The following is a 257584-nucleotide window of genomic DNA, read 5'->3' on the forward strand; positions in this document are numbered from 1 at the left end:
GAGGCCAGAGGAGGGTGTTGGATCCCCTCCTGCTGAGGGAATCCAGGAGGTTGTGAGTAACTTGATGAAGGAATTTAACCCTGGTTTTCTGGAAGTGTAAGCGTTCCTCACCACTAAGCCATCTCTCCAGTCCCTGAATCATCATCATCATCATCATCATCATCATCATCATCATCTCCTTCTTCATCTTCATCATCTCTTCCTCCTCCTCCCGAGACAGGGTTTCTCTGTGTAGCCCTGGCTGTCTTGGAACTTGACTGGAGACTAGGCTGGCCTGGCCTGGAATTCAGAGATCTGTCTGCCCGGGATCAAACGTGTGCAACTGCCCCAAAGGATTCTTAAATTCAAGGCCAGTTTGGGAAAGTAAGGAAAACTTGTTATAAAAATAAATAACTATGCACAACACATGCATAAACAAATACGCTGAGGATGCAGCTCAGAGGCAGAGCACTTCTAGTGTGCAGGAGGCCCCGCATTCTACCCCAGCAGTGAAAAAACAGCGGTAAAATACACACAGCAACAAAGCACACCATCTTGGTTTTTTAGTTAGTTATGCTAAGCTCATGGGCACTGTCAGGCTCCTCCATGCACTTGTGGACTCTTTCATCTTCCACAACCTTGCAGCCCTGACATTTTTTTTTTTTTTTTTAGAGACTTGGTTTATTTTACATGTGTTTCTCTGGCAGGTGCTGTGTATCTCAGCATCTTTGGAGGCAGGAAGACAGAAACAACTAGAGCTATAGATGGTTATGAGCTGTCACGTGGGTGCTGGGATATGAACCAGTGTCTTCTGCAAGAGCAACAGACGCTCTTAAACAGGAGCCATCTCTACAGCCTGGTGCCCGACTGTTGTAAGGCCTCCTATAGACAGAATCCTGCAGCACTGCCTTCCCTGGTCATAGCTCCCATGGCCTTTTCCATGTTGTAGCAGGTGTCTAAGTCCCCTTCCTTAGGAAGGCTGAATAACATTCCATCAAAGGTAGGTATATTTTCCTTTGAAGTCAGAAGCACAACGAGATCAAAGAGAAATTCCTTAGCTTCCACTGTAACCTGCTGGTCACTGTACTAAGACAGTTGAAGGTGCCCTTTTTAAAAAAAAAATTTTTTTTTAAAGACAGGATCTCATTGTGTAACACCCCCCCTTCCCCCCCCCCCCTGGCTGTCCTGGAGCCCTGTGTAGACCAGGCTGGTCTGAACTCTCAAGAGATCCACCTGCCTCTGCCTCCTGAGTTCTGGGATTTAGGGCATGTGCCTATGTGATCAGCTTGAAGATGTATTAATGTTGTTGCATGATATGCTCAAAAGGAAAGTCAGAATGCAGCCCTGGTTCTGGTGGGGAAGGATATCTCTGCAGAGATGTGGTGAATTGGGACCCTCGCCTGGGACACGGCAACATTTGGCCCATTTCCCTGTCCCCCCAGAACGCTAGCTTCTGTCTGATGCTGTGGCCAAGGGAGGCTGTGGAAGCAGCAGAAAGGGCCAGGCCTGCTGCCTCCCTTTCTCTCCACAGAAGCAGCTCTGGCAGCACCAATCTCTCCCGGATGTCCGTCTGGCCTGTGTCAGTGAGCTGACTGCCCTGTGATTTGACAGTAATGATTCTAATGGGGTGATCCTGTATTCTTTGACTCGTTTGAATTGGAGGGTTCAGAAACAGGCCCCCCACCCCCACTCCTGAGACTGGTGTTATCCTCTATTAGAGAGAATGGAAGCGCCTCGCAGAAGGATTGCCGTAGAGCGAAAAGAGCCTTCGAATTTTCAACCTGCTGGAGATGACTGAATTTTATTTTTTCACCCCGGGGGGACCAAGAATTAGTACTATAAAAGCCAAGGAATGCTGTATAGAGCCACGGAAATCTTCTGGAGGAGCTGGTGTGGGAGAGCAGCCTTTCTTGGAATTCTAAAAGGCAACCACAGCTGTTAAGTACACAGAGACTGGATTCTCCCTCCCACACTAGGCTGCAGTGACTTTTTTTTTGTTCCCTTCTTGGTTTCCCGAGGAAAAGTACCATCCCGTTTGTACCCCGCCTGTCTTCTGCCTCTCCCCCCTCCCTCCCCCGAAACAGATCTTGACAGTCAGACAGGGATTCGATGCCGATGCAGTATGGAGTTAGCTGGGCCCCGGTTCTCCCCTCCCTCTGGCTCTTCAGGCTGACCCAGGGGTTGCAGTGCGGCCTGCGTTTGACTCTCAGGCGTTGAAGGGTTGATGAGGGCACACCTATGTGTCCTGTAGCGTGTGTCCCTTGTGCCAGGCAGCTCTGCTCCTCAGAAAGACCTGGCGACGTCTGTGCACACAGCCCATAGAGCTCTGCCCACTGCTCTGAGCAGCATTGATTAGCCACTGCCATTTTCATGTTTCTCATTAGAGGCCTGATTAGTAGTGACGCACAGCAGTGACTTCCCCCTCAATGCAGCCTCTCTGCCCCTCAGATGCCACCTCCTCAGTAGCCTAGCGCTAAAGCTGAGCATCTATGTCTGTCTGTCAAGCTGAGGACTTTTATCGTGAGCTTCCTGGAAAGGGCAGGGACACAAAGGCGGCCTCTTAACACAGATCAGACGGACGTATAGCTGTGGGTGAGGAAGGAAGGGGCCCCACATGATGCTCCTGCTTGGCCTTGTCCCCTTTCTCCCAGTCATATGCTAGCTAGGAGGCTCTGGAGGTGTGCCTTTAAGGCACAGCATCACCATGAGGTCGCAGGGTTCTTGAGGAACTGGGATTCAGGTTGCCAAGGTGAATTTGTCAATAGAATATCGAACAGACCTGGGCCGAGCTGCCACAATTGTCTGCTTCAAGCAGCCAGCCTGTGGTCCTCCTCACACTGTGCATAGGCCACAGAGTCCCAGCTGGGCTAAAATAAAAAAAACAAAAAAACAAAACAAAAAACAAAAAACAAACAAACAAACAAAAAAACCCAAAACACAAAGTACAAAACCAAAAAGCAAAACACACACCAAACAGACAAACAAAACCCACCGTGCCCCAGACTCCAGGAGCCCACTGGAGACCTGTCTCTTGCAAGTCCTAGCCCCAAACCTTGGGGTTCTTCTCACCCCTCTTATAATGACTTGGTGCCACCCATCCAACTTCTTGGCACCCAAACGTCTTTCTTTCTTCTTCCCCTCCTCCTTTTCACTTCAGTATCAGGGGCTGAACCCAGGGCCTGTTCATGCTGGGCAAACTCTCCTCCCTGAGTCTTCCTCCACCTCCTTTTCCATCCTTTGTCCACACAACCTTACCCACAAGGAACCCACTTGTTAGGTTTTCTCAGTCCCCTGTCAGACAGGAACAGGGAAAGACTGTGTGTTCGCTTTGCGAGGCGCAAGAGAAGCGAGCAGTCCCTTGTATGTCAAACCTTGTGAGTGAATGACTTTATCATGGCGTGCATGAGAGCGGCGTCAGGTTCTCTGATGGGTGGGTCTCGCACCTAAGAAGTCATCCTGTCCTTCTGCTAGGCGTCAGTCTAGCAGGCTCCTTGTGTCTGCTGCCTCTCCCTGTGTGGGACTCCATCCCTGTCAGCTCTCTGCTCTCTCTGTTCCTTGCCCAACACACACACACACACACACACACACACACACACACGTCAGTTCAATCCAGCAGATGCTCCAAGGAAGGTGGTGGTAGTGGCGTTCCCAACACGGGGTGTCCAGTCCTGATCCCCCAAAGCTGTCCTGGGAGCTTCTGTTTAGAAGAGGGGAGAGTCTAGGGGCTCTGGCCCCTCTCAGGTAGGGCACATGTCGCCCCTGCTGGCCGTCCTGAGCGAGGAGACAAGAGTGCCATGTGGTTAGAGTCAAGCGCCCCTCCCCCCTCAAACATGGGCTTTTCATGAAGTGAGACCTCAGTTTATAGGGCACGAGGCGGGGGGTCCAGGGGTTGAGGGCTGCAGCCACTTTGCTTTTCAGGGCCTCCATACTAATGGTGGCTGCAGCCTGGACTGTCCTTCTTCAGATGTCACTTAAGCTTGGCTTTCTTTCTTTCTTTCTTTCTTTCTTTCTTTCTTTCTTTCTTTCTTTCTTTCATAAGAGAGTCTTGCTGCGCAGCCCGTGTAGCCTGGCTGCCTTATGATCCTCTTGCCTCAGTCTCCTGAGGTAGCCATCTTTTCCTAGAGCAGACTGAGGCCATGTTACTATCCTGGCTCTGCCCTGCCCTGTCGCCAAGGCACCCCCCACTGACTGACAGGATCACCCTCATGCGGTGAGCTCACCTACTGAGCAATGCACCAGAAGAGCAAGCCCAGTCTCTGGTGTGTGCCCAGACTTTAGAACAGTGCTCAGCGTGCAGTAGATACCAGGATGCTCTGGTCCGCTGGATATTACAGGGTTTTGTCCAGGATAGGCACATGTGTGGGGGTGCCAGGCTGGCACTGGCTTATTGGCTGGCACTGGCTTATTGGAGCTCATGGCTGCAGTCTCAGAATTTTGTGAACTGACTGTTAAATGCAACCAATGCCAAAAATCAAAGCCTTTAGAATTTTCCATAAAGTAAGTTATACTAAGAACGAGGTAAACAATATTAACAAAACCTGAGGCTGGGGAGACAGGAGAATTTCCTGTGTAAACCCGAGACCCTGAGTTCAACTCTCCAGGACCCATTGTGCAAACAAAACTTTTTAAAGACACAACACACATGTGTACTTTCCTCAGATAGGGAGCCCACGACAGACCAAGTATGCATACCCCTGGAGTCCAACTTGGTGAACCAATGAGTAAGGGGACGGAGGACCAAGTACAAAGACCTTCACCGGCATAACCTTTGTGACCTCCATTCCAACGAGGCCCCATTTCCCACCAAAATTGGCTACCAGCTGAGACTCAAACATTTAACACACAAGTCTATGGAGGATGTTTGTATTTTAAACATACTATGTAGCCCAGGCTGGCCTTGAATTCCCTGTGTAGCCCAGGCTGGCCTTGAATTCCCTGTGTAGCCCAGGCTGGCCTTGTGCTCCTGATCCTCTCCTATTTTTCTTTTTTTGAGTGCTGGGGTTGCAGGCCTGCACCACCATGCTCATTTTGGTAGCTCTGGGGATTGAAATGAAAGGTTTCACCAGCGCTAGGGAAATACTTTACCAGCACGTCCCAGCTCTGGCATGACTTCCTAAATGCCTTAAACGTTTATTTTAAGTAATATTTATTTATTTAGAGGGTTTTTTTTGGGGGTGGGGACAGGGTTGCTCTGTGTAGCTCTGGGCAGCCCTGGCTGCCCTGGAACTCACTCTGTAGTCCAAGGTGGCCTTGAACTCAGAGTTCCGGCTGCCTCTGCCTCCAGAGTGCTGGGATTAAAATAAAAGGTGTGCGCCACCACCACCCAACAAAAAATTTTACTTTTAGTTATGTTTATAGTGCGTGTGTGAGCTCACTCGAGTGTGTCTGTATGTGTGTGTGCATGTGTGTGTGTGTGACGGAGAGCCGGTGTGATTCGTGCTCGCTGAGGGCAGACGGTAGCCGCCTGCTGATGTCACCGGCTGTCCATTCTTTTTCTGTCATTTCCCCTGAAGCCCCATCTCTCTGAGACCATGTGTCAGAGGGCAGAGTGTGGGGCTGAAGTCGGCCTATGCTCTTTGTACTTCAGTTTGCCTTTGCTGATAAAACACCTGATATCCACTGGACTCAGGCAGGGCGCTTTGGACAGCCCCTGGAGGGAGGAAGCCACCACACATAGGCTGTTCTTGTGACTGCTGGTTTGATTTCCCCCTATTAGGACAGGGCAGCAGGGACTAAGGAGATGGCTCAGCGCTCTTATAGAGGACCTGCATTCTGTCCCCAGCCTCCACTATGACAACTCAAAGTCACCCTGCAGCTCCAGCTCCAGGAGGCCCATCACCTGTATTCACATGTGTACATATTCCCCAACCCTGGCACAACTGAAAATGAAATAAAACTTTTTTTTTTAAGGCAAGACTCTGGAGGGGTGGCTCACCAGTTAAGAGCAATTGTTACAAGAGCAACAATCCTTATACACATTAAAAACAAACCCAAAAAACCTAGACTCTTTTTTTTTTTTTTTTTTTGGTTTTTCGAGACAGGGTTTCTCTGTGTAGCCTTGGCCATCCTGGGCTCGCTTTGTAGACCAGGCTGGCCTCGAACTCACAGTGATCCGCCTGCCTCTGCCTCCCGAGTGCTGGGATTAAAGGCATGCGCCACCACGCCCGGCTAAAACCTAGACTCTTATAAAACAAACAAACAAAAGAGACAAGGCAGAAACCAGGGCAGCCAGGTTGAGCCAGAGTTCCCAGCCGGGTGGCCAGTCTTGTACCCTTGATGGCCATCAGGAAGGTGTGCAGTTGAGGCCCAAGACCTCCTTAAGCCTATGGGGATAAGTCCATGCCGACCATGTCCCTGGGAAAGCTGATGCATGTGTCCTGGACACGATCCTGGGGCTGATGGGGCCTTGACCTTCCCATGGCAGAGACCTCAGAGCTGTCACAAAAGCGGCAGTGCCATCTGTGCCTGCATACAGCGGAAGCTCTTTGTCCACCATTCAGGGTGGACCCGCTGCAGGACCTGTTTGCTGCCGGAAGTCCTTGGTGCAGGGGAGTGAGCGGTTTGTGGTGGAGGCAGTTTGGGTTCTCCCTGAGAAACAATATCTAGACTTGGGACTTGAACTCACAGACCGGGACTTGAGTATCCCGCTGTGACAGACCTGCCATGTGTCTCGGGGAGGACTGCGGAAGGACCGTGGGACTTTGGACTAGAAAAGCCGCTGAGTGTTGGGAGCTCAGTGCGCTGTTCTGTAGGAGCTGGGAGGATGAGAGTGTTGAGGGCGGTGCAGACGATGGAGGCCTGGCCCCTGCAGTGTCGGAGGGACGCAAAGGCTCTCCAGGGCCTTCCGTGTGGAGAATCTGTGGTGTCTGCTCAGCTAGGGCTAAAGAATCAGCTGTGACTAAGAAAAGTCTTGCAGGGCCATGGTGGCGCACGCCTTTGATCCCAGCACTCGGGAAGGCAGAAGCAGGCGGATCTCTGAGTTCAAGGTCAGCCTGGTCTACAGAGTGAATTCCAGGACAGCCAGTGCCACATAGAGAAACTCTGTCTCAAAAATAAATAAATAAATAAATAAATAAATAAAAATAAATAAAGAAGAGAAAACTTCTGGGAGGTTTCCCCTCAGGGTCAGTACACAGAAGCTGTGCTCCTGAGGTGGCCAACGTTGTGTCTCCTGCTGGCAGCTGGTCCTGGTACCGTAAGAGGCACCGGGTGTTACTACTGGCTTTGATGGTATAAAAGGGGTCACGAAGAGCAACTGAGTCTGGCACTGTGTGGTAGGGCTGGGGTTCCCGAAGAGAGCCTACTGGTGAAAGCGCAGCCCAGTTGTAGTAGAGACCCCAGGAGTTTGGAGATGTGGTCGGTTCCATGGGCTGAGCACCAAGAACAGCAGCAGCTGTGGAGTGGAGCCAGCCAGAGCCTGGAAGACAGGCTGTGTGTGCTGCAGAGGGCGGAGCCAGAGAAGTAACCCAGGCCCTTTGGAGGAGCCCAGGAGCTTGTGAGTGAGTATACTGGATAAATGGATATTGGACGATTCATACCACTGAAGTCTTTAGTTCTGCTTTTGTTTGATTGTGACTGAGCCCTGGTTCCTCTCACTTGAAGTAAGAAAGTATTTATTTTTTTATTTCATACGAGCCCACAGTTTTGAAACGTTGGGTTTCGAAAGAGAACAAATTATTTATTTATTTATTTATTTTTATGTGCACTGATGTTCTTCCTGCATGCCTGTACAAGGGTAGCAGATCCTCTGGAACAGGAGTTACAGACAGTTGTGAGCTGCCATGTGGATGCTGGGAACTGAACTCTGGTCCTCTGGAAGAGCAGCCAGTGCTCTTAACTGCTGAGCCATCTCTCCAGCTCCCAAATACTGAATTTTTAACTGTTTGAATTTTTGAAGATTGTGGGGCTTTTAATATTTGGAATGTTTACCATGTAATGTTATTTAATGCGTGATCTTGGGGATGAACCAAAAAGGAAAGGTTGTGGCTTAACAGTGGGGTGTTTGTGTGTCACCTTCACACAAGCTAAAGTCATCTGACGGGAGGAAACTTCAACTAAGAAGATGACTCTGGAGGGCTGGAGAGATGGCTCAGCAGTTGAGAGCACTGACTGCTCTTCCAGAGGACCCGGGTTCAATCCCCAGCACCCACACGGCAGCTCACAACTGTCTGTAACTCCTGTTCCAGAGGACCCAACACCCTTACACAGACACACATGCAGGCAAAATGCCAATGTACACAAAATAAAAACAAATACATTTTTAAGAAAAAAAAGAAAATGCCTCTGTAAGATCAGGCTGTAGGCAAGCTTGTAGGAGATTTTTGTTTTGTTTTGTTTTTTTGGAACAGGGTTTCTCTGTGTAGCCATGGCTGTCCTGGACTCAATTTGTAGACCAGGCTGGCCTCGAATTCATAGTGATCTGCCTGCCTCTGCCTCCTGAGTGCTGGGATTAAAGGCACACAGCATTAGTTTTATCGTGTGCCACTGTGCCCTGCTCCCTCACCTCTCTCTCCCAGCTCTGAAGGTGAAGCTGTGGGGACTTGCTCACCACCCGCTGCTGTGGAGTGGGCACTCCGTCACAGGGTGTTGGGGTGGTAACGGCTAAAACCTCCCCTATCTGTGTGCACTTGTGCCCTACCTCCTCCCTTCTGCTATAAATCCTGGCTAGGTGGGGGCGGGGCATGACTGGGGGCGGGGCATACCTGTCGTCTCTGCCCTGCTCCTTGGGTTCAGGCACGTGTGTGCGTGTGCGTGTGCGTGTGTGCGTGTGTGTGCGTGTGTGTGTGTGAGATTTCTTTTTGTAGGAATAGATGAAATGTGCAGCCAGCACTGATGTGGATGACAAAGCTACGTTCTCCCCAGGCTGATGTGCCCCACTCCAGGCCCTGGCGATGCAGAACAGCTTACAGAAGGCTCCGTGAGTGCTGAGACACAGAGGGGATGCTCCACTCCACTCACGAGGCTTGGAGAGGACCTGCTCATGTCACTCAGCAGCAAGCGTGGGGTCTGAGCCTCTCTGATTGGGCAGAGTGTTAGAGATAGGGAGGGAAGGGAAGGGAGAAAGAAAAGAGGGACAGAGGTGCTTTTTTTCTATCTGACAATAGGCAGGGGTGACTTAAACTCTCCACAATGACCTCTATTTAAGCAGACTTTTCTTTTCTTTCTTTCTTTCTTTTTCTTTTTCTTTTTTCTTTTTTCTTTTTTTTTTTTCTTTTCTTTTTTTTCCCCCAGCACTAGGCATTGGACCCAAAGCCTTGTCTTCCTAGGAAAGTACTCTGTGGCTGTGTTGTGTTACTTAATGCAGTGCTGGGATTTGACCCTAGGGCCTTGCACATGCCAGGAAGATATTTCACCTTGAACTGAAACCCGATACTAATAAGTTATTACAAAAGCAACTGTTTTGGTTAGCCATGGTGGTGTACACCTGCAACCCCTGCACTCAAGAGGCTGAGTCAGGACAATTATTTCAGTTCCAGCCTGGGCTTATGTAATGTGGTCCTTTCTCAAAATGGATGGATGGATGGATGGATGGATTCTACCCCTCTGAGATTTATTTTAATTTTGGGTGGGTTCTTGATCTCCTAGGTATAACAGTCTCCCTCCTGACTCTGCCTCTGAGTTGTGGGACCAACATGCCCTGTTCGACTGTGTGAATATTTTGTTTGCAACAGGATCTGTCTCTGTAGTGAGGTCCAGGCAAATCTGGACCTCACTATCTTCTCCTGCCTTAGCCTCCTGAATGCTAGAGTTACAGGTGTGAGCCACCCACCTCTCCTGCCTTAGCCTCCTGAGTGCTAGGGCTACAGGTGTGAGCCACCCACCACAGCTGGCAATGCGTTTTAAATTTCTGGCAGACACATTTTTTTTAAAAGTAAAAAGAAGGGCTATTGAGATGGCTCAGTGGTTAAGAACAGTTGTTGCTGTTGTACGGTACCCAGGCTTGGTTCCTACCTCACCACCATTTGCCATTCCCTCTTCTAGCCTCCATGGGCAGCTAGCATGCATGGGGTTCCTCTTTTTTTTTATATATATATATTTTTTTTTAGTTCATTTTATTTGCGTATGAGTGTTTGCCTGCCCGTGCGTATGTGTACCACACGCATGCATGTATAAAAAAAAAGAGGTTAAGTGTCAATATTTGTTTATTCTCATGTATTCATATATTTTTGCTTCAACGTGTGGTCAATATAAACAGTAAGGATCCATCTTCCTTACTCATGTGACTCTTCTAAGTCTTGGTAATCCCTATGGATTTTGGCAGTTAGCACCTCTTTTTTTGGGGCGGGGGGAGGGCGGGAAGGGCGGGATTCAAAACAAGGTTTCTCTGTGTAACAGTCCTGGCTGTTGCTTTGTAGACCAGGCTGGCCTCAAGATCCGCCTGCCTCTGCCTCCCGAGGGACAGGCTTAGTCAGCAACTTTTAATTGTTCAGAAGCTACGGTGGGTCTGGGCCTTTGATATCCACGGTCCAGACAATAATGCTGGAATCATCTCCTGCCAGGTCACGAGGTCCCACAGCATGAGGCACAGGTGTGGGGTGAGTGTCAGTGGCCACACTATCTTTTGCTCCTCAATCAGGCTTGCTGCGTGACTTCTGGCCCCTCACAAAAGTCGACAGACCTTGCTGGCTGCAGCTTGTCTGTGTAGGCGGCTGCAAAAGTGGACTTAGAGAACGAGGCAGGATGGGAAGTGACCTTCATAGGCCTCTGTGGGCTGTCAGGTTGGCTCCCTGGGCCTGAAACGCCACATCAGTAATGTGTCATCTGCCCAGAACAGCTCTAGGCAAAATCTCACCCAGGAGATAGCAGCTTCCCATGGGCTCTGTCACTGCCCGGTGGTCTGCAGGGGGCCAGCTCAGGTTTTCAGGGAAGGGCCTCCTCTTCTTGGTGGTGCTGTGCATGGCCAGGGCTTCTGTCTCAGGCAGCAGAGCTGATGTCAGCAAGACCGGCCCACCTCCCGCCCAGCTTGGCTTATCCCTGAGGTGGATGCCGGTTGTTAGCAGCCAGGGTAATTATGGGGCTTGTCCTCCGAGACCAGTCTGCGCATGTGTCTCCCACAGAGCTGGTGGCCTGGCTAGGCAGCTGGCAGCTGCTCAATGCAGGGCACTCCTGGTGAGGCTGGCTTCCTCTGACCCCATCCACACTCTTCTCCTAGGACACGCAGCATGGCTGCTTCTGCCTGGCATCAGCAGCCCATGCCACCCTGTCCTCTGCTTTCTGGGGACATTGCTAGGCTGACCCTGAACATCACGTTTGGGGTTTCTTATCTCATCTTGCCCCAGTACTGGGTTGTCCCTAAACTCCTGCCCATCTTGGAACCTTGGAGTGTGACCTTGGTGGGAACCAGATCTTTGCCCACATAGTCAAATGACGCTCAAGTCCCACTGAGAGTGGGCGCTTTGCTCAGTGTAATGTCTGTCCTGAGAGGAGGAGAGGATCTGCACGGACATGGGACATTCCTTCATGTGATGGCGGAGGTAGAGGTGGGAGCACCTCCGCTGTTCACACCTCTGGAATACGCGATGGCGCAGGTAGAGGTGGGAGCACCGCTGCTGTTCACACCTCTGGAATAGGCAGAGAATCCCCCTTCCCTCCGGCAGATCTGCTCACATCTGATCTTCAGACTCAGGCTCCAAAGGGTAAGAGAGCATGTCTCCCGTGTGGCTGTTTGGAACAGCAAACCACAACTCTCATGTAACACTCTCCCCTGGGCTCTGCCCTGTGAGCAAGGGAAGACTCCTCCACCGAACCCCGCCCACTGACCCCGTCCACTGACCCCCCACATTGACCCCCCACACTGACCTCCCACATTGGCCTTCCCACACTGACCTCCCACACTAACCCCTCCACATTGACCCCCCCCACTGACTTCCCACACTGATGCACACACCAACACCCCCCCACTGACCTCCCACACTGAGCCCCCACACTTACCCCCCACACTGAGCCCCCCACACTGACCTCCCACACTGACCTCCAAGACTGACCTCCCACACTGACCTCCCACACTGACCTCCAAGACTGACCTCCCACATTGGCCTTCCCACACTGACCTCCCACACTAACCCCCCCACATTGACCCCCCCACTGACTTCCCACACTGATGCACACACCAACACCCCCCCACTGACCTCCCACACTGAGCCCCCACACTTACCCCCCACACTGAGCCCCCACACTGACCTCCCACACTGACCTCCAAGACTGACCTCCCACACTGACCTCCCACACTGACCTCCAAGACTGACCTCCCACATTGGCCTTCCCACACTGACCTCCCACACTAACCCCCCCACATTGACCCCCCCCACTGACTTCCCATACTGATGCACACACCAACACCCTCCCACTGACCTCCCACACTGAGCCCCCACACTGAGCCCCCACACTGACCTCTCACACTGACCCCCCACACTGACCTCTCACACTGAGCCCCCACACTGACCTCCCACACTGAGCCCCCACACTGACCTCTCACACTGACCCCCCCACTGACCTCCCACACTTAATCCCCACACTGACCTCCCACACTGAGCCCCCACACTGACCTCCCACACTGAGCCCCCACACTGACCTCTCACACTGACCCCCCACACTGACCTCCCACACTGAGCCTCCACACTGACCTCCCACACTGAGCCCCCACACTGACGCACACACCGACACCCCACACACACACTGACCTCCCACACTGAGCCCCCACACTGATGCACACACCGACACCCCACACACACACTGACCTCCCACACTGAGCCCCCACACTGATGCACACACCGACACCCTACACACACACTGACCTCCCACACTGAGCCCCCACACTGACGCACACACCGACACACACACACACACTGACCTCCCACACTGAGCCCCCACACTGACGCACACACCGACACCCCACACACACACTGACCTCCCACACTGAGCCCCCACACTGACGCACATACCGACACACACACACACACTGACCTCCCACACTGAGCCCCCACACTGACCTCCCACACTGACACACACACCTACACACACACCGACACACACACACACACACACACACACACACACACACAGACCTCCCACACTGCCCTACTCTTTGCCTGAGCACCACCAAGCCCCAGCAGGCTAGGCTGACACCAGCTTCCCCAGCGGTCTCCTTGAGCCACACACATTTTGGGGGATTGGTCTTCAGAACTCCAAAGGATTTATTTGAGCTCTAAAGACGCTGATCTACAGAGATGGAACCCCGCATTTGACAAGTGAGGTGATCAAGGCGCCACTCCTAACAGCATTTTCCAGAGATTAACCTGGCAGCTGAGACGTGTGCAGTGGACAAGAACAGGCAGCAGAGAGCATGTTATTGCAGCTTCAGCACCTAACACAGGAGGCAAGGTGATGGCTGGGCTAGAGGTAAAGACTCAGGCCTCACACTAGAGCAGAGGGCGCTCCTGAGTGAAGGAGTGACTGTGTGTGTGTGGGCGTGTGTGTGTGTGGGCGTGTGTGTGAGTGCGTGTGTGTCTGTGTGTGTGTGTCTGTGTGTGTGTGTCTGTGTGTGCATGTGTGTGTGTGCATGTGTGTGTGTGAGTGCGTGTGTGTGTCTGTGTGTTTCTCTGTGTGTGCGTGCATGTGTGTGTCTGTGTGTGCATGTGGGGGGGGCGTGTGTGTGTCTGTGTGTGCATGTGTGTGTGGGCGTGTGTGTGTGAGTGCGTGTGTGTCTGTGTGTGTGTCTGTGTGTGCATGTGTGTGTGTGCATGTGCATGTGTGTGTCTGTGTGTGTCTCTGTGTGTGCGTGCATGTGCATGTGTGTGTCTGTGTGTGTGTGCTTGTGTGTGTATGTCTGTGTGTCTGTGTGTGTGTGCTTGTGTGTGTGTCTGTGTGTGTGTGTCTGTGTGTGTGTGTGTGTCTGTGTCTGTGTGTCTGTGTGTGTGTGCTTGTGTGTGTGTGTGTGTGTGTGTGTGTGTGTGTGTCTGTGTGTGTGTGTGTCTGTGTGATAGACACAGGTGAAGTGGCCTGGGCAGCTGGCAGTGGATGGGGTGGGGCAGCAGTCAGATGGTCTGAGTTGGAGGCCCAGCTCTCCACAGATGCAGATAGGGCCCAGGTAAGATGAGCCTTCCACGTCCAGTTGTGGCTCTGTGCTGCTGCCGTCTGCCAGGAGCGCAGCGTAGATTGAGTCACCGGAAACACGGAAGAAACCGAGCAGAAGGCCAGTGGCAGCCCCCAGGGAGGGTCCGAGGAAGGCAGCCACACAAGCGATGATGGGCACAGGCCAGAAAGTCCCTGAGGACACGGCAAAGGCAGATGGAAGGAAATGGGGGGCTTTTGGGGCACCCCCTGGGAGTATAAAGAGGGGTTTGGGGCGTAGAGTAGAAGATCTTGAATAGACCGATTTTGGCCACCGTGGCCTCCCTGGCTATGGTTTTCAAAAAAGGCAAGCTCACGGGTCAGGTGCCTGAGACGAGGGAAGATGGCCAGCTGTGAAACCCTCCCCGTCCCCTACAAGGCCTTCGGTCTGCGCCAGGAGAAGGCAGGAGCTGAGGATGGGCCATGGCACCTGAGTCTAAGAATCCAGGCACTCGTATTTTTTTCTTTCCTTATTCCTCTTTTAAAAGATTTGTTTACTTTATGTATATGAGTACTCTGCCTGCATGTACACCTGCACACCAGAAGAGGGCATCAGATCTCATTTTAGATGGTTGTGAGCCACCATGGGGTTGCTGGGAACTGAACTCAGGACCTCTGGAAGACCAGCCAGTGCTCTTAACCGATGAGCCATAACTTCAGCCGGAGTCTGGGTGCTCTGTACATGATTGGCTGGAAGTGTCCCGGGGTCCCTCCCCTCTCCCCTTTGGAATTGCAGGGAGAGCCTCTCACGCAGGGAGAGCCTCTCACGCAGCCAGACTATTGAAGCAACAAGCTCATGGCCTCCCAGAAATCTCACCCTCCCCATGGCTGCTCACAACTCTGGAACTCTAGTTCTAGGGGACCTGGTCCCCTCGTCTGGCCTCCAAGGGCACTGCACACACACATGACACACATACACACCACACATACACTGCACACACACATGACACACATAGATACAGGCTGGTAAAATACCACAGGCATAAAACATTTTTAAAAAGAAGAAAGGAAGGAAGGAAGGTAGACATAGTACTAGCTACTCCAAAGACTGGAGCAGAAGGATGGAAAGTTCAGGCCTGGGGCTGGAAATGACCCAGCAGTTGACAGCATTGGCCACACCCTCTGGCCAGGCCTGGGAGCTGGGCATGCCCACGGGAGGAAGCACACAGCCCACCAGTCACAGACAGGCCATGTAAGAGGCTCTGAGGGGGGCCAATGTTATGTGAAATGTTTTTTGGTTGGTTTTTGGTTTCTTGTCATCTGTTTACCTCATAACAGGAGAACATATTTTTTTTTCAATATCACAAAAGTTTATTTAGCAAGAAGGTTCATATAAACATGCACATCACAATCAAACAGGCTCTTCGGGGAGGGATGTGGATGCTGCCTCTGCAGAACATTGCTTAGGCTCTTCCAAGGCTCCTAACATGCTGATGCTCTTTCCTCATGTGACCACTGTTCTGGTGTCATTTGGTTGCCCACTGGTTGCCATCTCCACACACCCATCAGCCACAAGCGTCACAGAGGGATCAAAGCCTCGTGGTGTCCTTCATGTCTGCCACCGTTTAACCTCGGTGATAACTTCTTATCCATAAATCTCTCCAGTTCAGGAGGGTGGGCCTTGCTCACGGCGACTCCTCAGCGGGCTCGGCCCAACGGCACCAAGAACGTTTAAAAACAGTTCTTTGTATAGATGATTTATTTATTTATTTATTTATCTATTTATTTATTTACTTACTTATTTTGGTTTTTCGAGACAGGGTTTCTCTGTGTAGCCTTGGCTGTTCTGAACTCACTTTGTAGACCAGGCTGGCCTTGAACTCACAGCGATCCACCTGCCTCTGCCTCCCAAGTGGTGGGATTAAAGGCGTGCGCCACCATGCCCAGCTATGGTTTTTTTTTCTTTGACTAAAATAATTACTCTTACATGTGTGTGGTGTGTAAGCCATGTCACAGTGAGCACACAGAGCCAGAGGACAACTTTGTAGAGTCAGACTTCTTCTCCAGCTTTTCAGGGGTCCCAGCCATGTGTATGGCTGAAAATATTTATTATAAAGTACATGCTTACTAAAAATGTTGAAAACTCTGTGTGTGTGTGTGTGTGTGTGTGTGTGTGTGTGTGTGTGTGTGTGTGTGTGCACGCGCGCAGAGAGAGACAGAGACAGAGACCAGGAAGGGAGGGAGGGAGGCAGGAAAGACAGCCTCCCTGTCTTTTGTCATCTCAAGCCTGGCTGATTGGTCTGAATCCGAGTTTCCTCTTTCTGTATGAACACACATTAAAGTTGAAAACAAATTATGGTGACAATACGCTGACAGCCATGAATTCTGCTTTTCACTAAGCTTTTTTCCCCCTTTCTACTGTTTGTAGATTTAATTTTTTTTTTTTTACTCTTTAATTTTATGTGTATTCACGTTCTGTGTGAGGGTGTCAGATCCCCCGGAACTGGAATTACAGAGAGTTAAGAGCTGCCATGTGGATGCTGGGAATTGAACCCAGGTCCTTTGGAAGAACAGGCAGTGTCTAACCACTGAGCCATCTCTCCAGCCCACCCTACCCTCATTGAAGATTTATTTATTTATTTATTTATTTTTGGCTTTTCGAGACAGGGTTTTTCTGTGTAGCCTTGGCTTCCTAGACTCACTTTGTAGACCAGGCTGACCTTGAACTCACAGAGATCCACCTGCCTCTGCCTCCCAAGTGCTGGGATTAAAGATATGTGCCACCATGCCCAGCCCATTTGAAGATTTAAATGACTAAAATTAAAACCAAAACTCCCAATTTCTCGGCACTGTGGTGTTAGGTTTTCATAGTTTATCAAATAAAAACACCCAGGATCCACTTCAAGTTTCAGATTTGGGACATACTCATGCTAAAGTGACCTGTCATGTGTCTGGCATTCAACGATGGTTACCGCCTACATACTGTCCAAGGCCCCGCCCCTAAGGGAGCTGAGAGGGAGCCACTGGGCCTCAGGCCAGTGTCCTACCTCCAGGGTGGACTCTGGGACAATGTTTATTCCTCAGTGGGGATGGATTGATTCCTGCTACCTGCTGGGCACCAGGCCAGGTTGTTCCTTTAACCCTCTGGAGAGCAGTGCAGACACTTTGCCTCAGGCGCATCCTGTCCTGGATTGCTCAACCTGGAAGAAAGAGGTTCTGGGGCTGGAGACAGCTCAGTGACTAAAGTGCTAGCAAAGGGTACAGTCCAGGAACCAGTGCAAGGAAAGGAGAGAGAGAGGGGGAGAGGGGGGGGGGGGAGAGAGAGAGAGAGAGAGACAGACAGACAGACAGACAGACAGACAGACAGACACGCAGAGAGAGACAAAGACACAGGGAGAGACAGACACAGAGACATAGAGACAGAGAGCGACAGAGAGACAGATAGACAGACAGACAGAATAGGTATGATGGTTACTCTTGTATTCCCAGCACAGAGGAGGCAGACACAGGTGGGACCCTGGGAATCACTGGCCAACCTAGCCCATTTGGTAAGCTTGAAACTCTGTCTCAAAACTTTAAAAAAAAAAAAGTTGGCCCTGGAGAGATGGCTCAGTGATTAAGAGCACCGGCTGCTTTTCCGGGGACCCAGGTTTAAGTCCCAGCACCCACATGGCAGCTCACAACTGCCTGTAATTCCAGTTTCAAGGAATCTGACACTAAGGACACCAAGCATTCATGTGATGCACACACACACACACCTAAATTTAAAGCAGATGGTTCCTGAGGAGCAGCAACTAAGGTTGACCTCTGACTTCTACACACAAGTGCACATACGTACACACAGATGAACATATACACACACACATATATATACAGATATACACACATACACACAGACACATATACAAACACATGCAGACATATACACACATAATCCCATACACACACACACACACACACACACACAAGTTCTGGGTACATTCTGCTTGACTGGACCTCCCTGAGGTGAGGGAAGTAGAAGGAAGCTCGGCCAGGCATGCAGCAGGAAGAGCACGTGAGGCCTGGGCCAGGCAGGCTCTGGGGTGCCAGTGCCACCAGCCTGGGGTGCCTTATATGGCATGTCTGGGTCTCTGAGATGTGGTGAGGTCTCAGGGGACCCTGGCACCCACAGCTTTTGGATAAGAAGCCCCTTCTGCCCTCAGAGCAAGACCTTAGGACTGCTGGCATCAAGGCCTCCGGAGCCCTCAGAGGAGTCTTTAAAAGGAGTTCAAAGGCCTGGTCCCCAGGGAGAAGTTAAGTAGCAGCAGCGAGGATTAAGAGCTGGCCTGGTCGTGGGCGGGGCCGTGGGCGGGGCCGTGGGTAGGCTTGCAACCAGCTGCTGTTGGGACAGGCCCCTGTTGCGAGCCTCTGGCTGTCCCCTCCAAGGGTCTTGTGTGTGACCATGCTTATAGATCCTGGGCACTGAGTGTCTCAGGAAGGCCCAGGCCATGTCCTAAGACCCACGTGTAAACAAACATCCCTGACAAGAGGGCAGAAAGAGAGGGGGAAGTGAACAAGTTTCCTTCTTCAGGGACAAATCCCTCGCTGTCCTGGGAACAGAAGTCTCAGGAGACCACAGGGGAGTCCAGGCCTGGCAGAGTCTGTGGTCACCACGACAGAGGCAGGTGGAAAGGTCAACTCTGTCCAGCCCTCCTGACCTCTCGAGCATGGCCACGTCTTCTGGGAATCTCCACGGAGGGATAGTGGGACCCTCAAAGTGCAGCTACAAAGCAGCACAATGGATTGGGCAGGCCTCAGAGGAGGCTCAAGGCTAGCTTGCTCCCCCATGCGCTTCATCCTTTCCTCTAGGTTTCCCACAGGAGATGGGTGGGCAGAACAGGGGGACACTAAAGTGGTGCCGTGCTGGGGCTGGGGTCAAGGCGTAGAGATAGTGCCTGTGCTGGACGGTTTTATGTCAGCTTGGCACAGGCTAGAGTCATCAGAGACAGAGAGCTTCAGTTGAGAAAATGCCTCCGTAACATCCTGCTGTAAGCATCTCCTGAATTAGTGATTGATGAGGGGGCGGAGCCCAGTCCATTGTGGATGGGGCCATCCCTGGGCTGGTGGTCCTGGGTTCTATAAAAAAGCAGTCTGAGCTGGGCGTGGTGTATCTTTGGCTGTCCTGGACTCGCTTTGTAGACCAGGCTGGCCTCGAACTCCCAGCGATCCACCTGCTCTGCCTCCCAAGTGCTGGGATTAAAGACCTGCGCCACCACCGCCCGGCTCCCAGCCCCGTCTTAATGCTTTAACAAAATCATCTTGGGCCACAGTCAGGGGGAAATATGACTTAGAGGGTCAAGAAGGAACGGCCTGTTCTTCCATGACGTGGGCCCCAGAGACTCCCAGGCCAGGTCTGTCTCTGCCCCCTAAGTCCAGGGAGCACTACCCAAGCTGGGATGGCAGGAGTAAGTCATGGTGACCTCTCCTCCTGCCCGCTTCTCTGCCCACCTGTCTTTAGACAAAGGTAACTAGCCTGCATGAGTTCTGGCTCAGGGTTACGACCTTTGCCAGGCAGCCTGGCATCCTGAACACTGCTCTCTGTGGCCACAGGGTTACCAGCATTCCTGTCCTTAGTCCACACACGATGATGACGACGACGACGAGATAGTCGCTTGTTAGGGGCTGTGGCCCCCAGATGGAGCACACACCAGGTCCTACTGTCTGACTGAGCTTGCTCATCCTGTGGCCTGAGTGTGCCCTCAGGCTCAGAGCTGCAGTCTTTGGGGGCCATGCCCATCCTCTGGGATACATCCAGATCTTTACCAGCCACCTACTTGCTCGCCTTCTTGCTCTGGGCCCTGCCAGCTTCTTGAAGTTCTAAGGTGCTGCCAGCACCGCCCATCAGACACGAACCTTTTGTCTCTCAGTGACTTCCGGGTGAACTGAGAAGTGCAGACAGGCGGTCGCAGACCGCAGGATGGCCTCTGCAATTTTCATCACTCCAAGAGCCCAGGAGTTCAGGCGCAGGCTAGCCTGGAGTGGGTCGTCCTAGGGACAGGGGTCACGTGCTGGAACCCCATCTGGCAAGTGCTGGCACCTCAGACATGGAGCCGGGAACACATGTTCCAAGGGTGAAGCCAGTGGGGGTTGAGTCAGGGAAAACCACAAGGCTCTCGCTGGCATTCAAAACCTGGCTTCCATGCTGTCCTCCCAAGGGCGTGCTCCACTCTCACACAGCTCAGAGCTGTCCTCCCAACGGCGTGCTCCACACTCACACAGCTCAGAAGGGCACAGAGGTAACACCACAGTCACCCGGGGCAGTGGGAACACAGGATGAGAGCATGCCTCCCCGTGATCTGCTGTCACACATTCCAGAGACCCCCGAGGGCTGGGTACCTGTTGCCATAGCAATGGCAGTCCTGTGAGTGAGTCATCTTGGCTCCTGCTGTCTCCTTGCTCACCCGACTCTGGCTCCTGGAGCCACTTTCTAGAGAGGCATCATCGCAGGCTTCCTTTTGGGGAGAGTCTAGGACTTTAGTGACATACTGTAGGCCACGGAAGCTCAATGGATAAGGGATCAAAGGGATCAGAAGGGACCTTTGTTCTCTATGTGGGTGATGGCAGTTAGGGACAGACAGACAGACAGACAGACAGACAGACAGACAGACAGACACAGCTGAAGTAATTAAAGCTCTGTGTTGCTGTTTTCAAGGTGTTACTAGTTCATGTTTTATTTACTTATTGTTACCACTACTACTACTGCTGCTGCTGCTATTATTATTATAAAAACTTTCATTTTATGTGCATGCGTGTTTTGCCTACATGTTTATCTGTGACCTATGTAGGTGCCTCGGCCTCCCCTGAACTGTAGGACAATTGTGAGCCTCAATGTGGGTGCTGTTCTAAAATCAGAGCAGAGGCCTCCAGAAGAGCAGCCAGTGCTCTGAGCTGCTGAGCTATTTCTCCAGTCCTTATTTTTTATTAAAAAAGAAAGGAGGATAGCCGGGCGTGGTGGCGCACGCCTGTGATCCCAGCACCTGGGAGGCAGAGGCAGGTGGATCCCTGTGAGTTCCAAGGCCAGCCTGGTCTACAAAGCGAGTCCAGGACAGCCAAGGCTACACAGAGAGACTCTGTCTCGAAAAACCAAAGAAAGAAAGAAAGAAAGAAAGAAAGAAAGAAAGAAAGAAAGAAAAATAAAGAAAAAAAAAAAAAAGAACATGTCCCCTCCCCAGGATCCAAAAGGCTGCAGAAACATTCTACAAAGCAAGTTCTAGGCCAGCCAGGACTACATAGTGACACTGGCTCAAAAGTAAACCAAAACAAACGAAGCCAGGTGTGGTGGCTCACACCGTGGGGTGACGGAGGCAAGAGAATAAGGAGTTGGGAGGCAGCCTCAGCTGCATGAGATCCTGCCTCCCAAAAGGATTAGTGTTGGGCTGGCAAGATGGCTCACTGGGTAAAGGTGCTTGCCACCAAGCTTGACAACCTAAATTCAGTCTCTGGGTCCACACTGTGAAGGAAGCAACCAATTCCTGAAATGTTTTCTGACCTGCGCTCGCGTGTGCGCACGTGCGTGCACGGACATGCACATGCACACGCACACACACACACACAAGTAATTTTAAAATGTAGTCTCAGGGCTGGAGAGATGGCTCAGAGGTTAAGAGCACTGTCTGCTCTTCCAGAGGTCCTGAGTTCAATTGGCTCACAACCATCTATAATGAGATCTGGCGCCCTTTTCCGGCAGGCAGGCACACATGCAGGCAGAACATTGTATACTAAATAAGTAAATAAAAATTGTTTAAAAAAAAAAAGATAAAATGTAGTCTCTTTTGTTTAAACGCATGTACCCTCACTTGTTGTAGTACGGCGTAACGCAGAAGGCTGGAGAGCCGGCTAGGTGGGTACGGACAGTGAGTGCTTCTAGAAGACCTGACTTCTGTCCCTGGCACCCACGCTGAGCTGCTTCCGTCCACCTGTAACTCCAACTCCAAGGGATCCAACACTCTCTTCTGGCATCTTTTGTCACTGCTCATGTGGCGTATGCACACAGGCACACATACATATAAACAGAAAACAATAATAATAAAACTTTAAAATGCAATTTAATTTTTAAAAAAGAATTTGGAGTCTACTTTAAAATACACATATATTCTCGTGCACTGACAAGAGCCTGGGCCTGAGCCTTCCTCTTCTGCCATGGGGACTCTGTGGTGCTGCTGCTGCTCCAGGCCTGGGGTCCTGGCCCCAGCTTTCCGCAATCTGAAAGCTCTCCTAAAGTTGCCATAAGCGTTGCTTCAAGGGCTTCAAGGTTGGGGTTAACAGGAAAGGCTAGGTAGGAGATGTGGGGGAGCAAGTTTTGAAGCCAAGTGGTAGAGTCTTGGCAAAGGCAGTGAGGGTGCAGACATGAAAGGATGAGACAGTCCCCACAGCTGGGTGATCTCTGGGTGCCCATCACCAGTGCCCACGGTGCCCAGTACAGGCAGGACCTGGGGACGACACAACAGAGCCAAGCCTAGCACCAGCTCCCCGTGAGGTGGGAGGGAGGCGTTTGATCATGACAGAGGAGGGGGTGAGGAAGGCCCCGCATGGGTATTGTGTGACACAGCAGAGGCCTGCGGTCTGCTGGTGGGGAGTGCTGAGAACACAGATCCTGTCTCCTGGTGTCCCACCCCACCCCGCCATACCTCCCTGCACATCCCTCTCCCTGGCTCAGCCCTGCCGGGCTCCGAGAGCTGCCATCACTCACACCTGCGCGCTCTCCAACCCCAGAGCCTTCTGCAATTAAAGTCTTAAGAGCAAGTCTCAGAAGCAGGAGGGAAAAGCAATTTCCCGCTCAACATGTCAAAAGCTGCTCATCCCCAGCGCCCCAAGGAGCTATCAGGCAGGAAGAGATGTGTGTGGGAGTCCCATGCTCACAGGGCAACAGAACCATGCCTACTCCCCTGCCTTGTGGGACAGCCCCTCCGTACAGACGACTGGGAAATGAGGTGTGGTGGGCAGAGAGGCAGGTGCCATAGGATCCCACAAGACAGGTGACAAGAGGTTGAGAACACACCATAGCAGGCGCCCCCAGCCCTTCCCAAGGTCCATATGGGCTGCTGTCATCACTGGCCCATCTGCCTGTCCTCTGTTCCCAGGACTTCTGCTGAAATGTGGTGTATGATGCATGCAGAGGTGTATAGATACGACTCATGAGACAGCATCTGTGTGTGTGTGTGTGTGTGTGTGTGTGTATGCGTGCTGTATGTGTTTACATGCCATCTTGTGTAAGCAGCCATGGCTCCAATTTAGGCGTGTGTACATGTGTAAATAAGTTCAGCAAATGTGTGGTGCGTGTATGTATATGTGTGCATGTCTGGATGGTGTGTACATCATGTTTAATTTCCTCGGTATTACAAATTTTCAGACACTGGTGCTGGAGCCCGGTAGAGAGCATGTAGCATGTCTGAGGCCTTGGGCTCCATTTCATGCATCACCAAGAGGAGTGAAAGGGCCACTGTAGTGGCTCAGCAGGTGACATAATGACCTAAACCCAATTCCTGGGCCCGGTGGCTGAGGGGGAGAACCGACTTCCAAGGACATCCTCTGACGTAATAATAACAAAGATGTTTCTTTTTATGAAGAGAGAGAGAGAGAGAGAGAGAGAGAGAAGGGACTGGGGAGGTGCCTTGGAAAGCACCTGCCACACAAACAAGAAATGAGCCTGGCCCTTCAGCAGCCATGTAAAAAGTCAGGTGTGGTGGCTCACACCCTTAATCCCAGGTCTTGGGAAAACAGAGGCAAGTAGGTCTGTGTGAGTTTGAGGCCAGCCTTGTCTACACAGCAAGTTCTGGGCCAGCCAGGCCTACATACTCAGACTCTGTCTCAAAAAGAACAAAGAGGAGGAGGAGGAGGAGGAAGAGTTGGGCATAGTTGCACAGGCCATAACCTGGTGCTAGGCTGGGCGTGGCGAGGTTGGAGGAGATCAGTTCCCCAAAGCTTGCCCAGCCAGTCTAGCCAACCAGCACGCTCCAGGCTCAGTGAAGACACGGTCAGAAAAGAAGAGCAACTGAGGAAGCCGCCCAGGAGATTTCCCATGTGGTTGGTGCAGTACCCTCAGGGAACTGGCTCCTTGTCTCCATTACATGGAAGGGCTTCCGGGCTGGTCCCAAAGTCCACGTGACCCAATGGAAAGACTATCTTTATTATGCAAAAAGTAGTAAGCCTTTGCCAAGAGTGACCCCTCTGAAGGATCAGTTGTCTGCCACACTTGCGGAACCTGCTCCCTCTTCTGTTCACACTGATTGGCTTGTACCTGTCAAACCCATGGGGACACTCAGGGCACCCAGGCTAAGGAGGTGTTGAGGTGCATGGCTGGCCTTTTGCAGCTCCAGGCCCCCCGCCTCACCTTCCTCCAGCAACGATTTGATGCCAACTTTGAGGCGTGTTCTAGGACGCCGATCCATCTTCCTGCTGTCCCTGGACTCCTAAGTACCTCCCTGTGAAGTCTGCTCCTCAGATGGACACACCGGGCTCTCTTCCTCTGCCCACCATCACCCCCGCACCAAGCCAAACAGCATTTCCAAAGAAGGTGGCCAGCAGGCTCAAAGGACTGTCGCTGTCACCAGCCTCTTTGCTGCTGAACTCTCCTGTTGCAATTGCCATAAACAAGAAAGCTTAAAACCCCTGGCTGTATATCCTAAAGCATGAAGATCAAGGTGTCTGTAGTCTTCCCGAGGAGGCTCAGGGGCTAGCCCACCTGCCTTCTGGAGCCCCTGCCCCAGCCTCTGACACCTTCTTGCTCCCTCCAAGGCTGAAGTCCTTGGCTATTGGTGAAGGAGCGAGAAATCTGTTTTTTAGGATCCCAAGTGCAGGATTGGAACGGTCTTGTGAGAGAACAGGTGAGGTTAATCCGCTAGAAGACCAACCACCTCATGCAGGAGCTTGATTGTTGCCAGCTGAAAAGATCCCGTGAACAGACTCTGGGAGGAGATATGTAAATGAGCCCAGAACTGGAGGGGAGGCTTTTTGTAGACTTCGGATAGTTTTGGCTGTTCATCGCTTCTCCTCGAGACGCTCCTAGAGAGAACCACTTGAAGGAAGGCTTCGGGGCTCCGGCTCCTGCTGAGGTTCCGGGTTCTGGTTACTCCAGGTTCCAGTAGGAGAAATCCTGCTGATTACGCCAGGGGAATCATTCCTCGGAACTGATATCCTTACGGTTTTGTCATTGTGTTCCCTAATCCTCATTTCCTATTGTTTTGGTTAGTCGGGTTTTAAGTGACGTACACTCGGTTAATAAGTTGTTAATAAAAGATATTTGGTAAGAAAATTGAGCCTACATATTGGTCCTCACCAGATCCCCGTGTGGCCAGGTGGCTGCCTGGCTCTCAGGCCCCCGCCCTGACCCAGACCACCAGGTTCTCTGATCCCCTTTTCCAGCCCCACTCCTACCAGCCGGGGAGCTGCAGCATCCTGGGTGTTCTTTGACTTCTGACCACTCTGCCCTGTCTGCACACGCCACTCTTCCTGCTGGGTCTGCGTCCTTCTTACTCACCCAGTCATTACAGTTGGTGCTCACCCTAAACCCTAGACGGCTTCATGGTGGCTCCATAACTGAAAAGCCTGCGAAGATCTGTCTCCTTCTTCCTGAGGTTCTGAGCACACAGTAGTCGGTGGGCGAGCACTAGTCGACCCACTACGGGATCCTGGAGGCTACACTGTGCTGCGGAGGTAGGTGTCTGCAGCATCCCTCAGGTCCGAAGTATCCCGAGAGACTGCTGGGGAGGCTCTGCAGGGAGCAACTGTGTCGGGGAGAAGGTGCACCCTACTTAGGGAGTCCTGAGGAAAACTCCTCCATCTTAGTCAGGTGTCCTGAGTTGAGGGAAGAGGGCTGGATTTATACCCTTGCCCAAGGAGGTTGTGGGATGCCCACTGCCCCGGGAGGTGTGTCCGACTTGTCTGTGGCTCTCTTTTGTCACCCTCGTATCTCCCCACTCCACCCCCACCTCCAGCCCCTTCCCTGAGGGCCGACAGTGAAAAGCAGCGTGGTCTAGGAAGTCAGGCCTTGACAGCTGAAGAGGTCTCCTTGCTGGCATCTACCAAAGACCCACAGGTGGGCCTTTCCATAGATGGGCCTTCCTACAGGAGGGCCTTTCCCAGGGGGCCTCAGCTTGGTCAGGCTGCTCCTCTATCCACAGCTATGCCTGCCCTCCTCAGGCCATACCCCGGATGCAAGGCCACTCCAACTCAACTTGCAGACCTGCTCATCACGGCCATAACCTTACCACCCTACCTACCGGCAGTGCCCACTCACACATAGCCCTGCCCGGTCTATCACTAGACAGACCCACCCTACTCAGGCCACACCCCCTCAGCTTGTGGCCACACCCACCCACAGGCTCCTGGACACTAAACCTAACTCTCAGTGGACTCCCCACCCCGACCCCCACTGCGAGCTCAGACCCACCCTACTCAGGCCACACCCCCTCAGCTTGTGGCCACACCCACCCACAGGCTCCTGGACACTAAACCTAACTCTCAGTGGACTCCCCACCCCGACCCCCACTGCGAGCTCAGACCCACCCTACTCAGGCCACACCCCCTCAGCTTGTGGCCACACCCACCCACAGGCTCCTGGACACTAAACCTAACTCTCAGTGGACTCCCCACCCCCACCCCCACTGTGAGCTCAGACCCACCCTACTCAGGCCACACCCCCTCAGCTTGTGGCCACACCCACCCACAGGCTCCTGGACACTAAACCTCTCAGTGGACTCCCCACCCCGACCCCCACTGTGAGCTCAGACCCACCCTACTCAGGCCACACCCCCTCAGCTTGTGGCCACACCCACCCACAGGCTCCTGGACACTAAACCTAACTCTCAGTGGACTCCCCACCCCGACCCCCACTGTGAGCTCAGACCCACCCTACTCAGGCCACACCCCCTCAGCTTGTGGCCACACCCACCCACAGGCTCCTGGACACTAAACCTAACTCTCAGTGGACTCCCCACCCCGACCCCCACTGTGAGCTCAGACCCACCCTACTCAGGCCACACCCCCTCAGCTTGTGGCCACACCCACCCACAGGCTCCTGGACACTAAACCTAACTCTCAGTGGACCCCCCACTCCCACCCCCACCCCCACCCCCACTGCAACTAGCAGACACACCTCCAGCTCCCTTCAGCTTCTTGCCTACTGCCCACTAGCACCCTGCAGGTTTCTCTCATGGACACAGGAAGCATAGATGGGATTTTCTGGCGCTTGGTTCCTAGTGGGGCTGGTATACTGTTTGTGTCAGAAGAGGCGCTGAGGGTGAGGAAGGTGGCTCCTTCAGGGTGCCAAGCCTCCCGTGGCAGGATGACCTTCCTGGGAAGAACCGAAGGCTTCCAGGTCAGGCTCTGTACAGCAGGCCTCTGCCTGATAACCAGTTCTTTCCAGAGACTAGACCTGTTCGGCCTGTCCACCATGCTAGCCTCACTGTAGCCAATGCCTCGGGTCTGTGCTAAAGCCCTTGAGAGGCTCCATTCCCTTGGCCCTCCCCACAACCAGTCATTTCAGGTTTTATTCATTTATTTATGTATTTGAAACAGACAGAATCTTGTGCTGTCCAGGCTGGCTTTAAGATGCTGGCATCAAAGGTTTGTCCCTGCATCAGCCCCCTGAGGAGCTGGGTCTGAGGGTATGGGCTGCCAAACCCAGACAGTCTACCCATTTCAGGGGAAGCAGAAAACTGCAAAAGCAAAGTAACTGGCATGCACCTCCCCCAAGTGACTCAACGTGTTTCTGGTGCTCCAGGCCTGAGGGAGGCAGCTTGGGGTCCACCCTAGGTCTGAGGCTTTGAGCATCTCCCAAAGACTCGACCAATTCCCCGGGGATCACGCAGGCCACCCCCGCCCTTTAGGAAGAAGGTAAAAATAGGACTTCACAGGGCTTCCTGCTGCCCAGTCCCCTCCAGGAAGCCAGAAGCCAAAGGACAAAGCTGGAGCTAGCCCTCCCGTGCCAGCCCTGTTCTGGCCTTGGGGACCAGGGGGAAAAAAAACCGCCAGCTTGGTCATAATGCTGGCAAGAGTTGTTCTGGGGCTTAAAACCTTGGCAACAAGCGGGTAAGTGGGCTTTGAGAACTGCTATCAAGTTAAGCCCTGGGGCAGAACCTGCCAGGTTGACAAGAAATTTATCCAACTTATCCAAAGGGACCAGGGTTAAGGGTGCAGATCGGAGGAGGCTTACCCCCGAGGGTAGACCCTGGGGACAGAGGATTGGTCAGTGATACCCGTGACTTCATTAGCCACACAGAAGGATGGCAGGCTGGTGTGTGAGGCACAGAACCCTGAGCTCGCACCTTGCCTCTGCTCTTCACTGCGCTCACCCTATTAAGTCCTGCAGGATGCTGAGACATCAGTGCTTTTAATCTTATCTTACAGGATCAGAGATGGGAGGCGACTTTCCTGAGGCCACACAACTACGGAGAAACAGAGATAGATTTAAATATTGGTTTCTAGGGTTTGTCACCATCTCCAGTTACACCTTGGGGCCCAAAGTGAGTCTGTGACCAACCTCCTCTCTGAGCTAGCTGCTGACAACCCCTCTCTGCTGGGCTAGTGCACACCACTGGCCATGTCTGTGATCTGTTGGGCTCCCTCGGGTTCTGGGGACAGCAGGGCTAGCTGGGATGCTGCCGGTAGTGTAGTGTCAGGCTAAGCACTGGTCCTTACTGACCGTCACACCCTGCTGCCCGTGCACCAGGGGCCGAGGAGGGGCTCACTGATGGTTGGTTGTGTGGGTTTTCAGTGGCTTCAGGCGCTGGGCCACTCTGCATCTCTCTCCATAGCTGTCCATGGTCAGAGATTGACTGTGTGATATAGAGGCCCCCGAGCCCTCGAGCCCGCAGGTCAGCCTTAGCCCCCTCGTACTGTGTCCAGAGGTCTAGTCCCTGACTCCGAGGCTAGCCCACCCGCCTTCTGGAACCCCTGCCCCAGCAAGGCTGAAGTCCTTTAGTACTCACCACCCCCTACCCCAGGCTCTTGGCCTCCCATTCCCAGCTCTGCTCCAACCTCAGATGGCTTCCACGGCCAGGAATAACCAAGTGACTCAGGCAGTACCGGTGGTGATGATCCCACCTTCCGTACTTGCCCTTACAAGGCCGTGAGCGCCTCCTGCCAGCAGAGGTGACCTGCAGGACTCCGTCTCACATCCTACATCCACCCGTCCGTTTGCACACTGTGTATTTATAAAGCGCACGTGCGCATGAGCGCGTGTGTGTTCAGGTGGCTGGATAGGGAGGCTACAGTGAAAAGTGGAAGCTGAGAGGGTTAAGGGCTTAGTGTGGAGGCAGAAGGAAGAGGCATGGTGGGAGGTGGCAGGCAGGGGATAGGGAAAGGGGTTCTGGGAGATCCTCTAGGCACAGCTGAAGGTATAGGGATCAGGTCAGAGAAGACAGGGAACTAGCAGAAGAGGTTGAGGGCTTGCCAAGGGCCCAGAGCAGGAGTTGGGCTAGGTCCTCCTGCAATCGGGTCACGTGCAACCCTGCCGAGGCTGCTGCTGGCCGATCCACCAGGGCAGGTGGCCTCCCTTCTCGGGAATGAAGGAGGGTGCCAAGCTCCACTCAGCAGGGTAATTACTGCAGTTCTCCTGCCCACCTGTCTTGAGGTAGCTGGCTATGGTGGAGCCCACAGGCAGCCTGCCCACCACACCTACCTTGCCTGCTACACTGCCTGCCCTGCCGGCCCTGCAGCATTCCCTCCCCAGGGAGGAGCTGACCCCTGGCTGCCTGGTGCCTCTCCTGTGAGTCACAGGGCTGGCCTCAGGCAGCGAGGTGCCCGTCCAGGGGCTTGGCCTCCCACGTCATCATAGCCAGTGGACTTTGGGTGGATCCTGCCCCCTGGCTGTTTGCACATAAAATGTTCTGTGATTCCCTTACCCACACAGAGCTGGTGCTAGTGTCCGGTGTATTTCCTGCTGGTCTTTTTACGATGCACATCTGTGCACATTTTTAATGAGGTTGAAATGTAAATGCACCCAGTGATGATAGTCTTAGCAACATTTCCCCAGAACACTTAAACATGCTTTACTGAGATGTAACAGCAGACCTTGAAGTCTTCTCTAGAAAGAAAGAAAAGGAAAAAAAAGCCAACTGTTTTCAGTAAAATTTTAGTTGCACACTACCACTGTAATCTAATTCCAGAATATTCTAATAGCTCCCCAAAGCAACCCTGTGCCTGTTGGACCTCCCCCCTCCCTTCCCCAGGCCCTCGGGGCAAACCCCATCTACTTTCTGTCTCTGTGGCTCTGCCTCGATGGGTGTTTCCTGTCACACAAAGGCCTTCTGAGACTGCACATGTTTTGTGAGCCCCCATATTAATAGAGATGGGTGGCTACGTGGTGACTTGGCATAGTGCATTTTGGCTGTTTGGAGCCCCGAGTGGCTCTGAGCTCTAACTAGAGGAGTGAATACAAAACGTAGGAGAAGCACCCAACTGGCCTGTGACACAGAGTGCATCATCGCCCCAGGAAGAGAGAAGGGTCACTCGATCTTGCAGGACAGCGGAGGCCCTTTCTTCTCTACTTTGTGGGCAGGGAAACCCCCGGTGGTGCCAGCAGCAGGTGCTCAGGCACACTAGGTGGTAAGTCACAGGTCAGGGCTGTCTCCACACCGGCAGCCTCAGCTCAGCCTGTGACATGCCCAGAATACCTCATCTATGTCTCAGCAAATGTCACCAGGAACATCCTTCCTTCCTCGTGGCCCACTGGGTGACCATTTGCCTAGCGTTCTGACCCCAGCTCTCTAAAATGAAGACACAGGGCCCTGAGGAGACAGACCCAGCCACTGTTTCCCTGCCTGCTACAAGGGATTTGCATTTTATCTAAGCGGCTCTCAAGCACCTGGAACACCTCCCCTCTGAGTGACTCTGAGAGAGGGTCTCCTGGCTTGCCCCTGCCCAGGACTCCTGGCATCCAGCCCATCCATGCCAGGAACTTGCAGGTGCTGTCAGGACAAGAACAGTGCTCTTTGCTACCCCCACAGCAGCTCAGGAGAGACGTGAGGATCTGTACTCGGCTCTAACAGTGTGTAGTTCTCCTGCCCTGGTCACCCGTGGCCGAGTGCCCCGATACAGACGCCTGCCATAGCCCACCCTCACCTCCCCCCACCAGCCCTGCCCACAGCTGTCCATGCTGTGTTACGGGGTGGGGAGTGAAACTCCAAAGGCCCAGGCAGAACAGGTCCAACTGCACCTAGCAGCCTGTCCCAAGATCACCGCCTACAGCCACCACGGGCTCCCCTCCCCCAACGCTGACCTCTGTGCACCCTCCCATGGCACCGCGCCAGGCCTTACTCACACTGCCAGTGTCAGGACCTCTCTGGGGAGGTGGGCGGGCCATGGCTTCTCGGCACTGTGCCCAGGGCAGGTCTTGCTCTCTGTTCCTCGGCCTCCTCCTGACACCTGCCCAGAGGAGAAGTCCCTTCTGGTCACCAGGGAGCTGAGTTACCGAAAAGAGGAGCAAGAAAGAGAGACTGAGTGGGACTCAGTGGCCTGGGTTCCACCCTGAGCTTGCAGGTTGCTGGCGGTGGGATCACACTGCCTCTGTGCCCCATCTCTCTGAGGTTTCTGCAGGCAGGAGCCTGGGTGACTCTGGTTGAGTGTCCAACTTCGCCTTCTCTCCTGAGCCCACCCATATTCACCGGTGAGGCCTGGAGGAAGCACGTGGGCTCCCAGTCACTCTCCCTATCCCAACAGGGAGGCTTCCAAGCGGTGCGGCTCTGGAGCGGAGGTGGGGTCTTCACTACCTGGTCAGGCCCACTTCTCTTCGCTGCTTGACTCATACACCACGGGTCTCATCTCCCTCTGACCCCAGGGTGTGGGTGTTCCAGTGTCTCCTGGGCAGCGACAGTGTCTCCCAGCAACCTGCCACCTCTAGGGCCTGCAGTGCCCCTAGGAGAGAGAAGTCCCCCAGGAGCCCAAGTGTGTCTGTGTGAGTTTCAGACACTCTTAATGTCTAGCGACGGCAGGCACAATTGACCAAGGGAAAACCCAGGGCTAACCCCAGAGCTGTCCGGGAGACTCCTTATCAGGGCTGTTGGGGGAACCCCTGGGTGGCTACCAGGCCAGCAGCCACAGCTGTTGGTGCTGCTCATTTTGTCTGAGGCTCCCTTTCCCACGTGTGTGTGTGTGTGTGTGTGTGTGTGTGTGTGTGTGTGTGTGTGTGCACGTGTATGCGTGCGTGCGCTGTATTTTAGCGGGATATAAACCAACTGGGACACAGACCTATTTAAACCTGCAAAAGCCACAGGATCGGCTTTTGCTGATCACACCTGGAGTACCGAGTCCAGGTGTGTGGCCCTTGAACTTGGAGAGTCACCCCCATTTGAGTTGTGGAATCAGGATTTGGGTAGCCTCAGGGGTTGAGGCACGGTTTTCCCCTACCTACGCTGGGCCTGTACTGGGTTCCAAGGCAGCGGCAAGTCTCAGCATGGTGCTTCGTGCGCAGTCTCAGCTGTGCAGGCGGGAGCTGTGGTCCTTCCCCAAGGTCTCTGTTTGAGGACAAGGGCGGAACTTCAAGGAGGGGGCAGAAGCAAGAAGCTCTGACTGGCAGGATGGTATCCCAGCCCCCACCATCCTTGGCCAGGGCGGCAGTCCTCTGCACCCACTTATCCGTAAACTAAGGAACATGCGACTCCGAGTGCTGCAGTTCTCAAGGCTCCCTCCCGAAGTCCCAGCCTGGCCTCAGTGAGGCTTCCTGTGGCCTCGAGTGGCTTTTCCCCCCACCTTGGTCTGTGCTCTGTCCTTGCTCTGTGAAGTGGGCACAACATGAGGCTCCTTGGGCACTGCACAGGACAGTGGCCTGCTGCTCTCTGATCCGCCTCCATCCTGCTGTTCGCCACCAGCTCTCTTGCCTCTTCCGGAGACCCCTGCTTCCCTCCCTTGGCCCAGGCTCGTCTCTCTCAGCTGTTTCCTGTTCCTCTCATTTCTTCCCCACTGCTCTCTTTGCACTATGTTTCTTTTCTCCAAACAGGCAGACACTGCAGAGGGCCCGCCCTGCCAGCCTTCCCTCCAGTGAGGGCAGCCCTTTCCCCAGGGTTGCCCTCCTGTGATCCCCAGTCTGGGGGTGGCTATGCTGACATCAGAGGCAGGCGTTTACCTACTGCTCCTCACCTAACGCAAATTTCATCCTCGTCCTCTCTGAATCAATTTACTTTTATTGCCTCAGCTGCTCAAAAGCAATTTTTCAAGAGCAAAAAGGTCAGCCCATCCAACACTAATCAATTCTCAGAGAGCTCCTGCGGCCGCCAGGGGAGCCGGACGGGGATGGCGGTCCTAGCCCTGCCCGACAGCCCCTGCCCGACAGCCCCCCGCCCAACCAGCCCCATCACTTTTATTGCTTCATGATGCCTGTCATTAGCAGTGTGCTTGAGATGCCCCACAGTGTTCTTACAACATAAAACCTGGGTAACTTGCGGAGGGGGGGGGCTCAGAGCGTTTATAGCCACAAGCCGACTCTGGACAGTAATAGCTGCGCTGATGGATCGTCAGGGAGGGGAGGCAGGACAGGAGGCATCCAGCCACTTGTTTAAAGCTCACAAATCGTCAAGGGACACACTGGAGGATCCAGGTCCCTCCTGCCTGCTTCAGGCACCGCCTTTCCCTTCACACCCTACTACCCAAACTGGAACATCTGCCAGCTCCTCCACCCTGGTCCCCACCGATGTGGGACAGAAAGCTTCTCCCTAAGCACCCCTATCTCAGCTGCGTGCCATGTTTCCAAGCTGTGGGCTCTTGGAGGTCACTCCGGAGGCCAAATGCCCTGAAGCCCAGAAGGGGCAGATGCAGCCTTGGAACAGATGTGCGGTTTGTGTAGTTGTCCTTGTGCGCTGTGCTCAGCAGAGAATCAGGTCCACGTTCCTGGCCCCACGTCGGCCTGACCCCTGACCCTGGAACCCTACAATCTAACATGCCTGGGACTCTCAGTGACAGACACTATACATGGCAGTCTTCAGAGGTGACTCTTGGGTCAAATCTACAGTTAAGGAACCTGAGGCAGAAGGTACAGTTTTAGGCCTTTACCTGCACAGCTGGAAACACACAGTTCAAACAGACAGAGATCAAGCCTCTTGGCTCTCTTCATGTCTTTAAATATGACACAGGAGTGGCTGGCATGTGGTTCTGTGGTGTAGCACTTGCCCGGTTTGTACAAAGCCCATTCCACCCTCAGAGTCACAAAATAAGAACAAGAGCAGTAAGTCTGGAGAGATGACCCAATGGTTAAGAGCATTACCTGCTGGTGCCGATGATCCAGGTTCGATTCCCAGCACCCACCAGGTGGCTCACAACCACCTGGGACTCCAGTTCCACGGGACCCAAAGCCCGTTTTCTGGCCTCTGTGCTTACCAGGCAGTCATGTGGGTGGGTAGACATAGGCAAAATCCTATAGACTCTGAAAACAACACTAACAAGCCACAGAGGACCTGGCTTAGTCACAAGCATGCGGACCTGAGTTCAGATTCCCAGAGCCTACATAAAAGCTGGGTATGTGGTATTTATCTGTAACCCCAGTGCTGGGGAGGCACTGGGTCACGCTGGCTGGCTGCCCTTGCCCAGTCTGTGAACTCCAGTCTCAAAGCATAAGGTTGTCCTGTGGCCTCCACACACTGTGCGCAAACACACAAACATGTGCCCATGCTCACACCACACACACCTCCAAAGTAACCAAGGCATAGACAAAGCGTGTAAACTGTCCAGAACATGGCCGACAGGCAAAGCAGGGTGGTGGGAGGGAGGCACACTGCGCTGTGGTGAGGACTTTCCTTCTGGGAGTCAGGAATGTTCTGCATGTGTACTGGTGGAGGCCGTGCCACCTGGGTGTGCATGAACGTCTCGCAATATATACTCGAAAAAGTGAATATGATATTCAGAGGCCTCCAGGGGCTGGAGAGATGGCTCAGGAGTTGCCCTTACAGAAGGCTTGGAGTCCATCCCCAGGACCAGCATGGTGGCTCACACACATCTCTAACTCCCGTCCCAGGGGATATGATGCCTTCTTTTGACCTCCACAGCACCAGGTACACACATTCTGCACAAACATGTAGGCAAAAATACTTGTATGTATAAGACAAAATAAAACAATCTTTTAAAAAAAGACTAAACTAACCGGGCCCGGTGGTGCACGGCCTATAATCCCAGCACTCGGGAGGCAGAGGCAGGCGGATTGCTGTGAATTCAAGGCCAGCCTGGTCATGTCCAGGACAGTCAAGTCTACACAGAGAAACTCTGTCTCAAAACAAAAAATACAACAACAACAACAAAAACCCCAACAAATTAAAAAAAAAAAGACTAAATTGCTTAGGTATTTGGGGCTGGAGAGATGGCTCAGAGGCTAAGAGCACTGATCGTTCTTCCAGAGGTCCTGAGTTCAATTCCCAGCAACCACATGGTGGCTCACAACCATCTATAATGAGATCTGATGCCCTCTTCTGGTGTGCATGAAGACAGTGTACCTATATATGTTAAATAAACAAATAAATATTTTAAAAATTGCTTAGGTATTTATGCCATGCATTTTGCAAGAGACTAGGTGGCCCACCAGCTTCTGTCTCTGCAGAGGTGGTCTGCAGTCATGTTTCTTAAACACACACACACACATGTGCAGACACATGTACACACATACATGCATACACACATGCATGTGCACACACACATGTGTACACACATGCGCACACACATGCATGCACACAGGCACACACACATGCATGCACACAGGCACACACACAGGCATGCACACAGGCACACAGGCACACACACATGCATGCACACAGGCACACACACACACACACACATGCATGCACACAGGCACACACACATGCATGCACACAGGCACATACACACACACACACACACACACACACACACATGCACGCTAATAACCTCCCAACAGCAAGAGGATCACCTCCCTCAGAAAGCCTCTCCATCAGATGCCACCTGCCCTGGCGGTACCCTGAACACCGCTTGCCCCGCACTGCTTCATGCCAGCTGTCTACACGTGACCATCAGCTGTAGGAAGAGCTCCTTGGATATTCACTCTGCAAAGTCTCCACTTGGCCAGACCTCCGCCTAGTTAGGCTTGGTTCCATCGAGCATCTCCTAGGCGCTGCCGATTGATGTTCCCAGGCACGACGCAAACGGTTCTCCAGGCTCTCCTGGCTCCCTCAGACCCTGGGCCGCTCTCAGCAGCAGCTCCCTCAGGTTAAGCTGAGCTCTCTCCTTGGCCTTTCAGAGACCCTGCCCCTCTAGGCTTCCTGTGCTGTTCAGGAACAGGCGCTCGTTGACTCAGATCCTTTCTCAGAGTGGCTACAGGGACTTTCCAGATTATACACTGTGTCTATAGACTGCCGAGCCTGTCGCTGTACCCAGGGTAGACAGGCACTCTGGTAAAGGCTGCCCCCAGCCTGTCCTGTGGGCTCTGACACAAGCCTCTCTTCACCAAAGCACAGCTAGCAGGAGTCCAAAACCTCCGCCTCTCATCCAGGACAGTGGGTCCCATCGGTCTCAGGATCTTCTCTGGGTGTAAAGGCTTAGCGGTCAGGGGTGTGGGGAGGCTTCCTTAGCTCACTCCGGCAACTGGGGAATTGATTGGGGGTGGGGGGTAGCCATGAGCAAGTCCCTTTTCTTCTCCAGTGTAACCACACCGGAAAGACCCAGCGAGCTCAGCGGGCAAACAAACGGGAGCTCGTCGACACCAGGTCCTTGAAGACGTTGGTTTCCTCTGCCATCTCTGTCCCAGACATGATGTTAAAGACAACTAAACAAGCTCCCTGTTAGCCGGGGCTGGCCAGTGGCAGAGGCTCCCTGTTATCTGGGGCTGGCCAGTGGCAGAGGCTCCCTGTTAGCTGGGGCTGGCCAGCGGCAGAGGCTCCCTGTTAGCCGGGGCTGGCCAGTGGCAGAGGCTCCCTGTTACCTGGGTCTGGCCAGTGGCAGAGGCTCCCTGTTATCTGGGGCTGGCCAGCGGCAGAGGCTCCCTGTTATCTGGGGCTGGCCAGTGGCAGAGGCTCCCTGTTAGCCGGGGCTGGCCAGCGGCAGAGGCTCCTGTGGAGACAGGAATCAAGGAGCAGGGAGCCTGAGCTGATGACAGCCTCTGTCCCCTGCGTCAGGCACTGGAACCTGGACGGCTTCCCTGGTCTGGCCAGGCCACCAGGGCCCCTGCCAAGTCTTCTGGGGCCCCTGCCAAGTCCCTGCAGCAGCAGCAGCAACTGCAGAACATTCTGAGAAATGCCCCTTGGGGTTTTCGCTAGAAGCCTTGTGAGGCAGGAAGTGCTGTGGGGCTGGGATGAAATAACAGGCAGGTAGCACCTAGAACTCTGGGGGTGAGAGGACTCTCTCGGGGGGCCAGGCTGGTGACCGGAGGGGTGGCTTGAGAGGCCCAGCCAGGGCCTCTGCCTGTGGATACACTTCCCTGCCTGGCTGGATTCCACACGGCCTATTTACAGAGCTGGCATCCTCAGAGCGAGGCACCCAGGTCCACAGGGGCTGGACCAGAGCTAGCCCAGGTCACTGACTTCAGGACACGGATGCTGGTTCCCCGAGGCAGCAGGTGCCTTCTGAATTCCTTTGCACTACCCACCCAGAAGAATTTACAGCAATTCTGTCACCCTCAAGTCGCTCAGGCCCAGCCATGGGAGGAATGAAAGTTACCAACTTATTTTATTTCACCAAAACTGATTATTTTTTTAAAAAAAGAAATATTTTTGTTTAACAAGAAACTGAACATTTTAAACACAGCCAGTTAGCAAGAGGGCTACAAAAGACACAAGCAGCCCACACTCTGAGACTTCCCTCTCTTACCTCCCCGGGGGCCTTCAGGGTGGGTGAGGGTTCCTCTGCCACTTTCTCCCGGGTCCCTACTGCCCTTCAACTCGAGGGCCACACTGTCACCTGAACAAATGAATCACAATAGAATCCATTATAGTCCCAAAGCCATCAAAGAGAGAGAGAGAGAGAGAGGGCTGGGGGTGGGGGGTGGGGGTGTCCAGCAGTCCTGCCGCGCCCAGGAGGAGCACAATCGGCCATTGTAGTGGAGTTAGGAGTCCCAGTGATAAGGAGGGAGGCAGGAAGGGCAGCTAGGCCTCCTGAACCAATGGCAACACAGAATAGAAGGTTCAAGGCTGGAGATAGAAGAGATCACACTGCGGACGGCCCCCTCCATCCTCCACGGCAGCACTGTGGAGCCCTGGGTCTATCTTTCCTCACATCCCGTGCCCAGTGGGGGTCAGGACACTGAGTTGGCACCAGTCCAGAGTCTGTCTCCAACTCCACACGCTGACTGACTGACTACCCTGCATCCCGTTTGTGCCCAGTATAGACAGGAAACTGATGCTCGGGGAAGGTTGTGGGGCATGAGCTTGCAGCCCTGGCCCAGGGCTTCCATCTGACTGCACCATTCTGGTCTCTGCGGCTATCCCTTGGGCTGTCTGATATGTGGGGACAGTGACAGCAGGCCTCCACCCTTTCCCATGTTCATCTGGACATTTCTCTCTGCTGGAACCTGGGGAACGCAGGCCAAGGTCCAGAGGGGATGGCCCCGTTTCTTCCTCCAGCCCCCTGTGAGCTCATCGAAGCTGCCTTCCCTTTGGGTCCCAGGTTTGGTCAGTTGTGAAGGTGATACCTGTTCTTGAGCTAGAAACCTGCCCCGCTTTGACTCCAGCTAGTGAGTACAAGCAAACCACTAGCCCTGTCTGTGCCTCAGTTTCCCAGTGTAGGAAACGAGGATGAGAACAGTTCCCCATCTCTTGTCCATGATGAAAAGAGACTGGGAATCCTTGGCTAAGTTCTAAACTGTACTACACTGGTGCGTCTCCAGCCCTTCCTGTTGGAGACTAACCGCACCCTCAGGGACCCTGTCCCTGCATTTGCCAGTGCTGGCGATCAGTGGGTCCCTCTTTTGGGTCTCTGGCTCTAACTTGTCCTTCACTCCCTGTAAGTAGCAGAGGTAGGGGTGGGGGCTGCTGGCTGACAGCCAGTAAGCTCTGCCAACCAAGACCCTGAAGCATTGCCATCTGCTGGCTTGGGACCCCGCAGCCTGTCCCTCCACAGTGTGTGGTCATTGGTCAGCAGCCCATCCCCTCCCCCCATCCCAATCAGGACATGGGATCCCCTTCCTCCTAAGAGCCCTTCCCCTAGTGGCCACTCCCCAGCCCATCAAAGGCAATCACTAGCTCTGATGCCCCTGCCCTTGGCTGAGAATTCAATCAGTTTAGGGGGGACATCCTATGATGGGAGACCCTGCGTCTGCTGGGACCAGGGTCATTCAGTAGAGGAAACCAGTCTGTATCCAGAGGCTTCTTGCTTCCGTGACCCCCTAGGCAGAGCAGGGTCTATTGGACACAGGATTGTGCCACTGGAGGCCTGAGTGTTGCAGAGCCGCAGAGCGTGGCCGACCATGGCATGCAGTGTCCCCGGGCTGGGCCAGGCCCTGGTGGCCTTCTGGGTCTTGGCTGTCTTCTGTTCTATTCCTCTGTGTCCTCAACCCTGGCTGGCCAGGGCCCCTGCTATGGTTCGATTATGACCTGGAGCCAGTCTTGTAGCTGAGCGACTGTACCATGCCCCACTCTGTCCCCTTTGCTCATGTGAGAGACGGCCTAGAGTCCAGGGCAGCAGAGGGACAAACAGTGCGCACAAACTTCGAACTTCAGGCCCCCTGTATTTGGTCATGCCCCTTCTCTACCTGTGATGGGCTTGTCTTAGCCTGTGGTGATGGAGGCCCAGAGTTGGCTGTGTGTGTTCTAGGGCTGGAGGCAGTATTGCCTACGACTGTCCTCTGAGGCAAACGGTAGCCACGTTGGGAAGCATGGTTGTGCTCTTCTGTAAAGAGATTTCCCCCGCCCCCTGCCTCCACAAGCTGGGCTTGTTGGCTGTTTATGCCTTCCTCCCCCAGGGCTGGGTAGAGTCACTAGGGTATCCAGCTGCCCCCTACCACTGTTGCAAGCACCACACTCACTATGCATGGGAAAGGAAGGGAAGGCTTCCTAGGCCAGGGTGGAGCAAGCAAGGGGGGCTCCATCATCCCAGCTGAGTAAAGACTCTAGTGCTGGCTTTGGGGGGAGGAGCACTCACACCTGTGTAGGCAACCCTTCACCTGTGCTCTCTGAGAAAACCCAACAAAGCCATTCGTTCCCAGTGTGAGAACCTTGGGACCTTGATGGGGGGTAGCCACTCTATCCTCTGGGAAAGAATTTTAGCAACAGATGGGGACACCTGGGGAGACTTTCATTCAGCCTCTCTCTGAATCGGATGCTTTCAAGGACTCGGACTCTAGTGCCCTGGCTGCCACAGGACAGTTCTGAGTGTACAAGGGGACAAGCCAAGGGTTACTTCCTTATGCTCTGGAAGCAAGTGGGAGAGCCAGGTGCTATCAGTGTCCATATGCAGGTGAGCCATACGAGGCTCAGAGAGGGTAGGTGACTTGCCTGAGATCACCCAGCAAAAGAGGGGCCTAGACTGGAATGCAAGGACATGGGATGGCAAGATGGTTCTCAGGCCCACCTGTGCACAGAAGGCATCTTGCATCTCCTCCTATCTCCCCTGATAGCCTGCAAACAGACTGTGCTGGGAGATGTGTGTGTGGAGGTCTCCCTCTGTCGTCTCTCTCTCTCTCTCTCTCTCTCTCTCTCTCTCTCTCTCTCTCTCTCTCTCTCTCCTCTCTCCCACTTTTTAATTTTTTTTTTTGAGACAGGGTCTTATATAGACTAGAGCAGTTTCAAATTCAATATATGAAGCTCAGGATGACCTTGAACTTCTGATCCTCCTGCCTATACCTCCCAGTTGCTGGAAGTACAGGTACCCCATCCCCCACCTAGTTTACGGACACTGGGTATCAACCCCAGGGCTTCGGGTGTGCTAGGCAAGCTCTCTGCCATCTGAGCTGCACCCCGAACCCCAGGGGTCTTCCTGCAGACTCTATGCCTGAGGAGGGCCAGTCTTATCAACACATCTCTGTCTCTTTTATGATCTGTGTACCCTGGCATGTGTCCATATTGGTGGTGACACTCCTCCAATCAGGTAGTATTTGCTGACCCTTCCCCCCAGAGGACCCTGGTTTATTAATTTATTATCCTGCAAACACCCAAGAGGCAGCCGCAGCTACAAATCTGTGCCTTACACAAAGGTGGCATCTGAGGCCTGGAGAGGGCAGGTGTGGTCCCCAAGGCCATCCTGTGAGCTCAGTGAGCTCCCTGTTCCTCATTCCTGGGACGGAGGGGGTTGGGGGTGGGGTGGACAAGGGGAGGGCACAGTCAATGGCAGTTGGACCTCCTGCCTCCTTGAATACTTGGTGAGTTTCCCAAGGCTTTTAAATGAGTCCTCGGTAGTGCTCCCTCCTGCATGAGTCCTCGGTAGTCCTCCCTCCTGCATGAGTCCTTCAGAGTTCTTGGTGTCAGGATACGCAGGTAGACATCTGCAGAGAGCTACTCGGCTGCCTCAAAGGAGCTGCCCACCATGGCCCACTCGAGACCCAGAAGCCCAGGATTCACTGTACAGGCTCCATCCACCAAGGGCCAAGGTGAAGGCTGAGCCAGAGCCAGGCTAGGCTGTGCATCAGCTGACCAAGGAGGGTCTGAGGCTGGCTTGTTTTTGCCAAGGCTTCTTGTCCCCACCTCATCCTGCTGTCTTGGCTAAAGAAAACCACTGCCTCTCAAGCGTGACCGCAGTTCCAATCTTGAGGAAAACTGTGCTTTCCCCGAAGAAGAAAATCCTGTGGGCTGACAACTGTCCAGGCCGCAGGGTCAGGCACAGGCTCGACCCTAGGGTCCATGAGGTCTATAATCACAACAGCTGTGTGCAGCCCCTCGGTGCATGTGCTGAATTGCTGCAGGGGCAGGAAGAAGTCAAGTCTGATCGTGTCACTCAACGGCTCATCCCGCCCAGGGACAGGAGATGGTGGCTCCTGACACCCGGCACTCTTTGAGGCCTAAAGTGTCTCTTTTCTGTGACTATGGGCACCATGTATACACCAAATGCCGTAAGGACAGACAGGGCAGGCCATTTGAGGGCAAAGTGTCCTGGCTGGCGCTGGCTCCCAGGGTGGTACTTATGAGTAGGGCAGAACAGGGACAGGCAGATTCAGAAGGGTTGCAATCAGAGGCCTGGCTTCCCCCTGGAGCGGGAGGGCTACGAGTGCCTCTGGGCATCCAGGGCAACGTGGTTTTCCTTGCAGTGCTACAGGCTTGCGTGCCATCCTTGTAATTAGATTCTCTCCAGTTCCCTGCGTCACGAGCCATTAATACTTACCTAGAGTGCGCCTGTTATGATTAGACTGGTGGTCTCCCTTATCTTCTCTCCTCCTCTGCTCCCTCAGCTGAGTCCCCTCCCCAAGCTCCCAACTCAGGAAGCATTGCCACTCCCTCTCTCTCTCAGGACCCTTGCTCCTTGCTCTGTAAGGCCCTGCATGCATACGGCTGCTCTGTGGTGGTGGTGGTGGTGGTGTGTGTGTGTGTGTGTGTGTGTGTGTGTGTGTGTGTGTGTGTGTGTGTGTGCAGTAGGCTGAGCACATGAGATTTGAAATCAGAGGCTGCCACACAGCAGTGTGTGGGATGGCGGGAGCAGGTGGTCTCTTCCGTGGAAGCCTCCAGAATTCCTCAGGGAAGGTGCTGTGTTTCGCTGTGCACAAGAACCATCCTCTACCCTTGGCTCAAGTAGGGCTCTGTGTGAGGACCCTGCCTGGCCGTTCCCGGAAGCCAGGGCTAGTGAGAAGCCGGAGCCTCGCAGCTCCCCACCATCGTGTCTTGTGCAGAGGTGTGGCTGGCATCCATTAAGTGAACAGGAGCTGAGACGGGGTAGGGACACGGGTACACAGCCCATGTAGAGATTGGAGGCACAGTTAGGTCCTCGGCCTGGCACAGTGCCCTGCCCCCCAGCTCCCTATGGAATTCAGAGACTATGAGTTTGGGGACCCAGTGCTGCTTGTGCACCCCCACAAACACTCATCTCTCTCAGGATGGAGGTTCTGAGTCGAGATCCCAGAGCCACACGGTTTGGTGAGGGACAGTTGAATTGCAGTCCTCTTTCGGGGTGCCCCCAGCAACTGTGCTCTAGCTAGAGGGGAGGGCTGTGGTCTTCCTGCTCAGCCTACAAATTTGCAGCATCCTGGTGAGTGGGGACACCATGGCCACTGTGAAGGGAGGGGAAGGGGGAAGCCCAGGCAAGAAGCAGAAACTTCCCTTCCAGCCTTCCTAAGGGCACCTGCAGCCACATTTGTCCCTGCCACCCGCCTGGACCCTGCCCCTGGTGGAACTGGTAGGGCTCATCTGCCTCCTGGGATTCTTATGCCAGTAGCCCCCTCATTTCAGGGACACTGGACCGTCCCCCAAGACTCCATTTATGCTTGTCTGCCTAAGGCAGACAGTCCTGTGGCCAGTCAAACAGAAAGACCCAAGAGTGGGGGAAGGGTCCATCTAAACGAACTGTTTGGCACAAATGGACACTGCCCAGGACCCATGAGGGTGTGGGCTTTGGGAACTTGGGAGCTTAAACTTCTAGTGGACGGGGCCTGAGCCCGTTTCTGAGAGACTCCCAAGTGGTCTGGGGGCTGGGCACCTCATCGCTACAGCCTGCAATGGTGGCAGCAGGTGGGCAGAAGACAGGGACTCAGCCTGGGGTTGGGATGCAGGTTGCTACTTTTTTCCACCACCTCTTGAGGTGAGCTGCTGGTGGACTTCCACCGGAGTCCACTGTCTTCCAATCAGGCTGAAATTTCCTCTCCTGGTGAGAAACATGGCCACGAGGAAGCCGACCTCGCGTTTGAGTTTAGAAGGCAGGATGCCCTCACCCTACAGGCTACACGTGGGTGGAGCCTCTTCTGGCAGCCACCTTTCCTGACCTTGCACTTAGAGTCCCTGGGTTCTGGGGGGAGATGGACAGGATATGTCTGGGATGGAACAGCCTGCAGCTCCCTTTGCAGTGCCTCCTGCAGCCATTAGCCTCTTTGTCCAGGACTCTCCAAAAGCAAAGCAGTGTGGAGAATGCTCTATTGGACGCTCTCTCTCCAGTGAACACTTAGCAGCATTGACTCCCACGCGGCCTTCCTTTTAAGCAACCCTGCCCTTTGCTCTCATCTTCTGCTTGTCTCCTGCAGCTGCTGGTCACATGCTGGCCACAGAACTTAATCGACCCACCCAAAGCCCCGGCCTCTCGCTCTACCTCACCCTGGCCCTTTGCCACTCCCACTGCTGTGCCACGCTGTTCATTTCCCCACTGCCTTGCGGCCAAGAGACCCCTGGCCTTGATGTCGTTATCTATTGTGTCTGTGCATGGCTGCTCATGGCCAGAGATAAGAGAACTTTCTCTCAATTGTGTCTCAGTTCAGTGGGCACTCCCGCTTTGTGGTAGAGGGTGGCTAGAGCCAGGTGCCGTACCCAGCTGGGGACTCTGTTCTCACTGGATCCCCCTCTCGGTATCATGAGCTCAGGAGACTCTTGTCATCCTTTCTAATGTGTCGCGTCCCCCTCTGCCTGGGGTCAAACGACCAGCAGAATCTGGGCTGAGACTCGTTCTCCTATTTGAAGATGAAGCAGCTTTTACACACACAACACACACAACACACACACACACACACACACACACACACACACACACACGAACCAGGGAGCTGTAACTCTCTTGAGATGTAGAGAGAGGCAGATACGGGTCTGGAGAAGTGGGGAGCCAGCTATCCCTAAATGCTAAAATCTGAAGGTCCTCCACCAGGCCAGTGGCTGGTATCTTCTGGTTCCTCAGTGTGAGCGGCTTCAGGTCCAGGCCTTCCGGAAGGTAGAGCAGAGGGCAGATGCGTGATAACTGGTGAAGCATCCAGCCTGGGGGTTCCTCACTATGGGGGACTGCCGGAATACCCTTTCCCTACAGGGTGGACACAGGTGTGCTGGTGCTTGGGCACAAGAGCCCAGATAAAAGCACGGACAGAGGTTGGGCTTGAAAAAGGTGACTTGGTGACGAAGAGTCAGGGAGGAGCCCAGGGCATTCTCTGCACATGAATGATCCACTTTTTCTAGACTCTTGGCTTGTCAGGCAATGGAGAAGGGCCCTTACAACCAGGACTGCTCTGGACTAATGAGACAGAGACAGGATTTAGCTGGAGTGAGGGGCCTGCTGGCCCAGTAATAAACAGTGCTGCTCAAGGCTGGGGGGTGGGGGAGTGGGGCAAGGTGCTGCAGAAATGGGGAGCTCCAGGCTTGCCTAGCCGAAGGCATAGAGGTATGGGTGGCCTAGTCCGTTTGAGTCTTGGAATGGACTGTACACGCCCAGGCCTAAGGAACTCCGCGTAAGACTACCTTATTTCAATGGGCTGTGGCTTTCCAACCTGGGACTCATCACGGGCCTCAGCACGTGTGGTGGCTGGCCTTCTTCTGTCCCTTTGGCCATTGGTCACCACTCCCCTGGCAGTTGGAGCTTAGCCTCCAGGCAGGATGGGCCAGCAACCCTCTTGCTTCGAAGTAGATGGAATTTTCTCTACAGAGAACTAGCCTCCGGCACCCCCGTGAGCCGTCCCTCCGGGCTTGGCTGGGTATCTTCCAATCATCACCAGGGAACACTGGGCATGAATACATCGAACCAAGGACAGAACGGAAGGCACACGTAACAGTCTACCCACAGTCTGCCCCCCCGCCCCCGCAACCCTTGCAGGGGCCCACCAGTATATACACAAGCCACGTGGAAGCAGCTCAAAGTTCCAGAAGCTTTTGCAGAGCCCAGGCCCTTGTGCACCTTCTAATCACCCCTAGGCTGCATGTTCCTGACTGGCTCCCAGAGCTGATGGCTGAATTTCCCCTTTAACGCCCAGCCCATACCTGCCATCTTTCAATACACTGTTTGTCTCCAAAAGGAAGGCCACACAGGCTGACCCAGGCTTTGCGTGAAATCAAAGCAGGGCAGCTAAAGCCCTGTCAAGCACTGTTAAGAGTCTCCAGATACCGGGCACCCTGGACTCCATGTGCTCCAAGGTCAACGATCTTGAGGCCCATAAGGCACTCCTAAGTTCTTCAAGCCACTGCCAGGGCCAGAGTGACGGTCCAGCCATGCTCCTGGCCTTCCTTCCCAGAGCACGACCTCTTCACCATCCCTTGTGGCTCTGTACCCCAGGCCTCGCGGGCTCCCCTCCCCAGCTCTCTCAGAGCAGCCAAGGAGCTGGCACTGTCTAAAGGCGCTCACAGCTCTTCCACGGGGCCTCTGGGCCCAACCCCTGAGCATCTGACCTGGCCACTTTCACCAGGCTTTCTTTCAAGCCGCCGGACCATGTGTGTGGCAATACTATTTTATTTGTTTTGTGTGGAATCCATGAGAATCCTGATCTTGACCGGAAGGGGACTGCTAAAAAAACAAAACAAACCAAAAAACCAAAAAACCAACAAACAAACAAACAAAAAAAACCAAACCCAAAACGCAACAGAGAACGAATCATTTGCTGTAGACATCAGCAATGGGGATATTTCATTACTTTAAAAACAATGCAAAACACACAAAAAGCTGTCCTCTTTATCCTCAAAGTGTGGAAGAAAGACAGTCACGTGATTTGATTTCTGGGAACCTGAAACGCTATCTTCCTGCCTGGAATGGAACACGATGTGTTTAAAGGCCTGGTGGCGGCAGGTATCCGCATGCAGCTGCCCAGGAAGTGCGAGTCCTCATGAAAGGATCTTCCCATGAGGGGTGATGCCGTCCACGGAAGAGCTTTGCACATGCACATGCGCAGACAGGCGCAGGCCGAGCCCGCTGAGGTGGCTTTGTGGCTCATTTTTCTTCAGGGTAGGCGTGGGTGGCACAGCGTGAACACTGCAGAGGAACTACAGAGAGATTTGCCCTCTGCAGAGGACACACAGCTCGGTGGATGTGCAGGAGAGGCATCTGTCCACACCAAGGGGAACGTTCCACTGGGAGTGGACGGCCCCTCTTGGTGGTTGTGGCAGAAGGCTAAGGCCATAGGGCTCTTCCCTGAGTGGCAGGTGAGGTCCCTGGGCCATGGTTAGCCACCCTCACGGCAGCCTTTACATCCAGAGCAGTCTTGAAGGAGACCTTCGGAGGGCAAAGGCCCTCATTTTACAGGCGAGGAAATGGGCTGAGGGGACCCCTCACTCCCTGCCTAGAAAGTTCTGAGAGAATCAGGCTTCTTAGCTTTCGGGTGGGGTTCCCTTTAGACCAGGCTATCCCAGACAAAATGCACCACAACCTCCATAGAAACACAAGACTAACATCCCAAGGCTGCCTGGCTCTTCGGGGACTCCAGGGATCTTAGCCTCAGGCTAGCCTGTTTCCCTGTGTCCTCTCTGGTGGCCCAGCTGGGTGGCAGTCCTGGCCCACTTCTAACCCAGGCCAAACCCTTGTCTAAGTTTTCCAGGGGACTTGTCATCTGTCTCCAGGGGCCCCTGGAGTCTCCTTCCCTCTGCCTGTCTGGCCCAGGGTGTTCCTGACACCCCGCCCCGCCCCCCAGCCTGACTACAGTGGAAGGGAGCCTACAGGAGAGGCAACAGGCGGACTCCATCTAAATTAATGTCAAACACGAAGCAGATACATTGGGTGCGCCACTCAGTGGGTCGGCATAGCATGAACGTGTCCCCAAGTCCCACACACTGCCCTCTCGGCGCAGCAAAACAAAACCAAAAGACAAATGCAGGCAGGCGAGAGCCGACGCCTGATGCAGCCTGCATTCCTCTCCCCATTTCTGCATGGCCATCCCCGCTCTGTGCCCAGGGCCATCAGAGGCTCCAGGAGAACCTGCCTCCTTTGGGCTGATGCCCTCCTGTCCGGCAAGGACCGCACACCATTTGGACCCGAAGCTCAAAACTCAAGGCCCAAATCGTCCCTTCCTGAACTTAACACCTTCCCCTCCTTGGCCAGCCCAAGGCCACAAAGAGGGCCTCTCGGGACTTCTGCCCTCCTCCTCTGGGGAGATGGGCTAGGCCTACAGGCTGGCACCTGGGTGGACGTCTCTGGGGAAGCAGTGTCTTCTCTGTACCCAGTGAGGACAGCCTCTAGCCCAGATGGAGGAGCACACGGTCTACTGCAACCCTGCCCTCTCCCTTTGCTGCCGCCCCCCCCCTCACCGTCCCCCCTACTTGGAGAATGAGTCAGAAGTGAGTGGCCTTTCCAAGGTAGGCATTAAGCCTCCTCTGCCAACACACACACACACACACACACACACACACACACACACACACACACATCAAAGGTGCCCTGGATGACAAAGCCTCAGTGACATTAGGCAATGTCGTAAGCACAGACATTAGCGGCAGGGCGTGCGCACCGGGGCGTGCTGGCCAATAGCATTAAGCATCATTTTAAAAAATGGGTTAAATAAGCCTCGTGGCCAAGGGACGGTGTGCGGGCTGATTACCCGTGATTTGTACGTCTTGGCCGTGGGAAGACTAGAAGTCTAATGACTGAATTATCACCCTAATGCCTTTTGCTGGCTGGGAATAATCCTAGGGCAACAGCTGCCACAGGGTATTTGCTGGTTTCTTCTAATTGCATCCAGATTAAGGTTGCTGTTCTGCGCGCAGCCTCTCCACTCCTCAGAGCAGACCAGGGCTCTGAGAGCCCACACACCATGACTGGCTGCAGAGGCCCCAGCTGGCCTGATGTTGCAGGTAACACCAGGGTCCAGTCGTCTGGGGACTAGGGGGATACCTGGTACAAGGTTGCCACTGAACTGTCTGGGTCTGGTTTTAAGGGGCGGGGGGACTGTGGGAGCTGGTCTCAGAACGAACGCTCCCTAACTGAGGCTCTTCAGGGTCAGTGAATACCTGGCCCTGCTTCTGCTACCCCCACCCACACAGCAGAGGGGGCGTGTAGGAGCTGCGGTGCTGCACAGGGGTGTGATCCTGGGGAGGGGTAGGGCAGGAGCTGGCCTCTCCTTCCTGGGAAAGAAGTGATCTGTATCTAGATTGCCTGGGGCAGTAGGCAGATGGGATCCCTCTGGATTGCCAGGCCTGACACATCCTTACTGAGAGAAGACCCCCCCCACCCCAACCCCCAGACAAGGGCTCACTTTCCCAGTGCCGGGTTTGGCCATTCAAGCTCGGGTCGTTAGCAACTGCAGTATCCACCAACACTTAGAAAAAACACTGCTCATTTTTGCCTCTACCATCACGGGGTGACCTAACACCCCGACACCAGTTGTTACCGCACATCCCATACATCTTATGTGCTCACTGAGACTCAGAGATGGTGACCCCAGAAATGAATGAGCAAGAACCACCCAGCCTGGACTGCTGACCCACTGTGTGTCGACAGCCAGGTGCACATGGTTCCAGGCCACGGAGAATACATCTTCCCTGTATTCTCTTACTGTGGTGATCGGCAGTGGACATGCCTGTCTGTGGCCCTAGATTCCACAAAGGCTCAGAAGCCAGTACAGAAAGCAAAGCTGGATGACAAGGTCACTCCCAGGACTTCACTGTGGACAAGATCAGGACACCCTCTCCCAGAGCCTCTTCATAGAAGGATCCATATCCTCACAAGTGCCTGCAGACAGGGCATGGGCTCAGGGAGAAAGGAACGCTGAGAGCAGAGGCTTGTAAGAGGCCCCGCCCCTCTTCCATGCGAAGAGCACCTTTGAAGTGTGGCACCGTCCTGCAGCGCCACTCTCAGTGAGGAAAAGCCAATGGCAGGGCACCCTGCCCACCCTGCTTGCCTGCATTCCCCACGGGGACTCAGCACTCAGTGGAGGAATAGGCAGACTCCTTGCTTGCACACGCTTTTGGTACGCTGGCTAGGAATGCTCTGGAGCACACCTTTATCCAAGCACAGTCCTCAGCTTTGGAGTGTGGGGGTGACCTTTCCCTTCTTAAGAGGCAGAGCGTCCAGACTCAGCCAGCAGGGATGCCAAGGGACAGAGCCCCCTAGGTGTGTGTGGGGTGTTTATATACTCTCTCCATCCCCGCGGGGGGGGCAAGCATTTTCTCTTCAGAGGACCTCACCCTCAACCCATTCAGGCCCCACTGGGCTGCTGTTTTTGGTACAGAGGACAAACCTCAGGTCCTCAGGGGAGGACCCCAGCAGCTGTGGTGGGTGTAGCATGTGGCACTTTCCACCAGTCTGTGCCTCTGGCTTAGGGTAGGCGCGTCCTTCCATAGCAGGGCATATAACACTCTCGTGGACGCTGTGGGAAGCCCAGGTCTGAACACTTGGACTCTTTGTCCCTCCCTCCCCCTCCCTCCCCTCCCCCTATCCCTCCCTTCCTCCTTCCCTCCCTTCCTTTTTTGGACAGGTGCCTTCAGACCAGTCTTGCAGTTGTGACCAAGTGTGCTTGACCGACTCAGACAACAGCCCTGCTCCTCCGTGTCCCTTGGTGCTGGTGTGAGGACGGAGGTCTTTTCTAGACCCTGCTTTGCCCACAGCTTGTGGAGACTCCTAGGCAGACAGTGGCCTTGCTTTCCAGCAGTGTGGCCAGACCTCCAAAGTGACAGCCTTTCAGGAGCTGAGTTCTCGGGGCAGCTGGTACCTGCTGTCACTTCTAGAGTCTGATTCTGTCACCATGACAAGGTTCTCTTCACACTGGCCAGAGGCATTTCCTGTGTTCCCTCCGCGTCTGTGCCCCGTCCCCCGCCCCTTTTGCCCTGGACCTCTCGGAAGCCCCCCTGCCCTTCTATCTACGGAAACCAAAGGCCTCCCGAGGTGCCTTTGGGGTCCTCTTGCCTTCTCTTGGCGGCTTGGGTGATGGCATCTCCACTGTGCCCCCATAGGGACAACTCTCTGAGCCCGGGTGGTGGCCGGCACACTCCACAGCTGGCATATACCCACTGTCCCACATGCCTGTCCCACACAGCTTACACAGGTCATGTAGGCTGCAGGGGATCCGTGGCAGAAGGCGGAACTGGTACAGGAGACTCCTAGCCTGCAGAGAGAGGACAGGCTAAGGGGACAGCAAGGCCATCTGGACACAAATAGAGCATGGAAGCAAGGGCCACACCCATAGGGTTACTATGTGGGGACAACACAGTGGCCTGGTTCACCATTGACTGCTAAAATGGGACCATGAGATACCTGGGCAGCTTCGGTGAGGGTGACGAGAGTCAGAACGGCCTTGTCCCACACAGCCCTTGCTGTCCCTTTGCAGACTTGGATATCCCCTCTGGGTAGTAAGAGGCCCTCACAAGGTCTTTGTGGGGAGTGCAGTCACGGGGCCTGAGGACCCTTCTCTTCCCCATGGACTAAACTCAAAGCACCCCCAGCTCCAGTGGAAGGCGGAGGAGGCAGCTGAGATTCAAGGTCGCCTTTCTTCCAGCCAGGGAGAAGAAGCTACACCCTCCCTAGGCTCCGCCTCCTCTAACTCACTTTCCTAATGTGGACTGAAGGAAGCACTCCTGGGCGGAGACTGGCTGGGCATCGTGCCCTGTAGCAGATGAAAGAGGCTGTGTCTAGTGATGGCCCCTTGAGGTCCACGAGGACAAAAGTAGGGGACACAAGAGCACCGCAGGAGTGGTGAGGCTGCAGCAGGTGCCAATCCCCTCAGACTTGGTCGGGAAAGCCCAGAAAGGTAGGTGACGGGCAGGACGGAACTCTACATGTGGGGTGGCATGCATGCGGGGGGTAGGGGGTTGGGGGGACGGCGGGTGAGGCTCTGTGAAATGAGAGGGGGTCTATATGCAAGCTGAGCCCGTGTGCTGGGTGGGGTTCTTTGGTGTGGGCAGGGCTCCACGGGCAGGGGTGGGGCTGAGAGGTGTGGGTGGGGTTCAGTGTGCAGGGCTGGGTGGGCTGCACGGGCAGGGGTGGGGCCGTACAGTATTTGTCCTGCGTATGTGTGGGGCAGGCCTGACAGGCCAGGCCAGGGCAGCGCCCACCTTTCTGAGCACTAGCTCTCCGTTCATATGCATGGCCAGGTTTCCAAAGTGCAGGAGCATCTGGTCTGTGGCCAGCTGTTGCTCGATGACATCATCCCCATAGATGGCCACAATGGCCACACAGATGAACAGGTGGAAGTAGTCCGTCTGCAGAGAGACAGACAGACAGCTCAGAGGGATCCTTCCAAGTCTGAGCCAGAGCTCGGCCCTGGGTCTGGCTCCGGCTACCTGGGTCCGGGCCTGTGCTCGCAGGTCCCGGGGGTCTGAGAAAACCCCCCTGCCCATCACCCTCCACTTCATCACCTGAAGACGGGCGTGCCACGCCCTGGCTGCTGGTACTCTCTCGGGAGGCGTGTGTGATGAGTGCAAAGAACACTTTCCTCCCTAGCCTGTCTGAGCTCACTGGAGGGTCTCATCCACAGAGGTCTGGAGGGTGTCACGTGTGTGTGTGTGAAGGGTTAACCAGACTGCCTCTGAAGGCTGTAGAATATGCCAACAAGGAAGACAGGACGCGTGGGCAGCCAGCTTCCTGGCGTGTGTCCCTCTGCTTCTGCGGAGCATCCCTAGCCTGTGCCCCCAGCCTAGGGCTGGTAGCTGAGCATGTGGGAAGATCCCTCCTAAGTGACCCTCTGGAGGCCCCGTGGACAGCTGCTACCATCTTGCTGCCCCTAGCCTTCTTCTCAGATGCCCACAGTCCCTCCCTGACCTCCTTTAGGGCCACCTTGTGGTGCCTGGGCAGGTGGCAAGCAGTCCCTACATACTCTCCTGCCTGGACGCTCAGTCCTAAAGTAAAGGAAGAGTGGGAGTTCCAGGAAGTCCCTGCTGAGCACTCTGACAACACCCTGTGGGCTGTCATCTCCCAACCAGACCATTAGAGCTAAGAGTGCTGCAGTCCCCACCCCTGGCCTGCACAGCCTCCTCCCCCTACCCCTGCAGGAAGGAATGTTCCTGAAGGATATAAAGCTGCTAGGGTGAGGCACATTCTAGAGGGACCGGTCAGAGCGCAGGGCCAAGTCCCAGCTCCTGGGGCAGGTGCACAGCAGCAAGCCACAGCAGGGGGCTATGAAATCTTTCCTGTGAGTGGCCAGAAGAGGCCGAGCTCACCCCCAGTTCACTGCCCACCTCCACCCTCCTATCCTTGGCTGATGGGGGAAGGGGGATGGCTCCAGACGTGGCCACAGACCCCAAATCTGAAGGCAGCATGAACTTGCCTTGTGGGTTTTGAACAAGATGGCTGCCAACAGGGGCTGAGGGGTGGGTGGTACCAACAGCCTCAGAAGATGGCTGGGGTGACTGCCCCATGACCCAGCCTCCTGGCCACTCAGAATTATCTGTCTCGAACAGCTTTAAGTCTGGGATGCACTGACAAGCAGGTGGGCTGGCGTTGCAAGTGGCTGAGGGAGAGCGACCTCAGTGTGTGCAGCGGGTAGCAGTGGAGGACAGGGCTGTGTCCTGGACACACAGGTGTGCAAGCCTGTGTGTGCATGTACATACGTGCACATGCATGTGAGGCTGGAAGGCAGTGTCTCAGGGTCTCTCAAGGGGACCTGGAGCTCAGCAATTAGGCTAGACTGACTGGCTGGTGAGCCCTGGGGATTTGCCTGTGGCTGCTTCCCCAGCACCTGCTGCTGATGGGTTTGCTGCCACCACAGCTGGATTCTTCTCTCTCTCTCTCTCTCTCTCTCTCTCTCTCTCTCTCTCTCTCTCTCTCTCTCTCTCTCCCCCCCCCTCTCTCTTTCTTGAGGCAGGTTCACACTATGTAGCCTTGACTTTCTTGGAACTCAAAAAAAAAAATCTGTCTGCCTCTCAAATGCTGGGATTAAGGATGTGTACCACCACACACAGTGTGCCTAGCTTAAAAAACAAAACAAAACATGGCTTTTAAAAAAACCCCCCAAAACAACAAACAAACAAAACCATGGGTTCAGGGACTCTGGTGTAGCTCTGCAAGCTTGTAAGTCAAGTACAATCCACTGTATAGACTCTCCAACTTTTGGTATTATAATTACTTTTAGGTATTATTTTTGGTATTATTATTATTATTATTATTTTAGAGCCAAAGGACTTGCCTACTTTGTTTCATTTTGATGGCTTGAGTGTAGCTTAGTTCTGTCAGCCCTGTGGTGAGAGGGGAGTTGGTGGAGGAGACACGGATCGTGGTGAATGTAGGTGAACACAGCCCGAATCATTGATCCAGGCTCTCTCTGGAGCTGTAGGGCGGCAGGAGCTCAGGGTGGCCCAGCAGTCCCAGGGGCAGGGCAGGACAGCACTGGCCACAGCATGCAGACACAGAATCCAGGGCTGCCTAGCTGTCCTGTGGGGCTGATGTCCCTCCCATTGACTGGCTGTGACAAAAGGGAGTTCAGAGCAGAATGCAGTAATGATCATGTCAGTCGGCAATTTACATCGATCTCAATTACATGGGAGGCGAGGTCTGAACCTGGCTGCATAGGCCTGGCACAGCGGCTGTGAGAGACTGTGGTGGTGGTGCTCGGAGGAGGAGGCGGCGGAGGCCACACACACTGACACAAAGACACACACACACACTCACAGACACACACACACACACACAAAGGGAGGGGGGCCTCCGGGTGATCCCAGGACCCTACCTTCCCCACAGGCTAGGAACAGGGGTGGCTCCGGCTCCTCTCACCTGGTAGTGGGCCCAGCAGGCCTCCCAGATGCGCAGGGCCTCGGCCTCAGGAAACTCTCGCTTGAAGCAGAGTAGGAGCCAGCGGTGGCAGAACAGCATCTGGAGGCCGTCCTCGCCCAGGGAGACCAGATGCTGGTAGAAGCGCTGATGGGTCAGCCGGAGCAGCTCCCGCAGGTACAGCTGGGGGATGGGAGAGTGGAGAGAGCATTGTTACCCAGGCTGTGGGCATGCCTGCCTACCAGGGCCAGGAAGACCACTACTCGGAGTACCTTCAACACAGGAAGTCTGTCTGCCGAATACACAGCCAGATACTGTACTAGTTTGCCACTGAAATTCATTCTCTCTCTCTCTCTCTCTCTCTCTCTCTCTCTCTCTCTCTCTCTCTCTCTCTCTCTGTGTGTGTGTGTGTGTGTGTGTGTGTGTGTGTGTGTGTCTTTGTGTCAGTGTGTATGGCCCAGGTTGACACGGAGTGCCTTCTAAGAGTTTACCTTATTTTCTTTAAAGATTCGTTTTATTAAAAAATTAAATTGATTTATCTTATGTGCAGGAGTGATCTGCCTGCATGCACGTCCATGCACCACATCGGTGTCTGGTGTTCAGGGAGGCCAAAGGGCATTGGATCCCATGGAACACTGGAGTTTACAGGTGGCGGAGCGCCACCACATGGGTGCTTGGATCCAAGGGTCCAGGCCCTCTGCGAGAGCAGTCAGTGCTCTTAACCACGGAGCCATGTCTCCAGTCCTTTCTTTACTACTTTAACTTATGTATGTAGTGATATATACTTAAGTTACGTATGTAGTCTACGCACATGACTTCAGGTAGCCAAGGAGGCCAGAGGTGTTAGATCTCTTTGACACCAGGGTTACTGACAACTATGAGCTGCCTAATGCAGGCGCTGGGGAATCAAACCCAGATCCTCTGCAGGGCAGCACACGACAGTAACCTCTGAGCTCTGAGCCATCCCTCTAGCCCAAGGATCTTTCTTTTTTCTTTTCTTTCTTCCTTCCTTCCTTTCTTTCTGTTTCTTTCCTTCAGCTGGTGTCCCGCTGAACCTAACACTTGCCCATTAGCTCGGCTGGCTGGGCAGCCGGCAAGCTCCAGGGACCCACCTGTCTGAGCCTCCCTGGGTGCTGAGGATCTGGGCTCAGGTCCTCATGCCTGGCTGCCTGAGTCATCACCGGCCTCCACAGCCAGAACCTTGCTCACACCTGTCTGCCAGCTCATCTGAGATTTAAAGATATCCTAGAAGGAGACCGTGCTATAGCCCTAGGTGGAGTGTGACCTCCTGGGTGGTCAAGGAGGCTGACTCAGTGTGAAGTCATCCCCCAGCCTCAGCCGACCCCCAGGGGCTGCTTCTAATGTTTGCCTGACCAGGCAAGGGGAGCCCCTTCCATCCCACCATGGTCTAGCCAGAGCTGAGTTTCAAGGCCCTGGATTCCTGTGTGTCAGGTCACCAGGCTGCATGGGACTTGACAGGCTATTTCTGGCAGCACCGGGTGGGGGCTGCTGACTTCACTGACGCCACTAGAAAACCAGTCTCCAGCAGCTAATGACTCGTTGGCCATGTGCCGCCAGGTTGATGGCGTCAGACCCTGTAATTGCCTCCCTGGGTACCGTGGAAACCTGACATCACAGGGATGCATGATGGGGGGGGGGGGCGAGTGCCTGGTTGGGGTCAGTCTGCTGCTAAGTACAGCAGCAGGGGGGGTGTGGGGGGGTCAGGACTCTCCTCCTCTCCTATGCAAGTACCTGGAGCAGAGTGGTGTAGCCCTGGAGTCCAGGAGTCCTTCCTGACTGGCTAGGATCTCCACTCTGTGGCCACCCTGTTCAATCTGCACAGCTGCCAGCATGCCCTGTAGCTGCTGCTACTGGCTGCTTCTCCCCGACACCTTTGCTATGGTCAGCCATGCTTACTCAGAACCCTCTGTTAGCAGAGTCTCCAATGCATAAGGCCAGACCCGTATGGACTAGTGACAGGCACGGAAGGGGCACCTGGGACTCCTGTCCCCAGGACCCAGTGCCCTCAGCCCACATGCCCACATGCCCACTCGGTCAGCTTATCTGCTTCCAGACCAGGCCATCTGCAGGACTGAGGCCAGGACACTCACATCCAGGACCTGGAACTGGGCAGGGGCTTCATATAAACACAGGGGCCTTGCAGTGACAAGATCTAGGCCCCAGGCACTCAGTGCTGCCTGGTTTATATATGGTTGATTTCTGTGGGGAGGACATGTGGCCAATGTCAGCTGAGCCTCAAAAGCAGGTCAGATTTTTGGGGAAGGGGGTGGAGATGTCAGATTTGCCTGTTGGACATTTGGGTAATATTGGGAGACCTTCTGTTCTCACTATGTTCAGCTGCCCTGGCTGGCTCTGCTATTCTCTCTCTCTCTCTCTCTCTCTCTCTCTCTCTCTCTCTCTCTCTCTCTCTCTCTCTCTCACACACACACACACACACACACACACACACACACACACGAGCCAGGTAGCATGCCCCCCCCCCCCCAGTTTCCTTGCCCAATCAAGGAGGCGGAATTGATGACCCTGCAGGGAGGCAGAAAGCCAGCAGGGCAGGGCCTTGAACAGTCAGCCTCTGGAGTTTCAGGAAGAATGGGTTAGAGGTTGACCCGGACTCAGACATACGCCTCCCGTAGGTGGCTAGCTGGCCCTTCCCAGAAGGCCCATGTCCTGGTTTTCTGCTGTTCACTAACCCCTGATATCATGGCTGCATTTCACCATCAAGACCACTGGCAGCAACAGGAGGCACTGTTCTACCTCTCTGAGCTTTCTAGTACACAATCACACATGCATACGCATACACATGTGTACACATATGTAAGCACACATACCCACACATACACAGGCACAGATATATGCCTGTCTATACATGCACAAAGTGATGCGCACACACACACACACACACACACACACACACATGAACATGCACACACATGCCTCACCAGCTGTCTCTCCATGTCCTCGTCCCGTGGAGAGCTGACAAAAATGGTATTCTGCATCAAACCCACGAAGCACCAGAAGGTGTCTGATTCATCCAAGACCTCAGCCAGGATGGGTGCCACCAAGTCTGACATGCCCTGTGAGTAGCCGATGGCTGGGTTGTACACAGCATAGTTCAGTAGGATCCTCCTGGGGGGGCAGTGGGGGGACAGAGGTGGCTTGACCCACACCACCCTCCCAATCTCCGTTAGTGCCTGTAGTACAGGCACTGGGCCCTGCTCCATCTTGGTGTCGTGGGAGGCAGCGCCCAGTGGCGGGTGCTGCAGCTCTGACTAAAAAGTACGGGGCTATTGGCAGGATGTGGTGTGCACGCCTTTAATCCCAGCACACAGTAGGCCCTGGTCTTTTTTTATTTTGAGGCCAGCCTGACCTACGTAGAGAGTTTCAGGACAGCCAGAGCTACATAGAGAAACCCTGCCTCTACAGAGTCGGGGTTCAGATGGCGGTGGGTGGGGCTCACTGTCCATGCGGTAACAGCCATTTGCCAAGGTGCCGAGCCCAGAGCAGGAGCTGGGCTGGGAATGCGGGTCTGACTTCCTTAGTGGTCCCCTGCCTGTGACAAGGCGTGGCCTGGCAGGGGGGTTTTACGGGCTGTTATGTTCGTGCGGCAGCTTGCCAGGCTGCAGCACAGTATCAGAGATGGCAGCCTCCGGCTCTGCATGTCATGTGTTACCATGCTTCATCCATGAGGAGATGAGAGGACGCATGTAGGTGGGGGAAGTGCTATCCTTACGAACAGGGGCCAAGCAAGAAGAGGGATGGAAGGGAGGGGCTTGCTGGTACCTCAGACGGCACTGAGTGGGGCACTGCCCAGCAGCTACAGACTTTCACACGGGGAGGCCAGACGAAGCCAGCCCGTACCTCATGCTCTCCACGTTTGGGTTGCCCTCCCCTCGGAAGAACTGGTTGTTCCTATCTGTCCGGACAACGTCTTTGTCCACGGTAAACTGGACGGTACGCCAGAAGGCTCTGTGCTCCTCGGGAGTCATGGACAGCCTGTGGGGCAGACGGAGCACAGTCCAGAGGTCAGCTCCGGAAGCGGAATGCCCTGGGGCACGGGGGCCTGGAGCAGCTGCATGTTCCAGGAAACAGAAGCTTGTGCTCTGCTGAGCTCTAAGCTCCCAACAGGACGTGTGCATGCACGTGTGTGTCTGTGCACAAGTGTGCACACGAATGGGAGTGTGTGCATGTGTTATGTGTGTGCGTATGCGTGCGCACACTTGCACGTGCGTGGGGGCGGGGAGATATTCAATGCTTTCCTCATCTTAACTCTGGCCCAGCCACGGAGAGGACAGGTAGTGGAACCCATGTGGGAGGCAGCCTTCCGCCTCAGAAGTGGGTTCTCAGGTCAGCCTGCACTTGGGAACACTGGCCCCTAGTTAAGTTTGTTAAAGACAAATTCTAAAGCCCTTGGCATGTGAAAGAAGGGGCCTGGACCAAGGCGCTGGTGGCGTAGTGAGGCAGGTGCCTTTATCCTGCCAGTGGTGCTGGCTCTTGGGAGACTCCAAAGCAAGCGCGGCCAGGGATGAGGTGCAGCTCTGACTGTCCTGCCGTGGTTTGACGGGGGTGGGGGTGGGGTGGGCCCGGGGCGGAGCGCACCTCTTTTGCTGGATCTCGGCATACTCCCTTCGCTTCTGCTCCCGCAACGCCTCGCGCTCCTCCGAGGTGGACTCGTGGCTATAATAGTGCAGCAGAAAAGGCCAGACCTCCCCCCGGATCGACACATCAATGCCACCGAAGAAAATGGCCTGGAGGAAGCAGCACAAGTTGAAGGGGTGGGAGGGGGACAGAGTATAAAACAGGGCAGCTCAAAGAACCCCAGATCCCCAGAGAAGGGTGTTGCGGGGCCTTTGGCGAGCCTCTCGATTCAGACCCCGGCAATTTGCACATGTTTACAAGGGGAAAGTGCTGGAGACGCATTCCCATACAGGATACAAACCAGCTCATTTCAATGTCAAAGCCCCCCCGGGGTGGCACTCTGAGATCAACGCGCCTTTCTCATGTCCCGAACTAATCCTGGGGGTTTCAATGCTGCTGAGTCCGCAGGGTCCACATGTGATCCCCAAACTCATGGAACCGGCTCCTTAACGAAGCTGCGCGATTGCTTCCTCGACGGCGACGCCTCCGCCAGAACCCGACACCAGGGAGGGGCCCTCCGGAGGCGGAGGCCGGCCACCCACCCGCCCTCCATGCCTGCCGCCTGACTACAAGGGCTCCCTGGAGGCTGGCCAGGCGCCTCCCCCATACCTGGCGCAGCTTGTACTCCTCCTCCACCTGGCCCAGTTCATTGAGGTGGTTGAGCCAGGCAGACACGTCCAGCCTCCGGTACAGGCTCTCTTCCGGGTGGGTTTCAGAAGACGGCAGCTTGGGTCTTCGGATGGAGAACTGCATGCACGTCCGGTCATCCGTGACCTGCTGGATGGGTGGGAGGAACCCGGTGGAAAAGCAGGGTCTCAGAGCTTGTGAAGCTTGAGACGCCGACGCCGACCCCGGGATGCCACAGCCACTCTCTCCTCTTGGAGGAGGGGAGACTGCTGTCCCTGCACCCAGACCCCTAAATGGCAAGTGTAATTAGACACAATTAAAATGAAAACACCTTCATCCTAAAATCGCTCTCCCTTTGCAGCTCACAGCCTCCACCGCCCCCACCCCCTTTCCTGCCCCAGCCATAAAGAAAACCAGAATTAACACCCCTCACGGCCCAACTTCCCTCTGCCAGGGAGAGCCTGCAATAGATTCCATTCGATCGGCCACATACAAAGGCCCGCTGTTTGGCGAGCAGGGAGCCAGCCTGTCAGATTGTCTCCATGCGCAGTCACGAGTCCCGGGCGAAACCGCAGCTGACATTTAATTCAAAAATCAAAGGTTGCTCGGTGCAGGGGGGGCATATGGCACTACCGTAATAAGGGGAGCCAGCAGGAGGCTCTGCGGGAGGGGTAGCGCTGTAAAGTCGGTGCCCGGCTCTAATAAGCACCTTAAACAGGTGATTAAAAGGCTCTTATTACCTCTGTATGCAGATTGAGCAAAATATGGCAGGAAGCCTTGTCAAAACACGAGTCTTCAAGTGCTCCAAGTGACTTTCAGAAAGGCCTGGGCGCACATTTCAGCCCCCAAACACATTGCTGTCAACCACTGCAAACCACAGACAGCCAAATGACATAGTCCTCAGAGGGGAATCCCAGGGCCAGAGAGAGAGCCTCGAGGAGAAAGGAGTGCTGGGACGGTCCCAGACCACCCGGCTGGCAGCTGGTATGCTGAGAGAGGAGCTTCCGCTCCCGGTCGCCCTAACCAACCACACCCCCGCCCCACGCTCAGCTAGGCTACCTGGTCCCTGAGGTGCGTCTCCCTGCAGAATTTCCATTGCTGGAACACCTCGGAGAGCTTGTCCAGGCCGCCGTGGTGAAAGTGAAAAATCTTGTATTGGCTCTCTCGGCTGGCCACCACCAGCTGGCCGCTCGTGCAGGCCTCGTCGCTGAAGGGCCACGGGGCGGGGGGAGGGGTGAACGCATTAACACAGGTTTTGATTTCCGAGTTTAATCAGAGCCCGCTGTCAGTCACCTCAGGCAGGAAACGGTGAGTCCCAAGGGGGTCTGGCTGCTTGTGTGAGGAGCAGCGTTAACAAAACTCAGCACATCTCCCCAAGCTAGGGAGCCAAGCAGCGAATCCAGAGGACCCCTGGAGGCGTGTGTGAGCCAGGGCCAGCTGGATGCAGATCTGGACCCTGTAGCGGGCTAGTCCTCCCTAGACCCTCATGGCTGGATCGTAAGAGGGCACAGGAGAGGGTCTCCCAAAATCTCCCTCGAGGCTGACACCCCAAGCGCTCAGCAACCTCGGGGAAAGGCTAGAATGTGGGTCTTTTGGTGGGTGCTGGCTCGGGCTGACGTGGGAAAACACATACAGAAGGCAGCAACTGGGCTATGAAGGGAAGGCCACCCCCGTCTAGAAGGCCAGTGCGGTGTCAAGCACGTAGATGACCAGCGGAGCCCTGAAGCACTGGGGCCTGCAGTGCCCATAGCAGCACACACGTGCCGGGTTTTCTTTCCTGAAAGCTGTCCTCTGCCTAAGGATGAGCAGGATGTTGGGTGGGGTACCACTGATGCCAGCGGATCGGGGACGAGACTGCCAGCATCAACTAGGCCAGCTTGCTGCACGTGAGACTAGAAACACACTTGGCTACGTGTGCCCCCACATGGGTGTATATGCATACATACATGCAGGCACACAAACACGTACATGCTCCAGGAAGCAGAGGAGGACAGGGTCCTACCTGAAGAAGAGCCGCAGGGAGCGCATGTGGCCCAGGTCCACTCGGAACACACCGCAGATCTGTTCCAGGGCACACGCGCGCTGTGGCTCATCCCAGCGAGCTGTCTGCAGGAGGCCATTGCTCTCAGGGAACCGCAGGTTGGCATCGGAGCTGGAAGGGGAGCTGGCAGAGGAGGTGGTGTGAGGACCGGTTACTCAGAGGAGGGAGAGGGAGGGAGCCCTGTAACACACAGCCTGAGCTTAAACACACAGGAGGCAATGGAACATGCTTGCGGTAAGCTGCGCCCCAGGCGTCAGTGAGTGACCGAGCAAGAGAGCAGACCCCATGGCTCCTCACACACAGGGATGCTCTGGCTTGAATGGGAAAGCATTTTTTGGTTGGCTGTCTTTTTTAAATTTTTATTTATTTATTTTTTCCCGGGACCACACTCTGTGGCACCTTAACATAGGTGGTACGTTGTCAGGATGAGAGACAAGACCAGAGCTCAGGTCCCACCCCGAGTGACCTGAGGGGAGTCACCAAGCCTCTCTGAGACTCTCTGAGTCTTATTTATAAAATGAACATAGCAACAGGATACGTGTGGACTAAGCAACTGTAAAGTGCTTGCTGTAGGTCCCCTGGGGCCTGTGAAGGGCAGCTGCCCTGCCACAAACTTAAACAGTATAAGGCTGCTACATAGGGTTAGACTTTTTTTTTCCTGTTTCTGAGAAACAGTGGTTACGGGAGCAAGCACACAGGCTACTAACAGTAGCTAATCGTGGATGTGGGCTTGGCCATGTCCCACGTACGGTGAGGGAGAAGGTGTGTGCACATGTGCAAGAGTCAACATCGGGCGTCTTCATCTCTTAGGGTCCTTCAGTGACCCTGGAGCTCACTGACTGGCTAGGCTGGCTGCCCAGGTCCCAGGGATCCTCCTGTCTCTGCTTTCCCCAGACCTGAGGTTACAACCACACCTGGCTTTTTCCCCTCCCTTAATTCATTCATCTCTCATACGTACATTAAATCCTGGCTGTAATTTTCCCTCCCTCCACTCCTAGTTTTCCCCAGACCTCCCCTCTAAAAGGCATAACAAGTTACGACAAGACCAGGCGCAAGCCCTCAAGGCGGGACGGGGCAACCCAGGAGGAGGAGGGAAGGGTCCCAAGAGCAGGCAACAGAGCCGGAGACACCCCACTCCCGCTGTCAGGGGTCCCACAAGAACACTGGCTTCTTTATGTAGCCGTTGGGATCAAACTCAGGTCCTTGAGCCTGCACATACAGCTCCGGGCCCTGTCTCCAGCCTTCGTGTGTTTTTACATGCATGTGACCTTATTACATGGTAGTGATATTACATGTGTAGTTACATAGTTAGTCATATTACATGGGTAGTTACATGGGAAGTGACATTACATGGGTAGTTACTTGGGTAGTGACATTACATGGAGTTACATGGGTAGCAAGTGGGATTACTCCCACCTTTCGGAAAATGAAACTGAGGCCCAGAGGGGCTGTGCGATTTGCCCAAGGTCCACAGCTCACAAGTCCCAGTGGAGCTGGGACAGGAGCCTGAGTCCCCTCCTCTGAATGTGCATTGTGGCTATGCCACTTTGTCATTCTACTTTTTAAAAAACCCATGAATTATTTCTTTTGCAGAATATTTTGTTATACAGTTTCAGGCATCCTGGTTTGGAGACATAGCAGTGGTGTTCAGCAAACGATAGCTAAGGTTTAACCTTAGCAAAGGCAAGAGTCAGCTTACGGCCTTTTAACTAGCTCAGTGCGGTCAGGAGCCGCTCTGTGCTGAGGCAGATCTCCAGCGTGTGCCCCAGGCAGCAGCTCTCTGGGAAGTCTGGGGTCAGCTTCTTCTCTCTCAGCAGAGCTATCCCACTTCAGTCCCCCAGACAGTCAGGCCAGAGTGTGGTGTGGCTTTTCCTCCCCAAGCCCTGTCAGGAAGGCAGCCCAGCAGGTTCCTCCCACAAGCCCAGGACGTGCCCCAGTCTTCCTGCTGCAGAACACTGCGAAGTCCTCAAACACAGTCTGGTGAGGGTCTGCGGAAAGCTGCTGCATCCCACACCCTGCACGCTGCTGAAAAGCCACTACGGTTCGAAGTGGCTGGGTCCGCCCTAGGCGTGCTCTACTTTAATTGCTACAGCACCAGGTTTCACCGCCTCACAGAGCCTCACAGAGCAAGCAGCAAGACCAGGCCACGGGCAGAGGCTCCTGCTGGTCCCTGGGAGTCCCTGGGAGTAGGGCAGGTAAGATGTTTCCAAAAAACAATGGTTCTGCGAGCAGGCTTCCTGCTGTAATGTCAACATGGTGACATTCAGGAAAAGGAGACTTATACAGACAGTTATAGTATCAGTGGTTCCAAGAGGCTGGAGGAGAGGAGACGTGCACTGTGGAGCATAGCACAATGCAACCGTGACACCACAGGGCTATTTGTCCACACCCAGAGAACGCACAACAGTGGGAAAATACCTTGTGCGAACTGTGGACTTCTGGGTGATGATGGGCCATCGGTGCAGGCCCATCCACAGTCTCATGGCTGATGCTGACACTGAGGTGGCTGGGTCCTCACTGGCACCAAGGACATATGGGAAGTCTCTGCAGTGAACCCCAAATTATCAAGCTAAAAGGCTCTCAAACCAGGTGCGCTGCTGCAAGCCCGTGAGCCCGCACTACAGAAATCGGAGGAGGAGCCTAAGGCCAGTGTGAGTGAGCGATGCCAGGAGATGGAGGTTGACCTGGGCTAAAGGAGATGCTGTCTCAAAGAAAATAAACAAACGAACAACAAAGAATAGACCGGTCACTTGCCGCACGTGATGAAGGTTAACACTGTCAATGTGTAAAATGCGCATAAATTATAGAAATGAATACCACACAGGGGAGTGCCAAAGGAAAAGACAATGCACTAGAGGGTACACACAAGATATTTTTTACTAGGCTTTTTAAAAAATAGGTTTTTACTATATTTGTTCATATCTAGAGTAATAAAATGAATTCAAGTGCAAAAGAGACTGTCCTAGGGGTGGGTCTTAGATTAGAAAACCTTAGCCAGGGGCTGGAGAGATGGCTCAGCAATTCCGTGTGACTGGTGTTCAGTTCCCAGCACCCACATCAGGCGGCTCACAGCTCCCTGAAACTCCAGCTTCCGTCAACACCCTCTCCCGGCCTCTGTGACACCTGCACTCGTGTGTGTGTGTGTGTGTGTGTGTGTGTGTGTGTGTGTGTGTGTGTAAATGGCATAGTTAAGGATAAAAAAATATTTAGAGCTGGGCATGGTGGTACACGCCTTTAATTCCAGCACTCGGGAGGCAGAGGCAGGTGGATTGCTGTGAGTTCAAGGCCAGTATGGTCTACAAAGCAAGTCCAGGACAGCCAAGGCTACACTGAGAAATCCTGTCTCAAAAAACCAAAAAACAAAAACAAAACAACAACAACAACAAAAAAAAAAAACCCAAACTAAACCAGGAGGCGTGGCGTATGCCTGTAATTCCAGAACTCGAGAGGCACAGGCAAGAGGATCATGAGCTCAAGTCCTCCTTGACAACATAGTAGGGTGGAGATCAGGATAGACTACCTGAGACCTTGTCTCAAAACAAACCAAACACACACACACACACACACACACACACACACACACACACATACACACACACATACACACACATACACACACACACATACACACACACACACATACACACACACATACACACACATACACACACACACACACATACACACACACATACACACATACACACACACATACACACACACATACACACACACACACATACACACACACACACACATACACACACACACACATACACACACACATACACACACATACACACACACACATACACACACACACATACACACATACACACACACATACACACACACATACACACATACACACACATACACACACACATACACACACACACATACACACACACACACACACACACACACACACACACACACACACACACACACGCAGGGCTCCCAGGAGCACTTTGGCACGACTTAGAAGAATGGAGGAGACTGGCCTAATTTCTCTGAATGGCAATTTGGAAATAAAATGGAAAAGGCTAAACATATCTGTGTGGTTTTTAGCCTTTCTATTTCCTTTCTAGCAATTAACTCAAGGAGAATGGTCCCAAAGTCGCATGCATGAACAGATACAGGACGTCCTATTGGCAAAATTGAAAAAACCCACAAACAACCTGCGCTCTACAGGTAACACTGCGCTCTACAGTTAAGACTGCGCTCTACAGTTAAGACTGCGCTCTACAGTTAAGACTGCGCTCTACAGGTAACACTGCGCTCTACAGGTAACACTGCGCTCTACAGGTAACACTGCGCTCTACAGGTAACACTGCGCTCTACAGTTAAGACTGCGCTCTACAGTTAAGACTGCGCTCTACAGGTAACACTGCGCTCTACAGGTAACACTGCGCTCTACAGGTAACACTGCGCTCTACAGGTAACACTGCGCTCTACAGGTAACACTGCGCTCTACAGTTAACACTGCGCTCTACAGTTAAGACTGCGCTCTACAGGTAACACTGCGCCCTACAGTTAAGACTGCGCCCTACAGGTAACACTGCGCTCCACAGGTAACACTGCGCTCTACAGGTAACACTGCGCTCTACAGGTAACACTGCGCTCTACAGTTAAGACTGCGCTCTACAGGTAACACTGCGCTCTACAGTTAAGACTGCGCTCTACAGGTAACACTGTGCTCTACAGTTAAGACTGCGCTCTACAGGTAACACTGCGCTCTACAGTTAAGACTGCGCTCTACAGGTAACACTGAGCTCTACAGGTAACACTGCGCTCTACAGGTAACACTGCGCTCTACAGTTAAGACTGCACACTGCGCTCTACAGGTAACACTGCGCTCTACAGTTAAGACTGCACACTGCGCTCTATGGTTAACCCTGTGCTCTACAGCTAACATTGCGCTCCACAGTTAACACTGTGCACTGCAGTTAACCTTGAACTCTATGGTCAACACTGCACTCTACAGTTAACAGCAGACTTAGTGGAGAAGGACGGGATTGTTTCCCTCAAAAACAGGAGCTTGGGGCTGCAGAGATGGCTCAGTGGTTAAGAACACTTGGTGCTCTTGCAGAGGTCTGGAGTTCGGGTCCCAGCACCTAGAAGACGGCTCATAACCATCAGCCACTCCAGTTCTAGGGGACCCAGCATCTTCCTCTGACCTCCGAGGGCACCAGACATGCACATGGTACGCAGGCATACATGTTGACAAAACACTCATATATGTAAAATAAATAAATCTAAAAAGTAAAAAAATAAAATAAAATTCAATTAAACTAGGAGCCACCTAACAGTACTGGCTCCCATTGGCGTCCTGCATCCTCCAGTGTCCACCCTCACCTCCAGTGTCCACCCTCAGCTCCAGTGTCCATCCTCAGCTCCAGTGTCCACCCTCAGCTCCAGTGTCCACCCTCAGCTCCAGTGTCCATCCTCAGCTCCAGTGTCCACCCTCAGCTCCAGTGTCCACCCTCAGCTCCAGTGTCCATCCTCAGCTCCAGTGTCCACCCTCAGCTCCAGTGTCCACCCTCAGCTCCAGTGTCCACCCTCAACTCCAGTGTCCATCCTCAGCTCCAGTGTCCACCCTCAGCTCCAGTGTCCACCCTCAGCTCCAGTGTCCATCCTCAGCTCCAGTGTCCACCCTCAGCTCCAGTGTCCACCCTCAGCTCCAGTGTCCACCCTCAACTCCAGTGTCCACCCTCAGCTCCCCACAAGACAGGAAGAGGAAGGGAGACCACAAAGGCAGGGGGAGGCAGAGTGCAATGGTCTGGGCTTGCAGAGGATGTGACTGTTTATATGGAACATCTCTGGGGAATTATAAAACAACTCCCAGAGCCAGTGAATGAACTGAGCGAGTTTATAGGCTGGAAGGTTAATAGAGAAAAACGGGCTGCATCCTTGAACCATCAAGGCACAACCGGAAAGCGAAGCAACACATTTAGCTTACTCCAGAGATAAAGCCACGGCAGCGGGGGTGGGGGTGGGAGGGATGGATAAAGCCTTGCATCGGAAGCACAGGGGCTGGAGTTTGGACCCTAAGAACCCACATCAAAGTCCACATCATCCCGGTGCTCAGGAAGTGGAGTAGGGATCCCGGAGCAAGCTGGCCGGCCAGCCGAGGAGGGATCCCGGAGCAAGCTGGCCGGCTAGCCGAGGAGGGATCCCGGAGCAAGCTGGCTAGCCGAGGAGGGATCCCGGAGCAAGCTGGCTAGCCGAGGAGGGATCCTGGAGCAAGCTGGCTGGCCGGCCAGCCGAGGAGGGATCCCGGAGCAAGCTGGCTAGCCAAGGAGGGATCCCGGAGCAAGCTGGCTAGCCGAGGAGGGATCCTGGAGCAAGCTGGCTGGCCGGCTAGCCGAGGAGGGATCCCGGAGCAAGCTGGCTAGCCGAGGAGGGATCCTGGAGCAAGCTGGCTGGCCGGCTAGCCGAGGAGGGATCCCGGAGCAAGCTGGCTGGCTAGCTAGCCGAGGAGGGATCCCGGAGCAAGCTGGCTGGCTAGCCGAGGAGGGATCCCGGAGCAAGCTGGCCGGCTAGCCGAGCAGAGTCGAGGAGCTCTGGGACTAATGAGAGGCCTTGCCTCAGGAAACACGGAGCAGAGCGATCAAGGAAGGTACCAGATGTCAACCGCCACATGCCTGTGCGCTCTCTCTCTCTCTCTCTCTCTCTCTCTCTCTCTCCCTCTTTCTCTCTCCCTCTCTCTCTCCCTCTCTCTCTCTCTCCCCCCTCCCTCTCTCTGTCTCTCTCTCCCCTCGCCTCTCTGTGTCTGTCTGTGTCTGTCTGTCTGTCTCTCACACACACACCCTCATGCCATCCAACACATACACACACGCTCACAAAAATCCAGAAAATATTCAGGATTTGCTCTAACAGGTCACAGTTAAGACTGAAAACACAAACACGCTAAAAACACACGACTGCTGCGAGAAATCAAAAAGTCAGTGAGCGGGGCTGGAGGGATGGCTCAGCAGTTAAGAGCCACTGGCTGTTCTTCCAGAGGACCTGGATTCGATTTCCAGCACCACATGGCAGCTCACAACTGTCTGTAACTACAGTTCCAGGTGACCTGACATCCTCACCAGACACACATGCAGGCAAACACTGATGCACATAAAGTAAAATGAATAAATAAATTTTTTTCTTTAAAAAAAAAAGTCAGTGAGTGAAGAGACACCACATCCCTATTGTCAACAAAGGCGTGTATCCTCCAGACGTCTCTGTGAGACAAGTTAAAGTCAACTTCCTCATGCCACACCCCAACATTAACTCAAAGAGATTACAGATCATAAGCTGAAAACTGTAAACCTGGAAAATTCCCTGACAACCGCCACCTTTGGGCTAATGCGACGGCCCAGCAGGCAGTTTCTCACCGCTGAGCCGTAGGACCCACACGGTGGCAAGAGAACAGATTCCTGCACACTGCCCTCTCACCTCCACACACGCACACACAAACATACAAATTAATAAATGTAATTTTAAAAACATAATTATAATAAAGAAAACCCAACCCCCAAGTCCTTGTGTCAAAAATCTTGAGATATTCTGGTATCTGAGACCTTGCAGAGGGCAGGCAGGGCTTGGCTTGCACTTGCAAACCACAGAGGTAATAAAAGCAGAAATTTTCTCTTCAAAGCACCCTCATCAAAGGAAGAAAAAAAGGAAGGAAGGCGGTCACAGCCTGAGAGAAAACTCCCACAAGACATACATCCAACTGAACTTGTGTCCTGAATATTTGTAAGGCACTCTAACATGCAGTGCCAGCCACGAGAGGCCGCACGGGCTTGCAGTCCTGATCTTACGGAGGCCGAGGCAGGAGGACTGCCTGGGATAAACCTCTGGCTTGCAAAGTCAGACTCTGCTCTCCTGGGTGCTGCCTAGGCAGTTACTCAGGTGCATGTGTACAGTGCACTAAGTGTGAGAACCAAGACCCAGGACAACCCAGCGGGAAGGGTTAACAGAGTGCCACATACATCCACCAAGAACAGATTCAGTGACAAATCTGGGCCACTGGTACACAGACAGCACGGCACACAGCAAAATGATTATGCTGAGCAAAAGAAACCAGACCAAAACAGAGGGCACACTCAGTGTGATGTCTTCTGCATGTAAATGCATCCAAATAGCTAACCCCAAAGTGACAGAAGCCACATGTGTGTAGTGTTTGCGTGTGGTGTGTGCGCATTGTGGTGTGTGTGCCGTGTGTGTGTGTGGTGTGTATTGTGGTGTGTGTATGAAGGTGTGTTTGTGTGTGGTATGTGTGTGTGTTGTGGTGTGTGTGTGTTTTACTGGGGATTGGACCCATACCCTTGAGTGTGTGCTGTGTGCGTGTGCGTGTGTGTGTGTGTGTGTGTGTTTTACTGGGGATTGGACCCATACCCTTGAGTGTGTGCATGTGTGTGTGTGTGTGTGTGTGTGTGTGTGTGTGTGTGTTTTACTGGGGATTGGACCCGTACCCTTGAGTGTGTGCATGTGTGTGTGTGTGTGTGTGTGTGTGTGTGTGTGTGTGTGTGTGTGTGTTTTACTGGGGACTGGACCTACGTCTTTAGGCAACTGCTCTGCCACAGAGCTGCATCCCAACCCTCTTTTGACTTTTTACTTTGAGACAGGATTACACTGAATTTTCCAGGCTATTTTGAAGTTTCAATCCTCTTGTCTCAGCCTCCTGAGTAGCTGGGACCACAGGTCTGTTGTTGCTATTGTGTCAAACATCATAAAATTCCTCAACTTAAGTACTTTTCTTTTAGATTTACTTATTTTATTTTTATGTGCACAGGTGCTTCGCAGGCAAGTATTATCCGCATATCAAATGCATGTCTGGTACCCAAGGAGGTCAGAGGAAGGCAGTGGATCCTTGGGACAGAGTTACAGCTAGCTGGGAATAGCCACGAGGGAGACGGGACTTGAACCCCGGTCCTCTATAAGAACAGCCAGTGCTCTTAACCACTGAGCCATCTCTCCAGCCCCTGGCCTAGGTGTTTTAAGAGTAGTGTTCAGCGGCACTGAGTGAGCAGTACCGTGCAGCCACGATCTGCCTCTCAGAACACTGGGTGGTGGAAAACAGGTGCAACGGAATCTATGAAATTCTTTCCCGTTTCCCTGCCTTCTTCTGGGTCCCTGTAACATCATCCTACAGTCTGTACAGGAGCCTGGCTGCCCCAAGAGCCTCGTCAGGGCGGCGGATGCAGCCCATGCCCTTCTGCAACTCGAGTCTTTCACTGAGCCCGCATCCACCAAGGCTGGTCCACTGTGCAGCATGGGTCACACCCCATTCCTCTCTGAGGCTTGGTGGCCGTTCATGGGGCGGACACACCACATTTTATTTGTCCGTGTATCTGTCCACTGCGTCCCCACTGTCCTCTCAAGTCCTTGCTATCCAGCCTCTCGGGTATACGAGGGAGGAGATGACACCCACCCCACTTCCCACGGCAGGGGGGCCACTCCGCACCGCCACCCACAGGACACTAGGTGCTGCTCTCAGAAACACTTGTGATGTCTGTCCAGCTTCACGTTTGCAACGGCGTCGGAGTGGGGCCCTCTTCCTGCGGCTTTGGTTTGATTCCTGCCATGACGCCGGCCCGGCGCCCTCCTGCTTGCTGGCTGTTTGAATATCTCTGGGGAAATGTGTCATTTTTTGATCTTTAGAAAGTCTGCATATCCTCGATATTAATCTCTTATTAGATACATGATTTCTAAGTTTCTTTTTCTTTGTACACTGTGGGTTTCATTTTTGCTTTGTACAAACTTCAAAACAAAACAAAACCCTTCAAATTCTGATGTGCCCACTTTTCCTCTTGTTGCTCATGGCTCTGGCCTCTCCACGTCAGTGTTTCCAGGGTGCAGGCGAGTCGCTCAGGGCGGGGCCCGGGAATGGTACGAGAGACAAAGCCGGCACATTGTCTGGGATGCGGAGAAGCTGCACAGCAAAGCATCGTGCACACCAACACTGACCAAACTGCATGCTTCAGACACTGACCAAACTGCATGCTTCAGACACACAAGGGTCACCAAGCAGCAATTACAGTCCAATGGAACTTTTATTTTTTACAATTGTATTTATTTTTACTTTTTATTTTATGTGCAGGAGTATTTTTCCTGCTTGTGTGTCTGTGCACCACTGCCATGTAAGTACCAGAAATCCATCCACCTGGGTCCTAACCACCACGCCACCATGCCTGCTCTGATTTACTTATCTTTTAATTAGGTGTGTGTGTGTGTGTGTGTTGTGTGAGTGCATGTGTGTGGGTGCATGTGCATGTATATGCATGTGTGAGTGTGTGTGGGTGCACATGTGCATGTATGTGTATATGTGTGTTTGTGTGTTTATGTGTGGGTGCATGTGCATGTATATGTAATGTGTGGGTGCACATGTGTGTATGTATGTATATATGTATGTGGGGGGGTTGGCAGGTGTGGTGTGTGTGTGTGTGTGTGTGTGTGTGTGTGTGGTGTCCACATGAGTCGACGGGCGTCAGTTCCCTGGAGCTGGAGTTACAAGCAGCTGTGAGCTGTCTGACATGGGTGCTGGGAACCAAACGTGGGCCCTCCGCCAGACTGCAAGTGCTCTTAGCCCCTGAGCCACTTCTCCAGACACCCACCAACACCAACTCAGCATCACTACCAAATTCCATGCATGAGGGATAATTTTCATGTATTATGGCAAGGTCATACGGTACCTCACTGGTAAGTGTTATAAAATGCTTCATAAAAGTATTTAAAAACTAGAGAAAATGTTCATAGCACACATCAAATAAAGAACATGAGCTTTGATGCTGTCAATGTGGCTTCGTCTGCAATAGAACCTTAGAGATGTATCTACATACATGTGTTACACATATCATGATGGACGTCTCTGGACGGCATAATTAGAGTTTGCCCTCAGCTTGTTCTTTGTTTTTTCAGATTTCCTAATGGGAATAGTGTATCATTTTAATTGTCGGAAACACTAAGCTAATATGCTATATTCTTATCTTTGTTGTTTGTTTTACATGAAGCCTGAGTTTTCATTTATATTAGAAAACAAAATTATAATTTAGAAAAGAAAGGAAGGAATCCAGCCTGGCAACCCCAGCATCAGGGGAGGCAGAGGCAGGAAGATCAGGAGTTCAAAGTTATCCTTGGCTACATAATGAGTTCCAGGCCAGCCTGGGCTACAGGAGACCCCCCCCCACCCCCGAAGCTGTGAGTGACTTTGCTAACCCTGTTCATGTCTCCATGTGTCACACACACAGCGAGTAGCAACACATGCCAGGTGGCCACGTGGCTCAGGAGAGCAACCAGTCCTGCCCGGATGAGTCATCTGTTGTGGGTGAAGACCCCTGAGAGCACGCCGCCCCTCCCTCACCCTACACACACAGAAGGGGGTTCCAGGCCCCTTGGTCACCAGTAACCCTGCCCCTTGGCCTGGCACCCACAGGCTCCACAGCCAGCCAGGCTCTCTGTCCCTCGTCCCCATATTTGTTTTCTAGGGCCGTGGTTAGAAACGGTCACCAGAGCCAACTCGAAAGCCCAAGACAAAATCTTCACAGTTCTGGGCATGAGGAGGGGAGACGAGGGTGTCAGCGGGGCCACACGCAGTCTATAAAACTCTGGGGAAGGTTCCCTTCTAGGTGATGGAGACGCCCAGAATCCATCCAGGGACAAAGCAAGTAACAAGTTCCTACGCAAAGACAGCAGCGACACAGAAAGGTGCACATGGAAGCACAAAGGATTTGGGAGAGTCGGAACATAGGAAGACAGGGTAGCAGGACCTTCCTAAACCCGAGAACGTGCAAAGCCACCATCACCGTGATGGTGTGGTCCTGCAGTGCACAAAAACATGGGTGAGTGACGCGGAGCCAAGAGTCAGGCACGAGCCAATGGGTTCTCAGAAGGATCCAGCATCGAAAAGAACAAGATTCAACAAACATCACCAGGATAGACAGCTCCCCACACACAAGAGAAAGAGTCAGAACACAGCTCACAGCACCCAGCTCAAAGGCTGCGCAAGAATGCCTGTGAGCAGCCGGGTGTGGTGGCGCACGCCTTTAATCCCAGCACTCGGGAGGCAGAGGCAGGTGGATCTCTGTAAGTTCGAGACCAACCTGTTCTACAAAGCGAGTCCAGGACAGCCAAGGCTACACAGAGAGACCTTGTCTCGGGGGTGGGGGGTGGGAGGGAAGGATGCCTGTGAGCAACCATGAGGACTGGAGTTCAAAACCTCAGCAGTCACGTTAAAACAAAACAAAACAACAACAACAAAAACCAGACAAAAAACCAAAACACAGTCAGACACGGTGGTATGATTCCATTTATATGAAACATCCGGATTAGCCAATCAAGAGAGAGAAGACAGAGCGGCCTGTGGTTGCTGTGGTCTGAGGAGGCAAGGAATCCAGCAACTAGCACAGGTTCTCGTTAGAACGGTAGGAATTAGACTGTGGTGACGCGACAGTTACACAGCATCATGGATGTGCCATGTGTCATGGGCGTATCCTCACACTACATGGCTTATCTCTGACTGAGGCGCCCAGGCCCGCCCCTCCTCAGTTACCTAAACTAAGCTAGCCCCAGGGGGAAAATATATGTATATACATATGTATTTCTGCAAAACCTTCTGTCTCCTTTGACCTCAGGGCAATGGGCGTGATGCCCAGGTGGCAGCTCCTATTGACAGGGAATGAGGCGGCCACGCTGAACCAGCACCCAGGTGGATTGTTCAGCAACAAGAGGCAAAGGGAACCGGGACCAGCCATTTGTGAAAGGGGGTCCTGGGGGTGGGAGAGCTGACAATCCCCTGGGGATTAATATGTGAGACCATCAAAACATGAGGGAAAGCACCATTCCCCTTAATTTGCCCGACTGAGACATGCCGCCCCACCCCCACGAACAGAAACTTGCGTTGCTGGTGAGACACTCAGCTCCACTCCCCTCCTGGTGTCTTGTGAAAATGACTTTGAACTGCAAGTAATTTTACATTAAGTCACCCCTCTCTACCTGTTAGTTGATTGATATTGGCAAGCAATAAATTCATTTTGTGTGTGTGGTTGAAAATGCACATAGGGCCATGGAGAAGGCTCTGTGGATAAAAGACATGCCGTGAAAGTGTGGGGACCTCAGTGTTACTCCACAGAACACACATGCAGTCAGACACAACAGCACATGTTCTCAGGGCTCCCAGAAGACTGGAGGCAACACACTCTCTGGAAGTTCGGAGGGTCAGCTAGTTTGGCATCTGCCGTGACGACACGAGACCCTGGCTCAAACTAGGTGGAAGGCAAAAAGTGACACCTAATGTCCTCTGAGCTCCATGGGTGCTCATGGCATGCGTGCGTGTGTGTGTGTGTGTGCGCGCACGTGCGCACACGCGTGCATACACACACAAACACACAGACACAAAGACAGAAAATTCACAAAACACTGAGAAGTAGACTCAGAGTGGCCTGGTTGGCGCAGCCCCATGATGTCCCTTTGCTCAGTTTGGGGGCAACAACCCTCTTGGACCACATTTCTATGACTATACCCAACTGAAGGGCTCTTCCCAAGTATTTGTGGACACCACCTCAGGACGCAACTGGTCTCTGAGTTTATGAGCTCCACACCCTTGGAGCCAACCAAGCACGAGTTCAAAACATTTGGGAAGGGCTGGGGTGTGGCACACACAGGCTCCAGCCCCAGCCCCTCCCAAGCACACAAAGAAAATGTTTTGTTTTGTTTTGTTAATTGGTTTTTTGAGACAGGGTTGCTCTGTGTATCCTTGGCTGTCCTGGACTTGCTTTGTAGACCAGGCTGGCCTCGAACTCACAGCGATCCGCCTGCCTCTGCCTCCCGAGTGCGGGGATTAAAGGGGTGCGCCACCACGCCTGGCTTAGAAAATGTTTTGAAAAAGAAAAAAAAATCCCATGTCCTCTGAACATGCTCAGATGCTGTTTCTGGCCACTAAAGAGCACACAGCAGCGATCCTCACAGCATCTCCAACCTATGGGAATCTAGAAGTCCAACCTGGGTTCTGGGCAAACAATGTGTTATTGTACATACAGCCTCAGGCACTGGCAGATCTGGGGATCCCTGCCCGGGGTCCTGGCCCCCATCCCCTGTGATCCTGAAGGGGGACTAGAGTGACCCAGAAGCCACGTCATCAACTGGACCCATCTGGTGGGCCAGTCGTCTCTCTGCATAGGTCGGCACCGCCAAGCAAGGTGTGAGGAGGGGCCACATGGGGAGGGGTGGGGGGGACGACAAGATGAACGGAAGCTGGTCAGAGTCGACCACAGAGTCAGGGGGGGTCCGCTGGATAGGGGTGGGGCCTGTGGCAGGTTTTATCCTGGAGGTGGAGGAGGTATGGGAACAGGCCTGGCTGCTCTGAGGAGAAGTGTGGAGGGCACAAGGCAAACCAGGGGACAGAAGAGGACATGAGGGTCAAGGAGTAACCAGAGAAGGGCCCTGGTGAGGCTGTGTGTGTGTGTGTGTGTGTGTGTGTGTGTGTGTGTAGGTCTGAATATGTAGTACGTGTAGTATATGTATACATGTGGTGTGTAGGTTTGTGTGTAGTATATGTTTGCATGTGGTGGGTGTAGTATTTATATACTGTGTATGTAGATATGTAGTGTGTGGGTGGGTAGTGTATGTATTGTATGTATGTAGTTTATGTGCTGTGTATATACGTCGTATATATAGTGTATATATACACGTGTAATGTGTATGTATAGTGTGTATACTGTATTGTTTGTGTAGTGTGTATGTGTGTGTGTGGTGTACATGTATGGGCAAGCATGTGTATTGTCTTCTACTGCCAGTCTGCATCTTTTTTTTTTTTTTTGAGACAGTCTCTCACTGAACGTGCAGCGCTGGCTGGCCAGGGGACTCTGGAGATGCCCCCATCTCTGCCTCCTCAGGGCTGGCAGACACACATGGCTGTCCCTGGTTCACACTGGGTTCCCCATGCTTGCAAAAGAAGTACCTTACCGACAGGAAGCTCTGAAAAGTGTCACCCAAGACCATGGAGAGTGGGGACTGGAGCCAGGAGATATGCCCATGACCATGGCTGCCCGCTGCCCGGAACTGGGCACAGACACGTGTCACTGGTGGAAAGCAGACGGGCAGAGTGGCACGCAGGGCTGGAGAGTGGGTAAAGCCACTGTCCTCCAAGCCTAAGGGGGGTCTGGTGCCTGGGCCCCACAGAATGAGAAGACAGACCCAACCGCCGCCAGGCCTCTGCTGACCTCCACCTGCACAGACACACACTGAATGCAAACAGCCAACCAGACAACAGTGCGTGATGGCTCATCCTCAACATCCACTTCGGGATTGAGAGTCACCATGGAAACACTTTTGGATGTGCCTGCATTGGTTGTTTTCATAGAGGTTTATGCAAGGAAGGCCGACTCACCCAGAAAGTGGGCAACCCCACCCCATGGGCTGGTATCTGAGCATCGTGAGGCGAAGGTAAGCTGAGCACCACTCCTGTGACCTGCTAGGCCTTGGGAATGAAATGACAGTCACAGTAAAGCTGGGATCAAGAGCGCCGTGAACCCTGACGGACGGAGACCCAGCAGGTTTATATACAGCGCTGACCAGCAGACAGGTTAGGACAGCGGTCTCAGGATGCAGGTGAAACTGGTTGGCGTTTTCTGTGCAGTCAACATCCCAACTCGGGCCAGAGGGAAGTGTTGCTGTTCTAGGGTCCTGGACACAACCACGCCTCTGTGAGCACACACTCGAGCCTTTACCTGCTCCCACACACCCGCATTCTGTGCATTCTGTCCTGCCCTGGCTGTGAACACCGTGTGGCCAGCAGCCTTTCCTGCTGTGATGGACTCTGCCTTCAGACAAGCCCTTCTTCCCTTACGTTGCCTCTGTCAGATGTTTAGACAGCAGTGGGAGAAGGGGGGGCTGCAGTGTACCTACAAAAACATTAGCCTTAAAAGGAGAGAAGTTCTCAAGCCCGGGTGACATGGATGCGCTGCAGGTTGACAGGACCAGCCCCATCAGGATGATCCCACTGACAGGAGGGAGACAGAAAGCAGAGTGGGGGATGCCAGGCTTGGACCAGGGAGCATGAGTGGATGTTCAATGGAGCTGAGTTTCATTTTGGGAAGATGCTGGCTCAAAGCAGCATGAGACTGAGCTTAATTCCTTGTGGCTGAAAAATGGGAATGCTTGGGCTGGAGTGATGGCTCAGAGGTTAAGAGCTCAGAGGTTCTATCAAAGGTCCTGAGTTCAAGTCCCAGCAACCACATCGTGGCTCACAACCAGCTATGCCTGAGATCTGGTGCCCTCCTCTGGCGTGCAGGCACACATGCAGGCAGAATAATGAATAAGTAATAAATAAATCTTTAGGGGGAAAGGGGGTGCTTTACAGGTCCCCTTTTCTCTGGAAGAGGACGATGGGATTGTGGTACATCCTGAAGCACTCCAGGCCACGGGAGGAAGGCCACGGGAGGAAGGCCACAGGAGGAAGGCCACGGGAGGAAGGCCACGGGAGGAAGGCTGGCCATCTTCTCGATGGACCTTTGAAGTTGTCTTCTTATCTAAGTCCAGCCTGGGTTGGGGAACCTGCACACCCTGGGGACCCCTCCCAAGGCACTCATGTTTTGGGACTGGGAATGTCATGGGAGAGCTGGTCTGCTCTGCCTCTTGGGCCCTGTACACTCCCCCACGAGCAGCAGGAGAGAAAAGCTCCTGGCCATATTACCCAGAAGGCCCCAAAACACCCAGAAAACTCGACCTCCGCCAGGAACCTGAGCTCCTGATGGCCAGGCTCTGGGCCACAGGAATTTCTGCCAAGCCTGGTCCTCTCTGGAAGCCCTGATTCCCCAGTGGCCTATAAAGGGGGCGCCTGACTCAGCCGGTGTTCTTTAAGCCCTTGTGAAGAGTCATTGTGAGGAATGAGACAAACACAAACGGTTGCTTAAAGAGTGAGAGCAGAATCCGTAGCGTGGCCGAGCGGTCTAAGGTGCTGGATTAAGAGTGAGAGCAGAGGCAACCGGAATGTTCTCTGAAGTTCCAGCCCCTGATTTCAAAGGCTCAATGAATAACAGTGATAGGGAGGTGGGGGTGGGAGGCGGGGGGAGGGGGGAGGGGGGGAAGGAGGGGGCAAGAGGGGAGTGAGTTCATACAAAGTGTAGAACACAAAGGTTTCTTTTTAGCCTGACATGTAACCAACCGTCCTTGGCATAAGGTCCCTAGTGTCCCTAAACCTGTCCCAAACAACCCAGGGGCTGTCACTGCGACACTGGGCACAGACCCAGTCCCAGCCACACCCAAGTCCGCTCTCTGGTGGCCACAGGTTCACTGTGGAACTCTCAGGGGCCGAGTGGAAACCTGGAGGAACTTCTGGGATTCGGGGTGGCAGCGTCTGGGGCAGTGGCTACCTGACCCCCGAATGGCTTTCCTATCGGCTTTCCCACGGTGACGGCCAGCCAGAAGCACAGAGGACCAGTGTGTCCTGACCTCACATGGCTGACCCACCCTGGCGAGCCTTCAGCGTTACCCTTACTATCTGTACACCAGAGTGGAAGTGATGATGAGGTGTGACCGAAAGCAGCGCCCACAGAAGAGAGCTGTCCCAGGCTTAGTCCACCCCTCCCAGATCCGCATTCGGACACCCACTGTCAGATGGGGAAACTGAGGATCCCACACTGAGGTATCTGTGATGATGGAGCCTTGGTGTCCTTTGGTGTTGGCGTTGTGCGGGGAGCCAACGAAAATGTGGGAAGAGGAGTCAGGGAGACAAGATGGCAGGGGAGGTGGGCTCACAGCAGCGGGTATGTGGGCAGTCAGTTCAGTTCCTGGGGGGATGAGCAGCAGTGTCCTGGATACTTTTACGTCAAGCAGATACAATCTAGTTATTTGGGAAGAGGGAGCCTCAACTGAGACCAGCCTTTGCGCAACCCTGTGTGAGGCAGGGCCCAGCTCAGTGGGGACGGTGCCACTGCTGGGCACGTGGTCCCGGCTGCACTATAAAGCGGGCTGAGCATGCCGTGGGGAGCGCGTCAGCGGGCAGCGCTTTAGTTCCTGCCTCCAGGTTCCTTCCTTGAGCTCCCGCCCTGACTTCCGTCTGTGATGTTTAAGTGGAAGCCAAATCAACGCTTTCCGCTCCAAGCTGTAACGGAAACCCGAACCACAGCGAGGAGCTATCATGTGTGACTCATCTTCCCTACGAAGCTAAGTCCGTGGAAAGACCAGCTTCGGAACGTCTAGTGGAAAGTGAGGCTAGAAAGGTAAAGACGGAAGAGCACTCCAGAGCTGAGCCTGGGGACCCGCTGGACCCTCCAAGGGTGAGCCCAGGAGGCAGGGAGACGGCTGCAGTCTTAACTCCTTCCTCTGACAGGGTCAGCTGATGGCCTGGCTGCCCGAGGAAGAGGGACAAAAGCCAGAGGATTCCCATAAAAAAGAGGAGAAGGAGGAAAGAGGAGGAGAAGGAGGAGGAGGAGGAGGAGGAGAAGGAGGAGGAGGAGGAAGAGGAGGAGGAGGAGGAGGAGGAGGAGGAGGAGGAGGAGGAAGAAGAAGAAGAAGAAGAAGAAGAAGAAGAAGAAGAAGAAGAAACCCACTCAATAAAGAGTGATTTTTAAAAGTAATTATTTATATATGTGGATAGCCTCCAAGTCGGTATGTACAGCACATGTGCTCCTGGTGCCCTGGGAGAGGACGGGACAGGGTGACAGATCCCCTGGCACTGGAGCTACGGACAGTTGCGAGCTGCCACTGGGAACGGAACTGCAACCTCTCAAGTGTTCTGAACCCTCGAGCCATCTCTCAGGCCCACACCCCCTTTTTGAGACGGAGTCTAATACAGCTCAGGCTGGCCTTGAACTGGTGATCCTACCTCTGCCTCCTGACTCCTAGGATTAAGGAGCTGTCCCCCCATGCCCAGCTGCCCAGGTAAAGCCACCTGCTGGATACTCCGCCTCACTCCAGTTCACCTCACTCCTTCCGGGTCATGCAGAGCCTGGCCACAACTGGTCTCATACTGCAAACTACTCTGAAGTCCTGCCTCTATCTCTGACCTCTGTGACTCGGTCTGTGACCCCTCCCTTCCCAGGTGAAGACAAGTCCCAAGGCCCTGGGAGTCGGTCCCCAGTGTGTTCCGTGTGCAGGCCTCAGCCAGAAGAGGCTGAGATGGATGGAGCTGGCATTGAGCCCTCCACCCCGGGAGGGGGGGTCCCCTTAACCCATGGAGAGGAGATTTCTCGCTCCAACTTTGACACCCTTCCTAGCATCTCTTGTGGTTTCCTCAGGCCAGCGTGGCATCTTCAACATCATATGACCTTTGCCCCCAAAGCCTGGCACATGGGAGCACGGAGAGAAGTGTTGATCTTTTGGTGAGCAGGGGACGGGGTGGCGAGTTTTGACAGCTCTACGGCCCTGTTAGGCTCTAACAGTTTCTAACGCGCACACAGAACTAAGCATTCAAGCAAAACTGAAGACTGCCAGCTATAATTAACATCACACATGTGTGCACACGTACACACACACACACACAGAGAGAGAGAGAGAGAGAGAGAGAGAGAGAGAGAGAGAGAGAGAGAGAGAGAGAGAGAGAGAGCGCATACTGGATCAATCTACCCACCAGGCCAGGCCCTGAAGCTTTCTGCTGACCAGCCTCGCTCTGGCGGGTGCTGAGCGCTCAGCCAGCCATGCCCAGGAGAACGATCAATGCAGCTCCCAAGACTGCAGGTCACAGCAGTAAACTCTGCAGCTATGGTGCAGTTCGTGTGCTTTCCAGGGGCCTCAGTGCTAGGAGGTCCCAAGGGAACCCCGTGCCGCTTGGCTTGCGATGTCACTTCTGACAAGTAGAGATAGGAGCAGCCTGTGAGGAACCGGCCTGGTTCTGCCACTTGGGCCCTTAGACCCTTCCACGGTCCAGCCTCGAGAGCCAGCATGGCTATCCCAGGCAGGAGGGGCTGCAGAAAAAGAGGCTGAGTGGGAGTAAATCACAGCTATTTTACAGGAAGCCGCACTCTGCAAAGGAGGCTGCTGCAGCGAGCAGAACAGCGGCCCAGCTCCAGCGATTACCGTGACACCACGTGGGCACGCACAGGGCTAATTATGAAAGGTGTAAATCACAGACAGGGAGAGACAGGCACATCACTCAGGTTTATTACCCACACCGTTTAGGAAAAGATAACCAGACCAGCCTGCCTTCCCCATGCCAGCCAAGTTGTGGGGTGGGTGAGTGGATGGGGGGGGTGCCTTCATCTGCAATGGAGGAGAGGGGCAAAAAAAAAAAAACCCAGCCTCTTGGGCACCATTTTTATTTAAATCTTTCCTTACTCCAGGCGTGCGACCTCACTCATTTCCCAGGGAAATTAAGAAACATTTAGCTCCACGTATCGAGCACGCCTCTGGTCTGTGTGCCACACATGTGTCACCGCAAGCCCCGTCATCCACACGAGATGCTGCCGATGCTATTAACTGGCATCACTCATGGCTGGCTGGAGACCAGCAAGGCAGGAATCCTTTGCTTTTCGTTTTTCCCTTAAGGCGTTTGCAAGTATGCTTCGAGGCTAAGAGACGCCAGTGCGTCTAATAAATAAAGCAAAATAATTAACAGCCCGCTTGGTCTGGAGACTGTCCCCACAGCTCCTTTGCTGGGCGGATGAGTCTCCATCTCATCTCTGGAGGACACTGAGTTCCAGACTACAGGGCAGCATCATTCTGAGCTCAAAAAACAAAGTTAGTCAGGCTGGTGGGATGGCCAGTGAAGACATCCCACCTCCAGGTCTCATGACCTGAGTTCAGTCACCAGAACCCACATGGCACAAGGCAAGAACCGACTCCCTAAATCTGTTTTCTGGCCTCTGCATGTGTGCCTGTGGCATGCACACTCCCCCCCAACATAAAGATGTTTTTTAAAAGGGTGAATACTCTACAGTTGAACAGCTCCGACTGTATAGAAATGAGCATGGGTAAGCGCTTATTTCTGAACCAGTATGCTTTTGTGGGCTCTTTGTGCACAGCCCAGGCGTCCACAGCGACACCGAGGACATTTTGTGTGACGTAGGAAAAAAAAATGAGGAATGGAACACATGAGTCAGTGCTCGGGCAAGGCAGACTGGCTGACGATGCTGCCCTGGTGACACCTGGCCAGCCAGGAAAGCCAAGGGCACAGGAGGATGCTCCGAGCCTGCGGCATCCCCAGGAATGAGGCCTTGCCAAATGAAGCCACACACCTGTCGAGGCCAGGCTGCCATACTGACACATGCCAGGAGACAGGAAGGAGGCTCACGTCACAAATGGGCCAAGGCATGGCGTCTCTCGGTGTCTTCAGAACCCAAAACTAAGTAATTAGCTGGAGGCCCAGGGGCCACAGACGTGTTCTGCTAAAACATCAGGAATAGCAGGCCCCGGTAACTTATTAGCCACAAATCACAGCCTCACTCAGAGCAGGAGACGCTCCTGGTCCCCTCTACACACCCAGTGAGGGGCCCACGCTGGCTGGAACAGCAGTGAGACCCAGAGAATAACCATACAGCGCCAGGGAAGGCTGACATGCCAGGGTTACGAGGGACGCACAGGCTACTGTGTTCTGCATGCTGGCCCTGCAGGGGGCTCCTGTGTCTCCCCAGACCAGGACCATGTCAGTGACTTTGGCCTCGAGGCTCCTGGGTACCTCTACAGCCTTCCGGTGGCTTCCACAGCTTTGCGGAAACGACTAATCACCGCCCGGGCTGGTAGTTCCCCAACTTTTTGTGACGTTCCCTTAGGCAATTTAAAAATGGAATGAATACTAATAATAATTTGACTAAATTTAGGTGTTCCCCTTAGGCACTGATTAAATTTCATGAACTCTTTTTTCAGGTGCTCAGCCCAAATTCCCCTCTCTCCCTCTCTCTCTGCTCCACAGTCAGACTTAACTGACCATCCTGGTGGTGATTGAGTGCCTGGGCAGAGCCCTCCTGTCCCAGGCAGCAACACAGCAAGAGGGTGGCAGTCGGGAGTGCAGGATGCATGGCTGAGGGCTGGGCGGCCCAGGTTTTTCCCCAAATAGAGAGTGCGTGGGTCCCAGAACCCACAGGTGCCGAAGGACCGGACGTGAAGAGCGCCAGAGCGGTCTGCGGGTGTCCAAACGTGGGAAGGAACCTGCGTGGACTCTCTCAGAGGGGGAAGTGCAACCAGAAGCCAGAATGTCCAGGTTCTGGGCATCAGGCCCCTCAGACACTTCTTAGATAGTCAGGGTTGGCCTCACTGGCTCACCCCAACACACATCTTGACTCTCCTCAGTGACACGCCTGCTTCCCATCCCCCATAACCGAGAGTTCACCTAGACGATGACCTTGAACCTTCAGGTGCCAAGACAGACATGACAGGCAGGGCCCAAGGTGGCCAAGGGGGCTGTTGTCTGCCACGTCCAGCCCTGAAGTGCCAGCAGCCCCTAGGTTCCAAGTTTTCCGTGTTCCAGCTTTCATTTCTGTGTCTTCTTTCTCCCTTCCCCTCACGCCCCGCCCCACGGGATAGGGCCAGGATCTTACCAGGCGGTCTCAGAGCTTCTTTGAAAGGAAGCGTTTAACTGGGCTTACCATTTTACAGAGTGAGAACCCACGACGACGACGACAGCAAGGACAACTGAGAGTTCTCACTGATCCACAAGCAGGAGGCAGAGAGCATGCTGGGAGTGGTGCCAGCCTTGGAACCTCAAAGCCCGCCACACTCCTCCTTCAACAAGGCCACACCTCCTAGTCCTTCCAAAACAGCCCCTCCAACCGGGGACCAAGCATTCACACGTATGAACCTATGTGGCCCATTCTGATTTCGAACCACCACGCTAGGCAAGTGCTGTACTACGGAGCTACCCTCCCAGTGCTCCTACCTCCGCTGCCTTTTAAAGGTTCTTTTTTCTTTCTTTCTTTTTTTCTTTTTTCCCCCCCAAGTCAGGGTTTCTCTGTATAACTCTGGCTGTCCTGGACTCACTTTGTAGACCAGGCTGGCCTCGGACTCACAGAGATCCACCTGCCTCTCCCTTCCGAGTGCTGGGATTAAAGGCGTGCGCCACCACACTCGGCTCTGTTCTTTTTATTTTATATATATATTGAGATAACGTCCCAGTAAGTTTTCTGAGCTAGCCTCAGACTCCTCATGTAATCCTGGATTCCACCTTGCAATCCTCCTGCTCCCCCTCCAGAGAAGCTCGGATCACGCACGTTGTCACTGTACCTGCCGCGTGCTCCTTTCAGTTCCTCTCACACACTTGACTGGGCAAGCGGAATCTTTCATGGACCACTTATGCATGAAGGACGTAAGAACAGATCCCACTCAGGAGCCATCCCAGAATTCCCAGGGCTGGTTTCAGGACTGACACCATCTCTAGGCACTGAGATACGGCCTGCGTTGGCTAAGAGCATTTAGGAGCAACCAAGACAGGGGCCGTGGCTAAAGGGACATTCTTAGAGAAAGACCACTGCGCGACAGCCAGGGTGGCTCCCAGCAGGCTGCCTCCCGGGCTGGTTCCAACTCAGAACATACACCTGGGAGGCTCTGGGTGCCGGGGCAAGGTTAGCACTGTCTTGGTCACACGTGTTTCAAAAGAAGACAGCAGTTGAGACACAAGCAGGAACGTCCTTGGAGCTGTCAGGTGTAAAGAGACGCAAAGGAAGCCAGGTGCCGCCTGCTCTTTGTCCAGGTGCCGCCTGTTTCAGCTTTGGGGGGACCAAGGCAGGAGAACTGTGAGTCTGAGGCCAGACTGAGATTACCATGAGACACCGATCCAAAAACACATTTTTTTTTTTAAAAAGAGGGGCCAGCACAAAAACTTTCACACACTCTCTAAGCAAAGATGGGCAGAAGCCAATGTTGGGGTCTACAAAATGGGGGTTCCTGGTCCTGGACGACAGCTGTAACAGGGTCAATATGCTCCTGGTCACGTGACTCCCGTCTTTTTATCCTGGGCTCGGCCCCACTTGGCTCCACCCTTCTAAGATACCTCCAGCAGCAAGGGATGCGCGTCTCCACAGGCCACACAAGCCCAGCACACACACACACGTGGATGCACACGCTGTAAGACAGCATCTCATGGTATTACCATGGGATTGCTTCAGCCGGCGTACCCAGGACAGGGTCCTGTCAGCACCTTAGGATGCTGGTTCAAAACCTTCACGACAGACAACGCCCCCGCAAGACACTTCTCCACAGCACCTTGGGTGTGTGATCACGGCTGTGTACACACACCGATCCTGTGAGCGCCCAGGAGCTTCTGTATGCCTTTGTGTGGAGCTATCTATTAGAGCTTTGGATGCAATCACAGGCTGTGTGCACGTGGGCGTGTGGCTATGTCATAGCTTTGTGCACATCTGCACTCTTCTCCACATCCAGAGCTCAGACTGCTCACACAGTTACCTGGCAACCGTCTCGGGCTAGGCTGGAAGTGCCCTGCCCCGGCCTGTGTCTCTGGAAACCACTAGGGGAAGAATCTTACCTGTGGGCAAGCTTCAACACAGACGTGGCTATTAAAGGCAGGCAAAGAACAGGAAGCAACTGGGTGCCCACAGAGGGGTGTGGTCAAGTGGAGCGTCACACAGTGCGATGCTCTGTGGCCATGAAAAATGACAGCCAGGGAGAAGACAGATGGCACGGGGACAATTCCTGACAGAGCATGACTGGAACACCACAGGGCAGGGCTCCGTGGTCCCAGGGGAGGGTATGACCACTGTGAAAAGCAACGGGCATGGGTCCAGGCACAGCCCCTCAGAGGGACTGCTCAAGTCCTCCTGCACTGAATACCTGTGTAAGAATTATCACACTGGAAACACACACATACACACACACACACACACACACACACACACACACACACACCCAGAGAGATATGCACAGACACACAAATATGCACACAGAGATACGCACAGACACACACACAGGCAGACCTCACACACACAGACACAGACACACACACAAACACACAAGGGCATAGACACACGCATACAGATACACAAGGGTGTAGACACGTAGACACAAACACACACACACACACACACACACACACACACACACACACACACACACACCACGGGCTGGGGAGATGGCTCAGTTAGCAGAGTACTTGCCACACTAGCAGGAGGACCTGCATTCTTCCCTCAGCACATGTAAATGACAGGCGGGGCACCATGAGGGCACAGGAGGCCCCTGGAGCTTATTAGCCAGCCTCGGTGAGTCAGTGAGCTCCAGTTTCAGTGGGAGACCCTGCCTTAAAAAGCCGGACGGCAGTGGCGCACACCTTTAAATCCCAGCACTCAGAAGGCAGAGGCAGGTGGATCGCTGTGAGTTCGAGGCCAGCCTGGTCTACATAGCAAGGCCAGGACAGGCAAGGCTACACAAAGAAACCCTGTCTCGAAAACTTCCCCCCCCCCCCCAAAAAAAAAAAGAAAAAGTAAAAAGCAAGATGGAGGCATGAGGCGAAGGCTGCTGACTCAGTAAAATGCCTGCTGGGAAAACAGAGGAACCGGAGTCAGGAGCCTCAGAGTCCAGGTAAAAGGCAAGAATGGCAGCACACGCGTGTGGACATGGCAGCACACGTGTGTAGCCCAGCCGTGGGTAGGCATGAAGATGTGTTCCTGTGCACATTAGCAGCCCGCCTAGCCAGGCTGCTGTGAGAGACCCTGGGAATTGTGTCTAGTGGGTGGGTTAGCTCCCTGCTCCCCCCTCCCCGCCCCCGCTCCCAGATGCACAGAGCTCACAAAGACGGAGGGCAGCAGAGGGAAAGCCAGACAGAGACTTCTGGCCTCACATACACTTGTGTGTACATACTTGTGCACACCCAAACACATGTAAATATATACTCATTCAGTATGACACACGCTCACAGCACATATACACCTATACACAGACCACACACATTTACACACAGAGCACACACACCATGCATACATATACACACATCACACACACCACATACACACACACACACACACACACACACACACACACACACACACACACCAAAGCCATTGATATACAGCATCAACAGGAAGCCAGAACAGTAACAAAGACCAGTCAGTGTGCCCATCACGTAGTGCGGACTGACCCTGCACTTCTGGTCCTCCCGTGTACTGGAATTGCTGACATGCACCACCAACACCTGGTTTGCTTTCTGTGCTGCTGGGGAGGGAACCAGGGCTCTGTGCGTGGCAGGTAAGCATGCACCAACTGAGCGACACCCCGGCCCCATGACCTTATTCTTAACAGAAACGAAATCAGCCTCCATAACCAAATCCGCCCCACCAGCCGCCTGTCCTGGCGCCTTTGACCTTCAGAATTTCCTGGGTTCGGATGCTGGGCAAAGCATGGCCGCTGTGGCCTAGTGTTTCCCCGGGCCACCCTAACCCTGACCACAGCCAGGCAACTGGCAGCACAAGCTGAGGCCTCTGCCAGTCGGGTCTAAGGAGCTTCCTGGTGCTTGCAGGCAACTCTCAGGCACATTTGTTTGTATCTTGTGAGGACAAACTCTGGGCTCAGGACCACTTCCGTCCAGGATGATCTCATCTTCCCATTGCTCCGGTTTCAAGACAGTCCCACTCAGAGGTTCTGCGTGGCTGTGCATCTGAGTGGGGGGCGGGGGAGCTAACCTACCCACTAGACACAGTTCCCAGGCAGGGAGGACATATTTGATGTCTCCGCCCTGGCTGTGGGAAGTGATGGGGACCTCTCCCAGCAGCATAGGTCAGCCTGCCTCATATGCCAGGTGGGCACCTCCCCTCTCCCTGCTGGGGAGCACCCACCCCAGACCCCGGGATCATACTATGGCTAAGATGCCGGGCAGACCAGAGCTGCTGTGTTTGTGGAGCCATCTTTCATTGACCCCCGTTTCCCTCTCAAGCATGCATTTCCGCCGTAAATTGTGCTAAATGCTATTTAGTAGCTAATTAACTTTCCTGTGAAGACCTCTCTAATTGCATGCTCTCCCCAGCTTTGCTTGGGTCCTGGGGGACCCCGAGCTGTCTGGGGGCATTTGTTCTGCCTGCTCCCACCTTCCCGGTGCAACTTCCAGCCTGACAAAAAACTGCCAATCAAGGCTGTGGAGGTCAAGGGGGACCAAATTAGGTGCCCTCCACTACTGCCAAACTTGCTTGTCAAAGCTTAATTTAAATAAGAAAGCAAAAAGGTTAGGAAAAATAATTCCCCCCAGTGAAACTCTTCACCAGGCGGCAGAAGGACGGCGCCCCTCGCTCCTCGCAACCACCGGGCTCCTTCTCCGACACACTCAGCAGAATCCATTTCTGTTGTGACTGTGCAGGAGCCTGCCATCCGTCACAGGGAGAGATAATCAGAAGATAAAAGGCTTTGATTAGCCCTCGCATACATCACTGCCGTGCCAATTAGGCTGCAGGATGTGGCAAAGGTAGGCGTCGTCTGTGCCCCATCCCCCTAACTCAGAGCCAAGAGCCACTCCGGGCCTTATTCCCGGTTCCCAGTCAGACGTAATGGTCTTCATAGCAAGTCAAGGCTCGCTCCACCCACAAAGGCCAGGCAGTCCACGAACATTGCCGACCACTCCCGAGGCCAGGCAGTCCACGACCATTGCCGACCACTGCCGAGGCCAGGCAGTCCACGGCCATTGCCGACCACTCCCGAGGCCAGGCAGTCCACGGCCATTGCCGACCACTCCCGAGGCCAGGCAGTCCACGGCCATTGCCGACCACTGCCGAGGCCAGGCAGCCCACGGCCATTGCCGACCACTGCCGAGGCCAGGCAGCCCACGAACATTGCCGACCACTGCCGAGGCCAGGCAGTCCACGAACATTGCCAACCACTCCCGAGGCCAGGCAGTCCACGACCATTGCCGACCACTCCCGAGGCCAGGCAGTCCACGGCCATTGCCGACCACTCCCGAGGTCAGGCAGTCCACGGCCATTGCCGACCACTGCCGAGGCCAGGCAGCCCACGGCCATTGCCGACCACTGCCGAGGCCAGGCAGTCCACGAACATTGCCGACCACTGCCGAGGCCAGGCAGTCCACGGCCATTGCCGACCACTCCCGAGGTCAGGCAGTCCACGGCCATTGCCGACCACTGCCGAGGCCAGGCAGCCCACGATCATCGCCGAGACAGAACCCCAGGCTGGGCAAGGAGCACCAGACCAAAGTCCTCAGCCCTCAGCCCTCATCATCAGCGCCACCATGCAGGTTGCACCAGCCCTGGATGTCCTCTGCCCTGTACTGCCCTGCACTGTCACCTCACCCTCCAGCTCCAGGACCCTTCATTAGAGAAAACGAAAGACAGAAAAACAAAAAACCCTGCATCTTCCCTAAGCTGCAGCTAGCCTCCCATTTGAAAGACAAATGGCATCTGTGTGTCTACGCTTGTGGTAACCATGTGCCTGGCCTCTTAGAGAACAGCAGAGCCCGTGCTGGGAGCATGGCTTTCTGAGCATGGCTCAGAAAGAGTGTGCTGGTGGGTTCTCAGCTCCTAGAGAGGTCCAGCCTGCCTGACCTTCTTGGAAGGTACAGTTGCCTGAATCCAGGGCTCCCTGCTGCTGGGGAAAAACAATGGCACGTGGTCCCATCTGTGGGAGGAGCTGGACTTTGAGGTCTATGCTCCTGTACTGACCAACTGGTCTCTCTCAAGATGGCTCCTGAGCTGACCCCAGGATGTGCTGTATTTTTCACAAACAGGTCTCAAACTTGATCAAGAGTTAATAGGCAGTGAGACTCATGTGGAGGAGCTGAAGAACTGTGGCTTTCTAGGGCAAAAAGGCCATCTCCCTGGGCAGAGGCCATCTCCCTGGGCAGAGGCCATCTCCCTGGGCAGAGGCCATCTCCCTGGGCAGAGGCCATCTCCCTGGGCAGAGGCCATCTCCCTGGGCAAAGGCCATCTCCCTGGCCATGATCCCACCCCCCAGTGAATGGGAAGATCCATTCCAGGGCTCAGAGATGGAAAGCGGGGAACAAGTAGGACTTTAAGGATAATTGCTTTTGTTTTGTTTTGATTTTGGTGGCTTGAGATAGGATCTCATGTAGCCCAGGCTAGCTTCAAAGGCACTGTGAAGCCAGGTTTGATCTTTAACCCCTGATCTTCCTGCCCCTAACTCCCCAGTGCCAGAATCACAGGTGTGCAACACCACACTAGGTTTTTTGGTGTTGCTGGAGATGCATGCTAGGTTACAAGGTCACATGCTCAGTCCAAGTGTGACTCTTTTAAAGACATGTGACTCTTTTTGAGGGTGAAGGCTGTAGGGTAGGACCTGTCCTTTCAGCTCTATGACCACAGCCTGGATCCAAAAACAGAAGTCTCAGAGCTTCCCAGAGCCAGATCCCAGGGGACGGGGACCCCAGCCAGGGCCAGGCTGAGGTTCTACAGGGCTCAGGCGCAGTCACAGACCTGAGGGCTGGTGCAGAGCGTTCACTCTTCATGGAGCTTTGAACAGACAACTTTGTTTGCTTTCTGGGGAGAGCACGGGGTGGCTTGGTAGCTTGGCAGCCCTGAGGCTGCAGGACTTACTGCCTGTGGGAGATCAGGAGGGGAGCACCTCAAATCTGGAAGAACTAGATTGCTCAGCAACCTCAAGCAAGGTTTAGAAAAGGAAACAAGGAAAACGGAAGAGGAGGATGACTTGGAACCGAGCCCTTTCTTTTCAACCAAACATAACACTGACAACACTGTGTTCGTAGTATGTGTGTTATTTGTTCCTGTGCGTGCGCATGAAAGTCAGAGGTTAACGAAAGGCATCGTCCTCACTTTCTCTCTTATTTTTGTTTTTGTTATTAAATATTTTAATTTTATTTTTAATTCTATGGCTGCATCTGTGCTGGGTATATGCACATGACTGCAGGTGCTCTTGGAGGCCAGCAGAGGGTGTCAGATCCCTTGGAGTTGAGTTACAGGCAGTTGTGAGCCTCCCAACATGGGCGCTGGAGCCTCAGGTTTTCTGCAAAAACAGGAAGCACTCTTAACATAACCCTGAGCTGTCTCTTGGCACAATACACCTTGACTTTTAAAGCTAAGGTCTCTCACTGCTAGAGTCTCTCACTGAATCTGGAACTTGCCAATTCAGCCAGACTGGCTGGCCGGCAAGCCCCAGGGACCTACCTGCCTCCATATCCCCAGTGCCGTGATTACAAAACACTGTCACCACTCCCTGCTTTTATGGCTGCTGGGCATCCAAACTCGGGTCCTTACTTCACTGAGCTGTCTTCCAAGCTCCGCAAACAAAATACGCTCTCCCCTCCCCCACCCTTCCCCTCCGTGTGTGTCTGTGTTCAAGCACACGCACATACAGAAAGGGGAGTGGGAAGGGCGCCATGCATCCTCCGGGAATAATTTTATTTATTTATTTTGAGCCCTGTCCCAGTGCCTCCTCGGGAGGTGGTTCTGCAGCCCCAGCCTGTGACCCTCCGCCAGCAGGCGTCTGCTAAGTCTTTCATGTACTCCCCAAAGTCACAAAACACAAACAACCCACTGCACAAACAGTTCAGCCCTGTAAGTCACACCCATGTAGATGGCCGAGCTCCTCAGCGCCAGCCACACTTACACAGCTGATTTGGTCCCACTGAAAATATTTTCCTTTGTCTGCTATAGAGAGCTGTGAGTCAGGGCCTAACCCCAGGGATTGTTCGTTGGGGCAGGTCTCCAAGGGGCTTGGCCGCAGGAACCTACAGATGTCATCAGGTCACTGGGTCACAAAACAGTGGATGAAAGTCCCCCTCTCACAGGCATGCTTGTGCGCTCTCTCTCTCTCTCTCTCTCTCTCTCTCTCTCTCTCTCTCTCTCTCTGAAACAGTGTGCATGTGTGTGAGCGGAGGACAGAGGATGGGGTTGGGGGTGCGCGGAGTGGGAGGAAGGGAGCCTCCACTCTCTCAAGATCCAACACCCTCGGTCTGTGGCCAAGAAGAAGCCATAAACCAATGGAAGAGAAAAGCTTCCCTGAAGGGATCAACTTAGTAGGGAGGTGACTAGGAACTCAGGGAAGCTGGGCCGGTTTTGGTGGCAGCTGCTGGTCACCACCAGCAGGGAAGCCCCAAGGGAACACCATGCTGGCCTCCGATAAGCAAGGGGTCGTCTTGGCCTCTTCCCAGACACCGTTCAACTGTTATGATCTGTGCTGTTAAGAACACGGGCTGTATAAAATAGCCACTCCTCTGTGGGGACTGGTTCTACGACTCCCCCCAACCCCCAACGGATAGCAAATTCCCAGATGCTTGAATCTCTCACACAAAATGTCACAGTGATGCCCAGAGCCCACTTTAAAATCACCCATAGATTGCCACCCAGTGCGATGTAAATGCTGTGTGAACAGCCATCACACGTAGGGGTTAGCGATAAAAAAAAAAAATGTCCACACGTGTTCAGTATGGACACGTTCCTCGCCGGGGAACTTCTGATCTGTGGTTGGCTGAATCTATCAGCCGATGGAGGACACAGAATCTGAGGACACAGAGGGCCCACTGTGCCTGCCCTGTGGGTGGGCTGCTTTCCTCATCTGCAAACTGGCAAGCCTCTGTGAGCGCCATCTACAGGACGGCTCTTGCCACACCCGCTGAGTCAGCCAAGGTCTCCTGTGAGTAACCACCCTGAGGACCTAACTGGACCAAGATGGAGACTGTAAACTCTCCTCACAGCCTCAGGAGCTTTATGGGGTGGGGTGGGGTGGGGGGTGGGTGGGGGGTGTAGGTCCATCTGGGGCCTGCACCCACCAGACACGGAGGATCACACTGAGGATAAACCTGGGCTTTGAAAACACACAAGTCCAGCCAAATGGATCCGGATCACAGCGAAGGGGTGGAGATGGCTGGATATCAGCCCAGGACTGAGGCACCAATGGCTTCATCCACCCTGGTTTCCACCGAGGTCCCACAGACCATCTGGCCTCGCCAGCAGCAGCCCTGGCTCGCGGACCCACAGTCGGCTGGCATGGCTGCTGACTGAGAGAACCCAGACGTAAGAACTTTCTTTTCAACGCATGAGCTTTAAACCCTGGAGCTTTAAAGGGGCTAAGATCTGCCCTCCCTGCCTTGCCAGAGAGTGCGGAGAAAGATTACTGGGGCAGAGGGTGGCGCCCACACCCAGAACCCTGGATCGTGTTTCCAAATTCTCAGAAGGTGACGGGAGAGCCTATTTTTCTAAGTCCACAGAGGCGTTGAGAGAGCACTAACCCTAAGGGTCTCTGAGTTCTGAAGCTCAGTGGGGCCCCGGGGAAGGACCTGCTTTCAGAGGGAAGTGACCCAGAGGGCACAGCTACACCCATGGTGCAACCTCCCCCGCATCAGGTGTGCACCATGTGGCAGTGGTGGGTCAAGCTGGACGCCCACCCTGTCGGCTTTTCCCTCTGAGCAGAGTGCCAAGTGCTAGCTAGATCTGCCCTCGGCTGGCAGCCAGGATCGCTCCAGTGTGACTGCCCAGCGCTTACAGTTCAACAGCCATTGTCGGTCTGGGACGACCTCATCCAGCTTAGGGCAAAAGTAGTCCTCGAGGGACCGGAAATAGGTAAGAGCCAGATGTGGGTCTATTACCTTGTGAGCTTGACACCACCCTCCTCCTATGAGCACAAATTTACCACCTTCCCCTTTAAGCACCTCCACACTGCTGTTCGATGTCACCACCCTCCCTGTTTAGAATAGTCTACCCTCTCAAAACACAACTGCACCCTGGTTAATCACCTCCCTGTCTGCCCAGCACCACCACTGCATCTGCCCTTTCTCTGACGGGGACCTCCCAGGGGTGGGGGTAACTGGTGTAGCACAGCAGCTTCACAGTCCTTGCATGTCTGGGGTGCACGGCAAACTGTTCTCCTTCTAGAAGGCTGGACAATGAGTGTGTGTGCGCGTGTGTATGTGTGTGTGTTCGTGTGTGTGCGCGTGCGCGCGTGCGTGCATGTGTGTGCGTGCGTGTGCGTGTGCGTGTTCGTGTGTGTGTGTGTGTGCGTGTGTATGTGTGTTCGTGTGTGCATGTGTGTGCGCGTGCGTGCATGTGTGTGTGCGTGCGTGCATGTGTGTGCGTGTGTGTGCACACACAAAGAACCCAGGGCCTTGTCAGGCGTGTCAGACAAGCTCTACCACTGAACCCCGCCCCCCAGGCCTACATCCCAGGTCTCGGATCCTCCTCGTCTTCTGCACGATCTTGTGGCCCACGCTGCCGAGAACGTGGATGTGCAAGGCCACTCGGGCCACTGCTCTCGGCCCTTTTAAATGCCATTTCCCACCTCCTTTATTCCTTCCTCCTCCCTATTCCCCCTTCCTCCCCGGTTCCCTCCCTCTTCCTACACTTCTACACTTCTTTCCTTTCTGTTTGTTTGTTTGTTTGTTGTTTATTTGAAACAGGAGTCTGGAATTCCCTATGGACCCGGGCTGCCCCCCCCCCAGGGCTGAGATCACGGGCATGCACCACCACCACTGCCTCTTGTCCTTCTTCCTGTTTTGTTTTGTGTTTTTTTAGGTGGCGTTGGGGGTTGAGCCAGGCCCTGCACGGGCTAGCAGGCATCCTGCCACTGGACTCATTCCCAGCCCGCTTCCCTTTCTTTCTTGTGCTTTTTAAAGATAAACCTACTTTATTCTCATGGGTTTCGCCTGCGTGCGTATGTGTGCGTTCTGGCACCCGCAGAGGTCAGATGAGGGCATCAGGTCACTCGAACTGAAGTTGCAGGTGGTCATGAGCCACCGTGTGGGTGCTGGGAACTGAGTCATCATGTGGGTGCTGGGAACTGAGGTCCTCTGCAAGAGCAACAAGTGCTCATAACTTCTGGACTGTCTCTCCAGCTCCTCCTCTTTTTTTTATTTTATTTTGTTTTATTTATTTAGTTATTTATTTTTGGTTTTTCGAGACAGGGTTTCTCTGTGTAGCCTTGGCTGTTCTGTACTAGCTTTGTAGACCAGGCTGGCCTCGAACTAACAGCGACCCACCTGCCTCTGCCTCCCGAGTGCTGGGATTAAAGGCGTGTGCCACCACTGCCTGGCTCCTCCTCTTTATTTCTAACACTGCTCCATGGACATGAACCATCTACACATTAACAGCAGTGAAAGGTATCCGGAGGCTCAGCAGGTAATACACACCATGCTGTGCCAATGTGAGGACCACAGTGCAAATCCTTAGAGCCCCCCCCACACACACCCCGACGGTCTCTGAAGAGGCTGTGGCTGGCACAAAGTGGGATGTATCAGGGGCCACTCACCACCACCCAGAGAGGAGGCAGAGGTGATGGGGGAAGCGAAGGCAGGCTGTGGTCTCAAGCAGGCCACAGCAAGGGACCTGGCCTCGACCTGAGTGGGTCCCCACTGACCAAAGCTAGGCCAGCTTGCCCTGACAACTGCTTCCAGGAGGGTCTCCCTTGCTGCCTGTGTCCTTTCGGGTTCCCTAAAACCAAATGGAAGATGAAATAACACAAGGGCGTGGCGCCCAGGAAGAAGGAATGTGGGCGGATGGCCCCTGCTGATCTGGGAGAAGCCTGCCATCTGCTGGGCGCCCAGAGATCCCTCCAGCCTGCCCGACCAACGTCACACAATAGAATTTCTGGGGACGGTGGCTGCCACGGTTCCCAATCTGCGTGGGGGTGGGGGTGGGGATGGGGACGTCGGGGCACGGCAAAGGGGGGAAGGTTGGGGCCGCGGTACTCAAAGGCCACTCTGTGGTAGGAGATGACCATCATTCTGCAAGGATTCGAGGACACATGGGCCCTTTGGGGGTCACCATGCCCTGTGCCCATGCCCACCCTCAGCCATGGCCACTGCCCATCTTGACAGAAGCTTCTCCGGCTGTATCCCACCCCAGGTGGGCCTGCTGCAGGCTGCGACCTCCCGTGGCGTCCCTGAGCGTCGTCAGTGCTGCTCTTGGCAGCTGAGGCCCAGCACTTCTCAGAACTGACCACCACCAGGGACACTAATGGATGGGGACCCATGCTGGTCACGAGGCTTCACCTGCAGGGGCTGCCAAGGGCTATCTTTCCACATCTCCCAAGAGAGGAGTCTGTGGCCCAATTAAAATAGTGATCTCTGGAACGGCAAGGCCCCCTGAAGCCCCATGCAGAGGGGACTGTCACTTGACACCCACCTCAGCATGGCTGCCAGGCTCAGAAAGAGACTGCGCTACCAAAAATAATCCTTGCTGTGTTTAAATATTTACAGGAGCGAGCGGGATCCTGATGCCCTTGCCACCTCCCAGCGCTGCCCTCCTCAGAGCTGTGTTTAAGCCCACACTCCTGTATGCTCTGGCCTCCCTCCATCTGGGATCCACACAGCTGCTTCCTCCAGTGGTCGCTCACCTCACTCTTCTTCCAGGGCATCGCCCTCCCCCCCCCCCCCCCCCCCCCGCTTCCGAGCCTCCTGCCCCCAACCCCCACCCCAGCCTTCCCACAGCATGGCTTACTGGTTTCTGAGCTTCCCACAAGAAACCAGCTTTCTCGGGGGTTGGAAACCTGCATCTAAAAACTACTGAACAAAACAGAACAAAAGTCAAAAGTGGGATGTTTAATTCCTGCGGATGGCCTCAATGTTCCCTCTCCTAGGACCCAAGGGTAGGGAAGGTGCTAGAACAAACGTGAGCCCGACTGGAGGTCCATCAGAGACTGGAACCGGAAGCTCATCTCAGGTGGTGTGGTCCAAAGCCTCTCCCAAGGGCTGTCTTGTAGAAGGGTCAGGTGCTACCTCTGTACAGTGGCCAGAAAGGGCTGAGGCACAGGCCAGGGTTTGGTCCCAAGGCCCACAATCAAGGGACATCTATTTTACCCTGGGCAGCTAAGAACGACCAAACCCTGAGGTGTGGCTGAGCGTGGCTGGGTGACTACCTATATGGTTCCCTGAAACAAGGGGACACACTATACATGGAAAGTGAGGGGTCAGCAGGAGCCCCAGGTCCTGTGTGCCTACGACACAGGTGTCTAGCGGACAGGAGCTGGGCGAAACAGAAAGCTAACGTAAAGGTGCCATTTGCCTAGCTGGAAAGTACAGCGCCAGAGGCGGAGGATTCCCACACTTCGGGACAAAAGCCCCCAGCGTTTTGGTTTCATCACCTGTGGGTTACATTACGACAGCCAGGTTGGGCCCTCGGGGACACAGCGTGAACTCCCGGATACCCAAGGAGCTGCCACGTCATCGCCTAAGGGTGCCTGTGACCTCAGGCTGGCCTTGAGGATCAGAGCTGCTGATGCAAGAAACAGGCCAACAGCTGCCGGCTCCCTGGGGCAGCTCCAGCCCCAGAGGGCAGCAGGAGCCTGTGCAACCAGTCGGCTAGGTTACGTCAGGGACCCCAGGAGGCTGTCGTGGTTGGTGAGAAGAGCAAGTTCCCAGCCCTGGCTCAGGTGCCGGGTTGGGGGGGGTGTTGACAGGAGGCGGCGGGAGGCGGGGAGAGGAGGACGAGGGCTACATCTCTTGGGGGCACTGCTGGGGGCACTGCTGCTTCAGCTTAGGAACAGTTTCCTTCCTCTCTGACCCGGAAGGCTGAATAGAAAAAGCTCAGCCCCTGCGGACAACAGAGTGATCTCAAGACTGCCCATGCAACAACACCACCCTAAACCTCTGGAACCCAGCTCCCTTGCAGGTGACTTCTGGAATCTCCACTCAGAGCGGAGAGGGATCCAGGCTGCAGCTTTTCCTAGCATGGGGATGAACCTGCGATGAACCTGCACAGCCCTCTCACTAGAAGCCTTATGACTAGCAAGGACAAAGGAAGAAAAGTCTGGCAGAGAACAGGCAAGGGGAGGTGAGGCAAGACCTCAACAGGACGGACCCACACTGAACCCCAGAGGGCCCAAAGCTGCTGGCAATGCAGGGCCCCTGAGCGCAGAGAGACACAGATGGTGAGGAGCCCTTGCCATGGACAAAGCAGATCCCCTAAGCCAAGGGACCACAAAGAGCCCTAAGCTGAGCTGCGGGGTCATGAGTCACTCCCGATGTCAGGACTGCAGGAAGCCTACACTCAAGTGTGTTCTGAGCACACAGGACACAGAGGACGGGCAGGACACGCAGGACACAGCGAGAAGACAGAATATGAAGCCTCTTTGGGTGACTCCACGTTGACCTCATATTGAACTGATACCAATCTGAATCGCTGGGGAGTTTTGGTGGCTCGTTTTACCTGTTTCCTTTTGCTTTTGAAAACATAATGACGTGCTGTGAGGTTGGAAACATCAGAAGCTGCACCCTTAAAGTTTGACCTGAACAAGGATGACACTAACAAACATGATAACGTGGACGGAGAAAGCCATACAGAGAGCTACAGGCAGCTAAAGACTGCTGCAGGCGGGAGAAACAGTCTTCCCCAGAAAAGGGCACACCAGCTGGTTATCCGACACCAAATGACCAGGTGTGAAAATATACAGACAGGTAATGGTATACAGACTGAGAAGGTTGTGTTTATATATTTCAGAACACACACACACAAACACACACACACACACACACAAACACACACACGTAGCAACAATTAAAGAAAAAGGGTTACGAATTTGAACAGAGGTAACACAGGAAGGAAGGCTTGGAGGGAGGAAAGGTAAGAAAGAGATGACGTAACTGTAATCTCAAAGAAAAATGAAAAAACAACAACCCACACACGCGTTCCCCGCTGACAGTAGAGAGAAAGGACTCTGCCAGCAAAGAAATCTTCCCAACGTGTGACGCTGGGGCCGTTGCACAGCCTGAACACAAACCTCACACCCAAGTTCACTCTCATGAGGCCACGGACACAAAACCACAAAGCAGAGGAGTGTCTGAATGGCCTCCAGCCCTGGCCAGACCAGGGGTCCTGAGACTTGGCACCAACGGTGCAAGCCACAGAAGGAGACCCTGATAAGCCACACATGTTCAACAAAACCCGAGTCTCTAAAACAAATAAAACACCATTGAAATTCAACAGAGAGTAAAAACAAACACCGACAGAGCGTAGGCACTTCCAGAGAGAGCGACATTTTGACTGAGAGTATACACATGAACACGTGTAAAGGTGCAAGGTGCCCAGTCGTCAACAGAGGGGACTGCAGGCACCCTAGGGCACTGCCACACACCTGCCCAGACCGTTTCAGATAAGCAAACAATGCCAGGTACCCTAGTATGTGCCTGTAGTCCCAATGGCTACTCAAGACGCTGAAGCAGGGGGTGGGGGGGTGGGGGGGCAGGGGGTGGGGGGGGCGGGGGGTGTTGCTTGAGTCCAGGGGTTCAAGACCAGACTTGCCAACACAAGGAGTCGGTGGGAATTCAGAAAATGGCCCTAAACAGGACATGCGCACTTCCTCCTCCTAGCCTCAGAGAGCATCACGGAAGAGAGGTCAGAAAGAATGTTAAGAGCTGTAGGATGGGGTGGCTCGTTGCTGCGTTGTAACTCACAGCAGTGGCGCGCCCCCCCCCCCACCAGACGGGCACAAGATGGGGCCTGTCAACATTCCACCATGAACAGGGGGCGGGGGTAGGACTTCATGAGGACCCCCCCTCCCCAGGAGCTCAGGGTAGTAAACGGTTGCTGGGAATGGAAGGAGAGAGATTTCCTTTAGTGGCGTGGCCACTGGTGGAGCGCGTGCTCCAGTAAGTAACCTCCCACCTGTGCTCTTGCAAACAGCTCTAATTAAGCTCTGCTGCCACGGAAGGCCATGAAAAGGAGGGGGGCTAGCTGAGAGGAAAGAGGGGGTCGGAGGGAAGAGGACAAAAGAAAGTAATGCGATGAATGTGATCAAAACGCATCACACGAGCTCTGGAGCGATGGCTTGGCAGGTAAGAATGCACCCTGCTCTTCAAAGGCCCTGGGTTCTGTCCCCAGTACGCTTGGCAGACAGCTCACAACCCTCTGAAACTCTAGCTATGGGTTACCTGAAGCCTCTGGCCTCCATGGGCAACACACACACACACACACACACACACACACACACACACACACACACACATGTACGTGGGGAGAAGAGAATTAAGATAATAAAACTTCTGAAAAGAAGACATTAAAAACATATCCTATACATCTGTAAAATTGTCAAAAACAAGAAGGGTCTGGAGAGATGGCTCAGAGGTTGAGAGCACTGTCTTTTTCTTCCAAAGGCCCTGAGTCCATTCCCAGCACCTAATGGAGGCTCACAACCACCTATAATGAGATCTGGCACCCTCTTCTGGCCTGCAGGCACACATGCGGGCAGAATACTGTATAGCTAATAAATAAATCTTTTTTTTTTTTTTAAACTGGATCATTCACAGATTGTTGGGCGAAAAATATAAGTATTAAATAGCACAGCCCTGCTGGAAGATAGCTTGGCAATTTCTTATAGAATTGAACAAGATGCACTCACCCCGCTGTCCAACAGCTCCCCCGCCCCCACTCCTGGGACTTTATCACAGAGAATGAAAACACTCAGACAAGACCTTTATGAACATCCATAAAGGCTTGGTTTGTAACAGCCCCAGGCTGGAGGCAACCCACCAGTGCCCTTCAGTGGGTGTGGCCCGTACTATGAGACGTATTCGGCAGTGAGGTGGGATACGGTCTTATACAGACCTCAACGCGGGCGGTGCTTAAGCGTCCTTGTAGAGACAGGAAAGGGAGTGGTGCTCAAGGACGGAGACAAGGAGCTGGGGACAGTTCTGCAGAGATGACCTAAGGGTGCCTTGTACTCTGTATCTTGATATGGGAGACATGAGGCCACACGACACACACACACACACACACACACACACACACACACACACACACACTTTTCAGAGACCGTCCCTGCCGCCATAGGACACCCACAGACTAGCCCAGTTTCCTTTACTGAATAAAGGCCAAGTGAGGGTCTATGCAGGACGCCACCGTTGGGGACAGGCAAATGTCACCCATTATTGTTTCTACTGTGCTTGGTCTAGATCAGGGCTCAGTAAACTCCAGCCCGGGCACAGTCCCGGCTGCTGTCCGTCCTTGCAGCCAGGAGCTGGGCAGTCTCCCTTCCCTCCACTCACTTCTGTGTGTGCACATGAGCAGGAAGCAGAGAAGAGCTTGCAGCAGTCAGGGCTCTCCCTCACTTCCTGGGTCCTGAGGACCACACAGCTCATTGTTTGACAGCAGGAGCTTTTACATGCTAGGCCATCTCACTGGTCTTGGTTTTTCATGATTGAGACAAGAGGCCTGCGTGGCCCATCCGGCCTCTAATTCAAGACCCTCTCTTCCTTTGGCCTCTTGAGTTCTGGGATTGCAGGTGGGTGCCACCATGCCTGGTTCTAAAATATTTTAACTACCAGACTTTTTCCTCCAACCCCAACTCCTATACACACTTTTGGCTTGTTTGTGACAGGTCTCACGTGTCCCAAGCTGGCCTCTAACTAACTTACTATGTAGCCAAAAATGACCTTGAAATTCTGGCCTTCCTGCCTGGAATGCTGGCACTGGAGGCTTGCCCCACCACAGCTGGCTTATGAAGTGCTGGAGAGTAACCCAGGGTTTCATGAAGACATCTCCAGCCCAAATGGGTTGGGTTTTGTCTTGTTTGTTTTGAGACAGAGTCTCACAGCTGCCCTGGCTGTCCTGGAACTGGCTCTGTAGGCCAGGTGAGCCTTGAACTCACAGAGAGCACCTGCTTCTGCCTCTGGAGTACTGGGATTAAAATCATATGCCACACCTAGTTTACGTCTGGATAGTTTAAATGTTGAAAAAAAGTAAAAAGAATATTTTATGACTTATAAAAATTGTACAAAGATCACATCTCAGTGTCCCTGGTGAGGTTCATGGTGGTGTGTGTGTGTGTGTGTGTGTGTGTGTGTGTGTGTGTGTGACATTTGCTTATTTGGGTGGAGGCTTTTGCCACACAAAGTGGCACTCAGAAAGGGCAGCAGAGCCTATTGTGGTCCGCAAAGCACAAAGTGCAGCTCTCTGGCCCATCTTCCAGCCCCTGGCACACAAAACACTAGCTCCGGGCAGCTCTCACTTTGAGAGACCAGGAGGAAAACAAACCTACATGACAACAGTGACCACCGCCCCACAGCATCAAAGACACCCCCCCCATCGCACACACACACATGCACAAACTTCTGAAACAGGCACATGTCCTTTTATCTTTCTTTCTCTGAGAAAACGTTCCACCCTGCAGCGCAGTCTGGCCTCAGACTTAGCAGGTCTCTTGCCTCTGTCTCCCTGGTGCTGGGATTACAAGTGTGAGCCACGTCGCCTGGCGCTGAGTCATAAAAAAAAAAAGATTTACTTTTTTTTTTTTGAGTCCTATTTTGCCTGCCTGTGTGTCTGAGCATCACTTGAATGTGCCTAGTGCCCATGGAGGCCGGAAGAGGACACCAGATCTCCAGAACTGGACTTACAAGCAGTTGGGAGGCACCGTGTGAAGCTGGGAGTTGAGCCCAGGTCCTCTGGAAGAGCAGCTGGTGTTCTTGACCACTGAACCATCTCTCTAGCCTCCATATTGTTGTTGTTTTTTTAAAAAATTTTTTAAAGATTTGTTTTTCATATAGGATTCTGCCTGTATGTGCCCACACACCGGAAGAGGGTAAGAGATCTCGTTATAGATGGTTATGAGTCACCATGTGGTTGCTGGGAATTGAACTCAGGACCTTTGAAACAACAGGACAGTGCACTTAACCTCTGAGCCATCTCTCCAGCCCTGTTGTTTTTTGGGTTTTTTTAAAAGATTTATTTATTTATTTATTTATTATGTATACAATGTTCTGCCTGCGTGTGTGCCTGCAGACCAGAAGAGGGCACCAGATCTCATTATAGATGGTTGTGAGCCACCATGTGGTTGCTTGGAATTGAACTCAATGACCTTTGGAAGAACAGCCAGTGCTCTTAACCTCTGAGGCATCTCTCCAGGCCCATATTGTCGATATTAAAGCAAATTAATACGTCTTTTCTCAGGCTCCAGTCACCTCTGGAGACTTAGAACAAGATCCATTTGGCCTCAGAGGCCAACTGGAGCTGAAATGAAAAGGATGAGTGAACAAGAGGCTCCAAGAAGGCACACCCACACACCTACACACACACCCACACCACATACACACCTACACCCCCACACACCCCACCCCCCCACACACACATGTGCGCACACATCCACCCCTGTCCCCCTACCATGCACGCACGCATGCACACACACATACACACACGCACCCACACACACATGCGCGCGCACACCCACCCCGTCCCCCCTCACGCACGCACACACGCACGCACATGCACACACACACACACACACCCCACACACACACACCACACACACATACCACAAACCATCTCCATAGCATGCACACGGAGGTCATCAGCAATCAGTTCTCAGCTCCCACTCTGTTCAGTCAGGGCACGCTCTTTTCTCTTTTTCTCTGCCCATGAAATCTGGGCGGGCTGGCCTGTGAGCTTCCAGGAGCTCCTCCTGTCTCCGCCTTCTATACACTACAGGAACGCTGGAATTACAGATGTACAGAACATCTGGCTTTTTATGCGGCTTCCAGGATCTAAGTCAGGTTGTCAGGCCTGCCTGGCTAGGGCTTTTACCTGCCAAGCCCTGGCTGTCCTGGACTCACGCTGCAGATCAAGCTGGCCTTGAACTCACAGAGATCCGCCTGTCTCTGCCTCCCGGGATTAAAAGTGTACAACAGCTTCCCTAACCCATTGTAATGTCTTTAAGTTCAGAGTTAATGCCATGGCCAGTAACTCACAGTTACCTTGCTGAGTGACCTTCCCTAAAACTGGGCAAGAACGGGACCTCCAACTTTGTCCCAGCCATTGATATCGACGCCCACAGACCATAGGAAAGGTTGACCCATGTTCAAGTGCCTGTCCTGCGGGCATCTCCCCTTACCAGGCCTTACCAGGTGCAGCCAGGTTCAGATCAGGACGTGCTGGAGGGGGTGGGGGGTACCCTAAGCCAGCATCCTCACCAGGTGGGGCACGAACACACAGATGGGGCAAGGTCACGTGACCACGGCTGAAGCTGGAGCCTGCAGGAACTAGGGCAGACAGTCAGGCTCTGCCCCGGAAGACCACAGGACCTTGGACATCTGTTCATCGTGTTTCTCTTGTCTTAGGCGGCTGGCTTATGGCTCTCTGTCATGGTGGCCGTGGGACACCCATACCACACTCGGAGCAGAAGGCTGCAGAACGTTGGACATGCGCTACCTGTCAGCCTGGTCACCATGGCGACGGTGAGTGCCTGCCCACTGTGCTGGGCTCACGGCCAGGGCCCTGCACATACCGTGCACCCTCACCAAGGCCCCGTTTCACAGGTGGGGAGACTGAGGATGGGAGGTGAGACCCCTGCTGAGGTCACACTAGGGACCGTGGGTGAGCTGCAGTTCACACCTGGGTATCTGGCACGAGGCTGCAGCCCTGCTGGGTCCCCCTCCCCTCCCCCAAGCTCCTCTCATTGCCATGTGTGAGCCAAACACATGTGCACAGTGAGTGGCACACGGAAGGGCCAGGCCCTGACGAGACCCAGTCCAAATTCTTTGGCAGTGCCTCCGAGTTCCTGGAGTGGCAGCCAAAGCCTGCTAATGAGCAGGAAGCTGAGGAGCAGCCAGAGATTGAGGGCCCTGCGTGCTTGCTGCCTGGGCATCCTCAACTTCCTGGCCTGACGGTGAGACACCCCCCCACACACACACACTGTTTCTAGACATCCCCGGGGGAGTCTGCAGGCCAGCCCGTGGCTCTCAGAACTGCTGGTGTTGTCCCCACAGCTCCTAGGGCAACCCTGGAGGGCTATCTTTCAGGCAGGGGGTGCAGGTGGGGACAGCCACCTCAGTTGGGGGTGGGCTGGGGAGGGATAGCCTCCGGAAGAAGCCTGCCAAGTGCTACAGAAACATACGGCAAGATGAGTCTTACATAGCACGGAACAGATTGCAGGGTGTCGAGCAAGGGGATGTTTTAAAGAAATAAATCTCAGCTCCCGGCTGCAGAAGCGCAAACAAGCCTAAACAACAGCTCCCGGAAGCAGCAGCCTCCTGCGCCAGGCTGCTGCAGAGACTGTGGCGAGATGTGTGTGCGTGTGTGCGCACAGGTCTTCTCAGTTTCCTGAATGGCAGGAGTGGCAGGCATCTCAAGCCGTGCCATGGCCCACAGTGGGGTTGGGGGGGAGGGGGGAGGGGGGGCAGGGGGGGAGGGGGGGGAGGGTGGGATCCATCCTTCCCAGGCACCTCTCAGGATTCCTTCCCTCTGTCTCTGTAGGACTCACCTGACACCAGCAGGGGGCGACACCCACAGACCGGGCTCTAGTACCTGACCCTCATCCCATGCGGCCTTGGTTCTCACTGTGACTGAGGGGCGTCCTAGACACCCACCTGCTACCAGGCCCCGCCCCTTGCTCAAGTGCCCCTCTGCCCTCTCCAACCTCTGGATCTCTCCACTTGCCCTCTATCCCTTGACTGATGGTTCTTTTCCCTCTATGTCTTCTTAGAACACTGCCATGGGCTGGGCAGCTTCTGAGGGGGAGCAGAGGGTCAGGGAGGGGCAGCCAGGGCTTGCCAAGGCCGTGCCTGCTGCGCTCCTCCTTCCTCCCTTGCTCACCCTCTGAGGATACCCACTCATCCTTGGGCGTGCCTCCCTCCCTGCGCATGGCTGGCCGCACAGAAAGGACCAGCTGGCCACTCAGGAGGCAGCCAGGGGGCGTGTCACACCCCTGTCAGCTGGAGTCACAGCTGGGGGTGATAGGTGGGTGTCAGGAACCTTCGTGGCAGCACCCAGGCAGCCACACTTCTGGGCTCATGGTTTCACCAAGCTTACTAACTCTAGAACCTTCTTGGCTACTCGGATTTCTCTCAGCAACTCTCCACTTCTACCCTCTACACATATGGGAGCAGGGGCTGCCCCGCCAACCATGCGTGCTAACGCCATTAATAATCCAGCCACGGAGCTGATACCTTGTGACACAGACCCGTTTCCTCCCCAAGGCAAAAGCACTTACACCGTTTATTCCACCCTGTTCGCCCTTCAAGGTAGGGTGACCCCGACCAGTGCCTACGGAGTCAGCCGTGACACCTGCGCCAACACCCACGGCACCAACTGCTCCAGGCTCTGCACGTAGCTTCCGGGAGACCCGCCCCTTGCTCGCTCCCCAAAAAAGCAGACATTCTGTCAGAATCTGAATCTGACAGGTTAATAAAGTGAAACGTTCCCCCGAGTCGTATGATGCTAGGGCAGATACCCTGGGGAACCAATCCTCATCTCTTCCTCTGCAGAGGCAACAAGGAGATGCACGGGGCTTTCCAGGTCCTATGGACAGGGGTTAGAGAGGTGGCTCAGCAGTTTGGTTCCCAGCACCCAAGTCAGGCAGTAAGTCTAATGCCCTCCAAGGACGCCTACATGCCCACAGTAAGCAAATACACAACACACACACACACACACACACACACACACAGAGAGAGAGAGAGAGAGAGAGAGAGAGAGAGAGAGAGAGAATATAAATCAAGACCCTACAGACAGACAAGCCACGTGTGATGATCCTCTATAACCCCAGCTCATGAGAGGTAGAGATGGGAGGACCAGTAGTTCAAGGCCAGCCTGGACAAATGAGACTCAGGGGAAAAGGAAGGAAGAAAGGAAGGAAGAAAGGAAGGAAGGAAGGAAGGAGGACGGATGGAAGGAAGGGGCTGAGGACCTGAGTTTGATGCTTGGCATCCATCTAAGACGCTGGGACCCTTAACCTCAGCTCTGAGAAGGCCAACACAGGAGGATCCTGTCTTGATAGCTAGCCAGTTTGGCTGAATGAGATAGTTCCCAGTTGAATGAGGTGGTAAGCAATTTAAAAAGACATCTGACCAGATGTGGTGGCGCACGCCTTTAATCCCAGCACTTGGGAGGCAGAGGCAGGCAGATTGCTGTGAGTTTGAGGCCAGCCTGGTCTACAAAGGGAGTCCAAGACAAGGCTATCACAGAGAGATCCTGTCTCGGGGCGGGGGTGGGGGGAAGACATCTGGTGTTAACCCTCTCTTCCACATGCACACACATGCATGTGTACCCGACACAGGTGTGTGGGTACACAGGAAGCAATTTCTGAAGTCTGGAGGAGGGGTGCGGGGACGGGGGGGTGGGGGGAAGGAGAGAGAAAAGGAGACAGATTGATTGATTGATTGATTCCATATGCCCCGTCCAGGGGCAAAGTTTCTTCCACCTTCGGGCGGCTGGGGGGAAGTGAGTGTCAAAGCTGGGAGGAACGAAGCTGGACAATGGGGAGACAATGAGGAGACCCAGTAGCAGCAAAGAGAAAGGTGGGGTGGCAGTGGACCTTGCCACAGGGCCCCTGGCCAAGATGCTTGCTTACTGTCTCTCACGCATCCACAGCTGAGCCAGGCTCACTTGGGCCTCGGGCAGGCCCGCAGGAACACAGAACCATAGGAAGAGCAAGACACCCTGCAGGAGACTCAAGGCCTGAGGTCACCACATCTGTCCCTCACCTAAACACCAATCCTCCACTGGGCGAGGCACCCTGGAATACATATCAAGAGTTAACAGTGCACTTGAGGGAGAACTTGGCCTTCACCATCCCTAGGGAGAAGGTCCTGGGAATCGGTGACAGCATCTGCTCACACTGTTTTTGTAATTAAAATTTTTTTTCAGATTTATTTTGTATTTATTTATTTATTTATTTATTTATTTAGAGACAGGGTCTCTCTGTGTAGCCTTGGCTGTCCTGGACTCACTTTGTAGACCAGGCTGACCTCGAACTCACAGCGATCCACCTGCCTCTGCCTCCTGAGTGCTGAGATTAAAGATGTGCACCACCACCGCCCGGCCCTATTTTGTTTTTATATGTGTGTTTTGCCTATACATATGTGTGCGCACCACACGCATGTCTGGCATTCTTGGAGGTCAGATCCCCTGGAATTGGAGTTACAGGCAGAGGTGAGGCACCCATGTGGGTGCTGGCAACTGAACCCTGGTCCTCTGGAAGAGCAGTTTTGAGTCCTCTCCAGCTCTGGGAGATCTGTTTTGAGACAGCTCTCACCATGCCTCTCTGCTTGTCCTGGAGCCCTCTGAGGACCGACCAGGCTGGCCTCTGAACCCACAGAGACCTGCTGCTTCTGTTCCAAGTGATGGCTCTGTACCATCCCACCCCACTCAGGGCTACCTAGTTTTTTAAAATTGATTTCCTTTCTAAGATTAATATAATCACACAATAAGATGTGTAAAAACTAAAGACTGCCTCAATGACTTCCTTGTACTTACACACAGGCGTATCTTTCTCTTGACTTGGCTATCCAACAGAGGCCACTGGTCACAGGTGCTATTTAAACCAGTGCCCCTCGATACACACAATTAAAGCACTTAGTTGAAGCTGGAGCTGGGGCTCCACTGGCAGAGCTTGTGGCTGGTGCGCAGGGAGCCCTGGGTTCCATTCCCTGATGCTGTATACACTGGGTATGGTAGCTCCAGCAGGAGGCTGAAGCAGGCGGTTGGGGGCTTCTGGGTCATCCTTGCCTGCTGCGTTCGAGACTAGCCTGGGCTATCCAACACCCTGATTCTAAATATAAATAGGTAAGACTTCTTGGTTGCGTGTGCCCTACTTCAGGGGTCATAGGGTTGTGGCACGAGAGGTGATGGTGTTGGTCAGCACGGCTCTGGACCGTCCTCCGTGGGCGGAGTCCTGGAGACACATTGAATGGCCCCTCTTACGTCTCTACCCTTCCCAGAGTTCAGCCTCGGTTTCCCTTCTGGTTTCTGGTGTGTGCGTGTTTGCACATATATGTGAAAGCCAGGGGTGTCAAGTGTATGGCTGCTCTGCCTGTCAGTGCTCCACTTGAATGTACAGGGCCTGTGGAGGATGGGCGAGTTGGACTCATGAAACAGCAGTTCCAGAGGGCTGCCAGTGGCCATGTGGGTGCCGAGAAACCCTCAGTCCTCTGGGGAAGGAGCCAAGCCACACTCTTAGTCTGCAAGTCAGCTTCACCTTGCTTTTGTTTTGTTTTGTTTTGTTTGTTTGTTTGTTTGTTTGAGATAGGGTTTCTCTGTGTAGCCCTGGCTGTCCTGGACTTGTTTGTTTGTTTGTTTGTTTGTTTGTTTGAAATAGGGTTTCTCTGTGTAGCCCTGGCTGTCCTGGACTCGTAGTCCAGGCTGGCCTCAAACTCACAGAGATCCACCTGCCTCTGCCTCCTGAGTGCCGAGATTAAAAGTGTATGCCACCACACCCGGCCTATTGTTTTTGTTTGTTTGGCTGGTGTTGGTTTTGGACAGGGTCTCTTTGGCTGTCCATGAGCCCCAGGTACCCTCCTCTCCCTGCCCTGTGAGCTCTGGGCACAGGCCCTTCCCACGGCTGTGGTGCTGGGGCTGAGCTCCGGGCACAGGCCTTCCCATAGCTGTGGTGCTGGGGCTGAGCTCCGGGCACAGGCCTTCCCACGGCTGTGGTGCTGGGGCTGAGCTCCGGGCACAGGCCCTTCCCACGGCTGTGGTGCTGGGGCTGAGCTCCGGGCACAGGCCTTCCCACGGCTGTGGTGCTGGGGCTGAGCTCCAGGGCCACGCCTGCTCCTGGCCGGTCTACCTCTCCAGCCCCACCCTGGGTCTGAGTCTCTGGGAACTTCCAGACAGCAGCATAGGTCTTCCCACTGTGGTGGATTCTGTGCCGTGTGCTGCAGGGCTGGGAGAAGAGGGAATGGCAGCCGGGGTGAGGCAAGGCAGGAGCCCCCTCTGGTGGGGTCAGCTAACATTCTTGTTCCCTGGTGACTATGCGGGCCCTTTCCTCGTTCCCCCAAACATCTGGGTGCACTTTCTTCTTTCTGAAACTTGGGTATTTCTTAGGACTCTTTCCATATGGGCCATTTGGGCCAGAACAAGGCAAGCCGAATGTCTGGTGCTAATCTCAGTCCCCAGGGCAAGGCCAGCTCACGCAAGCTAGCCACACGCTTGCTTACTTGAACTAGCCACATGTTCACACAAGCTAGCCACACGCTTGCTTACTTGAACTAGCCACAGGCTCGCACAAGCTAGCCACACGCTTACATGAACTAGCCACACTCTCACACCTAGCTGGCTCTCCAGACTGAACCCATTCCTCTTGGAAATGAAGAGAGGTGACAGGTGCCCACTATCTGTGGCGTCATCTTTCACACCACCAGGGCTACAGAGCTGTGTTTCTTGACACCTTGGGAGGGACGGAAGGATGGCAGAGTCCAGGCCACCAGAACCCAAGCCCTGTGAGCCAAGTACCAGGCATCCACTCCCTAGAAGGCCTTGAATCAACAGGTCATGGGTTCCAGGCTATCCCTGTGACACGGGAGGGGAGTTAAGAGAGAGACTGCAGGGCTTGGTACACGGCTGGGTTTTCTGACAAACAGGCCCTGGCTGGCTATATCCCAGAAGCAGTGGGCAAATGTAGACAGTCCAGGGGACCCTGAGATGCTTTCACCCACTCAGGCTTTCTGTGAACATCCCACCAAGTAACGAAACGGAGAGAGGGACATGACTCTGCCATGCAGGTCTGTCTGCCTCCTCTGGTCCATCCTCAGCCACAACTCGGCCTGCACATGTTGTTCTCCAGTGCTGCCACCAGAGGGCAGCCGAGAGCCAGGCTGTTTGCCCTGCCCTGGCCTGGCCTCTCTGGGACTCAATTCTCCTGCTTCAGGGAGCAGGACAGGTAGGTAGGTGGGTTCTCAGCCCAGCACACAGGACCTGCTCTCCCTTGGACCCCTCCACAGCCAAGGTTCTCAAGCCTGATGAAAACAGAAATTCCTCGGGGAGTTCAGAATATAAGGATGAACGGGGGCCTGGAGGCCCAGGCCTGTCATCCCGGCTACGTGGAAACTGAGGCAGGACAATGGAAAGTTAAGGACCTGCCTGAGCTACAATGTGAATTAAAAGTCAGGCTGGACCGCTTAGCAAGAACCTGTCTGAAAAGGGGGTGGAGGGAGGGGAAAGGTCTGAGGATGTGTCTCCGTGTTAAATGACCCTGGGTTCAACCCTCGCTGCTGTGAAAACAGGCCAGGGGCTGGGGGAAAAGGTCGTGTGGGAAAGCGCTTGCCCACCATGCACGAGGCCCTGGACTGGATCCCTATCCCTGAGTAAACCCCATGTCGTTGGCATACGGTCTTGATCCCAGCCTTCAGAAGGCAGGGGCGTCAGAATTCAAGGACACCCTTAGTTATCCAGTGAGTTCAAGGCCAGCCTGGGCTACAGGAGACTGTCTCAATAAAGAAAACATGATGTTCAGTCACTGCCCCGTAGAGTCACGGATACTGGTTTAGTCTGGGTTAGAGCAGAGTATCAGGGGACTCCAAGTCTGGGCAAAACCAACGATGGTGGGAAACGCAGACCCCGGGGCCCAAACCCTTCCAGAATCTACATCTGCTAAAAACAAAACCTCCCGTCATGCACGGCAGGGGCAGCCAGGCTGGAGCTTGGAAACCAGACCTTCAGCTGCGCTGTGCTGTGGTGAAGCTTTTAAAAGATGGGGCCAGACTCTAGGCTATGGCTGAGGCCAGGCTGCAGGCCATGGCTGGAGCCAGGCAAAGCCACCTCCCTCTCAGCCTGGCATTGGGTGTAGCAACACAGGAACACACTACTGCACTGCTGCTGTGGCACCACTAGGGGGCGCTCCCAAGCCTGCCCTGGCTCGGAGTGGGGGGGGGGTGAGGGGTGGGGGGAACCTCAGCCGGTCTAGACCGCCCACGCCCACTCAGGCTAACAGCATCACTCTATCTGCATATTCAAACGCCAAGACCAATGCTATCAACCCCTTAGGCTTTAGCAGACCCTGTCTTCTCAAGGAGGCAAAACCAGGACAGACTCCATCTTGAATTCCTAACTGCTGCAGGCAGCAAGGCATCCGTCTCTCTGCTGACTGGCTCACTGCAGCACCAGCGTGATGGTGTGTTCCAGCCCTGGGGTAGCCCCAGCTGCTGGGTGCCAGTCCCGCCAGCTGGTGGCCTCCAGCAAGCCACTCACCCCTGGGCCTCTCTCCCTTCCCCCAGTACAGGGAGCAGCAGCCAGGACCTGGCTCAGAGCATGGACACATGTAACCCAGACCTGACTGACCCCGATGCCCACGGTGCCCGCTCACCTGTGAGCCCAATTATTAACCACAGATGCCCTGGATAGCACTGGCCCTCACCACCATTGTTTATACTTGTCATGCTAGCTAAATCTAATGAGCTGAGGGCCACATCTAGGATACAGAAGATGCTGGTGTCAGATGTGCTCACCCTTGAATGTCCTGGGTTTGTGCATGCAAGCACCTACCCCTACGGACCTGTATTTAACAGTTTCCAAGGGGCCCAGGGAAGTTCCTTAAGCAGTTAAGGTAAGCAACTCAAAAGGAAGTCCCTGAAACTGACCAGACTCACTAGGCCCCTCCCTGCCAGAGTAAACAATAAAAGCTGAGAGAGTTCCCCTGAGACTGGGGAAGGCCGCAAACACAACTCAGACTGGCTGCCTGCCAGAAGCAGAAAGCAGCTGCATTTCACCGAAGACATTTAGACCAACTGAGGCGCCTGGGAAGGACATTCTGAACCCGTTGACCTGCCTGCTGGCATCCAGGCTCCCCAGCTTTGTGAGCTATCACCCATGCTGGGTTAGGCATTGGTGATGCTGCTGGTTTTTGGGTCATTTCTGTTCCTGTAAGTGACCTCAGTAAAACTCATGGCTCACCAAGTTGGACTCTGGTGACACCCACACTTCCGCCTGCGGTAGGCTCCCCATCTGCGGTGAGCAGACCTGTGTGTTGTGTCTCTCCATGAAGACCCAGGACCCAACAGGACCCGAGAACCCCAAAGATACCAGGTGACATGGTAATGGCCCTCCTTGACCAGACACATCACCCTGGGCCCCCAGGCCAGACGACCCTCTCCAAGGTAAGCCGTCCTGCCTCCTGCAAGTATAGCATGCCCCACAGGGCACAGAGGACTGGGCAGAGTGAACGCTAGTTCCTTTATCAAACACCCAGGGCCGTGTTCCCACCCCTGCAGCTGGCAACAGGGGGGATTCCCAAGGCAGCCTGCAAGACACAAGGTGAGCCCAGAAGGGAGCCAGGCCACACCTCATGAAGTCACTCACAGGACCACCCAGGCTCACTGGCAGGAGTCGGCCTGAGGGCTGAGACACAGCTGACACTCTGGTGGCGTAAGAACAGAGAAGTCCAAAGACCCTGTGCGTGGGACCCTGTTCAGAGGCCTCCACACCAGGCCACAGTCCTGCATGGAGAGGCTGTGAAGGGAGGAAGAGAGAAGAGGAGGGACGCGGACGACAGGCGCAGGGGAAGATGGACGCGGGAAACCGTTTGTATCTTTCCCGGCCACCCTTTCCCAGTCACCGTGTGGTGGCCCTAAGCCTGAGCCCAGAGCCCCTTCCTGTAAGCCAGGTCAGGTCTGGGCAGCTCTGCATTAGGAACTCACCTGCCCTCGCTCTCCAGGAATGCAGGGCCGCCTCCCTCCGCCAGGGCCGCGCTGATGGGTGACAGGCAGAAAGGTGAAGAGAAGGCGTCAGAGTCAGAGTCGAATGAGCTATCCCTGCTCACGCCGTCAGCGGACAGCTCCAGGGAGCCCTCTTCCTCCACGGCCTCAGGCCGCGGCTCCCGGCCATCCTCTGTCCCGTCCTGGGAGCTGACTGCAGACAAGATCCCGGAATCACTGTGGACAGGCTGTGAAGCGGGCAGGGGCCCATCCACCTCTGGGCCCTGGGCCAGCTTTTCTTGGTCTTCCTCTGTAGGGCTGATGTGCAGAGTTTCCTGCGTGTCCTGGACCACCGCCAGGATGTCTTCGTCTTTGGGGATCAGGGGAGGCCTTGGCTCTGTGGGAGAGGGTTGGTAGGGGGCCCCCAGGCTCGTGGTGCGTCGGCGCCGAGGCCGGGGTGCTTTGCGCACCGGGGAGCTCTCGGGGGTGATATAGCGTAGGGCCTCCTCGTCCTGCCTCTGGATGCGAGAGTTGGGGACCCATGCCAGGATGAGGGTAGCCCCCAGCAGCTCATCTTTCTCCATGTACAGGCACAGGTACCCTGTGGGGAGTTGCAGGACAGGCGGTCAGGGGGGCTGGACAGGTGGTACCCCAGCTACATGCACAGCTGTAGGAGGAGGAGGGGGGCAGATGGGAACAAGAACCATTCCAAGGTGGGCAGAGGGCAGCACTTGGGCCTCCTCCATCAGCCATAGCACCCCCTGGTTTTTTGCTTCCAATGCAGGTTTTGAGGAAGGGACCCCTCTTTTTTTTTTTTTACATTTATGTTTTTTCTTTTTTTTTTTTTATTAATTTATTCTTGTTACATCTCAATGGTTATCCCATCCCTTGTATCCTCCCATTCTTCCCTCCCTCCCATTTCTCCCCTTATTCCCCTCCCCTATGACTGTGACTGAGGGGGATTACCTCCCCCTGTATATGCTCATAGGATATCAAGTCTCTTCTTGGTAACCTGCTATCCTTCCTCTGAGTGCCACCAAGTCTCTCCCTCCAGGGGACATGGTCAAATATGAGGCACCAGAGTACGTGTGAGAGTCATACCCCACTCTCCACTCAACTGTGGAGAGTGTTCTGTCCATTGTCTAGATCTGGGTAGGGGTTTAAAGTTTACCGCCTGTATTGTCCTTGGCTGGTGCCTTAGTTTGAGCGGGACCCCTGTGCCCAAATCTGCCTATCATAATGTTCTTCTTGTAGGTTTCTAGGACCCTCTGGATCCTTCTACTTTGCTATTCTCCCATGCTTCTCTCATCCAGAGTCCCAATAGGATGTCCTCCCCTCTGTCCCAGTTTCCTGGTAAGTGAAGGCTTTCATGGGACATGCCCCTTGGGCTAATATGCAGATATAAGTGAGTATATACCATTTGACTCTTTCTGCTTCTGGGTTAACTCACTCATTATGATCATTTCTAGCTCAATCCATTTGTCCACAAATTTCGGGAATTCCTTGTTTTTAATAGCTGAGTAGGAAGGGACCACTCTTAAGGCTGTGTATTCGTCAGCATCAAGCTCTCTCGGAGGGCGGCATCTCCTAGCACAGCCCCAGGCTGTCTGGGGTATACTGATTCCTGGGCGGATTTTGTGATTCAAAACCCTTTTAAGCAAGAGCCAACAACATCAACCACATATGTCCCTGGGGACTTGAACTCCAGCCAAAAGCCCCTTGGCACGCTTCAGTGTTTGGCAGAGGTTGGGAGAATCCGCCAGCTGTTCCCGATGGTCACGTGACGTGACGGGGAGGCTCTTCCCACACCCTCCAGTCACGCGCGGCCTTGGGATAAAGATTGAGAATCTAAAACCCCATCCTTGACCTCTCATCACAACAGCACAAATAACGCACAGGGCTCCCCCAAGGTAGCTGTTGCCTTTGCAGCTGCCGTTTTATGAGTGAGTGGACCCTCCCACCCCTGAGCTCACAGCCTGGAACCTGCCATGTTCCACAGGTAAGGCTCGTGTCCCCAGCCTGCTTGGGTGGAGCCTAGTCCCACTGGCCCAGCTGGGACCTCACCGGAGAGAAGCCCACACACATGCGTGCTCCCAGGCGAGCCCTGTCTGCTGACTCTTCCCATTGTCACCTTGCTTAAGCCTATTTAAGATGCCTTTACTGAGGCCCCGGCTGTGCCTTTCAGACAAGCTAGTTCTGAAACTCCTTTCTGAGCCCTGAAGTCAGAAGGAAACTCCTCAGGCAGCTGTAGGTGACAGTGGGGAGCTGCGCAATCCCAGAACCCTACCAGCAGCGCGGGGCTCCACCCCTAGAGACCGCAAGTGTACCAGGAGACCGAGAATGGCTTGGGGTGCTTGGGGTGCCTGACGTCCTCTCACCTGGGTGGTGCTCCCCAGGGCCCTGTAGCCCCTCAGGCGCATGCACACAGACATTGTTCTTGGAATAGATGATCTCTCCATCCAGGACGGAGGGGGACCCGCCACTGCCCCCCGTGGTGAGGGTCAGGAGGTCCGAGGCCTTGGAGGAGGCCCGGCGAAGGAGGCGGCCCAGAGACATGGCTGAGCACGCGTTTCCATCCTCCGCACACTTCGACCCAGGCGAGGCTCGTCAGAACCTGCAGGGGAGGGAGAGAGGAGACGCATCGAGGTCAATGGTCAGGCACATGGGCTGGATGTTGGGGGTGTATCCTGCCTCGTAGTGTCAGGATCCCAGTGGCTTTTGTGATGCTGCTGGCACAGGGTTCATGCAGAGAGAGCATTGTGGGGGCCACGCTGTACAGCCTCCCCGGGCTCAGCCTACCCTGGCATCCCTCCACAGTTTTGAGCCTCTCCACATTGCTCAGGGAGCTGCACCAGCGCCAGGCTTGGCTGCCAGCAGCCCTCAGCTGCTTCCGAAAACCAAAAACATCCTCACGTGGCACTGTTTAGCCACACTGAGGATAATCAAAAGAATGTGCTGGAAGCTTGGGAGGAGATTCCAAAAGCCGGGCTGTGGCTGTGAGGAGCATCCTGCTGCTGTTCCCGCATCCAGAGCCACACACGGGAGGGGAGGGGCAAACACAGACCGCAGGAGGCCTTCATCCTCCCTGTAGGCTCTCCTGCTCCTCCATGCCAGGATGGCTGGGTGTGCAGACAGCCTCCCGCCCAGAATGTTCTGGAGAAGCCTGGCTGCTTCTGGACAAGCCAGGGCAAATCTGCTCCACATTAGCCAGGGTCATTTACTCTGGTAAGACAATTCTTATTTTCAAAACATATTTCCTTTTTGCCTCTTTCATCTGACTTAAACCTGCTGCCTGGTGTCTGGTTTGCATCACACTGGGTGGAAGGAACCCTTGCTTTGTTTTCAGCTCTAAAACCCTTTTCCACACGGGTGGGGTAACATCTGCCTCGAGACTTTGCATCTGGAAGACTGAGGAAGGAGGACTGTGAGTTCGAGGCCAGCCTGCACTACGTCAGGCCTGGTTGTAGGGGGCCGCGGGGGACAACGCAAGGCTCAGCAGGTTAAGGTATTTGCTGCCAGGCTTGGTGACCTATTTGATCCCTGGGACCCACATGGGAGAAAGAGCGGACTGACTCCCAGAAATTGTCCTCTGACCTCCACACACAGCCACCAGAGCTGTCAGCAGGCCCAGAGAAGGGATGGACTCGGTGGGGGTGGGGGGTGGGTTATAGGGGTTGCGCCCTTGCTCTCTCATGGGTGCCATCACCCCGTCTCAGTTCACACTAGTGTCCTGCTCCTTGTTCGCTGCCACACCCGCCACCACGTGGTGAGGAAAGCTAGTGGGAGGCGCACCAGCAGCAGAGCCCTGGGTCCTGTCTTTGGGGCTCCAGTGACAGTGATTTTTCCGCTCAGGACCCCATAACCCATCCCTGTCCCCAGCTGGGAGAAGCTGCTGGCAGGAAGACAAAGAACCTCAGAGAATGAGGGCCAAGCACAGCAGCCTGGGTGGCCAGCACCACACGGGCCAGACCAGAAGGGAGTACGGCCGTCCACAAGCAACGCTGCGGGTGTGTGCACCCACAGGGAGGGCCAAGGCCTAGCTATGCAGTGTACAGGCCACATAAATGAGACGCACACGTACACACCACGCCCTCGGAGCTCTTATCAGTTTTGCTCCGTCTCCAGCTGCACAAATAATGACACGTCAGCTGCTCAGGTTTCCAGCTGTCTGGAAACGCTTGCTGGACACCGCCAGCATGCAGAGTGGGGGCTGGGCAGCTCCAGCCGCCTTCCCCACCCGGCAGCCCGGTGGTGCTTATCTGCTCAGGTAGCACTGGGTGTTCGGGCCGGAGTTCCCAGGTTGTCCCCCAGCAGACTGTGGGCTCTGTGGGCTGCTGGGGCAGCCAGGTCCCACAGTGCTCCCTCCTTGCCCAGATCTGGCTTCTGGCTACAGTCCCTACTGCCCTGACCATGGCCAGCCCCGCCTGTCCCGTAGCCAGGGCTTGGCTGGCTATCTATTCTCCATTGTCCCTTGTGTGTCCCTCCAGGCCTGGACCCACACAGAGGCTGTAGTGTCACAGGCTTCTCCACAACCAAGGAAGCAGGTCTTCTGAGGACTTGACACACACGTGATCCGGAGACCCTCTGGGAAAGTCAGGACCCCATTAGTAACTGAATCATCCACCTTGAAGGTCAAGTCACCCTGGCTCCCCTCCGAGTCCTTCTTCAGGCTGTAGCTGCTGAGGGGGAACCCACAGATCTGAGCTTCCTACTGAGCAGCAGCCGCTGTTGGGGGACAACAGGGACGGAAGGTGACGAGGGCACCATTCTGCCCACCTGTCTTTCTTGTCATTGCAGATCTGGCCCACTCCAGCCTAAGGGCAAAGGGTGCTGTCCCCCCAACCAGCCCCAGCCTCTCTTGACCCAGCCCACTAGCCTGAACCAGGCTACATGACAGGACACACCCGCATCCTGGGCACTGGCCTTTTATCCCATTTGTCACAGGGAAGCCTGCCAGGTGTCTTGCAGGGCAGGAACATGGCAGCAGACCAGCAGGAGGGAGTCAGGGTGGGTTGCCACACAGCCTGGACACTGAGCTCCTCCATGCATCATGTGCCCTCACTTCCACATGTACAGGGGTGTTGGGAGATTCCATAGGGAGTCCCCAACAGAGGCACCACGTCCCCAAGGGAGAAGTGAAGTTAGGGTTGGAGTCTGATGTTGTAAGAGGGCGATGCCAGGGGCTCCACACAGTCCTAATAGCCTAAGGGCAGAAAAACAGAGAGGCATGGGAAAGAAGAGAAAGGCTTGGGTGGGAGAGTGGGGGGGGGGGGTTGCAAGTCTTGGAGTTGGCTGGAAGGGATCCCACTAAGGAACAGGTGTAAGCAGAAAGGAGCAGATGGGGGAGCAGGTGAGGGAGTGGGTGGGGGAGCAGGTGGGGGAACAGGTGAGGGAGCAGGTGGAGGAACAGGTGGAGGAGCAATGGGGGAGTAGGTGAGGGAGCAGGTGGCGGAGCAGGTGGCGGAGCAGGTGGAGGAGCATGTGGGGGAGCAGGTGAGGGAGCAGGTGGAGGAACAGGTGGAGGAGCAATGGGGGAGTAGGTGAGGGAGCAGGTGGCGGAGCAGGTGGAGAAGCAGGTGGGGGAGCAGGTGAGGGAGCAGGTGGAGAAGCAGGTGGGGGAGCAGGTGAGGGAGCAGGTGGAGGAGCAGGTGGGGAAGTAGGTGGGGGAGCAGGTGGAGGATCAGATGAGGGAGCAAGTGGAGGAGCAGGTGGGGGAGCAGGTGAGGGAGCAGGTGGAGGAACAGGTGGAGAAGCAGGTGGGGGAGCAGGTGGAGGAGCAGGTGGGGAAGTAGGTGAGGGAGCAGGTGGAGGAGCAGGTGGGGAAGTAGGTGGGGGAGCAGGTGGGGGAGCAGGTGGAGGAGCAGGTGGGGAAGTAGGTGAGGGAGCAGGTGGAGGAGCAGGTGGGGAAGTAGGTGAGGGAGCAGGTGGAGGAGCAGGTGAGGGAGCAGGTGGGACTCAGACTTCAGCATGCGGCCAATGCTGTAGTGGTTATTCAACACTGAGAACAAGCTTAACTCCTGAGACCAGAGTTTAGAAAAAGCTAAGGTGGTAAATTCTGTTAGCTAATGTATTATTTAATAAGATAATAATAATACATAATAATAATAACAACTGCGAGTATGGTAGGAGGGTTTTTCACAAGTAGTTTTTTTCCAGATGTTCTGACTTTTCTAAAAAACTTTTTCTTTTGTTTTGTTTTGGTTTTGGTTTTGGTTTTGTTGTTTTTGTTTTTGAAGACAGGGTTTCTGTGTGTAGCCTTGACTGTCCTGGACTCCCTTTGTAGACCAGGCTGGCCTTGAACTCACAGTGATCTGCCTGACTCTCCCTCAAGTGCTGGATTAAAAGTATGCATCACCAGGCCCGGCTTGAAATTGTTCTTTAAAAAAAATAAAAATGCAAAGTTTAGGCCTGGGAGATGGCTTTTAGTCATGGTCTTTAAGAAACGATAGAAACCAAGCTACGACGCTATTCTTGTTTGTTTCTTTGTTTTTTTAACAAAGAGGTAGAGCCTGGCAGGCTGCGTGGAGGCAGCCCCAGTGTGAATCAAGCCCCCAGGCAGTTGCCAGAGGCTAGAAGGTGGAGGACCCCTGTCTCGCTGCATTCCTGGGCAGGCATCTTCGAGGAGACCCTCCCGCTGTCTTTGGACTCAGCGTACATGACCTTAAAGCACAGTGGTACACAGCAGCTTGTGCCCAGGACCTTAGGGACCTGCCTCCCTCTGAGGCCAGGACGGGGCAGTGACCACCAGACTCCAGCGAGGCCGCCGGGCACAGATCCCTTTCCATGTCTGGGCTGTTTCTACCAGCTCACAGATTCAACCAAAGGGCAGTGGAGAAGACACAGACAGAGCACCATCTTCAGACATGAAGATCCCCGAAAGGCTATGGGGGGGGGGGCGGTGAAGACACACCTGACGTGGCAATCTGTCACAAGGTCGGGGTCACCGGAATCAAGAGTGGGGCATTCAGAGGACTGGCCGTCAGCCAAAGTGTCAAGAAAAAGGCTTTTTAAAAATTGTTTTTTAAAATGTGTGTGTGTACCTGTGCACGTATGTATGTATGTGGGTAGGTGGGCACATGCCACTGTGCAGCTGTCAAAGGACAGTCCCAGGGTCAGGTCTTCATCTTCTTCCCTGTTTGACACAGCCACTGCTACACACCCCAGGCTAGGTAACCCACATAGCTTCTGGGGATCCCCTGATTCTGCCTCCCTTCTCTCTGAAGGAACTGGGGTTACCGAGGTGGGCTATCACAGTCAGCTCTCACTCAGATTCTGGAATGCCGATGCTCGCACAGCCAGCACTTTACGCTAAGCTATCTCCCAGGCTCTGGTACTGCTTGCTTGAGATGGGGGCCATATCATGTAAGCCCTAGGCAGCCTGGAGCTTGTAATATAAGACCAGGCTGGCGTCGAACGCACAGATCCAAGGCAGATCTCTGACAGCAAGGAGCACCTTGTCTCCTGAATTCATTCCTATGACATCTGGCTGGAGAGATGGCTCAGCAGTTAAGAGCACTTGGCTGTTCTTCCAGAGGACCTGGGTTCAAGTTCTAGCACCCACAACTCTCTGTACCTCCAACTCCAGGGGATCTGGCACTATCACAGACATACATATAAGCAAAACACCACTGTACATAAAAATAAATATTTTTAAGTGCTTACACCCATGTCAGCACTGCAGATTTTAGGCCATACAATCCCATGTCCCAGACAGTTCCCTCTGAGCCGCACCACCCCAAGCGCTGTTCTAATTCCTTGTTTCTGTTGATAAAGGGGACAGCTGGCACAAACAACCAGAGATGGAGCGAGGCCAGGTCCAGACACGAGCCAGCTCAGGCACACAGGCAACCAGCCACGGCTGATGGTTTTAAAGGGCACGGTATGAAAACACAAGGCTGTTTTCTACACGTGACTGAGCACAACCCAGCCACACCTTACGGAGTTCTATGTCACCAGTGCCAGCTAGGCAGAGCCATTTGTAAGTGGAACTACTGGGCAACCGCTTCAGAGAGTTCAGATGGCAGCCTGTCGGCCATCCCATCCCAGCTGGCTAGCCTGGTCTAATCTGTGAGCTCTGGGTTCGGATGGGAGAGCCTGCTGTATAAGGTGAAGAGTTGGAAAGCAACCAAGAAGCGACCCAATGTCCATCCGTCTCTGGTCACAACATGCCATACACCTGCACGCATGCACTTGCTCTCGTGTGCACACACACTCAGCTACTCACGCACACATCTGGAGGAGAATAGGGAGGCTGGCTCCGTGGTTAATGCTCTCTTTACAAGTACGAGACGCAGCACTTGGATTCCCCAGAACCCACACAAATGCCAGCTGGGAATGGTGTCCACCTGTAATGCAGCCCGGGAAGGGACAGACAAAACGTCCCCAAGTCTCCAGTGATACTGGCCGTATCGGTGAGCTCTGGGTTTGATTGAGAGACCCTGCCTCAATGAAAAAGATGGAAGAGAGCAACCAAGAGTGATCCCAAATATCAATTAAGCCTTCACATGTGCATACACATTGTGCACACACATTCACACGCATGTGCCCCACACACACACACACTTATGAAAGTGGAAAAACTAATTGCCAGGTGCAGTGATGCATGCCTATAATCCCAGCAATGGGGGAGGCAGAGGCAGGCCTCCTCTGTGAGTTTGACGCCAGAGCTACACAAAAAAACAGAGAGAGAGAGAGAGAGAGAGAGAGAGAGAGAGAGAGAGAGAGAAAGAAAAAGAAGAAGAAGAGGAGAAGGAGGAGGAGAAGGAGAGAGGGAAGGAGGGAGGGAGACAGAGACAGAGAGAGAAGGAAAAGTTTATAAAATGTTTTTTAAGCAGTAAAGAAGGCACAGCAGTTAAGAAGTCTTTCGGAGGGCCCAGGTTCAGTTCCCAGCACCCACATGGTGACTCACTGCCATCTGTAAAGTCCAGTCTCAGGGATCTGACACAATCTTCTGGCCTCTGCAGGTTCTAAATGAGTGTGTTACACACACAGATGTATAGGCAAAACGCCCATACACATAAGATCAAAATAGACATTGTTTTTAATGAGGTAGGACAGAGGTCCCAGAGAAGAGACGGGTGGGGACCCACGGCAGGGTTGAGAGGAGAACAGATGGCTCCTGGCACAGGCCCTGCCAAGGCAGGATCCACTGCACGTGGAGCCTGCTGTTAGGTACACAGGTTCTCTCTGCCCCACGGCGGCCACTGAAAATTTATCTTGGAGGCTTTGAGTCGGGTAGCCAAAGCAGCGCACCTGGAGTTCTCTGCAGCTCCCGTGGCAGTGTGGCTGGCGCCTCCTTCAGCAGACGTCTGCAAGGAGTCAAGTTAAGACACTTATTACCCAGAATTCATGGCCAGAGACTGGGTGATTTACGCCCTACAGGTCCCTCCAAGATGTGGAGACAATGAAGGCCATCAGAAAACCAGTAAACACTTGACAGCCTGCCTCTGTTTCTTCTGGGCAGCAGCTTCCTGTGGCTGTAGCAGCAGGAAGTCAGCCACGTTCACAGCTTACCCACCCCAGGTGTATGGTCCTGTAGCTCTGAGATTCAGAGGCACAAACAGCCCCCCCTCCACGACTACATTAGCAGATGGATTGCTCTTTCTGGAGACCCAGAAGACAACCAAATTCCTGACTCCTTCACCTCCCAGAAGCCCTGCTTTCTTGGCCAACGATGACCAGCGGGCCCTCTGTCACATCCCATAGATCTGACACTGGCCTTCATACGTGTGAGGACCCAGCATCACACCTGGGTGACCCAGGTTCTCCTCTCCAGGTCAGGTACTGTGTAAGCTTCACTCCACACACAACCTCACTCCTCCAGGAAACATCACAGGGGCCCCCGGGTCAAGGCCGGATATGTCTGAAATCCACTGATCTGCCAAGCCCCACACACGAGTGACTTGCAGCTCCACAGAGGTCGGAGTCTTCAACAGTCACTACCACCCAGGCGTCCCACTGAGCAACTGCCCTGGACACAGCACAGAGGACTAAAGCCTAGAACCAGAGCCCGGTGTCCCCTGAGAGCAGTGAGGACCCCCTACCGTAAGCTCCATGCTCACGTTCCAGGGGACTGACAGACTCAGAATCCACTCTGTGCAAAGCTTTGGTTTCCTGTCTGGGTATAAAGGGCTCACTCCATCAGTTCCATGGGGAGACGTGCAAAGGGGCAAAGCCTCTTCTGGAAACTTCCTGTGCCCCTCAGGGAGGGAAGGCAACCATAGCGTCCCACCCTGAATACCCTCTCAGCTGAGGCCACCCTGGCTCTGGTGCTACCTTGCACCAGTCAGCAACACAGACGCAGACAGGCAATGCACAACTGCCCACGTGTGGCCTCTGCCCACTGCCTTGAAGTAGGGACACTTAAGAGAAGGGGCCAAGGGTTGCTTAGGAAACGGATGCGGCCACAGCTGGCTACTCCCCTGTCACCGTCAAACTGCTCCGGCGCAGAACACCTCAGGCTCAGGTCACCTGCCACTTAGCTGACCGGTAACTGGTGCGTCGGCTTTCCCCTCAAAGACACAACAACAAAGAACGGGATGAACGATGTCTTATTAAACGCACGTCAGACGCACGCAAAAAGGGATCGGTTCCTCCCTATGCAGCCGCCACAGCTCACCTGAGCTGAGACCTCAGCTCCCCGTACCTTCCCGATGGCTTTCCCAAGTCCGGCATGTCCTCACCAACTCGGAGCTGGACAGCTTTCTTTAATCAATCCCATGGGCAAGCAACCTGAGGTCCTTCCAGGAAGGCTCTGGTCCCACTGCTCAAGTGAGCCCTTGGGGGCTGCTGGCAGGTTGTCCTCTATGGTGCATTTAACTCTGGGTATGCCATCAAAGCAGAAGGAAAAAAAAAACACTTGCAGCCCACGAGGCTCCTGCAGGTTTGCACAGCGTGGCAACAAGATGGTTGCCTTGTGTCCCAGTGGAAGGCCTGAGGTTGGGGAAGTTAACCTTACTGCTGGAGCGCAGACGATTTGCCACGAGAAAAAGGTTCTTTGACACTGAAGTGCCAGTCAGCAAAGTAGGGCTTGAGGAAGTCAGAGGCCCTGGAGCTGCCACCTTCCCCTTCCAAGGGTCACCCTGACACAGCCTCTCCCTGGAAAACTCCAAAGGCTGGGGCCTCCGTGGAGAAGCCGTCTGCTTTCACGTCCCTGGACCACAAATATAAACATCCTATTTCTCCCACAGAACAAGGGGAATTGGGCCAGGAAGGGAAAGGAAGCGTGGTATGTGCCAAGCCCTAAGACAGGCGAGACTAAATCCAACATGGCAAGATGCAAACCAAGCCAGGGAGCCCACCAGCGGTGCAGGCCAGGCTAGCCAGGGAGCCCACCAGCGGTGCAGACCAGGCTAGCCCCTTCTGACTTCACTGGCTGTGCAAAGTAGAGGCTAAAGGACCACAAGATTCAAACCATGAAGAAACCGGACCGACGAGCCCCAAAAAGCAGCCTGATTGATGAAACGTAGAGAGCGCTACTCAGTTACGAAAAGTCAATCTGTGAGGGGTTGGAAAGACAGCCCAGTCAGTAAAGTGTCTGCCCCAGGAGCCTGAGGACCTGGATTCGATCCCCTGCGTCCATGTAAATGCTAGGGCACATCCGTAATCCCGGCCCTAGGGAGGAGGAAAGGAAAAACACAAGATGGCTCCCGAGGAATGGCATCTGGCCCCACATATACACTGTGTATGTATATAGATGTGAGCGCACACACACACACACACACACACACACACACACACACACACAGAATAAACAGATGTAAGCGAAGAACATTCTAGGCGGCTGTAGCTTATGGGCTGCACCTACTTTCTGGGTCGTCCCAAAAACCTAGCTTGCCTTCCACCCCTAAGTATGCTTCCCGTAACAATTTGGGCATTTTATCAACATTTTTGGGTTTCCTTTTTTTTTCTGTAATTCCCTCCATGCCACTGAGTGCGTCTTGCTGCTGCGTTGGCTACAACGCTGTGGCCCTTTCCCTTCTGGTCTCCGTCCTCCTCTGGCTTTCCCGTGGCTTTTCTCTAAAACTCCAATAAAATTGTTCTCGCGTTATATCAAAATAATAATAATAATAATAATAACAACAACAACATTAAAAGGTTAACCATTAGGTCAACGGGTGACAGTCTGAAGTTGCCATCGTCTGAAGTGAATGGGGAAAAAAACCCCAATATCCTTTCTTAATAACTCTGGCAGCATCCACTAAGGTCTGCACTCTGTTGCCCACTCGGGGTTCTTTCCCACCCATGTGATGCCTCAGCTACATCAATATCCTACCTGCCATCACATGATGTGGACTGACGTCAGTAAAATCAACTTCTCCTGTTATAAACCCTCATGTTTAGCAGCCCCTTCCCCGGGCCTGAAGCTTGTATCAATCTACACAGCCAGTTTTACGAGAGCAGAATCCAGCATGGGAAAGGCAAAAATAGGGAGGGATCCCCTACAACCTTAGAGGGGATTTGTGTTGCCAGGTAACCTGACCAACGCTGTTCTCCAGAACAGCCTGAGGGAGCCCAGTCCCCACCAAGTTGAAGAGACTGGAGTGCAGCTGGGCACTTCTGGTAGTGGCCTGTAATCCAGCTACCCGGAGGACTGAGGCAGAAAGATCACAAGTCTGAGGCCTGTGGTGGCTCCACAAATGCAAGGACTCAGAAGCAGAGCATCGGCCTAGCAAGTGTGAGGCACAGCCTGAGTAAAAGGGTCCAAATGCTGACTCAGATCAGGTCTCCACCCACTAAACCATCCATCCACACAGGGAATCCACACAGGAAAACCCTGCCGTGGTGGGCTAGCTCTGACCCAGGACCTGGGCTGCCCCGGCCTGGCCACAGAAGATCCAGTGGGCAGCCGTCTGTGCAGAGGCTCATGGGGAAAGTGCCTCGAAGAGGAGACTGGGCGCTCAGCCCTAAACCCTTGCCACCTCCTCCTCTGCGCTCAGGCCCAGGGAACACAGCAGAAGGGGAAGCAGGAAGATGGTAAGAGCTTGGAGAGGTCAGCTGAGAAATGACACATCTGGACAGGGCACCGCTGGTGCATGCGGGAACTCAGCAGCTGTGGTTACCTGCGTAAGACCTACACAAGATCAAAGCAGACAACTTCGAGCACAGACGAGGGATGATCGCCAGGTCCCGCCCCTTACTGACGGCTGGGGGTGGGTGGGAGGGGGGGAGGACACTTTCTTGACTGTGTGGGCACTGGTAGGTTTCCTGTGCTGCGGTGGGTGGTCCCACACCACCCGTGCACATGTGGGCAACACTAACTAGATCCAGGGGATTATAAAAAGAAAAAAGAAAGAAAAATTGTGGGAGGTGTTGGGAGAGAGGGATTCAGATAGGTCAGAGGAGGGAGATGAGGAGTATATGTGTATGGAATTTTCAAATAATAAAAACACTGAAAAAGGGGGGGAGGGAGCTGGAGAGAAGGCTCAGAGGTTAAGAGCACTGCCTGGCCCTTCAGAGGACCTGAGTTCAATTCCCAGCAAGCACATGGTGGCTCACAACCATCTCTAATACGATCTGATGCCCTCTTCTGGCGTGCAGGCGTACATGCAGGCTGAGTACTGTATACATAACGTATTTTCCGGTGTATAAGACCAACCCCCCCCCCCCCAACTTTTCCAGTTAAAATACAGAGTTTGGAATATACTTGCCGTATAAGACTACCCCTCTCCAATGCACACCCTTTGCAGCAGACTGGGGCATGTGTCTATTTGCAGGCAGGGCACAGACAGCCGGGCGCTTTATTAGATGAAGGCAGCCAGCCAGTGCCAGCCTACACTGCCCCTTTAAGGCGCGCTCCACATACAACCCAAAGACGCCCTCTGAGTCGAATGGGCGGGTTCTGGAGGAGAGCGTGAGCGTGGATTGGCTCTCCTCCTCCAGGTGCAGGAAGACGTGTGCAGCTTGCTCCTCCCCGCTTCACAAGCGCCCCACACAGAGCGGGGGAATCGGCCACGGCACTCCCCACTCTATGTGCCGGACATATGAAGCAAGGGGAAGCAAGCTGCAGGCTGGTAAGTACAAGGGGTATAAGAGGACCCCGACTTTGGCGTGGATTTTTTACAGCGCGGGAGGGGGGGAGGGTGTGGGGGGGGTGTTAAAATCGTTTTATATGCCAGAAAATACAGTAATAATAAATAGATTTTTTTTTAACTGATAAAAGATAATCAGTGTTTTTAACTCAGGTGGCTAAATGTGAAAAATCTAAACGGCAGACATAATACTGATAAGGATGATAATTTTAACTGCCAACAAACTGGATTGGAAGCAAGCATCTGTAATCCCAGCACTTAAGAGGCAGAGGCAGGCTGGCATGGTGGCGCACGTCTTTAATCCCAGCACTCGGGAGGCAGAGGCAGGTGGATCTATGTGAGTTCGAGGCCAGCCTGGTCTACAAGTAGAGTTCCAGAACAGCCAGGGTTATTACACAGAGAAACCAGAGAAACCCTGTCTTGAAAAAAACTAAACAAAAAACAAACAACAACAACAAAAAAAGATGCAGAGGTAGAATTACCGTGAGTTCCAGACCAGCCTAAGCGCAAAATGAGTCAACAAAAGGGCACTTGGGTGGGGGGGGGGGAAGAGAAAGAAAGAGGTTCTGAAGAGAAAGTATGTGACAAGAAATCAAACACGGGCAAGTAACTGGTGCACAGTTGAGCCCAGGTCTATTTTTGGAGGCCATGTGGGGTTTTTTGGTTTGATTTGATTTGGTTCTTTGAGACAGAATCTTACTATGTACCTCAGGGTGGCCTTAAACTCACAGAAATCCTCCTGCCTCCCCTTCTCAAGCACTAGAATTGCAGACCTGAGTCCCCATCACAGGGCAAGAGACCCTGATTTTATCACTGCAACTTGTCACTCAGAACTGAGGCCTTGAGAGGCCCCAGGGCTGTAGCAGGCAAGTTCTGTCGACCCAAGTTTGAAAGAGTCCTGAGCAGGCCAGCCACGCAAGGGAGAGGCGCAGCCACGCAAGGGAATCATCTCAGAGCGACGGGGAAAAATGTCAGAGAGATGGCTCTGTGGATAAAGATGGCTGCCACCAACCCTGAGGACCCGAGTTTGATTTCTCTCAGGACTCGCATGGTGGACGGACAGACTCCCACACAAGCACCACCAAGGCACATAGGTACACACACTCACACACTAGTTACAACAAAAATATAGGAGCCGGGCATGGTGGCGCAAGCCTGTAATCCCAGCACTCTGGGAGGCAGAGGCAGGCAGGTGGATCTCTGTAAGTTCAAGGCCAGCCTGGTCTACAAAGTGAGTCTGGGACAGCCAGTGCTACACAGAGAAACTCTGTCTCAAACAAACAAACAAAGTGTTTTTAAAACTCTATGCCACAGCCCTCTCAAGAGCCTGTTGTGTGCACTATGAAGATGCACACGTGATGGTCAGGCATGGAAATTGCCAGAAGAGTAAACAGTTCTCAGGGAGGAACCTCCCAGCTCTACTCTGTGACTCTACTTAGCAATAAACTGTAGAAAAAAAAAATAGTAAGTAGTTCACAGCCCAAGAGAGCCATCCCCAGCAGCCAGCAGTGAACCAACACGGAAGGTTCTTTCCCCGTTAAGCTCAGTATTTGCTCTCAACGAGATGTCAAACTTTCTATCGAGGGCTGAGACTTGCATTACAGTTTCTTTTTTAAATTCCTTAATCGGTTAGAGAGATGCACACTGGAGTCCCTGGTGCTTGGCCACCAGACATCTCCCCTCTCTTTCCTGCTAAAGAAACCTGACAGAGGCCGTGGAACAAACTTTAACGGAGGAAAGAGACGCTTCTCTATTCTTCAATTTCCGAACGGTATCTGGACTAAATTGTGGCCAACATATGACACCGACTACAGGAACAGGCTTTTTCTTCTCACCGCGCGTTCTGGCAGGCTCCGTGGGTTATTTTTAGCAATCTTAAATTGCCCTTTTTTTTTTCTTTTTCTACTATCCTATTTTCTCTTTCTTTTGAAAGAAGGAACAGAGAGAAAGAGAAAGTGTGTGTGTGTGTGTGTGAGAGAGAGAGAGAGAGAGAGAGAGAGAGAGAGAGAGAGAGAGAGAGAGAGCCTAGGCTAAAAAGCGAGGACCCTGACATGGGGGGGCTCTTAAATAGCCCAGACCATTCCCCACCCCACCCCCACTGGCCCAAAGCTAAGACCGCGCACGCCCCCAGGAGGGCATGGCACACTTTGGGGGCTCTGTCAGCCACTGCCGGAACCCCACAAGTTCTTCGCATGCTCAGACCAGCCAGCCAGACAAAGACCGCAAGTGCCCCGGCCCAAGGCTCCAGACAGGCGGGGACACAGTCTCCTCCAGTTGGCCCACTCCCAGAGCAAGAGTCTCACTCGAGGATGGAGTCCCCAGGGCGTCCCCGGCGAGATCCAGGTCCCTCCGCGTCGCCCCCGCCCTGCGCCGGTCCCCCAGCCCCTCCCGATCCCCCCGCGCAGCAGGCCCGCGTCCCGCGCGCCTAGGTTCCAGCGTACCCAGGGACCTCCACGTCGTTCCGAGTGGACCCCGAAACCCCCGGCCCGAGATCCCAGACGAACCCTGATACCCACCCGGGTCCCGCCGCGGGGGCTGGACTCGCGCCGGCTCCCGGAGCCGCCGCCACCACCGCCGCCGCCACCGCCACGGCCGCCGCTAGCGAGGCGCGGCGGGGAGGGGGATGTGGAGAGGCCCGGCCCTCGCTCCGCCCCCGCTCCGCCCCGGGGTCCACCCAGGCCGGCGCAGGCGGTAACGACACGCCCAGAATCCAACCCCGAGCCCAGGCGCACCGGACCGCCCCCCCTGCTACGGGGTTCGAGGTTCCCGGCAGGTCGAGCCGCGCACAGGGTACCTGGGACACTGCCCTGCACGGGAGCCTTCCGCCCTCGGTCCGAAAGGCAGGACCTTCCCGTGCCCACATTTGCGTTCCTATTTCTCAAATTTGGGGGCACGGAACGATGCTCACCAAAAGGCATTGGGCCTCCTCCCTTGCCAACGACCCCTCGGAGGACCCCGTGGTCAGGGTTCCTGTGTACCCCAAGGCTGCGTGTGGGAGAGCCATTGCTAGACGCGTTTCCTGGACCCTGCCTGCCAGCCTCGGAGCCCAGAACATCATCATCAGGTTCTTAGAATGTACATTAGCACTATAGTCACGCTACGGAAACTAACAGGAAAGGCTCGGACACATGGCGATGGACAGACAAAACACACATTTCTCCTTAAACGAGTTTGCACCGGGTTTCTGTGAGAACTGCCTCACGCAGCCAGGCCCCGCCTCCTGCAGTCTTGGAGCGCGTGGTCCAGACTTCGCCGGATGTTGATGGCGTCGCCTAGCAACGAGAGATGGCGGAGCCGGAGGGTCAGGATGACGGGTAAGCCCCGCCAGAGGGAAGAAATAATAGAACCACTAGGCATTTCCCCTAGCTTTCCGCACGCAGGTGCCCCCACCCGGCGCCGCCTTCCTCTTCGCTTCTGTGCTCCTTCCAACTCCTTCCTCCCGCTTTCTGGGCCTCTCCTACCCTAACCAGCCGCACCCTCCCCCATGTCCTTTCTCTCTTTCACCTCCTGTCCTTTGTCCACTCCTAGCCGCCCCCCTCCGACCCCCATTCACTACTCTTAGCCCGTTTCTCCTGAACTACAGACTTGCACGCCCCGCGGTAACCATGGCAACCACCGTGCTTGGTAAACCAGGCTGCGAATCAGGGCCTGGATAAGAAGCTACCCAGTATCGCAAGTGTGGGGAGAAGGGAAGAGCGCTCTCCCCCCCCCCCCCGTGGGATTGGGCCAGGCCTGTGCCTCCCCCTGCAAGAATGGATCCTCCTGTCATGGACTTGAGCGATAGACAGATCCCCAGCACAGGGTGAATCCAAAAAAACGCTGCTGCCAGCTCTCTTTTAGATTGTATGCAAAAACAAAAGCAAGCTTAAATAATCCTATTTGCTTAGACATTTCTGGGTTGTTTCGTATATTCAAAGGTTAAGTCTCTATGTACTCCAGGGGAAACACATCCAGATTGTATCACATGAGAAGGCCAAATGTGAAACAATAGGTGTAGAATGAACTCCAATTTGGAAAATATTTTAAATGCAAAGATTCCAAACAAAGGCAGGCGCACCACAAATGCCTGTTTCAGTAGTTGTCATGGGACGCGGAGGGGGAAATAGCAGGTGTTTTCATTGTCTTTGAAGCATAAATCTTTATTAGTTTGATTTTTAAAAGCTAGCTTAGCCAGGCACAGTGGCGCACGCCTGTAATCCCAGCACTCAGGGAGGCAGAGGCAGGCGGGTCTCTGAGTTTGAGGCCAGCCTGGTCTACACAGCGAGTCCAGGACAACCAGAGTTACACAGTGAAACCCTGTCTTGAAAACAAACAAACGAACAAAGCTTAGTTTGTGTCTTAAATATTGCATGTGGCATATTTGTAGAAGTATGTCTGTGTGTGTGTGTGGTGTGGTATGTATGTGTGGTGTGTGTAATATATAGTGTGGTGTGTATGTATGATGGGGGTATGGATGTGGTGTGGGGGTGTTTGTATGTGTCTGGGGTATGTGTGTGGAGTGTGTGGCGTGGTTTGGTATGTGTGTGTGTGTCTGGTGTGTGTGTGTGTCTGGTGTGGTAGGTGTGGTGTGGTATGCATAGGGGGTGTTTGTATGTGTCTGGCTTGTGTGTGTTGTGTGGTGTATGTGTGGGAGTGTTTGTATGTGTCTTGTTAATGCCCGGCTAGTGCTCTGGTGAGGGTCCAGGGTAGATTCACTCTGGGGTTGGATTGCGGGTGCCCTTCTTGTTCACTTTATCTCTTGGGTGGCCAGAGCTGATGGCTCAGGCAACCGATCAGGGTTGAAAGAAGAAAAAGGAAGGAAAGGGAAAAAGAGCCCAAGGTTTCTTCTCTAGGGACTGGCTGTATCGCGGCTGAGGAGATCTTAAACTGACCACCTTTTTTTCCTATGGCTGAGGCTGTAAAAGCGGCTTCTGGCTAGAAACTGCATGGGGGTCATAAAAGGAGGCTCTTTGATCTGTAGATAGGCCTCTTTACGGAGATCTCCAATAAGTTGGTGTAAACTTAGGCTTATTAGCTATAGAAGGCTGATGGCCCTGAGTCTGCTAACTTATTTGCGAATCTACAGAGAAATAAGAAGTAAGAGAGAGATAGAAAATAAACCACTCACACACATACATTCAAGAGAAGAGGATCAGGAGAAAAGGTGGATGAAGTCAGGCATCTTAACTTCAACTGAAGTTGAGCTGCTTCATTTTTTCTCCTCTGTTCTCCCGCTCTCTCCTCTCTCTCTCCTTTCTCTCCTTCTCTCCTTTCTCTCCTTCCTCGTTTATTGTAGAAGACCATACTTATACTTCTGAGAACAGGGAATTACCTCATAGTCAAAACAGTACAATTAATTACAAAAGCAGATGAATTCTAAAATACAACAGATTACATGCTTTAAATCTAAACATTTCTTATCTATGTATCCATTACATAAGTTCATGGTGAGTTCAGAATGACAAAGATTGACAGGGTCTAAGGTTAATAGGGTCAGAAACTTACAAGAGTATACAACTTATCAGTTAGGACGGACCTGACTATACATTATCCAGCTATCTCTTAGTTCGTTATGAGCTCAGGACAATAATTTTGTCTGTCTTTCATTCTAAGAAACAGAGTAAATTCAGACATCTCTAGGTAACTTCATTCCACATAGGTTCACATGGAGTTTAAACAAAGTTGGCTATATTTATGGTCAAATACCAGGATTCGTGGTGCCATCTGTGGTGGAGGCTTATCTGAAGCCACAAATCTGCTGGTAGGCTATCCTAGTGAGGCATTTGGAGGTCCACAAAGGTATTTATTGCAGCCATAAACTAACTTTAACTTTTAAAACTATTTGAGCCAAATCAGGAATTCCATAATCAGGGATTAATTCATCTGGATAACAAAAAGTACATCTTCAATAAGAACCTCTAGGAAGTTTGCTCAATCAGAGCTGGTCAGTACCCAGAAAATAACAATTCACACCAGTGCCAGATGTACTTATTTTTGGTTTTTCGAGACAGGGTTTCTCTGTGTAATCTTGGCTGTCCTGGACTCGCTTTGTAGACCGGGCTGGCCATGAATGTAGTCCTGGCTGTCCTGGACTCACTTTGTAGACCAAGCTGGCCTTAGACTCACAGTGATTCACCTGCCTCTGCCTCCCTGGGTGCTGGGATTAAAGGCACGCGCCACCGTGCCCGGCTCTAATGCCAGATTTCAGAGAGATGCAGCAGTGCACAATTGACAGGGTAGTCAGAGGTTGGAAGCAATTCTGGGGCACATCACGATACAGACCTTGCAAATATCAGATCACCTCCAGAGATCTCTCATGCCTCCTGGATTTTCCCAAATCAATGGCTCCTGACAGCATGTTAGAGGCTGGAAGTAGTTTCAGGGTACATCATGGTATAAGACCTTGCAAACACCAGATCACCTCCTAGACAGCCCACATGCCTAGTGAGCCCCCTCAACAGGGCGGCTCTTGGCAGTGTCTGATATGTGTGTGGGGGTGTTTGTGTGGTATGTGTCTGTGGTGTGTGTACATGTGTGTGTGTATGTGTGGTATATGTGTGGGGATATTTGTGTGTGTGTGTGATGCATATTTGTGTGTGATAGAGGTATGTGTCTAATGTGGGGGTATGGGGGTGTGGTGTGTGTGTGTGGTGTGGTGTGTGTGTCTGGTATGTGTGTGTGTGTGTGTGTGGTGGGGGGCTGTGTGTCTGATGTATGTGTGTGTGTGTATAGTGGGGGTGTGTATGTGTGTGTCTGTCTGTCTGTCTGATGTGGGAGGGGGAGTGTAGAGGCGAGGGAAGGATGTCTAGTGTCCTGCTCTGTCCATCTCTACCTTGTCCCCTTGAGGCAGGCTCTCTGACTGAACCTGCGGCCAGCAAGCCCCAGACCCTCCTTTCTCAAGCCCTCCCAGCTGTAGAGTTACAGCCACAAGCAGCTATGCCTAGATTTTATGTGAGTTCTGGGAGTCAGGACTCCAGACCCTAAACTAAGTTTTTGAAAAGCAGAAGTACTTTGCATGCAAACCTTGGCGGTGTGGAGAAGCAGAGGCTGGGCCTGGCGTGTTGTGTCTTCTGCCACCTTCTCTGTTCTGCCCCCGGGGAACAGAGTAGCTGAGGTGACTTTTTCTGGGGTGCTCTAACGTGCTGCTCCTTTAATGTTATAAATGTGTCTTACATTCATTCTCATACCAAATTGTGGCCCCTGACAAGCATGACCTAGTGATGGAAGAGTCCTGGCTGGCGGCAGGGTGGAGGAGGAGCGGAGGCCATACTAGCGCGCAGCTGGTATGCCGCTTGCATGGTAGGCTGCAAGCCAGCGTTCCCTGTCTCTAAACGCAGGTCACACCAGGAAGATGAGCAGGCTACCGCAGAAGAGGAGAAGGAATGGCAGCGTGCAGAAGGCCGTGAGGTAACGCCCATCCAGAGGCTTAACCCAGGCTCCCATTTGCTAGGAGACAAACAGACAGGATTGCCAGAGCCCAATCGGGCACAGAGAAACGGATCCCCCTTCCCCACCGTGTTCTAACCGCATCGATAAGATAGTCTGACCAAAGCGAGTCAGAGGAGGAAGGGTTTATTTGGCTTGCACTGTAGGTTCGTTGCTGAGGGAAGCCAAGGTGGGAGCTGGAAGGCCCGCCTGCTTGCTGTTCCTCACGTATGACCTCTCACCGGAGAGCTCACAGTCGAGAAGTGCAGCAGGAACCGTAGGGGAGCACTGCTTTTGGTGCTTTCACAAGCTTATGCTCAGCTTTCTTAGGCAGCCTATGACCGCTTTCCTAGGGAATGGTGCTGCCCGTAGTGTGCTGAGCCGGTTAATAATCAAAACAAAATCCAGTCTTACCTGGTCAATCCCTTAGCTGAGGCGCCCTTCTCAAATGAGTATAGCCTGTGTCAAGTTGACAGAGGTAGCTAAGACACACCTCCCTCCAGAATGTGCCTTTCCGTGACAGCACCCAACCCTCAGACTACCATGCCTTTCCCAGGGTTCGTGCTTGCAATGCATGACAATAGAAAGGAGAGAGCGGTTACAGTTAGCGCAAAACATGGTCTGTTGGATGTTGGGGGGAGATGCATGTAGACGTGTTCTTCCTGTCACCCTGACATCTCTCAAGATTATTTTTTCTTCCCCTGGGGTTTCTGGCCACCCTGCGACAGGTGTCACCGCTGCCAGAAAACAATGGCCAAGGAGCTGATGAGGGTCGAGATGTCACCAAGGGGCCTGAGGAGGACATTGAGAGTAAAGGTGAAGGCAGATCTGAAGGGGAAATTGTGGCTGGTGAGAAAGTTGGGAATAAAGAAGAAACCATCCCTGGAGAGGAAGTGGAATCCATCGGAGAGGCTACCCCAGGAACAGATGTGGAGTCCATCGGAGAGTCTATCTCAGGGTCAGAAGTGGAGTCCATCGGAGAGGCTGCCCCAGGAACAGACGTGGAATCCATCGGAGAGGCTGCCCCAGGAACAGACGTGGAATCCATCGGAGAGGCTGCCCCAGGAACAGACGTGGAATCCATCGGAGAGGCTGCCCCAGGAACAGACGTGGAATCCATCGGAGAGGCTGCCCCAGGAACAGACGTGGAATCCATCGGAGGGACTGCCCCAGGAACAGACGTGGAATCCATCGGAGGGACTGCCTCAGGAACAGAAGTGGAATCCATCGGAGAGGCTGCCCCAGGAACAGACGTGGAATCCATCGGAGAGGCTGCCCCAGGAACAGAGGTGGAATCCGTCGAAGAGGCTGCCCCAGGAACAGACGTGGAATCCATTGGAGAGGCTGCCCCAGGAACAGAGGTGGAATCCGTTGAAGAGGCTGCCCCAGGAACAGACGTGGAATCCATTGGAGAGGCTGCCCCAGGGACAGAGGTGGAATCCGTCGGAGAGGCTGCCCCAGGAACAGAGGTGGAGTCCGTCGGAGAGGCTGCCCCAGGAACAGAAGTGGAATCCGTCGGAGAGGCTGCCCCAGGAACAGAGGTGGCGTCCGTCGGAGAGGCTGCCCCAGGAACAGAGGTGGCGTCCGTCGGAGAGGCTGCCCCAGGAATGGAAGTGCACATCAGTGGGGAGTCCATACCAGAATTAGAAGTTGAATCCATTGGAGAGGCTGCCCCAGAGTTGGACGTGGCCTCCATTGAAAAGACCATCCAAGAAATGGACTTGGAATCCATTGGAGATGCCACACCAGAAAGGGAAGTTGACTACGCCAGAGAGGCCCTCCCTGAAGGGGAGGTGGGATCCATTGACGAAGCTGTCCCCGAAGGGGAATCAGAAATTGTTGAGCTAGGGCAACCTGAAGGGACTGTCATCTCTGAGGTGGGTTTGTTCTCTGAAAGGCTCACCTCTCTCGAGGAGTTCACCTACTCAGACATCAGTCCCTGGGAAATGACTTCAGAGGAAGCCAGTGCTGCCTATCTGTATGACCAACCCAGACCCGAATCTGCTGACACAGCCAGGCAAGCCCCAGGCACGTACGAGACGACAGAACACACAAAGGAAGGCAGGGTGAGTACCCCCTCGGTGTCTTGCAAACCTCTTCCTTCCCATGTGGTCCCTCGCCTTGTGACAGGAGCTTACAGAGCCTGCCACCAGGGTCCTTTCTCTGGGGTAAACACCGTGATCAGAAGCCACTTGGAGAGGAAAGAGTTTATTTGGCTTACACATCCTGATCATAGTCCATCATGAAGGGCGGTCGAGGCAGAAACGTGGAGGCAGGAACTAAACAGCTTGCTCCCCTGGGCTTGCTCATGTTGCTTTAACAAAACCAAAGCCAGTACCTGCCCAAGGCTAGCGCAGTAAGTTTGCTGGGCCCTCCCCACCCCCCATGCCCCCCCACTCCCCCCCCCCCTGGCATCAATCATTAACTGGAAATGTCCCACAAACTTGACTACAGGCTAATCTGACGGACTGATTCATTTTCTCAAGTTGCCAAATGCTAGGCCGGGGACATTCTGTAGCCACTCTCCGTGCACAATAATGCATCCTGGCCTTCAGTCTTCCAAAGCAGTGTAGCCCAGAAAGGGCCACAGATTACAGCGGGTGGGGGTGAGTGGGGGCTCAGCACATGAGCTCATTTTATGAACGCTGGAAATATGACTAATGAAGGAAGAGGACTTGAAATTCTTTTTTTAAAGACTTATTTATTATTATGTGTACAGTGTTCTGCCTGCATGCATACCTGCAGGCCAGAAGAGGGCTTCAGATCACACTATAGATGGTTTGAAATTTTTGTTTATCAAAATTTAAATTAGGCAGGTGTACCTCTTTAATCCTGGCTCTTGGGCAGCAGAGGCAGGCAGATCTCTGTGGCTTTAAGGTCAGCCTGGTCTACAAAGCAAGTCAAGGACAGCCAGGACTACAAGAGAAACCCCATGTTAAAAGAAAAAAAATTAAATTAGTTGGCATGATAGCACCCCCTTGTCATCCCTGCACCCAGAAGGAAGGCTGAAGCAGGGGGATTCTGAATTCCAAGCCAGTCTAGAGCCTTGAACTTTCTAGGCCAGCACCAAAATGTTTTTTCATTTTATTTATTTATTTATTTATTTTTGGTTTTTCGAGACAGGGTTTCTCTATGTAGCCTTGACTGTCCTGGGCTCACTTTGTAGACCAGGCTGGCCTTGAACTCACAGCGATCCTCCTGCCTCTGCCTCCCAAGTGCTGGGATTAAAGGCGTGCACCACCACGCCCGGCCCCAGCACCAAAATTTAAAGCAATCACAAACTTATGGGGGGGGCGGGGGAATGAAATACAATAAAAAGCATATTTTATTCTTTTAGGTATCAGAAGTAAGTTTCAAATCTGATTTATCACCTCCAAATGCTTTTCTGTTTCTCACAAAGCACCGAGCAGCCTTTTCCTGGGGGGAAACCAATGAATGTCTCCTGGCCCCAGACAGTGAGCCAACAGCAGGCAAAAGTAACGATCCCACAAAAGTCCAGTTTGGAGACTCGATGAGTTTCCTAGGGCCACTTACAGGAGTATGCAGATGTCTCCCCAGAAAGCACAGTTCAGCATCCCTGGGGCACCCTGCAGGACCTGTAGGCAGGCCATCCTCCCCAGAGTTGACGCTCCCTGCAGGACCTGTAGGCAGGCCATCCTTCTCAGAGTTGACGCTCCCCAGCTAGTACTATTACCATTACCGTTACCGTTACTGTTACCATTACCCATATCATTACTGTTACCATTACCGTTACCTGTATTATTAGTACTGTTAGCATTGCCATTACCTATATTATTACTGTTACCATTACCCATATAATTACCGTTACCATTACCTGTATCGTTACCGTTACTGTTACCACTAGTGTTACCATTACCTTTACCCATATCATTACCCTTACCATTACCATTACCCGTATTATTACTGTTACCATTAGTGTTACCATTACCATTACCGGTATCAATACCGTTACCATGACCTGTACCATTACTGTTACCATTACCATTAGTCATACCATTACCATTATCCCCGTGCCATTATACCATTACTGTTGTTGTTGTTGTTGTTGTTATTAATACTGCTGCTGCTACTCGACCCCATAAGCGACCTGTGGGGCCTTGTGAGTTCTACAAGTTTCAGCCTTCCTGAACTGCCATGTCTTGTTACCTTGGTGAGTCTCGGGGAACCTCCCCGCAGGAGGGATGCTTCAGCTCTGAGGGAATGGCTCCATCACAGAGAGCTAAGGATGGCCAAGCCTTTAGAGGCTGAACCGGGGTGGGTGTAGGAGGCTTTCCTACCAGGGTGGAAGACCTGGGCTGGGAAAGCCTGGCAGTTCTGCCCCACCGTTTCCTTGCCGAAGGTCTAACGGTGACTCCCAGTGCCTTGAGTGGTCCTGTAGCTTCGCTTTCGTCTCCCCCTGACCTTGAGAAGGCCACAGGCCACTCGCAGAGTGGCCGTCTGTGTGGGTGGGTTTCCCAGCAGTCCCTCAGAGGCTGAGCATCCCAGGTGGCGCTGTGTCCCCGCTCTGCCTGCCTGGCACGCTGGTGAGTGACAGCCAGAGAAAGGGTAGAGAGTAGCTTGGTCAGCACTGGTAAGAGCTGAGGAAGGCCGGGCCGCCCTCATGGCAAAGCCACTTTTTACCCTTTGGACCCAATAACATTTCATGGGGAAACATTTCCATTGCTTAGAATATAAAAGTGGATGGCTAAGCCAGGCATGGTGGTGCACTCCTTTAATCGCAGCACTTGGGAGGCAGAGGCAGGTGAATATCTGTGAGTTCAAGGCCAGCCTGGTCTACAAAACGAGTCCAGGACAGCCGGAGCTGTTTTACAGAGAAACCCTGTCTCAAAAAAAGAGAGTGGTTAGAATGAAGGAAAAGTCACAACTACTATTTATCTGCAGCCTCTCATTTTCTGCCGAGCGATGGGCCACGCGACTTATCCCCGAGTTAACCTCTCAGTTTCGTTGTTCTGAGACAGGGTCTGTGTATGTCTTCCTGGCTATCCTGGAACTCAGTGTATAAACCAGGCAGGTGTTTTTTGGTTGTTTAAAAGATTTATTTATTTATTATTTGTACAGTACGCCGCATTCTGCCCACATGTGTGCCTGCCCACCAGAAGACGGCACCAGATCTCATTATAGATGGTTGTGAGCCACCATGTGGTTGCTGGGAATTGAACTCAGGACCTTTGGAAGAACAGCCAGTGCTCTTAACTTCTGAGCCATCTCTCCAGCCCCGGCAGGTGTATTTTTTAAAGCTTCCAAAAATAAAAATAAAATAAAAAATAAAAAAAACAAAAGCTTCCATTTTATTCAAAGCTTTTATTCTCCCCCCACCCCCCACCCCCCACCCCCCACCCCCGTTGATTTTTTAAAAGCCACCCTTATAACCCTTAACGTTGCTAAGCTCCCTTACTCTTTAAAATGGCCTGTTTGGAGAATCCAGTCTTTTGTTTTGTTTTTTCAAGACAGGGTTTCTCTGTGTTATCTTGGCTGTCCTGGACTCACTTTGTAGACCAGGCTGGCTTCAAACTTACAGCGATCCATCTGCCTCTGCCTGTGCAGGGATTAAAGGCACATGCCACCACGCCTGGCTGAGAACCCAGTCTTTTTACAAGGATGATCCTTCCTTGGAGAACAAGAGTGGCTAGCTCGGCCCTCATCCCCCCCTGAACCCCCTGCCTCAGGTTACCTGTTCTTCCTTCCCGACCTTGGCCAGCCCCCACCCCACCCTCAGCATGACACTGCAGGAGCATGAGAGCTGTGTCCTCTGCTCCCCCAGCCCCTCTGGAAGATGTTCCCATGCGGGCAGGGCAGGGAGCTTTTATTGGTTTGATCCGTTCAGGGGGACTCCTTCATCCTGAATATTTCAGGTGTGATGGCTTTTTGTTTTATTTGCCGTGAAACAAATTAGTTTGGGTTTTCTCGGGTTTTTTTTTTTCTGTACTGTATTGCTGAAATGATTATATGGGGCTTGTGTGTTTGCTTGTTTTTCTAGTTTGTTGATTTGGTAGATAATACTGATAGGTCTTGTGTGGTGTGTGTGTGTGTGTGTGTGTGTGTGTGTGTTCACTCATGCACTCGCATACACACAGGTGTACACTCACATAGCATGTGTGCACCCATGCACAGGCATGTGACAGCCAAAGGTTGATGTCAAGTGTCTTCCACTACACTTCTCCATCTATTTACTTATTGATTGATTGGCTGACTGATTGAGACAAGGACTCACTGTGTAGTCCTGGCTCACCTCAATACCTTATTATTTTTTTAATTTTATATATTTGTTTTTATGTGCATGGTGGGTTGCCTGCATGTATGCCTGTGCACCATGTGTGTGTCTGCTTCCTGTGAAAGCCAGAAGCTGGCGTCTGGTGCCCCTGGGACTGGAACTACAGACAGTTGTGCACTGCTGTGTCTGTGCTGGGTACCAACCCTGGGGCTGTCTGGAAGAGCAGCCAGGGCTCTTAACCCCTGGGTCATCTCTCCAGCCCTCACTTTATTTTTTTGAGGCAGGGTCTCTCACTGAACCTGGGAATGGCCAGCAAGCTGGTCCTGTGACTGCCCAGCCAATGCTGGAATCAACAGCATGTGCAAGCACACCTGGCTGCAACTGCCCAGCCAATGCAGGAATCAGCAGCATGTGCAAGCATGCCTGGCTCTTGCGTAGGAGCCAGGGATTGAACTTGCGTCCTCCTTATGCTTGTGTCACGAGGCCTTTACAGGCTGCCCTCTAGCCTCCTGGTTTTCTCGTGGGAACGCAAATCTGACATGTGACATGAAGCACGTTGGGACCATTTTGATGTCTGACACCTCACTGACTCACGTCTGTCTGCATGGACTGTGGCGTCCCTCTTCATTTACTAGGCTATGCCCCTTTAACAGTATTTATGTCTTTATGCCCTAACGGTCCTCACTTGGCCAATGGGAGTGCATCCTCTCTGGCTTCCGTGGCCTTTGGATGCTCACCCCCGACACCCACACACCCACACACAAACCCACACACACCCCACACCCACACACAAACCCACAGATACACACACACACCACACATACACAGAGATACACACACACACACCATACACACACCACACATACACAGATACACACACCACACACACACACACACACACACAGATAAACAACACACACACACACACACACACACACACACACACACACACACACACCACATTCTCCAGCCCAGATGCCTCTGTTGGAGCACCAGGTAGGCTAAGAGAAAATCAGTTCAGAGATGAAGCCCCCCGTGCAGGGGTGATGGCTGCCCCTGGCGTGCTGCTGTCCCCAGGTCCCTCTACAGTCTGGATGCAGACACATGTGAAGACGTACATGTATGGCTGTGTTTCCAGAACATACACATACATACAGGCGTGTGCTGGGGTCAACACTTTACGGGACCCGACCTGGACCCATTCCTGTCCCAGCACCATGGAGGTCTCCCCTGGGCGCTGCTCTTACTTTCCTCTCCCTGACCTCTGATGGTAGTTTCTCTTCTTATTTTTGCTTTTGGTTTTTTTCAAGACAGGGTTTCTCTTTTAGCCCTGGCTGTCCTAGACTTGCTTTGTAGACCAGGCTGTCCTTGAACTCACAGTGATCCGCCTGCCTCTGCTGGGATTAAAGGCCTGCGCCACCATGCCCGGCTCCCCCTCCCCCACAGGCTCTACCTCAGCCTCTCTCCAGGCCCAGTCCCTACTGGGCTTTCCCCGTGAATTGCTCTGGGTGCAGAGAGGGGAGGGGGAAAGATGGCAACATTCTCTAAGCATCAGCCCAGGGTGTGCACAGTGCTGTCCAGACAGCAGCCTTGTGGTCTCCACTGTCCAGATGAAGAACTGGAAGGTGGGCTGGAGAGAAGGCTCAGTAGTTAGAGCAGTGGCTGCTCTGATGCGGACCCTGGTTCAGTTCCCAGCACCCACATGGTGGCTCCAGCCACCTGTAACTTCAGTTCCAGGCAATCTGATGCCTTCTTTTAGCCACCATGGGCACTACACACCTGTGGTGCACAGACACACATGCAGGCAAACACCCAAACACACGTGGTGCACAGACACACATGCAGGCAAACACCCAAACATATGTGGTGCACAGACACACATGCAGGCAAACACACAGACACACATGAAGGCAAACACCCAAACACACGTGGTGCACAGACACATGTGCAAGCAAACACACAGACACACATGAAGGCAAACACCCAAACACACGTGGTGCACAGACACACATGCAGGCAAACACCCAAACACACATGTGGTGCACAGACACACATGCAGGCAAACACCCAAACACACATGAAGGCAAACACCCAAACACACGTGGTGCACAGACACATATGCAGGCAAACACCCAAACTTTGTTTTTTTAATTAAAAAAGAAAGTGAGAGGTAAAGGGGACTCCTTGCCCAGGGTCTCACTGCTGTCGTGGCATATAGTGGCTTTTTCTCTGAAGCCGCCATCCTGAACCATGAAGCAGTGTCCTGCCTTCTCCCCAAGCCCATGAAAGCTGAAAGAGTTTTGAACTTTGGAGGTTAATGGGAGTCTATGTGTGAGCATTTGTTAGGCTTAATGACCAAACCCACTCTTAGAGGCTGCGCTGCGCTTCTGTGGTAAAGTGCCCGCCTGGCTGCTATGGGGACTTGGATTCAAACGGCAGCGTGGCAAACAAACAAACATGTTGCGAATCCGGTGAGGTGAGCAACAGCTGACCAATGCCTTCACTTTTGTGTGGGAGGCCTACACACAGCTTCCAGGCCCCATCCTTGGGCCCAGTTTCTAGAAAATTCTCGGAAATGAAGGTTTCAAAGATGATCAGTAAGAGGGCAGAGGCACCTAAGAGAGTCGTGCTTGCCTTCTGCCGTCTGGCTTTCAGTCTACAGAAACACAGACGGTGTCGGATACAGATAGGATGAAGCCAGAGGAAGTCTCGGGGTCACTGTATGCATAGACACCCCGTTAGCTTCTCCGTAGAAGCCCTTCCTGGGGGTTTTGGCCTCTGAGCCCTCCGTAAAGTCCCTCAGCATCTGGGTTCCTCAGAACTGGGAGGTGCGGTGGGGAGAGGGCGTGGCCTGGGGGTTGAGGCCCATAGCCTTTAGATGATGCCGGCGCTTAGGCGGACTTCTTCACTTCTGTGTATCTGTTTCCCCTCCCCTGGTTCATGTGGACATGGAGCTCATGGCCAGAGAGGATGGCCACACTTTGCTCCTCATAAACAGGCCCGTGTCTCACCAGCTTCTGGGCCAGCGTTTACCTCAGCTGCTGCCAAGGGGTGCAGGTCCATCTCAGCAACCATGGGAATCCCTTCAAATGCTAAAAATAAAGCCAGGGAGGGGTTAAAGCGCAGGCCTATAATTTCAGCTCTCAGGAGGCTGAGACATGAAGGTTGTAAGTACCCAGGACAGCCTGGACTACACAACAGACTCTATCTCAAGTTGGAGGAGGGCTGGGGGGGAAGCCAGGCATCTTTACCAAGGCAACGTATTTAGAAGGAGGAGGGAGGAGGAAGTGGTCCCCCTAGAGGCCCCTGCTGGCAGCGCAGAGTGAACAAACGCAGGTTCCTATGTGGAGTGTGTCCAGGACACGCTTCCAGCCTCTGACATACGGACAGCAGAGAAGAGGGTCTGTCCACGCAGAACCCTGGGCAGGAGGGGACACGATTAAACGGTAACCAAATCCCAGTAGCCCTCATTTGTTTGTTTCTGTTGCTCTGTCTGTAGCCGAGACCCCCACAGGGCCCCACCCAAAGAGCCTTTCCCATGGGGACACGACACCGTCTCAGGCTGAGCATGGTGGAAAGTGTGGCTTCCTCAGATGTCGACGACACAGAGGAAGCTCCTGAGGAAGAGTCAGGTAGGATGCGCCTGCCAGGGTTGCCCTGGCAACAGCCACGCCGGCTCTGTGGGGCATCTACCATGCTGCCTCCGCTAGCCCTCACACCCGGCCCGTCCAGGTCGCAGCCGGTCTCCATTGTGCAGATACAGACCCCAGGATCCATTTCGTAACTTATATTTCAGATCCAGTGAGGTCCCAGCACCCAGGGCCCTGCCTGACCCCATCCACTTCCAGTCCCAGCACCCAGGGGCCCTGACGGACCCCATCCACTCCCAGCTGCCTCCTGGTCTCTAGAAGTAGCAGCCTTTGACAGCCTCTGCCCTCCACATGCACCTCTGCTGAATGTGAAGAGAGCACCTCTGTCCTCATCTGACTGTGTGCACCGGGGACGCTGTGCGTAACCTCCAGGAAGCAAACGCATGTGTGGTTAGGCTCACAAAGCCGCAAGTTAGCTTTGAGTGACAATAAAAATAGGGCCCACTTTAAGTATGGCCTACTTAAAATAAAAATAAAAATAAAGCCGGGCGGTGGTGGCGCACGCCTTTAATCCCAGCACTCGGGAGGCAGAGGTAGGAGGATCGTTGTGAGTTCGAGACCAGCCTGGTCTACAAAGCGAGTCCAGGACAGCCAAGATAACATAGAGAGACCCTGTCTCGAAAATAAATAAATAAATAAATAAATGAAAAAAATAAGAACAAAAACTGGGACAGCAGCTAGGATGCAACTCGCTGGTGGAACTTGCTTGGCTCACACAAGCAGACAGTAAGGATCCCCCTTCTGTTGCAGTCTTCACATGTAAGCCTCATCCGCGGCTAGGATGTGGCTCTTTCAACGGTGGTTGACACCATGGATGAGCCTGAGAACCCGCTCCCAAACTCTCCTTTCTGATTTCCAATACGTCCTGCAAGGGTGGGGCCAGCCTAGATGCCCACTCCCCCAGAGTATGACGATCAAGTCTTGCTGATTTTTGCTGTGTCTCGGATTGGCTATTGCAGCTCAGGCCCCGCCCAGGCCCCAGGAAGAAACCCGGATTCGGTTTCTAGACCATGTCCAGACCCTCAGCCCTGAGGAAGAGGCCCTGGTCCAAAGAGTGGCATCCGAAGGTAGTGACGAGGCAGATGACGAGGGTGCCCAGCTGGTGGTTCTGGACCCGGACCACGTAAGAAAATGGCCTAGGGTTTTGCTTTGCACCCTGCACGGGAGGGAAATGACCCGGGGCCCTTTCTGCATCCAACCAACCCCCGATGATGTCTGCTTCGTGGCATTGCTCGTTAGTTAGGCCTCCTACTTTGTTTGCTGGATGTGTTAATTTATTTTCTGTCCCTGTGAGAAGCACTGTGATCTGGGGAGGAAACGATTTATTTCTGTGGACTGTTAGAGTTCAGCATGAAAGGAAGTCATGGTAAGAACTCAAGGCAGGAACCAGGAAGCAAGGGCTGAGTAGAAGCCAAGGAGGAGTGGCTTGCTTGGTTTGCTTTTTTTTTTTTTCTTTTTCTTTCTTTCTTTTTTTGGTTTTGAGGTTTTGGTTTTTTTGTTTTTGTTTTTGTTTTTGTTTTTGTTTTTTGAAGACAGGGTTTCTCTGTGTAACAAGGCCTGGTTGTCCTGGACTCACTTTGTAGACCAGGCTGGCCTTCAAATCACAGCGATCCACCTGCCTCTGCCTCCCAAGTGCTGGGATTAAAGGCGGGTGCCATTGCGTGCAGCTTTTCGCTTGCTTTCTTGTACACCCCAGGGCCACCTGCCCAGGATTTACACTGTCCAAAGTGTGCCAGGCCCTCCCACATCGATCATCAACCAATGTCCCACAGTCTTGCCTATAGGCCAGTCTAATGTGGGCATTCCTTTTCAATTAAGGGTCCCTCTTTTCAGATGACTCTGGTTATGCCAAAATGAACAAAAAAACAAAAAACAAAAATAAAAACAAAACTAACCAGGCCAAGGCTCTTGACTCTACTGTTTTTGTTTTTTGTTTTGGGGTTTTTTGTTGTTGTTGTTGTTGTTGTTGTTTTTGTTTTTTGTTTTTGCTTGTCTTCTTTTGTTTTTGTTGTTTTGTTTTGAGGACTGATTATCCTCTGTAAGGGATTTCAGTCCTATAGGACGTTGAGCCAAATCTCTGCTCTCCACTCACTTCTTTGTCCTGACAACCAAAAATGTATCCACACTATGCCAGATCTTGGAGAGAGACAGGGGTAGGGTCACCCCCTCTCAACTGTAGTCTTAACTGTGTCAGCCACACCGAGGGTCCTCATCCCAGACCTGCAGCACAGCAGGAGAAAGGCAGATTTGATTTGAGTGACACATTTGGAGAGCTGCAGTTCTCCAGGGAACTCAGAAGGAGCCCAGAGCACACTGGGAAAAAAAAATCCCTGAGCCCTCATTTGATGCTGGCTCAATGATTGTGCTTAACCTTACTGTCCTCTGGTGAATCTAGATAGACAGAAGCACACACACACACACACACACACACACACACACACACACACACACACAGAGCCTCAGCAGCCACAACCTTCCACCAAATCTGCAGTGTCTGTCATGGACCAAGAGGTTCCCAGGACTTGTGGCTTCCACAGTAAAAGTCTTGTTTGGGAAATCATCTGTGTGTCCACACCACACCCCATCCACTCCAGCTCCCACAGACAGACAGACAGACAGACCACCAGCCACTGGCTCCCTAGGCTGAGCACAGCCGCCTGGGACATGAAAGTGACTGCTGCTTGTGGTTTTCTGTCCTTAGCCCCTGATGATCAGATTCCAGGAGGCTCTGAAGAGCTACCTCAACCGTCAGATGGACAAGGTGAAGCTGGACATCGAAGAACTGGTGCGTATGGGCCGCCCCCCCCCGTCCTCCTCCCAGCCTGGGGGGCACCCGTGGACCTGCCTCCTCAATCCTCCTCCTCCCTCTGGTACAGGATGTGGCCACCAAGCAAACCCGAGTGCAGAGGCAGGAGCTGGGCGTGAACCTCTACGGGGTCCAGCAGCACCTGGCTCGCCTGCAGGTGCAACTGGAGAAGAGCCACGACAGGCACTCCCTGGCCGCCTGCGAGAGGCGCAAGAAGGAGGACGAGCTGCTGACCACCCGCACCCTCTACAGCAAGACCTGCGCCACAGCCAACGAGGAACGAAAGAAGTGTAAGGCATCCTGTGACCCCTTCTGTGGCTACTCCCCACCACACCCCCATACCCCCGAGTGTCCGTGTGTCCTTGAAGATACTGGCAAAGCAAGTACGCGTCCACCTTTCTTAGGAAAGGAATGCCCAGCGGTGCCGCTCACTGGGTAGAGCAGCAGAGACTGAGACCCAACAGGGGTCGGGGGCAGAGACTCCAAACTGGAAGTGTGGAGGGGCTGTGGTGGTCCAAAAGATAAATCCAGAAAGGCTGCAGAAAGGGCAGGTGGGGCTCAGAGATGAGAGAGGGCCATGCTGCTGGGCACCAGAGCTGATAAGGACAGCGCCCCAAGCCAGCCAGCAGCAGCCCAAAGGGGCTGAGGGACAGCTGAGAGGAAACTAGGTAGCCCGGGATCGCGTGAGATGGGCCGCACTTGTGCACGTCATAAGCAGGGTCCCCACTGAAGCCACGCCCCCCCTCACCGCAGCGTGGAGCAGAGAGTGGGCTGTGAGCAGCTGCCCTCTCACCTGGGGCCAGCAGTCCACATTCTTTGGATGTTTCCTGTTTGAAACGTTCTTTGGCAACTCTGTTACTAATATAATAGAAAAACCTTCTGCAAGTGAACAAGACAAAGCAGGTGGTAATGCCTGGTGCCTGTTCTAGAACATGTATTTCAAACCCTGAGGAATGCAGGTGAGGATACTGCTGGGCTTTTCCTTCTGTCTGGCCGTTTCCATAACAGAATCCGCTGGGACACTGGTAACGAACAGGATTTTGTTGTTATTGTTATTTATTTTTACTATTTTTGGAAGCAGTGTGTCATGTAGCTCAGGCAGGCTCAGGCAGGTCTCAGCTTTGTTATGGGGGGGGGTGATCTTGAACTTCTGATCCTCCTGCTCCCATCGCCTCCGTGCTGGTATTACATGCGTGTGCCACCACACCCGCTGTATGCAGTGCCGGGGATCAAACCCACGGGTCTTCCTGCGCACCAGGTAAGCCCTCCACAGACGGCCTGTCATGCCAGACTGGAAAACAAGGTATCCAATATGGAGGGGCCAGCATATGCCTAGTGATATGCCATCTAATGGCTGAAGGGCAGAGAGAAGGAGGGAGGGTGAGAGAAAGGCAGCTGCAGGCTGGAGTTTTCTGGCACTCACACTAGCCCGTCACAGCCAGGGGGAAGGCATGTCACCTGGGCACATCCCATCGTCCTCCCTGCTGCACTAGGGACTGGGTTTCTGGCCATTGTATTTTAGGGGGACCTCTCCCTACTTACCTCCAAGTCAAGAGCAAACATCAAAGGAAGAGGGTGGCATTGAAACGGAAGGCCCCACTCGCCATGGTTGTAGGCCCTGGAGCATGCCCTGCTGTGAGGCCTCACAGCCTCAGGACCAGAAGGAGCATCGCGCTCCCATCTGCGAAGGCTCACATGTGCTTCTCTCTCGGCAAAGGCTGACCACACCTTTATCTTCCCTTTGCCATATAATAGACTATAGAGTAACACTGAGGGCCACGGCGTGGGAGTTGTGCAAGAATTCACGTTTTGAGGACACAGGGCACTCTCGTCACTTTCATGAGCCGGCCAGCAAGAGACCAGCACTGGGGAGATGAGCAAGTGCTCCCAAGCCGGAAACCAGCTTCAGGGCAGTTATACTGTGAAATCAACTCATGCTCACTAACACTTGAAGGGATAAAAATGTAGAAGAATAATTAAAGTATTGACTCAGTTACTCACGTGGGAAAGATAAGGTGACCTTGGCACACTCAGGAAGTGTGTGATACATACCCTTGCTCACTCAGGTGGGAGCGAGAGGTAGCCTGCTTCAGTCCCCACTCTGAGCTCCTAGCAGGGCTGGGTCCTCCCAGGCCCTTCACATCTGTAGTGAACAGAGTTTTCTCCCTGTGTCCCCCTGTGGCCATCCCTCTGTGTCCTAGAGCCAAGGACCACCACAGTGACCACACCCAGTCTTGTTAACCTCTCTAAAGGCCTTGTGCTCAGACGAAGGTGTAGTCAGGCAGCACTTACCCCCAGGGCACGGCCTCCACCCACCTTTTCCACTTGGAGAAACAACTCCTAAGTGAGGGTTGAAACGGTTCATCCTGGGCCGGTTCACCCCTTAGGCAACCTGGTGGCATCACCCCCCACCCCAGCTCCCGAGAGGTCACCATATTGATGCTGACTTAGTGCAGACACCTGCAGCCCAGAACTCCTGGACTCAAGTGATCCCAAAGCATGTTCCGGTGGTGCAGTCGGTTAGCACGAGGTACTTACACAGAAATTGCCCCAAATAAATCAGACAGAGGCAGGGGAACCCACGAACTCTGAGCTCCTTTGAGTGACCTCACACGTGTGTTAGGCGGACAGGAGACAGGATAGGGAGAGCAGCCAAAATGCTTTAAGACATCACAGATGAAAAGCTTTCACACTGACAGCTGTGACGCATGGGCCCACAGAGCTCAGCAGAGGCAAAGCCCCAGATGTAGAAGAACAGGCTCTTGGCAAGCAAATGACTAAAAGCCGCCACAGAGAAAACCCCAGCAGCCAGATGACCCCTGGTTGTGCAGAGAGAGAGAGAAGGAGAGAGAGAGAGGGAGGGAGGCAGAAAGCACCTCAAACCAACTCCAGCCTGGCTCTCTCCTTCCTGGGCTCCCTCCCACCTTCCCTTCCAGGGCGTGCTCCAGTGCACTAGGGTTTTTCATCTTGTTTTTTGGTTTTTTTTTTTTTTTTTTGGAGGTTTTGTTTGGTTGGTTGCTTGGTTTGGTTTGGCTTGGTTTGGTTTGGTTTGGTTTGGTTTGGCTTTGGTTTTTCGAGACAGGGTTTCTCTGTATAACAGCCCTGGCTGTCCTGGGCTCACTTTGTAGACCAGGCTGGCCTTGAACTCACAACAATCCGCCTGCCTCTGCCTCCCAAGTGCTGGGATTAAAGGCGTGTGCTACCATGCCCGGCTCCATCTTGTATTTTAAGACTTTCTTCATCCTCAAGCTTAAACTGCGCCCTTTGAGGATACCTGAGTCCAACACAGTCTTTACCCAACAACTGACGTGCAGGTCAGCTTTCTGTGTAGACCCATCATTTGAACAGGCAACGTTCTGGGCTCCTGCCCACATCTTCTATCTATTTACCATCCGTCCATCCGTCTGTCTGTCTGTCTGTCTCCTAGCTATCTATTCACTTTTTCTTATTTTTGAATATTTGTTTCTATTTTATGAGTATGGGTGTGGTTTTTTGTTTTGTTTTGTTTTGTTTTGTTTTCAGACAGGGTCTCACCATGTAGCTTTGGCTGGCCTGGAATTCACTAGGTAGATCTGGATGGCCTCAAGTGAGTGGAAATCTGCCTGCCTCTGCCCCCTAAGTGCACTGAGCTTGCCTTGCGAATGAGTGTCTTGCCTGTATGTATGTACGTGCACCGTGTACATACCAGAAGCTCACATAGGTGAGAAAAAGGCATTAGGCTTGGAGTTAGGGGTGGCTGTGACCTGCCATTGTGGTGCTGGGCGCAACTGGACCCAGGGTCTCTGCCAGAGCAGTGAGTGCTCCTAACCGCTGATAAATTGTACTTACTCATCAGAGGTTATTTATTAGTTTATTATTTATGACCCCATGGCTCTTTTCTTATTTATGTTTGCAGTGCTGGGGGTGGAGCCGGGGCCATGCACACGTTGGGCAGGTGCTTACGGCTGAGCTGAACCACTGCTGACGGGAGTGTAGCTTCCTCAGTACCTCATCTCCCCAGCCTCACAGCAGTCCCCTGTCAGTTTTGTTAAGGAGATCCACTGAACTGTGAGCGACGTGGTTTGTGCCCCCAGGAGGCTCTCTCTCTGAGGGCAGCCGCCGTCCCTAGCCTCACCAGCATGGGTCTGTACATGCTTGAGACATGGTCTCACTATGTTGCTCTGTCTGTCCTAGATCCTGTGACTCTCCTGCCTCTGCTTCCTGAGTGCTGGGATGGCCAAGCTGCACCTCCATGTCTGAGTGCAGTCTTGCTCCTTTCTGCCCTCTGATTGTTAGGAATCCTTTGGCCTTTATAGTTTATGCACCACGCTGAGGCTGAGGATACAGCTCAGGGGTGAGGCGCAGTCTGTTCAAGCTTGAGGATCTGAGTCTGGGTACTGGGTGCCACCTAAGAAGCCGGGCACAGTGGGGTCTAGATGGGAGAGACAAGGACATCCTGAGGGCTTGCTGGCCGGCTAGTCTTGCCAAATCTGTCAGCTCCAGCTGCTGTGAGTGATCTCCTCAAGCAATAAGGCAGGGACTAAGAGACTGCTGAGCAGTTAAGAGAACCTGCCTGTGTCAAGCAGTGGTCGCTCACGCCTGCAATCCCAGCACTCAGGGAGGAGGAAGCAGGCAGAGCTCGGTGAGTTTGAGGCCAGCCTGGTCTACAGAGTGAGTCCAGGACAGCCAAGGAGGCACAGAGAAACCCTGTCTCGGAAAAACAAACCAGAAAGAAAAAATGGAAAAAAAAAAAAGCACTGGCAATTCTTCACCCACATGACAACTCACAACCATCTGTGAATCCAGTATTAGGGAACCTGGTGTCCTCTTGTACTCTATGAGGGCACAAGGCATGCATGTGGCACACACACACACACACACACACACACGCCACACACACAGGCACGCACACACACACACAGAGGCACATACACAGAGGCATACACATACACACACAGGCACACACACACACACAGGCACACACACATGCATGCAGACATATCATCCATGCATATGAAGGAGCAGGGGATGCAGGGGAGAAGAAGAAAAAAAATAAAAAGCAAGTAAGGTAGAGAGAGATGGGGAAAACAACTGGTCTCTACCTCTAACTTCTCTACAAGTGAACACATGTGGGTACACACACACTCACGCAGAGGCGCACACACACACACACACACACACACACACACACACATACTCACGCAGAGGTAATCCCTAGTCTAGATGTAGTGGTACATGCCTATAAATCCTAGCATTGGGAACATGGTGGAGGCAAAGCCAGTAGTTTGAGAACCAGCCTGGGATACAAAAAGACTCTCTCAAAAATAAAAAATGATGAGACTCCATCCAAGCTTGGTGCCACAGAACTTTAATCCCAGCACTTGGGAGGCAGAAGCAGGAATCCCTGCAAGTCCCAAGCAGCCCGATCCACATAGCTGGTTCCAGGCAGCCGGGGTCACAGGAGTCTCCAGTTTCTCCTTGAAGGAGGGCCACGTGCAGGATGCGGTGCCGAGGGTGGACTTGCTGACCGGCTCCCTTCCCCACAGTGGCGGCCCTGCAGACCAAGATGGAGAGCCGAGGGTCCCAGGCCCGAGGGTGGACTTGCTGACCGGCTCCCTTCCCCACAGTGGCGGCCCTGCAGACCGAGTTGGACAGCCTGGCTCTGCACCTCTTCTACATGCAGAACATAGACCAGGACCTGCGTGATGACATCCAAGTGATGAAGCAGGTGGTGAACAAGACAGAGAATGAGAAGATCCGTGCGGAGATGGAGAAGAAGAAGCAGGTATTCCTGTAAGCAGGTATTCCTGTAAGCCAGTACATAGCTCGTCGCTACAGAAGCTTTGCCGGCTGCAGGGAGGTGCTTGGCCTCACCACGCTGGTGGAGAATCAGCCTCCACTGTGGACAGCTCCTTACCATCCCTGTCTTTTTCCTCAGGACCTGTTCGTGGATCAGCTCACTGAAAGGGCACACCAGCTGGAAGAAAGCATCTGCCTGTTTGAGGCTCAGTGCTTGTCCCAGGCTGAGGACACTCGGGTTCTCAGGAAAGCAGTGAGTGAGGTAAGAGCACCCCCTCCGAAGCCAGCTCTGGAGCAGAAGCCACGCTCCCCTTCACCTACACCTGGCCTGGCAGGTTCAACCGGACAGCACCAGTCTGTAAGTCACTGCCACCAGCGGTGCCTGCAGCTAGTCACTAAGGGGCTTGCACATCTGCGTGTCTCCCGCATCTGAGAACAGCTGGCTGTTGCCACTGAGCCCAGGAGAGACATCTGGTTGGTGGTCAGTGGGTGGGTAGCAGGGCCTGCAAGGAAGTCAGATGTGCTATCCTCTCCTGTACTCATGACACCACGTAGTTCCGGTGTGGCCTCTTCCTTAGGGGACTGAAGTCTCGGTGACAGTTGTCAGCAGCATAGGCAGCATTGTTCCCAGGTAGAAGGGACAATGGAGAAGCTGCTGCAGGCCACCCCAGAGTCACAGTTACCAAGGAATATCCTGGGGCCTGCAACCAGGAGCAGAGGCAGCACCCCACCTGAGTGTCAGCCACCCACATTTCACAGTGTGTGGGCGGCACAGGCGGGAAGGCAGGCTGTAAAAGGGGGCAGAAGAGGTGACTCACTGGGACAGTCCTCCCGCCTGCTCCAGCCTGTGAGCCCAGCTCATCAAACCTGTGTGTTCCAATCCAAAGGTCCAAGCAAACCTGTCGTCTTTAATCTTGAGTTTATATGGGAATCTCCAAGGGAGAGGAGGGGAGGGAAAGAAGGGCAGGGAAGGGAAGGGAACGGAAGGGGAGGGGAGAGAAGGGAAGGGACGGGAGGGAAGGGAAGGGCAGGGCGGGGGAGGGAAGGAAGGGAAGAGGAGCAGAGGGAAAAGGGAGCGGAAGGCAAGGAAAGGAGGGAAAAGAAGGGAAGGGAAGGGAAAAGTCCAGCTATCGGGTTTGACCAGAACCAAAGGCTTCCTAGAGATGAAAGGGTCCCTGCCAAGCCAGGATAGAGCGCACACATACCACAAGGCTACAGGCACTGTGCTGCAAGGTGCTCCTAGACTTAAGAACAGCCGGGCAAGCCGCGGCACTCCAGAGATCCCCAGGCAGCCCCATCAGCACCAAACCTAGCTGCGGATGGAGCGGTGCTCTGTGGCTCTGGGGCCCTCCGTTAACCACTTGGAGAAAAGTTTAAATCTTTCCCCTCACCAACTACTAAAGTAAATACCACGTGGGCTCAGAGGCCTAAGAAGGAGGCACACTGGGCCCATGGCTCCGTGGTTAAGAATGCTGGCTGACCTTCCAGAAGACCCCGGCTCATTGCCGGAGCCCACACGGTGGCCCATGACCATCTCTAACTCTAGTCCCAGGGGATCCAGTGCCCTTTTCTGGCCTCTCTGGGCACTAGGCACACAGGCAACGCACAGACAGGCAGAACACCCAAAATTCAGAATAACACTAAGAGTGGTGGTGGGAGGGGCACTGAGGGAGAGTTGCCAGAAGAAACAGGAGAAATGCATCCCTAGCCCTGGGCCTCGGAGGCCTTTGTGTACACTGCACCAGGTGGGGCTGGGTGTGCAGCTCCGTTGGCAGAGCGTTCGCCCAGCATGCACTGCATACCGTAATTCCAACCTTTGGAAGACAGACACAGGGCTGTCTGGAGTTGAAGCTCACTCTCTGCCACACGGAACCCAGGCGCACAAGACGCTGCCTCAGAGAAAAGGTGCAGGATCTGTAGAGATGGGAGGGTCAGGAGGTGGCAGGCCACACAAAGCACAGTCACCGGCAGAGGGAAAAGAGGACAGGACCCCTCCTCGCCCCACCCCACACCCCACCCCCACCCCGCTGTACAGCCGCTGACAAACCGGGATAGCGCAGTGGTACAGCCTTGGAAGCCGTCCTTGGCTCATGGTCTAGTACAAGGGCGGGTCACGTCTGGAGCTGGCCTGGCCTGCTTGCTGGCAAAGTCTGAGGTGAGAATAGGGAGAGAGTATGACCAAGCCAAGCAGAGTTCTATAGGGAAAATCCCCGTTAGTTCACAAATCACCCAGAGGACAGGTCTTAATGGCCTCTTAGAGCCCGCCTGGCTCCTCCCCAAGGGGACTTCCTCCAAGGAGAATTGGAAGGGATAAGTTGGTCCAGAGCACAGCAGGCTTGTGACAAGGGTCCTCGGCCAGGGAGAAATGCCTGTGGGTGTTGCTCTAGGATAGCAGGTGACCTCCCCCCACCCACCCACGTCGCCACCTTCTCTTGGTGGCCCTGCTTAATCCATTAGGGTCTTATGACCCGTCCAACCCAGACTCTCATACTTCCCTTTATGGATTTTGCTTTTTCTTTGAGACAGGGTCTTATGTGCCTCAGTTGGCCTCAAACTTGCCCTGTAGCTGACGACGACTTTGGACTCACCCATCAGGGCTCCTCCCTTCCTTGGCTCGCTGACTGGCACCTTTGCCCCTGTCCTCAGCAGAGTCCCGAGGTCTGTCCAGTTCTTGTCAGCAGACAGACATTGGCAGGCCCGCAGCCACGCACCTGGTGGCTGTTCAGGTGAACCAGTGAGGAGCTGGGAAGTGGTTAAAGGCAGGTCACTGCCAAGGACGACCCAAAGGGATGCCCGACCCCCCTGGTGACTGTCAGGGCGTCAATCCAGACCCCTTAGCCGGTCCACTGTTGGATCTTCATTTCAAAGTAGTGAGTACGAGGTGTGCACACAGCAGGTGTGTGTGTGTGTGTGTGTGTGTGTGTGTGTGTGTGTGTGTGTGTGTGTTTAAAATGCCAGACTGTGGCCAGGAGAGATCGTCGAGGCAATGAAATGCTATGCCGCACAAGCCTGAGGATTTGAATTCGATCCCCCGCACTCATATAAAAGTCTGGCTACGTAGCGGCACGCGTGCAATCTCACTGCTGGGGAGGCTTGCTGGTCAGACTGCTTAGACTAATCAGAGAGTTCCAGGCTGCCTTAAAAACAGGTGGACGGCTCCTGACACCTTAGGATGCCCCCTGGCCTCCACAGGATCCTCCCTCTGGACCTCCTTCCCCACCTGAAGGCTAGCTCTACATCCTGGTCCCCACCAGAGGGAGGCGCACTCTTGCAAGCCAGATGCCTGGCCTGGGCAAGAGTCCATCGGGGGCAGAGGTGTGGGCCCTGTGGAGCCCCCCTGCCTGAATGACCCCAGCCCCATCCGTGACAGTCACTAGGTCCTACCTTGGCATCAGTGAGGAGTGGGCGTCCTCTTCTACCTGACAGAGTCCCTCTCCTCAGCTCCCAGCACTGAGCCCCAGAAACTGCCCACAGGCCCCTTGGCGGGCCCAGGCCTCTTCAAGCTGTGTTCCGTACCCTGCTGCCCCTCTGCTGATTTGTTAAAGGGCCAGGAATGCTGGCGGACACCTTTCATTTCAGCAGAGAAGGCATCTCTGATTTAGAGGCCAGCCTTGTCTACACAGTGAATTCCAGGCTGGCCAGGCTTACACAGAGAAATCCTGTCTCCAAACAAACAAACAAAAGAAGAAGAAAGTAAACGTCGAGGTGAACTTGGGAGGAGAGGCAGGCTGCAGACGGTGGCTCCCGTCGTTTCCCACTGTGTCTGTGTCTCACCCGCCATTCAGGCCATCACAGAGATCGACACCATTGCCGTGGAGAAGAAGCGTATCTTGCAGCAGTGGACAACCAGCCTAGTGGGCATGAAACACCGGAATGAGGCGTACAGGACCGTGCTGGATGCACTCAGGTACCGCCCCCCAGGACGGGCTGCCAGGGAGACCGTGGTCCAAAGATGCTGTGGCGGGAGAGTGACCAGCGGGACCACTCCTCCAGTGTCACCAGGACTGGGAGAAGCCGAGCCCTCAGGTCAGGTTTCCAGGCAGCTTATCAGAAAGAGTCACTTATCTGTGGGAGACAAAGGTGTCTCTTTGATCAGCAGTTTCGCATCCAAGCAGGGAACCGGCAGCCCCTTCCCCGGTTGTTCTGGGTTGTTCTGCCCTAGGGCTGTGGTCCAGCCAAAGTCCTGTTGAAGTTCCCACGAAGGGGGATCACAGCCAGCATCACACACATGAGGGGCTCCTGGCTCCTGTGTAGCCCCCACAGAGGCTTGATCCATGCTGGAGAGTCACTGCTGCTGCCTTACTAGGTGCTGAGTGCTGGAAGATGGCTCAAAAGTTAAGAGAGCGTGTTATTCTTCCAGAATATCTAAGTTCAGTTCCCAGTGCCCACACCAGGCAGCTCAATACCACCTTAGAACTCCAGGAGACTGAACACCGTGCAAGGCTGATGATGACCTGAGCCCTGTGCGAGGCCTCAGCTTTCCCCGGGTGAAGGTGCTACCTCAGTGGCAGTCTCATTTTTTTTTAGCTCTCTTGCACATCTGGAACCCCGTGTGTTCTGTGTAAATAGCCCCCCTTTGCCTTGTCCCCCAGTCATCCCCACCTAGGGTGGCTATACCCTTCTTGTCTCTTTTGAAAGTGAATGTTTTGAGGAAACAACAGCACCTTGATTAGAAGCACCGGAAAGCTGCCTCCTCCTTCCAACCTTTAGCCTGAGTGTCCTCCTGAGCACAGCCTCAGGTGTCCATGTACCGCCCCCCCCCCCACCAGGGCATGGATGCACATGTCTGCCTCTCCTGCCTTACAGCACAGTATGCTATCCTGTGCCTTCCGTCACTACCCTTGAATCACCTGAGCAGCCCCCAAACCACTCAGTGTTTGCTGTGAGGCTCCAGGATGCCTCCCGTCCAGGCGCTGGGGCAGGGGGTGGCCACACTTCATGACTTTGGGCTGCTGTGTAGACAGAGTCTGGGCTTGTTCTGACTCTGCTAGGGGCTGTGCAACTTTTCCGTCTTAGTATCAAGGAAGGAGCTTCTGGCTTCCAAAGTACACACCTTCGTAGGCGGTGCAAGGACTGTGATGGTCACACACCTCCAGTGGCTCCTCGAAGCCCCTGGCATGTTGTCACCTGTTAAGATCAAACTAGTTAGACTATGGGGAAAGTAAATATCTCATATTTTGTGTTTTTGCTTGCTTGTTTTTGAGACAGCCGCCCCCCTGCCCCCATTGCCCTTGCTGCCCTGGAACTCGCTCTGTAGTCCAGGCTGGGATTGTTCAAACTCAGAGATCCACCTGCCTCTGCCTGTCGAGTGCTGGGATTAAAGGTGTGCATCACCACACCCTGCCAATACTCCATGTTTTAAAATACGCACTCAAGGAATGACGAGTGACAATTTCAGCAACATATGTGCACACTTGTACATGTAACTAATTAAATGAGCCTCTGCCTCCAGCTATAACCAACATGCCGAAGCCCCAAAGCTGGGGGCGGGGGTCATCTTTTGACAGGATCCCTTGGGCCTAGGAATCCAAGGCCAACCTGTGCATCATAGTGAGAGTCTGTTTCCATAAGTGACAGAAACAAACAAACAAACAAAAACACTATGAGCCTGCCTGGCAGGACACCAAAATGTCATGAGGACTGCTCTCTACAGCTGCGCCCAGAAGATTTTAAAGGAATTCTGGCCAGGCGTGGTGGTGAGTTCAAGGTCAGCGTGTTACACACATAGTGAGTTCTAGCCCAGCCGGGACCACATAGCAGGGCTCTCAAAATTTTTGTCTTAAATAAGAAGGGAAAGTCACTGCCGGTCGAATTCTCAGGATGAAGGGGGAAAGTTTTACACACAAATAAATCCAACTTCTGTGTCCAGGATATGATCGTTAAGAGGGTTGCTTGTTTAGTGGCTGTGCACGTGGGGTCCAGTGCTTCCTGCACGCTAGACAAGTACTCTACCACTGAGTTCCATCAGAAACCCTCTTTTGTCTGTCTGTCTTTGCTGAGGCAGCCCTCACTCTGTAGACCCGGCTGACCTTAAAAGTGCACCCAACCTGCTTCTGCCTCCTGGGTTGTGTGTGCGTGCCACTACACAAGGCCACTTTTGAGACAAGGAGTAACTGGGGTGACAGGTCTGTACCACCAAGCCAGGCTCAGTATCTGTGTTTTTTAAACTTAAGGTTAATTGTGAGCTCCCCCCCACCCCCGTGGCTGTGTGCCATGGGGGACAAAGAAGTTACACTGGGGGGACCCCAGCCACGGCGTGAGCTGTCTAGAGCAGGGAGCATCACCGTGCCAGGCAGGTGACTTTCCCGGGAGTACCCGGCCCTTGGATTCCTCCCCGTCTCTCTCTTTTTTTTTTTTAAGACTTATTTATTTATTATGTATAAAGTGTTCGGCATGCCTGTCAGAAGAAGGCACCAGATCTCATTATAGATGGTTATAAGCCATATGTGGTTGCTGGGAATTGAACTTAGGACCTTTGGAAGCGCAGCCAGCGCTCTTAACCTCTGAGCCATCTCTCCAGCTCCTCCTCCCCATCTCTTTATCCATATCTCATCCATGTCCTTTCACAACAGCCAAGACTTGTAAACTTTGATTCTCAACAGGTTCCAACAACAGTCCTGTTAATACATTAGGAAATAACTGTCTGGAGCCAGAGAGATGCCTTGGTTAGTAGGTGCTATACAAGCACAAATGACCCAGGTTCAGTCCCCCAGAGCCCATATAAGAAAGCCAGGCACCAGGGTTTCTGAGACAGGGTCTCTCTGTGTGGCCCTGGCTATCCTGGAGCTCGTTATGTAGACCAGGCTGGCCTCAGGCTCAGAAATCCACTGCTTCTTGAGGGCTGGGATTAAAGATGTGTGCCGGGGCTGGAGAGATGGCTCAGAGGCGAAGAGCACTGATTGCTCTTCCAGGGGTCATGAGTTCAATTCCCAGCAACCACATGGTGGCTCACAACCATCTATAATGTGATCTGATGCCCTCTTCTGGTGCGCAGGGGTATATGCAGGCAGAGCACTTGTTATATGTACTAATAAGAAATAAATAAATCTTGGGGCTGGAGAGATGGCTCAGAGGTTAAGAGCACCAACTGCTCTTCCAAAGGTCCTGAGTTCAATTCCCAGCAACCACATGGTGGCTCACAATCATCTATAATGTAACCTGATGCCCTCTTCTCACCTGCAGATGTACATGTAGACCACTGTATAAATAATAAACACATTTAAAAAAATAATAAATCTTTAAAAAAAGATGTGTGCTACCACACCTATTTATCATAGGTGTTTTGCCTACATGTATGTATGTATTTATGTATGTATGTGCAGCACACATACATGCACTATGCACAAAGGCCAGAAGACATCGGATCCCCTGGCACCGGAGTTATGGATGGTTGTGAGCCACCATGTGGGTGCTGAGAATGGAGCCTGAGTCCTCTGGAAGGGGCAGCCAGTGCTCTTGACCTCGAGCCGCCTCGCCAGCTGAGGGTGCCACTTATCTTCCAGGACTGGGGAGATGGGGCTCCCTGGCCAACCAGCCTAGCCATGTCACTGAACTCCAAATTCAGTGAGAGACCCTGTCTCAAACATTAAGGTGGGGCCAATAAGATGGCTTAGAGGGGTAAAAGACGCGTGCTACCAAGTCTGATGGTTCAAGTTCAGTCCCCAAGCCCCACATGGCTGAAGAGAGCAATGACTCCCCAGAGGCTGTCTTCTGATCTGTATACATGCTGTGGCGTGCACGCCCGACCCTGTACCAAAACTCAAGGTTTTTAGTTTTTCATACAAAATGCAAGCCAGCTGTAGTGGCAAGTACTGATTGGAAATGCTGAAGAGCCAGAGGCAGGAGGATCACAAGGTTGAAACTAGCCCAGGCCACACATTTAGACCACAGATATGCCTCAGTAGAAAAAGATACAAGTTGTCCTCTGACCTCCACACATGTGTCGTGACACGCTTTGACACGCATGCACTAGCGCGTGCGTGCACACACACAGACACCGATAATACGTTTTTTGTTGTTGTTGTTTTTGTTTTGTTTGGTTGGGTTTTTTTGTTGGTTTTTCGAGATAGGGTTTCTCTGTGTAGCCTGGGCTGTCCTGGACCCGCTTTGTAGACCAGGCTGGCCTTGAACTCACAGCGATTCGCCTGCCTCTGCCTCCCGAGTACTTGGATTAAAGGCATGTGCCACCACGCCCGGCTCGTAATACGTTTTTGTTGTTGTTGTTGTTTTAAATAGGCGGAAAGTGACTCAGGAAGACATACTGCTCTATTGGGTTTTGTCAATTTGACATAAACTACAGCGGCCTCCCGCATCCTCAGCTGGAGCATTACTTCTATCAGACGGCCTTGCGCATGTCTGTTTCTTGATTAGTGACTGATGCGGGCAGGCTGAGTCCACTGTGGACCTCCCCCGCCGGCCCAGCGTTGTGTGAGGAAGCTGGCTGAGTGAGCAGTATCCATTACGGCCTCTGCTCCACTGTCTGCCTCCAGGTCCCACCTTGGCTCCCTTCACACTTTAACGGTGTCAGCCAAACAAGCCCTTCCTCCTCCCCAAGTTGCTTCCGGTCAGGGTTTTATCACAGCAACAAAATAGCAAACTAGAAGACACACACACACACACACACACACACACACACACACACACACACACACACAAATAGCAGTTAAGGGTTGGCACCCAATTTGTTTTTCTCCGCGTGTGGGATCCCCTCGGTCGGATTCTTCTGAGTGGAGGACAGCCGTGTGCCCGCTTCTCCCGTGTCGGCTCGCCCAAGACGCCCTTCGCTCTTCCGGCTTTTTAGGGAGTGCGAGCATCAGGCCAAGTCCGTAGACGGCGAGATCGAAGCCTACAAGCGGTCCATCATGAAGGAGGAAGAGAAGAATGAGAACCTGGCCCGCTTTCTGAATCGCTCAGAGACAGAAGCCACCCTGGTGCAGAAAATGACCACGCAGTGCTTAGGCAAGCAGGAGGGCCTGCAGAGCGAGTTTAACACCTACCAGCTCGCCCTGCAGGACACCGAGGAGATGCTGAACAAGGGCTATCTGGTGAGGCATGGACCCCCATCCCCAGGCCGCTGCCCTCGGCCAGCCCCTGGGAGGAGATCCACGGGCACGCCCTACGCATGCGCACATCCTACACGTTGGCTCTTCCTTCCCAGGAGCATGCGGCCCTCTTGAGCGAACTCCAGGTCGCCCGGCAGGCTGTCCAACAAGAGCAGGAGCTACGGCAAAAGATGGACGCCGCCATCCTGGACAAGCTGCAGGAACAAGGGACCTCCAGCAAGATGACCAAGTACTTCCAGCAGCTCCTTCGGAAGCTGCAGAAGGAAAACACCAACCTGGTAGGTTGACCCCAGCAGGCAGGGCAGGGCCTGAGGCGTGTGAGCAAAGGAGTCTGGGATGGCCCCTCATTACCGTGTTTCTAGCCATCAAAGCAACACTTTCATTTTTTGTTTGTTTTGTGGGTTTGTTTTGTTTTGTTTTGTTTTTGAGACAGGGTTTCTCTGTGTAGCCCTGGCTGTCCTGGACTCACTTTTTAGACCAGGCTGGCCCAGAACTCACAGTGATCCACCTGCCTCTGCCTCCGTAGCGCTGGGATTATAGACTTTGAGACTGGGTTTCTCTGTGTAGCCCTGCCTGTGCTGGAATTTGGTGTGTAGACTAGGTTGGCCTTGGACACAGAGATCTGCCTGTCTCTGCCTCCCAAGTACCAGAACTAAAGATGTGGCTCAACACCCAAGCTTATCGTTTATTTTAATTAATTGAGGTTCTGTGGTTAGTGCTAGAGGTTAAGCCTAGGGTCCAGCACATGCCAGACAACAGCTGTACCACTCAGAGACCCTCACTCGTCTCTTTCCTGCTACTGCTCATGAGACAGGGGCTCATGTTCCTCCAGCTAGCCTCAAACTCACTACTATCTATGTGTGTGTGTGTGTGTGTGAGTGAGTGTGTGTGCGCGCATGTGTGTGCGCGTGTGCGTGTGTAAGAGTATATATACGTATATATATGTACATGTATATATGAATGAGACCTTGACTGTCTGACCATTCTGCCCCACCTCGTAAGTGCTGGAATTATAGGCCTGGGCCACCACGGCCAGTTGATTGGCCCTGGAAATGGAATTCAGGAATGGGGATGGAGTGGGGTGTGAGGAAGGAGGGAGAGAGCACAGGAGGACTGTTCCTACCATCCAGGAAACCCTTCCAACACACACACATATGCACACGTGCGCGCACACACACCACACACACACACACACACACACACACGCGCGCGCGCGCGCGCACACACGCACACACACGCACACACACACACACCACACACACACACACACACACACGCGCGCGCGCACACACGCACACACACACACGCACACACACACACACACACCACACACACACCACACACACACACCACACACACATGCACACACCACACACACTCACACACACACACACCACACACACACACACACATGCACACACACACACTAACATTGCATTCTTGTTGAATATCTGGCTTCAGGTCCATTCAATTACATTTTCATTAGTTCCTGTTGAACCATGACGCTGAGCAAAATGTGCACAGGCATTAAGTATGGGACTCACCGAATGTCTTTTTGGTGTTTTTTTTTTTTTTTCGTTTTACTTGACAACACCCAAGGCATCTGCCCTTGCCACAACCCATTCTTCAACAACGTGAACCCTCATTTTTCCATGACCCTCACCATGAGAGCGTCCCACTATGACTGCCAAGCCTCTTGTCAGACGCTCAAGCTGTGTGCTGATCAACTCTGCACAGACAGCGTCTGCAAGCCTCTGTGCTCTGAGGCTCTGAGGACAAGCTGCTAAGGCACCAGTCCTGGGCAGAAGCTGCCACCCAAGAGGCTGCCCTTGATCTCCAAGGTCTGGGGCACCCTGCAGCTGAAAGTTCACTCAAGGGCCTTGCTCTCTTTCCAGCTAGCTGCATTGTGAGACTTTTAAATTTTTGGTTTTGAGCCTAACCTGTAACGGCCATCTCTCTGGCTCCAGGGAGACTCTTTGGAAAATCAAATCATTACTGGTCTGAGACTGGTCTTACTCTGTAGCCAACTGGCCTGTGACTCACTGTGTAGCACACACGTCCATCAGACTCCAGGCCCTCTGCATGCATCTGCTCCCAAGCGCAGGGATTACGGTGTGCACCACCATGCCCAGCACACAGTAGGGTGGAGATAGAATCTCTGTCTGGGGTGACCCTGAGGAGGACACTGCGCCCCCTCCCCCACAGCACTGCAGCCTGTGTCAGGCTGAGGACATGTTCCTTCAGAAGGGCTGCTCTGTCCTACCAACTCCACCACCTCCACCACCTCCACCACCTCCATCACCTCCACCACCACCTCCACCTCCATCACCTCCACCACCTCCATCACCTCCACCACCAACTCCACCTCCATCACCTTCACCACCTCCATCACCTCCACCACCTCCATCACCTCCACCACCTCCACCACCTCCACCACCAACTCCACCTCCATCACCTCCACCACCTCCATCACCTCCATCACCTCCACCACCTCCATCACCTTCACCACCTCCACCACCAACTCCACCTCCATCACCTCCACCACCTCCATCACCTCCACCACCTCCATCACCTCCACCACCTCCATCACCTTCACCACCTCCACCACCAACTCCACCTCCATCACCTCCACCACCTCCATCACCTCCATCACCTCCATCACCTCCATCACCTCCACCACCTCCACCACCTCCATCACCTCCACCACCTCCATCACCTTCACCACCTCCATCACCACCTCCACCTCCATCACCTCCACCACCTCCACCACCTCCACCACCTCCTCCACCTCCACCACCACATAGTCGTGGGAAGAGTCAGGACCTATCTAATGTGCATCACTCCTGTCAACTGCCCCACAACAGATGCACTCCCTGCGTTCTTGGCTGTGTGATCCCAGCCCAAGCTCTCTGGTTCTGTCCTGGAAATTGGGAGACAGGGGACATAGGGGTGTATCTCCAGATAAGACCCGACTCTAGATCATTGAGAACGGGGCCTCAACACTGCATCTGGCTAGGGCCCTGGGCTGTCAGCTGTCTCTCTTGTCGCCTCTAAGGTAGCAGAGGATTGGACCTGCCCAGGGGCTAGCCAGCCACCACTCCTGTCATGGGGGCTACTTGTCAACAGTGGACACGCTGTTGTCACTGGCCTCCTGACAGGACACGCTTGTCCAGCATCCCCCACATTCCAACTCGACACACACCCAGGCAAGAACGGAGCTCACCTCTACCCTGACTGTACAAGGGAAGGGCATGCAGCTGGCAGCAGCTAATGCAGAGGCCAGCTGGATCTCCTTGGAACGCCCTTTCCCTGGGAGCAGGGCAGGCAGCAAGAGAAGGTGGCCCTAGGTGCTTCTGAGACACTAGGGAGTGTGGTGGGTGTGAGGTAGCCTGCCTGGCCCCATTGTTGCACAGGCCAAACCTGTCCCCTAAGGGCTTCTGTCACCAGGTCTCCACTCTGTCCTGTCCTGGAGTAGCCATATACTGTCACCACCTCCTCCCACCAGGGGGCAGTAAGAGCCTTAGGCTGCCTATCACCATGGTTTCCAACACAAGTAGAGCCCTTGAGAGGGGGCACCTGATACTCAGAAGCCCTGTGCACTGGTGACAGGTGGGGCAGAATCGGCCTGTGTGGAAAGAGGATCAGAGGATGGCAGTCATGTTCATTTGGAGCTGGGACAGAGGGAAGGGTGTCAACACAGAATCTCATTATAAACTCAGGGGCAGAGCTGAGCTCCTGGGGCCCCAAGGAGGCCTGGCTGCTTCCCGCAGGTCGCAGGGGGTGGTGGCAGAAGGCCTCGTACTCTGCATGAGCACAGTGTAAATCTCAACACCTGGGAGGCAGTGGGTTCGAGGCCGGCCTGGTCTACACAATGAGACATTATCTGGAAAAAAACATTTTTTTTTAAATTACGTAAGAAAATGAGACAAGATCCTGTCAGACTACATAGATCAGTGCACTGTGGACCCCCATGTGCTCACCTGAGGGACACACGGTGACAGGGTAGGGCTCTAGGTAGCTCTGGTGGCTAGCTTGCGACAGAATCTCCCATGATGCATCACTCCCCCATCTGCATTTGTGCCCAGCACTAACAGCCTGCTCTCTCCTCTCTTCCACCCTCCCCTCCTCTCCCCCCTTCTCCTCTCCCCTCCCTCCCTTCAAGGTCTTACTGTATAACCCTGGCTGTCCTGGAATTCAATATGTAGACCAGAGTGGTCTCAAACTCACGGTGATCCGCCTGCCTCTGCCTCCCAAGTGCTGGGATTAAAGACATGAGCCAGTCAGGAGGCAGAAGCAGGCAGATCTCAGAGTTGGAGGCCAGCCTGGTCTACAGAGCAAGTTCCAGGACATCAAAGCTACACAGAGAAACCCTGTCTCAAAACAAGCAAACAAGCCTGGTGTGGTGGCGCACGCCTTTAATCCCAGCACTTGGGAGGCAGAGGCAGGCAGATCTCTCTGAGTTCGAGGCCAGCCTGGCCGAGAAAGCAAGTCCAGGACAGCCAAGGCTACACAGAGAGACCCTGTCTCAAAAAACCGAAAAGACAAAGCAAAACAAACAAAACCCAGCATACTAGCCCCAATCCCCTTTCTTGAGAAAGAGAGAGACAGAGAGTGTCTTTTGTAGCCCACACTGAGCCTCTGCTGCTCGTGTGCTGGGGTCACCCCGCTTTCTTAAGTAAGAGCCATCTCCACAGGGCGAGCGAGCAGGCCACTTGGAGGTCCTGGGGATCCAGGGCCAGCCAGCTTCCTCCTGACTGCACGCAGGGATCTCTCTAGGGCACGTGCAGACTGTCCAGCAGTCTAGCCTGTTCACACGGCAGGGGGGAAAAAAACCCGCTCACACCGATTGCCCTCCGTGCCCTCAGGTGACACACCTTTCGAAGATTGACGGCGACATTGCTCAGGCCACCCTGGACATCACCAACACCAACTGCAAGGTAGACATGCATAAGAAGACGCTGGCGGAGCTGGACAAAGAGGTGAGGAGGGTGAACGACCTCATCACCAACAGCGAGAGCGAGATCGCCAGGCGCACCATCCTCATCGAGAGGAAGCAGAGCCTCATCAACTTCTTCAACAAGCAGCTGGAGCAGATGGTGTCCGTGCTGGGGGTGAGGCTCCGCCCTGGGCTCCGAGCCACGTGCCTGCGGGCCCCTCCCCTGCCCCGCCCCGCCCCATCCCACTAGTGAAGTGGTCACTGCGCATGCTCAGGTGGTCCGGCAGCCTCAGCTTGAGTGCTTTGGATCATTTTGATTTTAATGGCTCATGAGGCACACAGCCACACAGATTGACCTGCCGTCTGCTGCACTAGGTTAAGTGGTCTAATGAGTCTGAGGGCTCCGCGTCTTACCTATCTCCCAGGCACCCGGAACCTGAGGACCCACTATGGGCTTCAAGTCCCAAAATAGACCAAGCTGTCAGGGAGGGCCTGTGCCGGAGAAGCCCTAAACCTTGACGGTCTCGGGTCAGAGGACGGTATACAAAGTCTCTTTGCAGGCCAAAGGCAGTGCCCTCCAGGACCTAGGACCTCAGGGCCTGTGAAAAGATGAGGTACCTGGGGACTCCTGAGGACGCTCTGAGCCCTTGGAGTGGATGCTTTAAACCCAGGCTTCTCCATAGCCCACCTCAAAAGATGGCCTGAGGTGACTAGCTCAGTCGGCAAAGTCCTTGCTCCGTGATCATAAGGACCTGGGTTCACCCCAGTACACACAGTAAGAGCCAGGCATGGCAGCTGGGGCCTGAAACCCCAGTGCTGGGAAGGCAGACTGGAGGATTGCTGTGGCCTGTGGGCCGGCCAGTCTGACCAGTCAGTGAGGTCCAGGGTCTCACCGAGAGCCAATCTGAACAAAATAACACTCCATGTGTATACAGCCCACATAAGTAATAATAATAAACACAGCAAGCCTATGGATCCCGAGGCTCACGCTGCACTGTGGTTAAATCCCGTCCAGGGGGAAGAAGCTGGACCCCTGGAGCTGGAGATCAAAAGGCTGATGAAGCAGTCAGAGGAGCTTAACTCTGGAGTGGCTGAGGCACAGATGACCTGGCTGCGACTGCAGCAGGAGCTGGTCCAGGTCACGCACGAGCGGGAGGAGCAGCTTGTGTCCCTGGGCCAACTCAATAAGGAGCTACACATCATGGAGCAAAAGAAGCTTCGCATAGAGAGTGAGCCTGGGGCGCCCTGGGGAAGGGGCAATGCAGGGCTAAGCTCCTCCAGCCATGAGATTGCCAGACCAGGTGCCGCACACCTGTAATCCCAGCTCAGACCAGGTGCCACACACCTGTAATCCCAGACCAGACCAGGTGCCACACACCTGTAATCCCAGTCCAGACCAGGTCCCACACACCTGAAGCCTATCCCAGACCAGACCAGGTGCCACACACCTGTAATCCCAGACCAGACCAGGTGCCGCACACCTGTAATCCCAGACCAGACCAGGTGCCGCACACCTGTAATCCCAGACCAGACCAGGTGCCGCACACCTGAAGCCTATCCCAGACCAGACCAGGTGCCACACACCTGTAATCCCAGACCAGACCAGGTGCCGCACACCTGTAATCCCAGACCAGACCAGGTGCCGCACACCTGAAGCCTATCCCAGACCAGACCAGGTGCCACACACCTGTAATCCCAGACCAGACCAGGTGCCGCACACCTGAAGCCTATCCCAGACCAGACCAGGTGCCACACACCTGTAATCCCAGACCAGACCAGGTGCCACACACCTGTAATCCCAGACCAGACCAGGTGCCCCACACCTGTAATCCCAGACCAGACCAGGTGCTGCACACCTGAAGCCTATCCCAGACCAGACCAGGTGCCACACACCTGTAATCCCAGACCAGACCAGGTGCCACACACCTGTAATCCCAGTCCAGACCAGGTGCCGCACACCTGAAGCCTATCCCAGACCAGACTAGGTGCCACACACCTGAAGCCTATCCCAGACCAGACCAGGTCCCACACACCTGAAGCCTATCCCAGACCAGACCAGGTGCCACACACCTGTAATCTCAGACCAGACCAGGTGCCACACACCTGTAATCCCAGCTCAGACCAGGTGCCACACACCTGTAATCCCAGTCCAGACCAGGTCCCACACACCTGAAGCCTATCCCAGACCAGACCAGGTCCCACACACCTGAAGCCTATCCCAGACCAGACCAGGTGCCACACACCTGTAATCCCAGTCCAGACCAGGTCCCACACACCTGAAGCCTATCCCAGACCAGACCAGGTGCCACACACCTGTAATCTCAGACCAGACCAGGTGCCACACACCTGTAATCCCAGACCAGGTGCCACACACCTGTAATCCCAGCTCAGACCAGGTGCCACACACCTGTAATCTCAGACCAGACCAGGTGCCACACACCTGAAGCCTATCCCAGACCAGACCAGGTGCCACACACCTGTAATCTCAGACCAGACCAGGTGCCACACACCTGTAATCCGAGCTCAGACCAGGTGCCACACACCTGTAATCCCAGACCAGGTGCCACACACCTGTAATCCGAGCTCAGACCAGGTGCCACACACCTGTAATCCCAGACCAGGTGCCACACACCTGTAATCCCAGCTCAGACCAGGTGCCACACACCTGTAATCTCAGACCAGACCAGGTGCCACACACCTATAATACCAGCAGTCAGTGGGCTGAGGCTGTAAATTTGAGGTTAGCCTGAACTACATAGTAAGACCCTGTATCAAAGCAAGAGCAAAGCAAACCACAAAAATGCTAAAGTCATCTAGTTGTTCATGCCCTGGTCACCTGTGCTCTTGAGCTCTGGGGAGGATGAGAACAAAACACTCATTCAAGGGAACTCTGTGGTCTAAGGAACTCAGACAAATGCAACTAATCTCCTCAACCCCTGCCACTAACTGAGTTCAAGCATTTTGTTCCCACCCCTAATGGACCTCAGAAGCACAGGTGAAAACCCTTAGCCTCCAGAGCAGTGGGTCCCACAGAGTTGTCCCCGTGCTCAGCAGCCTCACCCACTCCATCTGAGACCCAAGGCCCTCTGTGGTGTCTTTCCTGGGTCACCACCAACACACAGCACCCTCCTGGGACATCCTGGGTCCCATGAGGTCCGGTTAGGCCCTCTCGCAAATGCTGTGTGGAGGTCTGGAGCTACCGTGCCTGCCCACTTCCCAGAGATGCCACGGGGTTGCTTCTCAGCCTTTGGCTCCATGGGGCCACCTACCGGGGAGGGTCAAGTACAGAAAGGTTGCCTGGCAACAGCAGGGAAGAGCAGTGTGGAAGTCCAGAGCTGGCAGAATGCAAAGCCCCTGACATGGATGAGGCCAGCTGTGACAAAGATAGCCACCACACCCAGAGACCCGGCCCTGAGCCAGCCAAGGACACTGGTGTGGGAAAGGCCAAGGACCCAGCAGACCTCAGGACTGGGTCCTGGGTCCTGCACCCAGCTGTCCCCCCCCCCATCAGAAAGTCAAGAACAGCCTTTGTTTTTCTCCTTCCCACCCTGCACTAAGGCCAAGTGGTGAAGGCAAAGGGCCTGCTCTCCCCAGATACCTACAGCATCTGAGCTTCACCCACCCCTGCTCCTGGCCCCCACCCACCCCTGCTCTCTACCTGTGCCTCTGCAGCATAGAGTCCTTGCAATTCCCTCCAGGGACCAGGCTTTGGAAAAGAAGAGTCCAGAAAGAGACTCAGCCTCCTTTCCATGGAGGGGCACAAGACTGAGTCAGTCAGGGCAGGAAGTGGGAGCCGCAGAAGGGCCCAGCACCCCCTTCCATCACCCCTCCACTTGCCCTTCCTCCTCTGCAGACAAGATCGAGCAGGAGAAGCGGGAACAGAAGGAGATCACCCACCACATGAAAGACTTGGACAACGACCTGACCAAGCTCAACATGCTGATGGACAGGAACCGGTGCAACTTGGAGCAGCTGCAGCAGAGCAGCCTGGTGGTGGAGACGGAGTTTGTGCGCACGCTGAAGGTTGGCACTGCCCACTCACACCCTCTGTCACCCTCCCTCCTGCAGGGTTTGATGGAGGGAGGGCCAGCACTCTCCAGGCACACAGATTCCGTAGCGTGGCTTGCAGAGGGATCAGGATGTTGTCGGTCTGAGGCCTCGCCAGTCCTGAGGGGACTCCAGGGGCCACAGCCTTGAGCCTTCCTCACAGCTCTCCTTGGTCCCCACAGGATGCAGAAAGAGAGACCATCCAAATGCAGGAAAAGCTGGCACAGCTCCGTGAGGAAAAGACCACCCTCCTCAATAGCCTAGTGGAGGCAGAGTGAGTAGGGGGGTCCAGCTGTGAGCTGGTGCTAAAGGTTACCAGGCCTGCCGAGGGCCTGTGGGGATGGCCATCAAACATTGGCATCTTGGGCAGGAGAGATGGCTCCGAGGTTAAGAGCACTGGCTGCTCTTCCAAAGGTCCTGAGTTCAATTCTCAGCAACCACATGGTGGCTCACAACCATCTATAATGAGATCTGGTGCCCTCTTCTGGTATGCAGGTGTACATGCAGGCAAGAACACTGTATACATAATCAATAAATAAATCTTAAAAAAAAAAAAGCATTGGCACCACTGGGGTGTGTCTGAAGGTCACCTCTGTAGACCCCAGGAGAACCACAGAAAGCCACCATATGGATCTGTTAAAAAAAAAAAAAAACATTCGGTGGCAACCACCTGCCAGGCCAGTTACCTCTGGGTAGCAAATGGTTTTCTTTTTTCTTTTTTTTCTCCCCCCCCCCCCCGCCCTTTTTGGTTTTTTGAGACAGGGTCTCTCTGTGTAACAGCCCTGGGTGTCCTGAAACTTGGTTTATAGACCAGGCTGGCCTGGAACTCACAGAGATCCAAATGGGCTGGGATTAAAGGCAAGGACCACCACGCCTAGGGAGAGTGGTTTTATGAAAAAAGCAGTAATACATAAACCCAACGCTAAGCTTTTCACACTGTGACAACGTATTAAGAGTAGAAAAAAAACCAAAACAAACCAGGGAGATAGCTCAGTGGAAGAGGGAGCCGTGCAAGCAACGAGGACCTGCGTTCATGTTCCCAGCACGCATGTAAGAAGCTGGGCAAGGCCAGCGGTGCCCATAGCCCAAGCAGGACGGAGCTTGGTCTGGCTCTAGGTCCAGCGAGAACCCTTCTTTCCTGCATCAATACATGCACACACAGCGGCTTTATGCCATGTGTTCTGAGTCACATTTTGACAACTTTGACCAATCACATGTACCTTAAGTTATATAGCCCTGTTGCGCCCCACCCACACCCCCCAACTAGAGCTACAATTAGTAGTTGACCACCGAGTGGACGCTGGGAACAGAATCCAAACCACCCCACCCGTGCAAGAGGTACTGTTCTTAACTGCTGAGCGCCATCTCTCCAGCCCCAGTCTGTCATCTCTCCCCCCCCCCCCCCCCCCGTTCAACTCTTCCCTTCTCCTCCTCTCTCTTCTCTCTCTTTTCCTCCCCTCCCTGGCAGCCCATGTGCACAGGGTCTGTCTGAACCAAGAGCTGCGGGTGGTTTTGTAAGGAACCTGAGTATAGATTTTTTTTTTTTGGTTCCGTGTGCTACATCCCTGGGTAGGGGAGGGGGCTGTGCCACCCTGACTCAAACTGTTCTGGCTCTGACACTGCCTCTCCTGCCTCTCAAGGCACCAGATCATGCTCTGGGAGAAAAAAATCCAACTGGCAAAGGAGATGCGCACCTCGGTGGATTCCGAGACCGGGCAGACAGAGATCCGTGCCATGAAAGCCGAGATCCACAGGATGAAGGTGAGTGTCTCAGAGTTGTGGGCACAGGTTGTCGGGAACCACTGAGCAACCCTCCCTGTGGCAACAGCTCCTGGGGAGGGCCTGCTGCTGCACAGTGACTGCATTCTACCAAAGGTGGCTGAAGCTCTGTGCTGTCACCTCTCGCACCAGGCTCTGCCTGACTTCGTTTACACTGTGCAGAATAACCCCAGGACAGTCAGGAGCTTTGGTATATGCAAGTCACCTCAGAAAATGTTGTTTTCTCTTGACAGCAAGCTACCAAGGCCCTCTGATCTTTTCAAATACTGATTGTAAAGCCCTGTTTCCTAGCCCACTAATCCCAACATGAGACCAGAAGAGCCTCCTGTGGGCTAGTGTGGTGGCCACATCTTTAATACCAACAGTTAGAGCAAGATCCAGGCTAGCCAGGGTGACGTAGTGAAACCCTGTCCCAAAAAACAACTCATAACAATAAAAGGTTCAGAGAGTAGCTCATGTCATTGCTCATGTCATGTCATTAGTGTAGTAAGACTTCACTAACTGTAAGAAAAAAATACATCACAGTGACCATCAATTTAAGATTTGAGACCTTAAGAACAAAAAAAAAAAGTCATTAATGGCTGGAGAGATGGCCCAGTGGTGAAGAGCACTGGCTGCTCGTCCAGAGGACCCGGGTTTGATTCCCAGCACCCACACGGCGGCTCACAACTGTCTGTAACTCCAGTTCCGAAGATCAGGTGTCCTCTTCTGGCCTTGACGGGCACCAGGCATGCACACGGTGCACAGAGACGCCCATATACAGACAGTAAGTATTTAAGTAGAACAGTTACATCAACTGATCAGTGACATTGCTAATCAGAGCGACATCACTTTTCCAACATAATTCATCGAGTAAAAGCCTCTGGCTGTTGGCTGCTCTTCAGCCCTCAAATGTGAGCTGAGCCAGGATGTAGCTATTAAAGTGCTTGTTTAAGTGTTCAGGGCCCCGGATTTGATTCATGGTCTGTCAGCTCGGCAGCACTACAGTCACCTGGACAACAGTGTCTGGGCACAGCTGCAAGGTGTCCCCTAGAGTAGCTGAGCCCGGGGCACACCTGTGAGGTTCTCTAGGTTAGACCCACTGAGGCTGCTAGAGTCTCCTGAACTGTGGGCCCCACTGTTCCGTGGACTGCAGTCCTGGACTCGGTCGAGGACAAAGGGAGCCAAGCACTGGCATTCACTGCTGACTGTGGATACAAAGTGACCAGCTGGCCACGCCCTGTTCCCTTCCCTGCCTTAATGGACTGTACCCCTTAGAATTGCAAGCCAGAGTAATTGCCTCTCTCACTTAAATTCTTTTCATCAGGGTACTCTGTCACAGCAAGGAAATAAGTAACTAACACACCTACCATCCACCCTTTCACAACCTCTCCAACACTGGGATTATAAGCGTGCACAGCCACACCTGGCACTTTAGTATGAGTTCTGAGGGTCTTCACACTTCTGAGGCAAAAGCTTGACTGACTGAGCTACCTCCTGAGCACCCTGACCTCCCCCCCCCCCTCCATTTTAAAGAAAGCATCTTGATTCATTTTAAACTTTCATGAGTAAAGTATGCTTACCTCAACCAGCTACAAGCCTCCTGGGACTCTGGACAGTTCTTGCACCCTGTGCTGCATGCTCACAGCCTCCAGCCTCAGTCCCCAGTGTCAGTGTCTTGTCACATGGAAAGAGTTAAGCTAGTTATGACACTGCTGACCACACCTCAGTCTCCAGACAGAGTCTGCCTGCCCTCTCCCCGCACCTGGCACAGAACCTGGCATGTCTTTCCTCCCCTCTTGCCTCTGGCCATCCCTTCGTACTCTTTACAAGAACATCCGTGCCTTCTCCATAAGTGTGTACTGTCCCCCAGACTCCTTGTGGCCCTCTCTGCATGGCTGACACCTCACTGCCCGGTGTCTGACAAGCCAGGGAGAGAGAGAGTGAGTCGGCCACCCTCAGTTAACTGCATCCCCAGGTGAAGCACGGGCAGCTGCTAAAACAGCAGGAGAAGATGATCCGCGACATGGAGCTGGCCGTGGCCCGCAGGGAGACCATCGTCATGCAGGCCGAGGGGCAGAGGAAGCTGGACAGGAAGGCTGTCACCAGGACGGACTTCCACCACCAGCAAAACGAGCTTCGAAAGAAAATCAGGGACACTCACAAGGTAAGGCCTGCTCTTCGTCGGCTTCCATGACCCAGTCATGGCCGGGAGACGAATTCCCGCCCAGGCAGCATGTATGTCTGTGGGGGAGGGGGCGCCGCATACAGGCATGTTAAGGCTCAGAGCCCCCCCTCACTGCACAGGGTCAGTGGGCACATCCATTCCTCCCCACTGACTGGCCTGACGCATCTGCTCCCACCTTGTCACACCAGCAGGACACAGGGAGTGGCCACCTGCCTGCTCTGGCTTTTCCACTCAACTGTGAGGGGCATGGCGTGGGGGGGAGGGCAGCCGACATTGGGTCACAGTCCCGAGAGCCCTTCCATTCCCATCTTCCCTTCTCCCCATTCCTGTGGGTTGAGGTCGCCTGGCTCTCCTCCGTCACAGATGGGACAGATGGGACAGAGGAGAGACAGGGGAGGGAAGACCAAGCCCTGGCTCTGAGCAAACCATTTCCTCTCACCCTGGTGGCACACACCGCTGTATCTCCTGGGCCCTGGGCCCTGTCTGGGAAGGGAGACGTGTGTCCTGTGTGGCAATTTCCGCCCAGTGAAGAGGTGGCACCTGTCAGTGTCTGTGCTTCCAAGCACACTGGCCGCAGCTGTTCTCGGCCTGTCACTGGGGGTTTGTCTTGGGTCCAGCAGACTGTCCACACCGGGTGCCACCCAGCACTGCAGGAGGCCACGTCCTGCTAGCAGAAACAGTCCGTAGGGATCCCAGAGGGAACCTTGAAGAAAAACCTCAAGTACTCAAGAGAGGCGGGAAGGCAAGCTGATGGGAGTGTGGCAGCTTGCTCCCTAAAAGAGGACCAGAGGCATCACCACTCAAGGCCCACAACCCAGCAACCGCCAGGCCAGAACTCTGGGATGGAAGTTCCCAGCTGTCCACAGCCTGCACTAAGGGGCTCTGTTTGGCCTTGGGCGATTTGGGACCTTTTAACTCCCGCTGGGAGAAACAGGAGCAGTACTCACCTCCCGTGGGCCAGATGGCCAGGTGTAACAGCAACTAACTAACTATACACGGTGTGCTGGCATGAAGGACATCTGGGAATGTGCTCGGCACACCATTCTCCACGTGATGGGGGCATATTGCCTCACCTCTGTGCCTCAATTTACTCATCTGTGATGTCCACCTTACAGAGCCATCCAGAGAACTAAACAGAGTGCTGGGGCAGCCTCCGTAGGAGCAGGGTGTATGAGACACACCTGTGAGCCCAGCACTCGAGACAGACACAGGAGAATTGCCTCAAGTTCAAGGCCAGCTCAGGCTATATATAAAACCCTGTCTCAAGCCGGGCATGGTGGCGCGTGCCTTTAATCCCAGCACTCGGGAGGCAGAGGCAGATGAACCTCTCTGAGTTCAAGACAGGCTGGACAGGCAAGGCTACACAGAAACCCTGTCTGGAAAAAAAGGGGGGGCTGGAGTGGGGTGGGGAGACATCCACTACTTCCAGTTAGCTTTCTCAGCTTCATGATTGTGGTATGAGGGTGTGAGGCGCCCTGCCTCTGCTCTGACGTCACAGGCTCCTATTCCTCTGGAATTGTAAGCCCAAATAAACCTGTCCTTCTCTAAGTGGCCTTGATCATAGTATGTTAACACAGCAATAGAAACGTGGCTGCTACAGGAATTCCCCCCAGAACATGTACTCTGAGGCGCGTGGCTGGTCCTTAGCCGACGCCTCAGTCTGCTAGGTGTGTTGGATCCAAGAGTCGATCCGCTCCTGTGTCTCTCCTAGGCCACAGAGGAATGCACCAAGACCATCTCAGATCTGGAAGGATCTCAAAAACTCCTCAGCAACACCCTCCAGGAGAAGCAGCAGTCGCTGTCAGACATGCAGGAGGACACAGATGCTCTCCAAGGGGAGATCAACCAGCTCACAGCCCTCAAACGGCAGGTGAGCACCTCGGGGGAGGTCCCTGGGCCTGAAGCATCCACGCGGGGCGGGCCACCCCACGAGCAGCCCCCCCTGTGCTTCTAGATGAAGATCTCAGGAAGGCGACTGGCCGCACCTTAGGCTGGCAACAGCACCACCTGCGTCCCTTGTGATTCGGTCACAACGCACATTTAGATCCCTACCCGTTACTGGCTGGCCACCATTCTGGATGCCAAGGCAACCAAACAAAGCTCCCAGCCGTACTGAAGACTCCATTCTTGGGACACCAAGATGGAGGATGTCAGGGCCTCTGAGTAGACGCAAGGGGCTGAGTTTTTGAGAGGAGCAATCCAGGAATGCAGTGCGGGAAAGACACTTTAGCGGAGGCTTCAAGGAGGTGGCCAAGGAGGGAGCCATTTAGGTACGTGGGGCAGCCTGGCCAAGAGGAGACTGCCCAGACTGTACCGAGCCTCGTGAGGAGCAAGGTGGTGCTGACCTTGGAGACAGGGAAGAGCTCTAGGATGACCTAGGATCAGGAGGCTGCCCCAGGTCCTGGGGCAGCTAGGAATAGAGCATCAAGCATAGACTTCGGGGACATAGCAAATGTGAATCCTGGTATCAGTCTGCGTCTGCAGGTAATTCAGAAGCAGCCCCAGGGTGCTTTCCAGCTGGGCCGGCTGTGGTGCGCGTCTAAGAAAACCGCAAGGTTTCACGGACGCACAGCAGTCAAACGCCTCCTCGTGATGGATGAGTTGGCCCTCCTTCCCCGAGTCCCACGCCTTGACTGTCCTCTCCTCTCCTCTCTGGTGTCCCCTCCTGTCTGGGTTGAGGACAGGAGTCCTCCTGACTTCTGAGGACTGACACAGGCTCTCTTTCCCACCCAGAACCTTTTAGATATCGTGACCCTGCAGACACGGGCCAAGTACCTGCATGCTGCAATTGAGGGGAAGTACGTGTTCCTGTACCGCAGCATCAACTCCCAGCTGCTGGAGCGCAGGAGCCTGGACACCAGGCTGTCTCAGTTGAATGCCATCCTCTCCCAAGTGCAGAAAGACTACCCCCAGTTCCAGGAGGTGCTGCAAAACATTCAAGAGAAGATCGCCAGCAAGCTAACGTTCCCAGAGCCCTCCTAGACAGCATGCGGCCTGCGCCTGCCAAGGCCGCCTGGAAGGCAGACCCAGGAAATCATCCCGGGTTCTGTAAAGCCATGTGTCCCCTAGAATGACCGCCCTGCTTAAGAAACACTGACAGGCCAGACTCACACAATTCATAGCCACTCTGCTGTTCACACCAGGTGTGCTACAGCATTCCTGACACACTCCGGTGAAAATCCTCTCTCCCCTGTGGCCATTTGGGCGAGAGCAGTCTGTGGCACTTCTGAGGTCTGCATCAGGCCCTCAGTTTTGTGGAGCAGGTAATGGAGAGAGGCCCCCCACCCCAAAGAAAGCCAGGAGCAAGATAGCCTGCTCCAGCCTGTCTGGAACCCACAGGAACCCTTTTTCTCCACCCCACAGAAAGCTAAGCCTTTGCCTGTCCCCACCTCCTAGGAAGCACTAAGTTAGGCTGAAACCCAAAGATGAAAGCAGAGGACCCCAGGATTGCAAGGAGAGCAGAAGTCTGTGGAGGCCGAAACGACTTCAGTCAGGGGGTACCTGTCTCTCGCCCACAGGCCTCTCTCTTCTCTGCCTCCCCTTCCCCGAATTTCTGTGCACGAGTTGTGCTTGTGTAGACCCAAAATGGAAAATGTTGTGTGGAAGAATTTCAGTTTTAGACTTTACAGCAGAAAAATAAAGTTTACAAAAGTTGCTTCTGACCAAAAGGCTATGTACAATGTTTATCCTAACACTGAAATATAAAAATAGCCAAGTGGCTAGGGACACCCAGCCCTGCCTACTCTTCTCACAAACACACACACACACACACACACACACACACACACACACACACACACCCCGTCCCACCCTGCCCCTGCACACCAGCCCCACCCACCCAAGCCTAGGTACACCCACTGCCAGCCTGGCCCCCTTCTGAACTCCCTTTGTATTCATCCTGTTTAGCAAGTGAAGGCTGCAGGGTTCTGCTCACCTGCCTGTCTGTGAGCACTGGCTTTGCTGGGCTAGAGCTTCTTCTCTGACACTGAGTCTGACAGCCCTAAGAAACTAGGCTCCTGTCCCCACTGCCAACTAAAGAGACAACAGTGACAAACAGAGGAAAAGGTGGCCTCTTTGGGCAGTGGAACAAATGGTGGACCACTGGAGGGTCCTGCTTGTGCAGGAGATCTGTAGGGCTAAGGCTCTTGGTCAAGGTATGGTCCCATCTGTTAGGAGACCCCACAGCCAGGGGTCCCTTCAGACATGGACTCGGCCCAAACCACACCCAAACACCTGTTTTCACAGAGAAAGCTTTATGAGTCAGGGAAGACAAGTCAAGGTGGCTGCTTTCTGACTCAGGCTGGAAGACAGCAGCAAATGACCTCGCAGGTGCCACTTTTCAGAAGAGAATCAAGGGAGGGCTGTGTCAGACCGAGTAGGCGCGGTGGTGGGTTTTGACTGGGCATGTTACCTGGGTGAACCAAAAGACGCTTCAGTTGCTGCACTTCAGGACGTTGCTAGCTGGACCTTGGCAGTCAGCCTCAGGAGGAGGAAGTAGCCAAATATGGGAATGGACCTTGGTGGCTAGCTTTAGGGATGTAATCGGGTGGTTTTCTTTTTCAGGAAGGCAGAGGGGCCGGGGATAAGGGCAAGGTGGCCAGAGCCAGGCTGGCCACACTCAAGCCAGGCAGAGACCCTTCGCAGTCTGTCACCCCTACACTGTGGTCTGACAAGCTGACAGAGCTGCAGGCAATGTCTCCCCAGGACTTTCACCTCAACCAGCATGGGATGGAGGGAGGGTTGGTTTTAATTTCTTGGGGTCCATTGTTTCAAAAGTCTGACAGCCAGAGGGCACAGGTGCTACATGTCCCTTCCTGGAAGAGTGGTCACACATTACAGGGAGCGCCAGGCGTGGCGTGTGCCTTTGATCCCAGCACTCAGAAGGCAGAGGCAGGCAGATCACTGTGAGTTCAAGGCCAGCCTGGTCTACAAAGGGAGTCCAGGACAGCCAAAGCTACACAGAGAAACCTGGCTCGAGGGGAAAAAAAAGAAAGAAAAAAAAAAACACTACAAGAAGCAAGGGCCTTATACATTGTAGGCCACTGCTCTACCCTTAGCCACACCCCTGCCTGCCAACCAGGTGTCCTAGGTTGGCCTTCAACTGGCAATCAATCAGTCAATCCTCCTGCCTCTGCCTCCTGAGTGCTGGGATCCCATGCACGCTTGCGAGCATCCCCAGCCCGGGCTTATGCCTCAATTCATGACCCTATTGTCAACCTCCTTGGGTTTTCTGTGTGATCACTCTACCTGTATTTGACTATTTCCTACTGAGCAAGTTGACGGACCTTCAGGTCTGGGCTGGTTTTAACCTCTCACTGAAGCGTTTGCCACAATGTCCTTGGGCTGTCCAGACCCAGGCTTGTGTCTTCCCAGTTACCTTGCGCCCTGTCGCCTGAGGCCACTAGGGGGCGCAGCGAGAACACGCGCCTGGACTCCGGCGCCTGCGCCAGAGGCCGTGTCACGTGGTCCGCGCGCTGGAGCCCCGCCCTCTGACCACGTGACCCGTGCTGTTCCGCTAGGCTGCGGGGTCTGCGGCCAGGTCGAGTGGGCGTTTGCTCAGTTGAGCTGGTCGGTGCTGAAGAAGGCTGGGTCGGGCCTGAGAGCACCGCGGGGGAGCTGCCTCCACCAAGCAGGCAGAGCCCACGGTCAGCGAGTTCCTGCTTGGGAGACTCGAGCAGAGAAACCGAGGTATAGGTGGGAGGGCCCCCCCATCCCCCCATCCCTCCACCCCACCCCCCACACCGGCAGTCGCAGGCGGTAACCTTAGTAACGCTATGGGCTCCAGCGAAGTCCGGATTTAGTCCTTGTCCACAGTGCTAGGCTGGCAAAGCTCTGTGTGTGTTATCGTAGGGGGAAACTGAGGACCAGAGAAACCGAGACCTTTAATTTAGACTTCAGGTGTCTGAAAGCTTGGGTTCGGACACAGCCTCGCATCCTGCTGCTTTCCAGAAAGCACACTTGGGTCTCCAGGTCAGCCGGGACCTCTGACCTTCTGTTCCTAACCCTAACTCTGACCTCTGTTCCTTCCTCATTTTTTTCTCTTAAGTCGTGGAGCTGACCGAAGGGCCCCCAGCTGCCTTGTCGGATTCGTGGGCTTTGTTGGATGCCTGTGTTTCTCAGTTGTGCCCTGGGGCCTGCTGGGAAAGTGCTGGAAGGAGCAGATTCCCGACCTGCCCATCAGAGTCTGAGCCTGTGAGTGCCCTTGGGCGCTGAATCATGATCAGGGTCACATGTGTGGAGGCCAGGTGGAGCCAAGACTGCAGTATAGACAAAGTGGGTGTCTTTCTATTGCTAATGTGGAGGCTGGGCCCCTGGTAGCTCATTATGGCTGCTGGGCACCTGAAGGACCAACGCATGACTGGGGGGTTGGAAATCGCAGCCCAGCCAAGCCCCCCAACTTCTACAAGATGCTGGAGGTGGCCCACCAACACCAGCCATGCATACGAAAGTCCTGCAGAACTGAACAGAGCTGGGTGTGATCTTAAGTACCAGAAAGAGCAGCCTGTGGGAGGTGAGGAGTCACTGGCTGGAGAGAGTCCCGAGACTTGTGGGTAAAAACCTGTCAACCAGGAGGGCTCTGACTCCCGGGTGGCCACTGTTGAACACCATGTGTTTGTTAGAATATTCACAGCTGCCCCTTCTGCAAACAGGCTGCTGTCTCAGGAATATGTCTGATGACCCTGAGAACCTCCCATTGTGTCTGCCCTGCTCCCCCAATCCTACCCCAACACATCCTGAAATCAGCCCCAGTTCCTGAAGGCCCACACGTCCCCACTCCTCGGCGGCCACTTTTAGCCAGAGAACCCTGCGACCTGTCCTGGGCTCTTTACTGCAAACCGTTTCTTCTTCCCCAGGGATTAGACTTCAGTGGGGTGCCCCCACCCCCAAGCCTTCCACTCACCCTTTCCTCTCTCACACACGGCCTCCTGATAAGGGCCTGGCTGCCTCTCACATCTCTCTGTACAGTGTTTTGGGGCCCATGTCTGCAGCCAGCCCCCTGCCTCTCAGGAGTGTCCCGCTGTCTCCTGTCCTGTCTTCTGCTTTCCTCGGTATCGCTGTGGAGAGGGACACGTTGTCTGCCTCCTTCCCCGCACTGGCACTGATGTGGGTCCGGGACGCTCTGGCGCACCCACGTTGGCACTGGCTCCCTCTCTCCGCAGGCCTTCAGGACCTCCCCTGCTGCCCCTGCCTCCAGTCTCTTAGCATGAACAAAAGGAAGCCACTCTGCTCCCACTCCGTGCTTGGGCTCTGCTTCCTCCTCTCCTTGTCCCTAGCTGTCCTTCTGGGTCACATCATGCTCCGGAACCTCCTGCTGTTTCCCCAAGACCTTCCCGAGTCCTCCCCAGAACTGTGGAAGGCTTACAGACCTCACCATCAGGACGGCGACCATCCAGGGCCCCGGCATGTCCAGGAACGCCCTGACGAGCCTGGACCAGTGCCCACAGGGTGTGACGTACCACCCAACAGCCGCTTTGACTGTGCTCCTGACAAAGGCATCTCCCAGGAGGAGTGCGAGGCCCGTGGCTGCTGCTATGTCCCCACAGGGCGGCTGTTGAAGGGTCCACCCATGGGGCAGCCCTGGTGTTTCTTCCCGCCGAGCTACCCCAGCTACCGGCTAGAAAACCTGAGCACCACAGAGATGGGGTACACAGCCACTCTGACGCGTACCAGCCCGACCTTCTTCCCAAAGGATGTGCTGACCTTACGGCTGGACGTGCTGATGGAGACTGAGAGCCGCCTGCACTTTATGGTGTGTGTGGACACGGTAGAGCCTGGATAGAGCTGGGTCAGGCAGAGACACTTCCGTGCGGACAGATGTAACAGGGAGAACAGAGGATAGGAGTTTGTGGACAGGTGACCACTGTGTGGACATTTTTCCAATGATATGTTTGGTCTGGCTGTGTGTGCACACCGGTGTGGCTACAGTCGTAATAGAGGCTCTAGAAGGCAGGCACAGGTGGTAGACAAGCCATTCAAGACAGGTGAGGCCAAACCTGTGTATACTTCGCACACATGCACACATACATTCGCAACTGCGTACAACTGACACATGCATGCACACATATGAGTATACCTAATGCACAGGTAAGTTAAATACATGTAAAGTATTAAAAACTATTTGTGAGGCCAAGTGGTGGTGGCACTGCACAACTCTAATTCTAGCACTGGGGAGGTAGAGGCAGGAGGATCTCTGTGAGTTTGAGGCTACCCTGGTTACAAAGTTATTTCTGGGACAGTCAAGGCTACACAGAGAAAGCCTGTCTCAGAAAAAGAAAAGAGTTGTGTGTGGGGCCTGACATAGGTCAGCAGTAGAGCCTGTGCTTGGCATGTGTAAGGTCTGATTTGATGCCCAGCAGTGAAAGACCGCATCATGCTTGAACTTACAGCGTTCAGGAGGCTGCAGCAAGAGAATCTGTGAATGAAGTGTCAGCCGCAGGTTCAGTGAGTCCCAGACCTGCCCGGGCGGTAGAGTAGGAACTTCCCTCAAAAGTAATCAATGAAACTGAACGGTAAATAAAGCAAAGCAGAGAGGAACACACGCCAGCTGTTTACTGTTTACCTGAAAAGCGAGTTTAGTGGATGTTCTGCATTTACCAGGCTGAGGGAGCGCTCCTCCTCTGAGTTAAGTGGTTGAGGAAACTAAGGCTCTTAGTCAAGCACAGTGTGCAGCGGCCCTAGGAGCTGATCTGGCTGACTGTCCTGCAGCCCTGTCTCCTGGAGGCGTCAAGGGAGGGAGGGGCACCAGGCACTTGAAGGGCTTTGAGCCACCGTCTCTCCTCGCCTAGATCAAAGATCCCGCTCACAAGCGCTATGAGGTGCCCCTGGACACCCCGAGGGTGCTGAGCCGGGCGCCATCCCCACTGTACAGCGTGGAATTCTCAGAGGAGCCCTTTGGAGTGGTCGTGCGCAGGGAGCTGGATGGCCGAGTCCTGTGAGTTGCTACCTGGAACCCTAGTGGACAGGGACCTGGTGGCCCCTCAGGGCCAGAGCTTCAGGAGGCAGCAAGCCTGTGTGCCTCCTCCCTGGCTCAGCTCTCAGCCTGACAGCTGCCTCTTTCTGTTTTTGATCCACTGCTGTGATAAACACCATGCTCGAAAGCAACATGGAGAAGAAAAGGTTAATTTCCCCGCAGGGGCTCCAGGTCTCTCCATCACAGGAGAAGTCAGGACAGGAACTCAGGCCATGGAGGAATGCTGCTTGCTGCCTTACTTCCCATGGCGTGCCTAGGGTGCTTTCTTATCCAACCCAGACCAGCAGCCCTGGGGTGGTGGCACCCACAGCATGCTAGGCCCTCCACATCAGTCAGGCAAGGAAATGTCCCCCATGGGAAGGCTTCCAGGCCAATGTAATGAGGTGTTTTCTCAGCTGAGAGTCCTTCCCTCTTCTCAGATGGCCCTCGCTTGTATCGAGCTGACAGAGCCAAGCAGCACAGCTTTCTTCCTGCTCCTGGTCCACCAAGCACATGCCCGCCAGGAGTACTGTTGAGTGCTGGCCCGGGTCTAGGCTGGGTGTGTCGACACTGGGTCCCAAAGGTTCCCTCTGTGGCTTCCCAGTGAGGACTAATACTCCCAGGAGATGCGTGGCAGTGTGTGGTGACAGCTTGGTTGATAGGACAGAGTGCTGGACACCCACAGTATCCAAGATGACCCACTGCTAAAGGGTGATCTATCCAAGTGCCAGTGGGACTGAGGTGGGACAGTGGTCCAGGCCACAGTGGCACCAGTGTCAGTGGGACTGGGGAGAGACCCTGGTCCAGGCCACAGTGGTGGCCCTGCAGGTGGCATGCCTAGTGGCCGCCCTGTGTTTTACTCTTCAAGTATGCATCTCTACCGCATACGCCAAAATAACTCGTCCTAACGCCATCACCCTTGGTGTTATCATAACCCTCTTTGGACTTTGAAGAATACAGGCCCAGGTGAAGGGCTGGCAGGGGACTGAGGGTCCCTGCCATCAGCCTCTCCTGTGCCTTGTGTTGCTCCAAAGCTCCAGTCCCCATAGCAAGTCCTCATGTTTGTGCCTCGGTGTCCTCTGTCCTGCTCTGTGTCCCCCTGAGCATGCCTGCTCTGCCTTTTCCCGCTGTCCTCAGCTTTTAACGACTGCTGGGGTTTATGTGGTGTTGTCCCCGGGTTGCTATGCTACTGGTGAAGTCAGTCTGTCCCTCTCCAACCGTCCCTTAGAAGGACCCATCATCCTAGATTGTTGTAGCCTGGGGTCTAAGGGACTCTGGTGTCTCCACACAGGCTGAACACAACTGTGGCCCCCCTGTTCTTCGCTGACCAGTTCCTGCAGCTGGCCACTTCGCTGCCCTCCCAGCACATCACAGGCCTTGGTGAGCATGTCAGCCCACTCATGCTCAGCACTGAATGGACTCGGCTCACCTTATGGAACCGTGATGTGCCACCATCGGTAAGAGATGGACAGTGGGGGGGGGGGGGGAATGTGGAGGCTGGGGTCCTGGGTGCGAGGTGCTTCTCTTGTCATCCCAGCCAGGTGCCAACCTGTACGGGTCACACCCTTTCTACCTAGCCTTGGAGGACGGTGGCCTGGCTCACGGTGTGTTCTTGCTAAACAGCAATGCCATGGGTAAGTCACCAGATGGAACTGCTCAGTAGTCGCTTCTGTGGCAGAACTGGAGGCTGTGCCTGCCCCAGAGACATCCTGTGTCCAAGGGAGAGTCCAGTGAGCAGAGGCCTCATCTCGCTCATCCCCTTGGGACCTAAGGATGTCCCGGGTGATTTCCCCAGGCTCGTCTGCTCCGTGTTGTGTTCTTCAGGCCTTGCTGGGTTGGGCTCAATACAGCTGCCCCGCTCCCACCCATCGGGCATCCCCCAGGCTTCATATGGGAAGGGTCCCACTCTAACTACAGGGTGACGCATCTGTCGGGGACTCACGCCTGAGCCCAAGCTGCTTTCCCTCCAGATGTGGTCCTGCAGCCCAGCCCGGCCCTAACCTGGAGGACCACAGGCGGGATCCTGGATGTCTACGTGTTCCTAGGCCCAGAGCCCAAGAACGTTGTGCAGCAGTACCAGGATGTTGTGGGTAGGGCCTGCGGGGTGCCCACTGGCCTCATAACCATGGCCCCTGCCCTGTACCCACTGGCATCACCCCCAGGGTCCCTGCCTCCTCCCCAGGCCCCTGCCCCCTTCCCTCAGGCCCTGCCAACGTGCAGTGCTGTTCCGCAGGATACCCCTTCATGCCTCCATACTGGGGCCTGGGCTTCCACCTGTGCCGCTGGGGCTACTCCTCCACCGCCATTGTCCGCCAGGTGGTGGAGAACATGACCAGGACTCACTTCCCCCTGGTGAGTGGGAGTCAGGGTGGGGCCGCCCAGCTTCCACACTCTTGACCCGGATCTCAGCCTCAGCTCCCATCCCCCGCTGCAGGACGTGCAGTGGAATGATCTAGATTACATGGACAGCCGCAGGGACTTCACCTTCAACCAGGACGGCTTTGCCGACTTTCCAGACATGGTGCGCGAGCTCCACGAGGGAGGCCGCCGGTACATTATGATCGTGGTGAGCAGATATGGCTGCAGCCTGGATGCTTCCCGCGTGGGGCCGCGTCCTCCTGCCCGAGCGGTTGCCCTGGACATTCCCTGAGTCTTTGATGTTCAAGGAACATCCAGACGTTTGCAGGCTTGGTGTCTGCTGTCCATGTTTCTGGAAGTACCTGTCATGCTCAGGGCTCCAGGGTCAGCAGGCAGCATCTGCTTAACTGCTTGAGCAGCCGTAGCTCCCAAGGCAGGGCCATAGCAAGCTGGTGATGACGTCAGACGTAGCTGGAGTTTATGTGTCTCCTGGACCTGGGTCTCCCTCAGGCCAGGAAATGTCATGTTCTATAAGCCATTATGTAGACAAGGGTGGTCTCAAACTCAGAGAGATTAGCCTGCCTCTGTCTCCTATCAGCTGGAATTAATAAAGGGCAGAAAAGCCGGGCGGTGGCGGCGCAGGCCTTTAAATCCAGCACTTGGGAAACAGAGGCAGGCAGATCACTGTGAGTTCCAGGCCAACCTGGTCTACAAAGTGAGTCTAGGACCCCCAAGGTACACAGAAAAACCCTTCTCGAAAAACCAAAAATAAATAAATATAAATAAATAAAAGGCATGCACCACTATGCCGGCGGATGTTTTTTAAATGTGTTTTTTTTTTAATTAATTGCGAGCCAGAAGTAGTGGTGCATGCCTTTAACCCCAGTCTTGAGGCAGGCAGGCAGGCAAATCTCTGTGAGTTCCAGGCCAGCCTGATCTACAAAGAGAGTCTAAGACAGCCAAGGCTACACAAAGAGGCACTGCCTCAGATAACAAAAATAAGGAATAAATAAAATAAAAGAAACAAACAAAAACGGCTCTCTCCTAACTCTGGAAGTAGAAGGTTGGGACAATCACATGTCCAATCTCACCCAGGAGCGTCCAGAAGCCTCCTCACACTAGCTGATTGCTGACTGTGCGCCATTTTCCTGTACCATCCCATCTCCACCTCACCCAGTGGCTGGCACCAGGGCTTTGTCCTCTTCTTTCCCCAGGATCCGGCCATCAGCAGCTCAGGCCCTGCTGGGAGTTACAGGCCCTATGACGAGGGTCTTCGGAGGGGCGTGTTTATCACCAATGAGACTGGACAGCCACTGATTGGGAAGGTAGTGTGGGGGATGGGGACAGGGGGACAGGTAGCTGTCCAGGGCCAGGGTCAGACTCAGAAACCATCATGTCCAGTAGACACAGTGGGGCTGGGGGAGGCCTCAAGAGGTAACTCCTGACACATACCTTGGACTTCTGAAGTGGAGATGTGTTCTCGGGCATCATGAGCCACTGGGTCCAGCTCAAGCCTAGCAGACCTATGTGAGGATTTGAAGGTCTCCCTTGTCCTCCTTACCCCTGAGGGCTTCTGGGAGTTCTGAGTCCCAAGCTTCTCCTCCTACAGTGTCCCTGGTAAGGGAGGGGCAGGCTTGGGTCCTGAGTCTGATGGTGGGACCTCCAGTGGGGTTCTGTCAACTTCTTCCCAATGTTTTAGTCCCATGGCTCCTCTGCCCCATGGCTTTGTGTGCAGGGCTGGCCTTGGCTCTCCCAGAGCAAGAGCCCTCCAAGCCCCTAGGCATTGTGGGACCAGCTTGTTTATTGTTGGGCTTGGGGTTTGCTGCTGTATGTCAGGGTTGACTAAGATTGAGGCTGCTGCTCTGCTGGGACTGTTCTCCATTCTTGGCTTGCTTTTCAGGTGTGGCCTGGACCCACTGCCTTCCCTGATTTCACCAACCCAGAGACCCTTGACTGGTGGCAGGACATGGTATCAGAGTTCCATGCCCAGGTGCCCTTTGATGGAATATGGATTGTAAGTGTAACCCCCATCCTCCCTGGGTGCACCCCCAGTTCCTGCAGGCTGACCCAGCTTATATCACCTCGGCCTCTTCTAGGACATGAATGAACCATCCAACTTCATTAGAGGCTCTGAGGAGGGCTGCCCTAACAACGAACTGGAGAGCCCACCCTATGTGCCCGGTGCGCCGCCCACCTCGCCTGCCTGGAATGGGGACAGAGCTGGTTTAAAGCAGGGAGCCCCCTTCTGTGGTTTGGAAGATGCAAAGTTCTCAGGGTTTGGCAGTCAGTAGGCAGAACAGCCAGCAGCTCAGAGAGGAGAGAAAACCCAAGGGTGAGGTCCTGCAAAGAGTGACACAGACACTGTCATATGTGTGCAGTGCCTCGGGGGAAGGAGATTGTGTTTGAATGGTCAGACCCTTGGGATGACTCAAGAGAGATGGGTGTGGAGGCCGTAGGTCAGAGAGGGTCGTCTTTGGTCCCACCTGCCTGTCTTTGGAAGAGCAGAGGTGAATAGTGATGTGCCCCAAGCCCCACAGGGGAAAAGGGGTCAGCGTTAGGAGGCTCCGCCCTGGGCTGAGCCCAAGGAGCTGACAGTCTGAGCAGCAGAGGAGGAAGGCACCACATGGAGCCTGGAGGAAGTTCCTTACTAAACTAGTTCTCCTCTGGCCTAGGGGTGGTTGGCGGGTCCTTGCGGGCAGGCACCATCTGTGCCTCCAGCCGCCAGTTCCTCTCGACACACTACAACCTCCACAACCTGTATGGCGTTACTGAAGCCATCGCCTCCAACAGGTGAGGCTCCGCCCTGGGCAGCCAACAGCCTGCACAGTAGTCACAGTGGAGACTAAGGGGGGGGGGGCCTCCTAGCAGGGTCACTGAGAGGGGAGGAGGCCACCCCAGCACCCTGGGTTCAGTGATGCAAGCACACGCCCACAAAACTGTTTGGTGCTCCTGACCCCCGCTTGGAGCTGGCTTTTCCCACACATTATGCCCTGAGCATCCTAGATGCTAAGTGGGTAGGGGTTGGTACCTAGGGATTCCATGACTCCGCTAAGGCTCACCCACAGATGACATCCAATTCACTGGGACAGGGCTGACTATGCCTGGCCCAGTTCTCTGTGTTTCCCAACCACTCAGGGCCCTCACAAAGATTCGGGGAACACGACCCTTTGTGATTTCCCGCTCAACCTTCCCTGGCCATGGCCGATATGCTGGCCACTGGACCGGCGATGTTAGGAGTTCCTGGGAGCATCTCTCATACTCTGTGCCAGGTAAAGTACAAGCTACCCAGAGGGCTCTGGGTCCCCTCTGGGGGCCTGTGGGTTCTGGGCTCAACACTACAGATAATACTGAGATAGCCTTGGGATGTCTGCCGTCTGTGTGGGATGGGATGCCTCCAGGCTCCTACTCACTTGTGCACATCTGCTCACCCGTCAGCCGCTCACACAGGCACCTTTCTTCCCAGCACCCTGTGTGCACTTCACTCTGCCTACTGCCTGAAAAGCCTCAAAACCTCATCTTGCGCAGGTCTCTGGTGACTCCGTCCTGAGATGCAGGACATCTGCTCTACTTGCTTTTTAGGTTTTGGTTTAATTGTTTATCAAAACAAGGTTTCTCTGTGTAGCCCTGGCTGCCCTGGAACTCTCTCTGTAGACCAGGATGGCCTCTAAATCGCAGGTCCATTTGCCTCTCCCTCCCAAGTGCTGGCATTAAAGCTATGCACTATCAAATCCTGGGTATCTGCTCTACTTGCAAAAAGGAATTTCATTTTTGTTCCAAGAACTTCGATGCCATTGGCCCATGTTAGTCACAAAAGTAGGGAGCCCTGGAGAAGAGTCTAGGGAGGAAGGGGAGCCAGGTGTAGCTTGGTGTCCTTGCACAGTCTTGGGGACCCTTTAAGGGAGGGACTCATGGTCTCCTGGACATCTCACTGCATTGCTGCAGGCTTCACCCCTATTTTCACAGGACCATGTCCCCTTGTTACTTAATCTCCACATGGCATTTCCTCAGGACCACACCAACCACTTCACCTTAGTACCATTACATTTGGAAAGCTCTAATTTCCAAAAAGGACTCAGGCCTACACCCTGTGCCTCTGAACACACTGGGTTGCTGGTCCCAAGCGGTAGGAAGTAGTTGCTGACCCCAAGTGGAAAGCACAGGCCAGTGGACTTTTGCGCGTCAGGCACGAATGGTGAGTCTAGGTTAGACCTTCACAGCAGGTGTCTGTCCGTTTGCTGCCTTGGGTAACCTCCTGCTATTCTGCCTCAATATTCAGAAATCCTGCAGTTTAACCTGCTAGGCGTCCCCCTGGTCGGGGCGGACATCTGTGGCTTCCTGGGAGATACGAGAGAAGAGCTGTGTGTGCGCTGGACCCAGCTGGGGGCCTTCTACCCTTTCATGCGGAACCACAATTCCCTGGATAGCAAGGTAGGATGGGGCAGCATGGGAGTCCTCACCCCGCAAGTCCTTGCCCTTGTGAATCCTACACCAATGGGGAGAGCCCCGTCGGTGGTGGCCTCCACACAGGATGGCCAAGGGGTTATGGTTCTTGGGGTGGGAATTCTTTTGACCCATGGCCTAGGAGCCCAGAGAGCTGCTGTTGTAGTGTGCGTTCCCTCTCCTGTGATAAACACTATGACCAAAAGCAGCTTGGGGCAGAAAGGGTTAATTTCATCTCCAGCTTAGAGTTCATCATGAGATGAAGTTCCTCTCATCATGAGAGGAAGTCAGGGCAGGAAGTAAAGCATCAACCATGGAGGAACAATGCTCCCTCCTCACAGCCCAGGACCACCTGCCCACGCGGTGCCACCCATGGTGGACGGGGCACCCCCACAGCCATCCTTAAGTGAGGAAATTGCCCCCATCTCACCCCCAAAGCCAGTCTGGTGGAGGTGTTTTTCTCAAGTGAGGTTCCCTTTTTCCAGATGATGCCAGATTGTGTCAAGTTGACAAAAACTAAACAGCTCATCTCCTTTGCCCTCTCTGCCCACACAGCCACAGGAGCCATATCGGTTCAGCGAGGCAGCCCAGCAGGCCATGAGGAAAGCCTTCACCCTGCGCTATGCCCTTCTGCCCTACCTGTATACCCTCTTCCATGGCGCCCACGTCAGAGGGGACACAGTGGCCCGGCCCCTCTTCCTGGAGTGAGTCACTTGGGTCAGGGAGTGACAGTGACAGTCCACATGTGTCCCTGGGAGGACTTACTGGAGGTCTTCCGGTGCCAGGGAACTCATTCTGCTGTGGGCTGTGTCCTACAACCCAGGCAGGCTGTGACAAAAGTGCCCGGTGCTCTCAGGCCTCTAGAGCTCAGTTCTGCCAGGACATCCGGAGTGTGGACAACTGGCTGAGGTACCAACCAGGCCTCCTGGCTGATGAGACTTGGATGAAATGGTCATGAGTTGTCCATTTGGGGTGACTTAAGGGAAGAGGACAAACAAGAGAGGCCCCTTCCATGTCCCCAGACAGGACTGTTCACATAGGAGGCGTCCCCAGAGGAGAGAGAGGATGGTTCTTGGGTGGAAAGGCAAGTCGCTTGAACTACAGATATCACACACAGACCACACACACACACACACACACACACACACACACACACACACACACACACACACACACACGGACTACACATGGTTAAGTAACAGTTGCATGGGGGAGATTGCTCAGTGTGTAAGGTGCCTGCCTTGCTGCATGAGGACCTGATCTCAGGTGCTCATGTTAAAGAGCTGAGGCTGAGGGCGTGGGGGCGCTGGCCTTCAGTCCCAGCACTCAGCAGGCAGAAGCAGTTGAGTCTCTCTAGTTTGCGGCCAGCCATGTCTACACAATGACTTCTAAGATAGCCAGGGCTACAGAGAGAAACCCTGGCTCAAACAAATAACAATCAAACAAACCTGGCATGGTGGCCTTCACTTAGGTCCAGCATCCCTGGGGCGTAACTGGCTGCTCATCAAGCTTCAGGGCCCCCGTGTGACCCTGTCTCTAAAGACCAGGTAGATGACACCTAGGGGACATACTAGAGGCTGGCCTTGGACTCCACATGGCTACACTGGCATGCACTTGACACCACCCACAACCAGTGCTCGATCTCTCACACACATACACACAAACACACACACACACACACACACACACACACACACACACACACACACTTCAAGCAAATGTAATTTACCCAGAAGCACCTGCCACCACAGGAACGAGAGGAACCAACCATGGCCCTCAAGGCAGCTGTGGGGCAGGCCCTCAGCATGCGCGATCCACGCAGGAGTGTGAGGACACACTTGTGCACACTCAGGGTATCTTTGGCTCCCTGACGGATGCCTTAACTCCACAAATGGAAACTGGTCCCAAGCAGTCATCTGAATAGCATCATGCTCTGTCTTGTCCCTAGCACTGTGGTCCTGCCACATGGTCAGAGCAGAGCCCAGAGGTGAAGTTAGCAGTGGTGAGATTGTGGAGAACATCGATGCTTTCATGTACTCACAGTTTTGACTGGAAGGGTGGCATTGCTAGTTTGAGACTCAAGAAACAGTGACAGAACCACAGGCGCCCAGCTCCTCCTGTCTGAACCTGGAGAGTCAGCAAAGCAAACCTTACTCTGGGCTCTGGCAGAAGCAGCCCAGATCCTCTGGGTCCTGGGTTTTCTCAGAGCCTGTCTCTGCACCTGCACAGCTGACGTCAGAGCCCCAGGCTCAGGCCCTCATGCTTGTCTCTCCTGTGAAGGTTCCCTGAGGATCCGAGCACCTGGTCTGTGGACCGCCAGCTCCTGTGGGGATCCGCCCTGCTCATCACACCTGTGCTAGAGAGTGGGAAAACTGAAGTGACTGGCTACTTCCCTGAGGGCACGTGGTACAACCTGCAGATGGTGAGTCCCAAGGTCCTCAGACCCAGCACTGGTGGGGACTAGAACCGCCATGGCCTCCTGGCCTATCAGTGACAGGCTGAAAAGGTGCACCTGCCCTGAAGTCCCAGCTGCATGCTGAATCCTCACCTGGGCACCGATGCCACGACAGTGCGCTGCTGTAGGTGAGAAGATGCAGGCTGACAGCTGACGGGGTTAACTCCAGGGCCCCGCAGCCACTGAGGCTGAGCTGAGCCAGGCGGTCATTCCTACAGCAGGTCCAGCTCCGCAGTCACAGCCAGCCTGTCTCAGGAGCACTCTTGTACCACCACACACAGCTGCGGGGGGCAGGAGAACGTGGCTCCAAGTGCCAGCGTGGCAGCATGGGTGCTTCCCGGGACCCTTCTCATGTGACCCCTTCCTCCAGGTGCCAGTGGAGGCCCTTGGCAGCCTCCCATCTCCTCCGTCGCCCCTCAGAGCTGCTGTCCGCAGCAAGGGGCAGTGGTTGACACTGGATGCCCCACTGGACACCATCAATGTGCACCTGAGGGCGGGCTACATCATACCACTGCAGGTACCCAGAGCCAGCAGCTCCAGGGCCCAAGGAAGGCCAGGGATGGGGACTGGAGGCTGCTGGAAGGATGGTGGCAGGGAGCTGGCCAGGGCACTAGGCTTTCCCTCTGGCAGGGTAAACCCGGGGCAGCGGGGGAGGGGCTGAAAGGAGCAAATGTGGGTCTTTCAGCTCTTGGCCAGGGTGGTCACCACACATCCTGGGCTACTCAACCCCAGGCCGGGCCGTCACTGCAGATGTCCTCCAGGTCTCCAGGGACACAGGTGTGACAGGTGCCCTCCCTCTTCCCAGGGTCCCAGCCTCACAACCACGGAGTCCAGAAAGCAGCCCATGACTCTGGCTGTGGCATTAACAGCAAGCGGCGAGGCCTGTGGGGAGCTGTTCTGGGACGATGGGGAGAGCCTGGGGGTCCTGGAGCGTGGGGACTACACACTGGTCACCTTCTTAGCCAAGAACGTGAGTCACAAGGCCCGCCCAGACTGGTGGAAGAAACATGGGGTAGGGCTGTGTGACCTGATGGACGGAGGGCCTGGGCCACAGTGGCCACCATCCCTGCGTCAGCACAGAAGAGCCGCCCTGTGACGCATCTGTGAGTCCGGTTGTGGAGAGCTCACTGTCACAGAACAATGTCGCTTCCTTCCCCCTCTATGTTACCAGAATACCATTGTGAACAAGTTAGTCCACGTGACCAAGGAGGGGGCTGACCTACAGCTGAGGAAGGTGGCTGTCATGGGAGTGACCACTGCCCCCACCCAGGTCCTTTCCAATGGTGTCCCTGTCTCCAATTTCACCTACAGCCCTGACAGCAAGGTAGGGGGGCAGGCTGGGGATTGGGTCTTTGTCCTGGGGGGCCTGAGTGAAGGGGGTGCTAAGGACACCAGGCATCCTCAGACACACTACTGGGAGGGAGACAGGGCACTTGGCCTCACAGAGGAACAGGGCAAGTGGGACCTCACCGCTCGCCATATCTACCTTGGGAGCAGTGATGATGGAGGCTCTGAGCCTCTAAACAGCACCTCGTTTCCAATGGAATCAGGTGCCAATTCTGAGGCCCTGGTCCCTCTGCCTTGGAGAGGGATGGCCCGGGAGCAGAGGCCGCCATCCCTGGGTTTGTCCCTCCTGAGAGCTGTGTGATTCCTGGGCTCCCAAGACCCAGCATGCCCTTGTCTCTGAGCAGGAAGGTCACCTTCCAGGGCATCTGAGGTCTGGCTATGGGTGGGATCCACTTGGCATCCAAGCTCTTTTCTGTCTTGCAGACCCTCGCCATCCCTGTCTCACTGCTCATGGGAGAGCAGTTTCAAATTGACTGGTCCTAGCAGACTCACCTGTGTTTACGGAAGCCTCCCATGGAGGCAGCGCGCATGGTGTGGGTGGTGGCCCCGGTCAGGCCCTGAGTCCCGGTCTCCTGACACATCTCTGAGGTTTCTCCATCTGTTGCTGCCTGTTCCCTTGAAGGACTGTGGGGAGAGGGGGGCTCGCCTGGCCTCCTGCCCCAGCTGTCTGTCAGACACTAGAGATGTGGAGTTCGGCTTCGGCAGCCTGTGCCTGCACCAACATCAGACCATGCTGCCACTGCAGCTGCAACCCTGCAAGCAGACAGAACTGTTGGTGGCACCAGGCTCAAGGGACATGAGTGGCTCTCTGTGAAGTGCACTTATTCTAATAAAAAGGCTGTTGGAACCACCTCTCACATCACTCATTTCTTCCTATCACCCTCATGTCCCTGACATCCCCGTGACCCCTCAGGTCCCCAACGTGTTTATGTCTGTCACGTCACTCAGATGCCACATTGGTGACCAGGGATGATGGCCTGAGTGAGGACCGGCAGCCCAACCTACTTCTATAATCTCCAGAAAACCAAGAACCAGGCATGGGGACTTGGGAGCCACATGTCAGCCTGGAGTGCTGCTTACAGAGGCCTCTTCCAGAGGGTCACTTGGCTCCCAGAGGTCGTGTGGAAAGGACAGGACAGTAACTGCCACAGATTCTGCCCATCCCTTCCGCCTGCCTTGTGGTGCTAGAAAGGAGAAGCACTGGGCGCCTCCTGTGGGAGTGAGCCTCTGCCTGGTGCCAGTCCATGACAGTGAAGGCTACACAGAGAAACCCTGTCTCAAAAAAACCAACAATGAAAACAAAACCAGCCATTTTAAGCTATCAGAGAAATCTGCCGCTTTGTTCACATAGTTTACACCTTCTAGAAGGTCATACAAATGAGTTTATTATTCAGCCTCTGACTTCTCGTTGGTGCGCCTGTCCTTGGCTGCTCACCGTTTTCCTGTTTCTCATTCCAGCGTGTCTTCCTAGGGGGAAGATGCTCAGGATCCAGAAGAAACTGCAGCCCAGGTGACAGGGGCCCCGGGGAGGCAGCAGTGACATCCTGAGTAGGAAATGCTCCTGCAGGCCGAGCTGGCTTTCCCGCTGTGGTCCACGCGAGCAGGTGTCAGGCCTGCTGGGGCAGCTGCCTCACATCATGTATCCTCAATGAAGGCCTGAGGTGACTCGCTCAGTCGGCAAAGTCCTTGCTCCGTGATCATAAGGACCTGGGTTCACCCCAGTACACACAGTAAGAGCCAGGCATGGCAGCTGGGGCCTGAAACCCCAGTGCTGGGAAGGCAGACTGGAGGATTGCTGTGGCCTGTGGGCGGGCCAGTCTCACCAGTCAGTGAGGTCCAGGGTCTCACCGAGAGCCAATCTGAACAAAATAACAAAATAACAAGCTGACAGAGCTGCAGGCAGTGTCTCCCCAGGACTTTACCCTCTTCCAGCATGGGATGGGGGGTTGGTTCTAATTTCTTGGGGCTCACTGTTTCAAAAGTCTGACAGCCAGAGGGCACAGGTGCGACATGTCCCCTCCTGGAAGAGTGGTCACAACACAACAGGAAGCAAGGGCCTTATGCATTGTAGGCCACTGCTCTACCCTTAGCCACACCCCTGCCTGCCAACCAGGTGTCCTAGGTTGGCCTTCAACTGGCAATCAATCAGTCAATCCTCCTGCCTCTGCCTCCTGAGTGCTGGGATCCCATGCACGCTTGCGAGCATCCCCAGCCCGGGCTCATGCCTCATTTCATGACCCTCTTGTCAACCTCCTTGGGTTTTCTGTGTAATCACCCTACCTGTATTTGACTATTTCCTACTGAGCAAGTTGACAGACCTTCAGGTCTGGGCTGGTTTTAACCTCTCACTGAAGCGTTTGCCACAATGTCCTTGGGCTGTCCAGACCCAGTCTTGTGTCTTCCCAGTTACCTTGTGCCCTGTTGCCTGCAGCCACTAGGGGGCGCAGCGAGAACACATGACTGGATTTGGACGCCTACACTGGAGGTAGTATCACCTGGTCCAAGGGCTAGAGCCCCGCCCCAGGACCACATGACCCACACCTTTCTGCTGGGCTAGGAAGTCCGCTATCAGGAGGGTGTTTGCTCAGGTGAGCTGGTGGTGCTGGAGAAGGTTGGAGGCCCCCCCACCCCTACTCTACTGCCCCGGAGGAACTGCCTCCTTCAATCAGGAGGGACCTACTCTCAGCGAGTTCCTGCTTGGGAGAATCGAGCAGAGAAACCGAGGTATAGGTGGGAGGGACCCCCAACCAGGGAGTTGGGGGACACTGACCTTAGTAATGTAGGGGCCTACAGCAAAGTCCAGATTTAGTTCTTGTCCTCAGTGCTAGGCTGGTAAAGCTCATTGTGTGTTCTCATAGAGGGAAACTGAGGACCAGAGAAACCGAGACCCTTAACTTAGACCTCCTGTGTCTGAAAGTTTGGGGTTGGACTCAACCACTCCCCTGACAGACAACCCAAGTGCCAAGTCCAAATACAATGACAAGGGAGTCTTGACTGCAGGTTGGAACCCTGGCCACCTTTTCTATGCAGTGACACAGCAGATACAGGGAGGTGGCCTCCAGTCTCAATTGAGAGGGGGTTTTACAGGTTTTTGACAAAGAATGAGGTTTTACAGTGTATAGTTGGGTGACATTTGGGCAGAAAAGGTGCAAGTAGGGACAAATTGGCGGCAAGTTGGCCTACAGAAAAGATTGGTTGAAGCAGTCATGGGGGCGTTAGGAACTTTGGCCTGGCTTCGCCTAATTGGTTGTTGCTGTGTGCCAGACCACCTGATGCTCAGCTTGACCAGCAGAGAGTATATTTGGACTTTCCCAAAGTGAGCTGATTGTGTTGCTAGGGAATATTTTTCTGTTTAGACTAATTTGTGGTTTTCCTGGAATCTAGGTTCAGCCTTTGGCTAGGTTTAACACAAAATGGAGTTTCTTTTTCTAAACAGAGTTGGTCTGGTCCTTACACCTGTGCTTGGTGGTGCCTTGCATCCTGCTGCTTTCCAGAAAGCACACTTGGGTCTCCAGGTCAGCCGGGACCTCTGACCCTAACTCTGACCTCTGTTCCTTCGCCGTTTTTTCCTCTTAAGTCGTGGAGCTGACCGAAGGGGCCCGAGCTGCCTTGTCCGTTTTGTGGGCTTTGTTGGATGCCTGTGTTTCTCAGTTGTGCCCTGGGGCCTGCTGGGAAAGTGCTGGAAGGAGCAGATTCCCAACCTGCCCATCAGAGTCTGAGCCTGTGAGTGCCCTTGGGCACTGAATCATGATCAGGGTCACATGTGTGGAGGCCAGGTGGAGCCGAGACTGCAGTATAGACAAAGTGGGTGTCTGGTCTTCATGCCTGGTCCACACGGTGTCTTTCTATTGCTAATGTGGAGGCTGGGGCCCTGGTAGCTCATTATGGCTGCTGGGCACCTGAAGGACCAACGCATGACTGGGGGGTTGGAAATCGCAGCCCAGCCAAGCCCCCCAACTTCCACAAGATGCTAGAGGTGGCCCACCAACACCAGCCATGCATACGAAAGTCCTGCAGAACTGAACAGAGCTGGGTGTGATCTTAAGTACCAGAAAGACCAGCCTGTGGGAGGTGCTGGCAAGATTTCAAGTCGTCCCTGGGTTCATAGCACATTAGGACAAGTCTGAGCTACCAGAATCCCTGTCTCCAAATGGCATCCAAGTGGGTTCAGAGAGCATCCTAATTGGTCAACACATTTAAGTGCTGGCAGTGTGCAGGGCACTCTGTCACCTTATTCCTAGCCTTTCCCTGCCCATCTCTTCATTCTGGCTGGCACTGACTTACAGCTTTCAAAACAAACCACCAAGGCTTACCGCCAGCCCGTGAGAGGTATGGTAGCAACCTAGGTCTTGCAGCTGGCATCTAAGTTGGCAGAGTCCCAGCTTTGTGGAGTCTTCCCCTGATCATACTTACATCAGAACTGCGTCACTGGGTCACAATTCACCCCACCCCTGCACCCCACAGGAGAACTGGAGAGCAACTGACAGGAGAGAGTGACGGGAATTGTGGGTAAAAACCTGTCAACCAGGAGAGCTCTGACTCCCCGGTGGCCACTGTTGAACACCATGTGCTTGTCAGAATATTCACAGCTACCCCTTCTGCAAAAGGCCGCTGTCTCAGGAGTATGTCTAGTGACCCTGAGAACCTCCCATTGTGCTGAGTCCTGTCTCCCCTGCTCCCCTAATCCTGCCCCCACCACATCCTGAAATCAGCCCAGCTTCTGCCCAAGCCCCAGTTCCTGAAGGCCCACACGTCCCCACTCCTCGGCGGCCAGTTTTAGCCAGAGAACCCTGCGACCTGTCCTGGGCTCTTCACTGCAAACCCTTTCTTCTTCCCCAGGGATTAGACTTCAGTGGGGTGCCCCCACCCCCAAGCCTTCCACTCACCCTTTCCTCTCTCACACACGGCCTCCTGATAAGGGCCTGGCTGCCTCTCACATCTCTCTGTACAGTGTTTTGGGGCCCATGTCTGCAGCCAGCCCCCTGCCTCTCAGGAGTGTCCCGCTGTCTCCTGTCCTGTCTTCTGCTTTCCTCGGTATCGCTGTGGAGAGGGACACATTGTCTGCCTCCTTCCCCGCACTGGCACTGATGTGGGTCCAGGACGCTCTGGTGCACTCACGTTGGCACTGGCTCCCTCTCTCCGCAGGCCTTCAGGACCTCCCCTGCTGCCCCTGCCTCCAGTCTCTTAGCATGAACAAAAGGAAGCCACTCTGCTCCCACTCCGTGCTTGGGCTCTGCTTCCTCCTCTCCTTGTCCCTAGCTGTCCTTCTGGGTCACATCATGCTCCGGAACCTCCTGCTGTTTCCCCAAGACCTTCCCGAGTCCTCCCCAGAACTGTGGAAGGCTTACAGACCTCACCATCAGGACGGCGACCATCCAGGGCCCCGGCATGTCCAGGAACGCCCTGACGAGCCTGGACCAGTGCCCACAGGGTGTGACGTACCACCCAACAGCCGCTTTGACTGTGCTCCTGACAAAGGCATCTCCCAGGAGGAGTGCGAGGCCCGTGGCTGCTGCTATGTCCCCACAGGGCAGGTGCTGAAGGGTCCACCCATGGAGCAGCCCTTGTGTTTCTTCCCGCCGAGCTACCCCAGCTACCGGCTAGAGAACCTTAGCACCACAGAGACGGGGTACACAGCCACTCTGACGCGTACCAGCCCGACCTTCTTCCCAAAGGATGTGCTGACCTTACGGCTGGACGTGCTGATGGAGACAGAGAGCCGCCTGCACTTTATGGTGTGTGTGGACACGGTAGAGCCTGGATAGAGCTGGGTCAGGCAGAGACACTTCTGTGCGGACAGATGTAACAGGGAGAACAGAGGATAGGAGTTTGTGGACAGGTGACCACTGTGTGGACATTTTTCCAATGATATGTTTGGTCTCGCTGTGTGTTCACACTGGTGTGGGCAGAGTGGTTATAGAGGCTCTAGAAGGCAGGCACACGTGGTAGACAAGCCATTCAAGACAGGTGAGGCCAAATGTGTGCATACCACATGCACGCACGCACGCACACACGCATGCAGGAACAAGTGTATGTACAACTCACACATGCATGCAAGCACATGTGTACACCTAATGCACAGGTAAGTTAAACAAATATAAAGTATTAAAAACTATTTGTGGTCGCAGCACATGCCTGTAAATCCAGCACTCAGGAGGCAGAGGCAGGAAGATCTCTGTGAGTTTGAGGCTAGCCTGGTGTGCAAAGTCAGTTCTGGGACACTCAAGGCTACACAGAGAAAGCCTGTCTCAGAAAAACAAAAGAGTGCGTGGGGAGATGGCTCAGCGGTTATGAACATCGCTTGTTCTAGCAGAGAGAGAACCAGAGGACCCAAGTTCGATTCCCAGTGTCCACATGGCTCCTCACAAGGATTTGTAACCCCAGTTTCAGTGGATCCAAACTCTCAGAAATCCAGGCAAAACACCAATGTACACAAAAGTAACAACAACAAAAACAAACACAAAACAAAAGAGCTGTGTGTGGGGCCTGACATAGGTCAACAGTAGAGCATGTGCTTGCTGTGTGTAAGGTCTGATTTGATGCCCAGCAGTGAAAGCGAGCATCATGCTTGAACTTACAGCATTTAGGAGGCTGCAGCAAGAGAATCTGTGAATGAAGTGTCAGCTGCGGGTTCAGTGAGTCCCAGGCCTGCCCGGGCGGTAGAGTAGGAACTTAGCTCAAAAGTAATCAATGAAACTGAACGGTAAATAAAGCAAAGCAGACAGGAACACACGCCAGCTGTTGACTGTTTACCTGAAAAGCGAGTTTAGTGGATGTTCTGCATTTACCAGGCTGAGGGAGCGCTCCTCCCCTGAGTTAAGTGGTTGAGGAAACTAAGGCTCTTAGTCAAGCACAGTGTGCAGCCGCCCTGGGAGCTGATCTGGCTGACTGTCCTGCAGCCCTGTCTCCTGGAGGCGTCAAGGGAGGGAGGGGCACCAGGCACTTGAAGGGCTTTGAGCCACCGTCTCTCCTCGCCTAGATCAAAGATCCCGCTCACAAGCGCTATGAGGTGCCCCTGGACACCCCGAGGGTGCTGAGCCGGGCGCCATCCCCACTGTACAGCGTGGAATTCTCAGAGGAGCCCTTTGGAGTGGTCGTGCGCAGGGAGCTGGATGGCCGAGTCCTGTGAGTTGGCTACCTGGAACCCTAGTGGACAGGGACCTGGTGGCCCCTCAGGGCCAGAGCTTCAGGAGGCAGCAAGCCTGTGTGCCTCCTCCCTGGCTCAGCTCTCAGCCCAATGCTGCCTCTTTCTGTTTTTGATCCACTGCTGTGATAAACACCATGCTCGAAAGCAACATGGAGAAGAAAAGGTTAATTTCCCCGCAGGGGCTCCAGGTCTCTCCATCACAGGAGAAGTCAGGACAGGAACTCAGGCCATGGAGGAATGCTGCTTGCTGCCTTACTTCCCATGGCGTGCCTAGGGTGCTTTCTTATCCAACCCAGACCAGCAGCCCTGGGGTGGTGGCACCCACAGCATGCTAGGCCCTCCACATCAGTCAGGCAAGGAAATGTCCCCCATGGGAAGGCTTCCAGGCCAGTGTAATGAGGTGTTTTCTCAGCTGAGAGTCCTTCCCTCTTCTCAGATGGCCCTCGCTTGTATCGAGCTGACAGAGCCAAGCAGCACAGCTTTCTTCCTGCTCCTGGTCCACCAAGCACATGCCCGCCAGGAGTACTGTTGAGTGCTGGCCCGGGTCTAGGCTGGGTGTGTCGACACTGGGTCCCAAAGGTTCTCTCTGTGGCTTCCCAGTGAGGACTAATACTCCCAGGAGATGTGTGGCAGTGTGTGGTGACAGCTTGGTTGATAGGACAGAGTGCTGGACACCCACAGTATCCAAGATGACCCACTGCTAAAGGATGATCTATCCAAGTGCCAGTGGGACTGAGGCAGGACAGTGATCCAGGCCACAGTGGCACCAGTGTCAGTGGGACTGGGAAGAGACCCTGGTCCAGGCCACAGTGGTGGCCCTGCAGGTGGCATGCCTAGTGGCCGCCCTGTGTTTTACTCTTCAAGTATGCATCTCTACCGCATACGCAAAAATGACTCATCCTAACGCCATCACCCTCGGTGTTATCATAACCCTCTTCAGACTTTTAAGGACACAGGCCCAGGTGAAGGGCTGGCAGGGGACTGAGGGTCCCTGCCATCAGCCTCTCCTGTGCCTTGTGTTGCTCCAAGGCTCAAGTCCCCATGGCAGGCCCTCATGTATTTGCCACGGTGTCCTCTGTCCTGCTCTGTGTCCCCCTGAGCATGTCTGCTGTGCCTTTTCCCGCTGTCCTCAGGTGCTAAGCACTGCTGGGGTTTATGTGGTGTCCCAGGGTTGCTATGCTGCTGGTGAAGTCAGACTGTCCCTCTCCAACTGTCCCTTAGAAGGACCCATCATCCTAGATTGTTGTGGCCTGGGGTCTAAGGGACTCTGGTGTCTCCACACAGGCTGAACACAACCGTGGCTCCCCTGTTCTTCACTGACCAGTTCCTGCAGCTGGCCACTTCGCTGCCCTCCCAGCACATCACAGGCCTTGGTGAGCATGTCAGCCCACTCATGCTCAGCACTGAATGGACTCGGCTCACCTTCTGGAACCGGGATGTGCCACCGTCGGTAAGAGATGGACAGTGGGTGGGAATGTGAAGGCTGAGGTCCTAGGTGCGAGGTGCCTCTCTTGTCATCCCAGCCAGGTAACAACCTGTACGGGTCACACCCTTTCTACCTAGCCCTGGAGGATGGTGGCTTGGCTCACGGTGTGTTCTTGCTAAACAGCAATGCCATGGGTGAGTCACCAGATGGAACTGCTCAGTAGTCGCTTCTGTGGCAGAACTGGAGGCTGTGCCTGCCCCCGAGACTTCCTGTGTCCAAGGGAGAGTCCAGTGAGCAGAGGCCTCATCTCGCTCATCCCCTTGGGACCTAAGGATGTCCCGGGTGATTGCCCAGGCTCGTCTGCTCCGTGTTGTGTTCTTCAGGCCTTGCTGGGTTGGGCTCAATACAGCTGCCCTGCTCCCACCCATCGGGCATCCCCCAGGCTTCATATGGGAAGGGTCCCACTCTAGGTACAGGGTGACGCATCTGTCGGGGACTCACGCCTGAGCCGGGGCCGCTTTCCCTCCAGATGTGGTCCTGCAGCCCAGCCCGGCCCTAACCTGGAGGACCACAGGCGGGATCCTGGATGTCTACGTGTTCCTAGGCCCAGAGCCCAAGAGTGTTGTGCAGCAGTACCAGGATGTTGTGGGTAGGGCCTGCGGATCCCTACCCACTGGCCTCAGAACCATGGCCCCTGCCCCAGGCCCCTGCCCTGTACCCACTGGCATCACCCCCAGGGTCCCTGCCTCCTCCCCAGGCCCCTACCCTCTTCCCCCAGGCCCCACTAACGTGCAGTGCTGTCCCGCAGGATACCCCTTCATGCCTCCATACTGGGGCCTGGGCTTCCACCTGTGCCGCTGGGGCTACTCCTCCACCGCCATTGTCCGCCAGGTGGTGGAGAACATGACCAGGACTCACTTCCCCCTGGTGAGTGGGAGTCAGGGTGGGGCCGCCCAGCTTCCACACTCTTGACTCCGGATCTCAGCCTCAGCTCCCATCCCCCGCTGCAGGACGTGCAGTGGAATGATCTAGATTACATGGACAACCGCAGGGACTTCACCTTCAACCAGGACGGCTTTGCCGACTTCCCAGACATGGTGCGCGAGCTCCACGAAGGAGGCCGCCGGTACATTATGATCGTGGTGAGCAGATATGGCTGCAGCCTGGCTGCTTCCCGTGTCGGGCCGAGTCCTCCTGCCTGAGCCGTTGCCCTGGACATTCCCTGAGTCTTTGATGCTCAAGGAACATCCAGACCGTTTGCAGGCTTGGTGTCTGCTGTCCATGTTCCTGGAAGTACCTGTCATGCTCAAGGCTCCAGGGTCAGCAGGCAGCATCTGCTTAACTGCTTGAGCAGCCATAGCTCCCAAGGCAGGGCCATAGCAAGCTGGTGATGGCCTCAGACGTAGCTGGAGTTTATGTGTCTCCTGGACCTGGGTCTCCCTCTCGCCAGCGAATGTCATGTCCTATAAGCCATTATGTAGACAAGGGTGGTCTCAAACTCAGAGAGATCGGCCTGCCTCTGTCTCCCATCAGCTCAGATTTATAAAAGGCTGAAAACCCGGGCATGGTGGCACAGGCCTTTAATCCCAGCACTCAGGAGCAGAGGCCAGCAGATTTCTGTGAGTTGGAGGCCAGCCTGGTTAACAAAGTGGGTCTAGTACAGCCTGGTCTACACAAATATAGCAAGAATAGAGTTTGGTATTCTCTGCCAAGTCCAGACTCTAGTCCTCCATGGTTACAGTGTGGGTATGACCTTACTGGAGTATGTGCTCCTGTTCCTATTAGTTCAGATATGAACATTTTTTATTATTCTATTATATCTCTTAAGTTTGGCCAACACTACACTGAGAAACCCTGTCTCGAAAACCGTAAATAAATAAATAAATAAATAAATGGCGTGCACCAACCATTCCTGGGGCCGTTTTTTAAATCTCTCTCTCTCTCTCTCTCTCTCTCTCTTTGTTTTTTTTTGTTTTTGTTTTTGTTTTTGTTTTTGTTTTTGTTTTTGTTTTTTTAACATTAAATTGGACGCAGAAGTAGTGGTGCAGGCCTTTAATCCCAGTCTTGAGGAAGGCAGATCTCTGTGAGTTCTAGGCCAGCCTTGTCTACAAAGTGAATGCAAGACTTCCAGAGCTACACAGAGAAACCCTGTCTCAGATAACAAACATAAGGAATAAATAGAAGAAACAAACAAAAATGGTTCTCTTGTAACTCTGGGAGGATGGACAATCACATGTCCAGACTCACCCAGGAGCGTCCAGAAGACTCCTCACACTAGCTGATTGCTGACTGTGCGCCATTTTCCTGTACCATCCCATCTCCACCTCACCCAGTGGCTGGCACCAGGGCTTTGTCCTCTTCTTTCCCCAGGATCCGGCCATCAGCAGCTCAGGCCCTGCTGGGAGTTACAGGCCCTATGACGAGGGTCTTCGGAGGGGCGTGTTTATCACCAATGAGACTGGACAGCCACTGATTGGGAAGGTAGTGTGGGGGATGGGGACAGGGGGACAGGTAGCTGTCCAGGGCCAGGGTCAGACTCAGAAACCATCATGTCCAGTAGACACAGCGGGGCTGGGGGAGGCCTCAAGAGGTAACTCCTGACACATACCTTGGACTTCTGAAGTGGAGATGCGTTCTCGGGCATCATGAGCCACTGGGTCCAGCTCAAGCCTAGCAGACCTATGTGAGGATTTGGGGGTCTCCTTTGTCCTCCTTACCCCTGAGGGCTTCTGGGAGTCCTGAGTCCCAAGCTTCCCCTCCTACAGTGCCCCTGGTGAGGGAGGGGCAGGCTTGGGTCCTGAGTCTGATGGTGGGACCTCCAGTGGGGTTCTGTCAACTTCTTCCCAATGTTTTGGTCCCGTGGCTCCTCTGCCCTGTGTATTTGTGTGCAGGGCTGGCCTTGGCTCTCCCAGAGCAAGAGCCCTCCAAGCCCCTAGGCATTGTGGGACAGGCTTGTTTATTGTTGGGCTTGGGGTCTGTTGCTGTATGTCAGGGTTGACTAAGATTGAGGCTGCTGCTCTGCTCAAAGCCAAGGCCTGACAGGGCTTTGGTGGAAGATCAACCTGGGACTGTTCTCCATTCTTGGCTTGCTTTTCAGTTTTGGCCTGGACCCACTGCCTTCCCTGATTTCACCAACCCAGAGACCCTTGACTGGTGGCAGGACATGGTATCAGAGTTCCATGCCCAGGTGCCCTTTGATGGAATATGGATTGTAAGTGTAACCCCCATCCTCCCTGGGTGCACCCCCAGTTCCTGCAGGCTGACCCAGCTTATATCACCTTGGCCTCTTCTAGGACATGAATGAACCATCCAACTTCATTAGAGGCTCTGAGGAGGGCTGCCCTAACAACGAACTGGAGAGCCCACCCTATGTGCCTGGTGAGCCGCCCACCTCGCCTGCCTGGAATGGGGACAGAGCTGGTTTAAAGCAGGGAGCCCCCTTCTGTGGTTTGGAAGATGCAAAGTTCTCAGGGTTTGGCAGTCAGTAGGCAGAACAGCCAGCAGCTCAGAGAGGAGAGAAAACCCAAGGGTGACGTCCTGCAAAGAGTAACACAGACACTGTCATATCTGCGCAGCGCCTCGGGGGAAGGAGATTGCGTTTGAATGGTCAGACCCTTGGGATGACTCAAGAGAGATGGGTGTGGAGGCCGTAGGTTGGCAGAGGGTCGTCTTTGGTCCCACCTGCCTGTCTTTGGAAGAACAGAGGTGAATAGTGATGTGCCCCAAGCCCCACAGGGGAAGAGGGGTCAGCGTTAGGAGGCTCCGCCCTGGGCTGAGCCCAAGGAGCTGACAGTCTGAGCAGCAGAGGAGGAAGGCACCACATGGAGCCTGGAGGAAGTTCCTTACTAAACTAGTTCTCCTCTGGCCTAGGGGTGGTTGGCGGGTCCTTGCGGGCAGGCACCATCTGTGCCTCCAGCCGCCAGTTCCTCTCAACACATTACAACCTCCACAACCTGTATGGCCTCACTCAAGCCATTGCCTCCAGCAGGTAAGGCTCCACCCTGTGCAGCCAACAGCCTGCTCAGTAGTCACCTTGGAAACTAAGAGGTGGATGGCTCCTACAAGGGTCACTGAGAGGGGAAAGGGGCCACCATGACCAACCTAGGGCCAGTGATGCATGCAAAACTGGTTGCTACTCTCCACCCCTGTTTGGAGCTGGCTTCTCCCACACACTATGCCCTGGGCATCCCAGATGTTAAGTGGGTAGGGGCTGGTACCTAGGGATTCCATGACTCCGCTAAGGCTCACCCACAGATGACATCCAACTCACTGGGGCAGGGCTGACTGTGCCTGACATACTCTGGCCCACCCATTCTGTTCTTACCAGTTCCCTCTCAGAGCCCTGATCCCCTTGCCACTGGCCCCTGGGGCTGTGTTCTACCCCAAGGGGGGATGTGTAGTACCCATGGGAACCCAGTTCTCTGTGTTTACCAACCACTCAGGGCCCTCGTGAAGATTCGGGGAACACGACCCTTTGTGATTTCCCGCTCAACCTTCCCTGGCCATGGCCGATATGCTGGCCACTGGACAGGGGATATATGGAGTTCCTGGGAACATCTCGTGTACTCTGTGCCGGGTAAAGTACAAGCTGCCCGGAGGGCTCTGGGTCCCCTCAGGGGGGCTGTGGGTTCTGGGCTCAACACTGCAGATAGTACTGAGATAGCCTGGGGATGTCTGCCGTCTGTGTGGGATGGGATGCCTCCAGGCTCCTACTCACTTGTGCACATCTGCTCACCCGTCAGCCGCTCACGCGGGCACCTTTCTTCCCAGTACCCTGTGTGCACTTCACTCTGCCTACTGCCTGAAAAGCCTCAAAACCTCATCTTGCGCAGGTCTCTGGTGACTCCGGCCTGAGATGCAGGCCATCTGCTCTACTTGCCCTCAGCCTTGTAGACTGCAATGCCTGGAGGCCAGGAGCCAGACTTGGAGCTCCTTGCAGAGCTGGGATCTGGACATCCTCCCTTCTCTTCTGTGTTCACTACAGCTGAGGAGCCCTTTCTGTGGAATCAAAGTAGCAGGAATCCATCCATGACAGTAACCAGACCTTGGGTTTGCAGGGCCACACCCCTGTGCACAGAGGTGTAGCTTGGTGTCCTTGCACAGTTTGGGGACCCCAGAAGGGAGGGACTCATGGTCTCCTGGACATCTCACTGCATTGCTGCGGGCTTCACCCCTATTTTCACAGGACCATGTCCCCTTGTGACTTAATCTCCACATGGCATTTCCTCAGGACCTCACTAACCACTTCACCTTAGTACCATTACATTTGGAAAGCTCTAATTTGCAAAAAGGTCCCAGGCCTACACCCTGTGTCTCTGAACACACTGGGCTCTGGTCAGCTCTGCTGGTCCCAGGCAGTAGGAAGTAGTTGCTGACCCCAAGTGGAAAGCACAGGCCAGTGGGCTCTTGCGAGTCATGCACTGATAGTGAGTCTAGGTTAGACCCTCACAGCAGAGGTCTGTCTATTTGCTGCCTTGGGTAACCTCCTGCTATTCTGCCTCAATACTCAGAAATCCTGCAGTTTACCCTGCTCGGCATCCCCCTGATCGGGGCGGACATCTGTGGCTTCCTGGGAGATACGAGAGAAGAGCTGTGTGTGCGCTGGACCCAGCTGGGGGCCTTCTACCCTTTCATGCGGAACCACAATGTCCTGCATAGCAAGGTAGGATGGGGCAGCAGGGGAGCCCTCACCCCCCAAGGCCTTGCCCTTGTGAATCCTATACCTATGGGGAGAGCCCAGTCCGTGGTGGCCTCCACACAGGATGGCCAAGGGGCTATGGTTCTCTGGGTGGGCATTCTGTTGACCCATGGCCTAGGAGCCCAGAGAGCTGCTGTTGTAGTGTGCGTTCCCTCTCCTGTGATAAACACTATGACCAAAAGCAGCTTGGGGCAGAAAGGGTTAATTTCATCTCCAGCTTAGAGTTCATCATGAGAGGAAGTCAGGACAGGAAGTAAAGCATCAACCATGGAGGAACAATGCTCCCTCCTCACAGCCCAGGACCACCTGCCCACGCGGTGCCACCCATGGTGGACGGGGCACCCCCACAGCCATCCTTAAGTGAGGAAATTGCCCCCATCTCACCCCCAAGGCCAGTCTGGTGGAGGTGTTTTTCTCAAGTGAGGTTCCCTTTTTCCAGATGATGCCAGCTTGTGTCAAGTTGACAAAAACTAAACAGCTCATCTCCTTTGCCCTCTCTGCCCACACAGCCACAGGAGCCATATCGGTTCAGCGAGGCAGCCCAGCAGGCCATGAGGAAAGCCTTCACCCTGCGCTATGCCCTTCTGCCCTACCTGTATACCCTCTTCCATGGCGCCCACGTCAGAGGGGACACAGTGGCCCGGCCCCTCTTCCTGGAGTGAGTCACCTGGGTCAGGGAGTGACAGTGACAGTCCACATGTGTCCCTGGGAGGACTTACTGGAGGTCTTCCCGTGCCAGGGAACTCACTCTGCTGTGGGCTGTGTCCTACAACCCAGGCAGGCTGTGACAAAAGTGCCCGGTGCTCTCAGGCCCCTAGAGCTCAGTTCTGCCAGGACATCCGGACTGTGGACAACTGGCTGAGGTACCGACCAGGCCTCCTGGCTGATGAGACTTGGATGAAATGGTCATGAGTTGTCCATTTGGGGTGACTTAAGGGAAGAGGACAAACAAGAGAGGCCCCTTCCATGTCCCCAGACAGGACTGTTCACATAGGAGGCGTCCCCAGAGGACAGAGAGAGGATGGTTCTTGGGTGGAAAGGCAAGTAGCTTGAACTACAGATATCACACACAGACCACACACACACACACACACACACACATGGACTACATGGTTAAGTAACAGTTGCACGGGGGAGATTGCTCAGTGTGTAAGGTGCCTGCCTTGCTGCATGAGGACCTGATCTCAGGTGCTCATGTTAAAGAGCTGAGGCTGAGGGCGTGGTGGTGCTGGCCTTCAGTCCCAGCACTCAGCAGGCAGAAGCAGTTGAGTCTCTCTAGTTTGCGGCCAGCCATGTCTACACAATGACTTCTAAGATAGCCAGGGCTACAGAGAGAAACCCTGGCTCAAACAAATAACAATCAAACAAACCTGGCATGGTGGCCTTCACTTAGCTCCAGCATCCCTGGGGCGTAACTGGCTGCTCATCAAGCTTCAGGGCCCCCGTGTGACCCTGTCTCTAAAGACCAGGTAGATGACACCTAGGGGACATACTAGAGGTTGGCCTTGGACTCCACATGGCTGCACAGGCATGCACTTGACACCACCCGCCACCATTGCTCGCTCTCTCACACACATACACACGCACAAACACACACACATACACACGCGCGTACACACACACACACACACACACACACACACACACACACTTCAAGCAGATGTAATTTACCCAGAAGCACCTGCCACCACAGGAACAAGAGGAACCAACCATGGCCCTCAAGGCAGCTGTGGGGCAGGCCCTCAGCATGCGCGATCCACGCAGAAGTGTGAGGACACACTTGTGCACACTCAGGGTACCTTTGGCTCCCTGATGGATGCCTTAACTCCACAAATGGAAACTGGTCCCAAGCGGTCATCTGAAAAGCATCACGCTCTGTCTTGTCCCTAGCACTGTGGTCCTGCCACATGGTCAGAGCAGAGCCCAGAGGTGAAGTTAGCAGTGGTGAGATTGTGGAGAACATCGATGCTTTCATGTACTCACAGTTTTGACTGGAAGGGTGGCATTGCTAGTTTGAGACTCAAGAAACAGTGACAGAACCACAGGCGCCCCAGCACCTTCTGTCTGAACCTGGAGAGTCAGCAAAGCAAACCTTACTCTGGGCTCTGGCAGAAGCAGCCCAGATCCTCTGGGTCCTGGGTTTCTCAGAGCCTGTCTCTGCCCTGCACAGCTGACTCAGAGCCCCAGGCTCAGGCCCTCAAGCCTGTCTCTCCTGTGAAGGTTCCCTGAGGATCCCAGCACCTGGTCTGTGGACCGCCAGCTCCTGTGGGGATCCGCCCTGCTCATCACACCTGTGCTAGAGAGTGGGAAAACTGAAGTGACTGGCTACTTCCCTGAGGGCACGTGGTACAACCTGCAGATGGTGAGTCCCAAGGTCCTCAGACCCAGCACTGGTGGGGACTAGAGCTGCCATGGCCTCCTGGCCTATCAGTGACAGGCTGAAAAGGTGCACCTGCCCTGAAGTCCCAGCTGCATGCTGAATCCTCACCTGGGCACCGATGCCACGACAGCGCGCTGCTGTAGGTGAGAAGATGCAGGCTGACAGCTGACGGGGTTAACTCCAGGGCCCCACAGCCACTGAGGCTGAGCTGAGCCAGACGGTCATTCCTACAGCAGGTCCAGCTCCGCAGTCACAGCCAGCCTGTCTCAGGAGCACTCTTGTACCACCACACACAGCTGCGGGGGGCAGGAGAACGTGGCTCCAAGTGCCAGCGTGGCAGCATGGGTGCTTCCCGGGACCCTTCTCATGTGACCCCTTCCTCCAGGTGCCAGTGGAGGCCCTTGGCAGCCTCCCATCTCCTCCGTCGCCCCTCAGAGCTGCTGTCCGCAGCAAGGGGCAGTGGTTGACACTGGATGCCCCACTGGACACCATCAATGTGCACCTGAGGGCGGGCTACATCATACCACTGCAGGTACCCAGAGCCAGCAGCTCCAGGGCCCAAGGAAGGCCAGGGATGGGGACTGGAGGCTGCTGGAAGGATGGTGGCAGGGAGCTGGCCAGGGCACTAGGCTTTCCCTCTGGCAGGGTAAACCCGGGGCAGCGGGGGAGGGGCTGAAAGGAGCAAATGTGGGTCTTTCAGCTCTTGGCCAGGGTGGTCACCACACATCCTGGGCTACTCAACCCCAGGCCGGGCCGTCACTGCAGATGTCCTCCAGGTCTCCAGGGACACAGGTGTGACAGGTGCCCTCCCTCTTCCCAGGGTCCCAGCCTCACAACCACGGAGTCCCGAAAGCAGCCCATGGCTCTGGCTGTGGCATTAACAGCAAGCGGCGAGGCCTGTGGGGAGCTGTTCTGGGACGATGGGGAGAGCCTGGGGGTCCTGGAGCGTGGGGACTACACACTGGTCACCTTCTTAGCCAAGAACGTGAGTCACAAGGCCCGCCCAGACTGGTGGAAGAAACATGGGGTAGGGCTGTGTGACCTGATGGACGGAGGGCCTGGGCCACAGTGGCCACCATCCCTGCGTCAGCACAGAAGAGCCGCCCTGTGAGGCTTCTGTGAGTCTGGTTGTGGAGGGCTCACTGTCACAGAACAATGTCGCTTCCTTCCCCCTCTATGTTACCAGAATACCATTGTGAACAAGTTAGTCCACGTGACCAAGGAGGGGGCTGACCTACAGCTGAGGAAGGTGGCTGTCATGGGAGTGACCACTGCCCCCACCCAGGTCCTTTCCAATGGTGTCCCTGTCTCCAATTTCACCTACAGCCCTGACAGCAAGGTAGGGGGGCAGGCTGGGGATTGGGTCTTTGTCCTGGGGGGCCTGAGTGAAGGGGGTGCTAAGGACACCAGGCACTCACTTGGTCCAGGCATCCTCAGACACACTACTGGGAGGGAGACAGGGCACTTGGCCTCACAGAGGAACAGGGCAAGTGGGACCTCACCCCTCGCCATATCTACCTTGGGAGCAATGATGATGGAGGCTCTGAGCCTCTAAACAGCACCTCGTTTCCAATGGAATCAGGTGCCAATTCTGAGGCCCTGGTCCCTCTGCCTTGGAGAGGGATGGCCCGGGAGCAGAGGCCGCCATCCCTGGGTTTGTCCCTCCTGAGAGCTGTGTTATTCCTGGGCTCCCAAGACCCAGCATGCCCTTGTCTCTGAGCAGGAAGGCCACCTTCCAGGGCATCTGAGGTCTGGCTATGGGTGGGAACCACTTGGCATCCGAGCTCTTTTCTGTCTTGCAGACCCTGGCCATCCCTGTCTCACTGCTCATGGGAGAGCAGTTTCAAATTGACTGGTCCTAGCAGACTCGCCTGTGTTTACGGAAGCCTCCCATGGAGGTAGCGCGCATGGTGTGGGTGGTGGCACCGGGCAGGCCCTGAGTCCCGGTCTCCTGACACATCTCTGAGGTTTCTCCATCTGTTGCTGCCTGTTCCCTTGAAGGACTGTGGGGAGAGGCGGGCTCGGCTGGCCTCCTGCCCCAGCTGTCTGTCAGACACTAGAGATGTGGAGGTCGGCCTGGGCAGGCTGTGCCTGCACCAACATCAGACCATGCCGCCACTGCAGCTGCAACCCTGCAAGCAGACAGAACTGTTGGTGGCACCAGGCTCAAGGGACATGAGTGGCTCTCTGTGAAGTGCACTTATTCTAATAAAAAGGCTGTTGGAACCACCTCTCACATCACTCATTTCTTCCTATCACCCTCATGTCCCTGTCATCCCCGTGACCCCTCAGGTCCCCAACGTGTTTATGTCTGTCACGTCACTCAGATGCCACATTGGTGACCAGGGATGATGGCCTGAGTGAGGACCGGCAGCCCAACCTACTTCTATAATCTCCAGAAAACCAAGAACCAGGCATGGGGACTTGGGAGCCACATGTCAGCCTGGAGTGCTGCTTACAGAGGCCTCTTCCAGAGGGTCACTTGGCTCCCAGAGGTCGTGTGGAAAGGACAGGACAGTAACTGCCACAGATTCTGCCCATCCCTTCCGCCTGCCTTGTGGTGCTAGAAAGGAGAAGTACTGGGCGCCTCCTGTGGGAGTGAGCCTCTGCCTGGTGCCAGTCCATGACAGTGAAGGCTACACAGAGAAACCCTGTCTCGAAAAAACCAACAATGAAAACAAAACCAGCCATTTTAAGCTATCAGAGAAATCTGCCACTTTGTTCACATAGTTTACACCTTCTAGAAGGTCATACAAATGAGTTTATTATTCAGCCTCTGACTTCTCGTTGGTGCGCCTGTCCTTGGCTGCTCACCGTTTTCCTGTTTCTCGTTCCAGCGTGTCTTCCTAGGGGGAAGATGCTCAGGATCCAGAAGAAACTGCAGCCCAGGTGACAGGGGCCCCGGGGAGGCAGCAGTGACATCCTGAGTAGGAAACGCTCCTGCAGGCCAAGCTGGCTTTCCCGCTGTGGTCCACGCGAGCAGGTGTCAGGCCTGCTGGGGCAGCTGCCTCACATCATGTATCCTCAATGAAGGCCTGAGGTGACTCGCTCAGTCGGCAAAGTTCTTGCTCCGTGATCATAAGGACCTGGGTTCACCCCAGTACACACAGTAAGAGCCAGGCATGGCAGCTGGGGCCTGAAACCCCAGTGCTGGGAAGGCAGACTGGAGGATTGCTGTGGCCTGTGGGCCGGCCAGTCTGACCAGTCAGTGAGGTCCAGGGTCTCACCGAGAGCCAGTCTGAACAAAATAACACTTGGCGTGTATACAGCCCACATAAGTAATAATAATAAACACAGCAAGCCTATGGATCCCGAGGCTCACGCTGCACTGTGGTTAAATCCCGTCCAGGGGGAAGAAGCTGGACCCCTGGAGCTGGAGATCAAAAGGCTGATGAAGCAGTCAGAGGAGCTTAACTCTGGAGTGGCTGAGGCACAGATGACCTGGCTGCGACTGCAGCAGGAGCTGGTCAAGGTCTGCCTCAAGAGCTGCGGGTGGTTTTGTAAGGAAACTGCGTATAGATTTTTTTGGCTCCGTGTGCTACATGCCTGGGTAGGGGGAGGGGGCTGCGCCTCCCTGACTCAAACTGTTTTGGCTCTGACACTGCCTCTCCTGCCTCTCAAGGCACCAGATCATGCTCTGGGAGAAAAAAAAATGCAACTGGCAAAGAAGATGCGCACCTCGGTGGATTCCGAGACCAGGCAGACAGAGATCCGTGCCATGAAAGCCGAGATCCACAGGATGAAGGTGTGTGTGTCAGAGTTGTGGGCACGGGTTGTCAGGAACCACTGAGCAACCCTGCCTGTGGCAACAGCTCCTGGGGAGGGCCTGCTGCTGCACAGTGACAGCATTCCACCAAAAGTGCCTGAAGCTCTGTGCTGCCACCTCCTCTTGCACCAGGCTCTGCCTGACCTCGTCTACATTGTGCAGAATAACCCCAGGACAGTCAGGAGCTGTGGTATATGCAAGTCACCTCAGAAAATGTTGTTTTCTCTTGACCCCAAGCTACCAAGGCCCTCTGATCTTTTCAAATACTGATTGTAAAGCCCTGTTTCCTAGCCCTCTAATCCCAACATGAGACCAGAAGAGCCTCCCGTGGGCTAGTGTGGTGGCCACATCTTTAATACCAACAGTTAGAGGGGCATCCAGGCTAGCCAGGGTAACATAGTGAAACACTGTCCCAAAAAACAACTCATACAATAAAAGGTTCAGAGAGTAGCTCAAGTCATCGCTCACATGTATAAGACTTCACTAACTATAGAACAATTACATCACTGTGACCATCAATTTAAGGTTCGAGACCTGAGGACAAAAATAAAAGCCATTAATGGCTGGAGAGATGGCCCAGTGGTGAAGAGCACTGGCTGCTCGTCCAGAGGACCCGGGTTTGATTCCCAGCACCCACACGGCGGCTCACAACTGTCTGTAATTCCAGTTCTGAAGGTCAGGTGTCCTCTTCTGGCCTTGACAGGCACCAGGCATGCACATGGTGCACAGAGACGACCATGTAGAGACAGTAAGTATTTAAGTAGAACAGTTACATCAACTGATCAGTGACATTGCTAATCAAAGCGACATCACTTTTCCAACATAATTCATCGAGTAAAAGCCTCTGGCTGTTGGCTGCTCTTCAGCCCTCAAATGTGAGCTGAGCCAGGATGTAGCTATTAAAGTGCTTGTTTAAGTGTTCAGGGCCCCAGATTTGATTCATGGTCTGTCAGCCTGGCAACACTACAGTCACCTGGACAACAGTGTCTGGGCACAGCTGCGAGGTGTCCCCTAGAGTAACTGAGCCCGGGGCACACCTGTGAGCTTCTCTAGGTTAGGCTCACAGACGCTGCTAGAGTCTCCTGAACTGTGGGCCCCACTGTTCCGTGGACTACAGTCCTGGACTCAGTCAAGGACAAAGGGAGCCAAGCACTGGCATTCACTGCTGACTGTGGATGCAGAGTGACCTGTAGGTTCATTTTCTTACCCAATATATTTTAATACGAACTTATTATCCGAGCGTACGTCCCTTATAACCCAAGTAACCGAAACAATAGGAAAAGAGGATTTAAGAATAAAAAAAACGTAAGGATATCAGTTCTGAGGTGCGATTCTCCTGGCACAGTCAGCAGGATTTCTTCTGCTGGAACCTGGAGTAACCAGAACCTTGGAACCTCAGCAGGAGCCGGAGCCCCGAAGCTTTCCCTCGAGTGGTTCTCTCTAGGAGTGCCTCAAAGTGGAGCAATGAACAGCCAAGACTATCCCAAGTCTCCAAAAGGCCCCGCCTCCAGTTTGGGGCTCATTTATATATCTCCTCCCAGAGTCTGTTAATGGGAACTTTTCAGCTGGCAACAATCAAGTTCCTGCACGAGGTGGTTTGCCTTCTACAGGATTAACATCATCTGTTCTCTCACAAGACCGTTCTGATCCTACACTTGGGATCATAACAAAAACACATTTATCTCTCCTTCAGTGACCAGCTGGGCACGCCTGCTCCCTTCCCTGCCTCAGAACTGCAAGCCAGGGTAAGTCACTTTCTCCCTTAAATTCTTTTCATCAGGGTTTTCTGTCACAGCAAGGAAATAAAGTAAGTAACACAACTAATATCCATAAAATAAAATATAAAGACAGTCACAGCTGTCCCCATTGTAATCCACATCAGCATCCAGGAGGCAACACAAGGGAAAACCAACTTCAAGACCAGCCCCAACTGTATAGTGAGACACTGTGTCTTAAAAAAAAAATTATAAATATATACACACACACACACATACACTTTAAGAAGAGTGTGGTGGTGCACACCTGTAATCTCAGCACTCAGGTAGTCAGAGGCAGGTGGATCTCTGTGAGTTCTAGGCCAGCCAGGACCACACAGAGAAACCCTGTCTCTAAAACAAACAAAAAAAAAAGCAAAAGAAAAAAGTTGAGTTTCCAAAGCGTTGGCAGGCTGGATATAGTGGTGTAGACCTGTAATCCCAGCACTTGGGAGGTGGAGGCAGGAGGATCAGGTGTTCAAAGTCATCCTCAGCTACCTAGAGATTTCAAAGTCAGTTTGATCCACACAAGACCCTGACTCAAACAAAAAGCACAGAAACAGTGTGAATCTGTAGTAAACTGCCTCACTGTCTCTGGGGTTTGTGTGGGGGAGCAGAGGGGCGCCTCCTTCCCCTGCCTCCAGATTCTCTGTGTGCCCCATCACTAAGTGAGCGCCACAGGGCTCAGTGGCCTCCCTCTACACAGGAGAAGGCTCGGTTACCTCCACTTCCATGAAACCTGTGTGCACACACTGCAGCAGCTTGTAATGGCACAGATGTCACCCCAGGGTCCCCAGTGACAGACAGCACCACATTGGTGACTGCCGGGACCCAGCCTGACACACCCACGGCATCTCAGTCATGACTGCCATCTTGCCTACCAGGTGACCCTGGCAACATTCCAAACCCTACAACACAAACAGAGGTATGGAGCATCAACCCGTGGGCTTTCTTTCTTGTCAAAGTTTTGGGCCAAGTGTAGTGTCAAACACTTGTAATCCCAGTACTTGGGAGGCAGAGGAAGGGGGATCTCTGTGAATTCAAGGCCAGCCTGGTCTAACAGCTACAGCTATTTAATGAGACTCTGTAGTTTCAGTGTGTGTGTGTGTGTGTGTGTGTGTGTGTGTGTGTGTGTGTGTGTGTGTGTCCCCACCTAACTTATGCTCTGTCCACAGTCCCCATTAAATATGCCTCCTGCAATCCTAGGCCTGTCTGTCACTTCCCCCCATTCCTAATTCCTTCTGCACTGACCCCCAGTTTCACGGCCCTCACTGGAGTGTTTCAGACCCGTGAGGGTCCCCAGAGATGCAGATCCAACAATACGTATGTAATATGTACACACAGTCAAGCTCTGTCCTGTTACTAATGCATCTGCACACAAAGATGGTCCCTTAAGAGACCTAGGAGGGCCAGCACCATAAGTCAGCCCAAATCCAAAGGCTGAGCAGGGAAACACCCTCCCAACCTTGAGTGTTTCCATCACCCCTCTTTCCAGCCCTGCGCCCTGGAGAGGGTGGGTCTCCTTTACTCAGTCCACTACTGTGCCTGCACATGCACATCTCTTTACAGCTTTCCTCATGGATGCACTCGGCTACCTGGGCAGCCCTTCGGCCAATCAAATGGACTCGTAAAGTAAACATTGCAATCTGCCCCACTTCCTGAAAGATGACAAAGGTTGTATATGAATTCTTTTTTTTTTTTTAAGATTTATTTATTTATTATGTATACAGCATTTTGCCTGCAGGCCAGAAGACAGCACCAGATTTCGTTATAAGTGGTTGTGAGCCACCATGTGGTTGCTAGGAATTGAACTCTTCCTTTGGAGGAGCAGTCAGTGCTCTTAACCTCTGAGCCTTCTCTCCAGCACTCTAAATTCTTAACTTTAATGAGGTCATTCAGATCCCTCTTACATGTATCACACGACAACATCATGTTCCTGTCGTCTCCCCGTTCTGGGTGTTGTGAGTCGTTGACACTTATTTATCTATTGCTCTTTTATGTTGTTGTTGTTTGTTTTTTTTGTTTTGTTTTTTGTTTTTTTGTTTTTCGAGACAGGGTTTCTCTGTGTTGCCTTGGCTGTCCTGGACTCGCTTTGTAGACCAGGCTGGCCTCGAATTTACAGCAATCTGCCTGCCTCTGCCTCCCGAGTGCTGGGATTAAAGGCGTGCGCCACCACGCCCGGCTTATGTTGTTTTATGTATGTGTGTGAGCACGTGTGTATGTGAGCACTTGTGGGTGGTGTTGGTTTAGGGTTTTGGGTGTTTTGAGACAAGGTTTCTCTGTGTAGCCCTAACTGTCCTGGACTCACTTTGTAGACCAGACTGGCCTCGAACTTACAGAGACCTGCCTGCCTCTGCCTCCTCGAGTACTGAGATTGCAGATGTGTGCCACCACGCATGGCTTCATGCTTATGTGTGTGCATTTGTGTGTTTTTGTGTAGAAGTCAGGACATCCTCAGGCACTTTGGTCAGCCTGTGAGACAGGGTCTCTCATTGACCTCCTAGGAGCTCCTCACCAGTTAGGGTGACGAGTAGGTGCCAGGGGGTCCTCCAGTCACAACCTCTCTCAACCCTGGGATTCTAAGTGTGCACAGCCACACCTGACGCTTTGGTATGAGTTTTGAGGGTCAAACCCAAGTCTTCACACCTCTGAGGCAAACGCTTGACTGACTGAGCTACCTCCTGAGCACACACTCCCATTTTTTAAAAAAGCATCTTGATTCATTCTAAACTTTCATGAGTAAACTTTGCTTACCTCAACCAGCTACAAGCCTCCTGGGACTCTGGACAGTTCTTGCACCCTGTGCTGCATGCTCACAGCCTCCAGCCTCAGTTCCCAGTGTCAGTATCTTGTGACATGGAAAGAGTTAAGCTAGTCATGACACTGCTGACCACACCTCAGTCTCCAGACAGAGTCTACCTGCCCTCTCCACGCACCTGGCACAGAACCTGGCATGCCCGTCTCCTTCCTCCCCTCCTGCCTCTGGCCATCCCTTCATACTCTTTACGAGAACATCCGTGCCTTCTCCAGAAGTGTGTACTGTCCCCCAGACAGCCCAGCCAATGCTACACAGCGAAAAACTGTCTCAAAAAACAAACAGCAACAAAACAAAACAAAAAAAAGAATTTCAGTTTTAAACTTTTTTCTTTGCTTTTAAAAGTATATTTTTTATTTTATTAATTTATTTAGATTACAACTCAATTGCCGTCCCATCACTTGTATCCTCCCATTCCTCCCTCCCTCCCTATTTCACCCTGTTCCCCTCCCCTAGGTCTGTGACCGAGGGGGACCTCCTCGCCCACTATATGGTCATAGGCTATCAAGTCTCATCTTGGTAGCCTGCTTATTCTTTCTTTGAGTGCCACCAGGCCTCCTCACCAAGGGAAGTTCAGTTTTAAACTTTACATCAGAAAAATAAAGTTTACAAAGGCTGCTTCTGACCAAAAGAGTACATAGATATTAACACGGAAATACAAAAACAGCCAAGTGAAACCCACAAGAAGAACATCATGACGGGTGGATCTGGACCCAGGGGTTCTGCTCAGTCTACTGCACCAACCAAGGCCAGTACATGCATAAACATTGAACCCCTACTCTGCTCTAGCCAATGGACAGGACATTCTCCACAGTTGTGTGGAGAGCAGGGACTGACTCTGACATGAACTCTGGTGCCCCGTGTTTTCTGACCCCTTCCCCTTGGTGGGGAGGCCTGGTGGCACTCAGAGAAAGGATAGGCAGACTACCAAGATGAGATTTAATAGGCTGTGACCATATAGTGGGGGAGGAGGTCGTCCCACCCAGGGGAGGGGAATAAATAGGGTGAAAGCTGGAGAGAGGGAGGCAGGGTAGGATACAAGTGAGGAGGAAACAATTGAGATGTAATCTGAATATATTAATTTTTCTTAAAAAAAGGAAAACATAAAACAAACAAACAAAAAAAAGACCAAGTGGCTAGGGACACTCAGCCCTGCCTAGTTTTCTCACAACACGAGCCCCCCACACACACACCCTCCAACCCTGCCCCTGCACACCAGCCCCACCTACCCAAGCCTAGGCACACCCACTGCCAGCCTGGCCCCCTTCTGAACTCCCTTTGTATTCATCCTGTTTAGCAAGTGAAGGCTGCAGGGTTCTGCTCACCTGCCTGTCTGTGAGCACTGGCTTTGCTGGCCTAGAGCTTCTTCTCTGACACTGAGTCTGACAGCCCTAAGAAACTAGGCTCCTGTCCCCACTGCCAACTAAAGAGACAACAGTGACAAACAGAGGAAAAGGTGGCCTCTTCGGGCAGTGGAACAAATGGTGGACCACTGGAGGGTCCTGCTTGTGCAGGAGATCTGTAGGGCTAAGGCTCTTGGTCAAGGTATGGCCCCATCTGTTAGGAGACCCCACAGCCAGGGGTCCCTTCAGACATGGACTCGGCCCAAACCACACCCAAACACCTGTTTTCACAGAGAAAGCCTTTATGAGTCAGGGAAGACAAGTCAAGGTGGCTGCTTTCTGACTCAGGCTGGAAGACAGCAGCAAATGACCCCGCAGGTGCCACTTTTCAGAAGAGAATCAAGGGAGGGCTGCGTCAGACCGAGTAGGCGCGGTGGTGGGTTTTGACTGGGCATGTTACCTGGGTGAACCAAAAGACGCTTCGGTTGCTGCACTTCAGGACGTTGCTAGCTGGACCTTGGCAGTCAGGCTCAGGAGGAGAAAGTAGCCAAATATGGGAATGGACCTTGGTGGCTAGCTTTAGGGATGTAATCGGGTGGTTTTCTTTTTCAGGAAGGCAGAGGGGACAGGGATAAGGGCAAGGTGGCCAGAGCCAGGCTGGCCACACTCAAGGTGGGCAGAGTGTTAGGATTCTGCTTCAGATGGCCAACCTCTGATGTCATTGCCTACCTGCCACGGGGGCGTGGCCCTGCTCAGGGCTATGTAAAAGGACAAATCTACCTCGCCCCTCTCTCTACCTCTTACTCTTCCCTTCTCTTCCTCTGTCTCTCTTCTCTGTCTGTCTGTCTCTGTCTCTGTCTATCTGTCTCTGTCTCTGCATCTCTCTGTCTGTGTGTGTGTGTGTGTGTGTGTGTGTGTGTGTGTGTGTGTGTGTGTGTGTTGCTCTCTCTGTCTCTCTCTGGGGTACTCCTCCCCCTCTCTTTCTCCCCCCACGCTGATTTAATAAACCTCATATAATCTAATATCTGACATCTTCTATCTTGTTCTCATACATAAAATTGGTGGCATGAAACTCTGAACCGAAACCCAGAGGAGCACCCCATTGTCTACAGTCCTGTCTCTCAATCCTGCTCCCCCACATCCCGTGCTTGCTGAGAGCCACCTATGAAGGAGCCTTTCTGGCCACCTCTCAAGACTGCCACTGAACCCCTGATTCTAAGCTAAGTATCCTGGCAGACTCCTACATCTGGGACATTGTCAAAGCAGCTGCCCACAAGTGCTGCAGTGCAGCACTATAGATCGAGCCAGCTGGGTCTGCACTGCTCTTTTCAGCTGCAGATGCTCTCAGACCCTGGACAGCAAATGCAACAGCCTGTTCTTCTGGAACCTGGCCAACATTTCAGATATATATATATATACATATAGTATATATATATATAGTTTGTTTGTTTATTGTTTTGGTTTTTCGAGACATGGTTTCTCTGTGTAGCCTTGGCTGTCCTGGACTCACTTTGTAGACCAGGCTGGCCTTGAACTCACAGTGATCCACCTGCCTCTGCCTCCAGAGTGCTGGAATTAAAGGCGAGGGCCACCACGCCCGGTAACATTTCACCCTTTTATACCCCCATCACTGCCCTACTATCAGCAGGAAGTAGTTAAAACCATTTCTCCATTGTGCAAAAGGCTGAAATGGTGTGTCCCAAACCCAGCACAGCTCGGTCCCTATCTGCTGCAGGACATGGCTGACATACTCTGCCCTCTACCCTAAACTTTCAGGGCAGGACTTTTCCTTCCTCTTCACCATACAACTGGACATTTGTTTCTATTGCTATTTTTCTCTCTCTTTTTTCCCTTACCTACATTTATATACTTTAACTTACCTTATATAAAACAATCCAATGTTCCCCATTTTTTGTTTGTTTGTTTGTTGCTATTTTTGGTTTTTTGAGACAGGGTTTCTCTGTGTAGCCTTGGCTGTCCTGGACTCGCTTTGTGGACCAGGCTGCCCTCAAACTCACACCGATCCACGTGCCTCTGCCTCCCAAGTGCAGGGATTAAAGGCGTGCGCCACCACCGCCTGGCTTCATTTTTTACCTATTGGAAAAGGTAGGAATGTTAGCAATCTGCTTCAGTGGACCTACCTTTGATGTCATTGCCTACCTGCCACGGGGGTGTGGCCCTGCCCAGGGCTATGTAAAAGACAGACCCTCCTCCTGGCCCCCTCCCTCTGTCTCTGTCTCTCTCTTGGGTGCCCCTCCCCCATGCTCATTTAGTAAACTCCTCTATAACATAAAGCTGCTGCTGGTCCCCACCTTCTCCTTATCTTACTCTCGTCCATAAAACAGAGACCCTTCGTAGTCAGTCACTGAGCAGTCCTCTTGGCTCCAGTCACCCCTGCACTGTGGTCTGACAAGCTGACAGAGCTGCAGGCAGTGTCTCCCCAGGACTTTACCCTCCTCCAGCATGGGATGGGGGGTTGGTTCTAATTTCTTGGGGCTCACTGTTTCGAAAGTCTGACAGCCAGAGGGCACAGGTGCGACATGTCCCCTCCTGGAAGAGTGGTCACAACACAACAGGAAGCAAGGGCCTTGTACATTGTAGGCCACTGCTCTACCCTTAGCCACACCCCTGCCTGCCAACCAGGTGTCCTAGGTTGGCCTTCAACTGGCAATCAATCAGTCAATCCTCCTGCCTCTGCCTCCTGAGTGCTGGGATCCCATGCAGGCTTGCGAGCATCCCCAGCCCGGGCTTATGCCTCAATTCATGACCCTCTTGTCAACCTCCTTGAGTTTTCTGTGTGATCACTCTACCTGTATTTGACTATTTCCTACTGAGCAAGCTGACGGACCTTCAGGTCTGGGCTGGTTTTAACCTCTCACTGAAGCGTTTGCCACAATGTCCTTGGGCTGTCCAGACCCAGGCTTGTGTCTTCCCAGTTACCTTGCGCCCTGTCGCCTGCAGCCACTAGGGGGCGCAGCGAGATCACATGACTGGATTTGGACGCCTACACTGGAGGTAGTATCACCTGGTCCAAGGGCTAGAGCCCCGCCCCAGGACCACATGACCCACACCTTTCTGCTGGGCTAGGAAGTCCGCTATCAGGAGGGTGTTTGCTCAGGTGAGCTGGTGGTGCTGGTGAAGGTTGGAGGCCCCCCCACCCCTACTCTACTGCCCCGGAGGAACTGCCTCCTTCAATCAGGAGGGACCTACTCTCAGCGAGTTCCTGCTTGGGAGAATCGAGCAGAGAAACCGAGGTATAGGTGGGAGGGACCCCCAACCAGGGAGTTGGGGGACACTGACCTTAGTAATGTAGGGGCCTACAGCAAAGTCCAGATTTAGTTCTTGTCCTCAGTGCTAGGCTGGTAAAGCTCATTGTGTGTTCTCATAGAGGGAAACTGAGGACCAGAGAAACCGAGACCCTTAACTTAGACCTCCTGTGTCTGAAAGTTTGGGGTTGGACTCAACCACTCCCCTGACAGACAACCCAAGTGCCAAGTCCAAATACAATGACAAGGGAGTCTTGACTGCAGGTTGGAACCCTGGCCACCTTTTCTATGCAGTGACACAGCAGATACAGGGAGGTGGCCTCCAGTCTCAATTGAGAGGGGGTTTTACAGGTTTTTGACAAAGAATGAGGTTTTACAGTGTATAGTTGGGTGACATTTGGGCAGAAAAGGTGCAAGTAGGGACAAGTTGGGGGCAAGTTGGCCTACAGAAAAGATTGGTTGAAGCAGTCATGGGGGCGTTAGGAACTTTGGCCTGGCTTCGCCTAATTGGTTGTTGCTGTGTGCCAGACCACCTGATGCTCAGCTTGACCAGCAGAGAGTATATTTGGACTTTCCCAAAGTGAGCTGATTGTGTTGCTAGGGAATATTTTTCTGTTTAGACTAATTTGTGGTTTTCCTGGAATCTAGGTTCAGCCTTTGGCTAGGTTTAACACAAAATGGAGTTTCTTTTTCTAAACAGAGTTGGTCTGGTCCTTACACCTGTGCTTGGTGGTGCCTTGCATCCTGCTGCTTTCCAGAAAGCACACTTGGGTCTCCAGGTCAGCCGGGACCTCTGACCCTAACTCTGACCTCTGTTCCTTCGCCGTTTTTTCCTCTTAAGTCGTGGAGCTGACCGAAGGGGCCCGAGCTGCCTTGTCCGTTTTGTGGGCTTTATTGGATGCCTGTGTTTCTCAGTTGTGCCCTGGGGCCTGCTGGGAAAGTGCTGGAAGGAGCAGATTCCCGACCTGCCCATCAGAATCTGAGCCTGTGAGTGCCCTTGGGCGCTGAATCATGATCAGGGTCACATGTGCGGAGGCCAGGTGGAGCCAAGACTGCAGTATAGACAAAGTGGGTGTCTGGTCTTCATGCCTGGTCCACACGGTGTCTTTCTACTGTTAATGTGGAGGCTGGGCCCCTGGTAGCTCATTATGGCTGCTGGGCACCTGAAGGACCAACGCATGACTGGGGGGTTGGAAATCGCAGCCCAGCCAAGCCCCCCAACTTCCACAAGATGCTGGAGGTGGCCCACCAACACCAGCCATGCATACGAAAGTCCTGCAGAACTGAACAGAGCTGGGTGTGAGCATAAGTACCAGAAAGACCAGCCTGTGGGAGGTGCTGGCAAGATTCCAAGTCGTCCCTGGGTTCATAGCACATTAGGACAAGTCTGAGCTACCAGAATCCCTGTCTCCAAATGGCATCCAAGTGGGTTCAGAGAGCATCCTAATTGGTCAACACATTTAAGTGCTGGCAGTGTGCAGGGCACTCTGTCACCTTATTCCTAGCCTTTCCCTGCCCATCTCTTCATTCTGGCTGGCACTGACTTACAGCTTTCAAAACAAACCACCAAGGCTTACCGCCAGCCCGTGAGAGGTATGGTAGCAACCTAGGTCTTGCAGCTGGCATCTAAGTTGGCAGAGTCCCAGCTTTGTGGAGTCTCCCCTGATCATACTTAATATCAGAACTGCGTCACTGGGTCACAATTCACCCCACCCCTGCACCCCACAGGAGAACTGGAGAGCAACTGACAGGAGAGAGTGACGGGAATTGTGGGTAAAAACCTGTCAACCAGGAGGGCTCTGACTCCCGGGTGGCCACTGTTGAACACCATGTGCTTGTCAGAATATTCACAGCTACCCCTTCTGCAAACAGGCTGCTGTCTCAGGAGTATGTCTAGTGACCCTGAGAACCTCTAATGTGCTGAGTCCTGTCTCCCCTGCTCCCCCAATCCTGCCCCCACCACATCCTGAAATCAGCCCAGCTTCTGCCCAAGCCCCAGTTCCTGAAGGCCCACAAGTCCCCACTCCTCGGCGGCCAGTTTTAGCCAGAGAACCCTGCGACCTGTCCTGGGCTCTTTACTGCAAACCCTTTCTTCTTCCCCAGGGATTAGACTTCAGTGGGGTGCCCCCACCCCCAAGCCTTCCACTCACCCTTTCCTCTCTCACACACGGCCTCCTGATAAGGGCCTGGCTGCCTCTCACATCTCTCTGTACAGTGTTTTGGGGCCCATGTCTGCAGCCAGCCCCCTGCCTCTCAGGAGTCTCCCGCTGTCTCCTGTCCTGTCTTCTGCTTTCCTCGGTATCGCTGTGGAGAGGGACACATTGTCTGCCTCCTTCCCCGCACTGGCACTGATGTGGGTCCAGGACGCTCTGGCGCACCCACGTTGGCACTGGCTCCCTCTCTCCGCAGGCCTTCAGGACCTCCCCTGCTGCCCCTGCCTCCAGTCTCTTAGCATGAACACAAGGAAGCCACTCTGCTCCCACTCCGTGCTTGGGCTCTGCTTCCTCCTCTCCTTGTCCCTAGCTGTCCTTCTGGGTCACATCATGCTCCAGAACCTCCTGCTGTTTCCCCAAGACCTTCCCGAGTCCTCCCCAGAACTGTGGAAGGCTTACAGACCTCACCATCAGGACAGCGACCATCCAGGGCCCCGGAACGTCCAGGAACGCCCTGACGAGCCTGGACCAGTGCCCACAGGGTGTGACGTACCACCCAACAGCCGCTTTGACTGTGCTCCTGACAAAGGCATCTCCCAGGAGGAGTGCGAGGCCCGTGGCTGCTGCTATGTCCCCACAGGGCGGGTGCTGAAGGGTCCACCCATGGGGCAGCCCTGGTGTTTCTTCCCGCCGAGCTACCCCAGCTACCGGCTAGAGAACCTGAGCACCACAGAGATGGGGTACACAGCCACTCTGACGCGTACCAGTCCGACCTTCTTCCCAAAGGATGTGCTGACCTTACGGCTGGACGTGCTGATGGAGACAGAGAGCCGCCTGCACTTTATGGTGTGTGTGGACACGGTAGAGCCTGGGTAGAGCTGGGTCAGGCAGATAACTTTCCCAAGGACGGCCTAGGCAGAGACAGTCCCGTGCAGACAGAGGGCATAGGCAGAGCAGTGGCTAGGTGTGTGTGGACAAGTGACCACTGTGTGGACATTTTTCCAATAATATGTGTGGTCTGGCTGTGTGTGCATACCAGGTGTTGCCACAGTCATAATAGAGGCTCTAGAAGGCAGGCACAGGTGGTAGACAAGCCGTTCAAGAGAGCTGAGGCCAAACATGTATATACCACATACATACACACACACACACACACACACACACACACACACACACACACATGCACGCATGCCGGAAGGAGTGTGTGTACAACTCACACATATACGCAAGTACATGTGTATATCTAATGCACAGGTAAGTTAAACAAATATAAAGTATTGAAAACTATTTGTGAATACATGTGGTGGTCCCAGTGCATGCCTGTAAATCCAGCACTCAGGAGGCAGAGGCAGAGAGTTAGAGGCTAGCCTGGTGTACAAAGTCAGTTCTGGGACACTCAAGGCTACACAGAGAAAGCCTGTCTCAGAAAAACAAAAGAGTGCGTGGGGAGATGGCTCAGCGGTTATGAACATCGCTTGCTCTAGCAGAGAGAGAACCAGAGGACCCAAGTTCAATTCCCAGTGTCCACATGGCTCCTCACAAGGATTTGTAACCCCAGTTTCAGTGGATCCAAACTCTCAGAAATCCAGGCAAAACACCAATGTAAACAAAAGTAACAACAACAACAAAAGTTAAAAAAAACAACAAAAGAGCTGTGTGTGGGGCCTGACATAGGTCAGCAGTAGAGCATGTGCTTGCCGTGTGTAAGGTCTGATTTGATGCCCAGCAGTGAAAGCGAGCATCATGCTTGAACTGACAGCGTTTAGGAGGCTGCAGCAAGAGAATCTGTGAATGAAGTGTCAGCCGCGGGTCCAGTGAGTCCCAGACCTGCCCGGGCGGTAGAGTAGGAACTTACCTCAAAAGTAATCAATGAAACTGAACGGTAAATAAAGCAAAGCAGAGAGGAACACACGCCAGCTGTTGACTGTTTACCTGAAAAGCGAGTTTAGTGGATGTTCTGCATTTACCAGGCTGAGGGAGCGCTCCTCCCCTGAGTTAAGTGGTTGAGGAAACTAAGGCTCTTAGTCAAGCACAGTGTGCAGCCGCCCTGGGAGCTGATCTGGCTGACTGTCCTGCAGCCTTGTCTCCTGGAGGCTTCAAGGGAGGGAGGGGCACCAGGCACTTGAAGGGCTTTGAGCCACCGTCTCTCCTCGCCTAGATCAAAGATCCCGCTCACAAGCGCTATGAGGTGCCCCTGGACACCCCGAGGGTGCTGAGCCGGGCGCCATCCCCACTGTACAGCGTGGAATTCTCAGAGGAGCCCTTTGGAGTGGTCGTGCGCAGGGAGCTGGATGGCCGAGTCCTGTGAGTTGGCTACCTGGAACCCTAGTGGACAGGGACCTGGTGGCCCCTCAGGGCCAGAGCTTCAGGAGGCAGCAAGCCTGTGTGCCTCCTCCCTGGCTCAGCTCTCAGCCTGACAGCTGCCTCTTTCTGTTTTTGATCCACTGCTGTGATAAACACCATGCTCGAAAGCAACATGGAGAAGAAAAGGTTAATTTCCCCGCAGGGGCTCCAGGTCTCTCCATCACAGGAGAAGTCAGGACAGGAACTCAGGCCATGGAGGAATGCTGCTTGCTGCCTTACTTCCCATGGCGTGCCTAGGGTGCTTTCTTATCCAACCCAGACCAGCAGCCCTGGGGTGGTGGCACCCACAGCATGCTAGGCCCTCCACATCAGTCAGGCAAGGAAATGTCCCCCATGGGAAGGCTTCCAGGCCAATGTAATGAGGTGTTTTCTCAGCTGAGAGTCCTTCCCTCTTCTCAGATGGCCCTCGCTTGTATCGAGCTGACAGAGCCAAGCAGCACAGCTTTCTTCCTGCTCCTGGTCCTCCAAGCGCATGCCCGCCATGAGTACTGTTGAGTGCTGGCCCGGGTCTAGGCTGGGTGTGTCGACACTGGGTCCCAAAGGTTCCCTCTGTGGCTTCCCAGTGAGGACTAATACTCCCAGGAGATGCGTGGCAGTGTGTGGTGACAGCTTGGTTGATAGGACAGAGTGCTGGACACCCACAGTATCCAAGATGACCCACCGCTAAGGGTGATCTATCCAAGTGCCAGTGGGACTGAGGCGGGACAGTGGTCCTGGCCACAGTGGCACCAGTGTCAGTGGGACTGGGGAGAGACCCTGGTCCAGGCCACAGTGGTGGCCCTGCAGGTGGCATGCCTAGTGGCCGCCCTGCGTTTTACTCTTCAAGTACGCATCTCTACCGCCTACGCCAAAATGACTCATCCTAACGCCATCACCCTCGGTGTTATCGTAACCCTCTTTGGACTTTTAAGGACACAGGCCGAGGTGAAGGGCTGGCAGGGGACTGAGGGTCCCTGCCATCAGCCTCTCCTGTGCCTTGTGTTGCTCCAAAGCTCCAGTCCCCATGGCAAGTCCTCATGTTTGTGCCACGGTGTCCTCTGTCCTGCTCTGTGTCCCCCTGAGCATGCCTGCTCTGCCTTTTCTCACTGTCCTCAAGTGCTAAGCACTTCTGGGGTTTATGTGGTGTCCCAGGGTTGCTATGCTGCTGGTGAAGTCAGACTGTCCCTCTCCAACCGTCCCTTAGAAGGACCCATCATCCTAGATTGTTGTAGCCTGGGGTCTAAGGGACTCTGGTGTCTCCACACAGGCTGAACACAACTGTGGCCCCCCTGTTCTTCGCTGACCAGTTCCTGCAGCTGGCCACTTCGCTGCCCTCCCAGCACATCACAGGCCTTGGTGAGCATGTCAGCCCACTCATGCTCAGCACTGAATGGACTCGGCTCACCTTATGGAACCGGGATGTGCCACCATCGGTACGAGATGGACAGTGGGTGGGAATGTGGAGGCTGGGGTCCTGGGTGCGAGGTGCTTCTCTTGTCATCCCAGCCAGGTGCCAACCTGTACGGGTCACACCCTTTCTACCTAGCCTTGGAGGACGGTGGCTTGGCTCACGGTGTGTTCTTGCTAAACAGCAATGCCATGGGTAAGTCACCAGATGGAACTGCTCAGTAGTCGCTTCTGTGGCAGAACTGGAGGCTGTGCCTGCCCCAGAGACATCCTGTGTCCAAGGGAGAGTCCAGTGAGCAGAGGCCTCATCTCGCTCATCCCCTTGGGACCTAAGGATGTCCCGGGTGATTTCCCCAGGCTCGTCTGCTCCGTGTTGTGTTCTTCAGGCCTTGCTGGGTTGGGCTCAATACAGCTGCCCCGCTCCTACCCTTCGGGCATCCCCCAGGCTTCATATGGGAAGGGTCCCACTCTAACTACAGGGTGACGCATCTGTCGGGGACTCACGCCTGAGCCCAAGCTGCTTTCCCTCCAGATGTGGTCCTGCAGCCCAGCCCGGCCCTAACCTGGAGGACCACAGGCGGGATCCTGGATGTCTACGTGTTCCTAGGCCCAGAGCCCAAGAGCGTTGTGCAGCAGTACCAGGATGTTGTGGGTAGGGCCTGCGCGGTGCCCACTGGCCTCAGAACCATGGCCCTGCCCCAGGCCCCTGCCCTGTGCCCACTGGCATCACCCCCAGGGTCCCTGCCTCCTCCCCAGGCCCCTGCCCCCCTCCCTCAGGCCCTGCCAACGTGCAGTGCTGTCCCGCAGGATACCCCTTCATGCCTCCATACTGGGGCCTGGGCTTCCACCTGTGCCGCTGGGGCTACTCCTCCACCGCCATTGTCCGCCAGGTGGTGGAGAACATGACCAGGACTCACTTCCCCCTGGTGAGTGGGAGTCAGGGTGGGGCCGCCCAGCTTCCACACTCTTGACTCCGGATCTCAGCCTCAGCTCCCATTCCCCGCTGCAGGACGTGCAGTGGAATGATCTAGATTACATGGACAGCCGCAGGGACTTCACCTTCAACCAGGACGGCTTTGCCGACTTTCCAGACATGGTGCGCGAGCTCCACGAGGGAGGCCGCCGGTACATTATGATCGTGGTGAGCAGATATGGCTGCAGCCTGGCTGCTTCCCGCGTGGGGCCATGTCCTCCTGCCTGAGCGGCTGCCCTGGACATTCCCTGAGTCTTTGATGCTCAAGGAACATCCAGACGTTTGCAGGCTTGGTGTCTGCTGTCCATGTTCCTGGAAGTACCTGTCATGCTCAAGGCTCCAGGGTCAGCAGGCAGCATCTGCTTAACTGCTTGAGCAGCCGTAGCTCCCAAGGCAGGGCCATAGCAAGCTGGTGATGGCCTCAGAAGTAGCTGGAGTTTATGTGTCTCCTGGACCTGGGTCTCCCGCAGGCCAGCGATTGCAACGTAGAAAGGAAACAGACTTGCCTTGTGCCTGTCCCCACAGCTGAAGGGAACAGGGCCTCTCCTACCTGTGGTCTCCTGCCCCACTTTAGCCAGAGATGTAGGGTCCAAGAACACCAACAGGCCACTGCCATGGGCCTCCTACAGCAGAGGAAAGCGAGCTATGGGTGGTTAGCCATATCAGGCCCACACCTGCTTCCTCACCACAAGAGTTTGTCAGGGTCAATGGCAGCGCGGGCCCCACACAAGTTAGGCTAGCTCTCTACCACTGAGCTGCATCCCTAACTCTCTTTTGAGTTTCTGCCTCATTAGGTCTCCCATGCAGGCCTTGATCAGAACCCTCCTGGGTTAGCTTCCAAGCAGCTGGGATGTCCAGCCTGCATTACAAGGCCAGCTGCAGTCTTTTGTTTTGTTTTGTTTTTTCTTTTAAAGATGGGCCCTGAAAATGCCAGCCTGGTCTAAAAAGCAAGTCCAGGACAGCCAAGCATACACAGAGGAACCCTGTCTCAAAAAACCAAAACAAACAAACTCACAAAGGTTGGCCTGCTTCTATTTCTGAATGGCTGGAATTGGTTTTGGTTTGGTTTGGTTTTTTTGTTTTGTTTTTTGTTTTTTGTTTGTTTGTTTTTTGTTTTTGTTTTTTTTTTTTTTTTTTTTTTTGGTTTTTCGAGACAGGGTTTCTCTGTGTAGCCTTGGCTGTCCTAGACTCTCATTGTAGACCAGGCTGGCCTGAAACTCACAGTGATCCACCTGCCTCTGCCTCCCAAGTGCTGGGATTAAAGGCGTGTACCACCACACTCGGCCTGTCTGGGAACTATTTTTTAAATCTTTATTTTTTGAAAAGTAAATGGGAGCCAGGCGAAGTGGTGCAGGTCTTTAATCCCAGCACTAAGGAGACAGAGTCAGGCAGATCTCTGTGAGTTCCAGGCCAGCCTGGTCTACAAGAGAGTCCAAGACAGCCAGGGCTCTGTTTGAAAGACAAGTACTGTATTAGAAAAAACAAAAACAAAAAAACCCTAAGTAATCGGGGCCTGGAAAGATGGCTCAACAGTTAAGCGCATGCTGCCTTGAGGAGGTGAGGAGTAAGGTGCCCAGGACACACGACAAGCAGCTTGCTTGTAATTTCAGCACCTTCTTCTGGCCTCTGAGGGCGTGTGCACACAAACAGACATATTTAAAAGTAGAAGCCAGGAGGTGGTGGCGCACACCTTTAATCCTAGCACTCTGGGAGGCAGAGGCAGGCAGATCTCTGTGAGTTTGCGGCCAGCCTGGTCTACAAAGCAAGTCCAAGACAACCAAGGCCACACAGAGAAACCTTGTCTCAAAAAACAAAAATAAGTGAAAAAATGAAATAAAAGAAGCAAATAAGGGGGCTGGAGAGAGATGGCTCAGTGGTTGAGAGCACTGACTGCTCTTCCAGAGGTCCTGAGTTCAGTTCCCAGCAACAACATGGTGGCTCACAACCACCTATAATGAGATCTGTGAGTTTATGATGCCCTCTTCAGGCCCACAGGGTTACAAGTAGGAAGAGCACTGTAAACGTATACATGATAAATAAATAAATCTTAAAAGAAAAAAAGGAAATAAAAACGGCTCTCTCCTAACTCTGGAAGTAGAAGGTTGGGACAATCACATGTCCAATCTCACCCAGGAGCGTCCAGAAGACTCCTCACACTAGCTGATTGCTGACTGTGCGCCATTTTCCTGTACCATCCCATCTCCACCTCACCCAGTGGCTGGCACCAGGGCTTTGTCCTCTTCTTTCCCCAGAATCCGGCCATCAGCAGCTCAGGCCCTGCTGGGAGTTACAGGCCCTATGACGAGGGTCTTCGGAGGGGCGTGTTTATCACCAATGAGACTGGACAGCCACTGATTGGGAAGGTAGTGTGGGGGGTGGGGATGGGGTCAGGGGGACAGGTAGCTGTCCAGGGCCAGGGTCAGACTCAGAAACCATCATGTCCAGTAGACACAGCGGGGCTGGGGGAGGCCTCAAGAGGTAACTCCTGACACATACCTTGGACTTCTGAAGTGGAGATGCGTTCTCGGGCATCATGAGCCACTGGGTCCAGCTCAAGCCTAGCAGACCTATGTGAGGATTTGGGGGTCTCCCTTGTCCTCCTTACCCCTAAGGGCTTCTGGGAGTCCTGAGTCCCAAGCTTCTCCTCCTACAGTGTCCCTGGTAAGGGAGGGGCAGGCTTGGGTCCTGAGTCTGATGGTGGGACCTCCAGTGGGGTTCTGTCAACTCCTTCCCAATGTTTTGGTCCCATGGCTCCTCTGCCCCGTGGCTTTGTGTGCAGGGCTGGCCTTGGCTCTCCCAGAGCAAGAGCCCTCCAAGCCCCTAGGCATTGTGGGACCAGCTTGTTTATTGTTGGGCTTGGGGTTTGCTGCTGTATGTCAGGGTTGACTAAGATTGAGGCTGCTGCTTTGCTCAAAACCAAGGCCTGACAGGGCTGTGGTGGAAGATCTACCTGGGACTGTTCTCCTCCCCCTCGGCTCGCTATTCAGGCTTGGCCAGGATCCGCTGCCTTCCCTGATTTCACCAACCCAGAGACCCTTGACTGGTGGCAGGACATGGTATCAGAGTTCCATGCCCAGGTGCCCTTTGATGGAATATGGATTGTAAGTATAACCCCGATCCTCCCTGGGTGCACCCCCAGTTCCTGCAGGCTGACCCAGCTTATATCACCGCGGCCTCTTCTAGGACATGAATGAACCATCCAACTTCATTAGAGGATCTGAGGAGGGCTGCCCTAACAACGAACTGGAGAGCCCACCCTATGTGCCCGGTGCGCCGCCCACCTCGCCTGCCTGGAATGGGGACAGAGCTGGTTTAAAGCAGGGAGCCCCCTTCTGTGGTTTGGAAGATGCAAAGTTCTCAGGGTTTGGCAATCAGTAGGCAGAACAGCCAGCAGCTCAGAGAGGAGAGAAAACCCAAGGGTGAGGTCCTGCAAGGAGTGACACAGACACTGTCATATGTGTGCAGTGCCTCGGGGGAAGGAGACTGCGTTTGAATGGTCAGACCCTTGGGATGACTCAAGAGAGATGGGTGTGGAGGCCGTAGGTCGGCAGAGGGTCGTCTTTGGTCCCACCTGCCTGTCTTTGCAATAGCAGAGGTGAATAGTGATGTGCCCCAAGCCCCACAGGGGAAAAGGGGTCAGCATTAGGAGGCTCCGCCCTGGGCTGAGCCCAAGGAGCTGACAGTCTGAGCAGCAGAGGAGGAAGGCACCACATGGAACCTGAAGGAAGTTCCTTACTAAACTAGTTCTCCTCTGGCCTAGGGGTGGTTGGCGGATCCTTGCAAGCAGGCACCATCTGTGCCTCCAGCCGCCAGTTCCTCTCAACACACTACAACCTCCACAACCTGTATGGCCTCACTCAAGCCATTGCCTCCAACAGGTGAGGCTCTGCCCTGGGCAGCCAACAGCCTGCACAGTAGTCACAGTGGAGACTAAGGGGGGGGGGCTCCTAGCAGGGTCACTGAGAGGGGAGGAGGCCACCCCAGCACCCTGGGTTCAGTGATGCATACACATGCCTACAAAACTGTTTGGTGCTCCTGACCCCCGCTTGGAGCTGGCTTTTCCCACACATTATGCCCTGAGCATCCTAGATGTTAAGTGGGTAGGGGTTGGTACCTAGGGATTCCATGACTCCGCTAAGGCTCACCCACAGATGACATCCAACTCACTGGGGCAGGGCTGACTGTGCCTAGCATACTCTGGCCCACCCATTCTGTTCTTACCAGTTCCCTCTCAGAGCCCTGATCCCCTTGCCACTGGCCCCTGGGGCTGTGTTCTACCCCAAGGGGGGACGTGTAGTACCCATGGGAACCCAGTTCTCTGTGTTTCCCAACCACTCAGGGCCCTCGTGAAGATTCGGGGAACACGACCCTTTGTGATTTCCCGCTCAACCTTCCCTGGCCATGGCCGATATGCTGGCCACTGGACAGGGGATATATGGAGTTCCTGGGAACATCTCGTGTACTCTGTTCTGGGTAAAGTACAAGCTGCCCGGAGGGCTCTGGGTCCCCTCCGGGGGGCTGTGGGTTCTGGGCTCAACACTACAGATAATACTGAGATAGCCTGGGGATGTCTGCCGTCTGTGTGGGATGGGATGCCTCCAGGCTCCTACTCACTTGTGCACATTGCTCACCCGTCAGCCGCTCACGCGGGCACCTTTCTTCCCAGTACCCTGTGTGCACTTCACTCTGCCTACAGCCGGAAAAGCCCTCAAAACCTCATCTTGCGCAGGTCTCTGGTGACTCTGGCCTGAGATGCAGGCCATCTGCTCTACTTGCCCTCAGCCTTGTAGACTGCAATGCCTGGAGGCCAGGAGCCAGACTTAGAGCTCCTTGCAGAGCTGGGGTCTGGACTTCCTCCCTTCTCTTCTGTGTTCACTACAGCTGAGGAGCCCTTTCTGTGGAGTCAAAGTAACAGGAATCCATCCATGACAGTAACCAGACCCTGGGTTGGCAGGGCCACACCCCTGTGCACAGAGGTGTAGCTTGGTGTCCTTGCACAGTCTTGGGGACCCCAGAAGGGAGGGACTCATGGTCTCCTGGACATCTCACTGCATTGCTGTGGCTTCACCTCTATCCTCACAGGACCATGTCCCCTTGTGACTTAATCTCCACATGGCATTTCCTCAGGACCACACTAACCACTTTACCTCAGTACCATTACATTTGGAAAGTTCTAATTTCCAAAAAGGTCCCAGGCCTACACCCTGTGTCTCTGAACACACTGGGTTGCTGGTCAGCTCTACTGGTCCCAAGCGGTAGGAAGTAGTTGCTGACCCCAAGTGGAAAGCACAGGCCAGTGGGCTCTTGCGAGTCATGCACTGATAGTGAGTCTAGGTTAGACCTTCACAGCAGGTGTCTGTCCGTTTGCTGTCTTGGGTAACCTCCTGCTATTCTGCCTCAATACTCAGAAATCCTACAGTTTAACCTGCTCGGCATGCCACTGGTTGGGGCGGACATCTGTGGTCTTATGGCAGATGTGTCTGAAGAGCTGTGTGTGCGCTGGACACAGGTGGGGGCCTTCTACCCTTTCATGCGGAACCACAACCTCCAAAATCGCAAGGTAGGATGGGGCAGCATGGGAGCCCTCACCCCCAAGGCCTTGCCCGTGTGAATCCTACACTGATGGGGAGAGCCCAGTCCGTAGTGGCCTCCACACAGGACGGCCAAGGGGCTATGGTTCTCTGGGTGGGCATTCTGTTGACCCATGGCCTGGGAGCCCAGAGAGCTGCTGTTGTAGTGTGCTTTCTGTCTCCTGTGAAAACATTATGACCAAAAGCAGCTTGGGGCAGAAAGGGTTAATTTCATCTCCAGCTTAGAGTTCATCATGAGAGGAAGTCAGGGCAGGAAGTAAAGCAGCAACCATGGAGGAACAATGCTCCCTCCTCACAGCCCAGGACCACCTGCCCATGCAGTGCCACCCATGGTGGACAGGGCGCCCCTACAGCCATCCTTAAGTGAGGAAACTGCCCCCATCTCACCCCAAGGCCAGTCTGGTGGAGGTGTTTTTCTCAAGTGAGGTTCCCTTTTTCCAGATGATGCCAGCTTGTGTCAAGTTGACAAAAACTAAACAGCTCATCTCCTTTGCCCTCTCTGCCCACACAGCCGCAGGAGCCATATCGGTTCAGCGAGGCAGCCCAGCAGGCCATGAGGAAAGCCTTCACCCTGCGCTATGCCCTTCTGCCCTACCTGTATACCCTCTTCCATGGCGCCCACGTCAGAGGGGACACAGTGGCCCGGCCCCTCTTCCTGGAGTGAGTCACCTGGGTCAGGGAGTGACAGTGCCAGTCCACATGTGTCCCTGGGAGGACTTACTGGAGGTCTTCCGGTGCCAGGGAACTCACTCTGCTGTGGGCTGTGTCCTACAACCCAGGCAGGCTGTGACAAAAGTGCCCAATGCTCTCAGGCCCCTAGAGCTCAGTTCTGCCAGGACATCCGGACTGTGGACAACTGGCTGAGGTACCGACCAGGCCTCCTGGCTGATGAGACTTGGATGAAATGGTCATGAGTTGTCCATTTGGGGTGACTTAAGGGAAGAGGACAAACAAGAGAGGCCCCTTCCATGTCCCCAGACAGGACTGTTCACATAGGAGGCGTCCCCAGAGGACAGAGAGAGGATGGTTCTTGGGTGGAAAGGCAAGTAGCTTGAACTACAGATATCACACACAGACCACACACACACACACACACACACACACACACACACACACACACACACACACACACACACACACGGACTACACATGGTTAAGTAACAGTTGCATGGGGGAGATTGCTCAGTGTGTAAGGTGCCTGCCTTGCTGCCTGAGGACCTGATCTCAGGTGCTCATGTTAAAGAGCTGAGGCTGAGGGCGTGGTGGCGCTGCCCTTCAGTCCCAGCACTCAGTAGGCTGAAGCAGTTGAGTCTCTCTAGTTTGCGGCCAGCCATGTCTACACAGTGACTTCTAAGATAGCCAGGGCTACAGAGAGAAACCCTGGCTCAAACAAATAACAATCAAACAAACCTGGCATGGTGGCCTTCACTTAGCTCCAGCATCCCTGGGGCGTAACTGGCTGCTCATCAAGCTTCAGGGCCCCCGTGTGACCCTGTCTCTAAAGACCAGGTAGATGACACCTAAGGGACATACTAGAGGCTGGCCTTGGACTCCACATGGCTGCACAGGCATGCACTTGACACCACCCGCCACCATTGCTCACTCTCTCACACACATACACACGCACAAACACATACACATACACACGCACAAACACACACACACACACACACACACACACACACACACACACACACTTCAAGCAGATGTAATTTACCCAGAAGCACCTGCCACCACAGGAACGAGAGGAACCAACCATGGCCCTCAAGGCAGCTGTGGGGCAGGCCCTCAGCATGCGCGATCCACGCAGAAGTGTGAGGACACACTTGTGCACACTCAGGGTATCTTTGGCTCCCTGATGGATGCCTTAACTCCACAAATGGAAACTGGTCCCAAGCGGTCATCTGAAAAGCACCACGCTCTGTCTTGTCCCTAGCACTGTGGTCCTGCCACATGGTCAGAGCAGAGCCCAGAGGTGAAGTTAGCAGTGGTGAGAATGTGGAGAACATCGATGCTTTCATGTACTCACAGTTTTGACTGGAAGGGTGGCATTGCTAGTTTGAGACTCAAGAAACAGTGACAGAACCACAGGCGCCCAGCTCCTCCTGTCTGAACCTGGAGAGTCAGCAAAGCAAACCTTGCTCTGGGCTCTGGCAGAAGCAGCCCAGATCCTCTGGGTCCTGGGTTTCTCAGAGCCTGTCTCTGCACCTGCACAGCTGACGTCAGAGCCCCAGGCTCAGGCCCTCATGCTTGTCTCTCCTGTGAAGGTTCCCTGAGGATCCCAGCACCTGGTCTGTGGACCGCCAGCTCCTGTGGGGATCCGCCCTGCTCATCACACCTGTGCTAGAGAGTGGGAAAACTGAAGTGACTGGCTACTTCCCTGAGGGCACGTGGTACAACCTGCAGATGGTGAGTCCCAAGGTCCTCAGACCCAGCACTGGTGGGGACTAGAGCCGCCATGGCACATGGCCTATCAGTGACAGGCTGAAAAGGTGCACCTGCCCTGAAGTCCCAGCTGCATGCTGAATCCTCACCTGGGCACCGATGCCACGACAGCGCACTGCTGTAGGTGAGAAGATGCAGGCTGACAGCTGACGGGGTTAACTCCAGGGCCCCGCAGCCACTGAGGCTGAGCTGAGCCAGGCGGTCATTCCTACAGCAGGTCCAGCTCCGCAGTCACAGCCAGCCTGTCTCAGGAGCACTCTTGTACCACCACACACAGCTGCGGGGGGCAGGAGAACGTGGCTCCAAGTGCCAGCGTGGCAGCATGGGTGCTTCCCGGGACCCTTCTCATGTGACCCCTTCCTCCAGGTGCCAGTGGAGGCCCTTGGCAGCCTCCCATCTCCTCCGTCGCCCCTCAGAGCTGCTGTCCGCAGCAAGGGGCAGTGGTTGACACTGGATGCCCCACTGGACACCATCAATGTGCACCTGAGGGCGGGCTACATCATACCACTGCAGGTACCCAGAGCCAGCAGCTCCAGGGCCCAAGGAAGGCCAGGGATGGGGACTGGAGGCTGCTGGAAGGATGCTGGCAGGGAGCTGGCCAGGGCACTAGGCTTTCCCTCTGGCAGGGTAAACCCGGGGCAGCGGGGGAGGGGCTGAAAGGAACAAATGTGGGTCTTTCAGCTCTTGGCCAGGGTGGTCACCACACATCCTGGGCTACTCAACCCCAGGCCGGGCCGTCACCGCAGATGTCCTCCAGGTCTCCAGGGTCACAGGTGTGACATGTGTCCTCCCTCTTCCCAGGGTCCCAGCCTCACAACCACGGAGTCCCGAAAGCAGCCCATGGCTCTGGCTGTGGCATTAACAGCAAGCGGCGAGGCCTGTGGGGAGCTGTTCTGGGACGATGGGGAGAGCCTGGGGGTCCTGGAGCGTGGGGACTACACACTGGTCACCTTCTTAGCCAAGAACGTGAGTCACAAGGCCCGCCCAGACTGGTGGAAGAAACATGGGGTAGGGCTGTGTGACCTGATGGACGGAGGGCCTGGGCCACAGTGGCCACCATCCCTGCGTCAGCACAGAAGAGGCCGCCCTGTGACGCATCTGTGAGTCCGGTTGTGGAGGGCTCACTGTCACAGACAATGTCGCTTCCTTCCCCCTCTACGTTACCAGAATACCATTGTGAACAAGTTAGTCCACGTGACCAAGGAGGGGGCTGACCTACAGCTGAGGAAGGTGGCTGTCATGGGAGTGACCACTGCCCCCACCCAGGTCCTTTCCAATGGTGTCCCTGTCTCCAATTTCACCTACAGCCCTGACAGCAAGGTAGGAGGGCAGGCTGGGGATTGGGTCTTTGTCCTGGGGGGCCTGAGTGAAGGGGGTGCTAAGGACACCAGGCACTCACTTGGTCCAGGCATCCTCAGACACACTACTGGGAGGGAGACAGGGCACTTGGCCTCACAGAGGAACAGGGCCACTGGGACCTCACCGCTCGCCATATCTCCCTTGGGAGCAATGATGATGGAGGCTCTGAGCCTCTAAACAGCACCTCGTTTCCAATGGAATCAGGTGCCAATTCTGAGGCCCTGGTCCCTCTGCCTTGGAGAGGGATGGCCCGGGAGCAGAGGCCGCCATCCCTGGGTTCGCCCCCCTGAGAGCTGTGTTATTCCTGGGCTCCCAAGACCCAGCATGCCCTTGTCTCTGAGCAGGAAGGCCACCTTCCAGGGCATCTGAGGTCTGGCTGTGGGTGGGAACCACTTGGCATCCGAGCTCTTTTCTGTCTTGCAGACCCTGGCCATCCCTGTCTCACTGCTCATGGGAGAGCAATTTCAAATTGACTGGTCCTAGCAGACTCGCCTCGTGTGGGTGGTGGCACCTGTCAGGCGGAGTCCCGGTTTCCTGACACATCTCTGAGGTTCTCCATCTGTTGCTGCTTGTTTCCTTGAAGGACTGTGAGAGGGGGGCTGGCCTTGCCTCCTGCCCCAGCTGTCTGTCAGACACTAGAGAATCTGCAGTTGGCCAGGCCAACATCAGACCATGCCGCTGCCACCCTGCAAGCTGACAGAGCTGTTGGTGGCACCAGGTTGAAGGGACATGAGCGGCTCTCTCTGTGAAGTGCACTTGTTGGAGCCACCTCTCTCATCACTCCTTCCTATCACCCTCGTGCCCCTGATTGCAGGCAACTCTCATCCTCAAGGCTCCCACGCTGCTCCGGCCTTGTTCCCAGTCTTCTCAGCCTCAGCCTGTCGTTATCTGGTGCCCTGTCCCCTGAGCACGTCCTTCACAGGATGTGAGCGAGTGCATCAACTCCAGGGTGATTTCTCCATCCCCACGCCGCGGCTCAGTCACGCACAGAGTCCGTTTCACCAGGTAACGTCACAGCCGCAGCCCCTACAACTTAAGAACCACCAGGTTTCCATGAGCTCTAAGAGGTCTCCCTGTGTGCTTTACTTTTCTACTACTGTGTCATCTGAAGACATTTTGTCCTGACAAGTCCATGTCACGAGTTGTTTTCCATCATCTTAAAGAAACTTGCCAAGCCGGAAGTCACTGTTTTTCTTCAGACTTCTACTATGGTTTTGTTGTCTGGCTCTTACTTCAAACCTCTCAAGCTGGATTCTGCACATGATGTGGAGTTAGGGAGAGAATGGTCTGTTCATGACCAAACCAGGAAAGCTGGTAACACTGCAAGAAATCTACACGCAAATTCATGGGAAAATTTCCATGTTTAATGTAAAAGGCTTAAAGCGTTGGATTATTTACATGTGCATTAGAAAAGATGGCAAAGCCCGAGGTTGTCTTGAGGGGCTGTAGGGAGACAGTTCACACAAACCCCATTAAATACAAGAGGAGCTCCAATCCAGGCCCTTGGTGTGCCAGCACCAGCTTCAGATCAGGTCAGCCACTAAAAAGAAAGGTATGTTAACAAGGCCACATAGCGCCTCCCTAACCCTGTAAGGCAGTCTTCCCCGCCCCCCCAACCCTGTAAGGCAGTCTCCCCCCACCAAGGCCAGCACTTGCCATTCATGGGCATCTCGTCTATCTGCGTGGAGTAGTACTGTTCTATGTCCCTGAGGATGCGGATGTCGTCATTCTTCACAAAATTGATAGCCACACCTTTGCGTCCGTATCGACCTGATCTCCCGATTCTTTGGAATAAAATATGTGTTAATAAACTCTCACAGACAAAGGTCAAGGTCCTGAGCAAAGGAAGGAGGCACACACCTGTGAATGTACAGTTCTCTGTTGTTGGGCAGGTCGTAGTTAATGATGAGGGACACCTGAGGGACATCCAGGCCCCGGGCCCACACATCGGTGGAGATGAGCACCCGGCTGCAGAGAGAAAGCCAGAAAGGTTGAGAGCAGACCCTAGACAGTTGGAGCAGCCTGGCCATGAGCCCTAGCAACCACACCACCCACCTGCCTTCGGACAACCTACTGCAACCATTGAAGACGAAGGACAACTGGGCATCTTTTAGAGTTAACTTATTTACAGTTAGCCCATCCAGGAAAACATGCTTAGCAAAAGTCTGATTGTAGAGACAGGCATTTAAGTCCCAGCACTGAGAGGCAGAGGCAGGCGGATCACTCTGAGTTCGAGGTCAGTCTGGTCTACAAAAAGAGTCCAGGACAGCTAAGGCTACACAGGAACCTAGCACTGATGACATCATCTTCAAATCTTGAGGTCAAACCATAGCACTCCCTTACAGCAGCTGCTCTGTCCACACAGAGGCCAAAGCCCTGCATGCCACCATACCTAAAACACGCCTGGTCCTGACCAACATACTAAGTATACAAAGACAAGGGGCTTAAAAACACAGTGTCAGCCGGGCGTGGTGGCGCACGTCTTTAATCCCAGCACTCGGGAGGCAGAGGCAGGCGGATCGCTGTGAGTTCGAGGCCAGCCTGGTCTACAAAGTGAGTCCAGGACAGCCAAGGCTAACACAGAGAGACCCTGTCTCGGAAAAAAACAAAAAAAAAACAACAAAAAAAAACACAGTGTCAGAGCTGGGCATGGTGGCGCACACCTTTAATCCCAGCACTCAGGAAGCAGAGGCAGGTGGACCACTGCGAGTTCAAAGCCAGCCTGATCTACAAAGTAAGTCCAGGATAGCCAAGACTACATAGAGAAACCCTGTCTAGAAAAACAAAAACAAACAACAAAACAGTGTAAGAACACAAAAGCTCACATTGAAACAGTGCCATACCGACATACTGTTATTAAGAAACCACCTGTTTCCTTCACCTTTTGATGTGGTTACTAGAAAGCAGATAGACTCCTGTTTCCACTAGGAGAGAGACTGTGCGTGTGGGTACGCATGTGGCTTCACTGTTTTGAGTGGCACCACAAGTGAGCCAGGAGGAAGGGAAAAGCTCAGAGCAGAACGTGAGGCAAGCAGGACATGCAATCACCGATCAGCTGCTCAAAAGCAAAGCTGCAGCAGAGGCAGCAGACGCCTACAGGCAGGAGCTGCTTAAAGAGCAGCTGGACTGGGCACTGAGGCCTCGAACCTGGGAGCCAAGGGCTGGTGCAGCACGTCCTGGAAACTTGACAGCCATCGTGGGATCACCTCAGCAGCACCTCCTTTACCCCCCCAGGCGCTGCTAGAGGGAGACACTTCACACAGACTGAAGCAGGACTCTCACCCTCAGATACAAACTAACATGTCTCAGACAAAATTGAGAGATAAGGAAAGAGAAAACAAACACATAGAAATCTAAAGAAAGTCTATCCTATAAGGCAAACCGCCACTGCAGATTAAAACATACATTTACCGGGCATGGTGGTGCACACCTTTAATCCCAGCACTTGGGAGCTGGGAGGCAGAAGCAGGAGGATCACTGTGAGTTGAGGCCAGCCTGATCTACAAAGCGAGTCCAGGACAGCCAGGACTACACAGAGAAACCCTGTCTCTAAACAATCAAACAAAACAGAGGAAAAACTCACTACAGCTAACCTTAAACCCACACACACATGAAGGGCTTCCCTGAACGATCTACCTCAGACAGTGACTAGCTATGCACGCCTGTTACTCGTGCCCTCCAGAGGTGGAGGGGGAAGAGCACAAGCTCAGCACCAGCCTCACTGCTAGACAGAGCCTATCTCAAATCCTGAAAACCAACAAAAACAAAAATCGGGCAGTGGTGGTGCTCGCTCTTAATCCCAGCAATCAGGAGGCAGAGGCAGGCGGATCTGAGGTCAAGGCCAATGACAGAGTAAGTTCTAGAACAGGCAGGGAGGGCTACAGAGAGAAACCCTGCCTCGAATAACCAAAAATCTCAACCAACACCAAAAGAAGAGAAGGGGAGGAGGAAATAATCACATTACCGACAAACCAAACCCAAACCCAATTCTAACTTGTTTCCAAGAAACAGGAAATCCAAAACAAAGAAACAAAACAAAAACAAAAACAAAAAACCCTCAAAGAGATGCGCTCCAGAAACGCTAAGGTAAAAGCTGGCACAGCGACAGGTTCACAGACGGGTCCAAGTCTACAGAGAGGCTGTCCATCCGTACGTAAGTTTACAAGTTGAGGACAGGTGCAGCAAGCATACAGGACACAGGCCCAGGAGATGGCGCCATAATTTAGTCAGGGAGCTTCTATCTCTGGGGCCAACATGGTGAAGAGAAAACTGACTTCACACACTAGAGAACACACACAACCCTCCACCACGGGGCAAACACACAGTATAAAAGATCACAGGGAGGACCTCACCTATTCAGTGAGGACTCAATACAAGACAGAAGCATGTCAGCAGCTCAGGGCTAGCTGGACAGAGCCTGCCCAAGGACACACACATGCACCATGCAAAAAGGACCCAAGGCACCCCAGCAGGCCTGAATCAAAGACACAAACCCAAAAGCCTGTTCTCCCAACACTCAGTGAGTGATCCAACACCTGGTTCCCAGAAGATGAACAGCAGTCAACCCAATGGTTAACGCCCAACAACCCCCACAGGGCAGCGTCCACTAGAGAAGTGTCGGCCCCTGCACTGGGGCGCTAAGGGCAGCGGCCATATGTCCTCGTACAGGAGCCAAAGCTGCAAAGACCTACCTGGCACCTGACCGGAACTCCTTCATGATGGACTCACGCTCCTTCTGGGGCATGTCTCCGTGCATGGATGACACGGTAAAATTGGCTTCTCTCATTTTCTCTGTCAGCCAGTCAACCTGCAAATCAGAACAAGATACATGCTCGTCTACCCAACCAAAGACCTAGAAAATGGCAGCTCTCAACAACACACACTTGCAGACAGACAGACAGACAGACAGACAGACAGACACACACACACACACAGGAAACTCTCACCCGCCAAAGTCGGCTAACAAAGGCTATCACTTCAACGTTTTAAAAGATAGGTCTTGTATGTTTTCTGAGCTCCAACAATCGTCCTGCCTCAACTTCCCCAGTTTTCCCACTTGGCCTAATCTCAATGTTTCTGTCTCAACACAATCTATAGCTGAATTAACCCAGGACCCCAGAGCCCGAGCCACAGCCTGCCTGACAGGAGGTGTGGCCCGCAGTTCCCTAAGAACACTACCGAGCAGGTGGCACACCTTCCTCTTGGTGTTGCAGAAGATGACGGCCTGGGTGATGGTCAGCGTGTCGTAGAGGTCACACAGAGTATCGAACTTCCATTCTTCTCTTTCCACGGCCACAAAGAACTGCTTGATGCCTTCCAGAGTCAGTTCATCACTGGCAAACAGATCAGCGTCCACATTACTCTTCAACCAGGACTTGAGGGACAAGGCCACCCTAAGAGCCTCAGCCCTTGTCCTGCCAGTCACATCACCCTCTCCTGTTATTCCCACCGGACAGGGCTGTGTCCTGAAGGTGCCTGAACCTTTCCCAGTTTACACAACCATGGTAATCTATTCGTTGGCAGAATACAGACCACTACTCAAGCATACAGCTTAACCTTGGAAAGGGAAAAGGGTAGGGACCATCAAAGCTGGTCTCCACAAAGGGGATGAAGGAACGAATCCTTACCGCTTCACCAAGATGCGGATGGGGTCGGTCATGAACTTGTTGGTCATTTCCAGGATCTCATGAGGCAACGTAGCACTGATGAGAACCACCTGTGTGGCTGGAGGCAGGTACCTATACACGTCATAGATCTGCTCCTTGAAACCTAAGACAAAGGGAAGAGCTCAGCTTTGGCTTTAAGGCCATCACTGGGAGAGCCACACTGCCAGGTCTTAAGAGGTCAGAGGTCAGAGCAAGATCACAAGTGTGCAGGTGAACACCCTAACCTTGACCCACAAACTATATCTCAAATTCAGGAAGTGCTCTGTGCTGAAAACCAAGCAGTGTGCAGTGCCAAAGCAGACAAGAGTAAAACACTGTCCCCACAGCTAGGAGTGATCTCATAGACCTTAACCACAAAAGCATTACAATACAAAATTCAGGTTCAAAACCCCCCAAGATGCACTGCTTCTCCACAAAGCAAGGACTGTCACATGAAGACATCTCCTGCATGTACAGACTTCACTGTGACAACACTAAGACCTGACAGCTCGTCAGCACAGAGTCCTGGGCCCCTCACCTTTGTTCAGCACAGAGTCCTGGGCTCCTCACCTTTGTTCAGCACAAGGCCCTGGGCCCCTCACCTTTGTTCAGCATTTCGTCAGCCTCATCCAGAACCAGCATCTTGATGGCCCGTGTCCTTAAACTTCTTCGGCGGATCATGTCTACAGAGTTAGAGTTTGAAAGAATCACATGTGGCTCTAAGAGCCAGCCATGCCCACTGAGCCCTCAGGGCCTGTCCCTGTACGTGCAACCAGGAGCCCAGATGCAAAACCCACCACATGGCACGTAACTGAACGCGCGCCTCCTAAGTGTCGCCCACAGCCCAGATCTCACAACAGAAGTGCTCACCGAAGACACGTCCCGGCGTGCCTGCCACCACATGCTGCCCGTAGTCTAGCTTCCGGATGTCCTCACCAACATTGGTGCCCCCGATGCAGGCATGGCACTGCACATTCATGTAGTCTCCCAGGGCAAGCAGACCCTGGAGCAAAACAGTTTTGTGTGCAAAGCATGAGGTCAGACATTATGAATTGTCATTTTTACTCTAATTTGAAACAACCACCTATCATTCATTCAATAAAACTACAAGCCCTCCTTCCTCTGCCACAATGAAATTCACTTCAACGGTTTCTTACTACTGAACAACAACAAAAAAACCACCCAAAACCAACAACAACAACAAAGGTGAGGGTATGAGGCTGGGACCCACTCCTAGCCCGTGTGAGGCCCCCATTCCGTGCCCGCAGTGCAGCAGGAGAAGCCACGGATCACAATCCCATCACACTAACATTCAAATACTATCCCTCCAAGACCCAGACTTCACTAAAGTGATTTTTTCCCGGCCTCCCTCGCCACTGTGCGGGCTGAGCCCCGAGCCTTGTGCGGTCCCGCAGAGCTAACTGCCACGGAGCTGCATTTCGAGACCATTTCTAAGAGCATGAAGACACCAAACCAGTAGAAGCTACAGTAAAAACAACCGGGGAGTCACACAGCGTGGACGGAAGCACAGGTTCCCGGCACACACAACTCAGGGCTCCATCTTTTGGTGTTGGTGCCGGTCGGAGGACAACTGTGGGCCAGTGCTCTCCTTCCACCTTTACATGGGTTCTGGGAATCAAACTCAGGTGTGAGCAGCAAGCACCTGCACCCTCTACCATCTTGCTGGCCCCCAGGAAAGCAGGCAAAGAGAAGGAGCCCATCTTCCTAAGATAAGCCATACTTCTGGAAGAGTATCTTTTTTTGGAGACAGGGTTTCTCTGTGTAGTCCTGGCTGTCCTGGAACTCACTCTGTAGACCAGGCTGGCCTCAAACTCAAGAAATCCACCTGCCTCTGTCTCCCAAGTGCTGGGGATGAAAGGTGTGCACCACCGCCCACTCCAAGCTGAGAGAATCACCCTGTGTGCTATATAAACCCATTGCCAGTCAACTAACTAAAGCCTATGGTCTATAGGCAAGGGTGGAATAGGCCGTGGGACACCAGGAAGGCAGAAAGGAACCAGGCACAGGAGACCTGGCTGGAAGACATGAGGACAGGCTCCTGGCACCTGAGCAGAGGTGACCAGCCACGTGGAAGAGCGTGGACTAGAACAAGTGGGTTGTTCTACGTTACAAGCCAGTCAGAGAACAGCCGAGCTATATGGCCTAGGTATCTGTAAATACATTCTGAGTCTTATGAATCATTATTCCAGGAGTTTAGGGCCAGGAGGAAAAGTGCCCCATAACCCCTTACAACGGACACTTGAAATAGCAGTCTTCCTATCGCGGCACCGATGGGGACTGAGTAGGGGCCTCACACAGGCCAGGAGATCACTCCGCCAGTTGAGTGGCACCCAGCCTGGTACCATCACCATTTTAAAACTTTTGCTTTTTGAGACAGGGTTTCTCTGTGTAGTTGTAGCTATCCTGGGCTCACTTTGTAGACCAATCTGCCTACTGCCCCCCGCCCCATGCTGGGATGAGGCGTGCGCCCCCATGCCGGCTACCATCATCTCTAATTGCCTCACCTTCTGAATCTGTACAGCTAGCTCTCTTGTTGGAGCCAGTATCAAAGCTTGGGTTTCTCGAACCTGGTGAATCATCAGAAAAAAGAAAGGACATGAATGGGTTTTCTTGCAACATTTCCGCCCATCACTCTTACATCCTTACTCCCCCTCCCTCCAGTCTCTTCCCCCCCAAAAATCCCCCCCCACCTTCACTCCTACCTTAAAAAACAACAACAACACAACAACTAGACTCTGCATTATGAGAGGAAACCTGGTGTTTGCCCAAGTCCAGCCTGCTGTGCTGAGCCCTGTGACCTCCAGTCTCAGTGCTGCTCACAAGCACTGGGACCCACTATAAATAACCAGCTTGTGGGGCTGGAGAGGTCCTGAGTTCAATTCCCAGCAACCACATGGTGGCTCACAACCACCTGTAATGTGATCTGGTGCCCTCTTCTGGTGTGCAGGTGAACATACAGAGCATTCATATACATTAAATAAATAAACCTTCTTGAAAAATTAAAAAATAAAAAGTAGAACAAACAAAACACCAGCTTGCGTGTGCTCACTCCTTCCTAAGCAGCCTAAAGCGACATTTAAGCTAGAAGACCAAGAAGAGTCAGGCTCTTCTGTGCGGTTCAGAACACCCTGCACTCAAAGACCCTTATGTCTGCTGAGATTAAAGGTATACAGTCACACCCCACCCAGAAGCTGTCCTCTGCACACACAGCATTGGCCTAAGTATAGACACCCTTTAAGTTAAAAAGGGTTTGTTGTGAGCGGCAGATCACCTGGATATCCAAGCACTGCAGGACTGAGATGCTGAAGGTGGCTGTCTTGCCTGTGCCAGACTGAGACCTGTTTAAGAAAGCACAAGAGTAGTATCAGAGGAAGGGCACCTGACGCTGACCTTGTTCTGGTGACCCCACTCAGGGGTGCTCCAAAGGCCTGGCCGATGATACAGTGAGGCAGCTGCTTTCTAGGCAACCCTACCCCTTTACCCCAACATCTTAACTGCAAAAGTGTGAGACCCAAGTACAAGGTTACATCTTTTGAGTTTTGTTTTTCAAGACAGGGTTTCTCTGTTTAACAACAGATCTGGCTGTCCTGGAACTCTCTTTGTAGACCAGATTGGCCTCAAACTCACCAAGATTCACCTGTGTCTGCCTCCCAAGGGTTGGGATTAAAGGTGTAGGCCACCACACATGGCTCAAATCACATCTTTTTATTTTTAATTTTTATTTTCACGTATGCATTTGTGTGCATGAATGCCGAATGTGTGAGGGTGCTGCTCTCAGAGCCCAGAAGCGGATGCTGGACTGTGAGTCACTCAGGGTATGTACTAGCAACAGAAACTGAGCCTGGGAACTGATGAGCCGTCTCCACAGGCCCCAGAGCCATAGTGTGAAATGCGAAGGTGGACGTGTGGCTGCTGCACCAGGGACAACAAAATCTGTAACATCAACAAGAATTTTAAGAACAAGGCAGCAAAGGGTCCTCCTCCTCCTTTACCTCACTAGCTACTCAAACGTGGGAGTTCGACTTAAGAAAATGAGAGGTGACTCAGAGGTTAAATGCACTGTTTTTCCAAAGGTCCTGAGTTCAATTCCCAGCACATGGTGGCTCACAACCATCTGTAATGACATCTGGTGCCCTCTTCTGGTGTGCAGGTGTACATGCAGGCAGAGCACTGTATACATAATAAATAAATCTTAAATAAAAAAAAGAAAGAAAAGAGAAAAGAATTTGTCTTTTAAAAATTAAGGCAAAGAACAGTTTGGCATAAAGTTCTTGGGTAGTAGAGCAGGCCCTGGGTTCAACACTAGCATGTACCTTTAATCCCAGCACTCAGGAGGCAGAGGCAGGAGGGTATTTTGAGGCCAGCCTGGTCTGCTGGCCTAATGTTTTATGCGCTGTGTGCAGTCCACCCTGTTCATTCAGATGCTGGCTTCTCTACCCCACTCTCTGGCTTCAATCCAGACACGGCATCTTACTGTTTACTCTAAGTATCTCCTGTCTCAAGGTTGTGTGAACGTGCTCCCCATTTGTTCTCTGTGCTGCCAGTGCATTGGAGAACAGGGAGATCCACTTCCGGGGATGGGGAGAGAGGGAGGAGGGGCCCAGAGCAGAGCAGAGCATGACAAGAATGCAAATGAGATGCAAATCAGAGTATAGGGGGCTGGGCAGGGAGGGGACCAGATGACCCTGGAGGAGGAGGAGGGGTTATAATGGCCACTTAGCGTGCTCTTACCCTATAAATAAACCAAAGCCTCTGTGTGCCAATCATTGCGGAGCTAGCCGGTTGAAGAAAACTGCCGCTGTATTAATGTCCTGCATATATTGCTCTCAGTAATCATTTCACACTAGTGTAGAGAGAGATAGCTAGGACTATCAGGTTAACCTTTCTCTCACACACATCCCCTCCACAGGGGGGAAACGACAAGGACAACAAGGAGACCCATCAATCTCTGCTCAGGACTGACTACCCATCAGCAATGCAGCACCTGGATATGACCCATGGTACCAGCACCTCCCCAAAACACACATGCAGACTGACGCCGGAGAACTATCTTTAAAAAAGATGTCAGGCATGTAATCCCAGCACTTGGGGAGGCAGAGGCAGGCAGATCTCTGAGTTCAAGGCCAACCTGGTCAACAAAGCATGTCCAGGACAGCCATGGCTACAGAGAAACACTGTTTTGAACTCTCCCTCCCGCAAAAGAAACTTTTCCATTTTGGTTTGGTTTTTCAAGACAGGGTTTTTGTTTTGTTTGTTTTTGTTTTTTGAGACAGGGTTTCTCAGTGTAGCCTTGACTGTCCTGGACTCACTTTGTAGACCAGGCTGGCCTCGAACTCACAGCGATCCACCTGCCTCTGTCCCCCAAGTGCTGGGATTAAAGGCGTGCGCCACCACGCCTGGCCTGAGACAGTGTGTGTGTGTGTGTGTGTGTGTGTGTGTGTGTGTGTGTGTGTATCCCTGCTTGTCCTGGACTCACTTTGTAGACCAAGCTGTCCTCGAACTCACAGAGATCCGCCTGCCCCTGCCCCCCAGTACTGGGATTAAAGGCATGCGCCACCACGCCTGGCTCAAGAACCCTTTTGTAGACAAGAAAAAAAACAGTGACATCATCCTGAGCTGAGTGAGCCTGTGCTGACTGTAGAGATGCCAAGGCAGGCCCCGCTTCCCACAGCTCTCACTACAGTGCACTGGCCCAAGCTGGCGCTCAGCACCCACAACTCACTGTGCAATGACGTCTCTCCCTTTAATTATCTGCTTGATAGCACGCTGCTGGATTGCTGAAGGTTTTTCAAAACCTGTAAATACAAAGAGGAAACACTTAGCTCTCAGGGCTATGACAGCATGGGCTCCCTGGGGGACACATACTCTCTTCTTACTGCCAACCTAGAGCAGGGCTGAGCACACCTTTACAGACCAGTCTAAGGGATTGCCTATAAAGACAGCATCTACAATACTAACACTTGGAAGGTAGAACCTGAGCCTTAGAAAACCCTCTTTTTTTTTTTTCCTTTCGGTTTTTCGACACAGGGTCTCTCTGTGTAGTCTTGGCTGTCCTGGACTCACTTTGTAGACCAGGCTGGCCTCGAACTCACAGCGATCCACCTGCCTCTGCCTCCTGAGGGCTGGGATTAAAGGCGTGCGCCACCACTGCCTGGCCTTAGAAAACCCTCTTTACAAGCAAAATCCTAAGCCCAAAAGTGCTGCGTTTGCCACCCCTTCCTACTAGCAAGCATTCAAATCCACAGGTTCCTCCTGTCTTCAGGGCTCTGAGCCTGCACAGGCACGATGTGGGACACCCTGTAATGGCCCCCTGCCTGGATGCAACCACCCCACCTAGAGAGCCATTACTACAGCGCTGAGAACAGTGTAGGAGAGTGGGCACTGGGTGCGCAGGCCCTTTAATCCTAGCACACTGGAGGCAGAGACAGGCTGATCTCTGTGAATGGCCAGCCTGGTCTACATAGTGAGTTCCAGGCCAGCCAGAGCGATGTAGCCAAAACAAACAAAACAACAAAAGCACTTTCCAAACAAGCAGACAGAACTTACACAGAAAAGCTGTAGTACTCTTATACTTTTAAGATGTAACTAGCCGGGCGTGGTGGCGCACGCCTTTAATCCCAGCACTCGGGAGGCAGAGGCAGGCGGATCACTGTGAGTTCGAGGCCAGCCTGGTCTAAACAGCGAGTCCAGGACAGCCAAGGCTACACAGAGAAACCCTGTCTCGGAGAAAAAAAAAAAAACAAAAAAAAACCAAAGATGTAACTAGTCAGCTGGGCGGTGGTGGCGCACGTCTTTAATCTCAGCACTGGGGAGGCAGAGGCATTCGGATCTCTTGAGTTTGGGGCCAACCTGGTCTAAAAGCAGAGTCCAGGAGAGCCAAAGCTACTCAGAGAAACCCCGGCTCAAAAAATAAATAAAACAAAATAAAAAGGTTGTAACTAGAGCTGGGTGTGGTGGTGCACACCTTTAATTCCAAACACTTGGGAGGCAGAGGCAGGTGGATCTCTGTGAGTTTGAGGTCTGAGTTCCAGACCAGTCTGGTCTAAAAAGTGAATTTAAGGACAGCCAGGGCTACACAGAGATACGGGTGTGGGGTGCGGGGTATGTAATTAGTCTCCCAGCACTTGGAAGGCAGAGGCAGGCACATCGATACGAGTTCAAGGCCAGCCTAGTTTACAAAGTGAGTCCAGGACAATCATGGCCACACAGAAAAACCGTGTCTCGAAAAACGAAAACCAAAAAAACAAACAAACAAACAAACCAAAACAAAAAAAAAGGAGCCAGGCGTGGCAGAGGCAGGGGAATCTCTAAGTTAGAGCGCAGCCTGGACTACCAAAAGTTCCAGGACAGCCGGGGCTACAATGAGACTTGTCTGAAAAACAAACAAAAACCAAAGGGCTCATTCGGCTTCCCAAAAATGCTGCAAAAGGCAGCAGCAAGACCCACCATCCCCTCAAGAGAAGCAAGGAACGCACCCCGTCTGCCGCCAGCAGAGCCTTCGGTGCTAGCCCAGGGGCATCACCACCACCGCTCCCTGGGGTCCAGGCGTCGCCCCGCCTCCTGACTCCCTTCCCTCCATCCGCACGCGCCCGACCCGACCGCTCTGACTGAGAACTCAACAGTGCCTTCCCGCTCACTTTAGTGATGGATCTCAAACCCTCTACCACACCTCCCGAGGCTGGCCGCGTGCGTGAGCCAGGGCCAGCTGTCCTCTCCCCGCTGGTGACTCTCCCCTGCGGCTCTCACGACTGTCCCCTTACTAATCTACGCTACCCAGTAGCTCACGGGCTTGTTCTTCCCCTCACAGGCACACGCGTGGGGGCGGCGGGAAGAGCCTGGCTGGCTGCCGCCCCCGAGAGCCGCCCCGCACGCTCCCCGCCCGGCCTGCCGCGGCGCGTCCCCCCCCCCCCCGCGGCCCACCGTAGGCGTAGATGCCGCGCAGCAGGTCCTCCCGCAGGCCCATGGTGTCGAACGTGGGGGTCACGTCCACCTCCTCGCTGGTCTCGAACTCCACCTTGGTCATGTCCTCCTCTTTGAGCAGCCGCTTCCGCGCGGAGCCCGACGTCGCCATCGTGGCCGTGGCCGCCATGATCCAGACTCCGCTAATAGACCGGCGCGAGCTGCGGCGGGAACCGGATGCGAGACCTCGCCGCCGGCCCGCCCGGGGAGGAAGTGACGACACCAGGGCGCAGGGGCGTCTGGTCTGGCGGAGGAGAAGAGCGGGACAAGAGCCCTAGGCCGCGGTAGTCTCGCGATATCTAGGGATCCGCGGGATTCGGCGAGGTCCTGGGCTTGCCTTCGCTTTGTACACACGCCCCGTCCTCTTAACGGGGTGTACCGCCGGAGTGTGGGCTCTTTAGGTTTCTGCAGCTGCTTGGGATAGGGCTGTGGGGTGTCCCGGGGAGGTGCAAGGGGGACGCCATGCTGACCCTGAGGGTGCCAGGTCAGGGAAGATGGAGCTGCCAGGCGGACCCGCGTCTCCGCTTCTCTGTTGCCATGGCAACCGCAGCGCGAATCAAGCCTGCGAGTCCAGCTCCCTCTGCTCGGCTGGGAGGGTTAGGCGGGTAGCTGGGGGGGGTCGGGGGGGTGGGATCGGTGGTTTTACCTGGAAGAGCAGGGACCGTCCAAGCCGCCATCGCCTCCCCGGAGTCCTTCGGTGCCTCTGACCGGGCGTGGTGGCGCCAGTCACTCTGAAGGGTCGCGTTTTAAAGCTGGGCTCCACAAGGTCCTTGCTGCTGGGCTTCCATCTGTCTGCTTTGTTTCTATCTGAGGGTGGGTCCCAGGACCTGTTCAGTTTTGAGCCATACCCACAGTTCTAGGAAATACTCATTTGAGCTTGGCCTCTTTTTCTTTTCTTTCCTTTCTTTTGTTTTTGTTTTTCGAGACAGGGTCTCTCTGTGTAGCCTTCGCTGTCCAGGACTCACTTTGTAGACCAGGCTGGCCTGGAACTCACAGCGATCTGCCTGCCTCCCAGTGCTGGGATTAAAGACGTGCGCCACCCCCGCCCAGCTTTGGCCTCTTTCTTTTTCTCTGCTTTTGAGGAAAGACGACTAAACTGTTAGGAGCAGTCCCTCCTCTCCCACTGAACCATAGCTCCGTTCCAGCACTCAAATCGTGCGAATCTTAACAGCCTGTGTCTCCAGCTCCAAGGGATCCAATGCTTCTGGCCTCCGTGGGGAACCACACTCATGGTGTACACACACAGATACACATAAATATTTCACAGCTACTGTGAAAAAAAATTCATTTTATGTAGATAAGTTTAGTTATGATCAGATTATCGTTTTATGGAGAATGTTGCAATACGCGCACATTACACGTTATTACCACCTTCTTTTGAGAGCTCAGCTTCCCTTCTGGTATCGGGATTTGTCCAGACCCGATAACAGGTATGATACATCTGGTGCTAATGAGAACACTGAAGACAGAGCTGGCCACCTTAATGAGAATAAGCCGACCAACTGTGAGGTCAAGTCCTCATGTCTTCTCACTCCACAGGGATTTATTTTTCCCATGTCTCACGCCGTCCAGCAAGTCTGACTCTAGGGGTGGTTTTGCAATTTCTGCTGTAAAATACACATGAATTTTTAAAAACATTTAATTTATGTGTGCTGGTGTCAGATCTTGGACAGTTGTGAGCTGCCATGTGGGTGCTGAGAATTGAACCTGGGTCCTTTGGAAGAGCAGGCTGTGCTCTTAACCGCTGAACCATCTCCCCAGCCCCGTACACATGAATTTTTAAGAAAAGAATGTGGGGGTTGGAGAGATGGCTCAGGGATGCCCTCTTCTGGCTGCAGGCACACATGTAGATGGAGCACCGTACACATAATCTTTAAAAAAAGACATGTGTGGGTCTATCTATTCAGCTTCCCAGGTTCCCTAACATGGAAACAATTGCCAGCTTTCTCACTGCTCACATCCAAGGGAAAAAGAAGGAACACAGACAGAGCCCAGCAGAGCAAGGATACGGCAAGGTCACGTAGGGGCCGCAGGGGAGATAGGGCAATGCCAGCGGTTGCTCTGCTCTGCTCAGGAGTTCGTCTGCATCCACTGAGCTCCTGGAGTCGGGGTGACAAGATCAGGAGTCTCCTCCCGCCCAGGGGCGGGAGAGGTTCAGGCAGCCCCACTCAACTACCATAACTGCAGAGGTTGACGTCCTAGACAGAAGAAACCCAAAGGTTGTCCCCAAAGGAGTGCTCCCTGCTAGTGATCCCACCCATCACTGGTCCTTTCTCAGAGCTGCCTAGCTGGAGCCAGGTACCCTGCTAGGCAGGACTGCGGTCTTTTTCTTTTAAAGATTTATTTATTACATATTCAGTGTTCCGTCTACAAGTACACCTGCGCACCAGAAGAGAGCACCAAATCTCATTACAGATGGCTGTGAGCCACCATGTGGGTGCTGGGAATTGAACTCAGGACCTCTGGGAGAACAGAGTGCTCTTAACCGCTGAGCCATCTCTCCAGCCCCCATGACTGGGGTCTTGCACGTATATTCAGGTGCATAGTAAGTTGCCCCGCCCCAGCCCTGTACTGGAACCATGTCTGGTTCTGAACTGAGGGTAAGAGGGTCACTTGCTTTCATGGAGTGTTTATTCCAGAGAAGGGCAAGACCCATGAAATTCATAAACAAATAATATAATTGTATGTTGTATAGTTAATGTGATATAAATAAAATAGGACAAAG

At 53.9% G+C, this 257584-nt stretch overlaps 6 protein-coding genes and 1 long non-coding RNA gene across 18 annotated transcripts; 4 read left to right on the plus strand and 3 right to left on the minus strand.

Moving 5' to 3' along the window:
* Positions 1-29833: 29833 nt before the first annotated feature.
* LOC311578736 lies at positions 29834-32947 on the minus strand. 2 transcript variants are annotated; one of them, XR_014772954.1, is made up of 3 exons: positions 32413-32947; positions 31328-31468; positions 29834-30091 (listed from the first exon to the last, which is right to left on the minus strand). It is a non-coding gene; the product is annotated as an uncharacterized lncRNA (long non-coding RNA). The 2 variants fall into 2 exon arrangements; XR_014772955.1 differs by lacking the exon at positions 32413-32947 and adding an exon at positions 31776-31844.
* A 13315-nt stretch (positions 32948-46262) lies between these two features.
* On the minus strand, positions 46263-130605 carry TBC1D16 (TBC1 domain family member 16). 2 transcript variants are annotated; one of them, XM_084749052.1, is made up of 12 exons: positions 130474-130605; positions 116306-116541; positions 113931-114528; positions 61736-61897; positions 60793-60940; positions 59716-59880; positions 59068-59216; positions 58330-58464; positions 57411-57597; positions 54454-54633; positions 51801-51947; positions 46263-50854 (listed from the first exon to the last, which is right to left on the minus strand). In XM_084749052.1, the coding sequence occupies exons 2-12, from the start codon at positions 116481-116483 to the stop codon at positions 50606-50608; spliced, it is 2298 nt and encodes a 765-aa protein (XP_084605178.1). In that variant the 5' UTR covers positions 116484-116541; positions 130474-130605; the 3' UTR covers positions 46263-50605. The 2 variants fall into 2 exon arrangements, with proteins under 2 accessions (XP_084605178.1, XP_084605177.1); XM_084749051.1 differs by having other exon boundaries at positions 59716-59883.
* Positions 130606-130966: 361 nt separating this feature from the next.
* Positions 130967-179476, plus strand: CCDC40 (coiled-coil domain 40 molecular ruler complex subunit). Its single transcript, XM_084748166.1, has 20 exons — positions 130967-131271; positions 135274-135343; positions 136090-137427; positions 145093-145225; positions 146203-146366; positions 147945-148028; positions 148120-148339; positions 153656-153813; positions 153967-154089; positions 157613-157734; positions 162628-162871; positions 162985-163167; positions 167755-168000; positions 168841-169054; positions 171679-171848; positions 172055-172146; positions 173513-173633; positions 175609-175797; positions 177530-177688; positions 178552-179476. The coding sequence occupies exons 1-20, from the start codon at positions 131243-131245 to the stop codon at positions 178798-178800; spliced, it is 4308 nt and encodes a 1435-aa protein (XP_084604292.1). The 5' UTR covers positions 130967-131242; the 3' UTR covers positions 178801-179476.
* Positions 179477-182109: 2633 nt separating this feature from the next.
* On the plus strand, positions 182110-196931 carry LOC311579754 (lysosomal alpha-glucosidase). 2 transcript variants are annotated; one of them, XM_084750588.1, is made up of 20 exons: positions 182110-182329; positions 182979-183568; positions 184605-184750; positions 186060-186225; positions 186306-186402; positions 186739-186858; positions 187002-187120; positions 187203-187334; positions 188341-188451; positions 189027-189140; positions 189223-189307; positions 189799-189916; positions 190262-190395; positions 191403-191554; positions 192122-192270; positions 193847-193988; positions 194392-194538; positions 194827-194991; positions 195193-195345; positions 196827-196931. In XM_084750588.1, exons 1-20 carry the CDS (start codon positions 182143-182145, stop codon positions 196914-196916), a joined length of 3117 nt encoding a protein of 1038 aa, XP_084606714.1. In that variant the 5' UTR covers positions 182110-182142; the 3' UTR covers positions 196917-196931. The 2 variants fall into 2 exon arrangements, with proteins under 2 accessions (XP_084606714.1, XP_084606715.1); XM_084750589.1 differs by lacking the exon at positions 196827-196931 and adding an exon at positions 195792-196218 and having other exon boundaries at positions 182111-182329.
* Positions 196932-197859: 928 nt separating this feature from the next.
* Positions 197860-214248, plus strand: LOC311579757 (lysosomal alpha-glucosidase). 4 transcript variants are annotated; one of them, XM_084750594.1, is made up of 21 exons: positions 198023-198092; positions 198946-199091; positions 200514-201103; positions 202348-202493; positions 203800-203965; positions 204039-204135; positions 204471-204590; positions 204750-204868; positions 204952-205083; positions 206312-206422; positions 207039-207152; positions 207235-207319; positions 207812-207929; positions 208384-208517; positions 209452-209603; positions 210149-210297; positions 211860-212001; positions 212405-212551; positions 212840-213004; positions 213206-213358; positions 213822-214248. In XM_084750594.1, exons 3-21 carry the CDS (start codon positions 200558-200560, stop codon positions 213879-213881), a joined length of 2856 nt encoding a protein of 951 aa, XP_084606720.1. In that variant the 5' UTR covers positions 198023-198092; positions 198946-199091; positions 200514-200557; the 3' UTR covers positions 213882-214248. The 4 variants fall into 4 exon arrangements, with proteins under 4 accessions (XP_084606723.1, XP_084606722.1, XP_084606720.1 ...); XM_084750597.1 differs by lacking the exons at positions 198023-198092; positions 198946-199091 and adding an exon at positions 197860-197956; XM_084750596.1 differs by lacking the exon at positions 198946-199091 and having other exon boundaries at positions 197976-198092.
* A 10555-nt stretch (positions 214249-224803) lies between these two features.
* Positions 224804-242435, plus strand: LOC311579753 (lysosomal alpha-glucosidase-like). 6 transcript variants are annotated; one of them, XM_084750582.1, is made up of 21 exons: positions 224807-224951; positions 225805-226298; positions 227373-227962; positions 229275-229420; positions 230727-230892; positions 230966-231062; positions 231399-231518; positions 231674-231792; positions 231876-232007; positions 234092-234202; positions 234770-234940; positions 235023-235176; positions 235600-235717; positions 236179-236312; positions 237248-237399; positions 237942-238090; positions 239698-239839; positions 240242-240388; positions 240677-240841; positions 241043-241195; positions 241658-242435. In XM_084750582.1, the coding sequence occupies exons 2-21, from the start codon at positions 226112-226114 to the stop codon at positions 241715-241717; spliced, it is 3213 nt and encodes a 1070-aa protein (XP_084606708.1). In that variant the 5' UTR covers positions 224807-224951; positions 225805-226111; the 3' UTR covers positions 241718-242435. The 6 variants fall into 6 exon arrangements, with proteins under 6 accessions (XP_084606713.1, XP_084606708.1, XP_084606710.1 ...); XM_084750584.1 differs by having other exon boundaries at positions 224808-224951; positions 235023-235107; XM_084750583.1 differs by having other exon boundaries at positions 224808-224951; positions 234827-234940.
* Positions 242436-242576: 141 nt separating this feature from the next.
* EIF4A3 (eukaryotic translation initiation factor 4A3) lies at positions 242577-255115 on the minus strand. The gene is made up of 12 exons (XM_084750606.1): positions 254821-255115; positions 252623-252695; positions 250172-250238; positions 249405-249467; positions 247750-247882; positions 247482-247562; positions 246862-247003; positions 246429-246567; positions 245926-246041; positions 243095-243202; positions 242891-243018; positions 242577-242774 (listed from the first exon to the last, which is right to left on the minus strand). The coding sequence occupies exons 1-12, from the start codon at positions 254987-254989 to the stop codon at positions 242758-242760; spliced, it is 1236 nt and encodes a 411-aa protein (XP_084606732.1). The 5' UTR covers positions 254990-255115; the 3' UTR covers positions 242577-242757.
* Between the last annotated feature and the right edge of the window lie 2469 nt (positions 255116-257584).

This window comes from Acomys minous, assembly GCF_964271855.1.
Source record: "Acomys minous genome assembly, chromosome: 12".
Taxonomy (NCBI): domain Eukaryota; kingdom Metazoa; phylum Chordata; class Mammalia; order Rodentia; family Muridae; genus Acomys; species Acomys minous.

Coding starts and splice junctions, on each gene's coding strand:
- TBC1D16 (XM_084749051.1), bottom strand. CDS start 116,483: ATGTCTCTGGGCCGCCTCCTTCGCCGGGCCTCCTCCAAGGCCTCGGAC. Junction 114,529..116,305: donor CCCTGGGGAGCACCACCCAG/GTGAGAGGACGT, acceptor AACTCCCCACAG/GGTACCTGTGCCTGTACATG. Junction 51,948..54,453: donor CCTGCTGGGCCCACTACCAG/GTGAGAGGAGCC, acceptor GTCTCTCTGCAG/ACGGACTACTTCCACCTGTT.
- CCDC40 (XM_084748166.1), top strand. CDS start 131,243: ATGGCGGAGCCGGAGGGTCAGGATGACGG. Junction 146,367..147,944: donor TGGTTCTGGACCCGGACCAC/GTAAGAAAATGG, acceptor TTCTGTCCTTAG/CCCCTGATGATCAGATTCCA. Junction 157,735..162,627: donor ACCGTGCTGGATGCACTCAG/GTACCGCCCCCC, acceptor CCGGCTTTTTAG/GGAGTGCGAGCATCAGGCCA.
- LOC311579754 (XM_084750588.1), top strand. CDS start 182,143: ATGGCTGCTGGGCACCTGAAGGACCAACGCATGACTGGGGGGTTGGAA. Junction 194,539..194,826: donor GCTACATCATACCACTGCAG/GTACCCAGAGCC, acceptor CCCTCTTCCCAG/GGTCCCAGCCTCACAACCAC. Junction 195,346..196,826: donor CCTACAGCCCTGACAGCAAG/GTAGGGGGGCAG, acceptor TTCTCATTCCAG/CGTGTCTTCCTAGGGGGAAG.
- LOC311579757 (XM_084750597.1), top strand. CDS start 200,558: ATGAACAAAAGGAAGCCACTCTGCTCCCACTCCGTGCTTGGGCTCTGC. Junction 207,320..207,811: donor GAGCCCACCCTATGTGCCTG/GTGAGCCGCCCA, acceptor CCTCTGGCCTAG/GGGTGGTTGGCGGGTCCTTG. Junction 207,930..208,383: donor CAAGCCATTGCCTCCAGCAG/GTAAGGCTCCAC, acceptor CCAACCACTCAG/GGCCCTCGTGAAGATTCGGG.
- LOC311579753 (XM_084750582.1), top strand. CDS start 226,112: ATGGCTGCTGGGCACCTGAAGGACCAACGCATGACTGGGGGGTTGGAA. Junction 227,963..229,274: donor AGAGCCGCCTGCACTTTATG/GTGTGTGTGGAC, acceptor CTCCTCGCCTAG/ATCAAAGATCCCGCTCACAA. Junction 232,008..234,091: donor GCCGGTACATTATGATCGTG/GTGAGCAGATAT, acceptor TTCTTTCCCCAG/AATCCGGCCATCAGCAGCTC.
- EIF4A3 (XM_084750606.1), bottom strand. CDS start 254,989: ATGGCGGCCACGGCCACGATGGCGACGTCGGGCTCCGCGCGGAAGCGG. Junction 250,239..252,622: donor GGGAGAGACGTCATTGCACA/GTGAGTTGTGGG, acceptor TTTCTTAAACAG/GTCTCAGTCTGGCACAGGCA. Junction 246,042..246,428: donor TCTGCAACACCAAGAGGAAG/GTGTGCCACCTG, acceptor TCTGATTTGCAG/GTTGACTGGCTGACAGAGAA.